The sequence below is a fragment of the Pseudophryne corroboree genome, chromosome 1 (assembly GCF_028390025.1).
Source record: "Pseudophryne corroboree isolate aPseCor3 chromosome 1, aPseCor3.hap2, whole genome shotgun sequence".
Classification (NCBI taxonomy): Eukaryota; Metazoa; Chordata; class Amphibia; order Anura; family Myobatrachidae; genus Pseudophryne; species Pseudophryne corroboree.
The window spans coordinates 794547197-794835554 of NC_086444.1; the positions used below are offsets into that span (position 1 = coordinate 794547197).

Here is a 288358-nt window from a genome sequence, read left to right on the forward strand (position 1 = left end):
TGCAAGGATCTTTCAGTGGGATCTGTTGGACAAGTGGTCCGGATCGCATCTTCAGATGCATCGGCTGATAACCCTGTCTCCAAGGACCAGGGTGTCTCTGCTGTGGTGGCTGCAGAGTGCTCATCTTCTAGAGGGCCGCAGATTTGGCATACAGGACTGGGTCCTGGTGACCACGGATGCCAGCCTTCGAGGCTGGGGGGCAGTCACACAGGGAAGAAACTTCCAAGGACTATGGTCAAGCCAGGAGACTTCCCTACACATAAATATTCTGGAACTAAGGGCCATTTACAATGCCCTAAGTCAGGCAAGACCCCTGCTTCAACACCAGCCGGTGCTGATCCAGTCAGACAACATCACGGCGGTAGCCCATGTAAACCGACAGGGCGGCAAAAGAAGCAGGTTGGCGATGGCAGAAGCCACAAGGATTCTCCGATGGGCGGAAAATCACGTGATGGCACTGTCAGCAGTGTTCATTCCGGGAGTGGACAACTGGGAAGCAGACTTCCTCAGCAGACACGACCTCCACCCGGGAGAGTGGGGACTTCATCCAGAAGTTTTCAAAATGATTGTAAACCGTTGGGAAAGGCCACAGGTGGACATGATGGCGTCCCGCCTCAACAAAAAACTAAAAAGATATTGCGCCAGGTCAAGGGACCCTCAGGATATAGCTGTGGACGCTCTAGTGACACCGTGGGTGTACCAGTCCGTTTATGTGTTCCCTCCTCTGCCTCTCATACCCAAGGTACTGAGAATAATAAGAAGGAGAGCAGTAAGAACTATACTCGTGGTTCCGGATTGGCCAAGAAGAGCTTGGTACCCAGAACTTCAAGAAATTATCTCAGAGGACCCATGGCCTCTGCCGCTCAGACAGGACCTGCTGCAGCAGGGGCCCTGTCTGTTCCAAGACTTACCGCGGCTGCGTTTGACGGCATGGCGGTTGAACACCGGATCCTAAAAGAAAAGGGCATTCCGGAGGAAGTTATTCCTACACTGATTAAAGCTAGGAAAGATGTGACCGCAAAACATTATCACCGCATAACAGTCAGGGGTGACTATGGGCCTAAAATTGGGTTCCATTAAGGTCCAGATTTCGGCTCTGTCGATTTTCTTCCAAAAAGAACTGGCTTCACTGCCTGAAGTTCAGACTTTTGTAAAGGGAGTGCTGCATATTCAGCCCCCTTTTGTGCCCCCAGTGGCACCTTGGGATCTCAACGTGGTGTTGGATTTCCTAAAGTCGCATTGGTTTGAGCCACTTAAAACCGTGGAGATAAAGTACCTCACGTGGAAGGTGGTCATGCAGAAAAACTGACTCGCTATTTATCGTGTATGCACCCAACAAGCTGGGTTCTCCTGCTTCAAAGCAGACTATTGCTCGCTGGATCTGTAGCACGATTCAACTTGCACATTCGGCGGCTGGACTGCCGCATCCTAAATCTGTAAAAGCCCATTCCACGAGGAAGGTGGGCTCTTCTTGGGCGGCTGCCCGAGGGGTCTTGGCATTACAGCATTCTTCCCCTTAACATGTGTACTCTCGTGTCAGGGACAGATGAGTCATCAGTGATATGCAAATCATCTTTTATTCCAATAATCATATATTGAATATCTTTTAGCCCTCTTGGCTGTAACTTTGCATTATCATAGTCGACAGTGGAGTTAAACTCTGTGTCGATACCAGTGTTTGTTATTTTGGATAGTGAGCATAGAGAGACTCTGAAGGTCTCTGTGACATAGGGACAGACCAGGGTAGATTTCCTTTCTGTTCCCTAACCTTTTGTGCGATAATTTTACCTCAGCACTTACACATATCCAAACAGGTGTCGGCGCTGTCGACGGAGACACCCTCCCACACACACATCCGCTCTATCACCTCCTTAGAGGAGCCTTTTACCTCAGACATGTCGACACACGCGTACCGACACACCACACACACAGGGGATGCTCTATTTGAAGACAGTTCCCCCACCAGGCCCTTTGGAGAGACAGAGAGAGAGTATGCCAGCACACACCCCAGCGCTATATAACCCAGGGATTACACTACAACTCAGTGTTTACCCAGTAGCTGCTGTATATACAAATTTTGCGCCTAAATTTATGTGCCCCCCCCCCCCTCTCTTTTCACCCTTTGTGTACCAGGATACTGCAGGGGAGAGCCTGGGGAGCTTCCTTCCAGCTGAGCTGTGAAGAGAAAATGGCGCCGGTGTGCGGAGGAAGAAGGCCCGGCCTCCTCAGCGGCGGGCTTCTGTCCTTTTATGTACTTTAATGGCGGGGGTTTTTACACATATACAGTACTAGACTGTATTATGTGTGTTTTTATTGCCAAAAGGTAATCTAATTGCAGCCCAGGGCGCCCCCCCCCCCCCCAGCGCCCTGCACCCACCAGTGACCGGAGCGTGTTGTGTGCTGTGGGAGCAATGGCGCACAGCTGCAGTGCGGGAATCTCCAGACAAGAGACGGCAGCTTCCCACAAGAGAGTTCTCAGGCTGTATCCTTTCCCCACTAGGGCCAGGATGTGTTGAGAATCTTCCCCTTGGGTGTCCTATTTGCACTAGCTATTCTCAGGGATCCTGCAGATAGTGTGCACATTCTAGTATACTACCCAGACCGGCGATTGTGTCGGCATGGGTTTATAGCGCTGTGGCAGCGTGGACAGGTACCTTATCAGCAGAGATTGAGACCCTAGTATGCATATAAATATATTAAGATGCTGTCTTAAGTGATGGATATATAATTATAAAGCATGCCCAAAGGGACATGAGTATACTGGTTCCTAGAGTCAAAGCTATGTCGATTTCTGCTTGACGTGTCCTGTAGAATATACATTGGACAGATGATGCCGACTTAAGAGGCATATGGAAGGCTGAGGATTGTGTGGAGAAAGGTTCTCGGGCCTGGTCTCCACAGCTATAGTTGGTAATTCTGCTAGTTGCCCTATATTCCTGCACAGCCTAGGAAAGCACGACATTATTAAATGCAGCTTTTCGAATAAAGAAACAAGAAAGTCTGAGGTGCGTCCTTTCTTGTCAGAGCCGGGGGCAGAGGAAAGAAGCTGTACAACAGCTAGTCCCCAGGAACAGAAGTCCTCCCCGGCCTCTACAAAAATCCACCGCATGTCGCTGGGGCTCCACAGGCGGAGCTAGGCCCGGTGGGGACACGCCTTCGTAAGTTCAGCCACAAGTGGGTTCACTCCCTGTTAGATCCCTGGGCAATAGAAATTGTGTCGCAAGGGATACAGGCTGGACTGTGAGAAGATGCCACCTCACCGATGACCCGGCGGGCTTCCCCCCAAGAGAGGGAGCCAGTGTTAACTGCAATTCGCAAATTGTATCTTCAACAGGTGGTGGTCAAGGGTCCCCTCCTTCAACAAGAGGGTGTTATTATTCGATCATGTTGTAATCCCGAAACCAGACGGTTCGGTTAGACCCATATTGAATTAAAATCCCTGAACATATACCTGAAAAGGTTCAAGTTCAAGCTGGAATCGCTAAGAGCGGTCATTGCAAGCCTGAAAAGGGGGAGACTTTATCGTGAATCGGGACATAAGGGATGCATACCTTCAGGTCCCCATTTATCCACCTCATCAGGCGTACCTCAGAATTGGGGTACGTGATTGTCATTACCAAGTTCACCAAGGTAATGGCGGATATGATGGTGCTCCTGCGGAAGCAAGGTGTCACTATTATCACATACTTGGATAATCTCCTCATAAAAGCGAGATCAAGAGAGCAGTTGCTGGACAGCGTATCACTTTCTCTGGAAGTGAAACGGCAACACGACTGGATTCTATATATTCCGAAGTCGCAGTTGGTTCCTACAGCTCATCTGCCTCGCCTAGGCATGATCCTAGACACAGACCAGAAAAGGGTTTATCTCCCAATAGAGAGAGCTCAGGAGCTCATGACACTGGTCAGGAATCTATTGAAAAACAAAACAGGTGTCAGTGCATCACTGCACTCGAGTCCTGGGAAGGATGGTGGCATCATACGAGGCCATCCCCTTCGGCTGGTTCCATGCAAGGACAATGGAACTTACTGGACAAGTGGTCCGGATCACATCTTCAGATGCATCGGTTAATCACCCTATCCCCCAGGGCCAGGATGTCTCTCCTGTGGTGGCTGCGGAGTGCTCACCTTCTCGAGGGCCGCAGATTCGGCATTCAGGACTGGGTCCTGGTTACCACGGATGCAAGCCTCCGAGGGTGGGGGGCAGTTACACAGGGAAGAAAATTCCAAGGTTTGTGGTCAAGCCAACAGACTTGCCTTCACATCAATATCCTGGAACTAAGGGCCATATACAACGCCCTAAGTCAAGCAGAGTTCCTGCTTCGCGACCAACCGGTTCTGATCCAGTCAGACCGCAGGGGCTCATGTAAACCGCCAAGGCGGCACAAGGAGCAGGGTGGCGAGGGTAGAAGCCACCAGAATTCTTCGCTGGGTGGAGAATCAAATAAGCGCACTGTCAGCAGTGTTCATTCCGGGAGTGGACAACTGGGAAGCAGACTTCCTCAGCAGGCACGACCTCCACCCGGGAAAGTGGTGACTTCATCAGGAAGTCTTCACGCAGTTTTGCAAATTGATGGGAACTGCCTCAGGTGGACTAGATGGCGTCCCACCTCAATAAAAAGATAAAAAAGGTTTTACGCTGGGTCAAGGGACTCTCAGGCGATAGCTGTGGTCGCACTAGTAACACCGTGGGTGTTCCAGTCGGTCTATGTATTCCCTCCTCTTCCTCTCAGACCCAAGGGCTGAGAATTGTAATAAAAGGAGGAGTGTGAACAATATTCTTTGCTCCGGATTGGCAAAGAAGGACTCGGTACCCGGAACTGCAAGAAATGCTCTCAGAGGACCCATGGCCTCTGCCTCTCAGACAGGACATGTTGCAACAGGGGCCCTGTCTGTTCCAAGACTTACCGCGGCTGCGTTTGACCGCATGGCGGTTGAACGCCGGATCCTAGCGGAAAAGGGCATTCCGGATGCAGTTATTCCTACGCTGATAAAGGCTAGGAAAGACGTGACAGCAAGACTTTTTCACTGTATATGGCGAAAATAGGTTGCTTGGTGTGTGGCCGGGAAGGCCCTACAGAGGACTTCCAGCGGGGTCGATTCCTGCACTTCCTACAGTCAGGAGTGACTATGGGCCTAAAATTAGGATCCATAAGGGTCAAGATTTCGGCCCTATCCCTTTTTCTCTCAAAAAGAACTGGCTTCACTGCCTGAAGTTCAGACGTTGTTACAGGGGTGCTGCATATTCAGCCTCCTTTTGTGCCACCAGTGGCACCTTGGGATCTTAACGTTGTGTTGGATTCCTAAAATCCCACTGGTTTGAGCCACTTAAGACCGTGGAGCTAAAATATCTCACGTGGAAAGTGGTCATGCTTTTGGCCTTAGCTTGGACTAGGCGTGTGTCAGAATTGGCGGCTTTGTCATGTAAGAGCCCATATCTGATCTTCCATATGGAATGGGCAGAATTGAGGACTCGTCCCCAATTTCTCCCTAAGGTGGTATCATCGTTTCATTTGAACCAACCTATGGTGGTGCCTGCGGCTACTAGGGACTTGGAGGACTCCAAGTTGCTGGACGTGGTCCGGGCCCTGAAAATTTATGTTTCCAGGACGGCTAGAGTCAGAAAAACTGACTCGCTATTTATCCTGCATGCTCCCAACAAGCTGGGTGCTCCTGCTTAAAAGCAGACTATTGCTCGCTGGATCTGTAGCACGATTCAGCTGGCACATTCTGCGGCTGGACTGCCGCATCCTAAATCAGTAAAAACCCATTCCACAAGGAAGGTGGGCTCTTTCTTGGGCGGCTGCCCGAGGGGTCTTGGCATTACAGCTTTGCCGAGCTGCTACTTGGTCGGGTTCAAACACATTTGCAAAATTCTACAAGTTTGATACCCTGGCTGAGGAGGACCTTGAGTTTGCTCATTCGGTGCTGCAGAGTCATCCGCACTCTCCCGCCCGTTTGGGAGCTTTGGTATAATCCCCATGGTCCTTACGGAGTTCCCAGCATCCACTAGGACGTCAGAGAAAATAAGAATTTACTCACCGGTAATTCTATTTCTCGTAGTCCGTAGTGGATGCTGGGCGCCCGTCCCAAGTGCGGACTCTCTGCAATACATGTATATAGTTATTGCTTAACTTAAGGGTTATTGTTATGAGCCATCTTTTAAATGAGGCTCAGTTTTTTGTTCATACTGTTAACTGGGTATAGTTATCACGAGTTGTACGGTGTGATTGGTGTGGCTGGTATGAGTCTTACCCTGGATTCCAAATCCTTTCCTTGTAATGTCAGCTCTTCCGGGCACAGTTTCCCTAACTGAGGCCTGGAGGAGGGGCATAGAGGGAGGAGCCAGTGCACACCAGATAGTACCTAATCTTTCTTTTAGTGTGCCCAGTCTCCTGCGGAGCCCGTCTATTCCCCATGGTCCTTACGGAGTTCCCAGCATCCACTACGGACTACGAGAAATAGAATTACCGGTGAGTAAATTCTTATTATTACAGCAGACAGCGTCCCGTTTTTACACATTACGGCAGACAGTCCCCCTTTTTATACATTACGGCAGACAGCGTCCCCTTTTTACACATTCTGGCAGACAGCATCCCCTTTTTTACACATTACGGCAGACAGTGTCCGCTTTTTTACACATTACGGCAGAGTCCTCTTTTTTTTACACATTACGGCAGCCAGTCCCCCTTTTTACACATTAAGGCAGACAGACTAGATAGATAGATAGATAGATACAGTAGATAGACAGAAAGAACAGATGATACTGTCTCCGCTGGCTCAGGCTCCTCGGTGCAGCTTCTGGGAGATCCCGAAAAGGGGGGAAGGAGGAGGAGGGAGTGGGACTCGGGAGCCGCAGTAGCGCAGTGTAATTGGTGGAGGCGCTGCTGCAGCAGTCCCTCTCCTTCCACATTGGCTGGCCGCCGCTGCTGTGATGAGGGAAGCGCTTCGCTGCTGCAGCTCCCGAGTCCCACTCCCTCCTCCTCCTTCCCCCCCATGGCTGCGTCCCTGCTGCTCCTCTCCTCTGGCCCGCAGCACACAGCAGCAGGTGGCATGTAATGAGTCTGTTTGCCGCTGGCTATGGGCTCTTGACAGAGGCGGGCTCCAGTTCAAGGCACCGCTTGCACTGGTGGTAGTTCCGCCACTGCCGTGAACCACTGTTTGCATATCCGTGCAGTGTGGCAGGGAGATAAATCCTGCTGGGGAAAAAAATGGGGCATTATCTGGAAAAAGATCCCTGATAGAAGGTAGAAGTTTTCGTTGTAGGATGGTGTCAATGTACTTTCTGCTGTTCAGTGTGCCATCTATGACAGGCGGCCTACAGCATCTGCTGTCATACATGCCCAGATCATAACACTTGTATGATTCTTTGTTGTCACTTGAATGCAATCTGGATGCATCTCTTCCCCAATGCGACGTCTCACATATTTTCTCCCATCACTACCAAATATCGATATCTTAGTTTCGTCACTCCATATCACTTGTTTCCATTGACCTTCTGTCCATGCAATGTGTTCTTTTGCCCACTGTATTCATTTCTGCCGCTGCTTTTTATTCAGGAATGGCTTTTTTTCGGGGAATCCTACCTTTTAAGCCAACCTCCATTAGTCTTCTCCGTACCGTTCTTGCGCTGACAAAAACACCAGTTGCACTCAGTTCACTGCTAATGGCCGCAGATGACATCCATCTGTCCCTGATGCAAATGTATTTTATTCTCCTATCATCAACAGCCGTTGTGCACTTTTTCCGGCCTTTTCCTTCTTTGTTTTGTATAGATTGTGTTTCCTGATAGCATAAACAAAACTTTTGTACTCCTGATGTTGTCACATTCCCACCAACTTCTCTCGCAATTGCTGCATACGAAAAACCATTTTCATGTAACACCACAATCTGGATCTGTTCCTGGGTGACCAGTCACCATTTTGCCTGGACGACATTGTTGTATTTATCTTTTACACCGTCAATGGTTATGGCACTAAACAATACACACACAAAATTCCAACTGTAATTGCACTTCAGTAACCAACTTTATTCTGCAAAATGTACCAGCCAAACTGACCTTTCCCACCTTTGAACATGACCTTGCACCTGCTCATAAACGACAGCTGATTGGTCCTCAGAACGACAATTCCGATTGGCTGGCAGTAGCTGTTATTACAATCCGCTTCTTGAATCTCATGCACATGTGCTTCTTTGTCTGACTGAAAGTAGCATAACTTCCCTTGAAATGCAAATATTTGACCTCTGTTTATTGCGTTGAATTCAGCATTAAATTTACTTTCATTTGATATGAGTCATTGCACTGCGTGAAGTGAAACAGTTTTTATAAGCATTCAAAGTTGAACAACATTCAAATTTCAAAAAGTGTCCGCACTTTGGCCACAACTGTAAGTGTGTGTGTGTGTATATATATATATATATATATATATATATGAACGTTATGGTAAGAACTTACCGTTGATAACGTGATTTCTCTTATGTCCACAGGTATCCACAGGATAACATTGGGATATTGTCGAGCGACAGCGAAAATGGCACCAACACGGTCACGAGCTTTCTGGCCTCCCAGGATGCATTGGGGCCTCCACTATATAGTCCCGCCCTCTGACTCAGTCAAATCAGTTCTTTCCACAGCGACTTTAGGCAGGAACATTAGGTAGAGACCTGTACAGGCGATAAGAACACACATGCACACCCTTCCATACAAGAAGGAAGAGGTTTTTAGTGTTTGTCTAGATCAGGGGTGGCCAACCAGTCAGTGACAAAGAGCCAAAAAAACCTTGTTAGGTACGTCAAAGAGCCGACATTGAGCGGACGGCGTGCATGCAAAAATGGAATGTGGTCTTCTCCTTGCTAGATCACGCCCCTGGTATAAAATACATTGAAAAAGCCAGAACGACATAAAATAAATTTTTTTAAAGCCATATCCATTAAAAAAAAAAAGCCACTTTCACATAAAAATTGAAAAAGCCAGATTCACATAATAAACTTCAGCTCCCCCATGTGTCACTCCAGTCAACACCCTGCTGTCACTCCAGCCAGCTCTCCCATGTTTCACTCCTGCCACCACCCTCCCGCGTCACTCCTGCCACCATCATTCCGCGTCACTCCTGCCAGGACCCTCCTGTGTCTCTCCAGTCAGCCCTGCCATGTGTCACTCCAGCCCACCCTCATGTATCACTACAGCCCCACCACCAACTCGTGCCATTGCAGCCAGTGCCGTAACTAGACATTTTAGCGCTGTGTGCAAGAAACCGTATCGGCGCCCCCCCCCCCCCCCCGCGTGTCATGTTTTTAAATTACCTTTTAATACCTCTCCGCCCCCCGCCCCCCCCCCCCCCTCATCAAGCACATACTGCTAGTTACAGCACTGCTTTAATGAATCAGCAGCATCAGAGGTCATAGGAATTTGTCAGTCACATAGCTGAATGGTGACTGACATTACCTCCCAACAGACCACAGATGTATAGTGTATGTAATGAAATAATAGCTTCAGCAATGTAACTAGGGATAAAAAAACAAACCAGGCACTGTGTCCCCTCCCCAGATCTTTCCAAATGCATCCAAAAATGAAAACTTACAATTAAAAAGAAAAAAATTATAATAAAAAAAAGATCAGTAATAACTACAAGAACTTGTTGTACTTTTTATGCTGTGTTGGTGCATATAGGTGATGAAAGACCCCATACTCAGGGTTATATCACACCACCGTGTTACAGGATCTATATAGCCTTAGTAACACGATGCGTGTGTGAGCATCTATCTATCTGACATGGCATTTCTCCCCGATACAGTAAATACCATTTGTGATATCTAACCAGCTGTTCTGCTTCTACCTTTGTTTTTACCTGTGCCAGTCAGGCAGCACCTATTGCATCCAGCCTCTGCTCCCCCTCTCTCCTTTGCTCCGCGTGGCACTGAGACAGTCACACTCACTGTCACTCTTTGGAGCTGCTGGGAGGAGATAAGTGCTGCAGCAGTTTCCCTGTAAACTCGTCCATCTCTATGGCACTGTAGTGAATGATCGCGCTGCCCCACGAGAATGTGTAAAAGCACTCCGTCTCCCCAAAATAAAATTGCCGCGGCTTCCTTCCCAAGGGCCTTTTAAAATGTAAAAAAAGATTGGCACAACGGAACAAGGACGGCGTTTCTCCAACCCAGCGCCGTCCTGTCATGCATACCATCACTGAACGCTTCATGCCGGCTCTGCATTCACCGCTCCCAGCCCCATCAATACTCACCCACCACTGCCCGCTGCCTATTCTTCCAGTGTTCTGGCTCCCGCCAGATGGCCGCCTGACTCCACAGCGCAGCGGGGTCCTTTACATCACCAGTGCCGGTCGTCGTCCAGCGAGAAGGTGCCTCTTCTCTCTCTGCTGCCGCCACCCCTCACGCCCCGAATACACCAATGAGCACAGCGGTGAATAATTAACTCTTCACCGCTGCCTACAGCAGACAGGGCGGCCATTCGGGGTCACAGCGCACATTGCGCTCTCACCTAAAGTGCGCTGTGTGCCGCCCACTTCGCACACAGGTAGTTACGGCCCTGATTGCAGCAGCCCCTAATGTGTCCTGTTTTTGCTGGTGGGAGTCTCACCTCTAGTATCTGACTCCTTCAGTTTCCAGTCCCTGTAGTGCTGCTGCGTGTCTGGCTGGAGTGCAGCGGTTTCTGTATCTGTTGTGGTCACATGATTTAGAGTGTTGGGAGCCACATTTGAATAAAGAAAGAGCCACATGCGGCTCAAGAGCCACTGGTTGGCCACCTCTGGTCTAGATCCTCAAATCAGATGCGTCCGGGTGGGATCCCTGTGGATACCTGTGGACATAAGAGAAATCACGTTATCAACGGTAAGTTCTTACCATAACGTTCATTTCTCTGGCTGGGTCCACAGGATTATCCACAGGATAACATTGGGATTCCCAAAGCCATTTTAGTGGTGGGGACGCTCCTGATTGCACAGGAGGACCTTTCGCCCGAAGTCTGCGTCATGAGAGGCAAAAGTATCCAAGGCATAATGTCTGATGAATTTATTTATGGAAGACCATGTGGCTGCCCTACATATCTGTTCTGCTGATGCACCCTGTTGTGCTGCCCAAGAAGGACCTACCTTACGTGTAGAGTGTGCAGAGACATTAGCCGGAATAGGGAGATCTGCATGAGAATAAGCTTCAGATATTACCATTCGGAGCCATCTCGCCAGCGCCGGTTTACTAGCAGGCCATCCTCTTCTATGGAATCCGTAGAGGATGAAGAGGGAATCTGTTTTCCTGATGGCACTAGTACGATCTATGTAGATTTTTAAAGCCCGGACCACGTCCAGCGACGCTTCTCCCGCAGATAGTCCCGATACCTGAAAGGCTGGGACTACAATCTCTTCATTCAGGTGAAACTTTGATACCACCTTTGGAAGATAACTAGATCTCGTTCTGAGAACTGCTCTGTCTGGAAAAAAAACTTAGGAAAGGAGACTTACATGATAAAGCTCCTAAATCTGACACTCTTCTGGCTGACGCCATTGCCAGTAAAAAAAGAACTTTAACCGTTAACCACTTAAGATCTGCTCTCTCAAGTGGTTCAAACAAAGAACCCTGGAGAAATTTAAGAACTAAATTCAAATCCCAGGGAGCTGCAGGAGGAACAAATGGAGGTTGAATATGTACTACTCCTTGGAAAAATGTACGTACATCCTGTAGGTCAGCAATCTTCTGCTGAAACCATACAGTCAACGCTGAGACTTGCACCCTCAAGGAAGCAACCTTCAACCCTTTATCCAATCCTGCCTGCAGGAAATCCAAAATTCTAGCTACTTTAAAAGATCTCGGATTGTAATTTTTTCCAGAACACCAATGAATATAGGCTTGCCATATTCTATGATATACACGGGCCGAAGAAGGCTTTCTTGCTCTAAGCATGGTTTGGATTACCTGCTTTGAAAATCCTTTAGCCTCTAAGATAGAGGTTTCAACAGCCACGCCGTCAAAGACAGGCGATCCAGATGACTGTGACAACAAGGACCCTGCATTAACAGATCTGGACGTTGAGGGAGCAGTATCGGTGCTTCCACGGACATTCTCAGCAGATCTGTGTACCAATGCCTTCTTGGCCAAGCTGGAGCTATTAGAATGATTGCTCCTTTTGCCTGTTTTATCTTTCTCACTACTCTGGGTAACAGAGATATTGGAGGGAACAGATATGCCAGCTGAAACCTCCATTCCACTGACAGTGCGTCTACCATGATCGCTCCTGGGTCCCTTGTTCTTGATCCGTACCTCGGAACCTTGTTGTTTAGACGAGACGCCATAAGGTCTATCTCCGGTAGACCCCATCTGTTCACCAGTGTCTGAAACGCTTCTAGGTGTAGTGCCCATTCGGTTTCCTGAATGGTGTGCCGACTGAGAAAATCCGCTTCCCAATTTAGTACACCCGGGACAAATACTGCTGACAATGCCGGGAGATGGAGTTACGCCTATTTTAGAATGGGAGTTACTTCCTCCATCAGACTCTTGCTGTGAGTTCCTCCTTGATGATTGAGGTATGCCACTGCCGTCGCATTGTCTGAGCGGATCTGGACTGGTCTTCCTTGTAGATTGTCCTTTGCCTGAACTAGGGCCAAGTAAATGGCTCTTATTTCTAACAGATTTATCGGCAGGCGACTTTCCCTTGCGGTCCATTTTCCCTGGAACCATAGGCTTCCGAGTACCGCCCCCCAACCTTGCAGGCTGGCGTCTGTCATCAGGACTTGCCACTCTTTTATCCAAAAGGGTCTCCCCTTGTTTAAATGGTCTGTCTGTAGCCACCATGCTAGAGACCTTTTTACATTTACTGGAATCTTTATCATCTGCTTCTTTATTGTTTGATGATTTCCGTTCCATTTGGTCAAAATGAGATGCTGCAACGGTCTGGAGTGGAATTGCGCATATTCCACCATGTCGAACGTTGATACCATCAGACCCAACAGTCGCATTGCTGCATGGACTGACATTGTCTGGGCCTGCAACGCTTTCTGAGCCATGACCTGCACCTTGACTATTTTCTTCTCTGGTAAGAGAACTCTCTGTAGGTCTGAATCCAATATGGCTCCCAAATGAACCATCCGCTGTGACGGATTCAGGGACGACTTCTCCCAATTTATGAGCCACCCGTGTCTCTGTAAACAAACTATCGTCTGTTGGAGATGGCTCAACAGTAAATCTTGCGACTGTGCTAAGATTAATAGGTCGTCTAGGTATGGGAATATTCTTATCCCTTGTTTGCGCAGACAAGCTGCCATAACCACCATGATCTTGGTAAACACCCTGGGTGCTGTAGCTAGCCCGAAGGGCAGAGCTTGGAACTGGAAGTGTTCCTTGAGGATGGCAAACCTGAGGTAACACTGATGTGATAGTGCTATAGGCACATGTAGGTAAGCATCCCGTACATCCAGAGATACCATATAGTCTCCCGGTTTCATAGCCAACATTATGGAGCGTAACGTCTCCATGTGGAACTTCGGGATCCATATGTAATTGTTCAACATCTTCAGATTGAGAATTGGTCGATATGAAACAGATTGGAGTAATACCCCTGTCCCTTTTGTGATGGAGGTACTGGGTCAATCACATCTGACTGCAGCAATTTTTGGACTGCTTCTTGCAGGGCATTGGCCTTCGACTCTATACGAGACGGGCTGGTGCAAAAAAATCTTTGAGGAGGCTGCCTCCTGAATGGGAACCCATACCCCTGAGATACTACCTTCTGCACCCAGGCATCTGTTGTTGACTGTTGCCATGTGTGTGCAAATTGCAGGAGTCGGCCCCCAACCCTGGAATCCTCCAGGCGGAAGCCCGTCTCTTCAGGCTGAGGGTTTCTGTTCAGGTTTGGAAGCTGGCTTTTTGCTAGCCCACTGCTTCCTACCCCTGGATTTAAACTGGGGTTGTTTAGGCTCCTCTTTACCTTTCGCTTTGCTTTGCCAGCGAAATGAGCGAAATTTTATACCCTTGGACTTAGGGTTATAGGTAGCCGGAAATCTGACCTTCTTCGATTCAGCCTCTGACTCTAGGATATCCGATAAAGGTTTTCCAAATAATATATTACCCACGAAAGGCAAGGCTTCCAATTCCTTCTTGGACTCCGCATCTGCCTTCCAGGTCCGTAGCCAGACTGCTCTGCGAGCGACTACTGCCAGGGCTGAAGCTTTAGAAGCAACAGTGCCTACATCAATGGCTGCTTCTTCTAAATACTGGGCAGATTGTCTTAAACGGCAAAGACGATCCTCTTGCTCCCTAGTAGGAGAGGGGATGTCATTCTCTAGTTCCTCTATTCATTCGCCCATTGCCTTTGCTACCCAGGCCGAAGCCATAGCAGGTCTTACCACTGCACCCACAAGAGAAAAAATATTTTTCAATAGGCTCTCTACCCTCCTGTCTGGGACATCATTCAAAGAGGTAGATGACAGTGGCAAAGCAGATTTATGCACGAGTCGCAGAACATGTGCATCTACTTTTGGAGGAACTTCTCTCTTCGAACAATCTCCAGCAGGAAATGGATAATAAGAATCCCATCTTCTAGGAATCTTATACTTTTTACCGGGCGCTGCCCAAGACTCATCCATCATTTCCGTCAACTCCTCTGACGCTGGAAATTCAGCTTTCACTGACTTTGTTCGTTTGAATACAGGTGCTTTTGCTTTTAACGCTGTCTTGGCTGGTTCTTCCAGAGAAAGCACAGCCTTTACTGCATTAATGAGTTCAGCTACATCATCTGAACTAAAGCTCTGCGACTGATCATCATACGGAGTTGAATCTATTGTTTCCGCATCATCATCCGATGTATCCTCTTGTGTAGTCTGCCATACAGACGTATCTGTCTTAGTCTTACCGGCCCCTTGGTTGCTTGTAGAGGCTACTGAAACCAAACCATAGGAAGGGAGCTGCATGTATGGGTTCATAGTGTAACCTAACCCTTGAGGTGGTGCTACTGGAGCTAACCTGTCCGCTATTGAAGACAGAGTCTTTGCGAACATATTCCATGGTGGCTCTACTGGAGGTTGAACTAACTCCTGTTTTTTACTTTGCTGAAAAGCGAAACAGTTTGCACACAAACCCTCATAAGTGACCAATTGATTCATATCAATTACCCCTGACTTACAAGATAAGCATGTTAGGGCTATGGGAGTGCTTGACAAATTCTCCTCATCACTTTTGCCGCTCACAGACATTTTTTCTGATATTGACTACACAATTTTGTGACTGAAAAACACCCTATAATCAGTATATAGAGGTGAAATCAATCTGACCACAGTGCACCTGATTTGAGGGTCAGAACAGGACTGACATTACACAGAAAAGTCAGCACGCATACTAGCAGTCAGTCACATGTTAAAGCATTAGACATTGTCATATGAGAATACAACCTCCATAATAACTTATACATAAGTAGGAAATTTGTACTTCTGTTTAACTGGTTCTTTTTCAACATAACATGCAGAAAACACAGTAATATACAGGTCTCATATGCAATAGGTACTAAAAATTAACAATGCACACTAAGAAGTAGAAGGAATTTTTAGTACTGTATACCCTGCCTCCAGAGAGCGGGATACAGGGAGACTCACCACACCTCCATATCCAAGCAAAGACGCTCGTAAGACGCTGAGTGGATTCAGACGCTACTGGTGTACACTGCCGCTTTTGGTAACTGATAACGGACACGGACGCTCACCAACGGACGCTGAGCGACTCCACGTGCATGCAGACGCTAAAGGCATGCGACTCGGTCTGGGCGGGTTTATATCCAGTGTACACAACCGCAGCGTCTAAGCTGCGACCGAGTACCCTCGTGGTAGCGTCTGAGCCGGAAGTGAAGTCATTCAGTTCATGAAACGAGAGACACGCGGGAACTGGCCATGAACTCGGAGGAGGGACGGCCAGGAGAGCGTCTGAAACCCCCTGTTGACTTAAACTCCCAGGATCGCGGCCTCACCTAGTCCTGGCGCTTATGATCCCCAGAGCGTAGCGCTGTCACACTCGAGATGTTCGGCGCATCAACACACTGTTTGCAGTCTCCACCAAATCAGTGTAGCTGTGTTCTGACCCCTCTAGTAAGAGGAAGTCCATAGACTCACCGTCTCCCCATGCTCCGGCCACAGCCTGGTAACGTCTGCTGGACCTGCTAGAACATCCGACACAGACGCCCGTCGAGACAGCACTGTACCGCGAAGGTAAGCGTTGTTGCGACCCGGTGGGGAGTTGTTGGAGCGACTGTCTAATATGCGTTTAAGACGCTGTTAAGAGAAGTCGCTCAAACCAAAACAGTAAGTCTATAAAAATAAAATAATGAAAACTTGAGGCTGCTTTCTCAGCAGCCCTGTGACCATGCGGCTTCCTGCCGCACCAAGCAAAAAACTGATCTGACTGAGTCAGTGGGCGGGACTATATAGTGGAGGCCCCAATGCATCCTGGGAGGCCAGAAAGCTCGTGACCGTGTTGGTGCCATTTTCGCTGTCGCTCGACAATATCCCAATGTTATCCTGTGGATAATCCTGTGGACCCAGCCAGAGAAATATATATATATAATACGGGAGCATGCATAGTATCTCTAATTTGGAGCTGGGGGGGAGGAGGAAAGCATTTTGTTGCACCTGGGCCCACCGCTCGCTAGTTCCGCCACTGGGTTAAGTGGTGGTTTTCCCTACCCCTCTGACATTTACCTAATCCTGGCAGGCAGCCTTATGCTGTAAGCAGGAAATTGGCAATAAACGTTTGCAGCATCGCAGCCTGTCCGCCATGGTAGGGTATTGGATAATACCATATCTAGATGGCATTACATAGTGTCCAAAATCGTTGCTTTCTGTGTGTGTGGATTTTTGTTTTTGGGTTCTTTTTTCCCAGATTAATTTTTTTTTTTTAATTATGCAAATTTTCTCTTACGTCCTAGAGGATGCTGGGGACTCCAAAAGGACCATGGGGTATAGACGGGATCCGCAGGAGACATGGGCACACTAAGACTTTGAATGGGTGTGAACTGGCTCCTCCCTCTATGCCCCTCCTCCAGACCTCAGTTAGATTCTGTGCCCAGAGAGACTGGACACACACTAGGGGAGCTCTCCTGTGTTTCTCTGAAAAGACTTTGTTAGTTTTTTTTATTTTCAGGGAGACCTGCTGGCTACAGGCTCCCTGCTTCGTGGGAGTGAGGGGAGAGAAGTCAGACCTACTTCTTCTGAGTTAAAGGCTCTGCTTCTTAGGCTACTGGACACCATTAGCTCAAGAGGGGGTTCGATCACTTGGTGCGCCTAGCTGCTTATTCCCGGAGCCGCGCCGTCATCTCTCACAGAAGCCAGAAGAAAGAAGCCGGGTGAGTATATTGAAGAATGAAGACTTCAGTGACGGCAGAAGACTTCAGTAATGGAGGTACAGCGCAGCGCCCCATGCTCCCACACATACTACCAACGGCACTCACAGGGTGCAGGGCACAGGAGGGGCGCCCTGGGCAGCAGGTTACTGAGGCTCTGACACTGGCAGAAAGGCATATTATAAGTGCCTAGGCACTAAATATAAGCCCCCCGCCAGTATAAATATTTGAATTTGAGCGGGACTACAGCACGCCGGGAGGGGGCGTGGCTTAGCCCTCACAGCTTACAGCCATTTTCTCTCTTCACAGACATTGCAGAGACGCTGGCCCGGACTTCCACTCTCCTTATCAAGTACAGGGAGCAAAACGGGGGGGCGCACACAGTTATTTGGTGCTAGTTAAACAGCGCAGACGTCATATATTATTTTTCAGGAGTATATTGGCACTGGGGTGTGAGCTGGTATACTCCCTCTGTGTTTTCTTTAACAGGCTTCCCTGTGGGTCTGTCCCCTATTGTCAGTGTGAGTGTGTGTGTCGGTACGGTGTGTCGACATGTCTGAGGCTGAGTGCTCCTCCCTGGAGGTAGTTACTGGGGGCGTAGAGAAGGATTTGGGAGTTACTCTGTCGGCACCGCCGACTGCTGATTGGGTGAATATGTTGAGTACATTGAATGCAAATGTGGCGTTATTGTCCAAGAGGCTGGATAAATCTGATTCTCAGACTCAAACGTGGAGAAAATCCATGGAGGACGCCTTATCACAGGTACAGGCCCCATCAGGGTCACAAAAGCGTTCATTTACCCAAATAGCTGATACGGATACAGACACGGATTCTGACTCCAGTGTCGACTATAGTGAGGCCAGTTTACATCCAAAATTGGTTAAGAGTATTCAGTACATGATTGTGGCTATTAAATATGTTTTACATATTTCTGAAGTACCGGCTGTTCCTGATACAAGGGTTTGTTTGTATAAGGGAAAGAAACCTGAGGTGACGTTTCCCCCCTCTCATGAACTGATTGCTCTTTGTGAAAAGGCTTGGGAATCGCCTGATAAAAGGTGGCAGGTTCCCAGGAGAATTTTTATGGCATATGCTTTCCCCTCTGACGACAGGGAAAAATGGGAGTCATCTCCCAATGTGGACAAGGCTCTGTCCCGGCTGTCCAAGAAGGTGGCGCTTCCGTCTCCCGACACTGCTGCCCTTAAGGATCCTGCGGATCGTAAGCAGGAAACGACATTAAAGGCCATTTATGTCACTACGGGTGCACTTCTCAGACCGGCCGTGGCGTCGGCTTGGGTGAGTAGTGCTATTGCTAAGTGGGCTGATAATTTGGCATCTGACATGGATACCCTGGATAGGGATAACATTCTTTTGACTCTTGGTTATATCAGGGATGCTGCATCTTACCTAAAGGATGCGGCGAGAGATATTGGCCTCTTGGGATCAATTGCCAATGCCATGGCAGTCTCGGCCAGGAGAGCGCTGTCGATTCATCAATGGAATGCTGATGCCGACTCCAAGAAAGCTATGGAAGCTCTCCCTTATAAGTGTCTTGTTTGGCGACTGCCTCGCTGACCTGGTTTCTACCGCTACAGCGGGTAAGTCATCTTTTCTTCCTTATGTTCCGGCACAACAGAAAAAGGCACCCAATTATCAGATGCAGTCCTTTCGGCCTAATAAATACAAAAAAGGAAGAGGCTCGTCCTTCCTTGCTTCAAAAGGTAGAGGAAGAGGAAAAAGGTCGCCTGCTGTCTCAGGCTCCCAGGACCAAAAGTCCTCCCCGGCCTCTGCCAAGTCCACCGGGTGGGGGTGCATCTCCGACTCTTCAGTCAGGTCTGGTTTCACTCGGGCCTAGAGCCTTGGGTGTTAGACATAGTGTCCCAAGGGTACAAACTGGAGTTTCAAGAGGTGCCCCCCACCGATTTTTCAAATCAGCCTTGCCAGTTTCTATCCCAGAAAGGGAAGTAGTGAGTGCTGCGATACAACAGCTGTGTCTCCAGAGTGTCATTGTCCCGGTACCCCCGTCCCAATGGGGAGAAGGGTTTTATTTTAGCCTCATTGTCGTGCCGAAGCCGAACAGCTCGGTCAGACCGATCCTGAATCCCTCAATCTGTATTTAAAAACTTTCAAGTTCAAGATGGAATCTCTTCGAGCAGTGATCTCCAGTCTAGAAGGGGGGGATTTTATGGCGTCATTCGACATAAAAGATGCCTACTTACACGTCCCGATATATCCTCCACATCAGGCTTTCCTGAGATTTGCGGTGCAGGATTATCATTACCAATTTCAGACGTTGCCGTTTGTGCTTTCCACGGCCCCGAGGGTCTTCACCAAAGTGATGGCAGAAATGATGGTACTCCTACGCAAGCAGGGTGTCACAATTATCCTGTACTTGGACGATCTCCCGATAAAGGCGAGATCTAGGGAACAGTTGCTAAGAAATGTGGAACTCTCCCTGACGGTTCTGCAACATCATGGTTGGATTCTAAATTTGCCAAAGTCTCAGTTGATTCCGACAACTCGGCTGCCTTTCTTGGGCATGATCCTGCACACGGAACTGCAGAGAGTGTATCTTCCGGTGGAAAAAGCTCTGGAAATCCAATGCATGGTCAAGGAGATTCTGAAACCGGCAAGAGTGTCGATTCATCAATGCACTCGAGTTCTAGGGAAGATGGTTGCGGCTTACGAAGCCATTCCGTTTGGTAGGTTTCATGCCCGGGTGTTTCAGTGGGACCTGCTGGACAAATGGTCCGGGTCTCACCTGCACATGCACCGGAAAATAAGTCTATCTTCCAGGACCAGAATGTCTCTCCTGTGGTGGCTGCAAAGTTCTCACCTTCTAGAGCAGTGATTTTCAACCTTTTTCAATTCGCGGCACACCAAACAAGATCTGAAAATTGCCAAGGCACACCATCCGTACCCCACGGAAAAACAACACACACAAGGGGAAATAAAACAAACATATATTGGTCCCCAAGGGGAAAAACACACATCCATTGTCCCCAACAGTAATTAAAACACACTGCCCCCCTGTAGTAATGCCACCACACACTGTCCCCCTGCAGTAATGCCACCACACACTGCCCCCCTGCAGTAATGCCAGCACACACTGCCCCCCTGCAGTAATGCCACCACACACTGCCCCCCTGCAGTAATGCCAGCACACACTGCCCCCCTGCAGTAATGCCAGCACACACTGCCCCCCTGCAGTAATGCTACCACACACTGCCCCCCTGCAGTAATGCCCCCACACACTGCCCCCCTGCAGCAATGCCAGCACACACTGCCTCCCTGCAGTAATGCCACCACACACTGCCCCCCTGCAGTAATGCCAGCACACACACACTCACTGTCTGCCATATTGAAAAAGCACTGGCTAATAAAAAAAAAAAACACTGGTCCAAACCTTTTAATGTTCTTATTCCTCCTCAGCGGTGGGAGCAGCAGGGAGGAGGGGATTCAGCGGAGCAGCACGGGCGGGATGCCGGCATGGTGTATGTGACCTATGAGTCACACCACGTCGTAGGGGTCACTGGCAAGGCCACAGAAGAGCTGCCTGCGATGCCTGATAGTGATACTGTAAGTGTATAGTATCACTATTGGGCACCTCAGGCAGCTCTTCAGCAGGGACGTCACATTGTTTATAGTGCAGACAGCAGCTTCCGGGTGCGGGCAGAAGGCTTTCTTGGCGGCGGCGGCACATCTCACAACCGCTGGCGGCACACCAGTGTGCCGCGGCACAGCGGTTGAAAAACGCTGTTCTAGAGGGACGCAGGTTCGGGATCCAGGATTGGGTCCTGCTGACCACGGATGCAAGTCTCCGAGGCTGAGGAGCAGTCACACGAGGAAGAAGTTTCCAGGGAATATGGTCAAGCCAGGAAACTTGTCTCCACATAAACGTTTTGGAGTTAAGAGCCATTTACAACGGTCTTCTGCAAGCGGAACACCTCCTTCGAGGTCTACCTGTCCTGATTCAGTCGGACAACGTAACAGTGGTGGCGTACGTAAACCTCCAGGGCGGAACAAAGAGCAGAGCGGCGATGGCGGAGGCCACAAGAGTTCTCCGCTGGGCGGAAAAACACGTGAGCACTCTGTCAGCAGTCTTCCTTCCGGGCGTGGACAACTGGGAAGCAGACTTCCTCAGCAGACACGATCTCCATCCAGGAGAGTGGACCCTCATCAAGAGGTATTTGCAGAAGTGACAAGGCGTTGGGGAATTCCTCAAATAGACATGATGGCGTCTCGCCTCAACAAGAAGCTTCCAAGGTATTGTTCCCGGTCAAGGGACCCCCAAGCCAGTGCAGTGGACGCCCTGGTAACTCCGTGGGTGTTTCAGTCGGTATATGTGTTCCCTCCACTTCCTCTCATTCCAAAAGTGTTGAGGATCGTAAGACGAACAAGGGTTCAGGCAGTACTCGTCGTTCCAGATTGGCCACGGAGGGCCTGGTATCCGGATTTTCAGGAGTTGCTCATAGAAGATCCTTGGCTGCTTCCTCTCAGAGAGGACCTGTTACTGCAGGGGCCATGCGTTTTTCAAGATTTACCGCGGCTGCGTTTGATGGCGTGGAGGTTGAACGCCAAATCCTAGCTCGAAAGGGTATTCCTGGGGAAGTCATCCCCGCTCTCCTTAAGGCTAGAAAGGAGGTCACGGCGAAGCATTATCACCGTATTTGGAGAAAATATGTGTCGTGGTGTGAAGCCAAGAAAGCTCCTACGGAGGAGTTTCAGCTGGGTCGTTTTCTCCATTTTTTCCAGGCAGGCGTGGATGCAGGCCTGAAATTGGGTTCCATCAAAGTGCAGATTTCGGCTTTATCTATTTTCTTTCAAAAAGAATTGGCCGCCCTTCCTGAAGTTCAGACTTTCGTGAAGGGAGTGCTGCATATCCATCCTCCGTTTGTGCCACCCGTGGCACCGTGGGATCTTGACGTGGTGTTACAATTTCTTATGTCTCACTGGTTTGAACCTTTGCGAAAGGTTGAGTTGAAATTTCTTACTTGGAAAGTGGTCATGCTTTTGGCCTTGGCGTCCACCAGCCAGGTGTCGGAATTGGTGGCTTTGTCTCACAAGAGCCCATATTTGGTTTTCCATGTGGATAGAGCGGAATTGAGGACTCGTCAACAATTTCTGCCGAAGGTGGTTTCTTCGTTTCACATAAATCAACCTATTGTGGTCCCTGTGGCTACGGATGTCGTGACGGTGCCAAAATCTCTCGATGTCGTAAGAGCTTTGAAAATTTATGTCGCCAGAACGGCTCGTTAGGAAAACGGAGGCTCTGTTTGTCCTGTACGCTTCCAACAAGACTGGAAATTCTGCTTCCAAGCACACTATTGCACGCTGGATTTGTAATACGATTCAGCACGCTCATTCTACGGCTGGATTGCCGTTGCCAAAGTCAGTGAAGGCCCATTCTACCAGGAAGGTGGGCTCATCTTGGGCAGCTGCCCGAGGGGTCTTGGCTCTTCAACTTTGCCGAGCAACTACGTGGTCGGGTTCAAACACTTTTGCTAAGTTCTATAAGTTTAAAACCCTGGCTTATGAGGACCTCATGTTTGCTCAATCGGTGCTGCAGAGTCGTCCGCACTCTCCCGCCCGGTCTGGAGCTTTGGTATAGACCCCTTGGTCCTTTTGGAGTCCCCAGCATCCTCTAGGACGTAAGAGAAAATAGGATTTTAATACCTACCGGTAAATCCTTTTCTCCTAGTCCATAGAGGATGCTGGGCGCCCATCCCAGTGCCGACTGTTACTTGCAGTTGTATTGTTAGTTGTTGTTTTCGGTTACACAAAGGTTGTGTATCGGTTATGTTCAGCTTGTTGCTGTTTTTCGTTCATACTGTTATCTGGTATTCCTGCTAATCCAGTTGTACGGTGTGTTTGTGATGTGAGCTGGTATGTATCTCACCCTTAGTGTAACAAAAATCCTTTTCCTCGAAATGTCCGTCTCCTTGGGCACAGTTCCTATAACTGAGGTCTGGAGGAGGGGCATAGAGGGAGGAGCCAGTTCACACCCATTCAAAGTCTTATAGTGTGCCCATGTCTCCTGCGGATCCCATCTATACCCCATGGTCCTTTTGGAGTCCCCAGCATCCCATACCCTCCAACATTTTACACATAAAAATCGGTACAATTGAGAAAAGGGGATGTGGCCACATGTAAAGGGGGCATGGCCACGCCCCTTTTCCTATACTTTCAATGGAAGTTTGGAGAGACAAAAATCGGTACAGACCATGAAAAAAAGGTACAGTTGGAGGGTATGGCATCCTCTACGGACTAGGAGAAAAGGATTTACCGGTAGGTATTAAAATCCTATTTTAAACAAGAATGGCTTTACTGTATTATTTATTAGATATTTATATCATCACGGGGTATACGCCATGCTAATTACATGCATAATGCTGCTATTTCGTTTCCCATCGCTTTGCCCTTAAAAATCATGGCCGCCTAGTGTTAGGAAGCGTCAGACAGCGCAGGGTCTTGTGATCGCTGTGTTTCTTGTCAGCTGATTGCAACAGTGAAGCTGACAGACTGTACTGTACGGAGCGGGCCCTGTGATGTGTATGGTGCAGACACAGCTGCTGCTCTCCTAGACATAAGCTTTCGGCGTCAGGGAACCTACAGGTAAGTGTGTGTGTATGTTGGCGGCCCTGCTGCTTCTCCTCCTCTCGGCATGCCCGGTACTGGGCCCTGCTTCATTAGGGAGGGAGTGTGTGCGTAAGACGGAGACGCTTACCGTTGTATTTATCAACATTATAGAGAGTATTTCATTTACATTTTCTGCAAGATCACAGAGCAGCAGGCGGCGTCCGCAGTCGCACGGTCTTCCCGGCATCCGCAGCTGCGGCACAAAGCTCTGAGCAGATACTTCCCCTTCTGTCTGTTCTGTGTAGCAGTGAGCACAGCCGCCTGTTCATGCCGTAGTCTGAGTGAGGCCTGGGATGCATGCTCTCTTGTGCTTACTGCATGATAAACATTACCTGCCAGCTGAAGTGTAATAATGATGGTCATTTATAACTATTGGTTGTCCCAGTGATCACAATGTTCTGGTTTTCCTGATGTATGCAGCTGCCTGTTATTCTTCTGATAAACCCCTTTCAGACTAAAATCCCGGGTCCAGCCTGTGTTGGTTTAAGCCTTGTCACAGTTGCTTGAACCCATGGGGCAGATTTATTAACCTGGAGAAGGCATAAAGAAGTGATAAACCAGTGATATGTGCAAGGTGATAAACGCACCAGCCAATCAGATTCTGTTAATTTACATATTGGAATTGATTGGCTGGTGTGTTTATCACCTTGCACATATCACTGGTGTATCACTTCCTTATGCCGTCTCCAGGTTAATACATCTGCCCCCATGTTCACAGTGATCCCTTTGCCGGCGCTTGAAGATGACATAATTAGCTATTTTTCTCTATCGTCCTAGTGGATGCTGGGGTTCCTGAAAGGACCATGGGGAATAGCGGCTCCGCAGGAGACAGGGCACAAAAAGTAAAGCTTTAGGATCAGGTGGTGTGCACTGGCTCCTCCCCCTATGACCCTCCTCCAAGCCTCTGTTAGATTTTTGTGCCCGGCCGAGAAGGGTGCAATCTAGGTGGCTCTCCTAAAGAGCTGCTTAGAAAAGTTTAGCTTAGGTTTTTTATTTTACAGTGAGTCCTGCTGGCAACAGGATCACTGCAACGAGGGATTTAGGGGAGAAGAAGTGAACTCACCTGCGTGCAGGATGGATTGGCTTCTTGGCTACTGGACATTAGCTCCAGAGGGACGATCACAGGTACAGCCTGGATGGTCACCGGAGCCTCGCCGCCGGCCCCCTTGCAGATGCTGAAACGAGAAGAGGTCCAGAATCGGCGGCAGAAGACTCCTCAGTCTTCTTAAGGTAGCGCACAGCACTGCAGCTGTGCGCCATTTTCCTCTCAGCACACTTCACACGGCAGTCACTGAGGGTGCAGGGCGCTGGGAGGGGGGCGCCCTGGGAGGCAAATGAAAACCTTTTTTGGCTAAAAATACCTCACATATAGCCTCCGGGGGCTATATGGAGATATTTAACCCCTGCCAGAATCCGTTAAGAGCGGGAGACGAGGCCGCCGAAAAAGGGGCGGGGCCTATCTCCTCAGCACACAGCGCCATTTTCCCTCACAGAAAGGCTGGAGGGAAGACTCCCAGGCTCTCCCCTGCACTGCACTACAGAAACAGGGTTAAAACAGAGAGGGGGGGCACTAATTTGGCGTTAGAAATATATAAAAAAGATGCTATAAGGGAAAACACTTATATAAGGTTGTCCCTATATAATTATAGCGTTTTTGGTGTGTGCTGGCAAACTCTCCCTCTGTCTCTCCAAAGGGCTAGTAGGTCCTGTCCTCTATCAGAGCATTCCCTGTGTGTGTGCTGTGTGTCGGTACGTGTGTATCGACATGTATGAGGACGATGTTGGTGAGGAGGCGGAGCAATTGCCTGTAATGGTGATGTCACTCTCTAGGGAGTCGACACCGGAATGGATGGCTTATTTAGGGAATTACGTGATAATGTCAACACGCGCCAAGGTCGGTTGACGACATGAGACGGCCGACAAACAATTAGTACCGGTCCAGACGTCTCAAAAACACCGTCAGGGGTTTTAAAACGCCCGTTTACTTTAGTCGGTCGACACAGACACAGACAGGGACACTGAATCCAGTGTCGACGGTGAATAAACAAACGTATTCCTTATTAGGGCCACACGTTAAGGGCAATGAAGGAGGTGTTACATATTTCTGATACTACAAGTACCACAAAAGAGGGTATTATGTGGGATGTGAAAAAACTACCGTAGTTTTTCCTGAATCAGATAAATTAAATGAAGTGTGTGATGATGCGTGGGTTCCCCCCGATAGAAAATATGGGCGGTATACCCTTTCCCGCCAGAAGTTAGGGCGCGTTGGGAAACACCCCTTAGGGTGGATAAGGCGCTCACACGCTTATCAGAACAAGTGGCGGTACCGTCTATAGATAGGGCCGTCCTCAAGGAGCCAGCTGACAGGAGGCTGGAAAAATATCATAAAAAGTATATACACACATACTGGTGTTATACTGCGACCAGCGATCGCCTCAGCCTGGATGTGCAGAGCTGGGGTGGCTTGGTCGGATTCCCTGACTAAAAATATTGATACCCTTGACAGGGACAGTATTTTATTGACTATAGAGCATTTAAAGGATGTATTTCTATATATGCGAGATGCACAGAGGGATATTTGCACTCTGGCATCAAGAGTAAGTGCGATGTCCATATCTGCCAGAAGATGTTTATGGACACGACAGTGGTCAGGTGATGCAGATTCCAAACGGCACAAAGGTGTATTGCCGTATAAAGGAAGAGGAGTTATTTGGGGTCGGTCCATCGGACCTGGTGGCCACGACAACTGCTGGAAAATCCACCGTTTTTACCCTAAGTCACATCTCTGCAGAAAAAGACACCGTCTTTTCAGCTTCAGTCCTTTCGTCCCTATAAGAGTCATATCTGCCCAGGGATAGAGGAAAGGGAAGAAGACTGCAGCAGGCAGCCCATTCCCAGGAACAGAAGCGTTCCACCGCTTCTGACAAGCTCTCAGCATGACGCTGAGACCGTACAGGACCCCTGGATCCTACAAGTAGTATCCCAGGGGTACAGTTTGGAATGTCGAGACGTTTCCCCTGCGCAGGCTCCTGAAGTCTGCTTTACCAAGGTCTCCCTCCGACAAGGAGGCAGTATGGGAAAAAATTCACGAGCTGTATTCCCAGCAGGTGATAATTAAATTACCCCTCCTACAACAAGAAAAGAGGGTATTATTCCACACTATATTGTGGTACTGAAGCCAGAAGGCTAGGTGAGACCTATTCTAAATCTAAAAAAATTTGAACACTTACAAAGGTTCAAATCAAGATGGAGTCACTCAGAGCAGTGATAACGAACCGGGAAGAAGGGGACTATCTGGTGTCCCGAGACATCAGGGATGCTTACCTCCATGTCCCAAATTTGCCCTTATCACTAAGGGTACCTCAGGTTCGTGGTACAGAACTGTCACTATCAGTTTCAGACGCTGCCGTTTGGATTGTCTACGGCACCCCGGGTCTTTACCAAGGTAATGGCCGAAATGATGGTTCTTCTTCGAAGAAAAGGCGTCTTAATTATCCCTTACTTGGACAATCTCCTGATAAGGGCAAAGTCCAGGGAACAGTTGGAGGTCGGAGTAGCACTATCTCGGATACTGTTACAACAGCAGGGGTGGATTCTAAATATTCCAAAATCGCAGCTGATCCCGACAACAAGTCTCCTGTGCTTAGGGATGATTCTGGACACAGTCCAGAAAAAGGTGTTTCTCCCGGAAGAGAAAGCCAGGGAGTTATCCGAGCTAGTCAGGAACCTCCTAAAATCAGTGCATCATTGCACAAGGGCCATGGTAAAAAAAATGGTGACTTCCTTCGAAGCAATTCCAGTCGGCAGATTTCATGCAAGAACTTTTCAGTGGGATCTGCTGGACAAATGGTCCGGATCGCATCTTCAGATGCATCAGCGGATAACCCTATATCCAAGGACAAGGGTGTCTCTCCTGTGGTGGTTACAGAGTGCTCATCTTCTAGAGGGCCGCAGATTCGGCATTCAGTTTTGGATGTTGGTGACCACGGAGGCCAGCCCGAGAGGCTGGGGAGCAGTCACACAAGGAAAAAATTTCCAGGGAGTGTGATCAAGTCTGGAGATTTTTCTCCACATAAATATAGCTAAGGGTAAATTTATAATGCTCTAAGCTTAGCAAGACCTCTGCTTCAAGGTCAGCCGGTATTGATCCAGTGGGATAAAACATCACGGCAGTCGCCCACGTAAATAGACAGGGCGGCACAAGAAGCAGGAGGGCAGTGGCAAAAACTGCAAGGACTTTTCGCTGGGCGGAAAATCATGTGATAGCACTGTCAGCAGTGTTTCATTCCGGGAATGGAAACTGGGAAGCAGACTTCCTCAGTAGGCACGACCTCCACCCGGCAGAGTGGGAACTTCATGGGGAAGTTTTCCACATAATTGTAAACCGTTGGGAATTACCAAAGGTGGACATGATGGCGTCCCGTCTGAACAAAAAACGGGACAGGTATTGCGCCAGGTTAAGAGACCCTCAGGCAATAGCTGTGGACGTTCTGGTAACACCGTGGGTGTACCAGTCGGTGTATGTGTTCCATCCTCTGCTTTTCATACCTAAGGTACTGAGAATTATAAGACGTAGAGGAGTAAGAACTATACTCATGGCTCCGGATTGGCCAAGAAGGACTTGGTACCCGGAACTTCAAGAGATGCTCACAGAGGACTTACGGCCTCTGCCGCTAAGAAGGGACTTGTTTCAGCAAGTACCATGTCTGTTCCAAGACTTACCGCAGCTGCGTTTGACGGCATGGCGGTGGAACGCCGGATCCTAAGGGAAAAGGCATTCAGGAAGAGGTCATTCCTACCCTGGTCAAAGCCAGAAAGGAGGTGACCGCACAACATTATCACCACATGTGGCGAAAATATGTTGCGTGGTGTGAGGCCAGGAAGGCCCCACGAAGAAATTTCAACTCGGTCGATTCCTGCATTTCTTGCAAACAGGAGTGTCTATGGGCCTCAAATTGGGGTCCATTAAGGTTCAAATTTCGGCCCTGTCGATTTTTCTTCCAGAAAGAATTGGCTTCAGTTCCTGAAGTCCAGAAGTTTGTCAAGTGAGTATTGCATATACAACCCCCTTTTGTGCCTCCAGTGGCACTGTGGGATCTCAACGTAGTTCTGGGATTCCTCAAAACACATTGGTTTAAAACCAGTCAAATCTGTGGATTTGAAGCATCTCACATGAAAAGTGAACATGCTCTTGGACCTGGCCTGGACCAGGCGAGTGTCAAATTGGTGGTTTTTTTCTCAAAAAAGCCCATATCTGTTTGTCCATTCGGACAGGGCAGAGCTGCGGACTCGTCCCCAGTTCTCTCCCTAAGGTGGTGTCAGTGTTTCACCTGAACCAGCTTATTGTGGTGTCTTGCGCCTACTAGGGACTTGGAGGACTCCAAGTTGCTAGATGTGGTCAGGGCCCTGAAAATATAGGTTCCAGGACGGCTGGAGTCAGGAAAACTGACTTGCTGTTATCCTGTATGCACCCAACAAACTGGGTGCTCTTGCTTTTAAGCAGACTTTTGCTAGTTGGATGTGTAATACAATTCAGCTTGCACATTCTGTGGCAGGCCTGCCACAGCCAAAATATGTAAATGCCCATTCCACAAGGAAGGTGGGCTCATCTTGGGCGGCTGCCCGAGGGGTCTCGGCTTTACAACTTTGCCGAGCGGCTATTTAGTCAGGGGCAAACACGTTTGTAAAATCCTACAAATTTGATACCCTGGCTAAGGAGGACCTGGAGTTCTCTCATTCGGTGCTGCAGAGTCATCCGCACTCTCCCGCCCGTTTGGGAGCTTTGGTATAATCCCCATGGTCCTTTCAGGAACCCCAGCATCCACTAGGACGATAGAGAAAATAAGAATTTACTTACCGATAATTCTATTTCTCGGAGTCCGTAGTGGATGCTGGGCGCCCATCCCAAGTGCGGATTATCTGCATTACTTGTACATAGTTACAAAAATCGGGTTATTATTGTTGTGAGCCATCTTTTCAGAGGCTCCGCTGTTATCATACTGTTAACTGGGTTCAGATCACAGGTTGTACAGTGTGATTGGTGTGGCTGGTATGAGTCTTACCCGGGATTCATAAATCCTTCCTTATTGTGTACGCTCGTCCGGGCACAGTACCTAACTGAGGCTTGGAGGAGGGTCATAGGGGGAGGAGCCAGTGCACACCACCTGATCCTAAAGCTTTACTTTTTGTGCCCTGTCTCCTGCGGAGCCGCTATTCCCCATGGTCCTTTCAGGAACCCCAGCATCCACTACGGACTCCGAGAAATAGAATTATCGGTAAGTAAATTCTTATTTTAGCGTGACCTGGGTCAGGTTTTCACACTGCATACTATACGGCTTGGTCCTGGGTTTGACCCTGGACGAGGACCGGTTAGCGGACCCAGGACACACAACACTGTTAAGCCCTTTCACAACAAGCCAGGACCCAGGTTGCTTCGGCAATATCCCAGGTGAGGCTCGGTGTGAAAGATTTATTAAGGAGTCAAATTATTTATGGTCAGTGTAATTGGAAGCCACAAGCACTGGTTTTTCCTATCATAAACTATGTGCACAAACAGAAGCAAATCTTGTCCCTAACTACAGTATTAAACATAAGGAAGACCTATAAACACAATTTACATAATGTACAATTTTTTCTGAATTTTGCAGTAATCGCACATTCAAACAGAAAATAGCACCCAGGAATTTGCCAGGTCAACCCGGATCCTTTCTCTGTGTCAAAGGATCCAGGGTTGAAGCCCGGACAATTTTGACTGAGGTGGACCCTTTCACACAGAGAAAAGACCCGGGTTATGCTGGCTTGCCCCAGTAAATTCCCAGTCCAAATGGTTGCCCCAGAATTTCCATCTCTTGCTTGAAATGGGGTACTGAGCTTGGACTTGGTTCCAACCTGTGTTCCAAAAGCCAGGAAAACCCAGGATCCAAGTCCCGACTTCTGTCTGAAAGGGATAAAAGAAACTTTTGGCTTAGAGGTGCTGTGAAAGAAAATTCTGATACTCTAGGGCAGGCTTTTTCAACCAGTGTGCCGTGACCAGCTACAAGGTGTGCCGCGGAGCCAGAGCAGCTTCCAGCACCTTCAGAGTTAACTGTTGGCCCGGGCTCTTCTTAGAGGATCATTCATGCTCCGGCTGTGACCTGTACCTTGATGACGCAGCGGTGTGATATCATAGGTCATTGCCACCGCATCTCACCACCCAGCCAGCCCACCCGCCTGCATACACATCTTCCAGTTCCCGCCTGCATCCACAGCTTTTCTTGCCCACCCACATCCACACCTGCCCGACCGCCCGCTGCTCAGTATTCGTAGCACTCCACTATGCACAACCCCCGCCACTGAGGGACAGGGAGGAGGACAGCTGACCGGTAGGGGCTAATATTTGTTATTTTATTTCTCCTGTGGGGAGCAATAGGATTTATGGGGGGAACAAAGTGAATAATTCATGTGGGAGCAATGTGATTAATTTATGTGGGCAGCATGGTTTATGTGGGGAGCAATGTGATTGTTTTTTTTTCTGTGTAGGCCGATGTATGTGTGGATTTTTTATTACTGTGAGGGCCAATGTGTGTTTTTTAGGTTTTTTTTTCTGTGGGGAACGGATGGTGTGCCATGGCAATTTTAAAATGTTGTTCGGTGTGCCACGAGTGAAAAAAGGTTAAAAATCACTGCTCTAGGGTGCCGTGATTCATAAAAGTTTGTGAACCACTGGTCTAAGGGCAAACACGTTATCAGAATTTTCCACATACAGTGTACACTGGCATAGGGATAGTGCTCTATGAATAATCGATCCTGAGTCCTGTATGCCTTTGTTGTTCGAGTGGCAGCACCAAACTTGGCTATAGTGTACACATGCTGCGCAGAAGGTCAGGGTTTCGGAAGGATGGACTGGCTGTGCCATGCATAATTGTTACAATAGTCTGGGAGACTGACCTTATGTGTGACCAATTATCTACTAGTTCTCTTCACAGTATTTCATTATCTCTAACGCCTTCTTGCAATATAACACTACATCATTTATGGTAATGTGCTGATACAGACATCTTTAGGCCACATGCAAGGTCATTTAATAAAGATATATATGAAAAAACAAAAAAAACAAAAACGGTCCCAGTACTGGTGTCTATGGCACCCTATTAGCAAACATGATCACATCTAAGTGTGTTGATTTATAACAGCCCTGAGATATATATTCAGCAATCTTCACATGTATTAGTGACCCAGTACAATCAGTTTGTTACACAATGATATTTTTTTATCAAAGTAAACTTTGCATTTTTCTTTTTTTGAATCATCTGTTTTTGTTATCTTTCCTAACCTAATTGTATCGAACATTTTATTTTTAAAGCTCTATTAGCGTTCCCTGAAATGCATGTTACAAAAAAAAATAATATTTTGTTGTTTACCCCTTATCCCCCAGGTCACTGTAGAAGAGAAAATATGGCTGAAGTAAGTAAACCGTAGGTACAGTGTTGTTCCTAGTTTCAGTGGTGTGTTCTAAGGCATCGTAAATTACAAAAAATAAAAAAAAGTAGCTTTTCCTGTCCATATGACCCAAAGGTTAATGTGCTTTCTGACACCTACACCTATGGTTTTTAAGCTGGTTCTGTGGGGTAACCCGTAATGTACACATTTATACTGAATTTGGTTTATGATATCAATATGATCAAGGCATATATCCAGTTGAGTTTGTTTCTCAGAACACCGTGTACCCTGTAGCCTTAGAGCTGATCTACACATGCGATTTCCATCTCTTATCAGAAAGGTCACATTGCCTGTAAGCCATGAATCCCAGTGGCACCAGCTAAGCAGTCAATGGTCTGTCGGACTGCCAGGCAGTTTTGCTGTGCCACACCAGTTACTTGCAATTAATTGCCTCCATACACATTAGTGTGAGTTGTAAGCTACATTGAAAATTATTCCAGTTGGATACAATGAGAGTCCGTGGAACAAAAGCTGAACAGAAGAAATAAAAGACCACAGGAAACCGTCTCATGTAGCTACAGTACAATACAGAAATCGCTAGGTAGCCTTATCTGAGATGATATATTTATTTTGATATAATTCTGTTCCTCGTGGAACACCTGGGTTTAAGCAGTAATCATGTCTTATCGGCTTTTGCCTTGGATTCTACAGTATGTAATAATGTTGTCTTCTCTTTGAATTAGGATTTGAGGCGCTTCTTGTATAAAAAGCTTCCAAGGTAAGCTATTTCTCCTTGTACATTTCATAGGGGATTGCTATGTTATGGTTGTCTTCTGAACATATTTGTGTATACCCAATTTGGCTAGTGGGCCTACAGTATCTCTTGGCAAAGTTAAATAATGGGATTGGCCAGTCCTAAAACCTGACATACAGTTATTCCTATATGACAGATCAGAAAATATCAACTTGAAATTGTATTCTTGCAATGTTGAAACTGAACAGTACTATGTATCTATAAGCATAAAACATCAGTGAATATGGTTTATTTATGGTGTTTCTTACAATTACACTGGCTAAATGTGCAAATCAGGCTAGACGCTTAGAGTGTATGTGGGATAATAGCATGAACAGCCAAGTAATCATTCAAACGGGACAAAGGATAGACAAAATACGATATACAGATGTAGCCACCTTTATCTTGAGTGGCCGCGGCGGTTGGCCCGTTCGACCATACGCAGCGTACTGTGGCGTAGCGAGGCGCGCCTAGCCACAGAGAGGCTATCTAATCGCACGGAGACAGACATTTGACGTTTGGCGTTACCTTTACGTGTAATACCTGCGATCAGCCACCAGATGTCGCTTTTTACAATCACCACTGCGCATGCGTGTGGTCTCCCGTAAAATACAATACTGACATACATAATAAGGACTACTTTACTAAGGCGTCTCATTACGCTGCATACAGCAAATACTGTACTCATTACGCTGCATTATTTAATACAGTACTGTACAGTATATACAGTACGACACCGACGCAAATACAGTAGTACAGCATACAGTATATGATCATCTACAATACTTTATGAATACTGTATGTGAGCGTCCGAGTCCCGCAGACAAAACACTACTGTAAAACCAGTAGTGTACACTGTCGCAAATGGATGTGTGTTACAAGTTCACTATTGCCTCTCAAGATTAGGAATTTTCTACAGTATGTTATCGTCTTAATCCCGTAGCCATTACAGCATAATCAAAACCAACGGATTTATACATTTGTCTGCGGCGAAGTGGTGAAGTGTTTCGCTTCCTATACTCAGAGTCCAGGGTTCGATTCCTTAAGTACTAATGCATGTTACTGTAGTTTTTTTCAGACACTTTATTATTTTTTTTATTCACCCCCACCTCGTGGCAGGCAGCAGTTGGGTATGGAATGAGAAATGGCATAAGCTGTGCAGGCTACGGGGCGATGCTGAAGGAGCGTCACAATCCCCTAGCCAAAATACACAGAGATACTGTAAGCGTATACTGTAAGATACTGTAAGCGTGAGATACTGTATTGAGCTAGGGGATTGTGACGCTCCTTCAGCATTGCCCCCTGAACTGTGAAATGTACAGTATGCCATATTGTATCTCACTCCATATCCGAGCGCTGCCACGTGCTGGGAGTTCACGGTCGGCGGCCATGTTGTCAGGTTGCTAAGCGATCCAGCTCGGTATACCGTAATGTGCATAGACCTCGCTTATCCCAATGTAATTGAGCTAGGGGATTGTGACGCTCCTTCAGCATCGCCCCGTAGCCTGCACAGCTTATGCCATTTCTCATTCCATACCCAACTGCTGCCTGCCACGAGGTGGGGGTTCAGGAGGTGGGGGTTCATGGGTAGTGGTCGTTTTGACAGTGTGCTATGCGATTGAGTCCGGTGTACCGTAATACTGTATGCAATCCTACAGTAGCTTATCCCTCCCCTGTGTATTTTGGCTAGGGGATTGTGACGCTCCTTCAGCATTGCCCCCTGAACTGTGAAATGTATGCCATATTGTATCTCACTACATATCCGAGCGCTGCCACGTGCTGGGAGTTCACGGTCGGCGGCCATTTTGTCAGGTTGCTAAGCGATCCAGCTCGGTATACCGTAATGTGCATAGACCTCGCTTATCCCAATGTAATTGAGCTAGGGGATTGTGACGCTCCTTCAGCATTGCCCCCTGAACTGTGAAATGTATGCCATACTGTATCTCACTACATATCCGAGCGCTGCCACGTGCTGGGGGTTCACGGTCGGTGGCCATTTTTAGTGTGCATAGAACTCGCTTATCCACATAGGCCCCTGTGTTTTTAACTACTATATTGAGATGCACATTTCTAGGCCTACAGTATTTAATATACAGTAAGCAGCATTGTTGTTAGGCAATAATTGAAGAATTTACATACAGTACTGACATGCCGTAGTGTACTCGGACGCTCATGTAATTGCATTTCAAAGGCACAGTATTTTCCATCTTCTCCCCCCTACCCCCATCGCCCTTCCCCCCTGGGGGCCTGCACAGGGAGGAAATTCAGGTCCTGTGCAATACACAAACGCTGAAGATCTACAGTACTGTTTTGCTCAGTTGGTAGCGTCAGAATACACTCATTTCATTCCCGCTGTTTAGGTGCATTTAGCGTAAAGAATCGCTCCTGCAGATGTACTTTGATTTACAGTATGTGAAACCTGTGTGCATCCTTCCATTGAATGTACTGTATTGGAGAGAATTTTTTTTTTTTTAAAGTGAATGTCACGGGAACACATTAAAAATAAGGTTGGCACTTCCTTCCCATTGGTGTTGGTTTACAGTATGCCGTAGTGTACTCGGACGCTCATGTAATTGCATTTCAAAGGCACAGTATTTTCCATCGTCTCCCCCCTACCCCCATCGCCCTTCCCCCCTGGGGGCCTGCACAGGGAGGAAATTCAGGTCCTGTGCAATACACAAACGCTGAAGATCTACAGTACTGTTTTGCTCAGTTGGTAGCGTCAGAATACACTCATTTCATTCCCGCTGTTTAGGTGCATTTAGCGTAAAGAATCGCTCCTGCAGATGTACTTTGATTTACAGTATGTGAAACCTGTGTGCATCCTTCCATTGGATGTACTGTATTGGAGAGAATTTTTTTTTTTTTAAAGTGAATGTCACGGGAACACATTAAAAATAAGGTTGGCACTTCCTTCCCATTGGTGTTGGTTTACAGTATGCCGTAGTGTACTCGGACGCTCATGTAATTGCATTTCAAAGGCACAGTATTTTCCATCGTCTCCCCCCTACCCCCATCGCCCTTCCCCCCTGGGGGCCTGCACAGGGAGGAAATTCAGGTCCTGTGCAATACACAAACGCTGAAGATCTACAGTACTGTTTTGCTCAGTTGGTAGCGTCAGAATACACTCATTTCATTCCCGCTGTTTAGGTGCATTTAGCGTAAAGAATCGCTCCTGCAGATGTACTTTGATTTACAGTATGTGAAACCTGTGTGCATCCTTCCATTGGATGTACTGTATTGGAGAGAATTTTTTTTTTTTTTAAAGTGAATGTCACGGGAACACATTAAAAATAAGGTTGGCACTTCCTTCCCATTGGTGTTGGTTTACAGTATGCCGTAGTGTACTCGGACGCTCATGTAATTGCATTTCAAAGGCACAGTATTTTCCATCGTCTCCCCCCTACCCCCATCGCCCTTCCCCCCTGGGGGCCTGCACAGGGAGGAAATTCAGGTCCTGTGCAATACACAAACGCTGAAGATCTACAGTACTGTTTTGCTCAGTTGGTAGCGTCAGAATACACTCATTTCATTCCCGCTGTTTAGGTGCATTTAGCGTAAAGAATCGCTCCTGCAGATGTACTTTGATTTATGTGAAACCTGTGTGCATCCTTCCATTGACTGTCTTACAATGTAAATAAAATAATACAGTGCATTATTACAGAAAAAAAAAAAAAAAAAGAAAGAAAGCACATCAGGTCTCGAACCCTGGACTCCCAGCGAGGGAGGTGGGAGCCTTCACCCCTAGCCCACGACGCCTCATGAGAGATTTCCAATTTCATGTGTGAAAGTACTGCAAACAGCGCCCGGCCCCCGCCCCATTGCTGTTGGTTTATGCCTTAGAGGACTCGGACGCTCGCATTTGTAAAGCACGGTGTTTTCCTCCGCCTCCTGCTAGCCTGTTGCCCTTCCCCCATGGGAGCCTGCACAGATCATGCAGTAGACAGGGAGGGAATGCAGGTCATGTGCAATACACAAACGCCCACTGTAGTACTATTTTGCTCACTTACAGTACCGTACTGTAGGTTGCATTTAGCGTAAAGAATCGCTCCTGCAGATGTACTTTGATTTACAGTATGTGAAACCTGTGTGCATCCTTCCATTGGATGTACTGTATTGGAGAGAATTTTTTTTTTTTTAAAGTGAATGTCACGGGAACACATTAAAAATAAGGTTGGCACTTCCTTCCCATTGGTGTTGGTTTACAGTATGCCGTAGTGTACTCGGACGCTCATGTAATTGCATTTCAAAGGCACAGTATTTTCCATCGTCTCCCCCCTACCCCCTTCGCCCTTCCCCCCTGGGGGCCTGCACAGGGAGGAAATTCAGGTCCTGTGCAATACACAAACGCTGAAGATCTACAGTACTGTTTTGCTCAGTTGGTAGCGTCAGAATACACTCATTTCATTCCCGCTGTTTAGGTGCATTTAGCGTAAAGAATCGCTCCTGCAGATGTACTTTGATTTATGTGAAACCTGTGTGCATCCTTCCATTGACTGTCTTACAATGTAAATAAAATAATACAGTGCATTATTACAGAAAAAAAAAAAAAAAAGAAAGAAAGCACATCAGGTCTCGAACCCTGGACTCCCAGCGAGGGAGGTGGGAGCCTTCACCCCTAGCCCACGACGCCTCATGAGAGATTTCCAATTTCATGTGTGAAAGTACTGCAAACAGCGCCCGGCCCCCGCCCCATTGCTGTTGGTTTATGCCTTAGAGGACTCGGACGCTCGCATTTGTAAAGCACGGTGTTTTCCTCCGCCTCCTGCTAGCCTGTTGCCCTTCCCCCATGGGAGCCTGCACAGATCATGCAGTAGACAGGGAGGGAATGCAGGTCATGTGCAATACACAAACGCCCACTGTAGTACTATTTTGCTCACTTACAGTACCGTACTGTAGGTTGCATTTAGCGTAAAGAATCGCTCCTGCAGATGTACTTTGATTTACAGTATGTGAAACCTGTGTGCATCCTTCCATTGGATGTACTGTATTGGAGAGAATTTTTTTTTTTTTAAAGTGAATGTCACGGGAACACATTAAAAATAAGGTTGGCACTTCCTTCCCATTGGTGTTGGTTTACAGTATGCCGTAGTGTACTCGGACGCTCATGTAATTGCATTTCAAAGGCACAGTATTTTCCATCGTCTCCCCCCTACCCCCATCGCCCTTCCCCCCTGGGGGCCTGCACAGGGAGGAAATTCAGGTCCTGTGCAATACACAAACGCTGAAGATCTACAGTACTGTTTTGCTCAGTTGGTAGCGTCAGAATACACTCATTTCATTCCCGCTGTTTAGGTGCATTTAGCGTAAAGAATCGCTCCTGCAGATGTACTTTGATTTATGTGAAACCTGTGTGCATCCTTCCATTGACTGTCTTACAATGTAAATAAAATAATACAGTGCATTATTACAGAAAAAAAGAAAAAAAAGAAAGAAAGCACATCAGGTCTCGAACCCTGGACTCCCAGCGAGGGAGGTGGGAGCCTTCACCCCTAGCCCACGACGCCACATGAGAGATTTCCAATTTCATGTGTGAAAGTACTGCAAACAGCGCCCGGCCCCCGCCCCATTGCTGTTGGTTTATGCCTTAGAGGACTCGGACGCTCGCATTTGCTAGTCCTCCATTCCCATTATGCATTAGCGAACTCAGACGCTCATATATTTTAAAAGCACGGTGTTTATACATTGTACTGTACATTCTTCCTTTTACACAATTACTGTAGTTGCGTCTCCATACACATACTGTACAGTACTCCATACTTTTTCCACCGCCTCCCGTTACGCCTACAGTATTGCCAGAGCTGTAGATCAATCCGCCGCTATACTGTACGATCGAAAGTACTGGATTAGTGGAGCATTAGCGACACAGTGGTGGAGATGTGTAATGCATGATGAGTATCTAGATCGTCTCAACGCGCCTGCCTGTGATGAAACTCAGCTATCGCCTTAGCGTGGCTAAACGCCCGTCTCGGCGGAGAAACAGTCAAGGTAAAGGTGGCTACATCTGTACAGCCCAGTCAAATTTGACATTACATTTGTGTGGTCCGCATACACACTGCCCAATATGCACTGGTGTGAGTGATATGTCTGTCCAGTCCGCTGGATTGGACGACACGATCGCTCAATGTGTACCCAGGTTTAGTCTTGCTGATCTAGCTTACTGCCATGTATATTCTCTGTACAAATCCAGGTGTGTCGCCTGTATCTGCATACAAAATGCTACGTTAGGAAAACATTGTAACATAGAGCATAGTGGTGTGAATAAGTCGCATTTTCGTCAAAAAGAAGCCTGACTCTGGCGGAGTTGCACCGTAGTGGCATATTGATGCAAGATGTATGAGGACACATCTGTAACACTGTAATGTAGCATTTCGTATGCAGATACAGCCATGGTCACGCACAGAATATAGGCATGCTGCATGTCAAGTTAATCAGCGAAAGCTACTTGTGCGTCCTGTTCACATCATTTTGCGAATAAAACTCATTTTAATGGAAAAAGATGCACGAGAAGACACTTGGCGCTACCGAATCATGCCACAGCATGGCGTGACAAGAAGGGCAGTTTAACGTGCAGGGAAGCTAGATGTTAGTGGACACGTAGATCTGTTGTACATGTACGTAAATATGTTATGTACATGATATGTCACCCTCTAAATCTTTCTTGACTATGACGCCAATTTTATCCTTTTGGTTTCTGCTGATGTTACAAACAGGGAGCATTAATTAATGCACAGTGAGGAAAGTAGTCATCGTTCAGCTTATAAATGTCATCTTGTTCTGCATACTAAAACACAAACTTAACCTTGCCCTAAAAGTATATATTGTTTAGTTAAATATTTATTATTATTTATTACCAGTTATTTATATAGCGCACACATATTCCGCAGCGCTTGACAGAGAATATTTGGCCATTCATATCAGTCCCTGCCCCAGTGGAGCTTACAGTCTATATTCCTTATCACATGTACGCGCACACAGATTTATGTAGGGTTAATTTTGTTGGGAGCCAATTAACCTGCCAGTATATTTTTGGATTGTGGGAGGAAACCGGAGTACCCGGAAGTAAACCCACGCAAGTACAGGGAGAATATACAAACTCCACACAGGACCATGGTGGGAATTGAACCCATGACCTCAGTGATGTGAGGCAGTAATGCTAACCATTACACCATCTGTACTGCCGTACTGTAATGTAATACTCCCTTTTCTCTAACGTCCTAAGTGGATGCTGGGGACTCCGTAAGGACCATGGGGAATAGCGGCTCCGCAGGAGACTGGGCACATCTAAAGAAAGCTTTAGGACTATCTGGTGTGCACTGGCTCCTCCCCCAATGACCCTCCTCCAAGCCTCAGTTAGATCTCTGTGCCCGAACGAGAAGGGTGCACACTAGGGGCTCTCCTGAGCTTCTTAGTGAAAGTTTTAGATTAGGTTTTTTATTTTCAGTGAGACCTGCTGGCAACAGGCTCACTGCATCGAGGGACTAAGGGGAGAAGAAGCGAACTCACCTGCGTGCAGAGTGGATTGGGCTTCTTAGGCTACTGGACATTAGCTCCAGAGGGACTATCACAGGCCCAGCTTGGATGGGTCCCAGAGCCGCGCCGCCGGCCCCCTTACAGAGCCAGAAGCAAGAACAGGTCCGGAAAATCGGCGGCAGAAGACATCCTGTCTTCAACAAGGTAGCGCACAGCACTGCAGCTGTGCGCCATTGCTCTCAGCACACTTCACACTTCGGTCACTGAGGGTGCAGGGCGCTGGGGGGGGGGGGCGCCCTGAGACGCAATAAAAACACCTTGGATGGCAAAAAAAATGCATCACATATAGCTCCTGGGCTATATGGATGCATTTAACCCCTGCCAGAATCCATAAAAAAGCAGGAGAAAAGTCAGCAAAAAAGGGGCGGAGCCTATCTCCTCAGCACACTGGCGCCATTTTCCCTCACAGCTCCGTTGGAGGGAAGCTCCCGGTCTCTCCCCTGCAGTCACTACACTACAGAAAGGGTTAAAAAAAGAGAGGGGGGCACTAATTAGGCGCAGTATTAACTATACAGCAGCTATAAGGGGAAAAACACTTATATAAGGTTATCCCTGTATATATATATAGCGCTCTGGTGTGTGCTGGCAAACTCTCCCTCTGTCTCCCCAAAGGGCTAGTGGGGTCCTGTCCTCTATCAGAGCATTCCCTGTGTGTGTGCTGTATGTCGGTACTTTTGTGTCGACATGTATGAGGAGAAAAATGATGTGGAGACGGAGCAGATTGCCTGTAATAGTGATGTCACCCCCTAGGGGGTCGACACCTGAGTGGATGAACTGTTGGAAGGAATTACGTGACAGTGTCAGCTCTGTATAAAAGACAGTGGTTGACATGAGACAGCCGGCTACTCAGCTTGTGCCTGTCCAGACGTCTCATAGACCGTCAGGGGCTCTAAAGCGCCCGTTACCTCAGATGGCACATATAGACACCGACACGGATACTGACTCCAGTGTCGACGGTGAAGAGACGAATGTGACTTCCAGTAGGGCCACACGTTACATGATTGAGGCAATGAAAAATGTTTTACACATTTCTGATAATACGAGTACCACCAAAAAAGGGGTATTATGTTCGGTGAGGAAAAACTACCTGTAGTTTTCCTGAATCTGAGAAATTAAATGAGGTGTGTGATGATGCGTGGGTTTCCCCCGATAACAACGGATAATTTCTAAAATGTTATTGGCATTATATCCTTTCCCGCCAGAGGTTAGGGTGCGTTGGGAAACACCCCCTAGGGGGGATAAAGCGCTCACACGCTTGTAAGGGCTCTACCTTCGCCTGAGATGGCCGCCCTTAAGGATCCTGCTGATAGAAAGCAGGAGGGTATCCTAAAAGGTATTTACACACATACTGGTGTTATACTGCGACCAGCAATCGCCTCAGCCTGGATGTGCAGTGCTGGGTTGGCGTGGTCGGATTCCCTGACTGAAAATATTGATACCCTAGATAGGGACAGTATATTTTTGCCTATAGAGCATTTAAAAGATGCATTTTTATATATGCGTGATGCACAGCCGAATATTTGCCGACTGGCATCAAGTCTAAGCGCGTTGTCCATTTCTACCAGTAGAGGGTTATGGACACGTCAGTGGTCAGGTGATGCGTATTCCAAACGGCATTTGGAAGTATTGCTTTATTAAGGGAGGAATTATTTGGGGTCGGTCTTTCAGACCTCGTGGCCACGGCAACAGCTGGGAATTCCACGTTTGTACCCCAGGTCGCCTCTCAACATGAGAAGACGCCGTATTATCAGGCGCAGTCTTTTCGTGGACAAGCGGGCAAAAGGTTCCTCATTTCTGCCCCGTGACAGAGGGAGAGGAAAAAGGCTGCAGAAATCAGCCAGTTCCCAGGAACAGAAACCCTCTCCCGCCTCTGCCAAGCCCTCAGTATACGCTGGGGCTTTACAAGCAGAATCAGGCACGGTGGGGGGCGCATCTCAATGAATTTCAGCGCGCAGTGGGCTCACTCGCAAGTAGACCCCTGGATCCTTCAGGTGATATCTCAGGGGTACAAATTAGAATTCGAGACGTCTCCCCCTAGCCGTTTCCTAAAGTCGGCTTTACCGATGTCTCCTTCTGACAGGGAGACAGTTTTGGAAGCCATTCACAAGCTGTATTCCCAGCAGGTGATAATCAAGATACCCCTCCTGCAACAGGGAACGGGGTATTATTCCACACTGTTGTGGTACCGAAGCCGGACGGCTCGGTGAGACCGATTCTAAATCTAAAATCTTTGAACACTTACGTACAGAGGTTCAAATTCAAGATTGAGTCACTCAGAGCAGTGAGTGCGAACCTGGAAGAAGGGGACTACATGATGTCTCGGGACATCAAGGATGCTTACCTTCATGTCAAAATTTACCCTTCTCACCAAGGGTACCTCAGGTTTATGGTACAGAACTGTCACTATCAGTTCAGACGCTGCCGTATGGATGGTACACGGCACCCCGGGTCTTTACCAAGGTAATGGCCGAAATGATGATATTCCTTCGAAGGAAGTGAATTTTAGTTATCCCTTCCTTGGACAATTCCCTGATAAGGGTAAGATCCAGGGAACAGTTGGAGGTCGGTGTAGCACTATCTCAGGTAGTGTTGCGGCAGCACGATTGGATTCTCAATATTCCAAAATCGCACCTGGTTCCGACGACGTGTCTTCTGTTCCTAGGGATGATCCTGGACACAGTTCAGAAAAAGGTGTTTCTCCCGGAGGAGAAAGCCAGGGAGTTATCCGAGCTAGTCAGGAACCTCCTAAAACCGAGCCAAGTCTCAGTGCATCAATGCACAAGGGTTCTGGGTATAATGGTGGCTTCCTACGAAGCAATCCCATTCGGCAGATTCCACGCAAGAACTTTCCAGTGGGACCTGCTGGACAAATGGTCCGGATCGCATCTTCAGATGCATCAGCGGATAACCCTGTCACCAAGGACAAGGGTGTCCCTCCTGTGGTGGTTGCAGAGTGCTCATCTTCTAGAGGGCCGCAGATTAGGCATTCAGGACTGGGTCCTGGTGACCACTGATGCCAGCCTGCGAGGCTGGGGAGCAGTCACACAGGGAAGGAATATCCAGGGCTTATGGTCAAGCCTGGAGACATCACTTCACATAAATATCCTGAAGCTAAGGGACATTTACAATGCTCTAAGCTTAGCAAGACCTCTGCTTCAAGGTCAGCCGGTGTTGATCCAGTCGGACAACATCACGGCAGTCACCCACGTAAACAGACAGGGTGGCACAAGAAGCAGGAGGGCAATGGCAGAAGCTGCAAGGATTCTTCGCTGGGCGGAAAATCATGTGATAGCACTGTCAGCAGTATTCATTCCGGGAGTGGACAACTGGGAAGCAGACTTCCTCAGCACGACCTCCACCCGGGAGAGTGGGGACTTCACCCAGAAGTCTTCCACATGATTAAAAACTCGACAGGTATTGCGCCAGGTCCAGGGACCCTCAGGCAATAAGCTGTAGACGCTCTGGTAACACCGTGGGTGTACCAGTCAGGGTATGTGTTCCCTCCTCTGCCTCTCATACCCAAGGTACTGAGATTGATAAGATGGAGAGGAGTAAGCACTATATTCGTGGTTCCGGATTGGCCAAGAAGGACTTGGTAACCGGAACTTCAAGAGATGCTCACGGAGGATCCGTGGCCTCTACCTCTAAGAAGGGACCTGCTCCAGCAAGGACCCTGTCTGTTCCAAGACTTACCGCGGCTGCGTTTGACGGCATGGCGGTTGAACGCCGGATCCTGAAGGAAAAAAGGCATTCCGGATGAAGTCATCCCTATCCTGATCAAAGCCAGGAAGGATGTAACCGCAAAAACATTATCACCGCAATTGGCGAAAATATGTTGCGTGGTGCGAGGCCAGTAAGGCCCGACGGAGGAAATTCAACTGGGTCGATTCCTACATTTCCTGCAAACAGGAGTGTCTATGGGCCTGAAATTGGGGTCCATTAAGGTTCAAATTTCGGCCCTGTCAATTTTCTTCCAAAAAGAACTAGCTTCAGTCCCTGAAGTTCAGTCGTTTGTAAAAGGGGTACTGCATATACAGCCTCCTTTTGTGCCTCCAGTGGCACTTTGGGATCTCAATGTAGTTTTGGGTTCCAAAAGTCACATTGGTTTGAACCACTTAAATCTGTGGAGTTAAAATATCTCACTTGGAAAGTGGTCATGCTGTTGGCCCTGGCCTGGGCCAGGCGCGTGTCAGAATTGGCGGCTTTATCCTGAAAAAGCCCTTATCTGATTTTCCATTCGGACAGGGCGGAATTGAGGACTCGTCCTCAGTTTCTCCCCAAGGTGGTTTCAGCGTCTCACCTGAACCAACCTATTGGTGGTGCCTGCGGCTACTAGGGACTTGGAGGCCTCCAAGTTGCTAGACGTTGTCAGTGCCCTGAAAATATGTTTCCAGGACGGCTGGAGTCAGGAAATCTGACTCGCTGTTTATCCTGTGTGCACCCAACAAGCTGGGTGCTCCTGCTTCTAAGCAGACTATTGCTCGTTGGATTTGTAGTACAATTCAGCTTGCACATTCTGTGGCAGGCCTGCCACAGCCAAAAATCTGTAAATGCCCACTCCACAAGGAAGGTGGGCTCATCTTGGGCGGCTGCCCGAGGGGTCTCGGCTTTACAACTTTGCCGAGCAGCTACTTGGTCAGGAGCAAATACGTTTGTAAAATTCTACAAAATTGATATCCTGGCTGAGGAGGACCTGGAGTTCTCTCATTTGGTGCTGCAGAGTCATCCGCACTCTCCCGCCCGTTTGGGAGCTTTGGTATAATCCCCATGGTCCTTACGGAGTCCCCAGCATCCACTTAGGACGTTAGAGAAAATAAGAATTTACTTACCGATAATTCTATTTCTCATAGTCCGTAGTGGATGCTGGGCGCCCATCCCAAGTGCGGATTGTCTGCAATACTTGTACATAGTTATTGTTACAAAAATCGGGTTATTATTGTTGTGAGCCATCTTTCAGAGGCTCCTCTGTTATCATGCTGTTAACTGGGTTCAGATCACAGGTTATACGGTGTGATTGGTGTGGCTGGTATGAGTCTTACCCGGGATTCAAAATCCTTCCTTATTGTGTACGCTCGTCCGGGCACAGTATCCTAACTGAGGCTTGGAGGAGGGTCATAGGGGGAGGAGCCAGTGCACACCAGATAGTCCTAAAGCTTTCTTTAGATGTGCCCAGTCTCCTGCGGAGCCGCTATTCCCCATGGTCCTTACGGAGTCCCCAGCATCCACTACGGACTATGAGAAATAGAATTATCGGTAAGTAAATTCTTATTTATTTTTTTATAGTGTTGAAGGACTTCACGCCATTATAGTGTCAGACAGGGATGGTGTGCCGGTTATTAAAGGTAAGAAACTGACCATAACCTAGAAATGTTAATGATCGCAGTCCAATAAAAGTAATTAATAATGTAAACTTCTGCATTATCGACACTGGGGGAAAAGTCTAAACTTTTTCCTAACATATTGCACAATTTTATGCACACACTTGGATACTTGATATAGTTTGTATTAATATTTGCCCATTAATTGGTGACATTATATATGTGTATATTTCCAAATATTTTCACTGTGAGCACCAACACTTTACCCTACACTGTGGGGTTTTAAACCTTTGAATAATTTCTTTCTACCAAATTTTTAGATAAACTCATTAAAAGTTATAGTTTAACTAATAGGCAGAGTCTTTCCTTCCTTTCTCTATTTACTCCAATTGTCCTTATAGTCTCAGGGTGCTTCATAAACCGATACCTTCTAAGGTATTGTCAATTGTTTTGGAAAGTGGATTAGCCTATTTTGCTGGTTTATATACCTCCTATAAATCCTTGTGCTCTTGGACCGTTTTTCCCAACACCCCCTTGCCCTGACTTTATATAATCTGATTATACCTCACAGTACTTGGAAATGCTGAAACACAGGTAATGTTTCTAATCGCTGCTTTCTGCTTACTTCTAATCAGTTGCCAATGAGAATGCCCCGGAACATGCCTTGCGGCCAAGTTTCTTATCCACATTTGCGCTAGCCACTGATCAGGGGAGTAAGCTGGGACTCTCCAAAAACAAAAGCATCATATGCTATTACAACACATATCAGGTATGTCATTGTGTAGTCATAGGAGGGACAATTAACTAACCTTATATGTAGGTGTGAGTGGCTGTTTATCTGTCTGTTCTGTCTCCTTGGTAATTATACTTACATTGCATGTGGATACTATATGCTGTTTCTTTGTAAGATACCTGACAAACAAAGCAAGCTATTGGATGTTGGCATAGCTCAGTCTGGCTAGAAGCGGATAACTGTTTGCTATGAGTTATATCACATAATTGCTATTTGCATTGTTGTATAATAAGCAAAATGGGAATGTAATGTTAATTACCATCACATCAGTCGTGTACTTTAATGCTTTTTTTATTTCTGTTTTATAGGTTGTCCAGTTCAACAGGCTGCCTCTGGTCGTAAGCTTCATAGCCAGCAGCAATGCCAACACAGGTATGCATTATATACACTCCTGTCCTTTCTTACATTCTTATGGTGTATTGATTTCTGATACACCACCTTGGATGGAGTGCAGCATTTGTCATCCAGCACATTCCTAAACACTGAAGCAGGCTGAGCAACAGCTAACTTGCGGTTTACTGTCTTGATCTGAAAATGGAAGCCATAGTCAAAGTGGAGGCCGGCAGCGACGGGATCCAGGACGGACATGGAGTTCAGCACATGTCTACACAGCCTCATTGCACCGCCCTGGCAAGTAATTTCCAGTGTGAGGCTGGAGGCATGACCGAAACATCTGAGGACCCCCGGGGAACTATAACTGGCAATGGGAGGCTGAGCTTTGTTGGGTGTCGGGACTGCTGGAGGGTGTGTATGTGCTGGGTTCCTGTGGCCCCTGGTGTGGTGCGGCAGGTACTCTTCTCTAGATGCAGGGGAATGGCGGGCCCTAGAGGCAGTCCAGGCCCGATAGCAGCCACATCCCCTGTAACCACGGTAGTTTAGCAACTGTATTGACCATTATTATAAGGCCATATATCATGTTGTACTATTATTTGAATTGAGATATTTTGGACTGATCCCTGTTGGTGTCTTATAATTTGCTGTCAGATGCTTTAATTATCCCATGTGAAATATTGAGCTTAATTTTGCAAGCAAACGTTTTAAACTTTATGGGGTATATTCAATTAAAGTCGGATCCATTTCGAAATGCATTTGTCGGAATGGATCCGACAACCCCTATTCAATCCCATCTAAAATTCGACTTTTTCAAGTCGAATTTTTAGATGGGACCCCGGAGGAGGCGAGGGAAGGGGTGAGACGCAGGGGGACAGCCGGCTGTAAGTTGCCGTGAGTGACATCCAGCTGCAGCGCTGATCGTAGCGCTGATCTCCTGTATGCCCGCCCGCTGTCTCCCTGCGGTCCCCCCCCCCCCCCCCCCCCCCCTCCCCCTCCCTCCCCTCGCCTCCTCCGGGTCCATCTCATTCCGACATCATTTTGATGTCGGATTGAGATAGTCGAAAAAGGGGGCCAAAACCTGTCGGATTTGGCCCCCGTTTTCGACATCAACACGTGGATCGGCAGCTATTCCACCGATCCACGTGCTTTTCGACAAGTCGAATGCCTCGACTTGTCGAAAAGCTCTGAATGGGTCAAATCAGGATTCGACCTTAAAAAGTTGAAAACTGCCGTCTTTTCGACAGACGGCAGTTTTCGACTGCAACTGAATATACCCCTATGCCTTTTTTAAGCCGCCTCATAATAGAATTGGTATGTTTTCAAGTTTAACATAGCTAAATAGCAGTTACTGGTTAAAAATGACTGGTTAGCTGTAAAAATAGGTAATTACACAGACCAGTGTTTCTTTGGGTTTGGATTTGGAACAGTTTCACTTATGTGGTGCTATAAATAATATGGATTATACAATGGGTTTGGATTCAGCTGCCCTTCAGAATATATGCATACATTAAACCAGTTCTCAGCGTCTCGAGCAGCCTAGACTGCAAACAAACACCATTGGCTCTGGATCAGATCACACAGATAGATTGAGGACATGTTTTGGTCTTTAGAAATGAGTCATTGAATGTATGGATAACTATATTTTGTGCTTCTAGGTCTGATCCTTAGTTTAGAGAAGGAGCTCGGTCCCTTGTTTGAAGAGCTGCGGCAAGTTGTGGAGAACTCTTGAGCTGAATCATCCTGTAGATGAATTATAACTTGAACATTTGGCATGATGAAGAGTTGTTCTTCCTAAAGCAAACCTATATAGAACACCCCAGAGGTGCTGTAGTTTCTATACTGCACGGAATGGAGATTACATTGTGCTGTGGATATGGAGCACTCTATGCCTCTATACTTGTCATTAGGGTACTGTATGTCTCCCTTGTCAGCTGTGGGCCTTCACCTGGGAAGGTGCTTCCAACAGTCAAGAAACAGTACGTCATTGTGGGCACATTCACTGTTTAACAGTTTTTTATTCTTTTCAGTGAAAGAACCTGTCAAATAAATTCTTTATTTACACAAGAAGTTCTATTTAGAGTTTAAAATCATTTATTCTTGTTTTGCGTATGTGTATATGGTTTGTCAAATTGTTTTTAGAAGATCTGCTTACTATTTACATTTATTTGTGTCTATATTTCTATTTGAAATGGCATTACCATTATTATCACACATATGAAGATGGTTGACCTGTTGGAGTGCCGGTCTAACAAGTAAAATCTGTACTTATTGAGGCTGACCTTTTTAGAGCGTGACTGAGATAGTGACACCGTTGCTTTCTGTTGGTTCAGTGTACACAAACATTGCTTAATCACTTTACTGACGATTTCCCCCCCAAAAAAACACTCAAATTGCCGGGTTTTTCTTATGAGTGAATTAGGTGAAAAACATGAATTTAACACTTAGCAAAATGATTTTAGAAAAAAACCAAAACAAACAACAACTTTTTTTTAAAAATAAGAATTTACTCATCGGTAATTCTATTTCTCGTTGTCCGTAGTGGATGCTGGGACTCCGTAAGGACCATGGGGAATAGCGGCTCCGCAGGAGACTGGGCACAACTATAAAGAAAGCTTTAGGTCTAACTGGTGTGCACTGGCTCCTCCCACTATGACCCTCCTCCAGACCTCAGTTAGGATACTGTGCCCGGAAGAGCTGACACAATAAGGAAGGATTTTGAATCCCGGGTAAGACTCATACCAGCCACACCAATCACACCGTATAACTCGTGATATAATACCCAGTTAACAGTATGATAACAACTGAGCCTCTCAACAGATGGCTCAACAATAACCCTTTAGTTAAGCAATAACTATATACAAGTATTGCAGACAATCCGCACTTGGGATGGGCGCCCAGCATCCACTACGGACTACGAGAAATAGAATTACCGGTGAGTAAATTCTTATTTTCAGGGCCCTGACTACGTCCAACAACTTGGAAGCCTCCAAGTCTTTTGTAGCCGCAGGCACCACGATAGGTTGGTTCAGATGAAAAGCTGATACCATTTTAGGGAGAAACTGGGGACGAGTCCTCAATTCCGCCCTATCCATATGGAAAATCAGATAAGGGCTTTTACATGACAAAGCCGCCAATTCTGATACACGCCTGGCCGAAGCCAAGGCCAACAACATGACCACTTTCCACGTGAGATATTTCAAATCCACAGTTTTCAGTGGCTCAAACCAATGTGACTTTAGGAAATCCAACACCACGTTGAGATCCCAAGGTGCCACTGGAGGCACAAAAGGGGGCTGAATATGCAGCACTCCCTTAACAAAAGTCTGAACTTCAGGTAGTGAAGCCAGTTCTCTCTGGAAGAAAATCGATAGAGCCGAAATCTGGACCTTAATGGAACCCAATTTAAGGCCCATAGTCACCCCTGACTGTAGGAAGTGCAGGAAACGGGCCCAGCTGAAATTCCTCCGTTGGGGCCTTCCTGGCCTCACACCACGCAACATATTTTCGCCAAATGCGGTGATAATAGTTTGCGGTTACTTCTTCGATAGCTTTAATCAGCGTAGGAATGACTTCCTCCGGAATGCCCTTCTCCTTCAGGATCCGGTGTTCAACCACCATGCCGTCAAACGCAGCCGCGGTAAGTCTTGGAACAGACAGGGCCCCTGCTGCAGCAGGTCTTGTCTGAGCGGTAGAGGCCATGGGTCCTCTGAGATAATTTCTTGAAGTTCCGGGTACCAAGCTCTTCTTGGCCAATCCGGAACAATGAGTATAGTTCTTACTCCTCTTCTCCGTATTATCCTCAGTACCTTTGGTATGAGAGGAAGAGGAGGGAACACATAAACCGACCGGTACACCCACGGTGTCACTAGAGCGTCCACAGCTATCGCCTGCGGGTCTCTTGACCTGGCGCAATACTTTTCTAGCTTTTTGTTTAGGCGGGACGCCATCATGTCCTGTGGCCTTTCCCAACGGTTTACAATCATTTGAAAGACTTCTGGATGAAGTCCCCACTCTCCCGGGTGGAGGTCGTGCCTGCTGAGGAAGTCTGCTTCCCAGTTGTCCACTCCCGGAATGAACACTGCTGACAGTGCTAACACGTGATTTTCCGCCCATCGGAGAATCCTTGTGGCTTCTGCCATCGCCGTCCTGCTTCTCGTGCCGCCCTGTCGGTTTACATGGGCGACCGCCGTGATGTTGTCTGACTGCATCAGTACCGGCTGGTTTTGAAGCAGGGGTTTTGCCTGACTTAGGGCATTGTAAATGGCCCTTAGTTCCAGAATATTTATGTGCAGGGAAGTCTCCTGACTTGACCATAGTCCTTGGAAGTTTCTTCCCTGTGTGACTGCCCCCCAGCCTCGAAGGCTGGCATCCGTGGTCACCAGGACCCAGTCCTGTATGCCGAATCTGCGGCCCTCTTAAAGATGAGCACTCTGCAGCCACCACAGCAGAGACACCCTTGTCCTTGGAGACAGGGTTATCAGCCGATGCATCTGAAGATGCGATCCGGACCACTTGTCCAACAGGTCCCACTGAAAGGTTCTTGCATGAAACCTGCCGAATGGAATCGCTTCGTAGGAAGCTACCATCTTTCCCAGGATCCGCGTGCAGTGATGCACCGACACCTGTTTTGGTTTTAGGAGGCCTCTGACTAGAGATGACAGCTCCTTGGCCTTCTCCTCCGGGAGAAACACTTTTTTCTGTTCTGTGTCCAGAACCATCCCCAGGAACAGTAGACGTGTCGTAGGAACCAGCTGCGACTTTGGAATGTTTAGAATCCAGCCGTGCTGTTGTAGCACCTCCCGAGATAGTGCTACCCCAACCAACAACTGCTCTCTGGACCTCGCCTTTATCAGGAGATCGTCCAAGTACGGGATAATTAAAACTCCCTTCTTTCGAAGGAGTATCATCATTTCGGCCATTACCTTGGTAAAGACCCTCGGAGCCGTGGATAGACCAAACGGCAACGTCTGGAATTGGTAATGACAATCCTGTACCACAAATCTGAGGTACTCCTGGTGAGGATGGTAAATGGGGACATTCAGGTAAGCATCCTTGATGTCCAGTGATACCATGTAATCCCCCTCGTCCAGGCTTGCAATAACCGCCCTGAGCGATTCCATCTTGAACTTGAATTAGTTTATATATGTGTTCAAGGATTTCAAATTTCTCTATCGTCCTAAGTGGATGCTGGGGTTCCTGAAAGGACCATGGGGAATAGCGGCTCCGCAGGAGACAGGGCACAAAAAAGTAAAGCTTTTACCAGATCAGGTGGTGTGCACTGGCTCCTCCCCCTATGACCCTCCTCCAGACTCCAGTTAGATTTTGTGCCCGAACGAGAAGGGTGCAATCTAGGTGGCTCTCCTAAAGAGCTGCTTAGAGAAAGTTTAGCTTAGGTTTTTTACTTTACAGTGAGTCCTGCTGGCAACAGGATCACTGCAACGAGGGACTTAGGGGAGAAGTAGTGAACTCACCTGCGTGCAGAGTGGATTTGCTGCTTGGCTACTGGACACTAGCTCCAGAGGGACGATCACAGGTACAGCCTGGATGGTCACCGGAGCCGCGCCGCCGGCCCCCTTGCAGACGCTGAAGAGAGAAGAGGTCCAAAATCGGCGGCTGAAGACTCCTGAGTCTTCATAAAGGTAGCGCACAGCACTGCAGCTGTGCGCCATTTTCCTCTCAGCACACTTCACACAACAGTCACTGAGGGTGCAGAGCGCTGGGGGGGGCGCTCTGAGAGGCAAATAAAAACCTTATTAGAGGCAAAAAATACCTCACATATAGCCCACAGAGGCTATATGGAGATATTTAACCCCTGCCTAACTTCAAAAATAGCGGGAGACGAGCCCGCCGAAAAAGGGGCGGGGCCTATCTCCTCAGCACACAGCGCCATTTTCTCTCACAGAAAAGCTGGAGAGAAGGCTCCCAGGCTCTCCCCTGCACTGCACTACAGAAACAGGGTTAAAACAGAGAGGGGGGGCACTGATTTTGGCGATATTGTATATATATATAAAAGATGCTATAAGGGAGAAACACTTATATAAGGTTGTCCCTATATAATTATAGCGTTTTTGGTGTGTGCTGGCAGACTCTCCCTCTGTCTCCCCAAAGGGCTAGTGGGTCCTGTCCTCTGTCAGAGCATTCCCGGTGTGTGTGCTGTGTGTCGGTACGTGTGTGTCGACATGTATGAGGACGATGTTGGTGAGGAGGCGGAGAAATTGCCTGTAATGGTGATGTCACTCTCTAGGGAGTCGACACCGGAATGGATGGCTTATTTAGAGAATTACGTGAGAATGTCAACACGCTGCAAGGTCGGTTGACGACATGAGACGGCCGACAATCTATTAGGACCGGTCCAGGCGTCTCAGAAACACCGTCAGGGGTTTTTAAAAAACGCCCATTTACCTCAGTCGGTCGACACAGACACAGACACGGACACTGAATACAGTGTCGACGGTGAATAAACAAACGTATTTCTCATTAGGGCCACACGTTAAGGGCAATGAAGGAGGTGTTACGTGTTTCTGATACTACAAGTACCACAAGAAAGGGTATTATGTGGGAGTGAAAAAACTACCTGTAGTTTTTCCTGAATCAGATAAAATAAAATGAAGTGTGTGATGATGCGTAGGGTTACCCCGATAGCAAATATTGGCGTTATACCCTTTCCCGCCAGAAATTAGGGTACGTTGGGAAACACCCCTTAGGGTGATAAGGCGCTCACACGCTTATCAAGTGGCGTTACCGTCTCCAGATACGGCCGCCCTCAAGGAGCCAGCTGATAGGAAGCTGGAAAAATATCCTAAAAAGTATATACACACATACGGTGGTTATACTGCGACCAGCGATCGCCATCAGCCTGGAGATGCAGTGCTGGGTTGGCTTGGTCGGATTCCCTGACTGAAAATATTTTATTCATGTACAGCATTTAATAGGATGCATTCTATATATATGTATGTGAGATGCACAGAGGGATATTTGCTCTCTGGCATCAAGATAAGTGCGTTGTCCATATCTCCCAGAAGATGTCAGGGACACGACAGTGGTCAGGTGATACAGATCCCATACGGCAGATGGAAGTATTGCTGTATAAAGGGAAGGAGTTATTTGGGGGTCGGTCCATCGGACCTGGGGACCACAGCAACAGCTGGGAAATCCAACCTTTTTTACCCCAAGTTACATCTCAGCTAAAAAAGACACCGTCTTTTCAGCCTCAATCTTTCCTTTCCCATGAGGGCATGCAGGCAAAAGGCCAGTCATATCTGCCCAGACATAGAGGTAAGGGAAGTAGACTGCAGCAGGCAGCCCTTTCCCAGGAAAAGAATCCCTCCACCGCGTCTGCCAAGTCCTCAGCATGACGCTGGGGCCGTGCAAGCGGACTCAAGGTGGGGGGGTAGTCTCAAGAGTCTCAGGGCGCAGTGGGATCACTCGCAAGTTGACCCCTAGATCGTACGAGTATTATCCCAGGGGTAAAGATTGGAGAGTCGAGACATCTTCTCCTCGCAGGTTCCTGAAGTCTGCTTTACCAACGGCTCCCTCCGACAGGGAGGCAGCATTGGAAACAATTCACAAGCTGTATATCCAGCAGGTGATAATCAAAGTACCCCTCCTACGACAAGGAAAAGGGTATTATTTTTCCACACTATATTGTGGTACTGAAGCCAGACGGCTTGGTGACACATAGTCTAAATCTAAAATGTTTTGAACACTTACATAAAAGGTTCAAATCGAGATAAAGTCACTCAGAGCAGTGATAGCGAACCGGAAAAAAGGGGACTATATGGTGTCCCTGGACATCAAGGATTACCTCCATGTCCAAATTTTGTCCTTCTCATCAAGGGTACCTCTGGTTCGTGGTACAGAACTGTCAATATCAGTTTCAGACGATGCCGTTTGAATTATCCACGGCACCCCGGGCCTTTTTACCAAGGTAATGGCCGAAAAGATGTTTCTTCAAAGAAAAAAGGCATCTAAATTATCCCTTACTTGCACGACCTAAAAAGGGCAAGTTCCAGAGAACAGTTGGAGGTCGGAAGAGCACTATCTAAAGTAGTTCTTCGACGGCACGACTGGATTCTAAATATTCCAAGAATCGCAGCTGTTTTCCGACGATACGTCTGCTGTTCCTAGGGATGATTCTGGACACGGTTCAGAAAAAGGTTTTTCTTCCCGAGGAAAAAGCCAAGGAGTTATCCGACCTGTCAGGAACCTCCTAAAACCAGGAAAGGTGTCTGTACATCAATGCACAAGAGTCCTGGGAAAAATGGTGGCTTTTTACGAAGCAATTCCATTCGGCAGATTCCATGCAAGAATTTTCCAAAGGGATCTGTTGGACAAATGGTCAGGGTCGCATCCTCAGATGCACCTGCGAATAACCCTGTCGCCAAGGACAAGGGTATATCTTCTGTGGTGGTTGCAAAAGGCTCATCTATTGGAGGGCCGCAGATTCGGCATACAGGATTTGATCCTGGTGACCACGGACGCCAGCCTGAGAGGTTGGGGAGCAGTCACACAAGGAAGAAACTTCCAGGGGGTATGGACGAACCTGGAAAAGTCTCTTCACATAAACATTCTGGTACTAAGAGCAATCTAAAATGCTCTAAGCCAGGCGGAACCACTCCTGCAAGGAAAACCGGTGTTGATTCAGTCGGACAACATCACGGCGGTCGCCCATGTAAACAGACAGGGCGGCACAAGAAGCAGGAGTGCAATGGCAGAAGCTACCAAGATTCTTCGCTGGGCGGAGAATCACGTAATAGCACTGTCAGCAGTGTTCTTCCCGGGCGTGGACAACTGGGAAGCAGACTTCCTCAGCAGACACGATATTCACCCGGGAGAGGGGGGTCTTCATCCAGAAGTCTTCCACATGCTAGTAAACTGTTGGGAAAGACCAATGGTAGACATGATGGCGTCTCGCCTCAACAAGAAACTGGACAAGTATTGCGCCAGGTCAAGAGATCCACAGGCAATAGCTGTGGACGCACTGGTAACACCTTGGGTGTACAAATCAGTATATGTGTTTCCTCCTCTGCCTCTCATACCAAAGGTATTGAAGATTATACGGTGAGGAGGAGTAAGAACAATACTAGTGGCTCCGGATTGGCCAAGAAGGACTTGGTACCCGGAACTTCAAGAGTTGGTCACGGACGACCCGTGCCCTCTAATTCTGAGAAGGGACCTGCTACAACAGGGTCCCTGTCTCTTTCAAGACTTACCGCGGCTGCGTTTGACGGCATGGCGGTTGAACGCCAGATCCTAAAAGGGAAAGGCATTCCAGAAGAAGTCATTCCTACCTTGATTAAGGCAAGGAAGGAAGTCACCGCGAAACATTATCACCGCATTTGGCGAAAATATGTCGCGTGGTGCGAGGATCGGAGTGTTCCGACGGAGGAATTTCAACTGGGTCGTTTCCTACATTTCCTACAATCAGGATTGTCTATGGGTCTCAAATTGAGATCTATTAAGGTTCAAATTTCGGCCCTGTCAATATTCTTCCAAAAAGAATTGGCCTCAGTTCCTGAGGTACAGACTTTTGTTAAAGGAGTACTGCATATACAGCCTCCTGTGGTGCCTCCGGTGGCACCGTGGGATCTAAATGTAGTTTTAGATTTCCTCAAATCCCATTGGTTTGAACCATTGAAAAAGGTGGATTTTAAATATCTCACATGGAAAGTGACTATGTTACTGGCCCTGGCTTCCGCCAGGAGAGTATCTGAATTGGCGGCTTTATCTTATAAAAGCCCTTATCTAATCTTCCATTCGGATAGGGCAGAACTGAGGACTCGTCCGCATTTTCTCCCTAAGGTGGTATCGGCGTTTCACCTGAACCAACCTATTGTGGTGCCTGCGGCCACTGGCGACTTGGAGGACTCCAAGTTGTTGGACGTTGTCAGAGCCTTAAAAATATACATTTCAAGGACGGCTGAAGTCAGAAAATCTGACTCGCTGTTGATACTATATGCACCCAACAAGTTGGGTGCCCCTGCTTCTAAGCAGACGATTGCTCGTTGGATTTGTAACACAATTCAACTTGCTCATTCTGTGGCAGGCCTGCCACAGCCTAAATCTGTTAAGGCCCATTCCACAAGGAAGGTGGGCTCATCTTGGGCGGCTGCCCGAGGGGTCTCGGCATTACAATTCTGCCGTGCAGCTACGTGGTCGGGGGAAAACACGTTTGTAAAATTCTACAAATTTGATACCCTGGCAAAAGAGGACTTGGAATTCTCTCATTCGGTGCTGCAGAGTCATCCGCACTCTCCCGCCCGTTTGGGAGCTTTGGTATAATCCCCATGGTCCTTTCAGGAACCCCAGCATCCACTTAGGACGATAGAGAAAATAAGAATTTACTTACCGATAATTCTATTTCTCGGAGTCCGTAGTGGATGCTGGGCGCCCATCCCAAGTGCGGATTATCTGCAATACTGTACATAGTTATTGTTAACAAATTCGGGTTATATTGTTAAGGAGCCATCTTTAAGAGGCTCTTTCTGTTATCATACTGTTAACTGGGTTTAGATCACAAGTTGTACGGTGTGATTGGTGTGGCTGGTATGAGTCTTACCCGGGATTCAAATTGCCTCCCTTATTGTGTACGCTCGTCCGGGCACAGTACCTAACTGGAGTCTGGAGGAGGGTCATAGGGGGAGGAGCCAGTGCACACCACCTGATCTGGTAAAAGCTTTACTTTTTTGTGCCCTGTCTCCTGCGGAGCCGCTATTCCCCATGGTCCTTTCAGGAACCCCAGCATCCACTACGGACTCCGAGAAATAGAATTATCGGTAAGTAAATTCTTATTTTAAAATGGGTCTCACCGAACCGTCCGGTTTCGGTACCACAAACATTGTGGAATAGTAACCCCGTCCTTGTTGAAGTAGGGGTACCTTTACTATCACCTGTTGTGAATACAGCTTGTGAATTGCCTGTAACACTGCCTCCCTGCCTGAGGGAGTGGTTGGCAAGGCAGATTTGAGGAAACGGCGGGGGGGAGACGTCTCGAATTCCAGCTTGTACCCCTGAGATACTATCTGAAAAATCCAGGGATTCACCCGTGAGCGAGCCCACTGATTGCTGAAATATTTGAGACGGGCCCCCACCGTACCTGGCTCCGCCTGTGGAGCCCCAGCGTCATGCTGTGGACTTAGAGGAAGCGGGGGAGGACTTTTGCTCCTGGGAACTGGCTGTATGCTGCAGCTTTTTTCCCCTACCTCTGCCTCTGGGCAGAAAGGACGCGCCTTTAACCCGCTTGCCCCTATTGGGCCGAAAGGACTGTACCTGATAATATGGTGCTTTCTTTGGCTGTGAGGGAACATGGGGTAAAAATGTAGACTTCCCAGCTGTTGCTGTGGAAACGAGGTCCGAGAGACCATCCCCGAACAACTCCTCACCCTTATAAGGCAGAACTTCCATGTGTCTTTTGGAATCTGCATCTCCTGTCCACTGCCGAATCCATAACCCTCTCCTGGCAGAAATGGACATTGCACTAATTTTGGATGCCAGCCAGCAAATATCCCTCTGTGCATCCCTCATGTATAAAAGTGCGTCTTTTATATGCTCTACGGTTAGCAATATAGTGTCCCTGTCTAGGGTATCTATATTTTCTGACAGGGAATCTGACCATGCAGCTGCAGCACTGCACATCCATGCTGAAGCAATAGCTGGTCTCAGTATAACACCTGTGTGTGTGTGTGTGTGTGTGTGTGTGTGTGTGTGTGTGTGTGTGTGTGTGTGTGTGTGTGTGTATATAGATTGCAGGATAGCCTCCTGCTTTCTATCAGCAGATTCCTTCAGGGCGGCCGTATCCGGAGACGGTAGTGCCACCTTCTTTGACAAGCGTGTGAGCGCTTTATCCACTCTAGGTGATGTTTCCCAACGTGACCTATCCTCTGGCGGGAAAGGGTACGCCATTAGTAACCTCTTAGAAATTACCCTTCTTATCAGGGGAAGCCCACGCTTCTTCACACACTTCATTTAACTCCTCAGATGGAGGAAAAGCTACTGCTAGTTTTTTCTCTCCAAACATAATACCCTTTTTTGTGGTACCAGGGGTAACCTCAGAAATGTGCAACACATTTTTCATTGCCTCAATCATGTAACGTGTGGCCCTACTGGAAGTTACATTAGTCTCATCGTCGTCGACACTGGAGTCAGTATCAGTGTCGACATCTGTATCTGCCATCTGAGGTAGCGGGCGTTTTAGAGCCCCTGATGGCTTTTGAGACGCCTGGGCAGGCACAGGCTGAGAAGCCGGCTGTCCCACATTAGGTATGTCGTCAAACCTTTTATGCAAGGAGTCGACACTGTCGCGTAATTCCTTCCACAGCACCATCCACTCAGGTGTCGACCCCGCAGGGGGTGACATCACATTTACAGGCATCTGCTCCGCCTCCACATAAGCCTCCTCATCGAACATGTCGGCACAGCCATACCGACACACCGCAAACACACAGGGAATGCTCTGACAGAGGACAAAAAACCTAAATATACTTTCTTTCTAGGAGCTCAGGAGAGCCCCTAGTGTGCATCCAGCTCAGCCGGGCACAAGATTCTAACTGAAGTCTGGAGGAGGGTCATAGTGGGAGGAGCCAGTGCACACCAGTTAGACCTAAAGCTTTCTTTATAGTTGTGCCCAGTCTCCTGCGGAGCCGCTATTCCCCATGGTCCTTACAGAGTCCCAGCATCCACTTAGGACGTCAGAGAAATAGTGTTTCAAACATCGACACATCGGTCGGGAACATCGGGAACATTGCGATTTTACCTTTTAGAGCCTGGACAGCCGCCAGGAACATAAAGGGCGGGCAGGGGGTGGCTTGGGGGGCTTGTTTTACACTTCCCCAGCAGCTGCTATTGTCTGCAGCTGCTGGGGGGAGGATCCTGCCGTGCTGACCAATCAGCAACACTGTGGGGAGGGTGCAAGTTTCCCTGCCACTGCTAGCACTGTCTATCTGACTAGTCGCATCCTGTGCGACCAGGTCAGATAAAACACTGCCTGGTGTGGTTGCATCTGATGCGGCCATGCCATGGAAGTGGTTAATACACAAAATTGTGAAAATATTGTATAAAATTGTCTTCACTATGTGTAGAAGTTGTATATGAAACATAAATACGTTTTGTGTTTAGGCTTTTCGCCCCATTTCTAAAATATCTGATTATGGCATGAAAATATTCCAAAATACGGAAAAGTACGATATACAAATACTTCTGGTCCCAAGCATTTTGGATATGGGAATCTCCACATGTAAAACATGGTGTTACAACCAGTCAGAACTTCTGGTCCCAAGCATTTTGGATATGGGAATCTCCACATGTATATGGTTTGTTTGGTAGGGCAGAACCCATACTATTTTACATTTGGGCCTTTTTTCCAGTCAAACTGCAAGGATTACGCCTCCCATCTAACTTCCTCATAACTAGCTACACTGATAATACACACAGGGACATGACCTGTTGAGCTTGACTTGCAGTCCGGGAGGCAGCCTTACACACCCCATGTATTTGCAGGCACCATTGAGCACAGATCACACTGCACTAACTAACACACAGACTGCACGAATGGCAAATTATTACTGTTATGGTTGGGTCTATTATGTAAAATAAATTCCATATGATATATTTAGAATATGGCAAGTTTTTAATTAAATTCATAATATATGTAGAGCTAAGCAATAGCCATACAGGACAGTAACGTGCAAACAGGGTAGGCAGGGACATCAGAACCTCACCTGTCATACGCCGGTATACTCCAGACTTTGACTATAAAAATGATTAGAATAATACAAAGAAGATATTTAAAACAAATAAATATAATCTTTGCATTATTCATATTACCTCACTGTAACAGGAATAATTTTTTTTATTGTTCTAATCATTTTTATAGTAAATACTCAACACCAAATCATATATGTGTGTGCAAATCTGGCTCAGATACTAGTCAATGACTCCCCACCCGTTGACCTCACCGCACCTCACTGTAACAGGAAAATAATCCAGGTTCTCTTATTCCATTGGTTCCTCAAGGCACCCCAAAAGTCCATGTTTTAGGGATATCCCTGCTTGTGCACAGGTGGAATAATCAAACTGACTGAGGTACTACCTGTACCTTAGCATGGCTATCCTTAAAACCTGGATTGTTGTGGTCTTTGGGAACCACTGGCTTATTGCAATGGTTAATATTTTGTGCAAAGAAAAACATGGTGTTACAACCAGTCAGAACATAACAATTGTTTTATCTATTGCATATATAATAATTGCTATAGGAAAGATCATCATTTTACGTTGTATTTAATGTCTCCCTTTGTAATTGTTCTCAGTTGAAGTCATTAGGGCTTTACTACTAACATTGTATTAAAGTCCTAAAATTGCACAGAACCACACCAATGTATCAGCAATTACCTTTTCTCTCTCATGTAACGGATTTCACAAATGAGTTTCCATCTGGCCTGTCAGCAGCTCTAGTGTCTTCATCTAAGTCATGGCCACCATGGCAGAGCTTTTGAATCCTAGGGGCTTAGAATTGTCCTCTATCTTGACAGTATCCTGGTGAATATTTAATCCAGGCAGCTGATGGTCCAAGATCTTGAACTGTGCTTCCAGGCTCTGGAAAGCCAAGGTTGGATTATAAATAGGACCAACTGCTGAACAATGAACCTGCTAGTATTTTTCTGCATTAGTTCCAAGGAACACGGGGCGTGATTCAGAGGTGGATGCAAAGCCAATGTATTTTCTACTGCACATACTTCAGAGTCACACTGCACATACTTCAGAGTCACACTGCACATGTGCCACGATGGTCTTGCTCATACTTTGGATTAGGACACAGAAGCATTGACAGATGGTAACCATTTAGGGAGAGGCAAATAAAATGCAGATGCGGCATGCTGCAGCCAGCAACTGCGTCTTCAGACTCTGCTTCACTGGAACCAACAGTTTAGTTGTGAAGGACATTCTGAGCATTCATAGGGGTATATGCAATTCACGGCGAATCGCGGCAATTTTTCGCCGTTTTTTAATTCGACTAAATTCGCCAGGTGAATTCCGGCAGGTGGCTGCCGGAATTCACCATATTCAATGAAAAACGGATTCGCCAGAATCGCGGGCGAAAATCGGCCGATTTGGCGGATTTTGCCGCGATTTTAAAAAACGGGAAAAACCCGGAAAAAAAAATGGCGTGGGGTCCCCCCTCCAAAGCATAACCAGCCTCGGGCTCTTCGAGCTGGTCCTGGTTCTAAAAATGCAGGGGAAAAATTGGGCAGGGATCCCCCGTATTTTTAAAACCAGCACCGGGCTCTGCGCCTGGTGCTGGTGCCAAAAATACGGGGGACAAAAAGAGTAGGGGTCCCCCGTATTTTTAACACCAGCATCGGGCTCCACTAGCTGGACAGATAATGCCACAGCCGGGGGTCACTTTTATGCCGTGCCCTGCAGCCGTGGCATTAACTACCCAACTAGTCACCCCTGGCCGGGGTACCCTGGGGGAGTGGGGACCCCTTCAATCAAGGGGTCCCCCCCCCCCCCAGCCACCCAAGGGCCAGGGGTGAAGCCCGAGGCTGTCCCCCCCCATCCAATGGGCTGCGGATGGGGGGGCTGATAGCCTTTTGTGATAATAAAAAGATATTGTTTTTTCCAGTAGTACTACAAGTCCCAGCAAGCCTCCCCCGCAAGCTGGTACTCCCGCATGCTGGTACTTGTGGTTCTCCAAGTACCAGCTTGCGGGGGAGGCTTGCTGGGACTTGTAGTACTGCTGGAAAAAACAATATTCTTTTCATGATCACAAAAGGCTATCAGCCCCCCCATCCGCAGCCCATTGGATGGGGGGGGACAGCCTCGGGCTTCACCCCTGGCCCTTGGGTGGCTGGGGGGGGGGACCCCTTGATTGAAGGGGTCCCCACTCCCCCAGGGTACCCCGGCCAGGGGTGACTAGATGGATATTTAATGCCACGGCCGCAGGGCACGGCATAAAAGTGACCCCCGGCTGTGGCATTATCTGTCCAGCTAGTGGAGCCCGATGCTGGTGTTAAAAATACGGGGGACCTCTACGCTTTTTGTCCCCCGTATTTTTGGCACCAGCACCAGGCGCAGAGCCCGGTGCTGGTTTTAAAAATACGGGGGATCCCCTGTCAATTTTTTCCCCGCATTTTTAGAACCAGGACCAGCTCGAAGAGCCCGAGGCTGGTTATGCTTTGGAGGGGGGACCCCACGCCATTTTTTTTTAGGATTTTACCGTTCCAGCAATAAAAAAAAAATTAAAAAAAATATTTTAAAAAATATATAAATAATATTTGTGCCTCCAAAAAAAAAAAAAAAAGTACCTAATCCCTTCTAATATAAATAGATCTGCTATTCCCAAAAAAAAAACACAAAAAAAAACATGTTTAAATTTTTTTTTTTTTTTTTCACCCTCCAAAGTGTGGCGGATTGAAAATGACGAATTTGCTGTCTAAAAGCACTGCTGTCGAATTTCCAAACTTGAATTGAATATGCTTTGGTCGAATTGCAGCACTTATATCATTGCAGAAAAGTCGAATTTGCAAAAATTCGAATTTCTAAAAGTCGAATTTTGAAAGTCCGTTTTTTGGTCGGAAAGCACTGAATTGCATAGGCGAATTTTTTTTTTTGGTCGAAAATGACCCGAAATTCGACAATTTCGGGAATTCGACCGCAATTGCATATACCCCATAGGGTTGCACCAAGGTCTGATGATGCAATGATGTTTGTCCAATACTGCATCTTTGTACGCAAGTGGTCAGGTTTGAGAACCCGGCGGTAGCAGTCTGTATACAAAAGACAGCGGATGCGACATTTGAATATCTTCTTATCTCCATTGTGCACAAAGACACGATTGGCGTCCACCTCTGAATCGGGCCCATTGTCTTCTGAATCCTACATATACAGATGTGTCATCATACATCTTGGCGCTCCAGGAGACTCTGCTGATTAATATGATGTATGTCTGTGTATGATTGAGTCTCTGAATCTGTATACAAAGTGTTACAATGTAGCAGCAGCAGCTTTTTCCCAGTACAAGTTCTGTTCTGCTCCGTATACAGACTCAGTCACACACAATATACAGATGTGTTCTATTGCATCCTGGCAGGAAGCTCATCCTAGCGCTGCCTACTCTGGTGGCCATCTTGCCCATTGTTTTCTATGGGCAGCAGGCGAATACTATCGCCGTTGACTGCAACACAGAAAGTTATGGATAGCAGGAGTATAGCTTGAAGAGCTTCCCGCTACTCATGCTAATTACCTCTGCTGGCCCCTCCCTGTATAAGTACGGGTAGCGGGAGCATAGCTCCCCGCTACCTGTGCCCACTCTCTCCGCTGTCCTGTACAGGTAGCGGGAACATGCATATGCACGCTTCCAACTACCATATGCTGTGCTGTGACTTGTAGCCTGTGATTGCCAAGTCATAAGAGGACACATCTGTACAATTATATCAAAATAATCAGCACAGTCTCCTGGTGTGTCCTTGTTACAATGCATTGCGACAAAGACATATTTTCGGTTAAAAAGACACCTAACATTAGCAGATTTGCTCACTCACTCCAGGCATCTCGTGATGCATAGGGTATTGAGGCTAGCTGTATGAGAACACATCTGTACTGCATCTAGCTCGGAGTACCTGGATGGTGCTTCTCAAGTGTCATGTGACTAGAGTGCAGACTGTTTCAGTTTGAATTTTGTGATGGTTGTGAATGTGCTATTTACTTTGGTGGTCTACAATCCCAGAAGCAGGCTGCAAGTAAGTGGTGTTTAAGTCGCCAGCTACTAGACTCAGGTAATCTCTTCATATAGAGTTCTCAGCCAAATTTGGGGTTCACCAGTGAGGCATCTGCTGGTGTAGCAGTTCAATAACACCTATTGCATAATGTATAGACAAGCTAGTGCCCTCTGTGGCCACTTTAGTTTGCCTACACATTTTGGAAAGTTCAGACTGAAGGGCTTTTAAGATTGGTTCTCTCCTCAGACTGACCTAGAAGTTCCTTGTTCAGAAAACGGGTTGATCACTCTTTCAGACAGACCTTTTCCTCTAAACATAAAAGGTGCTAGCTTAACTTTGTGCATCTTGAAGCCATAATTCTCTGTGATTTACACCAACCTTCCCTGTCTACTACAGAGATTGGAACAATTATAGTATTCTGTGAAGAACACTGGGACAGATGTATTAAGCCTGGAGAAGTGATAGAGCAGTGATCAGTGCAAGGTGATAATGCACCAGCCAATCATTACGGGTTTGAAAATTGACAGGAGCTGATTGGCTGGTGCAAGATCACTTCCACTTATCACTTCTCCAGGCTTCATACATCTGCCCTACTGTTTCCTGTGGCAGGTATTTTAGCTTTATAATTTGCTTCTATTCCTACAGGAGAGAAGGAGTCTGTTATTTGTCAGTGCAGAGGTGGGGGCCGCTCTACTGTAAAAACTGTTTCCTTTGAATTTGCTGCCTTTCAGAAAGAGAGGATTCCAGATAATTCTGTTACTATGGGGTAAATGTATTACTGCGATATGGGGGAGAGCGCACATTATGTACACTATACCGCTTCTCCCCCATGTATGATCGCTGCAGTCGGCGCTGCTATCTAAAAGATAGCAGGCTGATATGCGCAGGCAATACATGAACGATCAGCATCACTGAACGTTCTGACAGCTGCAGGTGGCGATGCCCATAGATCACAGCAGGGACAGAGCTGTCCCTGGCTGTGGTAGGTGCCGGCTCCAGAGTGTGCAAGGAATCTCGCATGAGTACCGAGATCCCACACATGCGCAGCGGAGCTGGCCAAGAAAGAGAGACAGCGCTGCAGCTCTGAGCTGAAGCGTTGTGTGCTCGGGGGACATCATTGGAAGATGTTAATACATCTTATCGATGTCCCTTCCTGCTTTGCCTCGGTAATGAGGTGAAGCAGGAAGTGTTATAGCAGCACAATGCGTACCACTGTAATACATTTACCTATATATATGATGCAGAGTTTTGTCTTTGGCAAAGGTTTTACTGGATATATAAAATTAAGGGTTAATGGACTAGTCCATTCATTACCTTGTTGGTAATATTCAGTTCCTGGTCATCTTTTGGTTAGATATAACCCACTGGCTTCAAGTTCAGAACATGGGACACCCTGGGTTAGCATAACTAAAACTTATTCAGAACATCATTACACTTGCTTGCCACGCTTTGGGCAAGGTTACTATTCCCAATAGATGTCCACATGGATAGTAGTTTTAGTAGCCACCCAGGGGATCCCATGTTCTGAACTTGAGCCAACCCACTGTCTCGGTCCCCATCCTGCACAGGAGATAGTATTTTTTTTTATTTGCAAGTAATGTTTATTGATGTTTAGATATACATACAAACAAAACACCACGCTGTTATCACAGGTTTTCATAACAGTTGACAACGACACAATATAGCCATGCATATATGACAAAAAAAAAAAAAAAGTCCAAAACAGCAAAGGCAGTAGACATAAAAAGAAACTAAGAAAAATATCAAGATGGGTACACACTGACAGATATATTGGCTAATCAATTGATCAGCCAATATATGTTTTGCTGATCTGCAGGTGTATGCAATCAATATATCTGTGAACTATGTTTTTCAAAGAGATATAGCATCAGCTATACAGCACAGCAAATGACCAATATGTCTGCAGATCTTTCTCTATGTATGAACAACTACCATCTGCATACAGTATATAGCTGCAGATCGATTGAACCGGGACACTCATGGATTATGCAGGTTCTGTGGCTGATTAAAACCACATGGCTTGATGTCGGCCAGCCACAGAACCTGTGTAATTTATGAGTGCTCGGTTTAAAGGGACAGTATGGTAAGCCTGACTAAAAGGGCCTACACACTTGGCGATATGTCAAAAGATATGAACGATATCGTTCATAAATGAAGGATAAATCGTTCATATCTTTCAATGTGGATGTATCAACAATGAGTGATGCACAGGGCCCACATTCGTTCATCGTTCATACATGCCAGTCAATTTGGATGATACAGATGTATGTACTCTCATATCGTCCACATTGACCATAGATATTATCGTTGCCCAGTGTGTAGGCCTCTTTAGTATATGTGCTGTGTGTTTCTTTTGCCGTTGGAAATAATAAGTAGTCTGAAGATATGAGATGTTGTGCAGCCCCTCACAAGAGACCTCCCTACTTTAGCTAAATATAATGAGAGCAATCACATCTCTAAATCAGATCTCTGCTTGGCTGTAGAACTAAGTGCAATATGTTGTGTCCCAAAGTGGAAAATATTTTTAGTTATGTATAAAGTAGAAATTAGTTTTATTTTCATTCCATACTTTTATTCTTTCTTTTTCTCATACATATTAACATGTAAACAATGCAATGAAAACATTTATTTATTCTTAAAATACATTTTCACTGTTGTGTCTCAGTAAAATATTTCAACAGACTAATGGAATGTAACAGTTAAGGGAAATATCAGAGTGCATCAAACAAGGGTCCATTACTTCATGTGTTGCCAGTGTCCAAATAAGTCTGATTATGGAAGTATAAGAAGTTGGATAGCTAGTGAAGTGGATTCATGCAAGTCTACTTAAAAAGCAAACATATATTGGGGGGGAATTCAAATGTTTGAAAAGTCAGTTGGGTGTCCTGTCTATTAGATAGGAAAAAACAGACACCAAACTGACTTTTCAAACAATTGAATATCCCCCAATGAGTCTGAAATATTAATTGGGGAATTTAATGTTTTTCAGGCGCCCGATGGGAGCTATTAAATTGTTTGCTATTGGGCGTGAGTGCCGCGGGCAGGGGTGTATCTTCCTATTGGCCAAGATGGCACTTGCCAGGGGCGCCGGCCAAGGGAGGGGGGGGGCGCCACCCGCGCCAGGGGGTAAAATGACATGGTGGTTCTCACTGAGTACATCCCTTAGCAGTGCTCATCCACTGCCGGACTCTCAGAAGCATATTGCACTCTGACACTCTGTGACAGTCACAATGATGGTGAATATAGCCGGGGAGTGGGGCACTTCCAGGTATGGGGAGGGGCGAGGCACTTCCTCTTCCGCTCCCCTTCTCATTGGTCCCACGTAGTCTGTCACCAAACACCAGCCCCTACAATCAGCACCAGTCAGCAGTGCAGCCTGAGCATACCTGTACATTTTCTGCGGTACCGTAGCTGCACTGCATGGTCTATCTTGGCAGTCTGGATCACAGCTTACAAAGAGCTCTGTATGGAGAGGTATCTAGACCAGTGACTGCCTGTCCAGCTGTGTTGAGACTACAACTCCCAGCACACCTTGTCAGCTGGATTTGCTGGGACATGTAGTGCCATCACACCTAGAGAGTGGTTTTTAACTGTATGTGTGCATATATCCCCTCGGTGTCCCTGCCTGCACCCTCCTTGTAATTCCCCCTCAGTGTCCCTGCCCGCACCATCCCTGTAACTGCCCCCTCAGTGACCCTGCCCATATACTCCTGCAATTCCCTCTCAGTATCCCTGCCCGCACCCTTCCCATAATTCTCCTTCAGTATCCCTGCCCGCACCCTCCCCGTAATTCCCTCTCAGTGTCCCCACCCGCACCCTAACTGTAATTCCCCCTCAGTGTCCCTGCCTGTACAGTCCTCGTAATTCCATCTCATAACCCTTTTTCACTACCTCAAAAAACACGGTTAAATGCACGGGGGCGCGCATTTACCCGTGTTTTTTGCTAGTGGAAAAGGGTCAACCCGGATCAAGTGATCCGAGAATGCTACCCGGGTAGCTTACCGGCTTGAACACGAGTTCAACCTGGTAAGCTGTGCAGTGTAAACGGAAGCCGTGTTGATGCGACACGGCTCCCATTCACAGTCTATGGAAGGGTGTCGCTGGGAGATCATGTGATCTCCCAGCTCCGCCGCTGCCGCGTCGCTAGCAGCGTCACCAACCCAGTAATATGCCATGTTGGTGAGCGCAGTGGAAAAGGGGCTGAGCACGGGCTGCAGCTGGGTAGCACCCTTGTCAGGCCCCGGCTGTGACCCGTGCTTTAGAGGTGGAAAAGGGGTATCGGTGTCCCTGCCAGCACCTTCCTCGTAATTCCTCCGCAGTGTCCCCGCCTGCACCCTCCCTGTAAATCTCCCTCATTGTTTCTGACCTCAGCCTCCCTGTGACTCCCCCCTCTGTGTCCCTGCCCGCACACTCCTGTAATTGCCCCTCAGGGTCCTTGACCTCAGCGTCACTGTAGCCCCTCCCTCTCATTTTCCCTACCCAAACCCTCCCTGTAATTCCCCCTTAGTGTCCCTGACCTCACCCTCACTGTGACTCCCCCCTCAGTGTCCCTGCCCACACCCTCCTGTAATTCCACCTCAGTGTCCCTGCCCCTACCCTCCCCGTAATTCCCCCTCGTGTCCCTGCTTGCACACTCCTGTAATTCCACCTCAGTGTCCCTGCCCCTACCCTCCCCGTAATTCCCCCTCAGTGTCCCTGCTTGCACACTCCTGTAATTCCACCTCAGTGTCCCTGCCCCTACCCTCCCCGTAATTCCCCCTCAGTGTCCCTGCTTGCACACTCCTGTAATTCCACCTCAGTGTCCCTGCCCCTACCCTCCCCGTAATTCCCCCTCAGTGTCCCTGCTTGCACACTCCTGTAATTCCACCTCAGTGTCCCTGCCCCTACCCTCCCCGTAATTCCCCCTCAGTGTCCCTACCCGTACCCTCCTGTAATTCCACCTCAGTGTCCCTGCCTGTACCCTCGCCGTAATTCCTCAGACCCCTAGATACACCCCTGGCCGCGGGCGTCCGTTATTTCTGGAGGTGGTCAGGAGAAATCCACGAAAAGTTGGGCTTTTGTGTGCCCAAACTTACGTCAGCGCACCCAATACTTTGCATGGGTTTAGCCACTCTACGCATCTAAACCTGGTGCTGTTGGATGTGACAAGTGTGATAAGTAATGGGCGCCTGCGGGACTCTCACAACAAGTGAATATTGCCAGTCGGGTATCCATTACTTAGACGTGCCCAAAAACGATTGAAATCCCCATTAATGTGGAAAAGGTTTTTGGGCAACTTGCTTAAAAAAACAATTGTCAGTTAGAAATATTGTCACTTTCAAGACCTATTTTTCACATTGTATGAAATAATGAACACACAGATTCTTATTTTCTATGGGCGAGACAAGATACACCATAGATGTAGCATGATTCTTCCAGTTATGACTGAGGCCTCCTTCATTTCAAAGTTGTCCGTCTTCTTATTTGAGACTAAGAAAAAAATATAAGCCATATTAAAAATGATCAGGCCTCAAGGAGACATATGCCCCTGTTTCTGTACGTACATCTCATCTGTCCCACCAAGTAATGCTAGTGGCATACAGCATAAAGCAGTATAAGTGACTCATTCCTGTCCTCCAATATGTTCTATGAATGCTGCAGCCGGAATCAGGAACTCCGCTCTTATGCTGCAGGTAAATACAGGTATTATAAGGATTGAATAACTGGCTAAATTCCCACCATGGTAGAAATAGAACATTTAAAGCTATGGGACTGTACATTCATTATGTGTCTCCTCAGCATCCATGTGCTGGTAAAGAAAATTACGTATAAATAACACTAATATTTGTCATGCCTACTGAAAATCAGGTGGCGCTCCCGACACCCCCGAGCCAGCCTCACCCAGACTCCATCGCCTTCCGCCCCCCTCAGCTGTCCTTGAAAGTGGGCTGTCTGGGAAGGCCAATAATGAAATTTGCGTGTCATTGTAGCCCAGTCCCTCGCTATACAATGCCAATAATATGGGCACTGAATAGCGGGGCCACAATGACATTTCCCTGCACTGCCCACCCATGATGAAGCTACACCCCCTGTTGTACTGACCTGGCTGACCCCTCCCATACATGAGAAACTGAAAATTCAGTACAAAATAATATGTCTGATCTTCCAACCACACTTGCATGTTAAAGGTGAGGCACTCACATCAATGGCCCTTTTTGTTGTACAAAAATCAGGACTGTTTAACAAAAATAGAAATGTTGAGGATATATTCTAAACAAACTGCAGGTGGACAAACAAAGCAGGACAAGCAGAAGAGTGATGCAAGCCTGTGGCAATCACTGTTAGGCTGGTGCTGCTCATACGTTGCATTCGGAAGCAAGAAGCCAGAAGTAATCTCTCCTTAGTAAGAAGTTTAACTTTATGTTCCATAGAAAATAAAAAGAAAGTAGCACTTTAACTGCAGTTTAGAACCGAATGTGATAAACTTGAAATAAACATGGGAAGTATGGAATGTATGTACTTCCGTTAGAAGGAGAGTTCACCTCTTCTACCTACCACCACATTTCCGTGCACTAACAAGTAATGTATGCATGGAGTTACTAACTGTGATGAGCACTGCCTGCATTATTCATAGAGCTGATCAGACCACATGTGACAGTTCACTGTGTTTTTAACATTTCCAGCTATGTGACTACAAATAAGGTTTAGCTATGGTTGCCTGGGCAAAGCCATTCAATAGATTCACCTTTATTATTATAGGTTTAAGTGTTCATCTAGGCTAGAATAAACAAACCGTAGGACTGGATGTGAATTTTTCAAAAGTTCCAGGGAGTGTAAAATACTAATAATCCTAATAATGCAATACTAACAATCTGTCACTAGATGGCAACATTTGAATAAAGGTCTTGTCAGGTTTGAGTCTTTTAATGACCGATGTCCTATGCAAAATTGCTGAGTGCTTAAGAAGCACTGGCAGGAAACTGGAGACTCAATTGGTACACATGAGAATCAGCCTCCTCTGTCAGGTTTAACTCATACTTGCCTACCTGACCCTCTCCATGAGGGAGAAAATGCTCTGTTCCTGGACTTTCCTGGTAATGTATGATTGCCATCACCTGTGGTGAAACACCTTTCTTATCAATTAACTTAGCTCACCACAGGTGATGGCAATCAGGGCCGTAACTACGTGTGTGCCAAGTGGGCTTGGCACACAGCGCAGTTGCCCTGAGGGCGCACGGCCAGCGGCATGTAATGAGTCAAATTGACTCATTACATGCCGCCTCTGAAGTCTGCGCCGTGCGCCGCCGCCGCACTGAGGAGTAGAGCAGCGCTGGGCAGCGGAGAAGGAGGAAGAGAAACCGGGACAGGAGCCGCAGCAGCGCTATTTCATTGGTAGTAAGCGCCGCTGCAGCATCCCCCTCTCCTTCCGTATTGGCTGCCCGGCGCTGCTGTGGATGCTGGGATGCGGTTCCTCCATCCCAGCATCCACAGCAGCGCCGGGCAGCCAATACGGAAGAAGAGGGGGATGCTGCAGCGGCGCTTACTACCAATGAAATAGCGCTGCTGCAGCTCCAGTCCCCCTCCCTCCTCCTCCTTCTCACCTGCCTTGCCTGCACCGAGGGAGCTGCACGAGGAGCCTGTCAGCGGGGAGATGGTAAGTATGTATCTCTCTCTCTCTCTCTCTCTCAGGGGGACACCGTCTGCCATAATGTGTAAAAAGGGGGCCTGGCTGCCGCAATATGTAAAAAGGGGGCCTGGCTGCCGCAATGTGTAAAAAGGGGGACTGCCTGCCGCAATGTGTAAAAAGGGGGCCTGGCTGCCGCAATGTGTAAAATGGGGGCCTGCCTGCCGCAATGTGTAAAAAGGGGGCCTGCCTGCCGCAATGTGTAAAAAGGGGGACTGGCTGCCGCAATGTGTAAAAAGGGGGACTGGCTGCCGCAATGTGTAAAAATGGGGACTGGCTGCCGTAATGTGTAAAAATGGGGACTGGCTGCCGCAATGTGTAAAAAGGGGGACTGGCTGCCGCAATGTGTAAAAAGGGGGACTGGCTGCCGCAATGTGTAAAAATGGGGACTGGCTGCCGCAATGTGTAAAAAGGGGGACTGGCTGCCGTAATGTGTAAAAAGGGGGACTGGCTGCCGCAATGTGTATAAAGGGGGACACCGTCTGCCGTAATGTGTAAAAACGGGGACGCTGTCTGCTGTAATGTGTAAAAAGGGGACGCTGTCTGCTGTAATGTGTAAAAAAGGGGACGCTGTCTGCCGCAATGTGTAAAAAGGGGGACTGGCTGCTGCAATGTGTTAAAAGGGAGACTGTCTGCTGTAATGTGTAAAAAGGGGGATGCTGTCTGCTGTAATGTATAAAATGGGCTCTACCTGGTGTAGTGGCGCTACTGTGCAGCGTAATTTGAATAATGTAGACTACTGTGCACCGTAGTATGAATTGCTATTATTTTGTGGCCACGCCCCTTCCCCATGAAGCCACGCCCATATATATTTTTCACGCGCCTACGGCGCGCACTGCCCCTATCTTACATGGGAGGGGGGGCGCCAATGTCGTTTCTTGCACACAGCGCTAAAATGCCTAGTTACGGCACTGATGGCAATCATACATTACCAGGAAAGTCCAGGAACAGAGCATTTTCTCCCTCATGGAGAGGGTCAGGTAGGCAAGTATGGTTTAACTCACAGGTTCTCAAACTCGGTCCTCAGGACCCCACACAGGGCATGTTTTGCAGGTCTCCTCACAGAATCACAAGTGAAATAATTGGCTTCACCTGTGGACCTTTTAAAATGTGTCAGTGAGTAATTAATACACCTGTGCACTTGCTGGGTTACCTGCAAATCATGAACTGTGTGGGGTCCTGAGGACCGAGTTTGAGAACCACTGGTTTAACTAATAGATTCAGGTGCACTGGATCATCAAATAGCAGCTGCGGTTTATAACAAATTTACTAGCGCTTACACTAGAGTAGCCTAATGTTATTGTACCTCTGTAATAATTATTATCATGGTTAACGTCATGGATCTATCCTTACAACCTGGCATGTCCGCATTATCCATTCGGTGATACAGCAACTCAGTGCCAGAGTAACAACGTTACTCTGCGTGGGGACACTGCGGGGGGGGCACTGAGACCTGGGGGCACTAGAGCATGTTTAACACATTTATGATGTTGGGAGTATTCTACTTATAATGACATTGCTAGTCTATCATATGAACAATTTTATTGGTAGTGTCAGGGGTGTAATTAGGCAGTTTTGGGCCCTATGGCAACATATGTAGAGGCCCCATGGACAGCCCAAAGACAAAAAACTGACATACTGTAGATACATGAGGCAGACAAGACAGGCACCCCCCTCCCCTCTCAGCCGTGGGCCCATAGCAGCTTCATCCATTACACCTATGTTAGTTACGATTTAGAGTAGGGCCCCCCACAATCTATAATCCCGCACTGCTGCAATTTCTGGTAATAGATTCCCTATACTTCGCTCATGCCAAAATCCTATAATTGCTTTTACTATCTCAGGCTGGCATTAACATGCTTCAACATTTTATTGCAAAAATAAAGATAGATACATGATAAATATCTATCATTTCTATTTTTTACTAGTCTTTAAATTTATTTTCTTATTCACTTATTATCTATTAAAGCAGAACTGGAAGGCCAAGTCCATTGTTTTAGAGCGCAGGAAAACCCAAGACTGGTGAATGAGTAAAGGGCCCTACAGACCGGGCGACCTGCCGCTGAGCTGCCCGACCACCGATACAGCAGACGGGTGACCCAGCGGTGGAGGGAAGGTTACGGGGGGGTGAATTTTATTCACTCCCCCGTCAGCCGGCTCCATAGCAGTGCATGCTAATATGGACAATCTCGTCCATATTGGCCTGCATGCATAAGCGACGGGGCACCAATGATGAACGAGCGTGGGGCCGTGCATCGTTCATCGTTGGTGCCTACACACTAAACGATATGAACGAGTTCTCATTCATTAATGAACAAGAACGTTCATATTATTATTCAGTATTATCTGCCAGTGTGTAGGGCCCTTAAGAACCAATATCCAATATCACCAGGGAGCTGAGCATTAGATTAGTATGCTAATGTTGTTAGTTACATAAATGTGAGGAGCACACGTTAGAGAATGGCTCATATATACTCATATAGACAGGAACTTTGGTGACAATCAATAACATTTAAAGGTGTTACATGTATTGCAATAGCAGCCACATGTACACTGCAATAGATATACCAATAAAGCCAAGTTAAGCTAGGTACACACTATACAATTTGGGGATGACCTGACAGATTTTGGGTCATTGGCCCGATAATTGTTTAGTGTGTACACAGGGCCAGACAGTCAGTACAAAAGCCGTAGGATCGGCTCCCAATATACAGTAGCACACTCTACGTTGTTCACATCATTTTGGGATCGGTCAGAAAATGCAGTGTGTGCGGTCCTCTGCCCGGTGTATAGTGTATGGAGACACTATAGGTGAGATGATCTGGAGTCAAAAGATTGTTTAGAACTAAACGATTATTTGGTAGTGTGTACGTTGTATATCGGCAGTTTTCAGGGTCTGAATTGCTCTATGCTGGGGTAAATCTCATAGTGTACCTAGCTTTACACATTCTTCCCCATCTTACCATTTTCCATCTTAAAATCTTAATCCATTCATCTGCTTCTGCTCCTGTTTTTGCACAGAGGTAATATGTTCTCAGTGGGAATACTAAACTGTAAAGAAACAATGTGAATTAAATCAGCATAAAGTTTACCATAGGATATACAATACAATTTGTATTTAAATATCTGATTATTTAGGCTGTAATCTCTTTGTTGCAGTGTTTCCTTTCCTGGCCCCTGTTGTCCCCACAGTTGTGTCAGAGCTCGTGTTGCCTTCATTCATGAAAATGGGGACACAGACACAAGTAATAGATGAAGGCAGAACTACAGCAGCCTGTTTATGTTAGATCTGTAGTGGTCTAGTCATGAAGCAGTGAAAATAGTGGAGAAAAGGGTCAGTGGAGAAGTTGCCCATAGCAACCAATCAGCTTTCAAGGAAGCCATTATCAAGCACATTCTATAAGATGTAAGGGAGTTGCTGATTGGTTGCCATGGGCAATTTCTCCACTGGTCTGTTTCTCCACTGTTTCCACTGCTTCATGAATAGACCCCTTAGTTATAAACCTATTTTAGCTCAGACTTCTGCTGTGTTTCTACTTGTAAGTTTGAGGTGAAATCACAGTCCAGGGTTATGATACTTCCAAATAATAATGTGGGGAGATTGTGGTATCATATCTGTATATTAAATGATTTTCATGTATGCTTCCTTATTTTCTCCAACTATAGTAAAGTACACTGTGTGATACAATATAAGTGCACTAATATAAATACATACAGTATGCACACAACTTAGCAAATTACAGGCTTGATTCAGGTCCCGATGCAGCGGCCTTTGCGCATACGCCGAACCTATACTGTACATATGCAGTACGGGTCCTGCATTGCCGGGCACAGTATGGCTGCAGAAGGCCACCATTTCACAAAACCATGGCGTGTCACCTCAGTTCTGTGGGAGGCCTCAGGAGCGGAGCTGAGGTGGCCGGTCTGCGTGACCTGAGGGATCACTCAGCTGGCCGATGGTGTAGCAGTTGATCCGATGCTGCATCCACAGATGCAACACTGGATCACACATGCATGCTTATACCAGACACTTCCTGCTGCATTATATCTGAGCTTCACTGCAGCGGTCAGGATACAGACGCCGGAATAACAACCACTGACAATGCCGACAGCAGGAATCCCGGATAACGGGCTATTCCCACTCGTGGGTGTCCCCGACACCCATAAAGTGGGAATAGAACCTGTGGCGATCCTGGTGGCCGGGATCCCAGCGTCGGTATGCTGACCACCGGGATCTCAGCCGCCAGCATACCATAACCAACGCTTTCAAGTGCCCCCATCATGTGACTATAAATGTATAACTATGAATATTATAGTGTTCAAGATAGAAATACTAAATTTAATTTGTTTAGTATACACGCTATTACTTATTAAACGGTAATTTCCGTATAACAGGCTAATACTATAACAGGCTATTAATGTGCCTGAGGCCTTAGATTATCCTTTACATGGACTTGTTTGGTCTATAGGTACAGAAACACTCAGTTATATATTTCCAAGATCGCTTACCAGAAACAGTTGACTTTCTCCTGTGAATAATCAAATTGTACAGCACTGCACTCTGTAAGATCTAATGTCTTTATTGGCTCCTGGGCCTGCGGAAAGAATTATTGAATCACATTATTCAGTTTGTATTACAGGTTGAGTATCCCATATCCAAATATTCCGAAATACGGAATATTCCGAAATACGGACTTTTTTGAGTGAGACTGAGATAGTGAAACCTTTGTTTTCTGATGACTCAGTGTACACAAACTTTGTTTAATACACAAAGTTATTAAAAATATTGTATTAAATGACCTTCAGGCTGTGTGTATAAGGTGTATGTGAAACATAAATGAATTGTGTGAATGTACACACACTTTGTTTAATGCACAAAGTTATAAAAAATATTGGCTAAAATGACCTTCAGGCTGTATGTATAAGGTGTATATGTAACATAAATGCATTCTGTGCTTACACTTGGGTCCCATCGCCATGATATCTCATTATGGTATGCAATTATTCCAAAATACGGAAAAATCCGATATCCAAAATACCTCTGGTCCCAAGCATTTTGGATAAGGGATACTCAACCTGTATCATTATGTTTATTGTATATGTCAGGCAGATATACTCCACCACGGGTCTTCAACCTGCGGCCCTCCAGCTGCTGTGGAACTACACATCCTAGCATGCCTTGCCACAGTTTTGCTATTAAGGCATGATAAAACTGAGGCAGGGCATGATGGGATGTCTATGACCCCGGTCATAGACAATGAAACCACATTATATTAGTATTAGGGAGAGTTAATATTATAATCATCTTCCACTGTGTCATCATAATGTTATCTCTATGTATTTGCTTAGATTGAAAATGTACAACGCTTTTCTATATTTTAGGAGACTATGTTGTGATATATTGCTATATGTGATCTGCAAAAATGTTGTCTCCTATTGTCAGAATTTTGTTATACAACTTGTTTGTCTATTGTCGCAATAAAAAAACAGTTAACATAAAAAAAATATTATAATCATAATCATACAGTACTTTGGCCTCCAAGCGATGCCCTTATATATATATATGCTAATACTGACTTATGGTGGTAATGTCTGTAGTGTACATTGGAATGCTTGATTATTTTTGTGACATACAAGACCAAGATGCACTATATCTGGGATAAATTATAAACTTTTATACCCATTCAAAGAAATCACCAAAGCACCCAACAGTGATAACATCACTTTTCCAGTGGAACAGAAGTGAATATGGAGTAGTTAATGTTTTAAAAATGAAGACAGACAATTTAAGCAAGTAGGTATTTATAATGTTAAATGTTTTTCAAGACAATTCTTTGTTCATAAAGTTTAAAAAAAAGTGTGAATGGAAAAGCCTGAAATGTCTTTGAACATGTTTGGTGTTGTACCTCCAGGAGCCTTTGGGGTAAATTTACTAAGGTGGGAGTTCTATTTAAGATGGGATGTTGCCCATAGCAACCAATCAGATTTTACTTCTCATTTATCTAGCACCTTCTAGAAGATAATACCTGGAATCTGATTGGTTGTTATGGGCAACATCTCATCTTAAATAGAACTCCCATCTTAGTAAATGTACCCCTTACAGTCTGAAAACACCTGAGCACTGCCCTGTAGCAGAACTTACCAACCGGTCCTTATAATATTTCAGCTCATTTCGTGTCAGTATAAACCACCTGGTTTTCCAGCTCTGTAAGACACAGGATGACAATTATAATACTGAATGTGAGCTATGTCCCAGGGTCTAGTGGTATCACTGAGAAAAGAGTGTTCCTGCAGAAGGAATACAATACTCACAGCGGCTGCTGAACTTGTGCAAAAATATCACAGTGTGAAAGATTAGATTTCAGCCTGTTATACTAATGCTGCTGGCAAACAGTGTTACTCATTCATCACCACTATTACACTGCCACATGTTAGCACAGAAACACATCTAAGATGGATATTTAAGAGCACGGGTCTATAGGAGAATATCAGTTACCACTTTAAATAAGACAAAGATCACCCTGGTTGCAGGAAAATTCTCCATAAGCACTATTTCTGGATGCAGGCACTGATCTCCCTGTGCAGGTGTAGGGAGCTCACTCATAGCCGTGTCTGACAAGTACATGGCATGTGTACCATTACATTTTACTAACTGAAACTATGCTAAACATGAAAATATGTGTTGGTATTTAGTATGGTGGATTGTGCTTCTTTCTGTGGTTTTGTGTTTTACTTCCCTTTTTATCACATGTAGAAATGTCTCCTATGTGACATCCGTATGAATCTTCTTTATGTATTGGGCAAATGAACTGTACTTTATCTCACAGCATTTACAGCCAGTGCAGTACAGGGCATGTATGTTACCAAGCAGCGCTCGTTACCTTCACACGTCCTCCTTGTTTTGTAAGATAACCCTCTTTCGTGCCCAGCTAGAAACAAAAAAAGAAGAATACAATTATATGTAATGTCATTTCCAAAGAGTAATTGCAGGCTTATGTGAGTGTGCTTTGTTCAGTTCACCTTGTGCATTATTAGCACAAAGTAACAGGGAAGATGTTATTACCATTAATTAGTGGATGGAGCCCATCGCCATCATGTACTATGGCGCTAGAGAGTAAACAGGGCAACATCAGCAATCACAGAAAGCCTGGACCACAATTCCACAGGCAGAATGCCATGGAGACTTTACATTCCTTAAATTCCAATATTTCTGCTTTTTCAGTTCTAGTACTGGATCCCTTGGACTGGGGAGTCATTTGGTATGCCGGCTGTCGGGATTCCGGCACTCAGCATACTGGCGCTAGGATTCCGACAGCCGGCATACCGACAGCCGGCATACCGATAACTATTCTCCCTCTTGGGGGGTCCACGACACCCCTGGAGGGAGAATAAATAGAGCGCGCTACACCGTGCCTGCACTGTGGCGAGCGCAGCGAGCCCGCAAGGGGCTCTTTTGCTCTCACCCCGCTGCCAGCGGTCAGGATTCCGGCACTGGTATGCTGGGCACCGGGATCCCGACAGCTGGCATAACTTAGCAGACCTCTAGGACTGATGGCCATTTAGAGAGTCAACTCCACATCAACCAGACTTATTTCACCCAAGATATTTGTCTGCTCCTAACAAGCACGTATTTTCTGATTTCAATAATTATTTGATTTAAAACTAGCATTTACATTAACTAAACTATTCCAGATTGATTCAAGCAGAAAGTCAGTGCAAATATCTCCAAGGTGAAATGGGTCAGACTGACCTTTCAGCACGTGTTAGAAAACTGGTGTTTAACTTGGAATCCAGAGTGGCACTTTCTATCATGGCACTGGTCCTGTGTAATGTGTATAATAATGAAGTTATGTTGTGTGGCTATACAAAATACTGTCTCATCTGACATAGGTGGAAAATGTGCTAGGCTTGAGGTTGTCCTATTCCAATAAAGTCACTTTACCATTACCCACTAGGCCAATTTTTCTCTGCGTAGAGCATTTTATTGAGCTTCTCTGGACTGGATGACTTTGCTGTCTAGTGTGAGAGTTGAAAAGGGATTTTGGGCTAAATGTTATAGGGTGCGAGAAGCCGGGGTGCAGGAGTTTGTGCAAGAATGTCCGTATTTTTTATTTGCCAGTCATTTACAAGGTAAAACCAACCTGGTTTAGCCTTGTAAATGTTTGCCACTTTAAACATTCGGGCCGCTGAGCCATTTCCACTGTGTTCTAACAGCACTGCGGATGCCGGCGCGGGACTTCCGAGGGGTGAGTATTTTAAAAATGGGTGCAGTGTGCGCGGTGGGGACCCCTTCTGGACTCAGGGGCCGCACACACTGCACCCATTATAGAAACGCCAGTGCACTTCCCCCAAAAACAAGCATGCTCCCCCTGACTCCCAAAGAACACAACTCTTACTCTGAAAAGCCTTTGGAGTAGCACCTTTACCATTGCAACAGAGTCTAGTAAAATACAAGTTTACGTTTTTTGGCTAATTCTGGAAACTGTAACAATAGTGACTGTTTCAATGATCAATTTAATCTATTGTGACTAATGTCTGAATATGTGTTTATATAATTTTTTTCTATTTTAATAATACTTTTTAATTAAATCACCCATTTTAAGTCAAACCACTGGCATACTCATATTTTTATTTATACTGTTGTTTCACATGTGCAACCTTCTTTTGTGTTTTATTTGTCTATTAATCTGGAACCTGTGCAGGCAGGTTCTTTAGGAACGCAGCAGTGAAGCTGTTGTAGATACAGCGGACAAAGGGGCTAATTCAGGTTGGATCGCAAATCTAGTTGCAACCGGAATTTTTACGCTCGCCACATGGGCGCAGGTGCAGCGCCCATCCTGCGCATGTGCCTGCGCTGTCCACGGGGGGCTGCAGAAAGTGTGATTGCCTCTGCCTGTCAATCAGGCATAGGCGGTCCCGGGGTGGGGGGGGATGGGGGGTGGGGCGGGAAACGGTCCGTTTCCGGGGAGGAGACAGAGTCAGCCGAACGGAGGGAGGCAGAGTCGGCCGAACGGAGGCATGTCGTGGGCGTGATCACGGTGGCTGTATGACGTCACTCGCAGCCACTGTGGTCAGGGAGCAGGTGGTGGGTCTCCTGCGGGCGCAGCTAATCTGCACCGGCAGGAGGCATCCAGTATTTCTGCTAACAAGCAGAAATTGCGATCACTCGCAATATCTGCTTGTTGAAGGGGTTGGGGAGGCAGCGATCAGCATGCTGGGTGGCCTTGCTCAGAGATGGGCGGCCCCCCACATGCTAGGAAAAGGATAGAAAATTCTGCTGATTAGCACAATTTGCTATCCTTACTGAATTAGCCCCAAAATTCATTTTTGACTTGATAAAGAGGTTACTAGCGCCGCCAGGGAGTTTTCTTATTTCTCTTTGGGTATTTGAATTTGCCTGCCCAATTGAAATGTCAGTCACCGATGGTCCTTGCAGCAATTGTACGAGCGGTCAGCAGGTCGCCCGTACACACAGCCAGATGCACCGATAAATCTGCAGCTATACTGTACTGGGCATTGGCTGTGCTGCAGGAAGAATTCAGTTGTTGAATTTACTTACCGAGGGGGCCATAGGTACAAGGTCAGTTCCAGATCGACCAGTCTGCATGGCAGTATGAACTCTGACAGATTCATATATCGATGGCTCTTCAACCTCCCGAGGGTAAGGATGTTTCAATAAGATTAAAGTACCTATAATGAAAATAGAAGAATCTGTGGCTTTATACTCTACACCAGTGTTTTTCAATCACTAGTGTGCCCTGAGCAGTCTCCAGGTGTGCCGCCATAGAAGCACAGCCAGGCCCGTCAGTGTTTTGCCGCTACTGAGGCCCTGGAAGGATCAATACTGGTGGGTTTAGTGGTTGCAGAGCCAGTTCTAATTTTGGGCCCGGGCAGTGTTGGGCTCTTCTGGCCTTCTCAGATGTGGCTCAGGCATTACCTATGGAGAAGCTGCAACATGACATCCTAGGACACACAACTGCACCATGCATCACCATTGTATTTGTGTGTGCCTTGGCAATATTTAAATCTTGCTCAGCGTGCCGTGAGTTGTAAAAGGTGGAAATTCTCTGCTTTACACCATGGGTCTTCAACCTGAGGCCATCCAGCTGAAGACCCATGCTGTACGCCATTCCTCAGGACCTTCAGAGTTTGATCTTTGAACAGTTTCACCATTATGTACAGGCCGCTCACACTATGCTGGTACAGAGACACAATTCCATAGACGACAGCATGCGGTGTTACACATTTTGCAGTTGAAAATAAAACAATAATATTCAAATGCAAAATGGTGACTTTTAAGAAAGTGACATAATTATCTATTATTTAATCAATTTACGTAAAACCTTATAATATACAAGATTCAATTTTAAACAGGTTGTTTATATGAAGGAATTGTTACATCAAGACTGTATTATACCTTCATTCACAGACATACAATCCAAGTAGCATCTGGTGGTTGTGGAATTCAGGAGGCCACTTAGAGAGCCAAATGCAGCTTGTACGGGCAGGGGCACAGGGCACAGGGCAGGAGCCTCTGATGGGCTATTGTATCTCATGATAGGCTACTATTTTAACATGTCGCACAATTGATTTTCAGCTAAATAAAATCACAGCTAAAACGAACAGCCACGCCAATATCACACTGTATTTAATTTACAGACAAATCATATATTCTCATGCATTTTCCATAATACACTTTAAATAAAGAATTGCTTATATGTATCCCGTTTCCTAATTACATGTGCATAGGGTCTGAGAGGGAGAGTTGGAGAAAACAGACACATAAGAAATATTGATGTCACTTGAGATGTTCAGTACCAACAAAGAGGGTTTATACTGCTCTCTCTACTTTGCATGTTACAGATGGGGACCACTGACTAACTTACACTGCACATACTGTATAAAAGCTACTTGCTGATTGTTTTTTATTGTTCAGTGCAATTTTGCACCTAGATTTAATGTTAGCATATGAACCTTATGGTTCAGGACCACATTAACGTGCAGTTCTTGATATTAGTCATAGTTGCCTACCCTGGCTCCCGCATCCTGCGGGAGAGTCCCGGTTCACTGTGGAGACCCCCGCTGCCCCGGAAAATTAAATAATCCTCCCAGATTCCCAATTTCCCGGTCTGGAATTCAGACTGCACATGCGTGACGCAAGTCCTGATACTTTCCGGCCACTGCGAAGTTGTGGGATGCGACACTGCTGTTGCAGGGGAGTAAGCGACCAACACAAAGGACGGACTGCCTGCCTTCCCAGCCGCACGCCCAGTCCCCTTTCCGCCCCCCCCTGCCGTGTAATGTAGGTGTGATGTCGGTGTGTAGCCCTGCCGTGTAATGTAGGTGTGATGTCGGTGTGTACCATGTACTGTGCTTTGTATTTTACTTTTCACCTGCCACTGCAGGACACACCCCTGAGTGACAGTATATACGCCCAAAGGTGGAGATAGACACGCCCCTTGGGTGGAATGTGACACGTCCCCTCAATGGTGCGCTGCGGGCATTAGAGTTCAAGCTATAATCTCCCTGAAACTACTTTTCAAAAGTAGGCAAGTATGGTCCAGGTCTCTTCTGTGGGGCCAATTGGAACTGTTCATTCAGTGTCCACTGTGTTATTCATAGCAGGTGACACAGCATACAGGAGTGATTTACTGCACCCAGAATCATTTATAAATAACGTGAGAAATGTTGCCCATAGCAACCACTTCGTAACTGTCATGTATAGACTGTGCTAAACAAATGATAGCTAGAAGCTGATTGGTTGATAAGAGCAACGTCTCTACTACATCTCTTTTTTTTAAGACAAATAGTGATAACTGTTATGGAGTACTCTTGTTTGTCAGCAGTTTAGTATTGCCAGGCATTCCTAAAATGACATCATAGAGTCAACTGTGCTGGCTAAAGGGTATGCGGTCACAAGGTCGACAGTAACCATGTCGATATTCATAATGTCGACACCACAATGTCAACATCAGAATGTCAACATAGTTCAAGCTATCAACAGGCAGAATGTCAACATCCTTAATCTATCGACAGGTTTACAATGTCAGCATCTGAAATATCGATATCCTGAGGATACTGATGTTATACTGATACTGGGACGTGATACTGGGTTAGGCTGTGTGGGAGGAGGGATTAGGATTAGGCACTAAGGGAAGGGTTAGAGCTAGGGATTAAAGCAAACCTGGCAAACCTGTTCCTTTCCAGCTGTTGTGAAACTACAAGTACCAGCATGCATTGCCACAGTTTTGCTGTTAGGGAATGCTAAAACTATGAGAGGGCATGCTGGGATGTGTAGTTTCACAACTGCTGGAGAGCCACAGGTTGGCCAGACCTGGATTAGGGTTATGAATAGGGGAAAATTATTTACCGGAACACTACTTCTCAAATGCCTGCTCCGGAACTGGTGCTCACTGACCACTGGGGCCCAGAAGAAGATGCTGGAGCCGCTGGGACAAGGTAAGACATCGCTAGACCACCAGGGAATGTTTGTTGATGGATTAAGGGGCAGACTAGGTGGGCCAAGTGGTTCTTATCTGACACCAAATTCTATCATTCTAAATTTTACTATGTTGACATTTCATACATGTAGACATGATGAATGTAGACATGGTTGCATGCCAACATGATAATACCACCTACATACTAAATGGGGTAAAACGAGGGGATTCTGTACTGGAAAAAGACTTAGGGGTTCACATAGATAACAAACTAAGCAGCAGTACCCAAAGTAGGATTGCAGCAAAGAAGGCAAACAAGGTATTAGCATGCATAAAGTGGGGAATTGATGCAAGGATGAGTGTGTTATACTCCCAGTGGCGGAGCTGTGGGAGGCAGTGGAGTCGGCTGCTGCCGGGATCCTGACCTCAAGGGGGCACATCTCCTCCACTGTCTCCCGCTGCCTGACGATCGCTCGCTGCTACTTTTTTTTTTTAAATCATTCTTGCAGACGGAGGAGCTGTGTTCTACACGGAAGCTGCCTCCTGTATATACAGACAGCTGGCAATGGCTACAGCTAGGGGGAGCTCCAGAGCGCAGTTCCTCCCAGGCCCTTCCAGTTAAGCAAGCCAGCCGAATGAAGCTCTCTGCTCTTCCATTAGGCTGATGATAGCCAAAGGTAGGCACTGGCAGCACTTGCCTCAAGCTGCACTGTGGGGGGGGGGGGGGGAGGTGTAGTTGGGGGTGCTGGGGGGGCTTTAATAAATATTAGAAGCACTGTGTTTTGTGTGTGCATGTTATTAATTGAGGTGTGTGTGTGTGTTTTTAAGGAAAGTTGTGTGTTCAAGTAAAAGAGGCATGTGTGTGAGAGGCATGTGTGTGTGTAAGTGAGAGGCATGTGTGAGAGTGTGTGTGTGTGTGTGTGTAAGTGAGAGGCGTGTGTGTGTGTGTGTGTGTGTGTGTGTGTGTGTGTGTGTGTGTGTGTAAGTGAGAGGCATGTGTGTTAGAGGCAAGGATTAAAGGAGGCATCTGAACATTTCTACAGGACTATGTACAGAGCACACACCTGGTCTGGGTACACGCTACCTTACAAATATATTGAGGGGGGTCCGTTTCTGAATGTGTTTGTGTGTAAGTGAGAGGCGTGTGTGTGTGTTTGAAAGTGAGAGGCGTGTGTGTGTGTGTAAGTGAGAGTCATGTGTGTGTGTGTAAGTGAGAGTCATGTGTGTGTGTTTTTAAGTGAAGGAGGCATGTGTGTGTGTGTAAGTGAAAGAGTCATGTGTAAGTGAGAGGCATGTGTTTGTTAAAGTGAAAGCGGCGTGTGTGTGTTTAAGTGAAAGCGGTGTGTGTGTGTATGTTTAAGTGAAAGAGGCGTGTGTGTGTTTTTAAGTGAATGAGGTGTTTGTGTGTTTTTTATATATATCGGCACACCGCTGCGCCAAAGCATCTCCATCGAAACCCGCTGGTGGGTGAGGGAGCACTGTAGGTGTACTATAAAGGTATGCTGGTGTCTGTTTTATTGTAATGACTGACAATATATCACTATTGGGAAAGGTACCTGAGCACGCTACTACTGTGCACCCTGAGTGCCGGAAAGTTACATATGGTATGTGTGTGTATATGTAGGGGGGCACCAACATTCATCATGCCTCCGGGCGACTGGGACGAACTTACGCCACTGTATACTCCCATTATATAAATCACTTGTGAGGTTACATCTCAAATACTGCACAAAATTTTGGGAACCATACTACAAAAAGGATATCCTGGAACTAGAAAAGGTTCAGAGACGGGCGACCAAATTGATTAAGGGGATGGAGACGCTAGAATAAGAGGAAAGGCTTGATAGGCTAGGCATATTTACACTGGAAAAGAGGAGATTAAGAGGGGACATGATTAACATTTACAAATATATAAGGGGACAATACACAGAGCTTGCAAGGAATTTGTTTTGGTAATATCAACACAGAGGACACGTGGACATCCGCTTAGGTTAGCGGAGAGGAGATTTCACACACAGAGACGAAAAAGTTTCTTCACAGTAAGGACAATGGGGGTGATTCCGAGTTGTTCGCTCGCTAGCTGCTTTTAGCAGCATTGCACATGCTAAGCCGCCGCCTACTGGGAGTGTATCTTAGCATAGCAGAATTGCGAACGACGCTTCGCTAATTTTCTCGTAACGATTACCCCGCAGTTTCTGAGTAGCTCCAGACTTACTCAGCCATTGCGACCAGCTCAGTCCTTTTCATTCCTGGTTTGACGTCACAAACACACCCAGCGGTCGCCCAGCCACTCCCCCCGTTTATCCAGCCACTCCCGCATTTTGGAACTCGAACGCCTGCGTTTTTCCGCACACTCCCATAAAACGTCCAGTTTCCGCCCAGAAACACCCACTTCCTGTCAATCACACTACGATCACCACAGCGATGAAAAAGCTTTGTAATGCCGTGAGTAAAATACCTAACTTTTGTGTAAAATAACTAAGCGCATGCGCAGTTAGCGGATAATCGCAGTATAGCGAAAATCGGCAACGAGCGAACAACTCGGAATCACCCCCAGTATGTATTAGGAATTCCCTACCTGAAAGAGTAGTAATGGCGGACCCGGTCATTACTTTTAAGAATGGGCTAGATAAATTCCTAATGGATAAGGATATACAGGGTTATGGTGGGTAGATCACACACTATAGTAAAAAAAAAAAAAGAGGAATAAACATAACAGCCAACATTCACAACATATAAAATTAATCCTAAAAATAATACAGTGTAGGAGACCTCTAATAGGTTGAGCTCGATGGACAAATTGTGTTTTTCAACATCAGAAACTATGTTACTATAACTGTCGACCATTCCTACCCAACCCAGCTTAAGCCAGGTAGATGTGCAGCAGAGAGACAGACAGAAGTGAATGATGCAGCAAACTGTATGCTTCATTCTGGTAAAGTTATTTTTGCTTTACTATTCAGCACTGTCTTGTCCATCATGATGTGCAAAATATAAATGCTAGCCAGAACACTGATTTTGGATATAGTTATATAACGTGGTACAGGAGTTTCATTCACTGGCAAGGGTTAAAATGCAGACACCTCTCACCTCTGAGAATTAACTTCACGTTTGACCCTCCTTAAGTACAGCATAAAATTAGTAGCGGCTGACAGCTGTTTTGTGACCTGCGTGCAATGAGTTTGTGGTAGCAGTCCAGTTCCCAACACTGACAGGTGTCCAGATCCCACAACAACACTCTATCTGCTGGGAGCTCCAAACACACATTGACTCACTAGTGCTTGAAAGTTAAACCACTGACTCTCTGCTGGTGTTGATCCTCTTTGAAACTGTGTTTTAGCAGACAAGCACGTTATACTAAAGCTGACAGAAGGCAGATAAATCCTCAGGGCTACAATGTTATCCTCTACAGGCAACACACTGAACTAAAAATATTCAAATACTACTGATGGTGTAAACAATTGGTTTAACCCATACCTTCCTACTTAGTGGAGTAAGGGGCAAGTGCATGGAGCAAGCCAATGTCATCAGGGCCTGCTGTGCAAGTCATCATCATTATTTGCAATAGCCCTATACTTGGTGCAGGAGATCTGACTGTCATTGGACGGATATCTGCATACACTCACCTCTGAAAAGCCTACAACTCAACAATTGCTGGGATTCTACTTGTACATGTGAGCGCCCCATTGCTGTAACAACCATTCATCTGTAAATTATAAAATACTGATAAATGCTCTATGGCAGTGATTCTCATACTCCGTTCTCAGCACCCCAAAAAGCTCACATTTTCAAGGAGACCTGGGAAACATGCATTGTTTGGAGACTTAAGGACCGAGATTGAGAACCTATGTTTTATGGAATTGCAGAATTACAGAATTCTTTACAGCTCTGAAATCAGGCTCTTACTATTTACCGGGGCTGTAACTAGGTGTGCGGAGGGGGCACCGCACATAGCGCTGCAGGGTAGGGGGCGCAGTTGACAGCACTTGTCAATTATCCTTTTTAATAACTTTCAGTTGCAGCTTTCCCTCTTTTTGAAGCCCAGCATCTCCTGACCGCCCCTGTCTCCTACCCTGACCTAATACCTATACAACATTCATGAACTCAACTACAGATTTCTTTGTTATTCAGTTACACTGTCCTTTATTACATTTCAAGATGCTGGCATACCCAAGATTCAAACCCATTGCCTGTGGCATTGCTGTCAGACAGTCTATTTATTGAGCTGGGATCAGTACGAAATCCCGCCGGACGGGATCCCGGCGGTCGGAATCCCTACCGGCACAATCCCGACAGGGGGCGAGCGCAAGAGGATTTGTGTCCAAATCCATTTACTTACAGTGGTCTATAAATGTGTGTGCAATATACTGTATATATATATATATATATATATATATATACTGTATATATATATATATATATATACATACATACATACAAACAAACTGGCGGCAGGTACTGCGCTCCTGCTGACTCACACAATACAGCATAGGTGGCAGGTTGTGGGCACCCACACTAGGTACTGAGTGATGTATAGTAGTAGGAGAGTCAGACTTATCCTGCCGTATATATATATATATATATATATATATATATATAAACATAAGAATAAAAAGTTACTCCTCCTCTGCACTAATATAGATTTCAATGTAATATGTAATATTTGGGCTGCCTCTCTCACTGGGGGGCTGATTTATTAAGCTCGGTGAAGTGATAAAGAGGAAGGTGATAAAGCACCAGCCAATCATATCCTAACTGCCATGTCACAGGCTGGGTTTGAAAAATGGCAGTTAGGAGCTGACTGGCTGGTCCTTTATCACCTTCCACTTTATCACTCCACCAGGCTTAATAACTCTGTCCCTGGGTTCCCTGTTGGCAAGAACCAAAATTACACACCTTACACCAACAGTGAGTTGGCGCTCCTCAAGTTCAGTGAAATTACCGTAAACCACTATAATATTGGTTAATTGTGGCTCACTTATAACAAATCTGTAAAAAAAAGGGTTATTGCTATTACTGTGATCTCCGATCTTCGAGTAAAAGAAGGAGGAGAAAAGGAATTTTGTATACAATGGACACTGTTTTGCTTTTAAACATGCAAATGTTTTAAATAAATGTACATGTATTGGAAAGGTGTTTTTTTTTTTAAAGATTTGTTATACATGAGCCACAATTAACCAACATTATAGTGGTTTTAATTCACTGAACTTCAGGGGTGTCAACTCACTGTTGGTGTAAGATATATATATATATATATATATATATATATATATATATATATATATATATATATACGTATATAAAAGGCATATAAGGAGACTGACTCACTGATTGGCTCATCACAAAATCTCTTAAACCACAAGGCCTACAATCTTGAAATTTGACAGGTAGCTTCTCTTTAGATCCCAGGTGCTTGCTAAGAACTGGTTTTACAAATGTCACTGCCCATCCACGTAAGTCGCCAAAAATGGAGATGTGTATGTATGTATGTATGTATGTATGTATGTATGTATGTATGTATGTATGTATGTATGTATGTGTATATGTATGTTCCAGCATAACTGGAGTGCCTGCAGCAATTTACACCAAACTTGGTAGACATATGACTTACAATCTGAGAACAAATACTGTGGTGTAAGACACCCCTAGCACCGCTAGGGGTGTGGCAGCAGCACAGATTATTTCAGGAGACAGCATAACTCCGGAATGCCTGTACCAATTTACACCAAACTTGGTACACATATGACTTACAATCTGGGAATAAACACTGTGGGGATAAGATACCCCTAGCACCCCTAGGGGTTGGATGGCAGCACAGAGTATTTCAGGAGACAGCATAACTCCGGAAAGCCTGGGGGTCATTCCATATCAAATCAACTAAAAAAAACCATAACATTTTTACTGACCCTCCCCGATTTTTATGAAATTTGGTGTACCAGTAGGATGGGCGGGGGGGGGGGGGGGGGGACTAATCTACACCACATTTCAACATCATAGGTTGGATATTTTTGGAGGTGGAGCCATTTAAAAATGACCAAAATATGCAAATTTACTGCCGTCTTTTCGTTTGCCTGTAACTTGAGTTCTAATTAAGACAGAGAGAAGAAATTAGTGTCATTTTGAAGCTTATGACTAGATCTTTTCACTTGAATTTAAATTTAGTAAGGTAGTACTAAAAAAAGTGTAATAACCTTTGACCATGACCTTTGACCTCAATTTTTTAAAATAGGGATATTTATTTTTATATATATATTTTTTTTTTATGAGTTCTCCCATATTTCATTTAAACATGTACCAAATTTCACTTTGGGACTCCCATGGGATAATGCGATAACAATAATTTACTGACAAGCAGGCAGCTAAATTATACAAAATTCTCACTTGCAGACAGTGTATTACAGGTTGAGTATCCTTTATCCAAAATCCCACATTTTTGGTTCCCCTACTGAGATAATGACACATATATGTATATTATATTATATTATATTATCTATATAATATATCTATAAATACACATAATATATAATATATATGTCATTTTCCCAGTAGGGGACCCAAAAATGTGGGATTTTGAATTTTGGATAAGGGATACTCAACCTGTATAAAGTTTTGAAAAACCACAATATAGCCTTAATATATATAACAGACCAGGTTTTGTTCATGCTTTCCATGAGTTTAGTTTTGAAGTTGCAGACAGAGTTTCTCTCTCTTGCACAGGGCACCAAAAAGTCTGGTTACGGCTCTGCTATTTACACTTCAAAAAGTAGGATTTATGGTCTTACCTTCTTAAATCTTCTCCTTCAACTCCATAAGGGGCACAGGGAAGACTATGGGTATAGCCTGGAAAGAAGAGTCTTGGCACCAAGCTGTTAATTTTACCCAGCAATCGGGGCTCCCTATACACAGCCCTAAGCCAGCCAGTTAAGTTAGCAAGCCCATGGCAAGGAGCGAGGAAAGACCTGAATACACAGTGGCAAGGTGCATATAGAACTGGTATCAAAGAAACTAACTGGTATCACAGCCCACCCCCACAGAGTGGGCGCCCTGTGCCCCCTATGGAATCGAGGCTAGAACAAGGTAAAACCATTAATCCTACTTTTTTCTTCCTCCACTAGGGGAGGATGGGACATCCTAAAGCTGTCCCAATATGGGAGGGGACGCTCCTGTGCTTTTCTAAAGGCCGCATCGGTGGAGGCGAAGGTATCAAAGACATAGAGACAGATGAAAATATGGGCAGGGGACCACATGGCAGCTTACCAAAGCTGCACCACAGAAGCACCATGTTGAGCTGCCCACAAGGCTCCCACTGACTGGGTGAAATGAGCAGTCACCATGGCAGAAGTGTCAAGCAGAGGCCACTGGCCAAAGTCTGTATATAAGTCGCACAGCCCCGCTTGTGACAATCATACAGGACAAACAGAGAATCAGATCTGTGGAAATCTTTGGTCCTGTCCACATAAATCTGAAGAGTCCTTGCTTAATACAGAGAGGCTTTATCCAATGAAGAGTCTGGAACACTGAAAGACCGTACAACAATCTCCTGATTGATGTGGACCGACACATAACCATGGGTAGGTAACTTAAGTGAGGCCACAGAATGGCCTAACCCAAATGTGTGATCAGAAAGCGGGAACGCAAGACAAGGCACTCAAGTCAGACAACGGCTAGGCTGATGTTATAGCAAATAGGAAGACAGTCTTCCACTTAAGCCAATAAAATTCCACCAGATACAAAGGCTCCACAAGAGCAGACAAGGAGCCCGAAGAACCAAAGATAGGTTTCAGGGAACCACTGGAGGAACTTGCACTTGGAGGACACACATCGTGTAAGAGTGAAATCTGCCTCTGGAAGAGAACAGACAGGGCTGAAACCTGTTCTTTCAAGGAAGAGAGCCGGAGGCCTAAATCCAGACCTGAAGAATGGAAAGATCTCATGAGAGCCGGAATGACTTGGGGTAGAAGAGTCAAGCTAAACCCTTCTCAAGTACGTCCACTAAACGCTGTGATAATTCTAGCCAAAGAAAGTTTCCAGACATTAAGTGTTGTATGAATGACCCGTCTGATGACGACTGCTGATAGAGCCAGCACTCTGCCCAGTAGAGAATGCAGCTGACCTCTTGCATGTTGCCTCGACTGCGAGTGCCATCCTGGTCGATTATATTGGCACTGTCCGACTGCACCTTGACCAAACGACCCTGGAGGAAAGGCTGAAGCACGCTGTACACCGCTCTAAGCTCCAGGACATTGATGAATAGTCGGCTCTCCTGAGCTGTCCACTGGCCCTGTAACAAGTGATGACAAGACACCGCCCCAACCCACAAAGATTTGCATTAATGTTGAGTCAGACCCAGTCCTGGATCAAAAAGTGTGCCCCCTGTCCCATGCTCCAGTTGGACAAATGTAGCCACCACCAGAGGGAGTGACCAAATGCTCAAGATAGAATAATTGTCCAGGCCCTGAGCTAAAGATGGGACTCGTTCCACCTGGCTAGAATCTCCAGCTGAATGGGAGTGAAACTGGGCGTACTCCACCATGTCGCAGGTGGAGACCAGAGAACCCTGGATCTACCTGCAGGAGTGGACCGACACACAATGGTGACCCAAGAATGTGCGGATCCTGGAGTGTAGAGTCTGAATCTTGTCTGCAGGAAAGAAGACCCGTCAAACCCTGGAGACCAGATAAAAGAAAAAACTTAAATGAGGCACCATTAAAAAGCAGCCCCTCCAATATGGTGCCCTTCCTTGCTGGCACCAAACTGAAAACTGGCTGGCTTGGGGGACGGGGTATAGGGGACTGGGAGCTCTGGGTTGCTGGGTAATTAAAATTAGCTGTTTGGTACAGTACTTAGACTCTCCTCTTCGGGCTATACCTATTGTCCTCTTTGTGCCCCGTAGTGGAGGAAGAAGAAAGATTTATATTAAGCCTGCACCAATTAATTACAGAGCGTATTAAGTATTCTATATTCACACTTTAGGTTATTATACTGTATGTACACTATTACACACTACTGGGTCTCTTACGTCACACCTTAAAGGCACTCATGACATGTTACGGTGTCCATAAATAACATAACAGAGTTTAGAGCATGGGCCAATATCCTATATTCTATGATGCATTTCAGTGAAACAGGCGTGTAGGAGAGAGAGTGCCTGTGCATAAGAGTCCCTTACAGAATTGAAAAGAAATAATGACATTAACAATGGATGCAAAAATAATTGGACATAGAGAAGAAGAAACTTGATATACTGTACAGTACTTGAATCTAAGTCTTTATGATGTAACCAAGAATATGCAGTGGACTAATTAGCACAATGTTTTAACTCCTGATTTGCAAGTCAGTATTAAGCAGATTACTTATGTCTGTAAAAACAGGTTACGTGTTACATGAGTAGGTGATAGAGGAGGTTTCAGGGAATTGTTATACTGTGGGTGTGTGTTCTTTTACTTTTTCATCCCGTTTAAAGCAAATTGTGCTTATATAATTAGATCTGTAATAGAAGGCTTATAAATCTGCAAGTAAGTCATGACAAACATGTCTCTGTTTAGAGGCACAGGTCAAGTTTTCTTTTTTGTTTTGACTTGTTAAAGAATGTACTGAGATAATGCCTCTAAGATCCCTTGCTGTACATACTGTAAATGCACATGCTCAAGCTCTTGAAGGTAATTTAAATATCTACACTAGACTACACTAGACACTAGCCGATCCCCGCCAACGCCGACATTGGCGGTGGCAGGGACCCGGTGGGGGGCGACATCGGCAAGTGACGGCGGGGGGAGGGGGGAAGGGGGAGGGGGGGGTGACATGGGGACGACAGCAAGCTGCATCTGCAGCATGGCTGTCGTTAACGCGGGACTCCATCGTCTGTACATGTTCAGACGAGGGAGGGGGTCGTTAACGATGCGTGGGAGCACACATCGTTAACGACATTGAGTGTACACACTGGATGAGATTGTGAAAGAACTCGCTCAGATCGGCCATTCTGAGCAAGATCTTTCAAAATCTTGTCTAGTGTGTATGGGGCTTTATTCTGCGCCTAGAGCAAAAGAGCAAGTGCAAAATGCACATGAAAACAAATGCATTTTGCATCCAGTTCTGCAAGGGTAACATATGTGGTGGATGATGACATGTCCACCGACAGCTCTGCCATGCACTGGTACTGTGATGGGCGTGGCCTACTTCAGGAGGTATAGCCAGGCCCCCTTCATACAAAAAGTGGAACCACACCACAAAAAACAGAGTTCCAGCATAGCAGGCTGGAAGGCCTGAAAGAAATCTGTAGCTCACTATTCTTAACTTCCCAAAGGGGACCTGACAGGCCATGCTGCTGCCAAATTTGATCTACTAACTAGGAAATAAATTACTAAAGTACAGGGCTGCTCCAGCCCTAATGAAAACAGACCAGCTTCCATGGGCACTTGAAAAATACTGAAGATCATGGGCTGCAGAAGGGAGGTGCTCTGATGGGAGGAGCTACTCTCTTAAAGTTATACTAGTCTAATTAAGTGCCAGCTTCTACGGTCAGCTTACAATCACATGGTACGGTGTCCCCCAGATTGGATGAAAGAAAAAATAAGATTTTACTTACCGGTAAATCTATTTCTCGTAGTCCGTAGTGGATGCTGGGGACTCCATAAGGACCATGGGGAATAGACAGGCTCCGCAGGAGACATGGGCACTTTAAGATTCTGGTGTGCTCTGGCTCCTCCCTCTATGTCCCTCCTCCAGACCTCAGTTAGAGAAACTGTGCCCGGAAGAGCTGACAGTACAAGGAAAGGATTTTGGAATCCAGGGTAAGACTCATACCAGCCACACCAATCACACCGTACAACTTGTGATAACTTTACCCAGTTAACAGTATGAACAAACAGAGCATCAACCAATGGATGCCAACATAACATAACCCTTTATTAAGCAATAACTATATACACGTATTGCAGAAAGTCCGCACTTGGGACGGGCGCCCAGCATCCACTACGGACTACGAGAAATAGATTTACCGGTGAGTAAAATCTAATTTTCTCTAACGTCCTAGTGGATGCTGGGGACTCCGTAAGGACCATGGGGATTATACCAAAGCTCCCAAACGGGCGGGAGAGTGCGGATGACTCTGCAGCACCGAATGAGCAAACACAAGGTCCTCCTCAGCCAGGGTATCAAACTTGTAGAACTTTGCAAAGGTGTTTGAACCTGACCAAGTAGCTGCTCGGCAAAGCTGTAATGCCGAGACCCCTCGGGCAGCCGCCCAAGAAGAGCCCACCTTCCTTGTGGAATGGGCCTTAACTGATTTAGGCAGCGGCAACCCAGCCGCAGAATGAGCCTGCTGAATCGTATTACAGATCCAGTGAGCAATAGTTTGCTTTGAAGCAGGAGCCCCAAGCTTGTTGGAAGTATACAGGATAAACAAAGATTCTGTTTTCCTGACCTTAGCCGTTCTGGCTACATAAACCTTCAAAGCCCCGACTACATCCAGTGACTCGGAATCCTCCAAGTCAGTAGTAGCCACAGGCACCACAATAGGTTGGTTTATATGAAAGGAGCACAAAGGATAATAATATATTATCAGAGAGCGCTTGTAATCAAATATATCTAATTTATTACATATATACCACAATAAAATATAAAATAAACACATGTACACATAAAGTATATAATTAAAAAATTCCTCCCTGCTGCAGCGGATTAAATTTAACCGGTTATTTAAATTATGTCCAGGTTAAAGTGCTTATTGTAATCTTATTCCTAGTAAAGAGTCCCGAACAATATACAGTCCTTTTTTGAGAACAATTGTGGATGCTTGCTGTTTAAATCCAGCTGTAAGCGTTTTTCACATACTCATAGAGATCTCCATATATCAGATAGAAGCCGGCTTTCTACTCCCGTTAATTAATGCCGGTGAGCGGCCAGGTGCGTTGGATACTTATACTTTAGTATCTATTTTAACGGACTTTTTTCGTCCTACTCTCACTGCGCTAGATAGGGCCACATTTGCAAGATTGTCCACTTTAGGACTGGGGCTTATTCTATACTGAGGTCCTTCCTACTACCAGCGGATTCCGGCTGAACAATATCCTTTGGTGCTACTATCCATGTATGGATGCTAACCGTCGCTAGAGATTCTCCAGGTATCCCGTAACCAAGGAAGGTGCCTCTCTCGACTGTAGCTGTGTCTGACAACGGGGGCCGTCCACGGATGTCCAACGGATCCACTCCTGGCTGTGAGTAAAGTGGACAATCTTGCAAATGTGGCCCTATCTAGCGCAGTGAGAGTAGGACGAAAAAAGTCCGTTAAAATAGATACTAAAGTATAAGTATCCAACGCACCTGGCCGCTCAGCGGCATTAATTAACGGGAGTAGAAAGCCGGCTTCTATCTGATATATGGAGATCTCTATGAGTATGTGAAAAACGCTTACAGCTGGATTTAAACAGCAAGCATCCACAATTGTTCTCAAAAAAGGACTGTATATTTTATGTGACAAAGCCGCCAATTCTGACACACGCCTAGCCGAAGCCAAGGCTAACAGCATGACCACCTTCCACGTGGGATATTTTACTTCCACCGTTTTGAGTGGTTCAAACCAGTGTGATTTCAGGAAACTCAACACCACGTTAAGATCCCAAGGTGCCACTGGAGGCACAAAAGGGGGCTGAATATGCAGCACTCCCTTTACAAACGTCTGAACTTCAGGCAGAGAAGCCAGTTCTTTTTGAAAGAAAATGGATAAGGCCGAAATCTGAACCTTAATGGAACCCAATTTAAGACCCAAAGTCACTCCCGACTGTAGGAAGTGAAGGAAAAGGCCCAGCTGGAATTCCTCCGTAGGGGCATTCCTGGCCTCACACCAAGCCACATATTTTCGCCATATACGGTGATAATGTTGAGCCGTCACATCCTTCCCAGCCTCTATCAGCGTAGGAATGACCTCATCCGGAATGCCTTTTCTGCTAGGATCCGGCGTTCAACCGCTTTGCCGTCAAACGCAGCCGCGGTAAGTCTTGGAACAGACAGGGCCCCTGTTGCACAAGTCCTGTCCTAGAGGCAGAGGCCACGGGTCCTCTGTGAGTATTTCTTGCAGATCTGGATACCAAGTCCTTCTTGGCCAATCCGGAACAATGAGTATTGTTCTCACTCCTCTTTTCCTTATGATTCTCAGCACCTTGGGTATGAGAGGAAGAGGAGGAAATACATAGACCGACGGGAACACGCACGGTGTCACCAGTGCGTCCACAGCTATCGCCTGAGGGTCTCTTGACCTGGCGCAATATCTCTGCAGCTTTTTGTTGAGGCGGGATGCCATCATGTCCACCTGTGGCAGTTCCCACCGACTTGCAATCTGCGTGAAGACTTCTTGATGAAGTCCCCACTCTCCCGGGTGGAGGTCGTGCCTGCTGAGGAAGTCTGCTTCCCAGTTGTCCACTCCCGGAATGAACACTGCTGACAGTGCGCTTACGTGATTCTCCGCCCAGCGAAGAATTCTGGTGGCTTCTACCATTGCCACCCTGCTCCTTGTGCCGCCTTGGCGGTTTTCATGAGCCACTGCGGTGATGTTGTCTGACTGAATCAGAACCGGTTGGTCGCGAAGCAGGGACTCCGCTTGACGTAGGGCATTGTATATGGCCCTTAGTTCCAGGATGTTGATGTGAAGGCAAGTCTCCTAACTTGACCACAGCCCTTGGAAAATTTTCCCCTGTGTGACTGCCCCCCACCCTCGGAGGCTTGCATCCGTGGTCACCAGGACCCAGTCCTGAATGCCGAATCTGCGACCTTCGAGAAGGTGAGCACTCTGCCGCAACCACAGGAGAGACACCCTGGCCCTGGGGGATAGGGTGATTAACCGATGCATCTGAAGATGTGATCCGGACCACCTGTCCAGTAAGTCCCATTGGAAGGTCCTCGCATGGAACCTGCCGAAGGGAATGGCCTCGTATGATGCCACCATCCTTCCCAGGACTCGAGTGCAGTGATGCACTGACACCTGTTTTGGTTTTAATAGATTCCTGACCAGTGTCACGAGCTCCTGAGCTCTCTCTATCGGGAGATAAACCCTTTTCTGGTCTGTGTCTAGGATCATGCCTAGGAGAGGCAGATGAGTTGTAGGAACCAACTGCGACTTTGGAATATATAGAATCCAGCCGTGTTGCCATTACACTTCCAGAGAAAGTGATACGCTGTTCAGCAACTGCTTTCTTGATCTCGCTTTTATGAGGAGATCGTCCAAGTACGTGATAATAGTGACACCTTGCTTCCGCAGGAGCACCATCATTTCCGCCATTACCTTGGTGAATATTCTCGGGGCCGTGGAGAGACCAAACGGCAACGTCTGAAATTGGTAATGACAATCCCGTACCACAATTCTGAGGTACGCCTGATGAGGTGGATAAATGGGGACATGAAGGTATGCATCCTTTATGTCCAGAGTCACCATAAAATCTCCCCCTTTCAGGCTTGCAATGACCGCTCTTAGCGATTCCATCTTGAACTTGAACCTTTTCAGGTATATGTTCAGGGATTTTAAATTCAATATGGGTCTGACCGAACCGTCTGGTTTCGGGACTACAACATGGTCGAATAATAACCCCCTCCTTGTTGAAGGAGGGGAACCTTGACCACCACCTGTTGAAGATACAATTTGTGAATTGCAGTTAACACTGTTTCCCTCTCGTGGGGGGAAGCCGGCAGGGCCGTCGGTGAGGGGGCATCTCCTCAAAGTCCAGCTTGTATCCCTGAGACACAATATCTATTGCCCAGGGATCTAACAGGGAGTGAACCCACTTGTGGCTGAACTTACGAAGGCGTGCCCCCACCGGGCCTAGCTCCGCCTGTGGAGCCCCAGCGACATGCGGTGGATTTTGTAGAGGCCGGGGAGGACTTCTGTTCCTGGGAACTAGCTGTGTTGTGCAGCTTCTTTTCTCTGTCCCCGCCTCTGGCAAGAAAGGACGCACCTCGGACTTTCTTGTTTCTTTGTTCGAAAGGCTGCATTTGATAATGTCGTGCTTTCCTAGGCTGTGCAGGAATATAAGGCAAAATATCAGAATTACCAGCTATAGGTGTGGAGACCAGGTCCGAGAACCCTTCTCCACACAATCCTCAGCCTTCCATATGCCTCTTAAGTCGGCATCATCTGTCCATTGCATATTCTACAGGACACGTCAAGCAGAAATCGACATAGCTTTGACTCTAGGACCCAGTAGACTCATGTCTCTTTGGGCATGTTTTATATATATATATATATCTCTTAAGACAGCATCTTTACTATCTCTATATATATACATATATATATATATATATATATATACATACTAGGGTCTCAATCTCTGCTGATAATTACCTGTCCACGCTGCCACAGCGCTATAAACCCATGCCGACACAATCGCCGGTCTGAGTAGTGTACCAGAATGTGCACGCTATCTGCAGGATCCCTAAGAATAGCTGTTACGTCAGGGCTACCTTTTGGGCAAACGTGACACCCTAGGGGAAGATTCCCATCGTATCCTGGCCCTAGTGGGGAAAGGATACTCCCTGAGAATTCTTTGTGGGAAACTGCAGTCTCTTGTCTGGAGATTCCTGCTATTTTTCATCATGAGAGGAGGGAAATTTACCTCAGCTTTCTTCCCCTTAAACATGTGTACCCTTGTATCAGGGACAGATGAGTCATCAGTGATATGCAAATCATCTTTTATTACAATAATCATATATTGAATACTTTTCTGCCATTTTGGCTGTAACTTTGCATTATCGTAGTCGACACTGGAGTCAGACTCCGTGTCGATATCAGTGTCTATTATTTTGGATAGTGATCATTGAGAGACTCTGAAGGTCTCTGCGACATAGGGACAGACACGGGTAGATTCCCTGTCTGTTCTCTAATCTTTTGTGCAATAAATTCACCTTAGCACTTAATTACACATATCCAAACAGGTGTCGGCGTTGTCGACGGAGACACCCTCTCACACACATATTTGCTCCATCTCCTCCTTAGGGGAGCCTTTTACCTCAGACATGTCGACACACACGTACCGACACACCACACACACAGGGAATGCTCATCTGAAGACAATTCCCCCACTTAAGGCCCTTTGGAGAGACAGAGAGAGAGTATGCCAGCACACACCCCAGCGCTATTAACCCAGGAATAACACAGTAACTTAATGTTAACCCAGTAGCTGCTGTTTATATTGATTTTTGCGCCTAATTATGTGCCCCCCCTCTCTTTTTACCCTCTTCTACCGTGTATCTGCAGGGGAGAGGCTGGGGAGCTTCCTCTCAGCGGAACTGTGGAGAAAAAACATGGCGCTGGTGAGTGCTGAGGAAGAAGCCCCGCCCCCTCGACGGCGGGCTTCTGTCCCGCTTTCATGTACAATTTTTGGCGGGGGCTCATACATATATACAGTGCCCAACTGTATATATGCAAACTTTTGCCAAAGAGGTCTCTAATTGCTGCCCAGGGTGCCCCCCCTGCGCCCTGCACCCTTACAGTGACCGGAGTATGTGGGTGTAGTGTGGGAGCAATGGTGCACAGCTGCAGTGCTGTGCGCTACCTCAGAGAAGACTGGAGTCTTCTGCCGCCGATTTCGAAGTCTTCTTGCTTTTTTCACCCGGCTTCTGTCTTCCGGCTCTGCGAGGGGGACGGCGGCGCGGCTCCGGGATCGGACGACAAAGGGTGAGATCCTGTGTACGATCCCTCTGGAGCTAATGGTGTCCAGTAGCCTAAGAAGCAGGACCTATCTGCAGAGAGTAGGGCTGCTTCTCTCCCCTCAGTCCCACGATGCAGGGAGTCTGTTGCCAGCAGAGCTCCCTGAAAATAAAAAAACGAACAAAATACTTTCTTATAGCAAGCTCAGGAGAGCTCACTAAACAACACCCAGCTCATCCGGGCACAGATTCAAACTGAGGTCTGGAGGAGGGACATAGAGGGAGGAGCCAGAGCACACCAGAATCTAAATTCTTTCTTAAAGTGCCCATGTCTCCTGCGAAGCCCGTGTATTCCCCATGGTCCTTACGGAGTTCCCAGTATCCACTAGGACGTTAGAGAAATAAAATATAATATAATAGTATGAGCGAAAGGGGAAAACAGAGGAGAGTGTATGAGGGAGTCAGAGAAAACTTGTACTTAATTTCAGTTTATACTTGTACTTAAATTTGGTTTCAAGGAAATTCAGATCCATACAGATGAGTTACAGTGCCAACATGTTCTGCCTCCCTGGCATCCAGATAGTGACCGGAAGTGTAACCCCAACCTGGCACCTCTGTGCCCCATTATCCCGTTAGCTAGTCTATATCTCTCAGTCTAGACAGGCCAGATTACTAGTATTGGTGGCACTGGGTATGATCTTTTATGTAGGTATACATTTAATATGTCACAAATAAAACCCCTTTTAGACCGCCAGCTTTTAAAACGGGATATTGCACATAAGCGCACATAACCCATATTACTGTGCGGTCTGAAAGGGCCCAGTTGGAATAACACTTGCAACCTGTTTCCCGATCACCCTGTGTGGACGGGCAGCACTTGGAGATCATGTGATCTCTAAGCGCCGCCCCCCGCCGTGTCTCCGGTGATGTCACCAATCCGGCAATATTCCAGGTTGGGGGACATCAGCGGCGAGGGGCCTGAAGCGGGTCGCACGTGGGAAGCACCGGGTCAGGCTCCCGCGTGCAACCACCTCAAGCAGTGTGAAAGGGGTATTAGTGTGAGTGAGGGGGAACACTTTGCCCATTTCTCCTTTTAGACCACAGAGTAAATACCCTTCCTGGGACATTAAACAGAGTTGCTCTGTTGATACAACTACGTCAAATAGCAGAACAAATAAGCAACACTGAATAGGAGATTTAATTAACTATAAGTTGCCTTGCACACATGTATTACCACAGCTAAAGTGTCTACTACAAATCAGTTAGATAGTCACCTTAGGTAATGTTTAACATAGCTGCATTATTACATGCATGGCGCTCATCACTTGACCATTAATTAAATTGGTGTTGGCACTTTAGCAACGAGGCAATCTCCCCCAAAGACTGTAGTAAAACCAGAGAAGTAAGCAAACACAAATAAAGCAATGTATAAAGTAAGAGCTGCAGGTGTCCTACGAAGGTGGAAATCTTCATACATCATATAAGATAAAGTGAAATTAGTCAGAACAAGAGAAGTTATAATGTGTGTGTTGTTATTATTATTATTATTATTACATTTTATTTATAAGGCGCCACGCGTGTTTCGCAGCGCCGTACAAAGGACAGTACAGGGAGACAAACTTAGCATTACAGTAAATAAATAACAAAAATAGAGTACAGGTAACAAGGAGCACCACACATTCTCAAGACATAATACAGCTAAGATGTAAGTAGTGAGGGAGTGATCATCATACTACTAGGGGCTGGTGGCCATAGATGGAGATGAGCCTTTACCAGCAGGAGAAAAAGCGGTAAAGATGGTCGCTGAGTAGGGGAGAGCTGCGAGTGAAATGTGTCGAGAAGATGGCTTAGATGACAAGAGGAAAGAGGGCCCTGCTCTGAAGAGCTAACAATCTAGTGGGAAGGGTCGACAGACAGAGGACATGAGGTGCAAGCAAGCGGGAGGTAGCCTGATGGCAGTATGCAAGCAAAGCTGAGATGTTCAAGGCATGAGGCAGGGGGATGGAGGCGCGGCCTCAGGACTAGGTTATGCATCGGGAGGGTATGCTTTGATGAATAGGTGGGTTTTTAGTGCCCGTTTGAAGCTTTGCAAGGTCGGGGGAGTGCGTTCCACTGAAGGGGTGCAGCACGGGCATAGTCTTGAACTCGAGCATGGGAAGTAGTGACCAGGTCGGTGGAGAGGCGGCGGTCATTGGTCGAGCGTAGGGGGCAGGAGGGAGTATGAAGGGAGAGGAGATTTTAGATGTAGGGAGCAGTGGAATTAGAGATGGCCTTGTATGTGAGGGTGAGGAGTTTGAAGAGGATTCTGTAGGGGAATGGGAGCCAGTGTAGATTTTGTCGAAGGGGAGTGGCAGATGTGGAGCGGCGGGAGAGGAAGATAAGCCTAGCTGCAGAGTTCAGGACAGATTGGAGGGGAGCAAGCAAGGCCAGTGAGGAGAACATTGCAGTAGTTGAGTCGTGAGATAACCAGTGAGTGGATGATAAGTTTAGTTGCACTCTGGGAAAAAAATGGCCTGATGCGAGCAATGTTGCGTAGCTGGAACCAACAGGATTGTGCCAGAGCTTGGATGTGGGGTGCAAAGGAGATGGAGGAGTCAAGAGTGACGCCCAAGCAGCGGAGTTGGGGAACGGGGGAGATGTGGTGTTGTCAACAATGATAGAGATATTGGTCGGGGGTGTTACTCTGGATTGGGGAAAGATGATGAGTTCAATTTTGTCCATGTTGAGCTTCAGAGAACGCTCAGACATCCAGGAGGAGATTGCGGAGAGGCAGGTGGAAACCAGAGAGAGGACAGAGGGGGACAGATCAGGAGAGGAGAGGTAGAGTTCTGTGTCATCAGCGTAGAGGTGGTATTGAAAGCCAAAGGAGTTAATGAGCGCACCCAGGGAAGAGGTGTACAGGGAGAACAGAAGGGGGCCAAGGACAGAACCCTGAGGGATACCAACAGGAAGGATGGAAGGATGTGAGGTGGTGCCGGAGGCAGACACAGAGAAGGAGTGGTTAGTAAGGTAAGAAGAAAACCAGTCAAGGACAGTGCTAGAGAGGCCAGCATTTTGGAGTGTGCGGAGGAGGAGAGGATGATCCACGGTGTCAAAGGCAGCAGAGAGGTCCAGAAGGATAAGCAGAGAGTAGTGGCCCCTGGATTTGGCCGAAAGCAGGTTATTGGTGACTTTCACCAGGGCAGTCTCAGTGGAGTGGAGTGGGCGAAAGCTAGATTGTTGTGGATCGAATATGGAGTTGTCAGAGAGGTAGCTTGTGAGGCGGCTGTAGACCAGTCGTTCAAGTAATTTGGAGGCGAACGGGAGAAGAGAGATGGGGTGGTAGTTAGTAGGTGATGAAGGGTCGAGGTTTGGTTTTTTGAGGATAGGTGAGACCAGAGCATGTTTGAATGGTGAGGGGAAGATGCCGGCAGAGAGCGATAGGTTAAAGAGGTGAGAAAGGTGGGAGCAGGTAGTGGGGGAAAGGGAGCCGAGAAGACAAGAGGGAAGGGGTTCCAGGGGGCAGGTGTAGGGGGGAGGATAAGATGAGGGAGTGGACTTCCTTGTCAGAAGTGGGACAGAAGGAGGACAGGGTGGGATAGATGGAGGGGAGGGATGATGGGGGGCAGGGGGATAGCAGAGGGGTGACGGCGGGAGATGTCGTGTCGGATGTTCTCAATTTTGGAGATGAAGAAGGAGGCAAACTCAGTGGCAGTGAGGGAGGATGGGAGTGGAGGAGGAGGGGGGCAAAGGAGAGTGTTGAAAGTTTCAAAGAAACAGCGCGGACAGGAGGACTGAGAAGACATGAGTACTTGGAAAAAGGATAGCTTGGTGAGGGAAAGAGCAGAGCTGTAGGAGGAGAGAATAAACTTGAAATGGAGGAAGTCTGGCAGAGAGTGAGATTTCCTCCAGGAGCGTTCAGCGGAGCGTGAGCATTTTTGTAAGAAACGTCTTAGTGTGGTGTGCCAGGGTTGGGGTTTGGAGCGTCGGAGGGGGACAGAGGAGAGGGGGGCCACAGAGTCAAGAGCAGCGGTTAGGGAATAGTTATAGAAGGAGGCTGCCTGGTTGGGACAGGTCATAGTGGAAAGAGGAGAGAGGAAAGTCTCGAGGGAGGACATGAAAGTGGGGTCGAGAGACCCGAGATAGCGTCTGGTGGTGGTGGGTCTGGGCGTGGAGAGGAGGAAGGAGGATGAGAGGGTGAAAGAAAGCAGGTGGTGGTCAGAGAGAGGAAAGGAAGAGTTTGAGTGTGTGTGTGTGGGGGGGGGGGGGGGGGGAGGGGCGGAGTGTAGGTGGCAATAATAAGAATCCCGGGAGCAAACATTATATATCAGTATCTATTGCATAAAATTAGGGGCAGTTGGCATGCATTATAGCACAGAACGCCTACAACTGAGTATAAGAAAATAAGTAGATTACCTGATTCACTTCCAATCAAAGGCTGGTTAGCAAAATGTTGAGTAAACTCTTCTACATTTGAGAATTCATTGAATCCGAACTTTAATGAAGTTCCATTTTGATGGACATGAAAGTGTTTAACAGAGTCCTTGGCCCTAAATGAAAGATACATGCATAATGCAACTGTATTATTCTGTAGATAGCATTGTTTTTTACAGTAACTATAGCATATCTTTAATATACTGTATGTAAATTGTAAATACAGGTTAGCACTATAACAATACCATAGTATTATGGGTAAGTTATTCTGTTGTGGTGAGGCAAGTTATACTTTCACTTCTATTATAACCCTGCAAGACAAACATAACACTTGTGTCAACAGTGACCTTAAAGTCTCTTAACCCAGCAAGAAGTTTAGTAGAAATGGTCTGCAAGTCTGCTGACTGTTACCATACACTAGCAATCTACAGCCCCAATTGACCTGTGAAATCCAACATGTTGGACAACCTGATTTAACAATCCCAATCAATTTCTGTTCTAAATCCACGAACTGTGAACCCCATACATTGCAGATTTAGTTATACAATCATCTGCAAATTGGCAAATTGCCCCAATCGATTGCTGATGCATGGAGGCCTTAATCCATGAGTATCCCGGTATATATTCCAATGGCAGCACTACTCCCAAGTGCAAATCATGGCTCTCCAGTATAATGTGAAAGTTCTATATTCAATACGCACAAAACACTGTTCCTGTCTCAATGTTTCTAGGCTGGGCTGTGCAGAGTCCTTCTTCAGGAGTTATATGTTTGTTCATATCTCCTGAAGACAGGGTTCTGCACAGCCTAGAAACGTTGATACAGAGACAATGGTTTATGCATATTATACAATATATACATTTTCACATGATACTTTCACATGAAATTGTAAACTTTTTTTTTCTTATAATGTAGCTGAAAGTCCAACTCTGCTCCACTTTGCATGTGAGAGCTGTCTGTATTGCTCACCTAGGCACATATCTACAGAGACTGACCAGGCGAAGTGTTGTTGACGCTTTCCATTTTGGTACAAGGGCCCTCATTCCGAGTTGTTCGCTTGCTAGCTGCTTTTAGCAGCATTGCACACGCTAAGCCGCCGCCTACTGGGAGTGAATCTTAGCTTAGCAGAATTGCGAACGACAGATTCGCTCAATTGCGAATAGAAATTTCTTTGCAGTTTCTGAGTAGCTCGAGACTTACTCTGCCACTGTGATCAGTTCAGTCAGTTTCGTTCCTGGTTTGACGTCACAAACACACCCAGCGTTCGCCCAGACACTCCCCCGTTTCGCAAGCCACTCCCGCGTTTTTCCCAGAAACGGCAGCGTTTTTTCGCACACACCCATAAAACGGCCAGTTTCCGCCCAGAAACACCCACTTCCTGTCAATCACACTCCGATCACCAGAACGAAGAAATTTCTTCGTTAAGCCGTGAGTAAAATACCAAACTTATTAGCAAATTTACTTGGCGCAGAAGCACTGCGAACATTACGCATGCGCATTAGCGACTAATCGCTCCGTTGCGGAAAAAAAAATAACGAGCGAACAACTCGGAATGAGGGCCAATGTTGCCAGGGCAGCTTAATTTTCTTTTTAGTTTTCAGCAATTCAAGATTTTTCATCACCACGATAAGCGGTAATAGAGAAAAAACGAATGGCTGGGGACTATTTTTTAAATAAAATGCAATGCATTCCATCTGCTAACGCTTGTAACATCATGTGAGAGATGAAAAAAACTTGATAGTGGGCCTAATTCAGGTTGGATCGCTTATGCGATCGGCGAGATGTAATGATGCCCAATTTTTCTGGAGGTGCGGGATGCCGGCTGGATGGTTTTTTAAAGCGCCAGTCATTTACAAGGCAAAACCATGCCTGGTAAATGACTGTCGCTTAAAAAAAAACTTTGAGTTCGGCCGGCATCCCGCTCTTCTGGCAAACTCGGATGCCATTACATTCCACCAAATAATTTTAAATATTTGTAAATATATATTTTAGGTATATTATCATTTTTATTTTATTTATTAACAGTTTCTTATATAGCACAGCAAATTCTGTTGAGCTTTACAATTGGACACAATGATAAAACAAAACTGCGTGATAACAAACAGTCATAGAGGTAGTAAGGCTCTGCTCGCAAGCTTACAATCTATAGGGAAATAGGCATGGATAGGGAAAGGCACTATCTATTGCATATTTGTCCACTGGATTGCAAAGGTTCTAGGTGGGTTGCATGATATCACATCACAGCAATGATGAACCATGGTCAGGAGGAAGGGAAAGTGAAGAAAGAGAAAATATATGGAGGATATGTGTGGACTGTACAGTGGGGATATAATTGGAAAGGAAAGCTTATTCCAACAATGAAGGAAGTTACTGTTAAATCCCACAGATCCCTACCCTGATAAATTCAGTAGAGTGTAGCCCATAGGCTGGCTTCTGTGGCCAGTCTCCAGAATGCTTTGCATTCCAGGGCCTGGAAATCTGCAACAGCCACCAAAGAAAACTTTGAGTGCTGCTTCTTCTGTTGGAAATGGAGGGACATGAGGTGGGTTCGGTATGATATACGGATAGACGGGATGCCAGCGATCAGAATACCGACATCCCCCAGAAAGTACCCCAACCCTTCCCTGCCCCCTACCCTAACCCTCCCTTGTGGTTGCCTAACCCTAACCCTCCCTTCCCTGCTGCCTAAACCTAACCCTCCTCGCTTAGTTCCTAACCCTAATCTCCCCTTGTAAGTGCCTAACCCCCCCACCCCAGTACCTAACCATCCCTGCACCCTAACCCCCTTCTAATGCCTAAACCTAACCACCCACCCCCTGCGGCAGGACGCAAGCTCGTCCCGCTAAAGAACGTTTTGGGATTCCAGGCATTGGTATTTTGACGCCGAGATCCCGATCTCCATTTAGATTTTGATGCCGCCATTATGCTGTCGGACAGGATTCTGGCATCGGTATTTAGACCACCGGGATCGCGTCCGGCGGCATTGTAACTACATCCTGGGACTGATTCAGATGTGGCTTGAGTTGCTATCGCTGCTGCTTACACAGAAGCAGCAGCGATAGCACAAATATAATAATGCAGCAGGAGGCGTCATGCCTACTGCTGCATTACTGATCGGAACTGCATCCAAGGACGGAGTATTAGATCTTCCCCGGCACCATCGGCCAGCTATGTGACCCATGAGGTTGCACAAGCCAGCTGCCGATAGTCCTACACAGAGGCTAGGAAATCTCCATCCTCTGACGGAGATCCTGGCCTCTTTTCTCTCCTGCAACGGTAGCGACACGCCTCCATATGGAATTGAAGTCATCGCCACCCCCTCCCTGCCCCCAAATGGCATCAGACTGTCAGTCACTGACAGTCTGATGTTGTTCCTGTGTTTGTCGTTGCAGGACCCATTTGCGCACGTGCAGGTGGGGTCCTGCCAGTGCGCAAAGTACCAATAATCAGTACTTTATTAATCACGGAACACCTCTAACCACATCTAAACCTGCTCTATGGTATATTCCGGGGAATCCTACATATATCATTTGATAAATAGGCTCTTTAGCGTGCACTGTAGGAAAAAGATGTGCAAGTAAGTTTCTAACATTCAAGTTAGGGTAACATCAATGGTAATTGTCTGTTAAAGGTGAATTACTATGAAGAATTGAAATGCATTTACATTTAAGCGGCTATGTGCATTTTTAGTATAATACATTAAAAAGTGGACCGAAAGTTAGTTACTAAATCCGGGACATTTTTCTTCTTTTCTAACCTGCCCTTTTGAATAATACAGATCTGTGTTTTTTTTAATTCTTTTGAATTATGAGAATTAGTAACATTTTATTTGGTGACAGCTGAATGATCTCGGATTGGTGGTATGGTAATTTCAGCCTGTTCAGTTACCCGACACCTTTCTGCCTAGCATGGTTTAGCTAATGGATCTGTGCTTGATTAGTCAAGCTCAACAAGAACATTCCCACTTCAGTTTTGATACTGAGACTACAGCTGGTTTCAGTGACAAAACAAGGTACTGTTTTTACAATGGTTCACACTAAGGGGGTCATTCCGAGTTGTTCGATCGTTGCCGATTTTCGCAATGGAGCGATTAAGGCAAAAATGCGCATGCGCATGGTACGCAGTGCGCATGCACTAAGTATTTTAGCACAAAACTTAGTAGATTTACTCACGTCCGAACAAATAATTTTCATCGTTGAAGTGATCGGAGTGTGATTGTCAGGAAGTGGGTGTTTCTGGGCGGAAACTGACCGTTTTCTGGGAGTGTGCGGAAAAACGCAGGCGTGCCAGGATAAAATGTGGGAGTGTCTGGAGAAACGGGGGCGTGGCTGACCGAACGCATGGCGTGTTTGTGACGTCAAACCAGGAACGAAACGGGCTGAGATGATCGCAATGTAGGAGTAAGTCTCGAGCTACTCAGAAACTACTAAGAATTTTCTATTCGCAATTCTGCTAATCTTTCGTTCGCAATTCTGCTAAGCTAAGATACACTCCCAGAGGGCGGCGGCCTAGCGTGTGCAATGCTGCTAAAAGCAGCTAACGAGCGAACAACTCGGAATAACCCCCTAAGGGCGGAATGCATCAAACGGCATTTTGCGCTCAAACCTCCAAAAATGCTGTTTTCAGAGGTTTGTCCGCTTTCTACTTATGCACCAAGCTCTGGAATGCAATATATTCCAGAGTTGAATCCAGTGGGTAATGCAATCTTTAGATGGAGTTATTCAATTGAAGCCTATGGGGTTCATTCCGAGTTGTTCGCTCTGTAAATTTCTTCGCATCGCAGCGATTTTCCGCTTATTGCGCATGCGCAATGTTCGCACTGCGACTGCGCCAAGTAAATTTGCTATGCAGTTAGGAAATTTACTCACGGCTTTACGAGGTTTTTTCTTCGTTCTGGTGATCGTAATGTGATTGACAGGAAGTGGGTGTTTCTGGGCGGAAACTGGCCGTTTTATGAGAGTGTGTGAAAAAACGCTACAGTTTCTGGGAAAAACGCGGGAGTGGCTGGAGAAACGGAGGAGTGTCTGGGCGAACGCTGGGTGTGTTTGTGACGTCAAACCAGGAACGACAAGCACTGAACTGATCGCACTGGCAGAGTAAGTCTCGAGCTACTCAGAAACTGCACAGAGAAGTCTTTTCGCAATATTGCGAATCTTTCGTTTGCAATTTTGATAAGCTAAGATTCACTCCCAGTAGGCGGTGGCTTAGCGTGTGCAAAGCTGCTAAAAGCAGCTTGCGAGCGAACAACTCGGAATGACCCCCTATGGGCTTCTCTTAAGGTGAGGAGACTGTATTGAGTATGAGGGACTGTGGTTGCTAATCTTCTAATAGGGGTTAAAGGGGTCTAGGTACTGGGTGATACTTTTTGAATGTACCTGTATAATGACTGTACCACTGTAATATGCATGTGATGATAACATATATATAAGGTTCTGTAGTAATCATTTAATTAGAGTTTTCATTGGGTAAACTTTTTTCTTATAAGGTATAATGCTTAGGCCGTGTACATACTTGCATATCTGCACAATTTGTCATTTCCAGCCAAATCGGAGCAATAAATCATGCATATTGGGGGTCATTCCGAGATGATTGTAGCTGTGCTCAATTTAGCACAGCTACGATCATTCACAATGACATGCGGGGGGGCGCCCAGTACAGGGTTATCCTGCCCCGCATGTCAGTGCCGCCCCCCCCCCCCCCTCCCAAGGGGTGCAAATGTATCGCACAGCGGTGATGCCTTTGCACTTCAAGAGTAGTTCCCGACCAGCGCAGCTTTAGCGTGCTGGCCGGGAGCTACTCATCGCTCCCCGGCCCGCCGCCGTTCCACCCCCCCACCCAGCGACCGCCTCTGCCTGTCAACCAGGCAGAGGCGATCGTAGTGGCCCAACGGCATTCTGGTATGCGCCGGCGCACTGCGGCACCAGCGCATGCGCAGTTCTGACCCGATCACACCGCTGCGATAAACTGCAGCATGCGACTGGGTCAGAATGACCCCCATTGTGCAGTGTGTATGCCTGATTGTGCGCTCCCGCAGATCGCACATGACGTGCTGCACAACTAATCAGAAGATACCGCGTGTGAGGTGCTGCAGTTAAATGAAAGATGAAATGAGAAATCACTCCGTCGTCCATTAAATCGCATAGTGTGTGAGGGCAATCTCAGATGGTCCAGGACGAAGGGAATTCGTCCCGACCATCAGCAAGATTGCCCATCATTTAAATGTGTACCCAGAATTACCCTATTGTAAATTGTTGCAGATATTAGTTACTTGTTAATAATTAATACTACTTTTGGCTGTAGAAAAGCATTTGTCTTACAGCCGTGATCTTTTATATGATCTCAGAACTCAATTTGTAATAAATTTATATTTCCACTAGGGATTGCATAATCCCTTATGCTGGGGTTCAAAATCTTTACACTATACTAACTTTTCAAGGATGATAAGAGATGGTGGATTGCCATCAGTTCTGCCAGGCCCCAGAGCTGTGAGGGCACATGTCCAACTCGGTGGATGTGCGGCCAGGTACCCTTCATACAAAAATGTATGGTTAGCCAGTGACGGATTAGGGGAAGGTAGGGGGGACTGAGAGGGGCCTGAGGACACAAGGAGAGAGAGGATTAACTGGCCTCTGCAGCAGCCTCTCTCCCCTGCCCAGTACACAGCAGCATGTTTCATCTCTCTCCCTATCTGAAGTGCCGACACCACTGCCTGTTACGGGAGGAGGAGAGAAGGGCCCCTACAACACGCCTAAGTATCCCCCCCCCCCTTGGCGCCACTAATTGCCGTCAGTGGCAGTTGTGTGTACTTCGTTAAAGTCTGCATGAATAGAAATAAAAACAATGTGGAAATTATTTTATCAGTTTGAGAATCTGGATGTTACTGTTAAGGGGGGTACTCACAGAGCGATAATCTAAGCAATTTGACTAGATTGCATAGATTTTAAGCATGATCGCTCCGTGTGTACCCCCCACAGCGATAGCGATGCGCAGCCCCGCGCATCGCTATCGCTGGTGCTAGATTGGCCAGTCCAATCTAGCAGGTCGCTCATATCACCCGCTGGGTGAAATGAGCGCCCCCCCCCCCCAGAAGTACAGAATTACAGATACAGAAGTATCAGACAGTGACTCATCTGTTATATCACAGAGATTCTGTACAAAAATATAACAACTAATGCTCTAACTAACCAAAAAATCTTATTAGCTCTAAAGTGACAAAACTCTGTATTGACTGTTTGCATAATTTCCGTCACTGTCTGAGTGATGTTGAGTAACTAAGTCCATTCCCGTCACAGGAAATTCCCATTGTTGCCAGATTCACACTCTCACCATTTATTGTGGGTAATCTGCACAGCACTGTGACTCCTGTCTTTCAGTGTCTGATACACCTTTGACACCAAATTTATAACCTGGGTTATTGTCCAAGCAACCCGGGTCCAGGCTTGATGTGAAGGGGTCTACGTAGGAATCCGACCCTAATAGCTATCCGGATCGAACAAGGTATTGACCCGGGTAGCCTGCAGAGATAATGTCATCTTCAAGTGTTGGCAAATGGAAAGACTGCAATAACCCAGGTCCAGAAAAATGACCGGAGCTGGTTGGTTGGTACTTTATCTCTCTCTCTGCTCTATCACTCTCCAAGGCTTAGTACATCTGCCACCTAGTGTTCACATCATGAAGCTGTGTCGTAGAGAACTGCATTGGACCAAACATACTTGCCTACTCTAGAAGTTTCCTCTCCGGTGATGAGAGTGGGGCCATATTAATCTCTTCATCAGACCCCACTCCATCGAGACAAAAAGGCTGTGAAACGGACATATATGAATAAGGGACAGGGTCAACATGACGCGATTACCATAGAATCGCGTCACTCTGCCCCCTCCTCATGGACCACGGGTTGCTTGTATTAATATTCCTAGTCTGCAAACTTCATTGGGTAGTTGGCAGGATGCGGGAGTGGTGCTCATTCTTCCAGGGGTCTGAAATACGGGAGTCTCCCACAGGTACCGATAGAGTAGGCAAGTATGATTGGTGGAAAAATATTGGTCTATTACTACATACAGATCATTGATGGGACTCTGGAACTAAAAGGAGGCAATACATTTAGCCAGGGCAGCCATCAGGGGGGGACTGTGGGGACTGGTGTCCTGGGCCCTTACAGAGAGGGGGCCCAACCCTGGCTTCTACTGCCAATACCAGGAGTGCTGCACCAGGCTGTGAAACTGAGACTGATGCGCAGGGAGAACTTCTTAAAACAAGCCTTCAATGCATATCAGCTCTCTGTGACCGGTTCCTATAGGTCCGCAATGCTCCACCTATATGTAATGTTACAATCTATATTTTTTTTGGGGGGTGGGGCCCTATTTATTTTGTCAGTACCGGGCCCCACAAGTTGTAATGGCAGCCCTGCATTTTTAGCTGCGATGGCTGTGATGTACTGTTTCAGCATACACAGAGGTGCACAGGAAAACTTTCAATTTTGCAGATACAGTATATGGAGGATATGTGTGCAAACATAATTGCGGTGATGCTTGTTGGCACTTCCCGCCATGTTGAACTGCCCACTAAGTGTCAACAATGTTCTAGGGTCCCAGCTGCACCGTTGTTCTGTGACCACAAATGTCAATGAACTATTGTTTTTGGATTTCGAGTGCCAGTGTGCCATTGCTCCAGTACCCAAGAGGAGGTGGTTTTAATAAAATGTATTGCAAATCTCACAAGCCCCACATCTATAGTGTAGGAATTAGTTTTCTGTAATTAATTATCTTTGTGCAAACTGTCCACAATTGCTGGTTACAGGCTTATGTTGTACAGCTAGTTGTAATACTGTACCAGTAGAATGACACTGTTGCTAATACTACACATGCATTAACAAAAACGTAAATTTAAAACCAACCTTCTGATATAACATTTATTCCATTAAGTACAACATGTTATTATCCAATTTACTATTACAGATATTTGTGCTGAATTCATGAATTAATTGATGTTTAAATAAAAGCATCTCCATTAATATCACATAATTCATTTACAGACATATCTGCAATAATACATAATACGAGAAGTTTAAGAGCAGAGCTTTTTGTGGTAAAAGGGGACTTGTTACGTTTATACATTTATTGAGCTTCCCTTGATTAATTCTACCCAACTACAGTAGTCACAAAACAGACAAATGTTACAACACAATAAATCCACCACATGTTCCATATCTTGAAATACTTGTACATAGTACTTAAAAGCTTCAGCTGAATTCAAAGCAGCATTACCTACCTGACTGACAATGAGTATACATTGGCGGTGGAGTCACTATTTCTCAGGAGATAACTTCCGTCCTGTCCATTTGTAAGCAGAAGAGCTTCTGCTGCATGCCGGGAGAGATTCTCATGGAACCACCTGATGAGGAAAATAAGATTTAATGAATATACACAAAACCACAGATTTGCAACATAAAATCTGTTAGATTCTATACCTCCATTACGTATTGTGAAGGCACAGCTGACAGGATCAAGTCTCCTAATAATCCCGCAACACTCTCTGTACAGTATATAAGAGGAAATAGCTGTGTTGCACACTCGGAAGCTATGGTGGCACATTGCAAAATAGTCTAATGCAATATCAGCAATCATATTTTTCTATGGCTAATAAAATGTAATGCATTTTCCAGTTCAATTTATTGCATCTGATCCGCCATAATAAATCAACCCTACTGCAGAGGTGTAGCTAGGTGCCATTGTTCACAGAACAAGGGTATTTTTCGGCGCCCCCTCCCCTGTACGGAATTGGGTGCATGTTACATTTGAAATGAAAAAATATTGAAAAATCCTAAATTGGTTAAGGGGCTAGTTCTAGACCTTGTGGAGGTGAGGGCGAAAATGTCCTTTTGGCGCACCCCATGTTTAAAATAGGGACAGTGTGCACCGGAGGCATGCACATAAAATATAGGGACGTGGCTTCATGGGGAAGGGGTGTGGCCACAGAATAGTACTAATTCAGATTACACCGCACAGTATTGTCCGTTATTCACATTACACCGCATAGTATTGTCCGTTATTCACATTACACCGCACAGTAGTACTCCTTGTACACTTTACGCCACACAGTAGAGATCCTAATATACCTTACAGAACACAGTAGAGCCACTTATACATGTTATGCCACAGTAGAGATACTTATACAAGTTACACCACAGTAGAGTCGCCTATACATGTTACACCGCAGTAGAGTCGCTTATACAGGTTACGCTACAGTAGAGGCGCTTATATATGTTACACCACAGTAGAGCCGCTTATACATGTTACCCCACAGTAGAGTCACTTCTATACGTGACACCACACTAGAGCCACTTAAAAAGGTTATGCCGCAGTAGAGCCGCTTATACATGTTACCCTGTAACTTATAATGCAGAGAGAGGTGCTGCTGCAGCAGCAGCTGGGGCAGAAAAAGGTGCTGCAGCATCAAAGTAGAGAGAAGTGCTGCAGCAGCCGGGGCAGAGAGTGGTGCTGCAACCATAGGTGTGCGCAGGGGGGGTGCCTGGTGCGCACAGGCACCCCCTAATGTCCAGCACCCCGATCTCACATGCCTGATGCAGCGATCGCCGAGCAGGCTGATTACTGTCCCCTCTGTGTTGCACCCTGTCAGGACTGCATTACTGACCGGATGCCTGGGTTAATCAAGGGTGCCACTGCCACCGGCTTTCAAACTCCCGGCTCCACCTCCATGTACAAAAACAGCGTGATGTGACGTGATGACATCATGCTGCTCGCACGCCCACCCGCCACACCCACCACATGCCCACCTCTCTCCTTCTATTCTATGGCAACGCCAGCCACTGATGAGGAGCAGCATGCAGCCAGCGTTCAATACTGGCAGGCGGTCAGCAGCAGCATTGACACGTCACTTGTTTTTCCAGCAGCAGCAGTACTAGTCTGCGACTGTCAGTGTCAGTGAGTTACTGCAGCTTGCAGAGGAAAGAGAGGGGCAGCCAGACCAGGCTGAGGAGGAGCAGTGTAATTGCACTGAGTGCCATCAGGGGTGTTTGTTTGGTGCACACCACAACATCTGACAATGCATCTGCATTATTAGGATTGGTACAAGGGTGGATATTTTATATTGCATTGGCCGTCAATAGATGGTGCTAGACACGCCCAAAAGGTGGTATTAGACACACCCCTCCAACAGTGCACCCCCTAATAAAATGTGCTGCGCACACCTATGGCTGCAACAGCCAGGAAAGAGAGAGGAGCTGCAGTAGCCGAGGCAGAAAAAGGTGCTGCAGCAGCTGGGGCAGAAAGAGTTGCTGCAGCAGCTGGGATAGAGAGAGGTGCTACAGCAGCCGGTGGAAGAAAGAGGTGCAGCAGTGCCTGGGGCAGAGAGTGGTGCTGCTGGACTGTAGTAACCCTGCTCCACAGCTACAAGCAGACAGTGAGACATATAAAGATGATGGCAGAATTCCAGCATGTGCCGGCTGTCAGTGTATCCTGCTGTTGCCTCTGGCATTCCTTGATCCCAACCTAGTCTCTAAGTCAGTGTGTGCCCCTCTGCTTCTCCTCCTCCTTCTCTGCCTAAACAGCGGCCTGCGGTATAGCGGGTGGAGGAAAGGGGTACAGTCAGCGGTGAGCCCTCTAACTTTTCAGGAGCCCGGAGTTTGCGTTCCCCCATAGCTACCCTGCTACACCCCTTCCCTACTGTATATATACAGAAAAGCAGAGTAGGGCCTTTTTGGTGCATTACTTTTTCTGAGCATGGCATGCACATGTAATGCTATAACCAGTGGCCCCAAATCACTGATTGCAGCTATACGGTACATACATTGGTTGGGGTTATGCAAATGAAAGTTTATATTAAAAATATAAATATTCCTGCTATCCTGAATGTAGTGTACTGGTAAGGATCAATTCCATCATATAATGTATTGCATTTAAATGGTTTACAAAAATGTGTGTGTTTTTTTTTTAAATAAATAAGTTATATAAATACATGTCTGTGATCTATTACTAGAAGGTGTACCGTAAGTCTATGATGTGCTAAGGTTCTCTTCTCCATAAATAGCTTTTATTACTATTTCACCATGAAACTAAAGTAACAGGGTTTTCAGATGATTTGTTCTTAAAAGTAAATATGAAACTACAATTAGTTTTTGGTATATGGAGTACACTACTGAACTATCTCCATGATGCTCCACTATTGAAGCATCTGTCCTTTATCAAAATGGCCACCAATAGGTATTCTGCACCGGCCAGGCGCCATCTTGCCACTGTGTTTTTTAACACTACAGTACTACACACATGTGTAGTATACTTACCTACTTTCAATGGGCCTAATTCAGACCTAATCGCTGCTGTGCGTTTTCGCACAGCGGACCATTAGGTCTGAACTGCGCATGCGCCGGCGCATGCCAGAGATGCGATCGGCATCTCTGCCCAACGATCGCCTCTGCCTGGTTGACATGCAGAGGCATTCACTGGGTGGGCTGGTGGCGTTGGGCCGCCGTTTTGGGGGCACGGTCCAGGCAACGCAGATGTGCCCGGACCATGCATGGGGCAGGCCGCGGTGGCTGCGTGACATCACACACAGCCGCTGCGACTCAGAGAGCGACGGGTAGCTCTCTGCCAGCGTGCAGGAGCTGCGCTGATCGAGAGCTACTCTTCAGGTACAAAAGCATTGCCACCGTGCGATGCAGTGGCGGAACTACTGCCAGTGCAAGCTGTGCCTTGCACTGGGACCCGCCACTGTCAAGGGGCTCAAAGCCAGCGTGGCATGTAATGAGTCAAACTGACTCATTACATGCCGCTGTGTGCTGCGGGCCACCGCCGCCTGCCGAGGAGAGGAGCACAGCGGCCATGGGGGATGGGGGTTGGGGAAGGAGGGAGGTGGAGGAGGGAGCCGCAGCAGCGCTATGTAATTGGTGTAGGCACCGCTGCTGCTGTCCATCTCCTTCACCATAGGCTGTCCTCCGCCGCTGTGAATGCTGGGATGTGCTTCCCTCATCACAGCGGTGGAGTACAGCCTATGTGGAAGGAGAGGGACAGCAGCAGCGATGCCTACACCAATTACACTGCGCTGCTGCGGCTCCCTCTTCCACCTCCCTCCTCCTTCTTCTCCCCTGCCCGGGATCATCATCTGCCAGAAGCTGCATTAGGTGCCTGACTGCCAGCGGAGACAGTAAGTATAATCTATTCTTTATCTATCTATCGATCCCCTTGAAGAAGTCCACACCTTGACGGACGAAACGCATTGGGACTGTTTGCTGCTGAACTCCCCTTGATGGACAGATAAGCCTTTGAACCTTTTTTATCCTGTACGCATAATCTTTGGCTATCTTGTGTCCTGGGGATAGTTTGTTGCTGACCTCCCTATTCCTATGATGGACAGATAAGCTTTTATAATTTTAAATCTTGTACGTGTGTTGTCTAGCCGTTTTTATGTTATTGTTCATTAAATCTGTATTTTATGTTGTGAAGTCTGAGCTACAGATTACATTTTATTGGGAATAAGCAAGTTCCCTAATTTCTTGCCCTATATTGCAAATGACATAATTTTAATCCATGAACGATACACACTATGTTTGCTGTTCTTTTCTTTTTACATGTTAATCTTAAATGATGAACATCGGCTGGAAGTTCTCACTTACCAGATAAGTGTCCAAGGCCATAACTCCACCCACCTGAGTATTTCCGTTATAATTGTTATTACACTCATTAGCTCTTATTTTCTCCACTACCTATTTTTATTTATGTGTACACCATACACTAATCTTGTATTATGAGCTGCTACTCTTAAAAGGGTTAAAGAGTGTTCTTTATAACTTCCACTGCACATCTGTACTACAGCGCCTAGGTTTCTGCTTTTTTATCTATCTGTCTGTCTGTCTGTCTGTCTGTCTGTCTATCTATTCTGTCTGTCTGCCTTAATGTGTAAAAAAGGGGACACTGTCTGCCATTATGTGTAAAAAGAGGACGCTGTCTGCCGTAATGTGTAAAAAAGGGGACGCTGTCTGACGTAATGTGTAAAAAAGGGGACGCTGTCTGCCGTAATGTGTAAGGGACGCTGTCTGCCGTAATGTGTAAGGGACGCTGTCTGCCGTAATGTGTAAAAAAGGGGACGCTGTCTGCCGTAATGTGTAAAAAAGGGGACGCTGTCTGCCGTAGTGTGTAAAAGGTGAACACTGTCTGCCGTAATGTGTAAATAGGGGAATCTGTCCACCGTAAGGTGTAAAAGGGGCTCTACCTGGTGTAGTGGCGCTACTATGCGGCGTAATCTGAATAATGGAGGCTACTGTGCACTGTTATATGAATTGGTATTCTTTTGCGGCCACACCCCGTCCCACAAAGCCACTCCCATATATTTTTTGCACGCTCCTACGCCGCGCACTGCCCCTGTTTTACATAGAGGGGGGGCTCTGATGCCATTTCTTGCACACAGCGCTAAAATGTCTAGTTACGGCACTGTTGCTAGGTATCCATTTCCCTGGCCTTGAGCAGGTCCCTCTCACCAGATCCTCTCCAGGGGTGAGGGGGTGGACTTGGATGGGATGAGGGGAGGCCCAAAGCATTTTGTGGCACCTGGGCCCACGGCTCGCTAGTTCCACCACTGGTGCGATGCTTTTGTACCTGTGCGGTGGGGGGAGGGCCAGACATGCAGGGCAGACTAGCCCTATGCTGGGTGTCCCCCCGCATGTCAGGGTGGCTGATCGTAGCCATGTAAAATTTAGCATGGCTACGATCAGGTCTGAATTAGGCCCATTGTCTCCTCTCCAGGAGAAGCCTCCACTTCAGGAGGCGGGTCCTAGCTGTCCCATCATTAGACCCCACCATGTAAAAATTTACACAAAGAGGAGGAGGGGCACAATGACACAATATTTCGCCATACAGCCCCAACACTTCCAAACAAAGACGTAAATCACAGGTATGATCTCCTTATCCTGACCACTTCAATAGGAAGTGTGTGTGTGGGGTGAGGGCGGGGCTAGATCCTGAACCTTTACCGGGGTGCAGGGGACTACCCGAAAAATTGTCAGTCTTCCTCAACTTCCGGGAGAGTAGGCAAATATGATGTGTAGTACTTAGCTCTGTGTGACCCTGCAATATCCTGCATTACTGCCGCGCTGTATGCTCCACACCATATTCTCTACCTGTCTGTATAACTGCGAGTGCAGACGTACATAACCTGTGCACTGCAATAAACCCAAACTCCTGGTTAAGTCTATCTTGCTTGTATGTCTACAACACTTCGGGGTAAATTTACTTAAGCTTAAAAAACACAGAATTGGTGATGTTGCCCATAGCAACCAATCAAATGCTTTCTATCATTTTCTAAAAGGCAATAGAGAAATGATAGACAGAATCTGATTGGTTGCTATGGGCAACATCACCAATTCTCTGTTTTACAAGCTTTAGTAAATTTACCCCTACTTTTCCGCTGGTGTCTATTATTTATCACCTGTGTATATCACACGATAGTACACATATCAACATTAGTAAAATATGTAAACATACAATACTACAGTAATAAATCCAACAAATACAGAATATCAAGTCTACTGTAAATTTGCTAATAAAAAAGATTGCTATCTGTTTAATGTTCATATCTACTTAAAATGTATTGCCTATTTACTAAGATTACCACAGTGTTGCATTTAATATCATTAGAGAGGTATCAGCTGAAAAAATGAGTGTTGCACTGCGGTACAGTAATGGAACAAAACAAAACATGCTTTTTAAGTTAACTTTTGTTCATACAAAAAAATGCTAAGAAACCATATATCAGCAAGTTTCTCTTCCCCTTTTCTTGATTTTAGAGTTTGCTTTAACCCTTTGAGATTCACTACAATGTCATCTATTCAACTAATCAAATAGAATGGCAACTCAGCCAAGTGACAAAATAAAACTTCCAGAGGCGCAGATCTGTAGGGGCGGGGTGGAGGTCGGAATATAATTTTCTTCTGACTAATTTGGTTGCAATTAAAGGCTCGGGAATGATCAATTTCCTTCTTGGCCCAGGCACTAACGTTTTTAGTTTTTGGCATTGTGTTACTTACTGTATGTATAAACCTCACCTTTTATTTGACGCATTGCTTCCAACTGAATCTCACGGAAACCCTGCTTGACTCAAAGGGAAATAACTGTATTTACTTACTGACACACACATACATATGTACTAATGATATAAAACCCAAATATGACAAACAAGAACCTATATAGTGACAGGCACTAGCGGATCTTGCTACAGGCACACAGGATTTTTGCCCAGGGAGCCGCCGCCATCCAGAGGGCGCCGCCGCCGTAGCAAGATCCGCAACGGGTGGTGCCCGGCGATGCTGTGCTGTCACTGCTGTGCGGTGCATGATGACCTCTAGTGTCTATGCTGTGCTATGGGAGAGACGTTATGACGTCCCTCCCATAGATCAGAGGAGTGGCGCCGGTGGCCAGAGACAGAGGTCAGCAGCAGTCGGGATTCAGGAGCGGGGATGGTGAGTATTAATTAATAAATTTTTTTTTTTTTGTAAGTGGCACAAACGGGGGCACAACTCTACAGGGGGCACAAACGGAGACACAACTCTATAAGGGACACACACGGTGGCACAACTCTAAAGGGGGCACAAACGGGGCACAACTCTACAGGGTGCATACATGACCATGCCCCTTTATGAAGCCACGCCCCTATTTCCACCCGGATCACCACAAGGGCTAGAACCTGTTTTGTTCATACGTTTGTAAATCCAGTCAGTGCTCTTGATGCATAGATTACTGGTTGCCATGTATCCTCATGCTCTTGTAACAGCACTGAGCCTAGGCCAAATTGTGAAGCATCTGCTGAAATTCTTATTTTCGCAGGATCAAAGAATTTTAGCACTGGTTGCTCTGTAATGATCTGTTTCAAGTTTTGCCAACTTTCTTCTTGTTCATGTGACCACATCCACTCGTTATCTTTGTCCAACAACCATCTAAGAGAGGCTGTTCGTTCAGAGAGTTGAGAAATAAACTTTCCTAAGTAAGTAATCATTCCTAGGAATCTTCTGACGTCGTCTTTGTTGTTAGGACGTTCCATGTTCACTATGGCTGATATTTTCCTTGGGTCTGGTTTTACACCTTGATCCGAGACCACGTCGCCCATAAAGGTAAGTGTATTCACGCCAAATTCACATTTGTCCTTGTTTAGCTTTAGATTCACTTTCTTGACAAGTTCCATTACTTGTCTCAATCTAGAATCATGTTCTTCCTTTGTAGATCCCAAGACAATAATGTCATCCATCATTGTTTCAACACCTGGAATATGTTCAAAAATCATGTGTATCTTTTTGTGATATACTTCTGGAGCAGGCAATATTCCATATGGTAGTCGAAGAAATCTGTATCGACCTTCTGGTGTATTAAATGTACAAAGCTTTGAGCTGGCCTCATCTAGCTTCATTTGCCAGAATCCTGAAGATGCGTCCAATTTACTGAACCATTTTGCTCCCACAAATTGCGACATGATTTCATCTCTGGTTGGTAGTTTGAAATGTTCTCGTTTAATAGCTTTGTTTAAATTTCTGGGGTCTAGACATATTCGGAGTTGTCCATTTTTCTTTTCAACAATTACTAAGGAGCTTACCCATTCAGTAGGCTCATCAACTTTCTGTATCACACCCAAGGCTTCCATGCGATTTAATTCTTGTTTCAGTTTTTCTCTCAGCGCAAACGGCACTTTTCTACAGGGGTGTATCACTGAAGAAACTTGCGTGTCTATATTTATTTTATGCTCTCCAGGCAAACAACCTAGACCTTCAAACAAGTCTCTGTATTCTGTAAACATCGATTTGCAGTCATCTTCTACTTGTGATGTCACCATAAAAACTTTCTTTAGCAAGCTTAGTTTCTCACAGGAACTTAATCCTAGAATCGGTTGCACATTTTTATCCACAATCAGTAGAGATGTTTTAAACTGTTGTCCCTTATTTTTCAGTGTCACTAAGCATGTACCTTTCACAGGAATTTCCTCCCCAGTGTGCCCTGTAACTTTCACTTTGGCTTGGTGAATTTTAGGTTTTACTCTAAAAGTCTTATAGTCTTGAAATGATATTAAATTCACCTGCGCACCAGTATCAAGCTTAAAGGGAATGACAATCTCGTTCACAGTTAAAGGGACAATCCATTCTTTCTTATCTGCACTGCAAAGTTCAATGCAATCCACAAAGAATTCCTCTGTTTGTTTAACAGCATGCACTTTGGTTGTTTGACTTTTAATTTTACAGCATTTGGCAAAGTGATTAAGTCTACCACATTTCATGCAGGTTTTACCATAAGCAGGGCACATTTTAGGATTGTGAGCATTTCCACATCTACTACACATTTCCTTATTAGACTGTGGCTTAGGCTGCTTCATTCTTGAGAATGGAGGTTTGCATGGCTCTGTTTTCTGCACTACATGCACATCAGCTTCCTTGTGTAACTTTTTGCCTTGAAATCTAGTTATTTCTGCAGATCTACACATAGTCACTGCCTTGTCTAGTGTTAGGTCTTGCTCTCTCAACAATCTCTCTCTGAGTCCATTATCAGGTATTCCACAGACAATACGATCTCTAATCAGTGAATCCTTTAAATCACCAAACTCACAGGTTTTACTGAGTGATTGCAGCTCTGTAACATACTGATCAAATCCATCTACAGACTTCTGATCACATGTGAAAAACTTATATCTTTCATATGTCACATTTTTCCTTGGCACAAAGTAATCTTCAAATTTTTGCATAATAGAAGATAGCACCATATTCTGCCCCTCATCAAACTGAAAACTATTATAAATGTCCTGCACATCCTCTCCTATCACATGGAGGAAAATGGATGCCTTCGTTTTGTCAGCCTCTGAATCAGCTCCACATGCAGCAAGATATATATTAAACCTTTGCTTAAATCTTTTCCAGTTTTCAGACAAGTTACCAGCATGCCGGTTGGAGGAGCTAGTTTATCCATGGTTACTCACTGTTTGAAGAGAGGAGCACACGGTAGGCTTTGCAGACACAGAGTATCACAGCCACAGACTTCTGAAAGATTCTTTCACACTCTGAGAGCACTAGCAGTCCACGTTAAACTTCTTCTGACACCATGTTTTGTTCATACGTTTGTAAATCCAGTCATCAGGACACAGAGACATGTGAGTTCACTGCTGTGCTGTTTATTCCATCCAACTCCAGGCACACTGCACACTGGACCACCCACTTCCCAGCATTCCCCTGGTCCCAGGGACCATCACTAAAGATTCAGGCTTACACCTATTAGTAAGGGAGTGTCTACAAATATTAATACACTAACATCACAGAACCAGCCCTGGTGACAAGGCTATTGGTGCATTTATAAGTAGGCATAAAAACCGTAAGGCCAGAAAATCAATATACAGTATAATGTTTTGAATGCAAAATATTGATCACTGAATGGTTGAAGGTGATCTAGAGTTGGCAAAATATAACTAGGGGCCTATTTGTCAAGACACCTCTAAAACAAGGAATACTTTTGCAGTTCATCTCTGAATAATCTTCTCTTGTATTAATTAACATAAATATGTCACCGGCACCTTGGGTTTCCAATGGGTTGTTAAAAAAATATATAAAATAAAGTTGGTTAAGAAAAGGTTGAAAAAAAAAAAAATATATATATATATATAGAGAGAGAGAGAGAGAGAGAGAGAGTAGGGCGTGAGGCAGCACTCAGGAGACGTCCAAATCAGGTTGAAAAAACATTTATTGGCGTTATATCCAACACCAATAAAGCTCTTTTCAACCTGATTTAGACGTCTCCTGAATGCTGCCTTACACCCTATACTACATATGGCACCAACATACCTAGTAGGGCACCGGAGCAAGTAATTACAGGCTGTCTATACGGGAGGAGTGTCGGGTACTGTTACTGTATGTATATATATATTTATATATATATATATATATATATATATATATAGCGAATTGGTAACCGGCACTCTCACTTCATCATCATCTCGCCGCGGTGCACATTAGTGAAATCCATACATTCCTCCAAGATACGGCACTCAGCGGACTCATTCAGTGAAAAAACTTCAACAAGTGGTTGTAGCAACGTTTCGGCTTTAATTAGCCGTCTTCAAGCAACATCATAAACCAAATACAGTGCAAACAGTGTATAAATACCCTTACCTTCCTATCTCGTGTCCACAGCTCCCTCCCGCGATCCGCGCTTGTCACTTCCGGCTTCCGGGTGCAGCATAGTTTTTCTTCCGCACAGTAATCACTGTATGTCGTCATGGCAACCCGCCGCTACCCACAGCGGCTACGGCCGCTAGACTCACATAACAGTGCTGGCAAGTGAGATTTTCTCATGCTTCACTGGAGCTGGTGTCTGAGACATTTTGCTGATCATACGGTCGGGGTAACTGCAACACAATACATGAAAAAAACACCATGTAAACATATACATAATATATATAAAAACAATGACCATTTTTGAATTAAAAACAAAAGATTCCTCAGTCTCCAATGTTCAAAAGGTTATACTAGATACTACTTCATTTATCTTAAGGGTGATCTGAAGAGATGTTAACATGTATACGAGCCACCCATAGGTTATAGAAATACGCTTAAATTTAATTGTTCATTTAACCCTTTTGGTTTTACCGTTTCTAAAAGAGGAAACCACCTCGCCTCACATTATAAAAGCTTTTTATTGCGATCCCCCAATCTGCCATCATCAGGAATATGATCAATGATCATATGCCGTAAATTAGCCATATTGTGTCTGGCTTCTTTAAAATGTCTGGCAATAGGTTGTTCAGACCCTTTGCCAGCCAATGCGGCTCTGATAGCGGATCTCTGCAGGGCCATTCGTTCACGGCAGGTTCGAATGGTTTTCCCTACATAGCAGAGCCCGCATGGACATTTGATCATGTAAACAATATAAGAACTAGTGCATGTTACCGGATGTCTGATTTCATATCTGCGCCCCGTGTGTGGATGGCAAAAATATTTACCAACCATCATGTGGCTACAGGTCGTGCAGCCTGTGCATTTATAACAACCATTGCTGCGTCTGGTTGTACCATCCCTATGTTGTAATTGTTTAGTGATATCCGTGTGTACCGTCCAATCTCTAATATTTTTACCCCTTTGGTAACAGTGCCTGATTCTGGTGTATTTCAAACTTTTGATATCATTTTGTATCATGGGCCATAAATTCATACTGCTATCTCTAATTTTATTGTGTGCTGTAGTGTATTTATGAACCCAATTAAGGGTGTTCGCTGTTTCATCCTTCTTGTTTTTCAAGAGGATGTTGTGTCTGGATGCCAAAGACACTTTATTTCTAGCAGCTTTTAATATGTCATCTCTATAGCCTCGCTCTCTGAATTTATTGGTCATGGTATCCAAATTATTATCCAGCAGTCTTGTGTCACTAGTGATCCTCTTTACTCTCAAAAATTGAGAATATGGAAGGCTATTGATGGTAGACTGTGGGTGAAAACTGTCCGCCCTTAATAGGGTATTCCTATCTGTATTTTTTTAATATATGTCCGTATGGATTTTATTATCTCCATCCAATTGGATTCTTACATCCAAATACGTGATTTCTTCACGACTGATAGTATAGGTAAATTTAATTGGACAATCTAGCCTATTAATTTGCTCAATCAGGCAGACTAAATCCCTGTATGTCCCATTCCAAAACAAAATGACGTCATCTATGTAGCGCTTAAAAAACACTACATGATCACGTGTCTCTCTGTTGAAAAAAAGTTGTTTTTCCAAAATGGCCATATAAGTATTAGCATATACAGGTGCCACTGGAGACCCCATGGCACAACCAGAGCATTGTTTATAATATTTCCCATTGAAGTAAAAATAATTACGTTTCAAAACCAATTCAAGCAATGTCATGAAGAATTTTAGATTGGGGCCATTGTATAAAGGATTATCTTTCAACGTTGTCAAAACTGCCTCAAGACCCTCATCGTGAGAAATGTTGGTATACAAACTACCTATATCCAAAGTACACATCCAAGTGTTTGGGGGTAATTCTCCTAAAGCTTCCAGTTTCAAAAGCAAATCAGTGGTATCCTTTAAGTATGTGTTCCCCGCCTGGACGCATGGTTGTAAATAGTGGGGGTAATTCCAAGTTGATCGCAGCTGGAAATTTTTTAGCAATTGGGCAAAACCATGTGCAGTGCAGGGGGGGCAGATATAACATTTGCAGAGAGAGTTATATTTGGGTGGGTTATTTTGTTTCTCTGCAGGGTAAATACTGTCTGCTTTATTTTTACACTGCAATTTAGATTGCAGATTTAACTCACCACACCCAAATCTAACTCTTTCTGCACATGTTATATCTGTTCCCCTGCAGTGCACATGGTTTTGCCCAACTGCTAAAAAATTTCCTGCTGCGATCAACTTGGAATTACCCCCAGTGATCCAAAAACTGAGAAATATTATTGTACAGCGAATCCCTGGCTGAAACAATCGGCCGACCAGGCGGGTTACACATACTTTTGTGGATCTTGGGAAGGGTGTATAGTACAGGCACCCTTGGTGCATCAACTTTCAAGAAATTACATACATCATTGTTAATAACGCCCTCTTCTTTGGCTCTATCCAAAATCAGATCTATCTCAGCTTTAAATAAGGTAGTAGGATTAGTGGACAAAAGCTCATAAACATTATTATCAGCTAATTGTCTATAGATCTCAGTACAATACATATCAACGTCCATCACCACTACCCCTCCCCCCTTATCCGCCGATCTAATTATGATGTCATTATTTTTACTCAGGTCCTTTAAGGCTGCCCATTCATCTTGAGTCAAGTTGTTCTTGAAGGGTGCGGGGGGTTTTTGATCCTGTATAACCTGAGCGTCCAAAGCTTTCATAAATCCTTGTAAGGAGATATTATTAGATATAGGGTCAAACTGAGATTTTCTCTTAAAAGTAGCGGTTGTATCCAAGGGTTTCTTGTCCTCTGTCTCGCCAAAAAACTCTCTCAGTCTCAATTGTCTACCCAATCGAAACTGTTCAATTTTCCATTCAAATGAGTCGAACGGGGTAGTGGGTACAAAACCCAGTCCCTTACTAAGGACAGATTTTTCAGCTTCTGATAAGATATGGCTGGAGAGATTAAATACAACTTCTACTTCTTTGACTTGTTGTTTCTCCTTCCTCTTCCTTTTACACTGGCCGCCCCGTCTCGTGTATTGCCTCTTCCTCCGTATCCAGCACGGGTTTTTACCCCTAAAGGGGGCTTTCCAGAAGAGGTGGACGGGCCGTCCAAATCCGTGGAATCATCACCTGAAGATGAGGGTACATCGCTATGAAAATTATGATTCTAAAAATCTCGTGCTCTTCTATTCATTTGCCATCTCCGTCCCATCTGATTACCCTCCTGATTTCCTGATAGCCAACGGTATACATTCATCTCTTCATAATCTAGATTAACCTTCTCAAATTTGCGCTTCTTAAACGCTATTAATTCTTTCTTATAATTCAAAACTTGTGAGCTGAGTTTCTCCATCCAATTGCAAGTGTTATCCTGTATTAGCTGATCTTTAAATTCCTTTTCTGTTGATTCAATTTTATTCCTGATTAGCTGTAATTCCCTTGCGGACTCTTCCACCACCAATGTCATTAAGTCCAGCGAGCATTTATTCAACACTGCTATCCAGCGGCGCACAAACTCCTTGTTGTACCGTCCAATAGTTGGGGTATTCCGTACCCTGAAGCCGCGGGGAATTTTCTTCTCCCGAATATACTCAGACAGAGTGATCCCATGAAATAGGAAGTCAATTTCCTTCTTTTTCTGTCTCAGCAATAAATTAAAGACGTCATCATTAGGGGTAATTCCCTCTGTGTCTGCGAATCTTTCTTTAAACAGTGCTGCCTCTGTCTCACTCTCTGAAAGTGATAAGACTTCCCCTATGGGGACATCTGTCCATGTGAAACCACTGGCTTGATCCATCGTTGTGGTATAAAGATAAACTGCAACAGGATATACCAATTTCCAATTGGTAGGATAATCAAAATCCAGATGTTGGTGTGATATTCTTCCACATAGCGATGTGAGAAGAACCAGGTCCTTAAGATGTGGGTGCTGCAGGTTTTCTGGGTTATCTATCAGATATCTGAACAAACCCTGTATAGCGAACTGGTAACCGGCACTCTCACTTCATCATCATCTCGCCGCGGTGCACATTAGTGAAATCCATACATTCCTCCAAGATACGGCACTCAGCGGACTCATTCAGTGAAAAAACTTCAACAAGTGGTTGTAGCAACGTTTCGGCTTTAATTAGCCGTCTTCAAGCAACATCATAAACCAAATACAGTGCAAACAGTGTATAAATACCCTTACCTTCCCATCTCGTGTCCACAGCTCCCTCCCGCGATCCGCGCTTGTCACTTCCGGCTTCCGGGTGCAGCATAGTTTTTCTTCCGCACAGTAATCACTGTATGTCGTCATGGCAACCCGCCGCTACCCACAGCGGCTACGGCCGCTAGACTCACATAACAGTGCTGGCAAGTGAGATTTTCTCATGCTTCACTGGAGCTGGTGTCTGAGACATTTTGCTGATCATACGGTCGGGGTAACTGCAACACAATACATGAAAAAAACACCATGTAAACATATACATAATATATATAAAAACAATGGATTTCACTAATGTGCACCGCGGCGAGATGATGATGAAGTGAGAGTGCCGGTTACCAGTTCGCTATACAGGGTTTGTTCAGATATCTGATAGATAACCCAGAAAACCTGCAGCACCCACATCTTAAGGACCTGGTTCTTCTCACATCGCTATGTGGAAGAATATCACACCAACATCTGGATTTTGATTATCCTACCAATTGGAAATTGGTATATCCTGTTGCAGTTTATCTTTATACCACAACGATGGATCAAGCCAGTGGTTTCACATGGACAGATGTCCCCATAGGGGAAGTCTTATCACTTTCAGAGAGTGAGACAGAGGCAGCACTGTTTAAAGAAAGATTCGCAGACACAGAGGGAATTACCCCTAATGATGACGTCTTTAATTTATTGCTGAGACAGAAAAAGAAGGAAATTGACTTCCTATTTCATGGGATCACTCTGTCTGAGTATATTCGGGAGAAGAAAATTCCCCGCGGCTTCAGGGCACGGAATACCCCAACTATTGGACGGTACAACAAGGAGTTTGTGCGCCGCTGGATAGCAGTGTTGAATAAATGCTCGCTGGACTTAATGACATTGGTGGTGGAAGGGTCCGCAAGGGAATTACAGCTAATCAGGAATAAAATTGAATCAACAGAAAAGGAATTTAAAGATCAGCTAATACAGGATAACACTTGCAATTGGATGGAGAAACTCAGCTCACAAGTTTTGAATTATAAGAAAGAATTAATAGCGTTTAAGCAGCGCAAATTTGAGAGGGTTAATCTAGATTATGAGGAGATGAATGTATACCGTTGGCTAACAGGAAATCAGGAGGGTAATCAGATGGGACGGAGATGGCAAATGAATAGAAGAGCACGAGATTTTAAGAATCATAATTTTCATAGCGATGTACCCTCATCTTCAGGTGATGATTCCACGGATTTGGACGGCCCGTCCACCTCTTCTGGAAAGCCCCCTTTAGGGGTAAAAACCCGTGCTGGACACGGAGGAAGAGGCAATACACGAGACGGGGCGGCCAGTGTAAAAGGAAGAGGAAGGAGAAACAACAAGTCAAAGAAGTAGAAGTTGTATTTAATCTCTCCAGCCATATCTTATCAGAAGCTGAAAAATCTGTCCTTAGTAAGGGACTGGGTTTTGTACCCACTACCCCGTTCGACTCATTTGAATGGAAAATTGAACAGTTTCGATTGGGTAGACAACTGAGACTGAGAGAGTTTTTTGGCGAGACAGAGGACAAGAAACCCTTGGATACAACCGCTGCTTTTAAGAGAAAATCTCAGTTTGACCCTATATCTAATAATATCTCCTTACAAGGATTTATGAAAGCTTTGGACACTCAGGTTATACAGGATCAAAAACCCCCCCGCACCCTTCAAGAACAACTTGACTCAAGATGAATGGGCAGCCTTAAAGGACCTGAGTAAAAATAATGACATCATAATTAGGTCGGCGGATAAGGGGGGAGGGGTAGTGGTGATGGACGTTGATATGTATTGTACTGAGATCTATAGACAATTAGCTGATAATAATGTTTATGAGCTTTTGTCCACTAATCCTACTACCTTATTTAAAGCTGAGATAGATCTGATTTTGGATAGAGCCAAAGAAGAGGGCGTTATTAACAATGATGTATGTAATTTCTTGAAAGTTGATGCACCAAGGGTGCCTGTACTATACACCCTTCCCAAGATCCACAAAAGTATGTGTAACCCGCCTGGTCGGCCGATTGTTTCAGCCAGGGATTCGCTGTACAATAATATTTCTCAGTTTTTGGATCACTATTTACAACCATGCGTCCAGGCGGGGAACACATACTTAAAGGATACCACTGATTTGCTTTTGAAACTGGAAGCTTTAGGAGAATTACCCCCAAACACTTGGATGTGTACTTTGGATATAGGTAGTTTGTATACCAACATTCCTCACGATGAGGGTCTTGAGGCAGTTTTGACAACGTTGAAAGATAATCCTTTATACAATGGCCCCAATCTAAAATTCTTCATGACATTGCTTGAATTGGTATTGAAACGTAATTATTTTTACTTTAATGGGAAATATTATAAACAATTCTCTGGTTGTGCCATGGGGTCTCCAGTGGCACCTGTATATGCTAATACTTATATGGCCATTTTGGAAAAACAACTTTTTTTCAACAGAGAGACACGTGATCATGTAGTGTTTTTTAAGCGCTACATAGATGACGTCATTTTGTTTTGGAATGGGACATACGGGGATTAAGTCTGCCTGATTGAGCAAATTAATAGGCTAGATTGTCCAATTAAATTTACCTATACTATCAGTCGTGAAGAAATCACGTATTTGGATGTAAGAATCCAATTGGATGGAGATAATAAAATCCATACGGACATATATTCAAAAAATACAGATAAGAATACCCTATTAAGGGCGGACAGTTTTCACCCACAGTCTACCATCAATAGCCTTCCATATTCTCAATTTTTGAGAGTAAAGAGGATCACTAGTGACACAAGACTGCTGGATAATAATTTGGATACCATGACCAATAAATTCAGAGAGCGAGGCTATAGAGATGACATATTAAAAGCTGCTAGAAATAAAGTGTCTTTGGCATCCAGACACAACATCCTCTTGAAAAACAAGAAGGATGAAACAGCGAACACCCTTAATTGGGTTCATAAATACACTACAGCACACAATAAAATTAGAGATAGCAGTATGAATTTATGGCCCATGATACAAAATGATATCAAAAGTTTGAAATACACCAGAATCAGGCACTGTTACCAAAGGGGTAAAAATATTAGAGATTGGACGGTACACACGGATATCACTAAACAATTACAACATAGGGATGGTACAACCAGACGCAGCAATGGTTGTTATAAATGCACAGGCTGCACGACCTGTAGCCACATGATGGTTGGTAAATATTTTTGCCATCCACACACGGGGCGCAGATATGAAATCAGACATCCGGTAACATGCACTAGTTCTTATATTGTTTACATGATCAAATGTCCATGCGGGCTCTGCTATGTAGGGAAAACCATTCGAACCTGCCGTGAACGAATGGCCCTGCAGAGATCCGCTATCAGAGCCGCATTGGCTGGCAAAGGGTCTGAACAACCTATTGCCAGACATTTTAAAGAAGCCAGACACAATATGGCTAATTTACGGCATATGATCATTGATCATATTCCTGATGATGGCAGATTGGGGGATCGCAATAAAAAGCTTTTATAATGTGAGGCGAGGTGGTTTCCTCTTTTAGAAACGGTAAAACCAAAAGGGTTAAATGAACAATTAAATTTAAGCGTATTTCTATAACCTATGGGTGGCTCGTATACATGTTAACATCTCTTCAGATCACCCTTAAGATAAATGAAGTAGTATCTAGTATAACCTTTTGAACATTGGAGACTGAGGAATCTTTTGTTTTTAATTAAAAAATGGTCATTGTTTTTATATATATTATGTATATGTTTACATGGTGTTTTTTTCATGTATTGTGTTGCAGTTACCCCGACCGTATGATCAGCAAAATGTCTCAGACACCAGCTCCAGTGAAGCATGAGAAAATCTCACTTGCCAGCACTGTTATGTGAGTCTAGCGGCCGTAGCCACTGTGGGTAGCGGCGGGTTGCCATGACGACATACAGTGATTACTGTGCGGAAGAAAAACTATGCTGCACCCGGAAGCCGGAAGTGACAAGCGCGGATCGCGGGAGGGAGCTGTGGACACGAGATGGGAAGGTAAGGGTATTTATACACTGTTTGCACTGTATTTGGTTTATGATGTTGCTTGAAGACGGCTAATTAAAGCCGAAACGTTGCTACAACCACTTGTTGAAGTTTTTTCACTGAATGAGTCCGCTGAGTGCCGTATCTTGGAGGAATATATATATATATATATATATATATAAAACAAAATGGATAAGGCGGCACTCCTCAAATTGATAAGACAAGCGTGAAAAGGATTTTAATCAGGTGCCCTCTGCATACCACAAGCAGCTTCCAGTATACATACACACTTCTCCGGCGGCACTCAAATGAAAATAGTAGTCGGCTGAATGTGACCAACGTTTCAATGCTTTATCTTAAGCATTTTCGTCAGGATGCAGAACAAGTGAGTAACAAACAAAGTACCTACATATACAAATTGTATATATCCATTTTTATATATCCAGGTTTTGTAAAAATATGTATGTTATAATTTTACTTAGGCTATCTGATCCACTTTTTAACCTATTTTCTATGACCTCACTATTTTCTTGTTATAAACTTCACACAACCAGATGCTGCTACCTCTATTCACCTCAGGCTCGGCGCTAACCGCTCAGCAAAGGGATGCAGTGCAGGGAGGCACCAGGAAGGAGAGGTGCTCTCCCTGCTCTACATCCCTGTGCTGAGCTGATGTCCCTGCTGCGCTGCCCTGTTCCCCCTGCTTCTGCTGGCTGCTGCGCCTGTCACACTCCATGAGAGGCAGCGGCGTTGGCAGCTACAACCCTCCTCTCCCCTCCCCTCCCCTGTCACAGACTCACAGTGCAGTGTGCAGATCTAAAAGGGGGCGGGGATACACAGTAATAAGGGGCAGAGCTACACGGGACCAGGCTGCAGATTGCAACAAAGGGGATAAGCTGCCAGACGTCCTTATGTAAGTGGCTGGAAAACAAGTGAGTGAGTGAAAGTGTGTGTGTGTGTGTGTGTGTGTGTGTGTGTGTGTGTGTGTACAGTATCTGTATATACAGTATTTACATGTGTGTATACAGTATCTGTGTATATGTATGTATGTGTGTCTGTATGTGTGTAATGTATGTACAGTGTGTGTGTGTGTGTGACTGTGCGGTATAATGTGTGTAAGCATCACTGGTACAGGGGCGTTACGTATGTAAGCATCACTGGTACAGGAGGCGTTACATGTGTAAAAGTCACTGGTACAGGGTCCGTTACTTGTGCAAGTGTCACTACTACAGGGGGTGTTACATGTGCAAGTGTCACTGCTACAGGGTGCGTTACGTGTGCAAGCGCCACTGCTACAGGGTGCGTTACTCGTGCAAGCATCACTGGTACAGGGGGCATTACTTGTGCAAGTGTCACTACTACAGGGGGTGTTACATGTGCAAGTGTCACTGGTACAAAGTGCGTAACATTTGCAAGCGTCACTGCTACAGGGTGCGTTACGTGTGCAAGTGTCACTGCTACAGGGGGCGTTACGTGTGTAAGTGTCACTGATGCAGGGTGCGTTATGTGTGCAAGCGCCACTGCTACAGGGTGTGTTACTCTTGCAAGCGTCACTGGTACAGGGTGCGTTACTTGTGCAAGTGTCACTACTACAGGGGGTGTTACATGTGCAAGCGTCACTGGTACAAGGTGCGTAACGTGTGCAAGTGTCACTGCTACAGGGTGCGTTACGGTGCAGGTGTCACTGATACAGGGGGCGTTACGTGTGCAAGAGTCACTGATACAGGGGGCATTACGCGTGTAAGCGTCAGTGGTACAGGGGGCGTTACGTGTGTAAGCATCACTTGTACAGGGTTTATTGTGTGTATAAGCGGCACTGCTACAGGGAGCATTCTGTGTATAAGCATCACTGGTACAGGGGGTGTTATGTGTGTAAGCGTCACTGGAAAAGGAGGCGTTACGTGTGTAGGCGTCACTGGTACAATGGGCGTCTTGTATAAGCATCACTGCTACAAGGGGTGTTACGTTTGTAAGCGTCACTGCTACAGGGTGCGTTACGTGTGTAAGCATCACTGCGTCTTGTCTAAGCGCCACTGGTGCAGGGGGTGTTACGTGTGTAGCGCCACTACCACAGGGGGCGTTTTGTATAAGCGGCACTACTACAGGGAGCATTATGTGTATAAGTGTCACTACTACAGGGAGCATTATGTGTATAAGTGTCACTGCTACAGGGGGCATTATTTGCGCTGTCCCTTTGTAAAGTATGGAAGGGCGCAAATTTATAGTTTGCAGGTGAGCACCAACCACCCTAGCACCGGCCCTGATTCACTTGTTTTTATATATATATATATATATATATATATATGAATGAAGTGGCAATCACCAGCTTTAAATGCACAAAGTGTTCGATTCATACTTGGTATATCACAGCGTCATCTGTCTCAAAAGTTTTTGATCTTACGATCTTCTTCAGGGGTCACATCTACAGAACAGCATGAAGGTGCAGTGCATCTGTCACCAAACAAATGGTCACAGATCAAGTCATGCCTGCCTGGCCCATATTTATACCCAAATAACTACAAATTGATGGCGACAAACACTGGGATAAGCCCCGCTTATTTTATTTTTTTCAAACTGCACTGCGGGCCAAATTAGCAGCCAGGCTATTATTTTTGTAGTGGCAGATTCCCTGGATATTAGGGTGACAGTTCAGTCCACCAAGAAGAAAATTCACACATGAGGGTGTACAGAGAGAGGTGCCCTGTTGGAAAGGATGTGCCGCACATTAAGGTTGCTGCATAAGGTTGGAACAAGGGGGTATATTTACTAACATTTCATGTTTCTCCGATTTGTGTGTTTTTTTCTAAGTCCCAACACGGGAATTTACCAAGCACAAATCTAGGCAGTGTTTGGGCTATTCGTAATGGTTTTCAAGGCTAAGTTCAGAAATACGAATGAATAGACCATCGGTCAAACACGGCTGTTTGTTCATACAACACGGGAATTTACTATTAATTCGTATTTGGGTGTTAGTCTCTGAGTGCTCAAGTGCGGGTCTATTTTTTTGCGATTCCTTTAAAAAAGCAGCAAAAAAATAGACCTGCTTTTTCCAGCGAGTTTGGATAATCATGCACGGATCAGTGAGATATGTGCATGGTTATCTATGGGAAAGGGTCTGTTTAGTGTAAAAACTGGAAAACAAATTGCGTGGGGTCCCCCCCCCTCCTAAGCATAACCAGCCTTGGGCTCGTTGAGCCGGTCCTGGTTGTAAAAATACAGGGGAAAAAATTGACAGGGGATCCCCCATATTTTAACAACCAGCACCAGGCTCTGCGCCTGGTGTAAAAAATACGGGGGACAAAAGACGTAGGGGTCCCCCGTATTTTTCACACCAGCACCGGGCTCCACTAGTCAGAGAGATAATGCCACAGCCGGGGGCCCGTTCCCCCCCTGCATGCTGGTACTTGTGGTTCTCCATGTACTAGCTTGTGGGGGAGCCTTGCTGGGACTTGTCGTTTTGCTACAAAAAACAATATTCTTTTTTTTACACTATGGCTATCAGCCCCCCACCCGCCGCCCTTGGATGGGGTGAAAGCCTCAGGCTTCACCCCTGGCCCTTGAGTGGCTGGAGGGGGGGACCCCTTGATTTAAGGGGTCCCCACTCCTCCAGGATACCCCGGCCAGGGGTGACTAGTTGGTGATTTAATGCCAGGGCCGCGGGGACTAATATAAAAGTGTCCCCCGGCTGTGGCATTATCTCTCTGACTAGTGGAGCCCGGTGCTGGTGTGAAAAATATGAGGGACCCCTACGTCTTTTTTCCCCTGTATTTTTACAACCAGGACCGGCTCAAAAAGTCCGAGGCTGGTTATGCTTAGGAAGGGGAACCCCACGCAATTTTTTTTTCAGTCTTTAACCCATTCTGCACTGCTCACAATGCACACAATTAAGCCCTGCACTGATCTCACAGATCCGGCTGGGATTCATTGTGTTTTGTCAGGCAGTGTTTTACTAATCACTCCCGTAAAACACTGCCTGACATTACGAATCACATCGACATCGGAAAATACGAATGTGGAAAGCTCGGCAGCTTAGTAAATGACCGTATCAGGATTCAAAAAGTTGCAGTAAAATTCACCCGATACCATTCGAGATCAAACACCCTTAAAAACGGCAAAAACACGAATATTAGTAAATATACACCAAGGTGTGAGAGACTTCTGATCTGGAGTCAGAATATACAGTGTGGTGGTCATTCCGAGTTGATCGCTAGCTGCCATTTTTCGCAGCGCAGCGATCAGGCTAAAAACCGGCATTTCTGCGCATGCGTATGGGCCGCAGTGCGCACGCGCAATGTACTTTCACGAAAAACGATGTAGTTTCACACAAGGTCGAGCGACAGTTTTCAGTCGCACTGCTGACCGCTGAGTGATTGACAGGAAAGGGGAGTTTCTGGGAGGTAACTGGCCGTTTTCAGGGAGTGTGCTGAAAAACGCAGGCGTGTCAGATACAAACGCAAGCGTGCCTGAGGAAACGGGGGAGTGGCTGGCCGAACGCAGGGTGTGTTTGTGACGTCAAAACAGGAACTAAATAGTCTGAAGTGATCGCAAGCTAGGAGTAGGTCTGGAGCTGCTCAGAAACTGCACAATCTTTTTTTTGTAGCCACGCTGTGATCCTTTTGTTCGCACTTCTGCTAAGCTAAGATACACTCCCAGAGGGCGGCAGCTTAGCGTTTGCACTGCTGCTGAAAGCAGCTAGCGAGTGATCAACTCGGAATGAGGGCCTATGTGTTTGAATGGACAATTATACTGTAGAACCACTGCACCCAGCACCACCAGGTATGTGATGCATTTTTAATGCTGTGACATTGTGCTAGAGGAATTGGTATAAATATTTGAAATTATGTCTATTGTAATTTGTAACCAGCAAGAATTTCATGCTGGTGCAGTAAGAAGTAAGTAATTAAATGCATATAACATCTGTTGAAAGTACTGTGCAGGAGGAAATTGGCAAAGTAATGGTTGAAATGGTGATAACTATTGTGCTGGAGGAAGAAGTGTAAATAACTTTTATTCCTGTTCTCATCTTGAATGCTGGCCTAGCACCCAGCATTCCATGACTTTGCACTGTGGGGGTCATTCCGAGTTGATCGCACGTAGCAACTTTTTGCTGTCCATGCGATCAACTAGACGCCATCTATGCGGGGAGGTTTTTTTTGCATAGCAAGGCGGCGAACGCTTGTGCAGCCCTGCTATGCAAAAAAGTTTTGTGTAGAACTAGACCAGGGTAAGAGTTACTTACCCTGTGAGATCAATCCAGCGTTGCAGATTCCGGAATTGACGTCAGTTGACGCCCCGGAACGCCTTCCTCCTGTCAATCTTCTTGCGATCGCTTTCTTCGGTCTTCTTGTCTTTGCATGCGCAGAACTGACCCGTTCACACCACTGCAAAAAACAGCAGCGTGCGAACGGGTCGGAATGACCCCCTTTACCTGTTGTCCATATCTGTCACCTTCACCAGGAGCGATCTACTAAGCATCTGAGTATTCGTGGACCAGTCTGGCTGTGGATGCCATAACCAGCTATAGCTGGAGCAAAGATGAGTTACAGTGAGTGAGTGCACCACACAACATCTGGTACCCCAAGTAAGTACATCACAGTCAAAATAACTATACTAATAACCTACCTGTGGTCTTGAGGGTGGTACTGCGCTGCTGCGCTGCCCAGCTGAGCCGCACCGTGAGGGTAGGGAATAAAATAATAAAATACTAGGCTTGCGCATGCACACAAGCAGCAGTCAGTGAAGTGTAGCGGAAGAGAAATAAACAGAAACTCTCACACAAGCCCCTGGCATCAGCTGAAGACCCTAGAAGCACATTATGGCTAGTAGTGGAACTTCCGCATGTGTGCGCCCCCACCCCTCCTTCTCCCCTGCGGTTTCTAGGGATTGCAACAGCTGAAGACCCTAGAAGCACATTATGGCTAGCAGTGGAACTTCTGCATGTGCGCGCCCCCCACCCCTCCTTCTCCCCTGCGGTTTCTGGGGATTGCATCAGCTGAAGACCCTAGAAGCACATTATGGCTAGTAGTGGAACTTCCGCATGTGTGTGCCCCCACCCCTCCTTCTCCCCTGCGGTTTCTAAGGATTGCATCAGCTGAAGACCCTAGAAGCACATTATGGCTAGTAGTGGAACTTCCGCATGTGCGCGCCCCCCACCCCTCCTTCTCCCCTGCGGTTTCTGGGGATTGGATCAACTGAAGACCCTAGAAGCACATTATGGCTAGTAGTGGAACTTCCGCATGTGTGCGCCCCCACCCCTCCTTCTCCCCTGCAGTTTCTAGGGATTGCATCAGCTGAAGACCCTAGAAGCACATTATGGCTAGTAGTGGAACTTCCGCATGTGTGCGCCCCCACCCCTCCTTCTCCCCTGCAGTTTCTAGGGATTGCATCAGCTGAAGACCCTAGAAGCACATTATGGCTAGTAGTGGAACTTCCGCATGTGCGCGCCCCCCACCCCTCCTTCTCCCCTGCGGTTTCTGGGGATTGCATCAGCTGAAGACCCTAGAAGCACATTATGGCTAGTAGTGGAAATTCCGCATGTGTGCGCCCCCACCCCTCCTTCTCCCCTGCGGTTTCTGGGGATTGCATCAGCTGAAGACCCTAGAAGCACATTATGGCTAGCAGTGGAACTTCCGCATGTGTGCGCCCCCACCCCTCCTTCTCCCCTGCGGTTTCTAGGGATTGCATCAGCTGAAGACCCTAGAAGCACATTATGGCTAGTAGTGGAACTTCCGCATGTGCGCCCCCCCCACCCCTCCTTCTCCCCTGCGGTTTCTGGGGATTGCATCAGCTGAAGACCCTAGAAGCACATTATGGCTAGTAGTGGAACTTCCGCATGTGTGCGCCCCCACCCATCCTTCTTCCCTGCGGTTTCTGGGGATTGCATCAGCTGAAGACCCTTAAAGCACATTAGAGTTGGTAGAAAGGCAGAGGAGTAGCTTCCCATTGGAAGCACTATATACTGATTACGTTCCAGATTGCCTGGCCAGTATGCGATTAGCAGATATTACTTCTGGGATTGGTTGACATATATTAGGTCAACAGTCATTAGGTCGACCCCATGTGGTCGACAGACACAATGTTGACATGGACAAAAGGTCGACACTGGAAAAGGTTGACAGGTTTAATAGGTCGACAAGTACATGTGTTCAACATTACAATTGCCTACACACATATGGTTGACATATGAAAGTGAAGAGCATATGCTGAGGTTTGACTTAGTAGTTATTGGTACGGAATCCGGTCATGTGACCGGCACTCGAGATCCCGGCTTCACCATGCTGACACCAGGATCCCGCCCGCTTACCAGCCCGACAGTCAGCATGCTGACTGACAGGGACTATTCCCAGTCGTGGTTGTCCACGACACCCATATAGTGGGAATAGAACACAACTTCTGACTGCAGTGGTTAGGTGGAATAAATCTTCTGCCATCTGGTGTGTATGTAATAATAATCCACAATAAACCACATCAAGATTTTGCACATGCCCTGAGAATACCCTTATTGCTGACATCTGACAACCAGCATCATTATCAGAAGGCTTTTTCAAAATAAAAAAAGGTGAAAGCAGTTCCACATATGGTTGCCCATGTTGTGCTAATCAGGTTGTGTACTAAGGGCCTAATTCAGAGCTGATCACAGCAGCAAATTTGTTAGCTAATGGGCAAAACCATGGGAGTCATTCCGACCCGATAGCTCGCTGCAGTTTGTCGCAGCGCAGCGTTCGGGTCGGAACTGCGCATGCGCCGGCGCATGGCAGCTTTTGTTGCCTAGCGATCGCCTCTGAGACGTTAAGCCGCCATTTAGGGGGAGCGGTCCAGTCAACCAAGGCTGTGCTAAATTTAGCACAGCTTCAATCAACTCGGAATGACCCCCCCATGTGCACTGCTGGGGGGGGTGCAGATATAACATGTGCAGAGAGAGTTAGATTTGGGTGGGAATTATTGTTTCTGTGCAGGGTAAATACTGGCTGCTTTATTTATACACTGCAATTTAGATTTCAGTTTGAACACACCCCACCCAAATCTAATGGGCCCTACACATTCGGCGATCCGCTGCCGAGCTGCCCGACTGCGGATACGGTCGATGGACAACCCGGCGGCGGGGGTAGGTGACGGGGGGAATGAAGTTTCTTCACTCCCCCCGTCACCCGGCTCCATAGCAGTGCATGCTAATATGGACGAGATTGTCCATATTGGCCTGCATGCATAAGCGACGTCGCACCAATGATTAACGAGCGCAGGGCCGCGTATCGTTAATCGTTGGTGCCTACACATTGCACGATATGAACAAGTCCTCGTTCATTAATGAACGATAACGTTCATATCGTGCATTGTTATCTGCAAGTGTGTAGGGCAAGTTACTTTCTCTGCACATGTTATATCTGCTCCCCCTGCAGTGCACATGGGCCCTCATTCCGAGTTGTTCGCTTGCTAGCTGCTTTTAGCAGCTTTGCACACGCTAAGCCGCCGCCCTCTGGGAGTGTATCTTAGCTAAGCAGAATTGCGAACGAAAGATTAGCAGAATTGCGAATAGAAATTTCTTAGCAGTTTCTGAGTAGCTCGACACTTACTCTGCCACTGCGATCAGTTCAGTCAGTTTCGTTCCTGGTTTGACGTCACAAACACACCCAGCGTTCGCCCAGGCACTCCCCCGTTTCTCCAGCCACTCCCTCGTTTTTCCCAGAAACGGCAGCGTTTTTTCACACACACCCATAAAACGGGCAGTTTCCGCCCAGAAACACCCACTTCCTGTCAATCACACTCCGATCACCAGAACGAAGAAAAATCCTCGTAATGCCGTGAGTAGAATACCTAACTTTTGAGTAAAATAACTAAGCGCATGCGCTCTGCGAACCTTGCGCATGCGCAGTAAGCGACTAATCGCAATATAGAGAAAATCGGCAACGAGCGAACAACTCGGAATGAGGGCCATGGTTTTGCTCATTAGCTAACAAATTTGCTGCTGCTATCAGGTCTGAATTAGGCCCTGTGTAACTAAAAAGGTGACAGATCTGTAAAATTCATGATTCACTACTTTGTGTGTGTTCTTAAGGGGTACTTTATCATATGGGAATGACCTCTAAGAAGACAACACAAATGATGGACACACTGAAAGTCTTCTAGTAACATGGCTTTCACAGCTGTGAGCAACTTAATTTGGATCCTACTTATTTGTACCTCGTGCAGAAGACTGTAAAGGTGCATACACACGGAGCGATATAACTGAGCGATTTTGACTATATAGTCAAAATCGCTCAGAAAGTTAGTGCAGATCGCTCCGTGTGTACACAGGCAGCGATAGCGATGCGCGTCCCCGCCAGGTCGCTATCGCTGGGAAAAATAGTCAGTGCAGGCAAGTCAATTTTGGCTATGTCGCTGGTAAAGTTAGTTAAAATCGCTAGAGGCCAGCGATTTTTCCCAGCGATAGCGATGTTGCGGGCGGCGGCGGGTGGTGGCGGCAGTGCGGGCGGCGGCGGGTTGCGGTGGCGGTGTGGGCGGCGGCGGGTTGTGGCGGCGGTGCGGGCGGCGGCGGGTTGCGGTGGCGGTGTGGGCTGCGGCGGGTTGAGGCGGTGGTGCGGGCGGCGGAAATTTACCTTTATCTTGCAGAGTTTGGCAGCAGAGCGGTACCAGTTTCAAAAATGGCGCCTCAGCGTCATTTTTGAAATTAAAGATGGCCGCCGCGAGCCAATCACGGCTCGCCGCGTCATCGCCCCGCCCCCTCCCGCTGACTTATATAAGTCAGCGCGAGGCAGCGGCTTTCAGTCCGACGGCGGAGGAGGAGCGGAGAAGAGCTCCTGAAGACTGAAGACGCCGTGGAAGTCCTGGATGGGCGGCGGCTATGCAAAAGAGCTTAGCAGCCGCCGCCCACCAGGTGAAGATGCTGGAAGTCCTGGGAAGGCGGCGGCCATGCAAAAGAGCTTAAAGGCCGCCGCCTCCCAGGTGAAGACGTCGTGGAAGTCCTGGATGGGCGGCGGCTATGCGAAAGAGCTTAGCAGCCGCCGCCCACCAGGTGAAGACGCCGGAGCAAGACCCCAGAAGCCCTGGGGAGGTGGCGCCCCCCCAGGTGAAGACGCCGGAAGCCCTGGGAAGGCGGTGGCCATGCAAAAGAGCTTAAAGGCCGCCGCCTCCCAGGTGAAGACCCAGTTTAATAAAGGATTTTTTAAAGAACGTGTCGTGGTTTTTTTCCAATATTTTCTTTACAGGTGGAGTACAGGTGCCAGTGGGCCCTTTATGTCCGGGCATGCTGGAACTTGTGGTTCTCCAAGTGCCAGCATGCTGGGGCAGGCTTGCTGGGACCTGTAGGCCACCTGTAAAGAACAATATTACTATTGAAAGGCTATCAGCCTCCCATCCACCGCCCACGGATGGGGGGGACAGCCTCGGGCTTCACCCCTGGCCCTTGGGTGGCTGGAGGGGGGGACCCCTTGATTTAAGGGGTCCTCACTCCTCCAGTGTACCCCGGCCAGGGGTGACTAGTTGGGGGGGGTAATGGCACGGCCGCAGGGACCAATATAAAAGTGTCCTCCGGCTGTGGCATTATCTCCCTGGCTAGTGGAGCCCGGTGCTGGTTTTAAAAATACGGGGGACCCCTATGTCTTTTGTCCCCCGTATTTTTTAAACCAGGACCGGACGCAGAGCCCGGTGCTGGTTGTCTAAATATGGGGGAACCCTACTCATTTTTTCCTCTGTATTTTAACAACCAGGACTGGCTCAAAGAGCCCGAGGCTGGTTTTACATAGGAGGGGGGACCCCACGCAAATTATTTTTTTAACTTTTAGCTATTTAAATACCAGCCACCCTGTAAAATCGTCCTATATATGACACTCATCCCCTTATTTAAATGAGATAGTCAAAATCTCCCATAGCCAAAATCTCTTGCATAGTTAGACAAAATCTCTGGTAAAGTTAGTCAAAATCTCCTACTGCCAGTTCAAGGGAAAAGTTAGTCAAAATCTCTCATAGTCAAAATCTCTCCGTGTGTATGCACCTTTAGCAATATACAGCTCACTTTGTACTGGCTCTAGGACATGACTTATCCTGTATTGACAGATGTAAACTGCAGGCATACAAGACATGGCAAGTTAGGTTGTTTTACACACAGATATACACTACTCCTCTCTCTGCTATATTTGATTGTATAATGCCTTAATCAATAAGCTAGATTGTTATCTAGTTGCCATATTATTAATAGCATTAACAATACAAACACAGAATTTTTCATAGGTTACAAATAGGTATTATTATTATCATCATTTATTTATATGGCGCTACAAGGGGTCTGCAGCGCCCTATTACACAGTACATAAACAAACAAAACAAGATAACAGTGATTACAGTTCAAGACAATAAAGGACAAATACAGGGTATATAAACATAGCTGCTGCATCAGCAGACAACACTGAAATAAGTATCAGGATGGCAACAGAGGGGTTTGGTGCCGTCGAAGGGAGTATCATACCTCTCAATTATAGAAATTTGGGGGAGGGACACAGACGTGCAGCAGAAATAAGAGGGAGCATGGCCTCGTGGATAGAGGGCGTGGCCTCGTGGAAGGTTGCGTGGTTGTGGGCCACACCCCATGTGGGGGCATGTCCAGCGCTCTGTGAGCAGCTAGCATGTCTACTGTTCCTCTCACCCAGTGAACAGACACAGAGCAGCACGTGAGAGAGAATCTCCAAACTGCTCCCCCTCATGGGACAATGCGACCCGCAGGTGGGACAGCGGGACAGTCCCAGAAAAATTGGACTGTTGTCCAGCCAAAATCGGGAATGTTGGGAGGTTTTTTAAGCAACAGAAGGAAAAGCACATGAGGGAAGAGGACCCTGGTTGTGAGAGCTTACAAAGGGGAGGGACAGACAGACAGACAGACAGACAGTAGTGACACAGGGGTCAATTTATGAAGGAGTGAAAAGAATGGAGAAATTAGACAGTGGAGAAGTTGCCCATGGCAACCAATCAATGTTAAGGTAACATTTATAAAGTGCATTCTATAAAATTATACGTAGCAGCTGATTGGTTGCCATGGGCAACTTCTCCACTGACTCACCTCTCCACACTTTTCACTGCTTCATGAAAAGACCCCACAGATGGGGTAGACAGTGAGCGTGGAACAGAGGGTTACGGGGGTTACTGTCTGAGGCTGAAGTCGGAGGCGATTTCCTTTGAACTCTAAGGAGCTTTCCGGGACTGGTTCCATATGATTCCATACGATTTGGTACATTTTGCATGCAATATATCTTATGCAATCCCAGCCATGCCTGCGGGAACCAACATATCACGAGTGCAGCACTAATGATCTAGGGGAGCCGATCCGACCCTCACGGGAACGCGCATCGGATCGGAAACACCTCCAAAATGCCCGATTTCACCCGATATATCGTCCCGAATGCCCAAAATTGGATGAAATCGGACATTATCGTTCTAGTGTATAGGGCCCTTTAGGCTGAGAGTTGTCTGGTTTTGGTGAAGAAGTGGGTCTTGAGAGCCCGTTTGAAGTTTTGTAGAGAGGTGGAGAGTTTGAGGGGGAGAGGTAGAGAATTCCAGAGAAAGGGAGCAGCACGTGAAAAATATTGCAGGTAGGAGTGGGAGGAAGTATTCAGTAGGCAGGAGAGATGGCGTGCATTAGCAAAGTGAAGAGGTCGGGTGGGAGTGTAAAGGGAGATAAGGTCAGAGATGAAAATGGGAAAGGTGTGGGTGAGGGCTTTGTAAGTGAGTGTGAGAAGCTTGAATTGGATTCTGAAAGGGAAGGGTAGCCAGTTAAAGGGCTTTTGAGAGAAAGGACCTATTCGTAAGGAAACAGTTCAGAAGCATTTTTTAAACTTCTATACATCTTTTGTTTTACCGTCCTTTATATCATTGTATTTCATTGTGTGCACTAATTATATGGGGATGGTATCAGGATCCCAGCGCTTGGGATGCCGGCAGTCATAATACTGACAGCTGCATCCTGATACTCAGGATCCCGTTACGTAGTAGGTAAGTAATCTATCCCTAATCTCCAAAACTCCTAACCCTCCTTACCTGCAGCCTGATCCTAACCCCCCCCCCCCCCCCCGCAGTGTAATCCAAAATTCCCCTACCTGCTGCCTAAACCTACCCACCCACCCCCCGCAGCCTAACCCACCCCCCGCAGTCTAAACCTAACCTCCCCCCTTCCTGCGTCTTACCTCTCCGCAGCCATGGCATACCCGCACTGGGATTGTGATCCATGTCGGGATACCAACGCCCAGATTCCGAGCAGCGTTGGGATTCCAGTGTGATATTTTGACTGCCAGGAACCTGACTGGATTCCATTATATGAACTTGTGTCTGCTCTTTCAGCGATGAAGTAAACAGTCAGCAAACAAAGGTACATTTATGTTTCAATAATCTACCATTATAAGGGTGGGATTTACTATAGGCAATTGCCGCCTCTCGCCGCCTACCGCAGCGATACTAATCGCATATGTACTAACATATGCGATTAGTATCGCAATGCGGTATAGGAGGCCCCCCGCGATGATGTCTGCCGGGGTCTGCGGGGGTCAGCGGGGGTCTCCGTCACCTCCCAGACTCGGGAGGTGACGTGGGCAGGGAGTACCCGGACTCCTCCTCCTCCCCCCTGCAGCCGGAAGGAGACAAGGCTGTGATGCGGGGGAGAAGGAGGAGGGGGGCCGCACCAGCAGGCAGCAGCAGCTCAGGTATGCCGGGGGGGGAGGGGGGGGAGGGGGCGGCGGCGGGAAGCGGCGTGGGGCGGCGGCAGCGGTAAGAATCCCATAGGCTTCTATAGGGTATCGCCATAAAAAGATGGCGATACCCTATGAGGCGAAAACGCGGCGGTCGGGAGTTAGTACATATGAAAATGCGGTAAAACGGGGGTTTTACCGCATTTTCCCTTTAGTAAATCCGGCCCTAACACTGATTATTTAAGATGTAAATTATATAGCTACTAGCTAGGGACAAATAATTGTCATCTGTATTTTACGTTTGTAGGTTTTGCGTAGCTACCTGCAGGTCCGTCAGTATACTTACTGATAGGAAGATTAGTGAAATGGAAAATAATGCTACCTGCAGGTCAATTCTAAACAGACAAATGAAATAATAATAAGAAAAACGTTCTTTATATAGCACTATTCTCCCAATAGGACTCAAAGTGCTTAGCAAAGATTCCTCAAAAGCTGTTTGCGGTATTGCTCAACTACAATTACACCCTTAACATCTGTCACTAATTGCAAGGATTAAGAAGAAAATAAGAATTTACTTACCGATAATTCTATTTCTCGGAGTCCGTAGTGGATGCTGGGGTTCCTGAAAGGACCATGGGGAATAGCGGCTCCGCAGGAGACAGGGCACAAAAAAGTAAAGCTTTACTAGGTCAGGTGGTGTGCACTGGCTCCTCCCCCTATGACCCTCCTCCAGACTCCAGTTAGGTACTGTGCCCGGACGAGCATACACAATAAGGGAGGCATTTTGAATCCCGGGTAAGACTCATACCAGCCACACCAATCACACCGTACAACTTGTGATCTAAACCCAGTTAACAGTATGACAACAGAAAGGGCCTCTTAAAGATGGCTCCTTAACAATAACCCGAATTAGTTAACAATAACTATGTACAAGTATTGCAGATAATCCGCACTTGGGATGGGCGCCCAGCATCCACTACGGACTCCGAGAAATAGAATTATCGGTAAGTAAATTCTTATTTTCTCTATCGTCCTAAGTGGATGCTGGGGTTCCTGAAAGGACCATGGGGATTATACCAAAGCTCCCAAACGGGCGGGAGAGTGCGGATGACTCTGCAGCACCGAATGAGAGAACTCCAGGTCCTCCTTTGCCAGGGTATCAAATTTGTAAAATTTTACAAACGTGTTCTCCCCCGACCACGTAGCTGCTCGGCAGAGTTGTAATGCCGAGACCCCTCGGGCAGCCGCCCAAGATGAGCCCACCTTCCTTGTGGAGTGGGCTTTTACAGTTTTAGGCTGTGGCAGGCCTGCCACAGAATGTGCAAGTTGAATTGTGTTACAAATCCAACGAGCAATCGACTGCTTAGAAGCAGGTGCGCCCAACTTGTTGGGTGCATACAATATAAACAGCGAGTCAGATTTTCTGACCCCAGCCGTCCTTGCAATGTATATTTTTAAGGCTCTGACAACGTCCAACAACTTGGAGTCCTCCAAGTCGCTAGTGGCCGCAGGCACCACAATAGGTTGGTTCAGATGAAATGCTGATACCACTTTAGGGAGAAAATGCGGACGAGTCCGCAGTTCTGCCCTATCCGAATGGAAGATTAGATAAGGACTTTTATAAGATAAAGCCGCCAATTCAGATACTCTCCTGGCAGAGGCCAGGGCTAGTAACATAGTCACTTTCAATGTGAGATATTTCAAATCCACCTTTTTCAATGGTTCAAACCAATGGGATTTGAGGAAATCTAAAACTACATTTAGATCCCACGGTGCCACCGGAGTCACCACAGGAGGCTGTATATGCAGTACTCCCTTGACAAAAGTCTGGACCTCAGGGACAGAGGCCAATTCTTTTTGGAAGAATATTGACAGGGCCGAAATTTGAACCTTAATGGATCCCAATTTGAGACCCATAGATAATCCTGATTGCAGGAAATGTAGGAAACGACCCAGTTGGAATTCCTCCGTCGGAACCCTCCGATCCTCGCACCACGCTACATATTTTCGCCAAATGCGGTGATAATGTTTCACGGTGACTTCCTTCCGTGCCTTAATCAAGGTAGGAATGACTTCTTCTGGAATGCCTTTCCCTTTTAGGATCTGGCGTTCAACCGCCATGCCGTCAAACGCAGCCGCGGTAAGTCTTGAAAAAGACAGGGACCCTGCTGTAGCAGGTCCCTTCTCAGAGGTAGAGGCCACGGTTCGTCCGTGAGCATCTCTTGAAGTTCCGGATACCAAGTCCTTCTCGGCCAATCCGGAACCACTAGTATTGTTCTTACTCTTCTTTGCCGTATGATCTTCAATACCTTTGGTATGAGCGGCAGAGGAGGAAACACATACACTGACTGGTACACCCAAGGAGTTACCAGTGCGTCCACAGCTATTGCCTGTGGATCTCTTGACCTGGCGCAATATTTGTCCAGTTTTTTGTTGAGGCGAGACGCCATCATGTCTACAATTGGTCTTTCCCAACGGTCTATTAACATGTTGAAGACTTCTGGATGTAGACCCCACTCTCCCGGATGAAGATCGTGTCTGCTGAGGAAGTCTGCTTCCCAGTTGTCCACGCCCGGGATGAACACTGCTGACAGTGCTATCACGTGATTCTCCGCCCAGCGAAGAATCTTGGCAGCTTCTGCCATTGCACTCCTGCTTCTTGTGCCGCCCTGCCTGTTTACATGGGCGACCGCCGTGATGTTGTCCGACTGAATCAACACCGGCTTTCCTTGCAGGAGAAGTTCCGCCTGGCTTAGAGCATTGTAGATTGCTCTTAGTTCCAGAATGTTTATGTGAAGAGACTTTTCCAGACTCGTCCATACTCCCTGGAAGTTTCTTCCTTGTGTGACTGCACCCCAGCCTCTCAGGCTGGCGTCCGTGGTCACCAGGATCCAATCCTGAATGCCGAATCTGCGGCCTTCTAATAGGTGAGCCTTCTGCAACCACCACAGAAGTGACACCCTTGTCTTTGGTGACAGGGTTATTCGCAGGTGCATCTGCAGATGCGACCCTGACCATTTGTCCAACAGATCCCTTTGGAATATTCTTGCATGGAATCTGCCGAATGGAATTGCTTCGTAAGAAGCCACCATTTTTCCCAGGACTCTTGTGCATTGATGTACTGACACTTTTCCTGGTTTTAGGAGGTTCCTGTGGAATATTCAGAATCCACCCGTGTTGTCTTAGCACCTCTTGAGATAGTGCTAAAGCTGTCTCCAGCTGTTCTCTGGACCTTGCCCTTATTAGGAGATCGTCCAAGTATGGGATAACTAATACGCCTTTTCTTCGAAGAAGAATCATCATCTCGGCCATTACCTTGGTAAAGACCCGAGGCGCCGTGGACAATCCGAACGGCAGCGTCTGAAACTGATAGTGACAGTTTTGAACAATGAACCTGAGGTACCCCTGGTGTGCGGGGTAAATCGGAACGTGTAGATACGCATCCTTGATGTCCAAGGATACCATAAAGTCCCCTTCTTCCAGGTTCGCTATCACTGCTCTGAGTGACTCCATCTTGAACTTGAACTTTTTTATGTAGAGGTTCAAGGACTTCAGATTTAGAATAGGCCTTACCGAGCCATCCGGCTTCGGTACCACAAATAGAGTGGAATAATACCCCTTTCCTTGTTGTAATAGGGGTACTTTGACTATCACCTGCTGAGCGTACAGCTTGTGAATGGCTTCCAACACCCTCTCCCTTTCGGAAGAGACGGTTGGTAAGGCAGACTTCAGGAAACGATGAGGAGGATCCGTCTCTAATTCCAACCTGTACCCCTGAGATATTATCTGCAGGATCCAGGGGTCTACCTGCGAGTGAGCCCACTGCGCGCTGTAATTTTTGAGACGGCCCCCCACTGTCCCCGAGTCCGCTTGAGAGGCCCCAGCGTCATGCTGAGGTTTTTGCAGGAGCCGGGGAGGGCTTCTGTTCCTGGGAAGGAGCTGCCTGTTGGTGTCTCTTCCCTCTTCCTCTGCCTCGTGGCAGGTACGACAAGCCCTTTGCTCTCTTATTTTTGTAGGAGCGAAAAGGCTGCGGTTGAAAGGTCGGTGCCTTTCTCTGTTGGGGAGTGACTTGAGGTAAAAAAGTGGATTTCCCGGCAGTAGCCGTGGCCACCAAGTCTGATAGACCAACTCCAAATAACTCCTCCCCTTTATACGGCAAAACCTCCATGTGACGTTTTGAATCCGCATCGCCTGTCCACTGTCGTGTCCATAAGGCTCTTCTGGCTGAAATGGACATAGCACTCACCCGAGATGCCAGTGTGCAAATATCCCTCTGTGCATCACGCATATAGATAAATGCATCCTTTATTTGTTCTAACGACAGTAAAACATTGTCCCTATCTAGGGTATCAATATTTTCAATCAGGGATTCTGACCAAACTACTCCAGCACTGCACATCCAGGCAGTTGCTATAGCTGGTCGTAGTATAACACCTGCATGTGTGTATATATTCTTTTGAATAACTTCCATCTTTCTATCTGATGGATCCTTAAGTGCGGCCGTCTCAGGAGAGGGTAACGCCACTTGTTTGGATAAGCGTGTGAGCGCCTTGTCCACCTTAGGGGGTGTTTCCCAGCGCGCCCTAACCTCTGGCGGGAAAGGGTATAATGCCAATAACTTTTTTGAAATTATCAACTTTTTATCAGGAGCAACCCACGCTTCATCACACACGTCATTTAATTCTTCTGATTCAGGAAAAACTGTTTGTAGTTTTTTCACACCATACATAATACCCTGTTTTACGGTATCTGTAGTATCAGCTAAATGTAACGTCTCCTTCATTGCCAAAATCATATAACGTGTGGCCCTACTGGAAAATACGTTTGAATTTCTACCGTCGTCACTGGAATCAGTGCCCGTGTCTGGGTCTGTGTCGACCGACTGAGGCAAAGGGCGTTTTACAGCCCCTGACGGTGTTTGAGGCGCCTGGACAGGCATTAATTGATTGTCCGGCCGCCTCATGTCCTCAACTGACTGTTTAAGGGAAGATAAACCATCACGTAATTCCACAAATAAAGGCATCCATTCTGGTGTCGACCCCCTGGGGGGTGACATCTGCATATTTGGCAATTGCTCCGCCTCCACACCAATATCGTCCTCATACATGTCGACACCACGTACCGACACACACCGCAAACTCACAGGGAATGCTCTAATGAAGACAGGACCCACTAGCCCTTTTGGGGAGACAGAGGGAGAGTCTGCCAGCACACACCACAAAGCGCTATATATACAAGGGATATCCTTATATTAAGTGCTCCCTTATAGCTGCTTTAATATATATATATATAGCCATTAATGTGCCCCCCCTCTCTGTTTTACCCTGTTTCTGTAGTGCAGTGCAGGGGAGAGACCTGGGAGCCGTTCTGACCAGCGGAGCTGTGACAGAAAATGGCGCCGTGTGCTGAGGAGATAGGCCCCGCCCCTTTTTCGGCGGGTTCTTCTCCCGCTATTTTTCCAGTCAGGCAGGGGTTAAATATCTCCATATAGCCCCTATGGGCTATATGTGAGGTATTTTTAGCCTTGTATAAGGTTTATATTTGCCTCTCAGAGCGCCCCCCCCCAGCGCTCTGCACCCTCAGTGACTGCCCAGTGAAGTGTGCTGAGAGGAAAATGGCGCACAGCTGCAGTGCTGTGCGCTACCTTATGAAGACTGAGGAGTCTTCAGCCGCCGGTTTCCGGACCTCTTCACGCTTCAGCATCTGCAAGGGGGTCGGCGGCGCGGCTCCGGGACCGGACTCCACGGCTGGGCCTGTGTTCGATCCCTCTGGAGCTAATGGTGTCCAGTAGCCAAGCAGCAAATCCACTCTGCATGCAGGTGAGTTTACTACTTTCCCCCTAAGTCCCACGTTGCAGTGATCCTGTTGCCAGCAGGACTCACTGTAAAGAAAAAAACCTAAACTAAACTTTCTCTAAGCAGCTCTTTAGGAGAGCCACCTAGATTGCACCCTTCTCGTTCGGGCACAAAATCTAACTGGAGTCTGGAGGAGGGTCATAGGGGGAGGAGCCAGTGCACACCACCTGACCTAGTAAAGCTTTACTTTTTTGTGCCCTGTCTCCTGCGGAGCCGCTATTCCCCATGGTCCTTTCAGGAACCCCAGCATCCACTTAGGACGATAGAGAAACTGTGTATAAGAGAACATTTTTGCTAGAGATGATGTAAGTATCTGGAAGGAGTGATTATGAAATATTCAGTTATACACAAAATCATGCAAATGAGATTTAGCTTTCCAATTATAATATTAACACTTTAGGCCATGCCATGGTCAGCTCATATTACACCCTGTTTACTGTGGCAGGCCTAGAACTTGCCAGTTCCGGGCAGGAAAAGGATGAAATGCAGCTTTGTGACAATGACCATGTCTAGCGTAGTGGACAAGTCACATACAGTAGAATCATAAGGGGCAGCTGACTCAGGAAAGAGTGTTGGATACAGATATATTAGGTTAGGAGGTGAGGAAAGGCAGGCTAAAGTCAAGAGATAGGGGGATAAGCCAAGAGATATGATGGAGGAAGGAAGCAGGCGGGATAAAATCAGACAATAAAGATAGGTGTATAAAGCCAGGAGAATGGGCCAAAGACCAGACCATATCCCAGATATCAACAGGGTCAGATAAAATCGGTCTGACCGTGTATGCCCGGCATTAGTGACATTATTTGTAGTTATGCCCTTGCCTGACCCACCCAACCAATCATGCCTACAATTGTGTGCAACTCCACCCACGTATCTGTAGGCTTATTCAAGGTACAGCAGAAGAGAAATTATACTGGGCAGTTGGTCCTGTTCCTGGAAATTAGGGACAGCTGACAACTGCTAATATCCTTGGAAATGATGGACAGTTGGCAACTATGCAGTACACAAAGGTTCTTACAGGCCTCATTACTTAGGAACGTAATATAAGTCAAATGGGATTGTCTAACTAATGTTACAGTGATTTTCAGTTTCAAACACCTAGGAGAACATCCACAATTAAACTTAAAACATAATACTTGTTTAAATGTCAAAGATCCACTGTTAAAACATCTGCTGGCGAAAACGGTGTTTCTAAGAGCCAGGTTAATTAACAGTTAAAGGTCACATATCCATATCAAAGCAGAGGGTTTACTAGTTCCAGTGCAGGTTCTGGGTAGAGACTAAAAATAAACAACATCCTACCGGGGATCAGAGGATTAGCAAGAGCCATGTAGGATTGTGAGACAGCCATCCTGAACTCTGCTGCTAATACATGTTACTCTTTCTCTCCCTGTGAGGCCTCTGATAGTGCTAAAAGTGATTGATATACAGCAACACTTCCTACTGATACTCACTGCAGAGCTATGGGGTCAATTTATTATCTTCACGCTTTTTTACATCAAGCAGAGTTAAGCCCCGTACACACTGGGCGACTACACAGGACAATATGAACGATAACAATCTTTTTTGCAAGATCTATCGCTCATATCGTCCAGTGTGTGTATGGATGAACGATACGCACACCCGCTGGTCGTTCTTGTTCATCCATGATCTACCGAACATGCAGCTCAATGTTAACTATATCACTGAGCTGCATGTTCGTTCATCGATATCGTTTATACCCCTTTTACACCACCTGAAATATCCCGGGATTTTGCACGGGAGCGCGCAAAATCCCGGGACTGCAGGTGGTGTAAAAGGGTCACCCCGGGTCCACTTTCCCGGGAATTCAACCCCGCACATATGCAGGGATGGACACAGGTAAGACCAGGGAAGGAGGCGGTGTAAATGGGTAAGCCGGGTCAAGCGACCCGGCACCCATTTACAGCATGGCGAACCTCCCGTACCGCAGTGTCTGGCGGGCGGGCGGGAGGCTGGGGGTCACGGCTCACGCTGTCTATGCAGACAGCGTGCGCCGTGCTGGTTGCCATGCTGCGGCTGGAGACATGGCACATGCTGTCTATGCAGACAGCAGCGCCATGTCTGGTGCCTGGAAGCGCCGGAGGCTGGGGGAAGCACAGCAGCTTCCAGATTGCTGTGCTTGCCCCCGGCGAGACGCTCCGGAGTCCCGATCTGCAGTGTGGGCCGGCGCTTGGAGATGACATCATCTCTAAGCGCTGGCCCACAAGACACTGCACCCGGGTGCGGTGTAAACGGTGCCAATCCGGGAATATCCCGGATCGGCACTGCAGTGAAATGGGGGGAGTCCCGGGTCTGACCCGGCTTGGAACCATGTTCCAAATCCTGGGTCAGACAAGGGATTTTGGTGTAAAAGGGGTTTTAGTGTATATGCACTGGCGATCTCCCCTAATTAGCAATCAGCAATATAGCGTTGATTGTTAAATAGGGGAGGTCGCCCAGTGTGTACCCTTGTACAAGCATGGAGAAGGCTATATAATAAGGTTTGCGGCAGCACTATAAGTTTGCTGAGGCTAATAGAAATTACATTTAAACTAAATACTTCATTCTATTCAGTGCCATCCATAGCTCAATGTAACACCAGTGTATAATCATATTTGGTAGGAAGACTAATTATGCAAGAATCCATGGAGAGATTTTTTTTAGTGCAATATGTGAAAACAGCGGGAAAATGGACAGATGAATGAATAAAACTGTAATGTACGATTTACCTTTATTGTGCTCCACTAATGATAAGATAAAAAAAGTAATCATTCTTTACACTCTAGTCTTGTCATTCATTTGTCTGTTCATTTACATGCTGTTTTCTCATTGTACAGCCCTAGTTAGATCGAGCCCTACATGTGTGTGTGTGTGTGTGTGTGTGTGTGTGTGTGTGTGTGTGTATATATATTTATCTATATATATGTATGTATGTATGTATGTGCGTGTGTGTGTGTGTGTATAATATATATTGGAGCATTTTTCCGTTGAAAGGAATCCTACTGGCAGTGTGAGATGTGTGTAGTCCTACATTTGTGCAGTTCAAAAATAGGTAGACATTAATTTCTGATTTGCAAAACGACTGTAACAGCCCCAGACACTTCAGTGTTTCTAGCGTCAAATGCACCCATATTTGCTAAAGTACAATTTGACATAAGCGATAGCAATATAAATTGTGGAAAAAGCTTATGTTCCCAAAATACTAATTTAAAAAAGTGTGTTTTATTAGCAGAGAGTACAATTTTGTTTACTGCACATCAACAAATATTAGATAAATGAATTGTACGGTCTAGTTACTTGTACCAATATTAATGCCAAAGCGTAGGAGGAGGTTGACTCATCACATTCTATTATAGTTGTCATAAATGTTATAAATAGAATGACCCAAATCAACCCCTAATAAATCTTTTTGTTGCGACTACTTATATTAATCCAGCATGATATTTTAAAGAGAAAAAAAAATCGTTGTAAAGCACATAAACACAATAAAAAACAATATACCTTTAATAATAGTTAACTTATGGCCCATTTATCAATGAGTTTTTGCTATTTAAAACAAATTGCTTATGATATACAGTGCTCTAGCCAATCAGCTCCTAAATGTGTTACAGTTGGGAGCTGATTGGCTGGAGCACCATTTATCATTCACTAAAACTCGTTGATAAATGGGACCCCTTGTATCACTGCAAGTTTTCAAGAGAAAAGTAAAACTAGAGAGTTTCAGATAAGATGTTACTTGTTATTTATATGTAGCAGCGGCGGCTCCTACCTAATTGTAGTAGGGGGGCTGCCGCTACCTCCATGCCCAGAGAGGAGACAGTCAGCCTGGGGTCCTGGCACCTGCCGATGGATCTGACAGGTGCTGGGACCGGCACATGCCCAGATGCCATGTTGCGATTGGGCATTCACAAACACCAGGCTTCTATGGTCACCATCGGCTGCAACCCATAGAAGCCGGATTGGGCTGCACGAAAGACCGGAAGCCAACTCTCTGCTTATCACAGCCTGGTCTGGCAGTCCCAGAGAGAGGAAACACCTCCCAATGGGCTTGTGTGTCGTTACTGACAGGTATGACTTCCAATAGGATGTCGCTGCCAGTCACAGTGAAGCCAGTGCAGTCACGGACTGCATCTGGCTTCACTGACACTGATCGGTGTGGCGGATTTTACCTGGGGGGCTGCCGGATTGGGCTGCACGAAAGACCGGAAGCCAACTCTCTGCTTATCACAGCCTGGTCTGGCAGTCCCAGAGAGAGGAAACACCTCCCAATGGGCTCGTGTGTCGTGACTGACAGGTATGACTGCCAATAGGATGTCGCTGCCAGTCACAGTGAAGCAAGTACAGTCACGGACTGCATCTGGCTTCACTGACACTGATCGGTGTGGCGGATTTTACCTGGGGGGCTGCCGTCTATAAGTAAAACCCACCACTGTATGGATGTTACCACTAGCAACACTGTGACATTGTTTCAACATACCGTTGACTGGCTCAGGTCATTGTACAAATTATCAGGGCAGCCATACAGAACCACTATACTTTCCATGATGTATCACATAAGTTTTCAAAACTCGTGATTTTAAACTGCTTCCTAAATCTCAAATTTGCAAAATCAACCAAAAATCAGTGGAAAACACAAAATCAGTCATATAGTAAATATACCCCTCTGTCTATAGCTTCTTGAACAGACTCAGCAGATGAAATTGCAGGTTGTATGTAACTGTTTTGGATATGCACAGCCTGTCCTGAATGCAGGTGACCTAAATGATGTGCGGACATGTCATGGCTCACCTTGATCCTCACCTGGATTGTGTCAAAGCATTACGTATGTTGTGGTGTACCTTTGACTGAGATAGGTATCACAGTTCATGTCCTAGAGAAGAGACACTAACGAGGAGAGGGAAGTCCATTCTTTGGGGCATTTCTGAAATTGAGGAGCGGCAAGAGCACATTCAGGCCATTCCTTCAACACTTTTCAAGTAGGTCTTGGTAGAGAGAACTATTCTTTCAGCATTGCCATTGGACTGGGGGTACCTAGGATGACTTATTTTCTTGTGGTGAATGTCCCACTGTGATGTGAAGGCCTTGAATTCACTGCTCATAGACTGTTTATTGTTGTCAGTGAGTAGTTGCTGGGGAATGCCAAGGACTGGCGAGTGTCTTCATTTTGCTGATTACATACTGTAATGGTTCATGATGCTGGGCAGGTAATCCACCTGAAACCTCCCTGAGGAAGAGTAGACCAGAACTAGGAGTTCCTTTCCACCGACAACTGAAGATGTCAGCCGCCAGACCTGGGAAGATCAGGCAGGGATCCTTGGCGTGAAGAGCATAACATGACGAGCAGGATGCCACAACATAGTCAATATCAGCCAATATTGAAGGCCAAACAAGCACTTCCTTAGCCCTTTCCTTGGTAGCCATACAACTAAGGTGACCCTGATGAACCTGAGCAGTATAGAATCCCTGTAATGCACAATGAATGACATACTGCTGATCAAGATGCCATCCAACAGAGTGAGCGTATCATATATGGTTAAGAAAGGACGCAGACGGTCCTGGGACAACACACGAGAGGGGGCTGGCCAGCCATCCAGAAGTACCTGATAAGTATGCAACAAAGTTTGTCTTTGAAAGTAACATCACAGATTTACTCAATGCACCTGGAAGACAACACATCAATCGCCATGATGATGAAAGCATCATCACCAACAGGAGCAGTAGCAGTAGAATTAGGAAGGAAGACACAGGGAAAGACAAGGACCACATGGTGCTCACAACTCCTTCTAAATGACATCTAGATGATCACGCTGCAAACTAAACATCAGGTGCTTGATGCTGGCAGAGAAGGTGTGGAGAGGCTTGCAGAGGATTGTTGGTATTGTTGCGGAGGATGAGGGATTGGCAGTAAGTCTCCACCACAGCAGTGGATCAGAAACAAATTGTTATACCTGCGCTACCACAATACCGCAGCCCTTTACACTCAGGAAGCACCCTAATCAGCTTCCTAGACTAGAACGAAGACGAAGAGGCTCCACCTTGAAACGCATTACAGTTGCTGCCGCACGGACAACAGGAGGAGAAGGAGCTTATACCATCCGGGGTTTGCCGTTTCCCCAGAAGTCCGTGTCTGCAGCCGAACCTCCTATAATGCACCTCACTGCTCCTGAGTACTGTTCCTCTGTGTTTTCCGAGACCCTGTGAATAATTTTTAATTATTAAAAACTTTTATGTGGATTACCTAGTCTGATGTGGAAAGACGATCTGTTAAAAAAAACTGCTATATGAACGCGGGATCGAAAGCTCATGTAAGTGCTTTTTCTCAAGTGTATCTGCCATCGTCTATGTGTCTATGCTGGGTGTAGTACGGTATGCCGGCGGTCGGGCTTCCGGCGACCAGCATACCAGCGCCGGAAGCCCGACCGCCGGCTTACCGACAGTGTGTCGAGCGCAAATGAGCCCCTTGCGGGCTCGCTGCGCTCGCCGCCACGCTATTTTATTCTCCCTCCAGGGGGGTCGTGGACCCCCACGAGGGAGAATAAGTGTCGGTATGCCGGCTGTCGGGATTCCGGCGCCGGTATACTGTGCGGCGGGATCCCGACAGCCGGCATACTGAAGACCACCCGTCTATGCTGCCCAGTGTTTGGGTCCAGCCCTAAAGATTCCTTTCAGAGTCTGCGGGTGAGAAGCCGAATGTAAGTTCGTTTCCATTGGTTACGGTGTGTTAGAAGACGACTACTTTTGCCAGAGAAAGTTTTTTCCTAAAGAAAGACTGTTTAATTCAGCATACAGCGCCATGCACACTCCACCATAGCAGGTTGGCCAAAGATGATCTGTGAAAATTCTGGCAAGCAAACAGCACTGCTAACAGTTTAATTTCAGAGTCATCTCTAAGCGCCAGCTGAGGGAAGACCCGCCACTAACCTGTGTTCAGCCTGTGGTGTGAAAGGATATATATACAAAAATCGCAGCGCTAATTAATGAATGTTCGTATACACAATCTTAATAATTAGATAATATCAGGTTTAATTAGGTATAAATTAATTTATATAAAATCTCACAAAACATATAAAACCTCACATATAGGATGTTTAATACAGCACAAATGTAAATCCTCCATTCCTGATTTAATACCGCCTTGTCCGTTTTGGTAAACAGTCCCAGTTTGTTATATGTGTCCGGGGATGTAAGTACCTAAGTCACTGGAGGGTTCTTTGCACTGGGTTGATTTTAGTCCCGAGTCCTCACCAGAGCTGTGACAAAAATTGATACAGTCCACGGAACCGGTATTTGTACTCCAAAGAATAAACGTCCAATTGCAGGAGGTTGGTCCGGAGAGTGCTGAATATAGTCCCCAATGAGGTAAGTGACACCTTACGCGTTTCACTGCTCCAGGCAGCTTTTTCAAAGGTGACTAGATGGTAACTTTTCTGTCCTTATATACCTCTTAGCCCAATATGGCCGCTAATAACCAGGTGACATTCATCAACACCAAATACATATAATTCATAATATAATACAGGTTGAGTATCCCATATCCAAATATTCCAAAATACGGAATATTCCGAAATACGGACTTTTTTGAGTGAGAGTGAGATGGTGAAACCTTTGTTTTTTGATGGCTCAATGTACACAAACTTTGTTTAATACACAAAGTTATTAAAATATTGTATTAAATGACCTTCAGTTTGTGTGTATAAGGTGTATATGAAACATAAATGAATTGTGTGAATGTAGACACACTTTGTTTAATACACAAAGTTATAAAAAATATTGGCTAAAATGACCTTCAGGCTGTGTGTATAAGGTGTATATGTAACATAAATGCATTCTGTGCTTAGAGTTAGGTCCCATCACTATGATATCTCATTATGGTATGCAATTATTCCAAAATACGGAATAATCCGATATCCAAAATACCTCTGGTCCCAAGCATTTTGGATAAGGGATACTCAACCTGTATACAAAATGGTTTATAGGAGGCAGACCCATTAGTACTATAGCATTAAAAAACTAAATTTTGATCATTTTCTAAAAGAATTTATTTATTTTCGGCAGATTTAGTTTAAAATTAGCAACTTCCTCCTCCAATCATATGACGTATTTCGGCCAATAGAAATACAAAGGAAGGCCCTTTGCTTAGCAACAAAATAATAATACACACATCTACTATTCATGACTTTTCATAACTTTGCATTCTTAATTTATAAAACGAGTTTTATGGTAAGAACTTACCTTTGGTAAAACTCTTTCTGCGAGGTACACTGGGCTCCACAAGGAATGGACAATGGGGTGTAGAATAGGATCATGATCCGAGGCACCAACAGGCTCAAAGCTTTGACTGTTCCCAGAATGAAAAGCGCCGCCTCCTATATCACCCCGCCTCCCAGCACAGGAGCTCAGTTTTTAGTTAACCAGCCCAATGCAGTAGCAGGAAAAGAGACGACAACGGTTAGTAGCCACAACACCGCATTCTCACGTCAGGAGACGTGTCAGCGGCTAATGCTATACCAACCCAAAGAAGCTAAGTGCGTCAGCGTGGGCGCCTTGTGGAGCCCAGCGTACCTCGCAGAAAGAGTTTTAACAAAGGTAAGTTCTTTCCATAAAACTCGTTTTCTGCTGCGGGGTACACTGGGCTCCACAAGGAATGGACAATGGGGATGTCCTAAAGCAGTTCCTTATGGGAGGGGACGCACTGTAGCGGGCACAAGAACCCGGCGTCCAAATGAAGCATCCTGGGAAGCGGCAGTATCGAAGGCATAGAACCTTATGAACGTGTTCCCTGAGACCGCGTAGCCGCCTTGCACAATTGGTCAAGGGTTGCACCACGTTGGGACGCCCAAGAAGGTCCAACAGACCGAGTAGAATGGTCCGTAATGTGAGCAGGAGCTGACAGACCAGCCCTCACATAAGCATGTGCAATCACCATTCTAATCCATCTGGCCAGAGTTTGCTTATGAGCAGGCCAGCCACGTTTGTGAAATCCAAACAAAACAAAGAGTGAATCAGATTTTCGAATAGAAGCAGTTCTCTTCACATAGATACGGAGAGCCCGTACCACATCCAAAGACCATTCTTTGGGAGACAAATCAGGAGAGACAAAGGCCGGAACCACAATCTCCTGATTAAGGTGGAACGAAGAAACCACCTTAGGTAAATATCCGGGACGAGTCCTAACAACCGCCCGGTCACGGTGAAAAATCAGATATGGGGAAATACAAGACAAGGCACCAAGATCGACACTCTTCTAGCAGAGGCAATAGCCAGAAAGAACACCACCTTAAGGGAAAGCCACTTAAGGTCAGCTGAACCAAGAGGTTCAAATGGAGGCTCCTGCAACGCCTCCAAAACCACCGACAAGTCCCAAGGAGCCACAGGCGGGACATAGTGAGGTTGGATACGCAACACACCCTGAGTGAAAGTATGAACATCAGGTAAAGTCGCAATTTTTCTCTGAAACCACACCGACAAGGCAGAAATATGAACCTTAAGGGAGGCCAGACGCAGGCCTAAGTCTAGGCCTTGCTGCAGAAAAGCCAAAAGTTTGGCTGTACTAAACTTGGAAGCGTCATAATTGTTAGATGCGCACCAGCGAAAGTAGGAATGCCAGACCCTATGAAAAATCCGAGCAGAAGCCGGTTTCCGGGCCCGCAACATAGTTTTAATGACCCCTTCAGAAAACCCCTTAGCCCTCAAGACGGAAGCTTCAAGAGCCACGCCGTCAAAGATAGCCAGGCTAGGTTCTGGTAGACACAAAGGCCCTGAACGAGGAGGTCTGGGAGTTGTGGAAGTAGAATTGGACGCTCTGACGATAGGCCCTGCAGGTCTGAGAACCAGTGCCGTCTGGGCCACGCTGGAGCTATGAGAAGCAGATTTCCTTTTTCTTGCTTGAAGTTCCGAATTACCCTGGGCAGGAGTGACACCGGAGGGAACACATAAGGCAGCCGAAACCTCCACGGCACCGCCAGCGCATCCACGAATGCTGCTTGAGGATCCCTTGTCCTTGCTACGAAGACCGGAACCTTGTGATTGTGTCGAGACGCCATCAGATCCACTTCTGGAAAGCCCCACTTTTCCACGAGGAGTTGAAACACTTCTGGATGGAGGCCCCACTCGCCGGCATGCACGTCCTGACGACTGAGAAAGTCCGCTTCCCAATTCAGGACTCCCGGAATAAATATTGCCGATATGGCCGGTAGATGGCGTTACGCCCAACGTAGAATCCGTGAGACTTCCTTCATTGCCAAACGGCTTCGATTGCCGCCTTGATGATTTATGTAAGCCACTGTGGTGGCGTTGTCTGACTGTACTTGAACAGGACGGTTCTGAATTAAATGCTGGGCCAGGTTCAACGCATTGAAGACCGCCCGCAATTCCAGAATGTTGATCGAGAGGAGAGATTCCTCCTTGGTTCACCGACCCTGAAGGGAGTATTGCTCCAGCACCACGCCCCAACCTCTTAGACTGGCATCTGTCGTCAACAGGACCCAGTTGGATATCCAGAAGGGATGACCCCTGCACAATTGTTGGTCCCGGAGCCACCAGTGTAGCGACAGACGGACCTCCGGAGTCAATGAGATCATGCGAGACCTGTTCCGGTGAGGCAGGCCGTCCCACTTGGCTAGAATCAGCCTCTGGAGGGGGCGTGAATGGAATTGAGCATACTCCACCATGTCGAATGCTGATACCATGAGGCCCAGCACCTGCATTGCCGAATGTATCGACACTTGCGAACGAGAAAGGAAGCAACGAATCCTGTCCTGAATCTTCAGGACTTTCTCCTGAGACAAGAACAACCTCTGGTTGTGAGTGTCCAACCACGCTCCCAGGTGCACCATGCTCTGAGCAGGGACCAGGGATGATTTCTTCCAGTTGATGAGCCACCCGTGGGCTTGAAGAAAACGGACCGTCATATCCAGATGACGCAGGAGAAGATCTGGGGAATTTGCCAGGATTAACAAGTCGTCCAGATACGGCAGTATCCTGACCCTTTGACGGCGGAGTACCACCGTCATCACCGCCATAACTTTGGTGAAGACTCGCGGAGCTGTTGTTAAACCAAAGGGTAACGCCCGAAACTGGTAATGTAGGTTGCCAATAGCGAACCTCAGGTATTGTTGATGTGACACTGCTATAGGAATATGCAGGTAAGCATCCTGTATGTCCAGGGAGACCATGTAGTCCCCAGGTTCCAAGGCCAGAACTATAGAGCGAAGGGTTTCCATACGGAACTTGGAGACCTTCACAAACCTGTTCAATGCCTTGAGGTTGAGAATGGGCCGGGAGGACCCATTCGGTTTCGGGACTAGAAACAGCGTAGAATAGTACCCCCGGCCTCTCTGAGCAAGAGGCACCTCTACTACGACTCATGTATCCAGGAGGGTCTGTACCACCGAGTGTAGAGTTTTTGCCTTTGTCTGGTCCAAAGGGACGTCTGTCTGGCAAAATCGATGAGGGGGTCGGTATTTGAAGGCTATGGTGTAACCTCGAGTGACGACTTCCCGTACTCAGGCATCTGAAGTGGTCTTCAACCATTCCTGGGTATACCCTAGAAGCCGGCCCCCCACCCTGGGATCCCCGTCATGCAGCAGGCTTATCGTTCTTGGCAGCTGGCTGACGGGCAGCCCAGGCTCTTTTGGGCTTCGGCTTACCAGGTTTGGAAGTGCGGGCCTGCTTATGGTACGCCTGACCTTTTGCTTTACCTGAAGGACGAAAGGGGCGAAAGGACGTACCTTTAACCTTCGACACAGAAGGAGCGGTATTAGGCAGACAGGCAGTTTTGGCAGTAGCCAAGTCAGCCACAGTCTTATTTAAGTCCTCCCCAAACAGAATATCTCCCTTGAAAGGGAGTACCTCCGGGGTTTTTCTAGAGTCCAGATCCACAGACCAGGATCTCAGCCACAATATCCGGCGAGCCAGGACTGACGTAGTAGAGGCCTTGGCTGCTAGGATACCAGCATCAGAAGCCGCCTCTTTAATATATCGAGAAGCTGTGACAATATATGACAAGCATTGTCTAGCATGGTCAAAAGAGATTTCAGCTTCTAACTCCAAGGCCCATGCTTCAATAGCCTCTGCAGCCCATGTAGCTGCAATAGTGGGCCTTTGTGCAGCACTTGTGAGGGTGTAAATCGCTTTCAGACAACCCTCCATACGTTTATCCGTAGGCTCTTTTAGAGACATGACGGTAGTGACAGGTAGAGCTGAGGAAACCACCATCCTAGCCACATGTAAGTCTACTGGAGGAGGCGTTTCCCAATTTTTAGACAGCTCTGGCGCGAGGGGATAGCGAGCCAACATCTTCTTTTGAGGCACAAACTTCGTACCCGGGCTTTCCATGACGTATATCCACTAGGTGGTCAGAGTGAGGTAAAACTTGCTTAACCATCTTCTGACGCTTGAACCTATCTGGTTTCTTAGGAGGGACGGATGGCTCGGTATCATCCGTAATCTGCAGAATTAATTTAATAGCCTCCAAAAGATCAGGAACATCCACATGTGAACTACCCTCCCCATCAGCCATATCTGAGTCAGAACCTGAGGGGTCAATAAACGTGCCGTCTTCATCAGACGAGGTGTCAGTGACAGCAGTGGATTATGAGGAGATAAGCGCTCGCTTAGAGGACCTCTTGGACTTAGGCGAGCGTAGGTCAGACATTTTAGTAGCCAAAGACTGGTTCAACTTCTTTAATTGAGCAGATAAATCATCCGCCCGCGGCGGGTTTGCTGCAGGGACCACTTACGGTTGTACCGGCATTGGGGGTCCCATAGGAGGAGTTAGCTTATGAACTAGCATATGCAGAAGCGTGGAAAAAGCGGCCCACGGTGGGTCAGTATGTGCCTCCATTGCCACAGTCCCACTGGGGGGCAAGGAGCCCCCAGAACCAGAGCCCACAGCTGCTATATTCTCCTCATATGGCCCCATGGCGTCAGCAACACCGGCAGTGTGTTCAGCCCCAGAACCGTTACCCTCAGAAGCAGACATGATAGAACTTGCAGTATGAGGTTATCACAGTACAATTATCAGAAGCACTATATCTCTGAACCCAAACCCCTGCACAGTGTATTCAGCACTAGCAGAGATAAAGGAGAGATATGGTGACTAAATCACAGAGAAAAATACGTAATACAGTATATCTTTGTGAAAATCCTATATTAGATAACACCTGACGCACTAAGCCACCTCAGGTTATGGAATATAGGGATAGCAGGTTGAGTGAAAGACACGAAATGGACACCACTCAGCTATCAAATGCACACACAGAAGGTCACAGTTTGTACAATGCAGAGGTTATTACTGACAATAATACTGCACTGGACTAGCTTACACAGCTATATAACAATAGATATAACAGTACTCAGTAAGAACTGGATGTATATCACAGGGTAATTGTAATAGGAAACCCTGACTAAGTGCTCTCTTTCTTACTAACACTGACTAAAAAGGCAGGTAGAATACTTAAGTGTCATATAAAGGCACAGCGCTGACAACCAGTCGGCTTTACATAGGAGGATTTGCCCAAGCAGTCCCAGGAGCAGTGAGCTGATGGATAATGGCGCCGCAGACACTGACAGGGAGTGAGGAAAAGACAGATATGCAGCTCCAGGGCGGGAACACTTGCTAGAAATGGCGCCCTGGGGATGGGGGAGGGGCTTCAGGTCTAAGCCTTATCCCCTCTGCTGGTAAAACCACCGGGTACTGTGGGCGATATAAGAATTGGTTTAGAGAGAAAACCTGACCTGCGCCCATGCCCTGGTGATCTAGTGGGATCGCCTGTATCCACAGTGTCCACCGCCAGCGCGTGCGGCCCGCCTCCCACTGACCGCGCTGGATCGCGATAAAGACCGGGTCACGCAAGCGGGACCACTTACCACCTGCCGAAGCGCGGCCACGCGATCCTGGAGAGCCCCAGCCGTGTGTGTCTAACGTGAAGAAAACCGGAGCCTCCACTGTAGGTACTCGGCAACCAGGGCTCGGGAGTGTACAGCGCCGCTGGGGAGAGCTGGAGCTGCAGCAGTGAATGTCACAAGACATTTACCACTGCTGCTGCCCTTGAAGTCTTCACTTTTTACCTTATAAAAAGCTTTTCTTAGGGCTGCCTGGAGCAGCCCCTCTGTTCAGTGCCTGCTTACTGCAGCACCAACTTACAAAACTGAGCTCCTGTGCTGGGAGGCGGGGTGATATAGGAGGCGGCGCTGTGCGTTCTGGGAACAGTTAAAGCTTTGAGCCTGTTGGTGCCTCGGATCAAGATCCTATTCTACACCCCATTGTCCATTCCTTGTGGAACCCAGTGTACCCCGCAGCAGAAATGGGGTTTATAATCAACCTAGTACATATTTAATAAGCGAACCCCTTATCACACAGTGATTCATTATATACAGATGAAAAACATTGGTTTATAAGATACAAGCTTTTCTATTACGGACACGTGATCGACCACATGACCACCCATCATCATACTCAGCGACGGCCTTCCCGGAGTGTTCTGATCATGTAATCAGTCACCTGACCATCAGTTGCCAGGCTGCATGACAACAGTTGCCGGAAACACTCCGGTCACGTGCTATAGTCACCTGACCACTGGTTACACCAATAGCCAAAGATGTTCTGATCATATATTATGGTTTCCTGACAACTAGTTGCCAGGCAACATGATGCCAACTGTCCACAATGTTCCAATCACGTATTCGAATCACCTGGCAGCTAGTTACTAGGACATGTAATGCCAATTGCCGCAGGGCATATATCTCTAAACACAGATATCCGATATACGTCACTTATACTATCACATACCTGGCCATTAGTACTTATAATTACATATATTACATGATCTGACCGGAGATCTTCAACTAATATTAGTATATGTTTTTAATTAATATTTCAATTTTTTCATTATCTAATTAAACCCCAAACTCATAAACATTTACTTAAAACGTGTCACTGGTTGGTAAATATACACAATACAAAAAAGGAAAAGATGGTGACGAATAGAAATACTAAATGGTATATAATAATTAGTGATGTGCACCGGACATTTTTCGGGTTTTGTGTTTTGGTTTTGGATTCGGTTCCGCGGCCGTGTTTTGGATTCGGACGCGTTTTGGCAAAACCTCACCGAAAATTTTTTGTCGGATTCGGGTGTGTTTTGGATTTGGGTGTTTTTTTCAAAAAACCCTAAAAGACAGCTTAAATCATAGAATTTGGGGGTCATTTTGATCCCATAGTATTATTAACCTCAATTACCATAATTTCCACTCATTTCCAGTCTATTCTGAACACCTCACAACTCACAATATTATTTTTAGTCCTACAATTTGCACCGAGGTCGCTGGATGGCTAAGCTAAGCGACACAAGTGGCCGACACAAACACCTGGCCCATCTAGGAGTGGCACTGCAGTGTCAGGCAGGATGGCACTTCAAAAAAATTGTCCCCAAACAGCACATGATGCAAAGAAAAAAAGAGGCGCACCAAGGTCGCTGTGTGACTAAGCTAAGCGACACAAGTGGCCGACACAAACACCTGGCCCATCTAGGAGTGGCACTGCAGTGTCAAGACAGGATGGCACTTCAAAAAAATTGTCCCCAAACAGCACATGATGCAAAGAAAAAAAGAGGCGCACCAAGGTTGCTGTGTGACTAAGCTAAGCGACACAAGTGGCCGACACAAACACCTGGCCCATCTAGGAGTGGCACTGCAGTGTCAAGACAGTATGGCACTTCAAAAAAATTGTCCCCAAACAGCACATGATGCAAAGAAAAAAAGAGGCGCACCAAGGTCGCTGTGTGACTAAGCTAAGCGACACAAGTGGCCGACACAAACACCTGGCCCATCTAGGAGTGGCACTGCAGTGTCAAGACAGGATGGCACTTCAAAAAAATTGTCCCCAAACAGCACATGATGCGAAGAAAAAAAGAGGCGCACCACAGGTATAGAATGTAGATGGATGGTATACTTAATGACGACACAGAGGTAGGCACAGCAGTGGCCTTCCGTATCCTACTGCTATATATAGTATACTGGTGGTCACTGTGTCAGCAAACTGCAAAACTAAAATGCACCACAGGTATAGAATGTAGATGGATAGTATACTTAATGAATGACGACACAGAGGTAGGTACAGCAGTGGCCTACCGTACTGCTATATATAGTATACTGGTGGTCACTGTGTAAGCAAACTGCAAAACTAAAATGCACCACAGGTATAGAATGTAGATGGATAGTATACTTAATGAATGACGACACAGAGGTAGGTACAGCAGTGGCCTTCCGTACTGCTATATATAGTATACTGGTGGTCACTGTGTCAGCAAACTGCAAAACTAAAATGCACCACAGGTATAGAATGTAGATGGATAGTATACTTAATGAATGACGACACAGAGGTAGGTACAGCAGTGGCCTTCCGTACTGCTATATATAGTATACTGGTGGTCACTGTGTCAGCAAACTGCAAAACTAAAATGCACCACAGGTATAGAATGTAGATGGATAGTATACTTAATGAATGACGACACAGAGGTAGGTACAGCAGTGGCCTTCCGTACCGTACTGCTATATATAGTATACTGGTGGTCACTGTGTCAGCAAACTGCAAAACTAAAATGCACCACAGGTATAGAATGTAGATGGATAGTATACTTAATGAATGACGACACAGAGGTAGGTACAGCAGTGGCCTTCCGTACTGCTATATATAGTATACTGGTGGTCACTGTGTCAGCAAACTGCAAAACTAAAATGCACCACAGGTATAGAATGTAGATGGATAGTATACTTAATGAATGACGACACAGAGGTAGGTACAGCAGTGGCACACGCGCACGCAGGGGGGATTTCCGAGTACCTAGAAACCCCCCCTGGCCGCCGCTCTATCGGTGCTAGTGGACGATGTTTTTTTTTTTTTTTTTCCTGAGAAAGTTAAGCTTACGTTCCTGCAGCTCCCTCCTCGGGTTCACTGTCAGTGTCCGAGTGACAGTGAGAAGCTGGCTGCCTGTAGGGGGAGCTGCAGCGAAGCGTGCAGCTCCTCTCAGGCAGTAAAAGCCAACGGACTTTGAATCAGAGACGGGTCAAGCAGCGTCTGCTGTGTTCATCACACACACACTGAATCTGCAGCAGCCAGGTGCATCTACCACCAACTGTATGTCAGGGGTTGAAGGAGGGGGCACTCTGAAAATAAATTGCTGCAACATGTACCTCCCCCAGCCAGCACTGTTTGTGCAAGTTTGTGCAAGTAGCATGTCATGTGTATAGGTGCTGGGTGCTGTGCTTCCTGTTAAAGAGTGTGTGTGTATATGTACTGTGTGTATGTACTGTATATTGTGTGTGTGTGTGTGTGTGTGTGTATGTGTGCATGTACTGTATATTGTGTGTGTGTGTATGTATGTATGTATATATGTGTGCATGTATACTATGTGTTTATGTATGTATGCATGTAAGCTGTGTTTATGTATGTGTGCATGTATGCTGTGTGTCTATGCATGTATGTATACTGTGTGTGCATGCATGTATACTGTGTGCGCATGAATATTGTGTGTCTATGCATGTATGTCTGCATGTATACTGTGTGTCTCTGCATGTATGTATGCTGTTTGCATGTATGTATGCATACCTCCCAACATGACCCGTATGTATGCTGCGATTGTAAGTATGCTACTGTACAGTACGTGTGTGTATGTATGTCTATGTACACAGATGTACTGTATGTGTGTACATATATATATATATATATAGTCGGAAACCCCCCCATGAAAATCCTGCGTTTGCCACTGAGTGGCCATCCGTACTGCTATATTTAGTATACTGGTGGTCACTGTGTCAGCAAACTGCAAAACTAAAATGCACCACAGGTATAGAATGTAGATGGATAGTATACTTAATGAATGACGACACAGAGGTAGGTACAGCAGTGGCCTTCCGTACCGTACTGCTATATATAGTACACTGGTGGTCACTGTGTCAGCAAACTGCAAAACTAAAATGCACCACAGGTATAGAATGTAGATGGATAGTATACTTAATGAATGACGACACAGAGGTAGGTACAGCAGTGGCCTACCGTACTGTTATATATAGTATACTGGTGGTCACTGTGTCAGCAAACTGCAAAACTAAAATGCACCACAGGTATAGAATGTAGATGGATAGTATACTTAATGAATGACAACACAGAGGTAGGTACAGCAGTGGCCTACCGTACTGCTATATATAGTATACTGGTGGTCACTGTGTCAGCAAACTGCAAAACTAAAATGCACCACAGGTATAGAATGTAGATGGATAGTATACTTAATGACGACACAGAGGTAGGCACAGCAGTGGCCTTCCGTATCGTACTGCTATATATAGTATACTGGTGGTCACTGGTCAGCAAAACTCTGCACTGTACTCCTCCTATATAATATTAATTATACTGGTGGTCCCCAGTCCCCACAATAAAGCAGCACACTGAGCACAGATATGGAGTGTTTTTCAGGCAGACAACGTATACTGGTGGTCACTGTCAGCAAAACTCTGCACTGTACTCCTGCTATATAATACAGCTGCTCCCCAGTCCCCACAATTAAGCAGTGTGAGCACAGATATATTATGCAGCACACTGAGCACAGATATGGTATGGAGCGTTTTTTTTCAGGCAGAGAACGGATAAAACTGGTGGTCACTTATCAGCAAAACTCTGCACTGTACTCCTCCTAACAGCTGCTCCCCAGTCCTCCCCACAATTAAGCAATAAAGCAATCAAGTTCAACAATAAACGGAGAGGACGCCAGCCTCTCCCTATCATCTCCAATGCACGAGTGAAAATGGCGGCGACGCGCGGCTGCTTATATAGAATCCGAATCTCGCGAGAATCCGACAGCGGGATGATGACGTTCGGGCGCGCTCGGGTTAGCCGAGCAAGGCGGGAAGGTTCGAACCTGCCTCGGACCCGTGTAAAATTGGTGAAGTTCGGGGGGGTTCGGTTTCCGAGAAACCGAACCCGCTCATCACTAATAATAATAGCTGCACAGTGTATCCCTCAATCTGATACACAAAGGTGGTCATTCCGAGTTGATCGCTAGCTGCATTCGTTCGCTGTGCAGCGATGAGGCAAAAAAAGGCACTTCTGCACATGCGTATGCGGCGCAATGCGCACGCGTGTCGTACTATTACAACGAACAATGTCGTTTCACACAAGGTCTAGCGAAGCTTTTCAGTCGCACTGCTGGCCGCAGAGTGATTGACATGAAGTGGGCGTTTCTGGGTGTCAACTGACCGTTTTTAGGGAGTGTTCGAAAAAATGCAGGCGTGGCTGGGCGAATGCAGGGCGTGTTTGTGACGTCAAAACAGGAACTGAACAGTCTGAAGTCATCGCAAGTGCTGAGTAGGTTTTGAGCTACTCTAAAACTGCACAAAAAAACTTTGCCACCGCTCTGCGATCCTTTCGTTCGCACTTCTGCTAAGCTAAAATACACTCCCAGTGGGAGGTGCCATAGCGTTTGCACGGCTGCTAAAAACTGCTATGACCACCAATAAGCGAATTAATAATAATTTGAATATTATTAACGATAGAAAAATATACCATATATTGGGGTCAATTCAATTCCGCAACAGTTGAATAGCGCCGGGAATTAGCTCCAGACGCTATTCAATTCAGCTCCAGTTAAGTCGGCGATGGCCCGTTCTCGCCGACTTAACAGGTAGTTTTGTCAGGAGAACGGGCATTCTCCGACTTAACTACCCGCGGCGATGCTGATTCCCGACAGAATCAGCCTCGCACCGGCCGCGCAGCAGCACTTTTGTCGGGTTTCTTCTCTCATCCCCCGTGGATGAGAGAAGAATTCCCGACAATTGAGGGTCAGTCATCGCTGTATTGAATAGCGCCGGGAGCTAACGCCCGGCGCTATTCAACTGTTGAAAATTGATTCGACCCCATTGTTTGTCACACCGCATTAGGTTGAGATGATCCTAATCCATATTTTAAAACTACTCAGGTTCAATTAATCCAATTCATATGTCAGGCAATATATAATTGGTGTGAAAGGGTTTTGAAACCACTGTGACACGGCTTGAAACCATGTTATGCTGCTGATTCCTCTCCCAATGCAGCCAAGCATCTGATTAGCCTTCCTCATTGCTTTGTTACATTGCTTACCTGCCTTTAAGTCACCTGAAATAGTGACTCCGAGATCCCTTTCCTCCTCAGTGGTTTCCAGTATAGTGCCATTAATACTATATTTAGCCTTTGGATTTTGAGACCCAAGTGCATGATTTTACATTTCTTGGCATTACACTAATTGCCACACTCGTGACCTTTCCTCTAGTCTACCTAGATCCTCAATCATTTGCTGGTATGCACTATAGTAATTGAAAGTCCTATGTGGAATCGGGTTCACTACGATCTGCCGGCGGCCGGCCTCCTGGCGACCAGCATACCGGCGCCGGGAGGCCGGCCGCCGGCTTACCGACAGTGTGGCGAGCGCAAATGAGCCCCTTGCGGGCTCGCTGCGCTCGTCACGCTACGGGCACGGTGGCGCGCTACGCGCGCCACACTATTTTATTCTCCCTCCAGGGGGGTCGTGGATCCCCACGAGGGAGAATACGTGTCGGTATGCCAGCTGTCGGGCTCCCGGCGCTGGTATGCTGGTCGCCGGGAGCCCGACCGCCGGCATACTGAAGACCACCCGTGGAATCAACCTTGTCTCTATCTAAATGTGTCACACTACTTACATACAGAATTTGAGCGTATATATTGAGTTTAGTGCATGTTATACCTGTGTCTCCTTGCAGTAGGAGAGATGGTGTTGGGGAGTTCATGTATAACTGCAATACAGTAAAGGCATAGAGTCACAAGAAACCCCACCCCCTAACCCTCCCTTTCCGCAGAATAACCCTAACGTCCCCTCTTAGTGCCTATCCCTAACTTCCCCCTTTAGTGCCTAATCCTAACCCCCCTGCAGAGGTTCCTTATCCAAACCTCTGTCCCAGCTGCCTAAACCTAACCCTCCCTCCCCCGCAGCCTAACCCTAACTCCCCTACCTGACACCTTAAACTAATACCCCCCTTACCCCCCGCCCTAGACCTAAGATTGCGGATATACTTACGGTTGTGATGTTGGCTGTCGTGATTCCATCGTCAGGGTCCTAACCCATTCGGAGTTCCAACGTCAGGATTCTGAAGGGAGTCGGTATTTCGGCTGCTGGGAACCCGACAGCAGGCATCTTGACCGCATCCAAGACAGAGGTATAAAAGGATGGATGCATTTTTCAAATATCACAAATACACATTTGACTTAAATCAAGCCAAATGTAGCAATATATCAAAAGGGACTAGTGTGTGACTGTGGTAGTAGAACCTTGGGACTCTCGGAACCTGCACATTCTTGCTTTTGTTGGCTGAAAATAGCAGCTAGGGGGAAATAATCTACTAGACTAGAGTTATTTTTACATTTCTTAATTTAGCCTGTCCTGTACACTACAAAGTTAGCCCTTTATCTCATCCTGAGTTTCCAACATGAGACCCTCCGTCGGTAATATTAATCATTGGGTTACACATGGGGATCCGAAGCTATCATATACTCTTTACAGCTATTGAATTTCCAAAATTATTCTAGAAAACTACTGGTAATATTCTCAAGTAATGGCTCTTCTTCCTATGTTCTAAGGTACTGATGTCATCAGTGTGTATGCAAGTAACAGAGAGAAACCATTGTTAATTCTGTATATCAGGCACAAGCAAGGATTGACAAGGCTTACCCAAGCTAACATACAGTACTGTGAATTGAAGGTAATCATTTAAAACAAGCAGGTCGGCTACAGAGAGGGGGAGAAGTAATTTTGTGTAGCCTGTCAATTACTAGGAAGCAGTGCTTCATGAATGTCAGTTATGCATCATAAATATTGGTCATGAATTGCCTTGGTGAAGTATCTGGTTCCTAATGACAAGATAATAATCGTCATAATTATGGGCTCAGAACACAAAATGACACCATACAACTATATTACACCCTGCTCACAAGAAGACATAGTCATTTATGAATGGATGCAACTATTACACAGCAAATTGTCTCTGGAAATTATGTTTAATTATTGTTGGAGGCTAACTAGGCAATATATGAATATTAGCCAGAAATAAATATGTAATATTTAAATTTTATATATATATATATATATATATATACACACTTCCAAATATAATAAATTAATAGTTTAACACTATAAAATATGAAAGATGTGATGGGCACAGATTACATGCACAGTATACTTCAAATATTAAGTAATCAAAGTGGGAAAATAATTAAAACTGACACTATAAAATGTTACACTGGGGAAATGTAATTACAGCTGAGTGTAATGCAAATGACAATCATTTAAGTGTTATTTTACCTAGGCTTACTCAGCAAGCAGCTGTTGCTTCTCTGTAAATAGATGTAGAGGATGGGAGCCTTTGTATTCATGTAGGAGCTGAACGTCTAGTCCTAGAAACTAGAACAGTTGTTTGGCAGAATGGGTGGTGATCGGACTGTTTGGCTTGGATGGCATGTGGTCATAGGGGCTGATTCCGTGGGTGCTTCCGGGCCTGAGCACCCACGGAAAATGATGAGCACCCACGAGAATCCTGGCCGCTGCCCCAGTAAAGTTTACTGAGTGTCCTGCGAAATTCGGGACAAGTGGGAGGTATGCTAGTGTATGGCCAGCTTAAGGTAGATGACAACAGTGTTGATGTCATTGTCTATAGGTTGTAAGTTGCTTGTCAAGCTGTGTACATAGATACATGTGGAGATGTAATGAGGTACAGACACCAAATTAATGCTATTAATAATGGGCACTGGGTTGGCTGACAAGGCTGCCACATGCCACAGACAAGATGTGAATCATAAATGCAGGTTGAATGATTGCACAGATATTGGTAAGTGTTTAGGATATCAGGCACCTTCATGATGATGGTGGACTTTGAGTGGATGCAATGGGTCTTCTGTATCCATGATAGTGGGAGTAAGTCTCTGTGGCCCTCATTCCGACCCAATTGCACGCTGCACTTCTTCGCAGCGGTGCGATCGGGTCTGGAATGTGCATGCATGGCGTGCGCATTGCCGGGCAACGACACTGACAGCGAAGAAAGCGGTCGCAGCGGCGACCGCATGAAGATTTACAGCAGGAAGGCATTAACGGGGCATCAACTGACCGTTTGAAGCCGTTTTCGGCAAAAGTGGTAAGAAAAACACAGGAATGTCCAGGCGAACGGAGGGCGGATGTCTGACATCAAAGCCGTGACCATCATCGCTGTATCCGTCGCACAGGGTAAGTATGCCCAGGGCTGGTCTTGTTTTGTGTGAAACTTTTTTAGCATAGCAGGGCTGCACAAGCGATCGCAGCCCTGCTATGTTAAAATACACTCCCCTATAGGCAGAGATTAGATGATCGCACCAGCAGCAAAAAGTTGCTTGGTGCGATCAACTCAGAATGAGGGCCTATATGTATAGACTAGAGCGGTGCGCCAGACCATTTTTGCTTGTTTTGGTTTTATAATTCGTCGTCCGGTTTTGGATTTTCCATGTGACTGGTTTTGGTTTGGGATTTTTTCCAAAAATGTACAAAAAAGCTAAAATCACATATGGCCTAATCAGACCTGGTCGCTGCAACGGCAACGATCGCAGTCTGAAGCCCTATGTCTTGTGTGTACGATTCGAAAGCATCTCACTAGTGCGATCGCCTCTGTCTGATTGACAGACAGAGGCAGTCGCAGGTCGGGAGGGGGCATGCCGGCAGTGTTGGGACGGTGTTGGGGGGGGGGGCGCGGCCCAGACAACACAGGAACATCCGGACTGGACCAGCCGCTGCGACCAAAAACATGGTCACAGCTATGCTGCTTAGGCAGGGAGCTACTGGCCAGGTGGGAAGGCATCGCCGCTGTGCTATGCTTTCGCACTTTTGCGGGGAAGGGGGGGGTAGAGCCTGGCATGCGGGTCGGACTTGTCCTGTGTTGGGCGTCCACCCCGCATGTCAGAGATTTTGATCACAGAGGTGAGGTTTTTTGCATATATACGGTCAGCTCTGAATTAGGCCTTTAATTTGGGCCTTTATTTACTCTAGGTTATTTTTTTACCTCAATATGATTCATGTCCACTCATTTACACTCAATTTTGACAACCTCACAGCTCACAATATTGTTTTTATCCGTTTTAAGCCAAAGGCTGCAGCAAGCTGGCTGGTTACTAAGGGGTATATGCAATTGCAGTCGAATTCCGGCTGGAATTCGACTGTTTTTTAATTAGACACAATTCGACAGTCACAAACCCTCCCGCCGGAACCCAAATTCGACATATTTAATAAATAACGGATTCTACAGTCCCGCTGTCGAAAAACGGACCACTTGACGAATAGTGGGCGGCCTGGATTCGACTTCATGGACGGCACAAAAGTGTTAAAAAAACTGTGAAAAAAATTGCGTGGGGTCCCCCCTCCTAAGCATAACAAGCCTCGGGCTCTTTCAGCCGGTCCTGGTTGTAAAAATACGGGGGAGGGGGGGGGGGGGGGAATGACAGGGGTTCCCCCGTATTTTAACAACCAGCACCGGGCTCTGTGTCCAGTCCTGGTACAAAAAATACGGGGGACAAAAGACGTAGGGGTCCCCCGTATTTTTCACACCAGCACCGGGCTCCACTAGCCAGAGAGATAATGCCACAGCCGAGGGACACTTTTATATTGGTCCCTGCGGCCGTGGCATTAAATCCCCAACTAGTCACCCTTGGCCATGTGTCAAAAAAAAGAATAATGTTTTTTTGTAGCAGAACTACAAGTCCCAGCAAGCCTCCCCCGCAAGCTGGTACTTGGAGAACCACAAGTACCAGCATGCAGGGGAAAAACGTCCCGCTAGTACCTGTAGTTCTACAACAACAAAAATACCCAAATTAAAACAGTACACACACACCGTGAGAGTATAACTTTATTACATACATGCACACCAACATACATAGATACTTACCTATGTTGACACGAAGAGTCGGTCCTCTTCTCCACGTACAATCCACGGGGTACCTGTAAATAAAATTATACTCACAACAATCCAGTGTAGATCGGTCCTCTTCTTGTTTGTAATCCACGTACTTGGCAAAATAAAAAGACGGAAAACATGGACCACGCACATGGGACCCCTTTCCCCGACTGGCGGGAACCTCCGTGACTGCTGTCAAAGAGGGTCCCTTCAGCCAATCAGGGAGCGCCACGTCATGGCACTTACCTGATTGGCTGTGCGCGCCTGAGCTGTCAATCAGGCGGCGCACTTGAGATACACTGTAGCGCATAGGCGCTCCATTGTATCCAATGGTGGGAACTTTGCGGTCAGCGGTAGACCGCGAGGTTATGTGGTGCCACTCTTGTGGTCTACTGCTGACCGCATGTACCGCATGTATGTCGGTGTGCATGTATGTAATAAAGTTATACTATCACTGTGTGTGTGTTTTGTTTTTATTTGGGTATTTTTTTGTAGTAGAACTACAGGTACCAACGGGCCCGTTTTCCCCCCTGCATGCTGGTACTTGTGGTTCTCCAAGTACCAGCTTGCGGGGGAGGCTTGCTGGGACTTGTAGTTCTGCTACAAAAAACAATATTCCTTTTTTTGACAGATAGCTATCAGCCCCCCATCCACCGCCCTTGGATGGAGGGACAGCCTCGGGCTTCACCCCTGGCCCTTGGGTGGCTGGAGGGGGGGACCCCTTGATTTAAGGGATCCCACTCCTCCAGGGTACCCCGGCCAGGGGTGACTAGTTGGGGATTTAATGCCACGGCCGCAGGGACCAATATAAAAGTGTCCCCCGGCTGTGGCATTATCTCTCTGGCTAGTGGAGCCCGGTGCTGGTGTGAAAAAGTCTTTTGTCCCCGGTATTTTTTGCACCAGGACCGGACGCAGAGCCCGGTGCTGGTTGTTAAAATATGGGGGAACCCCTGTCATTTCCCCCCCCCCCCCCGTATTTTTACAACCAGGACCGGCTCAAAGAGCCCGAGGCTGGTTATGCTTAGGAGGGGGGACCCCACGCAATTTTTTTCAGGAATTTTAACACTTTCACACCCCTCCAACCTAAAAACATGCACTGATCTCTCCATATTATTGTAGTTAGTAAAAAAAAAAAATACATTCTTTTAAAAAATCGATTAAATAATACTTGTGGCTCCTAAGGACAAACCAAGTAGATAATCCCTTCTAATATAAATAGATATGATATTAGCAATAAAAAAAAAGCACAAAAAAAATCATGCTTTTCAAAATTTTTATTAGATCACGACAGGAAAATGAGGCGGAATTATTGACGAAATGACTGTCGAAAAGCACTGCTGTCGAATCGACATTCTTCAATTGAATATACTTTTGTCGAAAAGCCGCATTTTAACATTGCAGACATGAAAGGAAGGGGAGGAATGTATCTGCACACTATACAGTCAATTCAATTGTATTGACTAGATAAGCCCCATTGGAGTATCTCACTCTAATAATAGAGATAATAATATGGGGGTGCAGCCCATATGCAACTCAATTTATTGCAAACAAAAAAAGGAAACCAACAGTAGTTGCTTGGTTGGGCGCACAAGTGAAATTTATATTGATTTTAATTCCTTTAAAACTTAGCTTTTATTGCTTCACCTTCTAAAATGCCCCCTTTATATGGGGATTACACAGCAAAACATAGAGGTTAAAATTATTACATACAAACATAAACGTGAAAAGAGAAAATATAGATGTGAGAAGATTTAAAAAGGCGGTACTTACCTTCCACTGTTACTCTGGCAAGGTGTATAGATAGGATTACTTATGTAGCACCTGAGTGTCTAGAGTATATTGAATAACAAAGTCCCCTGATATAGTAGGACTTTGATGATAAAAAGAGCAAATGGTAGCAATTCAAGGAATAGTTCTCTGTATTGCATGTGATAATATTACAAGTTTGAAATAAACGTTGTATTTGTGGACGCCATATGTTGGCAGGTTCAAATGTGGAGACTCTTCTATCACAATAAATTGATGCTCTAAGTATGATGTGTGTTTGTTGGTGTGTTCACATGTGTAATCAATCTTTAATATTCATTGCTTTAGTAAATTGCACACATTCAACTTATGTTCTGTATCACCAATGTTTAGTGAATTGCACACATTCAACTTATGTTCTGTATCACCAATGTTTAGTAAGATGGACAGGGATAGATATCGTTATGATGAAAGTCCTTTTATTCAGGAGAAGTTCACATAATCATCATACTACCCTGAATAGATATGAATAATAGACTAATCAGTCTCACGGTTACCAGTGTCTCTAAATACACTAATGCTCTCACTGAGATGCTGTGGCAGCCTATATTTCCTGTACTATGCAGCAGGAAAATATTGTTACATTAATTTCTATCTCAGACTCCACCTGTGTGTAGATATATTGTATCAGAGTGTGAGAGCCAGTTCCCTTACTTTGCATATCTCTAACTTGTAACATTAAAGTACTGTAGCAACCTGTGTTTACTGTCTTGTGACACAGGATATGTATTCGCTACTATAGTAGCCTTTCTTAAGGTTACAACTATGCTTAAATGCAATGTATAAGGGTATGTTAGTCAGTTCCCTTCCTTTACGTGTCACTGATTTATACACAAGGGCTGGCAAATCTAACCCAGTCACTTGTACCAGACCAGAACATTCACATATATATACTATTGATCGACTAAACAGAGCGATGTTGCTAAAATATTAGTGTTGTATTGACAACTTGCGTGCTGAGTCTAACACATTAGCTGGAAACCTGCTGGCGACCACACAGTACTGTTGCTAACGGCAACGGCACATGTTAGTCAATTAGACACAATGCTACCTAGATGGATTATGTACACTCTATGTGCTTCCTAATGACCAACACTGACACTTAAATTTCATTCTATTAATCTCATTATACGAGGGTGCCAGTGGAGGTCTATTCTAAATATCTTACTAATTAGATCTACACCATTGCTAAATTGCGAGTGTGGGAGGCCGCCGAAATGCCAACGTGCACGTTTTGCTGTATAGCTTTAACGAGGCTGACCCGATTGTCCTCCGTGACACTTATTTCTACGGTTAGCATTACCCAATCGCATGCTGTGTGAGGGTCACGTGTGCCCATCCGCCAATGGCAACACGTCCTCCGCCTGATGTAATATTAGTCATCTGACTTCTGACGTCGGCCCACTCCGATCACGTGGTACCCGACGTGCGTCTGTCAGACCGATGTAAACAAAGAGTCCGGTCATGTGACCGGAGTTCTCTGCAGTGTCTTTATACATTCATCTGTTACCTAATGAACACCCCGATGTAAAGGGAAAAGTCTGGGCAGGTTATTATAAGCTTAAATCAGTAAAAAAATCTACATTTCATGTTGAACCGTATGGTTGAAAATATGGTTAAAAATATCGTTGAGCCTTCCATATAGTGCATATTCATACTAAATTTGATGCACCGCATGGATTGGAAATATATCATATCGTGGTTAATACCCTAGTCAGCCATTGTCTCATATTGCGGCTGCACCATACATCACAGACATATATGAGGGACGCATTCTTCAATTAAACGTTATATGCAATAACCGGATTCATATAATGGAGAGGTACTGTACATTCCGATGTCACTGCTATTATCATCTGAGGGGGGCCCACTGTAGACCAATAAATTAGACTTCTAATGGGTACCTCCATTATAAGATGATGGCCAATTTCTGATAAAACCTGTAAAGACAGGTAAATCGAGCGTCACGGTAAACCCACCTGTGTGTCCTTGTTTAAACCAGATGTTTTATACGTTCCTTACATGTGTCCTCCTGCCCCGTGTGTATGGCATTCAAATTGTAGGACATTAAAAAATTATATGAGATGGATACTATTACCCAGTTTATAACGGGATCAACCCTGAGCTATATAATGTGGAGATCTTTGTATGGCCCCTTAGATGGCTTCCACAAACAGGTAAGTAAACTATTATGGCATGACACTGTGCCACTTGTCATGGCAGTGTGTGGGCAAAAAAAACGGCCGCTCGGTGTCTAATTTATACATGACCTATGGTCCACCATACAGGTAAGTATATTTTAGAGTCCCTGATCTGGTCTCAGAAAGAGAATTGAGATTCAGTTAAATTGAGGTTCAGTTAAATATACATTCTGCTTCCTAAATTCCATCCAAGCGTGAATTATTGGTGATAATAATGGGTGATGTGTAGTAAATGAGATGAAACCAAAGAGGAGAAGGGGAGAGAAAAGAAAAGTGAAAAAGAAGAGAAAAAAGGAAAAATTGTGTGTGTATATATATATATATATATATATATATATATATGAAAGGAATTTGTTGTGTAGAAGAATTGCAATAATTAATTAAAATAAACCAGAAAATGGGAAGTGAGTTGTTCAAAACAAATAACGTGAGTAAATAATGTATGACTCCCACAGTTAAATAGGAGGGAGATAAGAAATAATAAGTGCTCGTGAAAATAAAAAACTACTAGTTGTCAAGTTCTAGTGCTGCTGGAGTGTTACCCAGTGATGTTTACTTGGAATAAAAGGGTGAGTGTTGCCTGTGATGCTCAAAAAATATATAATATCCAGATAAATAAACCATATAATGAGATTATCTCTTTTGTATCCAATCTTAATTAGATTCTGTCCTTTAAATTAAAAGGGAAGTGGGGGAAGGAAATTGGGGGAAGAGAGGAAAAGAGGGAAGAGAGAAAGAGAATGAAATTCCATTTAATTTCCCTTGAAAATCGCCATTTTGTACCTAGGGGACTTAAATTACAAGGTACTACCTGACTGGTGAGACTAATTAGGAGTATCGGTATGCCCTCATAAAAATGCTAATAGAATGAATATCCACATTGTTGGAAACTGTGTAAATATACAGGAGAGGCTCATAAGTATGAACTATAGCTAATGGCTTCATTCAACCCTGCCGGGTGTAAACTATTCAACATGAAAATCATTTTGGTTTCATATGAATTTCATTCTCTTTCTCTCTTCCTGATGTAATATTAGTCATCTGAGGGGCCATACAAAGATCTCCACATTATATAGCTCAGGGTCGATCCCGTTATAAACTGGGTAATAGTATCCATCTCATATAATTTTTTAATGTCCTACAATTTGAATGCCATACACACAGGGCAGGAGGACACATGTAAGGAACGTATAAAACATCTGGTTTAAACAAGGACACACAGGTGGGTTTACCGTGACGCTCGATTTACCTGTCTTTACAGGTTTTATCAGAAATTGGCCATCATCTTATAATGGAGGTACCCATTAGAAGTCTAATTTATTGGTCTACAGTGGGCCCCCCTCAGATGATAATAGCAGTGACACCGGAATGTACAGTACCTCTCCATTATATGAATCCGGTTATTGCATATAACGTTTAATTGAAGAATGCGTCCCTCATATATGTCTGTGATGTATGGTGCAGCCGCAATATGAGACAATGGCTGACTAGGGTATTAACCACGATATGATATATTTCCAATCCATGCGGTGCATCAAATTTAGTATGAATATGCACTATATGGAAGGCTCAACGATATTTTTAACCATATTTTCAACCATACGGTTCAACATGAAATGTAGATTTTTTTACTGATTTAAGCTTATAATAACCTGCCCAGACTTTTCCCTTTACATCGGGGTGTTCATTAGGTAACAGATGAATGTATAAAGACACTGCAGAGAACTCCGGTCACATGACCGGACTCTTTGTTTACATCGGTCTGACAGACGCACGTCGGGTACCACGTGATCGGAGTGGGCCGACGTCAGAAGTCAGATGACTAATATTACATCAGGCGGAGGACGTGTTGCCATTGGCGGATGGGCACACGTGACCCTCACACAGCATGCGATTGGGTAATGCTAACCCTAGAAATAAGTGTCACGGAGGACAATCGGGTCAGCCTCGTTAAAGCTATACAGCAAAACGTGCACGTTGGCATTTCGGCGGCCTCCCACACTCGCAATTTAGCAATGGTGTAGATCTAATTAGTAAGATATTTAGAATAGACCTCCACTGGCACCCTCGTATAATGAGATTAATAGAATGAAATTTAAGTGTCAGTGTTGGTCATTAGGAAGCACATAGAGTGTACATAATCCATCTAGGTAGCATTGTGTCTAATTGACTAACATGTGCCGTTGCCGTTAGCAACAGTACTGTGTGGTCGCCAGCAGGTTTCCAGCTAATGTGTTAGACTCAGCACGCAAGTTGTCAATACAACACTAATATTTTAGCAACATCGCTCTGTTTAGTCGATCAATAGTATATATATGTGAATGTTCTGGTCTGGTACAAGTGACTGGGTTAGATTTGCCAGCCCTTGTGTATAAATCAGTGACACGTAAAGGAAGGGAACTGACTAACATACCCTTATACATTGCATTTAAGCATAGTTGTAACCTTAAGAAAGGCTACTATAGTAGCGAATACATATCCTGTGTCACAAGACAGTAAACACAGGTTGCTACAGTACTCTAATGTTACAAGTTAGAGATATGCAAAGTAAGGGAACTGGCTCTCACACTCTGATACAATATATCTAAACACAGGTGGAGTCTGAGATAGAAATTAATGTAACAATATTTTCCTGCTGCATAGTACAGGAAATATAGGCTGCCACAGCATCTCAGTGAGAGCATTAGTGTATTTAGAGACACTGGTAACCGTGAGACTGATTAGTCTATTATTCATATCTATTCAGGGTAGTATGATGATTATGTGAACTTCTCCTGAATAAAAGGACTTTCATCATAACGATATCTATCCCTGTCCATCTTACTAAACATTGGTGATACAGAACATAAGTTGAATGTGTGCAATTCACTAAACATTGGTGATACAGAACATAAGTTGAATGTGTGCAATTTACTAAAGCAATGAATATTAAAGATTGATTACACATGTGAACACACCAACAAACACACATCATACTTGGAGCATCAATTTATTGTGATAGAAGAGTCTCCACATTTGAACCTGTCAACATATGGCGTCCACAAATACAACGTTTATTTCAAACTTGTAATATTATCACATGCAATACAGAGAACTATTCCTTGAATTGCTACCATTTGCTCTTTTTATCATCAAAGTCCTACTATATCAGGGGACTTTGTTATTCAATATACTCTAGACACTCAGGTGCTACATAAGTAATCCTATCTATACACCTTGCCAGAGTAACAGTGGAAGGTAAGTACCGCCTTTTTAAATCTTCTCACATCTATATTTTCTCTTTTCACGTTTATGTTTGTATGTAATAATTTTAACCTCTATGTTTTGCTGTGTAATCCCCATATAAAGGGGGCATTTTAGAAGGTGAAGCAATAAAAGCTAAGTTTTAAAGGAATTAAAATCAATATGAATTTCACTTGTGCGCCCAACCAAGCAACTACTGTTGGTTTCCTTTTTTTGCTAGCATTGCAGACATGTCGAATTGAAAAAAAGTCGATTTGCCTAAAGACGAAAATGAAACGGCAGGTTTTTTGTCGAAAAGTACTGTATTGCATTGTCGAATCAAATTCGACAGGTTTTTTGTGTCGAAAATGACCCGTTTTTCGACATTTTTGGCAATTCGACTGCAATTGCATATACCCCTAAGCGACTTAGCAGCGGCACAAACAACAGCAGTTTATAGCACATCTAAAAAACACTGCCACACAGCAGTGGCAGAAATTAAAAGTAGTGCCTGACAAGTGTCAGGAGATACAGCACTAGTATTTGGTTGCTCTTCTCTAAACTGATTGTTATCCACTTTTCAATTCGCCGATCACTGCGTGGAGTCACAGGGCTTTTAGATGCATGTGACAAAGTGCACTAGGGTAAAGCGCACCAAACAGTACAAAGATATATATATATATATATATATATATATATATATATATATATATATTTTTTTTTTTTTCCTTTTTAACTTGCAACTCAGTTCAAACTGCATGGAGTCTGAGGGCTTATATAGGCATGTGAACAAAGCGCACTAGGGTAAAATGCACCAAACAGTATACTATCTAACAGTCAGTCACATAATACAGAATGTAGTGCTGCTTGTGAACAGCCACTTTAAATGGACACAACCAATTTACAGCAGAGTACAGCGCAGCATACAGCAGCGTGCCCCTTATACACTGACTAAATACAGAGCCAACCACTTGTAAGTCTGGAGACTGAAACATCACACTCAATACAGCAGAGTACAGCACAGCATACAGCATAGTGCCCCTTATACACTGACTATATACATAGCACAGCCACTTGTAAGTCTGGAGCCTGGACAGTAAACACAGCACTGCCAATACAGCAGACTACAGCACAGCATACAGCAGAGTGCCTGAGAGTGAAATGGCACGCCACTTATAGAATCCAAAACCTGCAAGAATCCAATGCCGGGAGGATGACGTTTTGCCTCGAAGTGGAATACAAGTCTGGAGGGAACATCAGAACAACGGCTTGAGAAGACTCGGATCCCAGAAGTTCAGAGCGGCTCGGACTCTAAGGAATCCAAACCGCTAGTTTGTTGTATAGACATACGCAAGCTTGCCATCAGAACTTGTGGAGCACAGGACTGACAAAAATAAGCAGGGCCCCTCTTCTGTGGTGGATCTGTGGATAATGTGGGTGAAGCTACAGTTTGGGTGAGGCATGAATCGGTGTGTAAACCAGTTTTCATTTTATTGTTTAGGCTGTGGTGGTGGATATTATTATGACATGTCAATCTATCATATAAATTATACTGTACCCTAGCCCTGCCTCAGCCACCTCAATAAGGGTGGGATGTACTAAGCATTGGCGCATCCATGATGCAAAACATCCCCCCACTTACCACATCTATACTAATCGCACACTGTATGCACTTACATATGCAAGTAGTATTGCAAAGAACAGATCTACCAATAAAAGCTGTCATTTGCGATGTCGGGACTTCCGGGTTTCGGATACAGGAGTCCCCCTGTGCATGCTCAGAGTGACACAGTGGCAGCGGGGGGTGCTGGGAGGGATCTGATTGGATCCCTCACAGGGAAAATTGATGAGAGAAGCCGGTTAGCATCTATAGACTAACGCCAGCAAAAAGCTGTCGTTGCCCAATGCATCAAAGCTTAGTACATATGGTAAATGTGTCCGAAAATGGCAGTTTTCAGGATTTTGGCCACATTTTCCCTTTTGTAGACCTCACCCTAAGATACATAAATACCCTCATGGCAGCTCCATCTCACTCACACACATATACCCCAACCACCTTGTCATGCCTTCCAGCATAGTTTGTTTAAACCCATTTTGTTTCTGTGTCACAGTAACCTGTATAATCAACGGGTGTGGTATGGAAGGTAGATAGTAGCTAGGTCAACAGTGTCTAGGTCAACCACTATTGGTCAACAGTAACTAGGACGACAGGGTCTTTAGGTCGACATGGTCTAGGTCGACAGGTCAAAAGGTCGACATGAGTTTTTAATGTTTTTTAATGTCATTTTCTTCGTAGAGTGACCAGGAACCCCAATTAGTGCACCATGTCCCCTCGCATGGCTCGCTTCGCTCGTCATGCTTCGGGCAAGGTGCCTAGTTTCGCTCGGCACAGATTACCGTTCCAATCATAGTCCACCTGGATCGTTAAGTATGAAAAGGTTAAAAAAAACTGAAGAACTCATGTCGACCTAGAACATGTCGACATAGAGACCCTGTCGACCAAGTTACTGTTGACCAATAGTGCTCGACCTATATAGTGTCTACCTTGTTACTGTCGACCTAGAGACTGGATCCCATGGATCCCAGTGGTCAGCACAGAAATATCTCAAAGTTTGTCTATTCTTTTTTGTCCCTCCTAACTAGTTGTAGTTAGCTAGCTATGCATGCTTGGTTCATAAGACTAATGTGCATTATTCAGATTATTCCCATAGGTTTACCAGCTCTGTTCGCCAAGAGACCAGAGATAAAGATTATGCCAAGCAGTGTCCTCTGCATCACAAACCGCATCCTCTCCTGAAATGCAGAGCCTTCAGAGAGAAGTCCCTAGAGAACCACAAGGCCTTCTTAAGAAAAAATGGTATCTGCTACAAGTGCTGCTTTTCCACATCTCACTTCGCCAATGACTGTAAGATTACGGCACAGAATGTCACAGCACAGATCACAGCACAGCTCTACACCCTGGGCCTCCCCCATAAACTTTACAACACAGTTATAGTGACACCGAGCATGGCGGGGAGCACAATGCAGAACAAAAAGACACTACTGTAGCCACACCAGAGATAACTTCACAATGTACCGAAGTTTGCAAAAATGCTATTAGCAACAGATCTTGCTCCAAAAGCTGTTTGGTCAGGGTCTACCCAAAAGGCCAGCCAGATAAAGTTGTTAAACTTTATGCAATCCTAGATGATCAAAGTAACAGGTCCCTAGCCTTGCTCCTTAAGGACCTGTGGAGGGAGTTTCGAGACATCAGGAAGGAGAGCCATGGGTTATCAAGCCAAGTCTATAGATTGAAAGACATGCCTTTCCTTACCACCCATCATTGAGTGCGATGGGAACCCAGATAATAGGTCTGAAATTCCTACACCAGACGCAGGTATTCACCATGTACATTTGAAACATAGCACATCTGATACCAGAACTGGACACACAAGCCCAAATAACTCTACTCATCGGAAGAGATATCCTATGGGTCCACAAAGCCAGAAGTCAGATAAATAGTCGAAACAATGCACCTTATGCTCAGCGACTACCTAGGATGGGTCATAACAGGAGAAGTATGTCTTGGAAATGTGCGCAAACCAGCTTCTGTCAACAGCATGCTTACTTGTACTTTAGAAAACAGACGCCCTTCTCTTTTTCAGCCATGTCGCAACCACTTCCTCATAAAAGAATTACTATATTGTACTACCATAGATTCTCCTAGTGACAACCACATCTGTGACAACTATCAAGATCATCTGGGGTGCACAGTCTTCCAACGAACAAGAAAGGATAACCAGGTGGCAATGTCCATAGAGGACAAACTATTCTTGGAAATAATGGAGGAAGGACTAGCCAAAGATGGTGTCAACAGCTGGGTTGCACCTCTACCCTTTAGAACACCCAGGCAATGCCTACCTAACAACAGAGAACAAGTACTTAAACATTTTTATTCACTTAAATGCAACTTTCACAGGAAACCAGAGATGAGAGATCATTTCTTTGCCTTCATGGCCAAATATTTGAGAACGGCCACGTTGAGATAGCTCCCATTCTTAAAGACACAGATGAATGCTGGTACTTGCCAATGTTTGGAGTATACCACCCAAAGAAACCAGGTTAGATCAGAGTTGTGTTTGATTCCAGTACCAAGTTTGAAGGAATCTCCTTAAATGATGTGCTTCTGACACGACCAGACCTTAACAACAAACTCCTTGGAGTACTCATACGTTTCCAAAGGGACTCTATTGCCTTCACAGCTGACATTCAACAAATGTTTCACTGTTTCCTTGCGAGAGAAAGACAGGAATTTCCTAAGATTTCTTTAGTTCAAAGATAATGACTCCTCTAAAAATATTGTAGAGTACCGCATGAGATTACACATCTTTGGCAACAGCCCTTCACCAGCAGTTGCCATCTACGGACTCAGACGTTCAGCTCAGGAGGGTGAGCTAGAGTATGGTTCTGATGTTAGACAACTTGACTGTTTAAAATATATGCCTGTTTAAAATCTAGCATTTCCTGAGCTCTCTTGAGGAGACTGATTGCTGTCTCATCAACAGATAAGACAGCAATCAGTCTCCTCAAGTGAACTCAAGAAATGGTCACATGTTCTAATCTCAGGCTTCACAAAATAGCCTCCAACAGCAAAGGAGTGCTGGAAGGATTCCCTTCCCAAGATCATACCACTGACTTAAGGGACTTGGATTTGGGAACCGATTTTCCACCAGCCCAACGTAGCCTTGGACTTCTATGGGACATGAAATCTGACTCCTTCACCTTCCAATTAAACAACAAAGAAAGGCCCTTCACTCGCAGAGGTGTCTTGTTTGCTATAAACAGCTTGTATGACCCTTTAGGATTTGCAGCTCCTGTTACTATCCAAGGTAAAGCCCTACTCAGAGACCTAACCTTTGAATCATCCGACTGGGACACTCCACTGCCTCCACAGAAAAGGGAATTGTGGGAAGAGTGGAAAAGTTCTCTGTCCGCTTTAACCAACTTTTATATTGAACGTCCATATGCTCCAGTGCCTTTCACAGAAGTACGAAACCAGAGACTGTGTGTATTCTCTGATGCTTCAGTCTAAGCAATCACTACCGTTGCATATCTTTAAACCATAGACAACAAAGGTGAATGTCACATTGGATTTGTCATGGGCCAAGCGAAGCTAGCACCACTTCCAGAGCACACAGTGTCCAGACTAGAACTTTGTGCTGCAGTACTAGCCGTAGAACTAGCCAAACTCATTTCATCCAAGTTGCCCACTGAACTCTCAGAAACAGAATTCTACACATACAGTAAAGTAGTGTTAGGCTACATCTGCAATGAGACTAGGCGATTCCATGTTTATGTCAGCAATCATGTGCTAAGGATCCACCAATCCAAAACACTGTCACTATGTATCCACTGCTCATAATCCTGCAGATCACGCTACAAGAACCATCGCAGCCAGTCTCCACAAAGACACCACATGGTTCAGAGGACCTGAATTCCTGTACAAGACAGATCACAACAATACTGAAAGTAACACATTTGAGTTAGTAGATGCAGACTCAGATGTTGAAATACATCCGCAAGTAACTACAATCCATACCACAATTTCAGATTGTCAACTTGAGCCTCACAGATTCCAAAGATTCTCAATTAGGAAGTCACTTGTTAGAGCTATTGCCTGCCTAACCCACATAGCTTGTTCTTTTAAACGCACTGCAGCTGCAAATGTGAACAAATGGAAATGACAGCATCACTGTCAAAATACTTACACCCTAGAGGAAATACAACAATCTAAGAATCTCATTATCCATGCTGTTCAGCACCAAACCTATGCTAGAGAAATTCACAACATCACCACTGGGAATCCTATTCCTAGAGGCAGCACCTTGAAAAAGCTAGACCCATTTCTCGATGAGAATGATTTATTGAGAGTAGGAGGTTGCCTTTTTAGAAGTGAACTTAGGATCAAATTAGAAAAATACTTTAATCATTCCCGGAAGTCACCACATTGCTTCTTTAATTGTGCAACACTATCACAATGAAATCAAACACCAGGGATGACTGTTCACCAAGGGAGCTCTACGTTCAGCTGGGTTCTGGATTATTGGAGCGAAAAGGTGTGTAAGCAACATAATCTTCAAATGTATTACTTGTTGAAGACTTCGTGGCACTTCTCAAACTCAGAAGATGGCTAATTTTCCAGCAGACAGGCTTAGTACAGACCCTCCCTTTTCTAACATTGGTCTCAACGTATTTGGTCCCTGGACTGTTATCACCCGACACAAGAGAGGAGTGAATGCAAACAGCAAGCGTTGGGCAGTTGTATTCACCTGTATGAGCATCAGAGCAGTTCACATTGAGGTTATAGAATCAATGGGCACTTCAAACTTCATCAGTGCCCTTAGACGCTTCATTGTCATCCGCTGCCCTGTTAAACACATCCGCTCTGACAGGGGAACCAACTTCGTCGGAGCAGTTAAGGAATTACAAATTCACTCAAACATTGACACCAAAGGTGTGGAGAAATACCTTAGTGAACAAGGTTGTACATGGACTTTCAACCCTCCTCATTCTTCTCATATGGGAGGAGCCTAGGAAAGGATGATTGGCATAATATGCAGAATCCTTGATTCCATTATTTCTGCAAGTAGGAACTGCAAGACTTACTCACAAGAATTGAAGTACCTTTATGGCTGAAGTCTCAGCTATTGTCAATGCCAGACCCTTAACTTCAGTTTCTAATGACCCAGAAGATCCATTTCTGCTTACCCCTGCCACTCTTCTTACTCTAAAGATTGGGACTATCTATGCTCCTTCAGGAGAATTCACCACCAAAGACTTGTTCAAACGTCAATGGAGACAAGTTCAGAGCCTTGAAAACACCCTTTGGGATAGGTGGAAAAGACAATATATCTCTACCTTGCAGCCAAGAAGCAAGTGGCAAGTTGCCAAAGCCAACCTAAAACCAGGTGACATTGTGCTCATTAGAGATTGTCAGTCACAACGCAATGAGTGGCCTTTAAGTCTTGTCACCAAGACATTCCAAGGATGGGAAAGCCCGTAAGGTTGAAGTCAAGATGTGTAAGAAAGGAGAGACTAAGTTGTTCCTCAGACCAGTATCTGAACTGTTCTTATGGTGCCCATACACTTGTGCGATGCCCCGCGACGCGACCTCGCTGGGCATCGCACCTGAACTGCCAAAAAGATTACCATGCGATCATGCAATAGATCGCATGGTAATCACGTGATGGGCACGTCACCGCCGAGTGGGAGCTGCCTCTGGCCGCTCCCGGTGGGTGCCCATCGCACATTGCAGTGCGATATATAGCATGTGTTTCTAGAAACACATGCAATCGCACTGCGATTCGATAAATATTATGTGCAGCACATAATATCTTGAGACGCGATATTCGACCGGCATGCCCGTGCATCGCGTCGAATGGTACTAAAATGTGCATGCAATCCTTTGATTTCTCTCACAGATGTGGTCGAAATCGAAGGCTAGTACTGATAATCTCATAAGTGTATGGGCACCATTACTGTTACCATGTTAGGATTTGAAATGTGGTATCAGTGATACCAGACGGGGAGTGTCATGCCTTCCAGCATAGTTTGTTTAAACCCATTTTGTTTCTGTGTAACAGTAACCTGTATAATCAACTCCCTTCAGTGGTCAGCACAGAAATATCTCAAAGTTGTTTATTCTTTTTTGTCCCTGGGTCAAGAGAGCTGTGAGTAGCCATTTTCTATTCACACATGGACATAGACAGACTGGTTATACCCATTGTCTAGCATGCAATCGTACTAGATGGTGAGTTAATGACTTTTATTGTGTCAACATAGGCTTGTTTAGTCAGCCAGACATGCTAGCTATATTGGTAGCACTGCAATTTATGTTTGTACAGGGTTGCATACAAATCTGATTATTATTTTTTTAAACTAAAAAAAAAAATCGGATTTATTTCATTTAAATCAGTTTTTATTGATTTAAATCAGATTTTTGGGATTTAAATAGGATTTTTTTATAAACTTTTTTTTAAAGTAAACTGTTTCATTTTAGATGTTTACACCTTGTTTTAGTAATACATGAACAATTTTTGGAGTGAGGACACTAACAAAATGAACACAGTAATAGAATACACACTAAACAGTTGCATCAAGAAGTACAAATAGGTTCGGAATTTCATTCAATCAGTTGTTTGAGTCTGAGTCAAACATTTACATGTCTTTGTCCACGTCCTCACGTTTGTCCTCAACAGAAAAGGCTCTGTAGAATGCAACCAATTTAGCTGCTTTTTCATTTCCCAATCTGTTGTGTGTTTTGGATTGTACAAAACCGTACGTTGAAAAAATCCTTTCAATTCCTGCACTTGATGAAACTGCGGTGAACATCTGCTTCAGAAGATTTACTACAGAAGTGTCTAACTGAAGTTGAGCTACGTAGGACATCCACCAGGCTAGAGGAGATACTTGGCGTAAAGTGTCCACTTCAAACATGTATGGTGCAAATGGTTTCATGGATGCACGAAAGTTGATGATGACCGGCATAATTTGATGATTATTGACATGAGCAAACTCTGTAGTAGTCTCAATTTCAGTAGGATTAAGCTTTTTTCCCCTGTACCTAGGATCAAGTAGATTAGCCAGCAAGCGGGCATCTGTGAGCATAGGCGTGCGCACGGGGGGTGCCTGGTGCGCACAGGCACCCACTAATGTCCGGCACCCCCCCCCCCCCGCCCGTCACACTTGCAATCCGATCATCGCTGTCTGTGTGCTGCTGTTGTAGCAGTGCTTCTACAGCAGCACACTGATAGCGATGATTGGATAACCTACTGCATCGCTGCCCGGGCTTACAGTCACCCTCTCCCCTTGCTCCGGTGGTCAGACTTACAGCTGAACTGTCAGCTTTGTTGTGGGTGAGTAGGCTGGCCACCCAGCCCATCCGCCGTCATGGTCCAACTGCCTCACGGTGTGACGTCAGCACGTCACACCACGTGCCCTCTCTCCCTTCCTGCCCGCCCGCCCTGCGCTGTCATCCCAGCTCCCGCCCGTGCTCAGTTTCTAGTGGCAGTGGCAGTCACTCGTGTGTGCCCTGCCCTGCCATTTTCAACAGCACACACCACGCCAGGACTGTCTGGAGCCCCTAGGACCGCTGGAGGAGGACAGTGGTGGTCTCTCTGGAAATCCTGCCTGAGCCTTCAGAATGTGAGTCAAGACTTGAATGAGTCACTCACATGCTCACTGTGTGCACCAGGGGAAAGAGAGGGGTTCAGGCCAGGCAGGGGGTGGAGGGATAAAATTTTGTATAAAAAATAATAGATTTATTTATTTATTTTTTTGGCTGAGCCAAGCACTATAGGTGCACTCAGTGAACTACTGATTGCTTGGCTCAGCTAATATATATGCCCTTCCTTGCACCACAACAGATTGCTGAATTTTTTTCTTAATGTAAGAGGCATTTTAATGAAACTAATTTTGCAGAACACCTACAAAATATCCATCTCCCAGAGCAGAGATTTTTAAATAGACTACCAACACAAACCTTCCCAGCTCATTTAAATAATTTACAATGCAGGCAACACAATATATCTGCTGTAATATAGGGGGCAACGAACAGATGTCAGCGAGGTCCCAGGCTTGCAGCTTGTTAGGTATAATAAACATCTGGCAGCCCTCACTGTACACTCTATTTAATAACATTCCCTATATTATATAGTTTGCATTGACTGCTAATATATGGTGCTAGGCATGCCCAGTAGGCGGTGCTAGGCCTGTAGGCGGTGCTGGGCACGCCCCATAGGCGATGCTAGGCACGCCACTCCAGTCGTGCACCCCCTAATAAAATGTGCTGCGCACGCCTACAGTATGTCTGTGAGTGCAATTTTAGCTCTTGCCTTTGCCATCTTTACTACATTGCTGTGGTGTCCAATCCCTTCAAGATCATCTAACAGCTTCTTCCACACTTGTACGACCTCAATGATTGTGCAGTTGCGTCTTTGTGCATGATTCAGGGCTACAGATACAGGTTTCAATTGAGACAAATAATCTTCAGCACTTCGTTTATTAATAATGTCTTGTAGGATATCATCTTCGTTTTCATCACATACTATAACAAGAATGGGCCAGTTTTTCAGAAAGGACTCCGAACAGTCTGCCATAGTATTCCAGTGTACGTCACTTGGTAGTATATACTTGGTAGGATCTCCTATACACCATCCATTATTCTCCCCAACTGAGCTATATAAAGAAAAGGACTGCCCCCACCTACACATCTATCTCTTTCTAAGCAAAAGTTGTAGTTTTTTAACTACATCATGATTTCATAATTTGATTTCAATTGTTGATTTAATCATTTGATTTATATCGTTTGATTTAAATCGTGCAACCCTGTGTTTGTACATGTAATACCAGTTGTTTGTATACTCATGTCACATGTACTGTATATGCTTGTCTGCTCTTTTCACATGCATATTGTAATTGCATGTTATTGTTTTATTTACAGTTTTACCACTTTCATCACAATTGTATTATCTCATCGTTTATTACATACATTTATGATTCCTTTTACTAAATAATAAACACCATTCTTCAGACATCGCTTCTGCAAGGATTATTGAAAAGTCAAAGGCGGTTATAGTCTAGGCTTCGAATTCGCTTCAAGTAGCTTTGTGAGATGCTGAACACACCTACCTCCCACACACATATACCAAGCCCTGCCCCAGCCACATCCCTCTCACACATATACCTCAGAGACCTACCTCTCGCACATATATGTCCCAGTCCCAGACATTTCCCTCTCAAATATACAGTAGATACTGTAGCCCTTCCTCACTGCTGTCAACCAAAGTTTCCCAGTCAGTGTGATGCTTGGTCTGCCATGATCCTGCATGCATAATGTTGTATTCTTTCTGACTTATATTAAATGTTCCTATGTATTTATTTGTCCATACTGTCATTCTTATTGTCTCCTCCATGGTAGCAGCCATTTGTGTTAAGGACATTTCTATATACAGCTTCTCATTCACTGCTGCATAGCCGAGCCCCCTTTCTGTTCAGGACAGAAACTGCAAGGTGGGGCAGATGTAACATGTGCAGAGAGATTTAGATTTGGATGGGATGAGTTCAAACTGAAATCTTAGGGTGTGTACACACGGTGAGATATTTTCTTTCGATTTTGACTATATAGTCAAAATTGCAAGAAAAGTTAGTGCAAATCGCAAGGTGTTATGCCACTTGCGATCCGGATTTGATCCCGATATGCGGTCCCGCCAGGTTGGCATCGCAAGAAAAGATAGACTGTGCAGGCAAGTCAATCCTTTCTAGATCGGTGTACTATCTAGTTCATCTCACATGTCAATGACATCTCACATAAGCCAAAATCTCACATAAGCCAAAATCGTAAGCACACATAGTCCATATCTCAAGAAAAGTTAGTCAGAATCGGTGGTGCTGGGCTCCGGGGAGTTCAGGGGAAATCGCAAGTGAAAATCGGGCATAGCAAGGATCTCACCGTGTGTACACACCCTAAATTGCAGTATACAAATAAAGCTGTCCACTACATGCAAAAACAGCAGGCATTTACCCTGCACATAAAAAAATATAACCCACCCAAATCTAAATCTTTCCACACGTTACACTGGCCCTCCTGTAGTGCAACATGGATTTGCCAAGTTGCTTGCTTTTATCTATACTTACAGAAATGAATCAGGGCATTTGTGCTGTGATTATTGTTTCAACTAACACTGCCACACCAGGTTCAAAACTAAAGTTTAATACAGAGATAGGTGTTATGGAGGTATGTACCTACATCGTCCAATATGCATAGGCTTAACATGCAATCACTTTAAACCGGGACACTCATGAATTACACAGGTTATGTGGCTGGCTGACTGCAATTCAGCTGTATTTAATCAGCTAGAGAACCTGTGTAATTCATGAATGTACGAGTTTAAAGGGATGGTATGGTAAGCCTAAATATGCAGCATGGGCCTGCATATTTATACATGGGTAATACTGTTTAACCACTACATCCATTTTAACCATATTTTCCTTTTGTCAAACTACCACTAGGGCCTAATTAGATGTAAGGAAATATTGACCCAACAACACCCATTAGTACCAATTCTATTCACAACCCCCAAAATCCATAAAGATAGTAAGAACCCACCGGGGAGAACGATCATCTCCGCGAGGGACTCCCTCTACCAGCCAATTTCGCAGTTCCTGCATTGTGTGCTACAGCCACTGGTTACACGACAACCCACCTTTATTAAGGACACCACCGATTTTTTGTTAAGGCTAAAGGGAGTGGGCCAGGTACCACCTAAAACACTGATGTGTGTAATAGACGTATGTAGCCTGTACACCAGTATCCCCCATAGGGAGGGGTTACAGACTATGAGAGAATCCTGGAGGATGAAAGAATGACGGGAGTCGACCAGGACTTGTTCATGCACTTACTATATCTTACGCTACACAGGAACTATTTCCTGTTTGACGGGAAGTATTATCTCCAGCAAAATAGGTGTGCGATGGGGAGTAGCGTAGTGCCGGCGTACGCTAACGTCTTCATGTTCAAGGAGGAGAAAAGACTGTTCTTTGAGAATAGACAAATAGTTTCACACATACTGTTATATTGCCGATTTATCGACGATGTGTTTATGCTGTGGACGGGGGGGATAGAGTAATTTAAGGCATCAATGGACAGCATAAACTCGGAAGCGTCATGCATCAAATTCACATATCAGTGTGATACGACGAACATGAATTATCTCGATGTGTCCATCAATATCACAAATAGGATGATGACCACAACTCTTAACACCAAACCCCCTGACAAGAACACTCTGTTAAGGGCGGATAGCCACCATCCGAAACCCTTAATCAGTGGACTACCAAGGTCCCAGCTGATGCGAACAGCAAGGATACACAGCGACAGAAACACATTAGAAAAGGAATAGGATAAAGTGGTTGAAAGATTTGAGAAGCGGGGATATGAATGAGGGAAACTCCAGGAACAGAAATGTGAAGTGTTAGCTTTAGAAAGAGATAGTCTGCTAACCCAAACAAAAAGAAACACTAAAGATGTTATCCCGTGGACCAGCAAATTCTCCACATCGAGCCCGGTGGTCCAAGGGCCACTAAAGCTCTGTGGCCCATAGTGGCAAGTGATGAGAAGTTGCAGTGCTTTAAATCTAGTAGACCGATGTGTTGTTTCACTAGGGGGAGAAACATCAAGGACATCTTAGTACAGTCGGATATCACTGGATTCGGGAAAATCTCCCCTTCAGATAATTTTTTGACCAAACCACCCGGGTGCTACAAATGCCTGGGCTGCACCACCTGCAAATATATGACAGTAGGATCGACATTCAAACACCCCATAAAAGAACAGATCTTCAGTATCCGATATGTGCTAACATGCACTACAACCCACATAGTGTATCTGATTACATGCCCGTGTGGGCTTGGATATGTGGGTAAAACCATCAGGGACATGAGACAGAGAATGGCATTACATAGATCAGCCATCTCAGCAGCCATCAAGTCCGGTACATCAGATCAGCCAGTAGCACAACATTTTGCAGCTAAAGGGCACCCGTTGAGTGCATTGAAACATATGATTATCGACCATGTACCCACAGAGCCGGCCCTAGGTATAGGCAAACTAGGCAATTGCCTAGGGCATCTGGTATGCCCAGGGGCACAGGCAGCTTCTGCTGATTAAAATTATATGCGGCATGCCTATATTCTGTGTGTAGCATTTTGTATGCAGATACAGCCACAGTCGCACACAGTATATAGGCATGCAGCATATCATTTTAATCAGCAGAAGCTGCTTGTTCATCCTAGCCACTTAGCAGTGCAAATAAGATGCATTTTCATAAATAATAGGCACCCGGCATTAGCAGAGCTGCCAGTTAACTCACGCCAGGAACTATATGTGTCATTATGTGTATAAGGTCATTAATAATGTGTAACATATGTGTAAGGGGCACTATGTGTGTCATTGTGTGTATAAGGGCACTAATAATGTGCGGCATATGTGTAAGGGACATTAAGTGTGTTATTATGTGTATAAGGGCATTAACAATGTGAATAAAGAGCAATATGGTGTGGTGTAATGTGAATAAGGAGCAATATGGTATGGTGTAATGAGAATAAAGAGCAATATGGTGTGGTGTAATGTGAATAAGGAGCAATTCAGTATGATGTTATGTGAATGAGGGGCACTACTGTGAGGAGTAACGTATATAAGGTAAAGTGGTACTACTGTGTGATGTAATGTGAATAAGGGACACTATCGCATGATAAATTGTGAATAAAGTTGCACTACTGTGAAGCATAATTTGAATTGGGGGTACTATTGTTTGGTCATGCCCCTTGCCAGCAAAAACACATACCTTTTTGGGCTGTATGCCGAATGTGCACACTGTTCTTATTTAATTTGCAGGGGGTAGGGAAAAAAAATGACTGCTATGGGTGGGGGGTGATGGTGCTGGGAAAGGGGTGCAGGGTCAGAGGTGGAACTAGCGGCGGTGCTAGGGGGCACCAGCCAAAATCTTGCCTAGGGCATCATATTGGTTAGGGCCGGCTCTGTGTACCCAGCAGCCAGAGAGGGGGAGACAGGAATGGAAAATTGCTCAAGACGGAAGCAAGATGGATCTTCAAATTAGAAACTGCACAACCGAAGGGCCTCAACGATCAGATCCTGTGGAATGTGATTAATAAATGTTGAAATTCAGGGGTTAATCACTGAGATTGAATTAGGTGCTTATACCTTTATGGTGGTGGGGTAGTTCTTGTTCTATTGCACAGAGGGATATTGCCCCCCTATATGATTTAAATTAGGGGAATGGTGTATATACAATACCTTATTTAAGTAAATAGTGCAATATGATACAATAGAGCTGAACCCGGAGTAGATCCAATAGATTAATGTTGTTTCCCCTGTATATATATATACCAGTTAACCAGGTGGATTCCTAATGTGTTTAATGTATTTACGGTATGTAGTAAGAATGCACTAAGGTTTAAACAGTTCTTCACTGTTTTATCTATTGCAGACCCTGCGCTGACACGCCGCGGCGAGTGGCTTTGGTTGCCATGGTGACCAGGCCGTGGACCCGACGTGCTGCCTAGCAACGAGATGCCAGGGAGGGTGAGGCGGCGCGGATGACGTAAATCCCGCGAGACGCAGGAGGCCCCGGCGCCCGGAGCGGCAGGAAGCACGGGAGAAGCTTGTTCTCACGGGTGTTAGACACTGGCTTTATAAGGTAAGAGAGGGTTATTACACAATATATCACGCCTTGACAAAGGGGCTACGGGCCCCGAAATGTTGGATTTCTATGTGATGTTTCTATTTTTCAATACACTTTAACTGCTTATACAAGACCTGGAGTGGCGCCGTTTTTCTGCATCTATATATATATATATATATATATATATATATATATATTTCTCTAACGTCCTAGTGGATGCTGGGGACTCCGAAAGGACCATGGGGAATAGCGGCTCCGCAGGAGACTGGGCACAAAGTAAAAGCTTTAGGACTAGCTGGTGTGCACTGGCTCCTCCCCCTATGACCCTCCTCCAAGCCTCAGTTAAGATTTTGTGCCCGAACGAGAAGGGTGCAATCTAGGTGGCTCTCCTGAGCTGCTTAGAGTAAAAGTTTAAATAGGTTTTTTATTTTCAGTGAGACCTGCTGGCAACAGGCTCACTGCATCGAGGGACTAAGGGGAGAAGGAGCGAACTCACCTGCGTGCAGAGTGGATTGGGCTTCTTAGGCTACTGGACATTAGCTCCAGAGGGACGATCACAGGCCCAGCCATGGATGGGTCCCGGAGCCGCGCCGCCGGCCCCCTTACAGATGCTGAAGCAAGAAGAGGCAGAAGACTTTCCTGTCTTCATAAGGTAGCGCACAGCACTGCAGCTGTGCGCCATTGCTCTCAGCACACTTCACACTTCGGTCACTGAGGGTGCAGGGCGCTGGGGGGGGGCGCCCTGGGAAGCAATGAATTTACCTTATTTGGCAAAAAATGCATCACATATAGCTCCTGGGCTATATGGATGTATTTAACCCCTGCCAGTTTTCCAGAAAAAAGCGGGAGAAGAGCCCGCCGTGAAGGGGGCGGGGCCTATCTCCTCAGCACACAGCGCCATTTTTCCCACACAGCTCCGCTGGTAGGAAGGCTCCCAGAATCTCCCCTGCATCCTGCAACTACAGAAACAGGGTAAAAAAGAGAGGGGGGCACTTATTTGGCAAAATAACAGATATAAGCAGCTATAAGGGATAGACACTTATTGTAAGGTTGTCCCTATACATATATAGCGCTCTGGTGTGTGCTGGCAAACTCTCCCTCTGTCTCCCCAAGGGGCTAAGTGGGTCCTGTCCTCTATCAGAGCATTCCCTGTGTGTGTGCTGGGTGTCGGTACGTGTGTGTCGACATGTATGAGGAGGAAAATGATGTGGAGGCGGAGCAATTGCCTATAATGGTGATGTCACCCCCTAGGGAGTCGACACCTGAATGGATGGCCGTAATTAAGGAATTACGTGACAGTGTCGGCACGTTACAGAAAACTGTTGACGACATGAGACAGCCGGCAGCTCAGTTAGTGCCTGTCCAGGCGTCTCAAACACCGTCAGGGGCTATTAAACGCCCGTTACCTCAGTGGGTCGACACGGACCCAGACACAGACACTGACTCCAGTGTCGACGGTGAAGAAACAAACGTATTTTCCAGTAGGGCCACACGTTACATGATCACGGCAATGAAGGAGGTTTTGCACATCTCTGATACTGCAAGTACCACAAAAAGGGGTATTATGTGGGGTGTGAAAAAACTACCCGTAGTTTTTCCTGAATCAGATGAATTGAATGAAGTGTGTGATGAAGCGTGGGTTACCCCCGACAAAAAACTGCTAATTTCTAAAAAATTATTGGCACTATATCCCTTCCCACCAGAGGTTAGGGCTCGTTGGGAAACACCCCCTAGGGTGGATAAGGCGCTCACACGCTTATCAAAACAAGTGGCGTTACCGTCTCCAGAAACGGCCGCCATTAAGGAGCCAGCAGATAGGAGGCTGGAAAATATCCTTAAAAGTATATACACACATACTGGTGTTATACTGCGACCAGCAATCGCCTCAGCCTGGATGTGCAGTGCTGGGGTGGCTTGGTCGGATTCCCTGACTGAAAATATTGATACCCTGGACAGGGACAATATATTATTGACTATAGAGCATTTAAAGGATGCATTCCTATATATGCGAGATGCACAGAGAGACATTTGCACTCTGGCATCAAGAGTAAGTGCGATGTCCATTTCTGCCAGAAGAGGATTATGGACGCGACAGTGGTCAGGGGATGCGGATTCCAAACGGCATATGGAAGTATTGCCGTATAAAGGGGAGGAGTTATTTGGGGGAGGTCTATCGGACCTGGTGGCCACGGCAACGGCTGGGAAATCCACCTTTTTACCCCAAGTCACCTCGCAGCAGAAAAAGATACCGTCTTTTCAGGCTCAGTCCTTTCGTCCCCATAAGGGCAAGCGGGCAAAAGGCCATTCATATCTGCCCCGGGGCAGAGGAAGGGGAAAAAGACTGCAACAGACAGCTTCTTCCCACGAACAGAAGCCTTCCCCCGCTTCTGCCAAGTCCTCAGCATGACGCTGGGGCCTTACAAGCGGACTCAGGCACGGTGGGGGCCCGTCTCAAGAATTTCAGCGCGCAGTGGGCTCACTCGCAAGTGGACCCCTGGATCCTGCAGGTAGTATCTCAGGGGTACAAATTGGAATTTGAGACGTCTCCCCCTCGCCGGTTCCTGAAGTCTGCTTTACCAACGTCTACCCCCGACAGGGAGGCGGTATTGGAAGCCATTCACAAGCTGTATTCCCAGCAAGTGATAATCAAGGTACCCCTCCTACAACAGGGAAAGGGGTATTACTCCACGCTGTTTGTGGTACCGAAGCCGGACGGCTCGGTGAGACCCATTTTAAATCTGAAAGCCTTGAACACTTACATAAAAAGGTTCAAGTTCAAGATGGAGTCACTCAGAGCAGTGATAGCGAACCTGGAAGAAGGGGACTACATGGTGTCTCTGGACATCAAGGATGCTTACCTCCATGTCCCAATTTGCCCTTCTCACCAAGGGTACCTCAGGTTTGTGGTACAGAACTGTCACTATCAGTTTCAGACGCTGCCGCTTGGATTGTCCACGGCACCCCGGGTCTTTACCAAGGTAATGGCCGAAATGATGATTCTTCTTCGAAGAAAAGGCGTCTTAATTATCCCTTACTTGGACGATCTCCTGATAAGGGCACGGTCCAGAGAACAGTTAGAGGTCGGAGTAGCACTATCTCAAATAGTACTACGACAGCACGGATGGATTCTAAATATTCCAAAATCGCAGCTGATTCCGACGACACGTCTGCTGTTCCTAGGGATGATTCTGGACACAGTACAGAAAAAGGTGTTTCTCCCGGAAGAGAAAGCCAGGGAGTTATCCGACCTAGTCAGGAAACTCCTAAGACCAGGCCAGGTGTCAGTGCATCAGTGCACAAGGGTCCTGGGAAAGATGGTGGCTTCTTACGAAGCGATTCCATTCGGCAGATTCCACGCAAGAACTTTTCAGTTGGATCTGCTAGACAAATGGTCCGGATCGCATCTTCAAATGCATCAGCGGATAACCCTGTCTCCAAGGACAAGGGTGTCTCTCCTGTGGTGGTTACAGAGTGCTCATCTCCTAGAGGGCCGCAGATTCGGCATTCAGGATTGGGTCCTGGTGACCACGGATGCCAGCCTGAGAGGCTGGGGAGCAGTCACACAGGGAAAAAATTTCCAGGGCTTGTGGTCAAGCATGGAAACGTCACTTCACATAAATATCCTGGAACTAAGGGCCATTTACAATGCCCTAAGTCAGGCAAGGCCTCTGCTTCAGGGTCAGCCTGTATTGATCCAGTCGGACAACATCACGGCAGTCGCCCACGTAAACAGACAGGGCGGCACAAGAAGCAGGAGGGCAATGACGGAAGTGGCAAGGATTCTTCGCTGGGCGGAAAATCATGTGATAGCACTGTCAGCAGTGTTCATTCCGGGAGTGGACAACTGGGAAGCAGACTTCCTCAGCAGACACGATCTTCACCCGGGGGAGTGGGGACTTCACCCAGAAGTCTTCCACATGATTGTAAACCGTTGGGAAAAACCAAAGGTGGACATGATGGCGTCTCGCCTCAACAAAAAACTGGACAGATATTGCTCAGGTCAAGGGACCCTCAGGCAATAGCTGTGGACGCTCTGGTAACACCGTGGGTGTACCGGTCAGTGTATGTGTTCCCTCCTCTTCCTCTCATACCAAAAGTACTGAGAATCATAAGAAGGAGAGGAGTAAAGACTATACTCGTGGCTCCGGATTGGCCAAGAAGGACTTGGTACCCGGAAATTCAAGAGATGCTCACGGAAGACCCGTGGCCTCTACCTCTAAGACAGGACCTGCTCCAGCAGGGACCATGTCTGTTCCAAGACTTACAGCGGCTGCGTTTGATGGCATGGCGGTTGAACGCCGGATCCTGAAGCAAAAAGGCATTCCGGATGAAGTCATCCCTACCCTGATCAAAGCCAGGAAGGATGTAACCGTACAACATTATCACCGTATTTGGCGTAAATATGTTGCGTGGTGCGAGGCCAGGAAGGCCCCTACGGAGGAATTTCAACGATTCCTGCATTTCCTGCAAACAGGACTGTCTATGGGCCTCAAATTAGGGTCCATTAAGGTTCAAATTTCGGCCCTGTCGATATTCTTCCAAAAAGAACTAGCTTCTGTTCCTGAAGTTCAGACGTTTGTCAAGGGAGTACTGCATATACAGCCTCCTTTTGTGCCTCCAGTGGCACCTTGGGATCTCAATGTAGTGTTGGGATTCCTAAAATCACATTGGTTTGAACCACTCACCACTGTGGACTTGAAATATCTCACATGGAAAGTGGTAATGCTGTTAGCCCTGGCTTCAGCCAGGCGTGTATCAGAATTGGCGGCTTTATCCTATAAAAGCCCTTACCTAATTTTTCATACGGACAGGGCAGAATTGAGGACTCGTCCTCAATTTCTCCCTAAGGTGGTTTCAGCATTTCACTTAAACCAACCTATTGTGGTGCCTGCGGCTACTAGGGACTTGGAGGATTCCAAGTTGCTGGACGTAGTCAGGGCCCTGAAAATATATGTTTCCAGGACGGCTGGAGTCAGAAAATCTGACTCGCTGTTTATCCTGTATGCACCCAACAAGCTGGGTGCTCCTGCTTCTAAGCAGACGATTGCTCGTTGGATTTGTAGTACAATTCAGCTTGCACATTCTGTGGCAGGCCTGCCACAGCCAAAATCTGTAAAAGCCCATTCCACACGGAAAGTGGGCTCATCTTGGGCGGCTGCCCGAGGGGTCTCGGCTTTACAACTTTGCCGAGCAGCTACTTGGTCAGGGGCAAACACGTTTGCTAAATTCTACAAATTTGATACCCTGGCTGAGGAGGACCTGGAGTTCTCTCATTCGGTGCTGCAGAGTCATCCGCACTCTCCCGCCCGTTTGGGAGCTTTGGTATAATCCCCATGGTCCTTTCGGAGTCCCCAGCATCCACTAGGACGTTAGAGAAAATAAGAAATTACTTACCGATAATTCTATTTCTCATAGTCCGTAGTGGATGCTGGGCGCCCATCCCAAGTGCGGATTGTCTGCATTACTTGTACATAGTTATTGTTACAAAAATCGGGTTATTGTTGTTGTGAGCCATCTTTTCAGAGGCTCCTTCTGTTATCATGCTGTTAACTGGGTTCAGATCACAAGTTGTACGGTGTGATTGGTGTGGCTGGTATGAGTCTTACCCGGGATTCAAAATCCTTCCTTATTGTGTACGCTCGTCCGGGCACAGTATCCTAACTGAGGCTTGGAGGAGGGTCATAGGGGGAGGAGCCAGTGCACACCAGCTAGTCCTAAAGCTTTTACTTTGTGCCCAGTCTCCTGCGGAGCCGCTATTCCCCATGGTCCTTTCGGAGTCCCCAGCATCCACTACGGACTATGAGAAATAGAATTATCGGTAAGTAAATTCTTATTATATATATATATATATATATATATATAGAACAGAAGGTGACCACATCGGGTTCAGTGGCCCTGATCTGGTTCAGATGCAGTCCAGATCAAGCCCAGTTGTCTGCAGGGTTTTCTATTTTTTTCCATTATTGTCCTGAATTTGCTACTCTTTGCACTAGTGAAGAGAGACACTTGGACCCGTCTAGACCTTTGATCCCTAACTCAAGTGCCCACCAGCTCTCCAGAACTGATCAGTACCCATGATAAGTGTACAGTTATAAATAATGCACCACACGACACATGGAGCTGACCACCAATACGGGGACACATCTGAGGTCTGGCTGGCATTTGTCAGAATTCAGATTACTTTTAGTGTATTTATTTAATCTGGATTTTTGCTGATCGTAGCAGATGTGTAGAGTCAAACAAGCTCACAGTTTTTATCAGTGATATCTGCAAGGGAATTTGGGCTATGCTGCTGAAAGGATCACAGGTCGCAGCCTTCTGCCCACATACTCAATGTGCCAGTGACAGGTACAAAGGATAGTTTGACAAGATGGGTCTGATACATAAGCAGACTACGGCTAAACCAAATGGTTTGCCAGGAAGGAATATCAAGACAAGCAGAGTCAGAACTAAATATAACAGGATCATAGTCAAATCAGCAGTCAAGTGGAACATTAGGAAGCAACTGTGTCAAATAAACTGGAGACAAGCAGGATATAGGATTCAGATTAACAGGTTATGAGACTAATACTCTGCAGCAGCTATCTGCTTAGATCTGCTTTGTAAAGACTCACCAAATTTGAATTTGGGGGCCTAGATGATGTCAGCGGTCAGGTGGCCTCACCTTTAAATCACTGATCGAGTTAAACACCCATTCCTGATGTATATGTCATGCAGGCAGAAGAATTAGCCTGTCTACAGAACTAGAGAAAGAAATGGTAACAGGCCAACAGAAGCTTGGTCTGGTGGAGTCTGACTACCTTGAACACTGCCTGAACTACTTCTTCCCTCATCTACAAAAATTTGTGCCCAGTATTATTGCGAAGACTACTCCCTTCAGGTTCTTCTGCATATTAAGAGGCCCATTTATCAAAAAATATCTGAAGCCCACTCCGAAACCCTCCCTGGAAATGGCTGCTATGCATGTGTGGTCAGTGAGGCCACGCATGTGCAGTAGTCCCGTATCAACGCTGAGCACATTGCGGGGACGAGCTCATTTCGGAGCCCCTGTCCCTGCAGGCACTCCATCATACATCTATCCCACGTATGCGTATTGGGCAATGCGATCTTTGGTGATAACATTGTGCAAAGATCTTATTGAAAAAGTAGTCACTGATAAATGGCCCCTTAAGAGTTATAAACACTGAGTAGTCTTCACATCCCCTTCTTTAAGAGAGACACGTTATATTCATTACATTTATTATAGGGGGCATATTTTTTTTAAATTTAGTAATTCAATGCGATTTGTAGGGGATTATACTGCACCAATGCAAATCACATTGCCAGATACAAACATTAGGCCAGAATGTATTAAGGAAGGAATGCTAGGATAGCAGCTGTGGAGAAGAGCTGTCCTGGCAAATACTTATCCTTTGCTGGAAAAAAGTTGCCCGCTGTCTTCTGTGTCAGTCTTTCACACATCTAAAAGAATGCCCATCCCTGCATTTACAATGAATATCGGGCATGCGGTGCCCCTATGACTACTGCAATGCAGGAATGAAGGGGATTGACCTGGTTAAAGGTTCGTCACCTGGTCTCTGAATTTCATCCAATCAAGGTAAGTATATTGCTATAAAGGGAGGAGCAGCCAAGAAAGAGGGGAGGAATGTGCATAGAAACCGAACTCTCTCTGTCTGCATATTCGTAAGAAACACTGTTAACACCATCTGAAGATGGCATTAGCTATGTTGGGCTTCTTCTGGATATGTTGATTTTTGCATGTTATTAGTAAACAATGTTTAATAAATATACTTCCAGTGTAATAAATTGAAGTTGTCGTACAGTTGCATAAGTACTAAACAGCATTACATGACTTTGGCCGATATACTATTTACCGCGTCTATTATCGCAGATGGGGCTATCTTATTAGTCCCAAGGCTAGTGCTTATCGTGGCTTTTGTTTTGCCTGCCTCAGGCATGTGAAACCAAATCCCCAATAGGTGACCATTTTTTACATGGCTTTTCGCGGATCCTATGTATTTTCATACGATATAGGGTAATTTGAAACACAAAACAAATGAGCTATAATTGGATAGCAAGAATTGACCATCAGGCTTTTATTGCGATAAAAGCCCATCTTTTTCATTTGCAAATTACTGCAGGTTATAGGATACCCCCTTTGTGTTTCTAGGTTTACTGTCTCTATTCCTGCTATTAGCCCATACCTCCCAACTTTAAACTTTAGGGAAGTGGGATTCCTGCATGGTGAAGCCGCACGCGCTCCCGGGAAAGGGGAATGACCTTGAAAAAGAGGCCTTGTCCTTCCCTCTGTCACACATGAATAGACGCTGTGCGCATGCGTACAGCATCTATTCACCACAGAGCAGCGATTGACAGGAGGCTCTCAACTGACCCCCACCACCACCACCACCACCATGGGACACTGCAACCTGCAGGTGGGACAGTCCCAAAAAATGGGACCGTCCCACAAAAATCGGGACAGTTGGGAGGTATGGCTGTTAGTCTGTTTAGTGTGTCTATCTGTAGTTTTAAATATTGGCCGCACAAGGCCCACCCTCAGCTTTGAGTCTTAAGTTCATAAAAGTATGTTGTTAATACTTCAGGGATGCTAATTACAACGGTAACATACAGGCTGAATGCTTGTTACAATTGTTATTAACAACTGATGTATTTACTGGAACTGCTGATGTTGATACTTGCCTGTGACTTTAATAAATACCATGCCAATGTGTTAATACTAATCTCCTGCTTGAACTTTGTAATGTTGTACTTTGCATGTAACTTTTATTTCACGGTCAGAGCCACTAAATCTAGTTTTTGGCATGTCAACAATCACAATATCGACAAGATATGGGGACATCAGAACGCAGACACTGTGATGTCGGCAAGATACTAATAGCATTTTACACCTGCTGACAGCACAACTGTCAACTTAATGAATTAATTACTGTCAAGTCGCAAGTTGGACTTCTATCGCATGTTAAATGCTTTAAGTAGCTTGCCGATATCACGGTGCCTGCACTCCAAAATCCTATAATGCTAGTATTTTCTCCAGGTACACAGGGGTATGACGCCACACTGTATACTGCTACACCTGCTGCATCTACGTCACTGTTACTAAAGCCCCATACACACTAGGCGATATTGTGAACAATATCGCTCAGAACGGGCTTACTGAGCGATACTGTTCACAATATCGCCTAGTGTATACACTCATTATCGTTAACGATGCGCGCTCCCGCATGTCGGTAACGACCCCCTCCTTCATCTGAACATGTACAGACGAGGGAGGTCCTCTTTAACGACAGCCATGCTGAAGATGCAGCGCATGGCTGTCGTTCCCCCCCGCTGTCGCTCCCTTCCCCGCCGGCAGCGGCAAGTGTGTATGCACTTGCCGATGCTGGCACCCCACCGGGTCCCCGCCGCCGCCAATATCAACATCGGCGGGGATCGCCTAGTGTGTACTAGGCTTAAATCTACATGTGCTGGGAAACCTGTGTGCAAACATTTGACCCACAGGAGTCTGAGGCGGCAAGAGAGACTGAGATACAGATGTCGTTGATCCAATAGTTCTGCTGTGATACTCTTGGCTCTGACAGAAGCCAATGAATTTTGCAATATAGGAGGATGTCCCTAGGTGGAACCTAAACAAAGAGAAGCCAGCAGCAAAATGGTGATTGACTTGTCTGGGGATGTGCAATTGAGACCATGAGACACCATGGAGCTCAGTGCAGAATGCAGGGAAGTGCTGCAAGTCTGCTGTAAAAGACAAGAGACTGGGCAAGTGTTATAGCTAAGCTGGAGTAGCTGACAGATACCACCGAGTACCCGCTGATGGTGCAGAGTGGCTGGAGCAGAAACGCCGACTGAGAGCTGGAGACAGTGTACTGACAGGGGGAGAGAGAGAAAGCTCTTGTGTGGGCGCACTCTTATGAAAAGAAGAAAGATTCTTCAATTAGAAGATAAAGAAAATTAAAACATATATTTATTGATCCAAATTAAAAACAATTACCCATCTACGATCCAAAAGAGTGTGAGATAAAAAGAGAGAGTGTGAAAAAATATTGGAATGTTCTTGTCTGTTAATCACAAGAGAAAAGTTAGAAAGGCTGCAGACACTTAATAGTCTGGCACCCGTTTCTCCTGACCAGTACAGAAGTTCTGTATTAATGGGACCTGAAAAAGGGGAGGTCAGTATTGTGTCTTAGAAAGACCACTTAAATTAGGTCAATGCTGTACACTTTGCTAGTCACCCGTTAAACCATATGGCACACGTTAGAAATGTATATCTTGATATCCTGACGCTAGGGGAAATATAAGGAAAGGGATATGAGAAGGAAAAAGCAATTAGTGGTGATACTGCTGTTGGTGTCCACCCTTCAGAAGAAGGGGAATAGTTCCTACCCTACAACACCGGGTATTCCCAGGGAGTCTCCTCTCAAGGTACTAACCCAGCCCAACGCTGTTTAGCTTCCAAGATCGGACGAGATCGGGCATTAGCAGCGTGGTATGATAGCAGAGAGGCTATCTACCAATGAGAGTGCACCTATATACGAATGGAAGATTCGAGAAAGATAAGGCCATATAGTGTGTGGATCTGCTTTCCACGTTAGGCAAGGTAAAACAAATGTCACTCAGTGGCGCTGTATACCCTGAAAAATAGTAAGCAGAGAAAAGTATAAAGTATGCAGATTAGAGCATATGGGGTTGGGGGTTAGTATCCAGGGAAAGATAACAAATCAAGGTATGAAGCGTCAGGTGAGTTCGTGAACAAAGAATAAATTAAATATACATTCTTGTTGTGCATAGACATCTATGAGTACTATAGCAGAAAATCATTACTTGGGCAAAACAAACAAATCAAACATACATAGAGTGTGATATACTGCATAAAGCAGTTATAGTCAGGCTGTGTGCCAGGAGAAAAATTAAACTGGAATCACTAGGATTTGTGAGCTATAATATGCACAGAAAATTCTGACTACCTGGTCTGACAAGTTATTTAACATGCCAAGTAAAGATAAGCGCATGTGGAAATCAGTAGCAGTAATGATTCAAACTTCTGTTGAAAATAAGGAAAAATATACTCATAGGGTCAAATTCAGAAGGCAGGTGGTGACAAATAAAACCTCCATGGGAAGGTCCCGCTGTAGAATCCGTGGAAAACGCGTTTCGCCCGTGGGCTTGTTCCCTTCCGGGATCTCGCAGCTGGTAATACATGAGGGGTTTAAAAACCCTGCAAGCGCGGGTAGCAGCCAATAGGCTGTGGTAGTCCAATTAGGCATAGGGACGGGAGTCTGGAAACTCCCATCCTGGCGCTGGAGGCCAATAGGGACGTGTATGCGGCGCGTCCCAGCCAATCAGAGCATGGGTGCGCCTACTGACAGAGGCAGGTGGGCGGAGTAAGATCAGTGGGCGTGCGGATGCTCACTGACGTGTGTGTGAGTGATACACACATAGCCAATCAAAACGGGGAACGGAGGGTCACGGGGATGAATATGATAGAGCCATGTTGAAAGAGGGGATGCCAGGAGTGGGATAAGGATACAATACGGCAATTTTATAGAAAAAGGGGGCATACTGGAGTTAGATAAATTGGCTATGAGCCTGAATGTAGCTAGTATTTATAAGGGTTGCTGTAATGCCGAACCGGCTGGTATTAGCCAGCTCAGCAAAGGGTCGAGAGATTAGACAATCCCCCTATTGGCGTAGGAAGCCAATGGGGACATGTGTATAATGCGTCCCGGCCAATCGAGGCGTGGGTATGCCTGGGCCATTTGCGGAAGGGCGGACTCAGGAGAGTGGGAGTAGAAAAGCTCTTGCTTGTATATCTGAGTAATATGCAGAGAAAAAACGAGTCACGTGGGGGAATGCCATGGCGCCATGTTGAAAAACGGGGAACGGAGGGTCACGGGGATGAATATGATAGTGCCATGTTGAAAGAGGGGATGCCAGGAGTGGGATAAGGATACAATACGGCAATTTTATAGAAAAAGGGGGCATACTGGAGTTAGATAAATTGGCTATGAGCCTGAATGTAGCTAGTATTTATAAGGGTTGATGTAATGCCGAACTGGCTGGTATTAGCCAGCTCAGCAAAGGGGCGAGAGATTAGACAATCCCCCTATTGGCGTAGGAAGCCAATGGGGACATGTGTATAATGCGTCGCGGCCAATCGAGGCGCGGGTACGCCTGGGCCATTTGCGGAAGGGCGGACTCAGGAGAGTGGGAGTAGAAAAGCTCTTGCTTGTATATCTGAGTAATATGCAGAGAAAAAACGAGTCACGTGGGGGAATGCCATGGCGCCATGTTGAAAATGGGAATGGCATGCCAGGGGTTGCATGGAGCAGAAATTAAAACAATTAAATCAAGTTAAAATAAAAAAATAATTAATAAATAATTCGATAAAGCGGGTACACCTAGGCGTGTTGGGGATATAAGGACTGAATTGGGGAAGAAAAGGGAAAGGTGAAATCACATGTGATACAAGAAAGTGTAACGCACCTCAGGGTGTGAGAAACAGAGATGACACCCATAGATAGCTATGGGCAGGTGGGGAAATTAGTTCTACTGCATATCTCATATAGGGAATATGCAGATGAGAAATTGGGAAATAAAGGGGGGGTGTAAACACTAGGGGAAAGAAGGGAATCTGTTGCCAGTGGATAATAACAATGAATATAAAACAATACATTTACGGCAGTTGGTTGGTTGTTATGATACTTTGTAGCACTCAACAGAGCAACAGAGGGAGTAATAAATCGACACATATCAAATTGGTTAGAGTTATTATAAAGGCCATGAAAACACAGGCTGAAAAAAGAAAAGGGAAACCTAGTCCTTATCGGCCACTAGGTATGTGATAACCACTAGGGAAATAGGGAAGGTAAATAAAATGGATGTAGGGAAAAAACGATATGGAGGATAAATTGCTAAAAATTGGAAAGTGAGGGTGTGAGGTTATGAAAAAGTGGGAGATATTAATGCGGCCCAGTGAGGGAGCAAGTGCCACAAATTACAGTGAAGTCTCAGGTAAGAGGTGGAATGCTGGTTGGGGTGGGAAGGAAGACCTTGGTGCATGATGAGGAATGAACGTATAAAATTGATACATGCATGGGTAAATGCATGTGGGAGGTGACTGATTATGGACAAGGGATATCGCAGTGAGAAAGTGGTCCAAAAGGGGGGTGATGAAAGGTTTGAGTGAAACCCAGGCGGTACATTGAAGGTTATGAGGACAGGACAATCAGGGGGGCACGGGAAGGGAGAAAGGGGTAGGGGTGGTAGGGACCTGATGGGATATGGAAAGGGTGTGTAAAAGTAATGGTCAAAAATAGGTGAGCTAGGGTAAAAATGATGGAAAAAAAGGGGGGGAGTGACTGGCTGAAAGTTAGATAGTGAAAACATGCCGGCATGATCCGGGGAAAGAAAGACATAGGGAAGGAAAAAAGGGTAATCAATTTAAAAAGTGTTACGGAGGAATTGGAGGTGTCCTGTATTATAGAAAAGCGCCATAATTTATGTTTTCATTCAGTCCGAGGGGTCGGAGACTCCCGAGCCGAAATATCCATTTGCTCTCTTTTTTGTACAGTTCTTTAGTCATGTCCCCTCCTCGTATGCCCAGGTGAATGCGGTCTAAGCCGAAGGCTTTGAATTCCTTAGTGGATCCTTTGTGCTGAAAATGAAAATGTTTGGCGACTGTAGTAAGTTGTTTCATCCGTGTAAGATCTTTGGATGCATTCCGAATATTTCCCAGATGCTCCAGGATCCTTTTTTTCAGTTTGCGTGTAGTCATGCCGACATATTTTATGTTACAGCTGCAGGTAATGCAGTAAATTACTGCTTGAGTATTGCAGTTGAAGAAATGCCGTATCTTGGTTAATTGACCATACTTGTCTATAACCGTGTTGGTTTGCAGTATGTGTGTACATGACTTACATTGGCCGCACGGGAAGGAGCCCATTATGGCTTGTTTCTTGCGTGTTGTAGTCAGCAGATGGCTCCGAACTAATTGATCCTTGATGTTTCTGGATCTACGCCAGCTCATCTGTACCTTGGGGCCAACAACAGGAGATAGGTCTGGATCCATCCGAAGTATAGGAAGATGTTTAGTGATAGCATCTTTTAGCATTTTCCACTCGGGACAAAAAGTTCCTATAAATCTGATGGTATCATCTTTTTCTGGGACTTCCTTGTCCGTCCCAAAGATTAGATGTTCCCTCTTAACCGATGTGGTGGCTTGATAGGCTCGTTTGAGTGACCGTTTGCTATATTCCCTGGCAAGGAGGCGATTGGTGAGTTCCCAGCTCTTGGTTTTGAAAATATGATCCTCAGAGCAGTTGCGCCTTAGCCTGAGATATTCTCCTTTGGGTATATTCTCGATGGTCGGTGGGAAATGCGAACTGGTTTGGAAAAGGAGACTGTTGGTTGCAGTCTCCTTCTGATATAGTTCTGTTTCCAAGTAGCCCATGTGAGATCTGTAGATGTTCAGGTCAAGAAACGGAACCCTCTCTGTACTGACTGTATGGGTCAGCTTGATGTTCAAATCGTTGGTGTTAAGTAATCCAATAAATTCCATTAGAAGGTCCCTTTCTCCGTTCCAGATAATGAATACATCGTTGATATATCTCAACCATAATTCCACATGGGTGGTATATCTCTCATTCATAGGGCTGAAAACATAGAAATGTTCCCACCATCCCAAAAACAAATTGGCATAGGTGGGGGTGCAAGCCGCGCCCATTGCTGTTCCCCTTATTTGTAAAAAGAATTGGTCCTGAAAAATGAAATAGTTCTTGGACAAAACGAAGTGAAGTAGCATCAAAAGAAAATCCGAGAAGGCACTCAACCCTCCTTGATCCAGATAGTATTTAACAGCTAAGATTCCGTGGTGGTGATTAATACTCGTGTAGAGTGCTTCTACATCTAGAGTTACCAGTAAGAAATTATCTTCGCAATGTATATTGTGAATCTTGCGTAGTAGATCTGACGTATCCTGCAAGTAGGAGGGTAACGAGATGAAGGTCCAGGAACTGACTTGGTTGTTCCAATAACCCACCGTTACCGGTAATAATTGGTCTTCCAGGCGGTACGGAGGCATTCTTGTGTACCTTGGGAAGTAAGTAAAAAGTAGGTGTTTTTGGATTCTGAGCTGTCAGGTATTTTAGCTCTGGTTTGGTAATAATGCCCTGTGTTGCTGCATGCTGTGTTAGAGAATTGTAGGCATTCAAAAATCTAGTGGTTGGATTATTGAGGAGTTTCTTATAGCAGGAAGTGTTATTGAGTTGTCGTTGCGCCTCAGTAATATACATTTCCCGTGGCCAAAGTACGATATTGCCGCCTTTGTCAGATGGTTTGAAAATGACATCATGCCAGGTTTCCAGTTCTTGTAGAGCTTTGCGCTCTTTAAATTTGAGATTCTTGGGAAAGCGATGAAGGCCCTGTCTGGTTTGGGCATAGATGTCATCAAATTCTTTGGAAACTCTATTCAAAAAAACCTTTATCTCCGGGTTGTTGATATCAGGGGGAAAGAAAGAGGATTTGGGTCTACACTGGGGTCTATGTGTGACAAGTGCATCCATACTTGATTCTGCCTGTAGTTCTTCCAACTCTTGGATAGCATTGAGATCATCGGTGGTAAGTTCGGGATCACCACCAACAGGGACTATAATTGAAAGGTCTTATTTTCCTTTCCAACAATTGTAACTGTCCAATTTTGGTTTTCTACTATCTGTTATAACTTATCATATACCAGTGCCCAGTCGCTCTTCCTTTTTGAGCTGGAGACAGTGTCTCAGCACTGGGAGCTGCTAAGATCCGTGGAGACGGTGAGTAAAAGAGCTGTAAAAGGTAGACATCCCTGAAGCACTACTGAGAATTGTTTAGAAGCTACTGATAACTGTTAAAACTCTATTGTGAGTATATGACAGATACTGAGAATTACTGAGAGATACTGAGATCTGCTATATTTCCAGTACTGTGTAATCCTGACTTATGCAAGAGACTGAGTTTTTGCAAACAGCATGATATTCATCTTCTATTCATCTTGTTTGAGCTACTACTAGTGCAATAGTGCCTGATTTTAGCAGTGGAAAGAGTGGCCGCCATTTTATGTAACTACTACGTTGAGGGAAAGCGCTTCATAATGGAGTTATTGATACTGTGAAGTGCAGAAGATAATGTGTTATATTGCAATTGGAACTGTGTTTATTGTTTATAATTCGAAATCCAAAAGCTATTGTTCCCTAGAATCAGTAAAGAATAGCATTAGATGCTAAGCTTATTGCTAATACCTATTGTGTATTACAAATACATGCATGTTATATTATTATTAATCAAATTTTCTATTACTTTATATCTGTGCTTTGGGTCAGTCCATAATAAATGGTCTAGAATTAAATTAATTGGTTGCTTGCCCATTTTTTTTTTGTGTGTGAGATGACTCCTGTAAGTTATTAGTAAGAAACCACCATTACTTTATTTTTATTTACCTTCATATGAAGATGGTGGCCATTTTTGTATCATGGCATATGACATTTTTCACTGTTTCGGACGTTTGGGGTAAATGCAATATCTCCGCTCAGAAAAATCATAGAAAGCTGGGATAAAAAACATTATTTTTAGCACATTTCAAGCTACATTTTTGTCATATAACGTTTTACCTACCTCACTTCCTTATGACTGAAATTTAAGGCCAAAATAAATTGTCAGATTTTAAAAGGTCAGTGTAAGTGAAAAACAGAAATCAAGCAATTTCAAAGGGCTCTAATAAAAAAAGTAAATGCGAAAGATAACTCAAAAAAAATTTGGCAAATGTTTGCGTATATAACTATTACAGCTCTGAAAATGTATTCCTTCCCAATGAAATACAATCCAAAAAAAAAAGACTTTTTAAAAAACCTGACAATTAACTTTGGCCTTAAATTTCAGTCATAAGGAAGTAGGGTAGGGAAATAGTTATATGACAAAAAAATTCCCCTAGTTCTAGCCAAAGAGGTGCTTCAATAGCCTAGATAAAGAATCTGTTTACCTATTAGCTCTGGCAAACCAATTAGTGCTAGAGAAAATGAATATTCTGACAGTATTAGGCGCTGATAACCAGCTAAATGCTTAGATGTCTGGGAACAGTGTCGTCTTAAGGAAGTATTTCTATATTATAATTCTTAATAATATCACCAGTACATCATTTTGACAATTTTATTGGTAGGGGTCTCAAAAATGTAGTTGCCCTGGGGCTCCCACAAAACTTAATCTGTCCCTTTCTGGAAACCTGGTCTTTTTCTATCCCTTTTAAAAGTGAAATGAGTGAACATCCAAAAATAATAAAACATATATTCACAAGAGTGACAATCCCAGAGGACTACAGAAGAGCAAGTGTAGTCATGTCACACAAAAGTGAAAGTAGACAAGAGGCTGGTAATTACAGACCAGTGAGCCTGACATTAGTCATTGGATAATATTTGAAATGCTGCTAAAATATAGAATTGTACATTATCTCAAATCTAGCAATTTATAAGATTTCAGACAGTATGGATTTACTTTTGGAGCCATGACAACAAATCTAATTAATAATGTTATTGACTAGGTTTAGAAGGTAATAAGTGAAGGTGAATCCATAGATGCAGCTTATCTACATTTTAGCATTATTCCCCATCTCAGACAATATAAAATACATTGCAATTATTGGGTTGATTTCATAGATGGTTAAGTGGCACTGAGATACTAATAAAGGATAGACACCAGAGACTTGTAGTGAATGGAGTAACCCATGTACTGTATATGTGCTTGGTCCATTCCTCTTTAATATCTTTATCATGGTTAATAGCATCTTTTTTTGCACTTTATATGCACTGGATAGGGTGGTCCAAAACAATGTACTACAGCTGAGCCTTTAAAAATCCACAGGATGAATACACTGTTTACAGTAGTTGCCACATTTTTGCCATTAAGTAAACTGACTTAGGTAGGCAGACACAAATCACAGGATGTGTATAGCTCTGGAAGTTCAGCATAATCAAGTGTTTTTTCACAAGATAGAAACAGTTGTGTCCAGCGAGGTGCACGGTCTCTCTGCACCCTAGGCAAAGCTTCAGCCTAGCGCCCCTTAATCTGCAAAGCCCCCACCACCTCCTGGTGGGGCGATGCAGATGGCCACTAGGTAGGCTGGGGTGAATTGCATCATTATACATATACAGTACAGTATAGAGAAAAGGGACAACACTCAAGGATTTTTAAAGTAATAAAGGATATTGCAAACACGTCACAAAATGTTGTGACTTTGTCCACAATATACTACTATTAATTATAAACTGTACAATATTGTATATGGGGTCTGCTGGAGATGTTTGATTGGGGTTGGGTACAGAATGCCGCCAGTCAGAATGCAGATAGCGGCATCTAGACCACCACAATACTGACATTTTGAATTAAATAAATTAAACTTACCTCTTACTCTAACTCTCCCTCCCCGCAGCCTGACCCTAACCCTCCCCGGCATACTAACATTCAGGATGCCAGCTGTCAGGATTCCGCCACCATATTCTGAACACCAACATCTCGTCCGCTGGAATGCCAACTACATCCCTTTAATTGTATGTGAATACATACATATATATCCACAGACATACATATATTTGTATGCGCCTTATTGTGTTCCATTCCCCCATCTGTAAGTTCATTACTAACCCACATACAGAGACATCCTTCAGTTTTTTACTAGATGAATTCGGTGGTGCCCTCCAGTGGCCGGCACCCCTAGGCAGCCGCCTAAAGCTGTCTAATGGTAGAGCCGGCCCTGGTTGTGTCTGGCTTACACCTGGAGGTGTGGCTTGACAGTGTTAGTAGTAGATGTTAAAGTTACAATACCTAATCTGTACACAATAGAGTACTGTAATGTAGTGTCAACTGTAATAAAGTGTCATATGCATAGGACAAACTCTCTGTGTCTGGACAGTGCTATTAATAAGAATAAAGTTGATTTAACCTTGTAAAACATAGTTATACAGACTCACATACAAAATAAGGGGCACAATATGATATCCCGGCTGTCGGCATCCCGGCGGTCAGAAGACCGACACCAAGATCCCAACAGCCGGGATACCAGCTGCGAGCGCGGAGTGTACCCTTGCGGGCTCACCGATTCGGGCCACAGGGTTATATTCTCTCTCGGGTGGTGGTGTGAACAGCCACCCAAGTGGGGATTCCAGCCGGCGGCCGGGTTCCTGACAGCCGGTAAATTGACTGCCTCCCAAAATAAGTACTAATTGAGTTCAGTTAAATATAAATATATTTTCCCTTTAAAAAAATCACATGGTAATCTGCTTTCATGCAGTCGACCAATTGAAAATATCCACTAAATAATGCAAATAGATTGCAGCAGACACACATGAATAATAATAATAATAATAATAATAATGTAAGTGGGAGGGATCAAGACACACTTAGCTGCTAATCGTAATCATATTTTGCACTATGGATCTGGCACCCGTGAATTATATGCCACCTGACAGCCATACATGCGTCTTTCTTGTGGCTAAATCACATTTATGTGAACACTCCTTTACCATACTCACCCTATTCTTGTACGCTCCCTCCCGTCCCCATTCCACCTCTCTAAGCATAAGGAGTTATCCGCAAAATCCATACTTGTGAAAGTGTCATCATTAATACTTTTACTATGAAAATTAGTATTTTATGTAAAAAACATCAGCCCTATTGTGTTCAGTTCTGGAGGATATAAATAAATCAGAAATTGTACAAATAGATGCTACTGTACTAGTGTTCATGCTAGGCTGTTTAGTCTGTGCCCGTCCCCGTTTTTTAAAAGCCAAAATGCACCCTGCCTGCCCCTTTAGTGGCACCATGCTAAAACAACCTGCCCACTGCCACCACGTGAATAGATGCCTATGCGCATGTACACAGCATCTATTCACATTAAAGGGAAAGCTTGAGGGAAGCCCAGCACGCATGCCTCCATCAGTGACGCAGGCAGTTGGGGGTCACCCCCATTAGTGCCGTCGAGGAGGACAGGGCAGCTGCGTTAGTGCTGCCAGCAGGGCCGTGCCCTCTACCCGGCTGGCTGTGCCCCCTTTTCAGCGTGCGATCACTGCCCCGAAACCCCTGTACCCTGCACTGCCTACATTTTAGGGGGGACACAACGCTACTAAAACGGTGCATGGTCCACCCTTGAAAGATTAAGGGGGGGTGGCATTTATCAATTATTGCATTTCCAATGTGTTCTGGGCCCAATGTTAGGATGCGATTTTACCAACGCTATGTATGATTGTCAGTGTGCTGCGGGGTTACTGCACATGTGCGGTGCCGCTATCCAGGGGAACATCAGAGATAAAAACAGGGTTCTGAATGGGTAAGAAATAGGCCACCTGAAGAGCTGATAGAGAGGTTAATACTGTATGGTAGGTTCATTTAGGAATTGTTGGGACAGATATTTTGATAACCAATGGGCCAAATATAATAGGTCACAATTTATCAACAGTGGTGATTTGTCAGCTATTGTGATGCTGCATTTAAAGCAGTGAAAGGCAAAACCAATCTCTAAATAGTACATGTGTACTGTAGGTGTGTGTGTGTGGTGGTGGTGGGGGGGGGGAGGGGGGGCTGTTATGTTTAAATCCAGGAGGTGGAAACACTGTCACAATGCTTTCTGGTTAATTTCCCCCGCAGCGAATACATATGCATGGAAGATTTTTATAGAGTAGCCAATAGGCTACAATAGGCTAATGCCATCTGGAGATGGTGTTATCTATCAGGGCCAAGCTTCTTATTCCGGAGCCATAGAAATATATGGGGACTTCATTTGTCGTCAGAAATGGAGGGACCTTGACAGATATCTAAGATATCTGCTGTGATCCCTCTATGGTACATCTGGAGGATCCATAATATTGCAGGTACAGCCATTTTTGGTGAATAGCTCGCATATATTGAATGATAAATAGGCCCCTTAGTAATAAATTACTCCATAACCCCCTCCTTTACAGTGGGTTAACTCCTGTAATTAGTTTTTACTGGCAGATTAGACAGATTTATACACTGACAGTATTTTGTTTACTGTCACCTTAGTTAAATAAAACACCTCAAAAACATTCCCACCCAGGGAAATGGTGCTTCAGCACTGTAGGCAAATGGCTCAGAAATAGGAGTTTTCTGATAATAAAGCAAAGGGTTACATACGATATCCTGGCGGTCGGGATGCCCACAGTCAACATATCGACTGCTGCATCCCGGTGCTAGGAATCCCGACACCTGCAAAGTAAGGGAGCTAACCCTAATCCCTACCCCCCTAACCCCCACTTCCTGCACTCTAACCCTAACCCTCCCTCCCCTGCAGCCTAACCCTAACCCTCCCCAGGGGGTGGCTAACCCTAACCCCCCTCCCCGCAGCCTAACCCTAACCCCCAGACCCCTGCAGCCTAATACTTTAGACTAGATGTGGCAGCAGTCACGCAGGCACCATGGGCCTAATTCAGTGTTGATCGCAGCAGCAAATTTGTCAGCAGTTGGTGCAAAACCATGTGCACTGCAGGGGGGGGGGGGGGGGGGGGCAGATATAACATGTGCAAAGAGAGTTAGATTTGGGTGGGGTGTGTTCAAACTGAAATCTAGATTGCAGTGTAAAAATAAAGCAGCCAGTATTTACCCTGCACAGAAACAAAATAACCCACCCAAATCTAACTCTTTCTGCACATGTTATATCTGCCTCCCCTGCAGTGCACATGGTTTTGCCCAACTGCTCAAAAAATTCCTGCTGCGATCAACTTGGAATTAGCCCCATGGTTTTATCCAACTGCTAACGAGTTTGCTGCTACGATCAACTCTGAATTACCCCCTATGTTTTTGGACATACATGTCCTGTAAACAGTCATGACACACCTGCGTTTTACGACCACTCCCCGCTAACACCATGTTACCACCCCCAAACAATTACTTCCCATCATACACTTTGCGACTGAATCCTCATTGCGAATGCAGTCTCAAAGATACCTTTGCGCATGCACAATGCGAATTAAGTGCGGGGGCAGTCTGACGATAATTGTTCAAATAAAATATCAGCATAGCATACAACTCTGAATTAGGCCCAATAACAGTATCCTCAATAACAGGGGTTTCGCTAGGACCTCACATGGTGTCCTCACCCACAGACATCTAGGCTTAGGAATAATTTTTTTATGGCAGCATGGTGATTAAAGAATAAAAATCATATTTTTCCCGCTCTCTACAACAAAAAGTGTAGTATTTATACATATTAGATTTAGTTTGTGTAATAGCTGGAAAGGGTGATGTTTCCGTTGCTAACTCAAGCAGTATGTTAGATCGGCACTCCCTTTTGCAAACCTACAGTATACAGTATTAAAATAATTGGTTACATGTCTGTTTTGGTAGAGCCAGAAAATGATATCCTTTTACGTTTCCACTAGTACCCGTTTTCCACTAGCTCTTAGAAACACGGGTAAATGCGTGGGGGCGCGCATTTACCCGTGTTTTTCCCTAGTGGAAAAGGGTCCCCCGGCAAATTCCAGGATCAAGTGATCCGGGAATCCTACCCTGGTAGCTAGCCGGGTTGAACACGTGTTCCCGTTCACAGTGTATGGGAGGGCGGCGCTGGGAGATCATGTGATCTCCCAGCGCCGCCCCTGCCGCGTCACTAGCCGCGTCACCAACCCGGCAATTGCCGAGTTAGTGAGCGCTGTCTTTAGGGGGCTGTAGCACGGGTCGCCGCCGTGTCAGGCGACATGGCTGCGACCCGTGCTACAGTAGTGGAAAAGGGGTATTAATCTTCTTACTGACAGAAAATGTATTGAGACATTTTTACAGTGAGCATACAGTATTAAGTGAGTGATGGAACTAGCAAAATATTTCTAACCCTTATTACACCAGGTGTTATGATGAATTATAGACCTCAGGTCATGTTTTAAGGATTTCTTTAATCATGCACAGGTGAGTTAATCTATGTTGCTGAGTTAGTAATTATCCTTCCTCAAAACATGACCTGTCAGGGGTAATTGAGGATAGTGGCTGAGAACTCCTGCATTACACAAATAAGCTTCATGTTAAATTGTATGACGAGCAGAACAATGCATTGCCCAGCTCCTAAGTAAAATTTTGGAAGGGACCCGGCAATGCTACTTTCTCGTTTCATGATTCTTTTGAGAGTAGAGAAGGGACATCTTTCAAGCATGTACAGGCGGAGACCCTGCACCACTGGACACCCCTGCTCTTCCTTTAGGTCTGCCATTGAATTGTATCATACCTCCCAACTGTCCCGATTTTGGCGGGACAGTCCCGTTTTTCACGGTCTGTCCCGCTGTCCCACCTGCGGGTCGCAGTGTCCCGCGGGTGGGGGGGGCAGTTGGGAGATCCCCCCCCTGTCACTCATGAAGGGGGATGCCCCCATAATGATGACAACGGGGGCGTGACTTACGATCGCGGCATTTGCCACGAGGTCACTCCCCTTTCTGTTAGGCCACGCCTCCTAAATCCCTCCCCAGCTGAACTAAAAGTTGGGAGGTATGTTGTATGTATAAACCAGTCAAAAAATAAATGACTTACAGTAGTACATTAATAATTTAGTGTGTGTTGCAATAGGAGACATGATTCTTTAAACACAAGTCCTTATTTTGAATACATAGCCCTAGCTCATTTTGCCTTCTTCTCTGGATCATTTTTAATCCCCTTACTGTCAAATAATAATTTTGTTTCTTAAATACTTACACTAGGGGCCATTTGGAATATGCACTGTTTGTGATAACCAGAACTTGCAATGTTGTGCTGCTGTTTTCAGAACTGCATGTAAAACCTACCCTGCAAAACCTGCATGTAAAGCTGTATCCTGCCTGAGGTGGAAATAAAGTGTGTTGGATTATACTCCGTCTAGGTGATTCCTGTCACATTGTATATGGTTTAGAATACTTTGTAAAAGATCTGGTTTGCAATCTGGTTTGCAACAATGATGTTCTGTGGGATGCCATAGCTATAAAACTTGGGGAAATGAAAATGTTCTGCAGCCAGCCTGTGAATGGGGCAGGGTTTATCTGCAGCTGAATCAGCCGAACATTCACAGCACGTAAGTAACTCTTATGATAAATAGGCATGACTACTCTACTTGTCAGGTACAAGCATATTACACAATTCTGGTGGCATTTATGAAAACTGTCAGTACTTTTTTATAGCAGTTTTGTGAGAACACACTGTATAAATGTCACCCAATTTCTATATACTAAAGAATAATCTCATAGGTCCATTCTCATTGTACACATCTATTACTAAGCCACGTCCTGCTGCTCTGTTTGCTAACTGACTATATGTAAAGTGACTCTTTTACAAACCAAAGACCAGATGTTATGGGTCAATGCAGTTTCACTGATCTAATAGGCTACATCCTCTCACAGGGAAGCAATCATGAGACCACCTGATCCCGGCGGTCACAGTGCCGCAATCCCGACAGGCAATGAAATGCTGCCTCCGGAATACCGACGCCACAGGCTTTTCTCCCCCTGTGGGTGTCCACAACCTGAGAGCAGTAAGTCACCGTGCCCGCAGCATAGTGAGCGCAGTGAGCCTGCAAGGGGCTTTCTAGTGCTCGCCCCGCTGCCGGCATACTGGCGGCCAGGCTGCCGATGACTGTATTTTTTTTACAGCCGGTATCCTGGCCGCCAGTAAATAGTATGTATTCCCTCTCACACATACTGCATAGTTCACTAGTATTGTAATATATGCACTAGTATTGTGATATTTGCACTATTATTGTGAATTGTGACATCAAATTCTAAATAGGGTAAAATCTCAGGTTCCATAAATATATAAACTATATTTACACTTATTGAATTTTATATAGAACATGTTTACATCACTTATTTAGATCTGTGTTACATACAGTATTATAAATTGTGTGAAAGCTTGTTAGACATATCTACTGTAGCTGTCTATATGCTGTCATATACACATTATACACAACACTTATCTCCTACAATATACTTGCTGAACTTTACCCCAAGGATTGCAGGTCATTCCTTTCAGTCTGGTCCTCTTTCCCATCCTCTTGCATCTCAACACAGTCCCCATCCTTCCAGCTCGTTCTGTGTGCCCGATAGGTCATGCTTTGATTTCTTCCATCAGACCCCTGCCATATATATCCAGTCGATCATACACTGAGAGCTCAGTTAGCAATAGTTGTTATTGACTGACGACTTGCGAGTCACTCAAGCAGTGTCAGACATGTAACCCAAACCAGGAAGTGCCCTAGCCCATCCCATAAAGTCACTGAAAACACAGCATGGAGAGGAATTGTCAGCTTACAACAATGTATGTACTTAGGGGAGGTGTATAAAATGGTGAAACGGAAATAAGGATTAGAATTCATTTAGATATTTCATTTGTTGGGATCCATATTGTACGGATTTGTTTGGTCCCCTATGAAACTACATTTCATTTTGTCAGATTGGGGTGTTGTTTCCTGCTTTTGGAACAGTATTAAAGATTTGAACCTGTAGTGGATGAAGAATGTTGGTGCATTTTCATAATGTGGCAATAAAGTTAAATTGCCACTCATATCTTTACTTAGATTGCAGTTTATTTTTTAATAATCGTAGACTTTGGAAGATTTCATGGAAGACACAGTTCTCTGCTATGTGTTGCCGCATATGGTGAATCCAAAACGTTAATTTCCTGGTGCACAAGAGAAAATTGTTTGTTATTATCCACAAGTGTTCTAGCCACGCTTTTGGACATAGCTTAGGATTTATTTCCCTCCCGCTGTCGCATGCAGGAATAAGTTAATTCACCTGAGCTCTTGGGGTCAATTTATTTAAGGTTCTAACAATGAAAAGTGGTGATGTTGCCCATAGCAACCAATCAGATTCTGTCTATCATTTCTCTATTGCGTCCTAGAAAATGGTAGACCGAATCTGTGTACATCTCCCTTACTAAGCAGTGATAAGAGTGGAGAAGTGAGCCAGTGGAGAAGTTGCCCACGGCAACCAGTCAGCATTGACGTAACATTTATAATTTGCATACTATAAAAGAACACAGAGCATCTGATTGGTTGCTGTGGGAAACTCCTCTACTGGATCACTTCTCCACTCTTATCATCTTCCCCGGAGAAACCATTCAAACTGCAGCCCTGCATCTATATTAACTCTGTTCTTCTATATGGATAAGTGCTTTGGCGTTTCTGTAAAGAATAAATTACCAAGGTAATTTGTCCGGCGCTGTTAAGAAGATATGCTAATCCTTTCAGCTGCTGTTTAAAGGGATAGTTAGTCCCTGAATGAGTGATAAATTAGAGATATACACAGCGCTAACAAAAAACTGGATATGGAAAATTAATAATCACAATTTATTATAAAACATTGTTGCAACAACTAAATTCATGTATAAAAAGACATTTCTTTGTCAATAAAAAAGTCAAAAAATAGGGCAGGCACAGCAATTTTGTTTGGTAAATTACCACATGAGGAAGCCGAGTAGGTACACTGGTACGAGTCCTTGGAATGGTAGCCACAGTCCTAGGGTGCAGTTTTCAGTGCTAGCAGGTAGGGTCCAAATGCAAAGGCAGATCTTTGTAGTGTTTGATCCGGACTGGAATGAGTCCTGTTTGAAAGCTGGATCTTATTATGCCTTATGGACTTCTGCTATTTTGACTTTTTTATTGACAAAGAAATGTCTTTTTATACATGAATTTAGTTGTTGCAACAATGTTTTATAATAAATTGTGATTATTAATTTTCCATATCCAGTTTTTTGTTAGCGCTGTGTATATCTCTAACTTTGGCGTTTCTGTAATGGGTGCAATGTGTGCGGTGCACATGGGCCCCTGGGTCCAGGGGGAGCCCACACTGTACACATTGCACCCAGCTGCGGAAAAAATTGCAGGAAAAATGGCCGCTGTGCATGCGTAGTAGTGATTTTGGTCTCCGGAACATGGCAGGCACCATGTTTGCAGAGACCTGCGCATGAGCAGTAGACTTCGGCACGGTGCCAGAAACTACTGCTCCGTACACAGGAGGGGCCCCACCCAGAGTCTGCACATGGGCCCCATCCTCTGTTAAAAAGCCCCTGGATAAGTGTGTATTTTACATTGTGCTTCTAACTGCTAGAAGAGCTAAGCAGATTATTGCATTCATTGATGGGACAAGGGCATGTACTCGTTCTTCTACCGTGTGTAAAATGAATTTGTGTTATGTGCACACTTTGGGGGTAATTCTGAGTTGATCGCAGCAGCAAATATGTTAGCAAATGGGCAAAACCATGGCCCTCATTCCGAGTTGTTCGCTCGCATGGCGATTTTAGCAGAGTTGCTCACGCTAAGCCGCCGCCTACTGGGAGTGAATCTTAGCATCTTAAAATTGCGAACGATGTATTCGCAATATTGCGATTACACACCTCGTAGCAGTTTCTGAGTAGCTTTAGACTTACTCGGCATCTGCGATCAGTTCAGTGCTTGTCGTCCCTGGTTTGACGTCACAAACACACCCAGCGTTCGCCCAGACACTCCTCCGTTTCTCCGGCCACTCCTGCGTTTTTTCCGGAAACGGTAGCGTTTTTTCTAGAGATGAGCGGGTTCGGTTTCTTTGAATCCGAACCCGCACGAACTTCACTTTTTTTTTCACGGGTCCGAGCGACTCGGATCTTCCCGCCTTGCTCGGTTAACCCGAGCGCGCCCGAACGTCATCATGACGCTGTCGGATTCTCGCGAGACTCGGATTCTATATAAGGAGCCGCGCGTCGCCGCCATTTTCACACGTGCATTGAGATTGATAGGGAGAGGACGTGGCTGGCGTCCTCTCCATTTAGATTAGATTTAGAAGAGAGAGAGAGAGAGAGAGATTGCTGTGATACTGTAGATTAGAAGAGAGTGCAGAGTGCAGACAGAGTTTAGTGACTGACGACCACAGTGACCAGTGACCACCAGAGACAGTGCAGTTGTTTGTTTTATTTAATATATCCGTTCTCTGCCTGAAAAAAACTATACACAGTCACACAGTGACTCAGTCTGTGTGCACTGCTCAGCCCAGTGTGCTGCACATCAATGTATTGTATATAAAGCTTATAATTGTGGGGGAGACTGGGGAGCACTGCAGGTTGTTATAGCAGGAGCCAGGAGTACATGATAAATAATATTATATTAAAATTAAACAGTGCACACTTTTGCTGCAGGAGTGCCACTGCCAGTGTGACTAGTGGTGACCAGTGCCTGACCACCAGTATATTAGTAGTATTGTATACTATCTCTTTATCAACCAGTCTATATTAGCAGCAGACACAGTACAGTGCGGTAGTTCACGGCTGTGGCTACCTCTGTGTCGGCACTCGGCAGGCAGTCCGTCCATCCATAATTGTATTATATACCACCTAACCGTGGTTTTTTTTTTCTTTCTTTATACCGTCGTCATAGTCATACTAGTTGTTACGAGTATACTACTATCTCTTTATCAACCAGTGTACAGTGCGGTAGTTCATGGCTGTGGCTACCTCTGTGTCGGAACTCGGCAGGCAGTCCGTCCATCCATAATTGTATTATAATATATACCACCTAACCGTGTTTTTTTTTTCGTTCTTTATACCGTCGTCATACTAGTTGTTACGAGTATACCACTATCTCTTTATCAACCAGTGTACAGTGCGGTAGTTCACGGCTGTGGCTACCTCTGTGTCGGCACTCGGCAGGCAGTCCGTCCAACCATAATTGTATTATATACCACCTAACCGTGGTTTTTTTTTCATTCTTTATACCGTTGTCATACTAGTTGTTACGAGTATACTACTATCTCTTTATCAACCAGTGTACAGTGCGGTAGTTCACGGCTGTGGCTACCTCTGTGTCGGCACTCGGCAGCCCGTCCATAATTGTATATACCAGTGACCTAACCGTGGTTTTTTTTTCTTTCTTTATACATACATACTAGTTACGAGTATACTATCTCTTTATCAACCAGTCTATATATTAGCAGCAGACACAGTACAGTGCGGTAGTTCACGGCTGTGGCTACCTCTGTGTCGGCACTCGGCAGCCCGTCCATAATTGTATACTAGTATCCAATCCATCCATCTGCATTGTTTACCTGAGGTGCCTTTTAGTTGTGCCTATTAAAATATGGAGAACAAAAATGTTGAGGTTCCAAAATTAGGGAAAGATCAAGATCCACTTCCACCTCGTGCTGAAGCTGCTGCCACTAGTCATGGCCGAGACGATGAAATGCCAGCAACGTCGTCTGCCAAGGCCGATGCCCAATGGCATAGTACAGAGCATGTCAAAACCAAAACACCAAATATCAGTAAAAAAAGGACTCCAAAACCTAAAATAAAATTGTCGGAGGAGAAGCGTAAACTTGCCAATATGCCATTTACCACACGGAGTGGCAAGGAACGGCTGAGGCCCTGGCCTATGTTCATGGCTAGTGGTTCAGCTTCACATGAGGATGGAAGCACTCAGCCTCTCGCTAGAAAACTGAAAAGACTCAAGCTGGCAAAAGCACCGCAAAGAACTGTGCGTTCTTTGAAATCCCAAATCCACAAGGAGAGTCCAATTGTGTCGGTTGCGATGCCTGACCTTCCCAACACTGGACGTGAAGAGCATGCGCCTTCCACCATTTGCACGCCCCCTGCAAGTGCTGGAAGGAGCACCCGCAGTCCAGTTCCTGATAGTCAGATTGAAGATGTCAGTGTTGAAGTACACCAGGATGAGGAGGATATGGGTGTTGCTGGCGCTGGGGAGGAAATTGACCAGGAGGATTCTGATGGTGAGGTGGTTTGTTTAAGTCAGGCACCCGGGGAGACACCTGTTGTCCGTGGGAGGAATATGGCCGTTGACATGCCAGGTGAAAATACCAAAAAAATCAGCTCTTCGGTGTGGAGGTATTTCACCAGAAATGCGGACAACAGGTGTCAAGCCGTGTGTTCCCTTTGTCAAGCTGTAATAAGTAGGGGTAAGGACGTTAACCACCTCGGAACATCCTCCCTTATACGTCACCTGCAGCGCATTCATAATAAGTCAGTGACAAGTTCAAAAACTTTGGGTGACAGCGGAAGCAGTCCACTGACCAGTAAATCCCTTCCTCTTGTAACCAAGCTCACGCAAACCACCCCACCAACTCCCTCAGTGTCAATTTCCTCCTTCCCCAGGAATGCCAATAGTCCTGCAGGCCATGTCACTGGCAAGTCTGACGAGTCCTCTCCTGCCTGGGATTCCTCCGATGCATCCTTGCGTGTAACGCCTACTGCTGCTGGCGCTGCTGTTGTTGCCGCTGGGAGTCGATGGTCATCCCAGAGGGGAAGTCGTAAGCCCACTTGTACTACTTCCAGTAAGCAATTGACTGTTCAACAGTCCTTTGCGAGGAAGATGAAATATCACAGCAGTCATCCTACTGCAAAGCGGATAACTGAGTCCTTGACAACTATGTTGGTGTTAGACGTGCGTCCGGTATCCGCCGTTAGTTCACAGGGAACTAGACAATTTATTGAGGCAGTGTGCCCCCGTTACCAAATACCATCTAGGTTCCACTTCTCTAGGCAGGCGATACCGAGAATGTACACGGACGTCAGAAAAAGACTCACCAGTCTCCTAAAAAATGCAGTTGTACCCAATGTCCACTTAACCACGGACATGTGGACAAGTGGAGCAGGGCAGGGTCAGGACTATATGACTGTGACAGCCCACTGGGTAGATGTATGGACTCCCGCCGCAAGAACAGCAGCGGCGGCACCAGTAGCAGCATCTCGCAAACGCCAACTCTTTCCTAGGCAGGCTACGCTTTGTATCACCGCTTTCCAGAATACGCACACAGCTGAAAACCTCTTACGGCAACTGAGGAAGATCATCGCGGAATGGCTTACCCCAATTGGACTCTCCTGTGGATTTGTGGCATCGGACAACGCCAGCAATATTGTGTGTGCATTAAATATGGGCAAATTCCAGCACGTCCCATGTTTTGCACATACCTTGAATTTGGTGGTGCAGAATTTTTTAAAAAACGACAGGGGCGTGCAAGAGATGCTGTCGGTGGCCAGAAAAATTGCGGGACACTTTCGGCGTACAGGCACCACGTACAGAAGACTGGAGCACCACCAAAAACTACTGAACCTGCCCTGCCATCATCTGAAGCAAGAAGTGGTAACGAGGTGGAATTCAACCCTCTATATGCTTCAGAGGTTGGAGGAGCAGCAAAAGGCCATTCAAGCCTATACAATTGAGCACGATATAGGAGATGGAATGCACCTGTCTCAAGTGCAGTGGAGAATGATTTCAACGTTGTGCAAGGTTCTGATGCCCTTTGAACTTGCCACACGTGAAGTCAGTTCAGACACTGCCAGCCTGAGTCAGGTCATTCCCCTCATCAGGCTTTTGCAGAAGAAGCTGGAGGCATTGAAGAAGGAGCTAAAAGGGAGCGATTCCGCTAGGCATGTGGGACTTGTGGATGCAGCCCTTAATTCGCTTAACAAGGATTCACGGGTGGTCAATCTGTTGAAATCAGAGCACTACATTTTGGCCACCGTGCTCGATCCTAGATTTAAAGCCTACCTTGGATCTCTCTTTCCGGCAGACACAGGTCTGCTGGGGTTGAAAGACCTGCTGGTGACAAAATTGTCAAGTCAAGCGGAACGCGACCTGTCAACATCTCCTCCTTCACATTCTCCCGCAACTGGGGGTGCGAGGAAAAGGCTCAGAATTCCGAGCCCACCCGCTGGCGGTGATGCAGGGCAGTCTGGAGCGACTGCTGATGCTGACATCTGGTCCGGACTGAAGGACCTGACAACGATTACGGACATGTCGTCTACTGTCACTGCATATGATTCTCTCAACATTGATAGAATGGTGGAGGATTATATGAGTGACCGCATCCAAGTAGGCACGTCACACAGTCCGTACTTATACTGGCAGGAAAAAGAGGCAATTTGGAGGCCCTTGCACAAACTGGCTTTATTCTACCTAAGTTGCCCTCCCACAAGTGTGTACTCCGAAAGAGTGTTTAGTGCCGCCGCTCACCTTGTCAGCAATCGGCGTACGAGGTTACATCCAGAAAATGTGGAGAAGATGATGTTCATTAAAATGAATTATAATCAATTCCTCCGCGGAGACATTGACCAGCAGCAATTGCCTCCACAAAGTACACAGGGAGCTGAGATGGTGGATTCCAGTGGGGACGAATTGATAATCTGTGAGGAGGGGGATGTACACGGTGATATATCGGAGGGTGAAGATGAGGTGGACATCTTGCCTCTGTAGAGCCAGTTTGTGCAAGGAGAGATTAATTGCTTCTTTTTTGGGGGGGGTCCAAACCAACCCGTCATATCAGTCACAGTCGTGTGGCAGACCCTGTCACTGAAATGATGGGTTGGTTAAAGTGTGCATGTCCTGTTTTGTTTATACAACATAAGGGTGGGTGGGAGGGCCCAAGGATAATTCCATCTTGCACCTCTTTTTTCTTTTCTTTTTCTTTGCATCATGTGCTGATTGGGGAGGGTTTTTTGGAAGGGACATCCTGCGTGACACTGCAGTGCCACTCCTAAATGGGCCCGGTGTTTGTGTCGGCCACTAGGGTCGCTAATCTTACTCACACAGTCAGCTACCTCATTGCGCCTCTTTTTTTCTTTGCGTCATGTGCTGTTTGGGGAGGGTTTTTTGGAAGGGACATCCTGCGTGACACTGCAGTGCCACTCCTAGATGGGCCCGGTGTTTGTGTCGGCCACTAGGGTCGCTAATCTTACTCACACAGCTACCTCATTGCGCCTCTTTTTTTCTTTGCGTCATGTGCTGTTTGGGGAGGGTTTTTTGGAAGGGACATCCTGCGTGACACTGCAGTGCCACTCCTAGATGGGCCCGGTGTTTGTGTCGGCCACTAGGGTCGCTAATCTTACTCACACAGTCAGCTACCTCATTGCGCCTCTTTTTTTCTTTGCGTCATGTGCTGTTTGGGGAGGGTTTTTTGGAAGGGCCATCCTGCGTGACACTGCAGTGCCACTCCTAGATGGGCCCGGTGTTTGTGTCGGCCACTAGGGTCGCTAATCTTACTCACACAGCTACCTCATTGCGCCTCTTTTTTTCTTTGCGTCATGTGCTGTTTGGGGAGGGTTTTTTGGAAGGGACATCCTGCGTGACACTGCAGTGCCACTCCTAGATGGGCCCGGTGTTTGTGTCGGCCACTAGGGTCGCTTATCTTACTCACACAGCGACCTCGGTGCAAATTTTAGGACTAAAAATAATATTGTGAGGTGTGAGGTATTCAGAATAGACTGAAAATGAGTGTAAATTATGGTTTTTGAGGTTAATAATACTTTGGGATCAAAATGACCCCCAAATTCTATGATTTAAGCTGTTTTTTAGTGTTTTTGGAAAAAAACACCCGAATCCAAAACACACCCGAATCCGACAAAAATAATTCGGTGAGGTTTTGCCAAAACGCGTTCGAACCCAAAACACGGCCGCGGAACCGAACCCAAAACCAAAACACAAAACCCGAAAAATTTCAGGCGCTCATCTCTAGTTTTTTCCCACACGCCCATAAAACGGCCTGTTTCCGCCCAGTAACACCCATTTCCTGTCAATCACATTACGATCGCCAGGCCGATGAAAATGCCGTGAGTAAAATTACTAAGTGCATAGCAAATTTACTTGGCGCAGTCGCAGTGCGGACATTGCGCATGCGCATTAAGCGGAAAATCACTGCGATGCGAAGATTTTTACCGAGCGAACAACTCGGAATGAGGGCCCATGTTCACTGCAGGGGGGGGCCGATATAACATGTGCAGAGAGAGAGTTAGATTTGGGTGGGGCGTGTTCAAACTGAAATCTAACTTGCAGTGTAAAAATAAAGCAGCCAGTATTTACCCTGCACAGAAACAATATAACCAACCCAGATCTAACTCTCTCTGCACATGTTATATCTGCCTCCCCTGCAGTGCACATGGTTTTGCCCAATTGCTAACAAACTTGCTGCTGCGATCAACTTGGAATTACCTCCTTTGGTGTTGTTTCTGCTTTTGTGGTTTGTTGCAGAACATCTTTCCCCCTGATTTTTACACGTGCTTGATGTTGGCAGTGTTAAGACAGTACTTTCAGTAAAAATCATTTCACACAAAACAGATATGCTTTTTATGAAAAGTACAATTGTGACTTTCCCGTTGCCGGAATACATATGTTTTACCGGCGGACGGGATCCCGGCTGTCATGATCCCGACAGCGGGATCCCGGCCACCAGTATGCCGACAGCAGGGCGAACGCTAGAAACATACCTCCCAACTTTGGCCGCCTTGAAAGAGGGACAAGGGGGCGTGGCTTCGCGGGAAGACCCGCGATCGCGAGCCACGCCCCCGGTTTCGTCACTGAGGGGGCATGCCCAGCGCTCCGTGAGCCGCTGGCATGCCCCCTCTCCCTCTGTCTACAATGAATAGACGCTGTGCGCATGCGCACAGCGTCTATTCACCGCTGCTCTGCGAAGCAGGGCAGCGAGAGACTGAGCCTCCCAACTGCCCCCCCTACCGCGGGACACTACGGCCCGCGGGTGGGACAGCGGGACAGACCCCAAAAAACGGGACTGTCCCGCGAAAATCGGGACAGTTGGGAGGTATGCTAGAAAGCCCCTTGCTGGGTCGCTGCCCACACCACGCTGCGGGCACGGTGGCTCGCTGTGCTCGCCACAGGTCATATTCTTGCTCTATGGGTGTCGTGGACACCCATAGAAGAAGAAAAACCTGTGGCACCGGTATTCGGCGGTGGCATTTCACTGCCTGTCGGGACTCCACCGTCGGCACTGTGACTGCAGGGATCCCGACAGGTGGTCTCGTGATTGTCTCCCCCGTTGTCCCCTGGGGCCTGATTCAGATGTGGTTGGAGTTGCTACAGCTGCTGTTGATATGGATGGAAGCAGCAGCGATAGCACTAATATCGTAATGCAGCAGGAGGTGTCACGCTCTACGTTCTAGGACTCAGTATCAGATATTCTGCAACACCATCGAAAAGCTACATGATTCATGGGGTCAGTCAAGCCGGCCGCCACAGCAACAATAAAGAGGCCAAGAAATCTCCATCCTTGGACGGAGAGTCTGACCTCGTCCTTCCTCCGCAAGTGCAGCGACACGCTCCATTTTGAAAAATCATTCCCTCCCCAAATGGCATCAGACTGTCATGCCATCCTGCGTCAGACATCCTATATTGCGTCATGCACTGCTTTTACAACAGGACCTAAATCAGGCCCCCTTGTTTGCATAATTTTTAAAGATAATATATACAGCAGTGGATGCTAAAATACCTGAGCAATTACTTCTGGGCAGTGGCAGCTCTACCCTGCCCGTTCTGACCAGTGCCCATATGAAATATCAGATTAGTTGGGTTGGATGGATCTGAACAGTTCCCTCTTTCGCAGCTTGGACTTCCTTCCAGTAGGACAGAGCCCCAGTAACTGTCGTAATTTGAAGATGGAGTCAGCTCCTACAGTCAAGTTCTAAAAATCCTCTATTTTCAGAGCTTGATGAATTTAGACCCCGGGTTCTTTTGTGCCACATCGAGACTAAAAGGTAAGCATTAAATACCTGTAATATTTCCCACATCACCTTTATAATAAATGTCTCTATTTTCAACAAAAGTAGGTACAAATGTTAATATGTTAATGAGATGTTAATGTTAAGATGTTAATGCATAAGAGCTCCAACATACAATATTTCATGATAAAAAAACAAACATTTCTAACACTTGTAAAAGTAATAGCAGAGTGACATTTTACTTCTGCAGATGTGTGCATTTCCTTCTGGGTTCTCAGTTTTTTAAGCTCTTTAGCAAACCAAGGGGGCAGTTCCCAAAGCAATTGATTATTATGCACTTAGCAGTAAAATTAAGTAGATCTATTTATGGACAAGGTAAAAAAGCTGACCCCATTCCCCCACTGTCTATTATCCTGCAAATTTCTTTTTCTGCTGCGGGGTACACTGGGCTCCACAAGGATTGGACAATGGGGTGTAGAGTATGATCTTGATCCGAGGCACCAACAGGCTCAAAGCTTTGACTGTTCCCAGAATGCACAGCGCCGCCTCCTATATCATCCCGCCTCCCAGCACAGGAGCTCAGTTTTGTAACATTCACTGCTGCAGCTCCAGCTCTCCCCAGTGGCGCTGTACACTCCCGAGCCCTGGTTGCCGGGTACCTACAGCGGAGGCTCCGGTTTTCTTCACGTTAGACACACACGGCTGGGGCTCTCTAGGATCGCGTGGCCCTGCTTCGGGAGGTGGTAAGTGGGTCCCGCTTGCGGGACCCGGTCTTTATCGTGATCCGGCGCGGTCAGTGGGAGGCGGGCCGTGCGCGCTGGTGGTGGACACTGTGGCAGTACAGGCGATCCCACTAGATCACCAGGGCATGGGCGCAGGTCAGGTTTTTTCTCTAAACCAATTCTTATATCGCCCACAGTACCCGGTGGTTTTGCCAGCAGAGGGGATAAGGCTTAGACCTGAAGCTCCTCCCCCAGCTCCAGGTCGCCATTTCTAGCAAGTGTTCCCGCCCTGGATCTGCATATCTGTCTTTTCCTCACTCCCTGTCAGTGTCTGCGGAGGCTCCTTATGCTCATACTCACTATGAACACATTATCGAGAGACACATCATAGATAGGACAGAGCACGCAGCCTCTGATTTGATCCACGAATCCACCGGGATTCAATTCCTTCTCGCATTAGACATCACCCGTACTGCCAGAGGAATTATAAATTATAGGTATATCCATGCGCTAGCGAACTTGATAGATAATATCACTGAGATGTATGACGACACCTTCAGGTATACAGGAAGGGAGTTACAAGCTTACAAGAAGGAACTGATTCAGCACAGGATGGTCCTAAATTATATCACAGCCGTGACAGGTGGGTACTGTGTTACTCTGGCAACTCAATATGGGGTGAAGTGCTGTACGTATATTACGAACAGTACTCATGACCCAACGGAGATTATCGATCAAAAGATGGACGATATCTTGCAGTTGAAGTGGGAGTTCAGGAGGAAACACAACCTTACCTTGGCGACTGTGAGTAATGAACTGACCGGCTGGGTCTCATGGTTGAACCCACGAAACTGGTTCTCAGGTTTAGGAGAGTGGGCTTAAAATGCTATTATGAGTGTAGGGAAGTTTCTCCTTTGTATCCTGGGAGTCATCATAATTATTGGTTTGATATTTAGGTGTGTTCGAATTCTGACGCGGCGCAAGCACGGCACAAAGTTGATGAGTCTAAGGAGCGAGGGCGCTGTTAAAGCAGCAGACTTAATTTATGACCCATCCATAGAGACAGCGTTATGATAAGGATTGCAAATGAATTTCATGGCCTGTTTCTTTCACCCGTTTTTCTTTTGTTTCCCCCTCTGCCCAGATACATCCATCCGGAAAAGGCATCTGCCCTACCCAAAATGTTTATGTGAATGTATTTTAGATATGTGTCATCTTCATCTCTGCAACCTCCAGTTAATAGCACACATAGTCGACAGGTGATATCCACATATACTAGCACTCACTTATGTTTCCCCCTCCATGTATCATCAACTAAATGTGCACCCCATTTGTTTTAACAAGAAGCCAAAAAAAGAGCTCGGTAGTGTTTGTTGGCCCATTTACAGACCCTTAATACGGGATGAGAAGGATTTAATGTATACTTCGCAATACCTCGAAGCTTATTTAGAACATATACGGCACGATGATACATGCCCCTCAGACATGGATTCATACATACATGCTTTTTACTATCCCACTAGGTCATACATTTCCTACCTACCACTCTCCCCCGACCATCCAAAACTTCTGTAGATATTGTGTAGATATTTTTCTGTTTAGTGATTAGATAGTGGCAGTTATTGGTGACTGCCAAAGGGTGGACTGTCAAAGTCGAAAAATATTGCAGTACAAACTACACACAGATGGCCTCCGCGCGTGTACTTGTTCTGCTGTGCGTGCACATATTCGCAATTTGCGTATGGTCGCTCCCGCGGTCGTGCGCATCAGCGCGTGGTATGGGTATTTACGGTAGAGTTTGTGGACGCATGGAGAGCTATCAAAACACATTACATATTTAATCCAAATAGTGCACAATGTACACATAGTCCCGCTGCACCACATCAGGAAGTAACAGCAGTTTAAAGGGTTTCAGAACAAAGGGATCCACCTTTTCAGAATAGGAGGGGACAGAACAAGGTTATAAGGTGGTGTTTGGTATCCAGCTGAAGGGTATTTTAAGGGTAACATTCCGGTGTTGGTTTGAGGAAGATCGCATGTTCCTGCGGATAGTTATGTGCAGGAGCAGAATATAGATATAAACTGTATTTACTGTACATTATGTATGCGGCGGGAATCCAGAGGAGACTACCCATATGAGCAGTTGGATCAGACATCGCCCACCTATTCAAACCGACCTATGACCTCTCCTGTACTGTAAATGTGCATCCCTGTGTCCAATAGACAAAGGGATTACAGTATCTATTGTATTGTTTTTTGGAAGAAGTGTATAAAGAGAGCCTGCTGCAGGCCTGGTCAGACACAAGACTCACAACGTTATCTATCAGATAACGGAGGACCGGACCGGGAAGCGCAAGCGAATTCACTCACGTATGTACCATTGAATGTAGCCATTTACTCTGCTATATTTGTATTGTATTATTTGTATTTTAACCCCCTTTCAGCAATAATACGCTGTGGTTTCGGAACCCAGCGGTTTAATTACAATCTGGTGTCGTGTCTTCATTGCCCTGCTAAGGTTTAAAGTGTATTATCATTGCATTGCATTTGCTGTATAAGGTTTAAAGTGTATCACTGGGTGTGTACGCGCTGTGACTACTTTGTACCGTCAGCGCGGCGTTTGTACGCAAAGTCCGTACACAGTACGAGACTTTGTACGCTATTAGCGGACAAAGTACGTAGAGTGTCTATTAAGTATAGCGGCCGCAGTGGCTCCATGGTAAAGTGTATTTAAGGTGTGTTTAAGGTATAGCTTTCATTCCTAAGGATAAATCAGTATTATCACTCTATATTCCATAACCTGAGTGGGCTTGGTGCGTTAGGTGTTATCTAATGTAGGATTTTCACAAAGATATACTGTATTACGTATTTTTCTCTGTGATTTAGTCAACATATCTCTCCTTTATCTCTGCTAGTGCTGACTACACTGCGCAGGGGTTTGGGTTTAGAGGTATAGTGCTGCTGATAATTGTACTCTGTTACCCTCATCCTGCAAGTTATATCATGTCTGCTTCTGAGGGTAACGGTTCTGACGCCGCGGGGCCAGAAGAGGAGAATATAGCAGCTGTGGGCTCTGGTTCTGGGGGCTCGTTGCCCTCCAGTGGGACTGTGGCAACGGAGGCACATACTGACCCACCGTGGGCCGCTTTTTTCACGCTTCTGCATACGCTAGTTCATAAACTAACTCCCCCTATGGGACCCTCAATGCCGGTACAACCGTATGTGGTCCCTGCAGCTAACCCGCCGTGGGCGGACGATTTATCTGCTCAATTAAAGAAGTTGAACCAGTCTTTCACTACTAAAAAGTCTGACCAAGGCTCGCCTAAGTCCAAGAGGTCCTCTAAGCGAGCGCTTATCTCCTCACAATCCACTGCTGTCACTGACACATATACTGACCCCTCAGGTTCTGACTCAGATACGGCTGATGGGGAGGGTAGTTCACATGTGGATGTTCCTGATCTTTTAGAGGCTATTAAGTTAATTCTGCAGATTACGGATGATCCCGAGCCATCCGTCCCTCCTAAGAAACCAGATAGGTTCAAGCGTCAAAAGGTGGTTAAGCAAGTTTTACCTCACTCTGACCACCTAGTGGATATACGTCAGGAACCCTGGAAAACCCGGGTACAAAGTTTGTGCCTCAAAAGAAGATGCTGGCTTGCTATCCCCTCGCACCAGAGCTGTCTAAAAATTGGGAAACGCCTCCTCCAGTGGACTCACATGTGGCTAGGATGGTGGTTTCCTCAGCTCTACCTGTCACTACCGTCACGTCTCTAAAAGAGCCTACGGATAAATGTGTGGAGGGTTGTCTGAAAGCGATTTACACCCTCACGGGTGCTGCACAAAGGCCCACTATTGCAGCTACATGGGCTGCAGAGGCTATTGAAGCATGGGCCTTGGAGTTAGAAGCTGAAATCTCCTCTGACCATGCTAGACAATGCTTGTTATATATTGCCACAGCTTCTCGATATATTAAAAAGTCGGCTTCTGATGCCGGTATCCTAGCAGCCAAGGCCTCTACTACGTCAGTCCTGGCTCGCCGGATATTGTGGCTGAGATCCTGGTCTGTGGATCTGAACTCTAGAAAAACCCTGGAGGTACTCCCTTTTTAAGGGAGATATTCTGTTTGGGGAGGACTTAAATAAGATAGTGGCTGACTTGGCTACTGCCAAAACTGCCTGTCTGCCTAATACTGCTCCTTCTGTGTCGAAGGCTAAAGGTACGTCCTTTCGCCCCTTTCGTCCTCCAGTTAAAGCAAAAGGTCAGGTGTACCATAAGCAGGCCCGCACTTCCAAACCTGGTAAGCCGAAGCCCAAAAGAGCCTGGGCTGCCCATCAGCCAGCTGCCAAGACCGATAAGCCTGCCGCATGACGGGGCGGGCCACCCCCTGGGGGATCCCAGGGTGGAGGGCTGGCTTCTAGGGTATACCCAGGAATGGTTGAAGACCACTTCAGATGCCTGGGTACAGGAAGTCGTCACTCGAGGTTACGCCATAGCCTTCACAAACCGACCCCCTCATCGATTTTGCCAGACAGACGTCCCTTTGGACCAGACAAAGGCAAAAACTCTACACTCGGTGGTACAGACCCTCCTGGATACAGGAGTCGTAGTACAGGTACCCCTTGCTCAGAGGGGCCAGGGGTACTATTCTCCGCTGTTTCTGGTCCCGAAACTGAATGGGTCCTCCCGGCCCATTCTCAACCTCAAGGCATTGAACAGGTTTGTGAAGATTTCCAAGTTCCGTATGGAAACCCTTCGCTCTATAGTTCTGGCCTTGGAACCTGGGGACTACATGGTCTCCCTGGACATACAGGATGCTTACCTGCATATTCCTATAGCAGTGTCACATCAACAATACCTGAGGTTCGCTATTGGCAACCTCCATTACCAGTTTCACGCGTTACCTTTTGGTTTAACAACGGCTCCGCGAGTCTTCACCAAAGTCTTGGCGGTTATGACGGTGGTACTCCGCCGTCAAGGGGTCAGGATACTGCCGTATCTGGACGATTTGTTAATCCTGGCAAATTCCCCAGATTTTCTCCTACTTCATCTGGATATGACGGTCCGGTTTCTACAAGCCCACTGGTGGCTCATCAATTGGAAGAAATCCTCCCTGGTCCTTGCTCAGAGCATGGTGCACCTGGGAGCGCTGTTGGACACTCACAACCAGAGGTTGTCTTGTCTCAGGAGAAAGTCCTGAAGCTTCAGGACAGGATTCGTTGCTTCCTTTCGCGTCCGCAAGTGTCGATACATTCGGCAATGCAGGTGCTGGGCCTCATGGTATCAGCATTCGACATGGTGGAGTATGCTCAATTCCATTCTCGCCCCCTCCAGAGGCTAATTCTAGCCAAGTGGGACGGCCTGCCTCACCGGATCAGGTCTCACATGATCTCATTGATTCCGGAGGTTCGTCTGTCGTTGCTCTGTTGGCTCCAGGACCAACAATTGTGCAGAGGCCGTCCCTTCTAGATATCCAACTGGGTCCTGTTGACGACAGATGCCAGTCTAAGAGGTTGGGGAGCGGTGCTGGAGCAACACTCCCTTCAGGGGCGGTGGACCAAGGAAGAATCTCTCCTCTCGATCAACATTCTGGAATTGCGGGCGGTCTTCAATGCGTTGAACCTGGCCCAGCATTTAATTCAGAACCGTCCTGTTCAAGTACAGTCGGACAACGCCACCACAGTGGCTTACATAAATCATCAAGGCGGCAATCGAAGCCGTTTGGCAATGAAGAAAGTCTCACGGATTCTACGTTGGGCGGAACGCCATCTACCGGCAGTATCGGCAATATTCATTCCGGGAGTCCTGAATTGGGAAGCGGACTTTCTCAGTCGTCAGGACGTGCATGCCGGCGAGTGGGGCCTCCATCCAGAAGTGTTTCAACTCCTCGTGGAAAAGTGGGGTCTTCCAGATGTGGATCTGATGGCGTCTCGACACAATCACAAGGTTCCGGTCTTCGGAGCAAGGACAAGGGATCCTCAAGCAGCATTCGTGGATGCGCTAGCGGTGCCGTGGAGGTTTTGGCTGCCGTACGTGTTCCCTCCGGTGTCCCTTCTGCCCAGGGTAATTCGGAAGTTCAAGCAAGAAAAAGGAAATCTGCTTCTCATAGCTCCGGCGTGGCCCAGACGGCACTGGTTCTCAGACCTGCAGGGCCTGTCGTCAGAGCGTCCAATTCTACTTCCACAATGCCCAGACCTCCTCGTTCAGGGCCCCTGTGTCTACCAGGACCTAGCCCGGCTGTCTTTGACGGCGTGGCTCTTAAAGCTTCCGTCTTGAGGGCTAAGGGTTTTTCTGAAGAGGTCATTAAAACTATGTTGCGGGCCCGGAAACTGGCTTCTGCTCGGATTTACCATAGGGTCTGGCATTCCTACTTTGTTTGGTGCGCATCTCACAATTATGACGCTTCCAAGTTTAGTACAGCCAAGCTTTTGGCTTTTCTGCAGCAAGGCTTAGAGTTAGGCCTGCGTCTGGCCTCCCTCAAGGTACATATTTCTGCCTTGTCGGTGTGGTTTCAGAGAAAAATTGCGACTTTCACTCAGAGTGTGTTGCGTATCCAACCTCCCTATGTCCCGCCTGTGGCTCCTTGAGACTTGTCGGTGGTTTTGGAGGCGTTGCAGGAACCTCCATTTGAACCCCTTGGTTCAGCTGACCTTAAGTGGCTTTCCTTTAAGGTGGTGTTCTTGCTGGCTATTGCCTCTGCTAGAAGAGTGTCGGATCTGGGTGCCTTGTCTTGTAGTTCCCCATATCTGATTTTTCACCGTGACCGGGTGGTTCTTAGGACTCGTCCCGTATATTTACCTAAGGTGGTTTCTTCGTTCCACCTTAATCAGGAGATTCTGGTTCCGGCCTTTGTCTCTCCTGATTTGTCCCCCAAAGAGCGGTCTTTGGTACAAGCTCTCCGTATCTATGTGAAGAGAACTGCTTCTATTCGAAAATCTGATTCTCTATTTGTTTTGTTTGGATTTCACAAACGTGGCTGGCCTGCTCACAAGCAGACCCTGGCCAGATGGATTAGAATGGTGATTGCACATGCTTATGTGAGGGCTGGTCTGTCAGCTCCTGATCACATTAATGACCATTCTACTCGGTCTGTTGGACCTTCTTGGGCGGCCCAACGTGGTGAGACCCTTGATCAATTGTGCAAGGCGGCTACATGGTCCTCCGGGAGCACGTTCATAAGGTTCTATGCCTTTGATGCTGCCGTTTCCCAGGATGCTTCCTTTGGACGCCGGGTTCTTGTGCCCGCTACAGTGCGTCCCCTCCCATAAGGAACTGCTTTAGGACATCACCATTGTCCAATCCTTGTGAAGCCCAGTGTACCCTGCAGCAGAAAACGAGTTTTATGGTAAGAACTTACCTTTGTTAAAACTCTTTCTGCGAGGTACACTGGGCTCCACAAGGCGCCCACCCTGACGCACTTAGCTTCTTTGGGTTGGCATGGCATTAGCCGCTGACACTTCTCTTGTTGTGAGAGTGTGGTGTATGTGGCTACTAACTGTTGTCGTCTCTTTTCCTGCTACTGCATTGGGCTGGTTAACTAAAAACTGAGCTCCTGTGCTGGGAGGCGGGGTGATATAGGAGGCGGCGCTGTGCATTCTGGGAACAGTCAAAGCTTTGAGCCTGTTGGTGCGTTGGATCAAGATCCTACTCTACACCCAATTGTCCAATCCTTGTGGAGCCCAGTGTACCTCGCAGAAAGAGTTTTAACAAAGGTAAGTTCTTACCATAAAACTAATTATTGCTCCCAGTAGGCCACCAGTTCTCAAACTCAGTCCTCAGGACCCCACAGTTCATGTTTTCCAGGTCACCTGTGGATCTTTACAATGTGACAGTTGGTAGCAAACCGGCTGTGCAGCTGCTGCGTGAACTGGAAAACGTGACCCATCTGGGGTCCTGTGGACTGAGTTTGAGAACCAATGTCACCAATGCCCATAGACCAGTGGTTCCCATACTTTTTTTAATCACGGCACCCTAGAGTATCAGAGTTTTTTTCACGACACCCCTAGGCCAAAAGTTTCTTATTGAGAAATACTAAATAAATAAGTAAAATGTGCTTATGTGTTATCCTTAGGTTGAGTTATGTGGTGAGGGACAGGATTCACTTCTGGTTGTCCACATAATTTATGACTGGAAGACATCAGCACTGGTTTTGCCTATTACATTGACCATAAATATTTGAATTAGTTCTTGACACCAATCCAAGGCACCCCTGCAAGTGTCCCTATGCACCGCAGGGTGCCTAGGCACACAGTTTGGAAACTACTGCCATAGACCATCACTACCGTGACAGTTTGGGCATTAGGCCCTGTACCATAAGAGTCCAGATACTTGTACTCCCCCCAGGGTGCCACCACCACTATTTTCCCGGTGCTCCAAGCACTAAGGGCCTGATTCAGTGCCACACGCAATGCTGCTGTTCAATAGTTTTTTGCAATTGTGCATGGGTGAAATGTTTTGGAAACTGCTGGGTGTTCCTGGGCGGTGAGTAAACAGACAAACAGTGAGGGTCCATCTTTTGGGCATGTTATGGGAGTGACGCTGAAGTGTTTGCATACGCAGAAGCTAAATTGTTCCCTTTGGAAGACATACTGAGAAAACAGGTGGTATTACAGCGTCTACAGTTGCTCAAAGTGGGCATCTCAGTCCTTGCACATTCATACGCACCATTTCACCAGGGATGGACGGGCAACTGCCACAAAATGCAGCCGTGGCAGTCCCCTCTAAATCAGAGCTAAAGTCTGATGTGAAGCATCAGGACATTAAGTGGTTAGTATATAAAGAGAACACTTATTGCCCACACTGCCCCTGTGCCACTAGACACCAGGAAAGTGGGCGCTGGCATTTATAGGCCCCACTATTTAGGACATGCCCTGAGCCTGCATACCCTCCAACATTTTACACTCGAAAACCGGTACAAATTAGGAAAAGGGGCGTGGTAATGGGTAAAGGAGGCGTGACCATATCCCCTTTCCTATACTTTCAGTGGAGATTTAGTTAGTAAAAAATCGGTACAAAGCCCTTTTTGTCCGGTACAGACAAAAAAAAAAAAACGGTACTGTACCAGCCAAAAAGGTACAGCCTGTAATGTAAAAATGTATGCTTCAATTTAACCCTGACTCTCCAAAGCAGCTGTACATTATAAATGTAAAGTATAGTGGAGGATTTCCATTCTTCCTTACCAGAAACAGCTAAAGCCATGTCCCATAAGAGCATAATAAATCACTTAGGGCCTGATGCAGAGGTGAATGCTATTTGCATCGTTGCCGCATCTCTGGACAGAGTGGTGACGTAAAAATATGTTAATGCCTTAGGAGCAGCTGAAGAAAGAAAAAAAACCTCCTGTCGGCATCGCAGATCCAAGTGCTGCATTCAAAGACACATTATTGGACAGGGGCGGATTGGGATGGAAAACCAGCCTGGGAAATTTATGGAAGCAGCCTAATGAGGGTGTGGTCTGATGAGTGGGTGGGGTCTATTGAGGGGGGTGGGATCAACCTATATAGGGCCTGATTGCGGCCTTCCTTGCGTCTTTTGCTGCAGTTGTGTCTGAGACCAGGGGCGGATTGAGACCTAAAAGTGGCCCTGTAAAATTTTGTAGAAGTGGGTAGCACAAGAGGTACAACATACCATGTAGCCATGGCAACATCACTGGATGGCAGAGTTTCTGTACTGCAGAGATGGAATAACAGAATGAATGGGGACAATGCAGTGTACTGAGTGCGGTGGGCTGCCTGTTATGTGGGCTGGGGCCACATGACAACAAACAAATCAGACGCCACAGACACGTCGGCCTACCAGGAATCTTCCTGGTGAGCCCTATGGCAAATTCACTCCTGGCATTGGATCACCACTTAGACCATCGGCCATCTGAGTAGGCTTAAGCTTACTGACAAAATGATTGCCAGAACTCCTCTGCCGAGACCAGGAAACCTGTATCAGAGACGCAGTCCGTGTCGCCGTCCACTTCCCGCCCTCAAACAGCTGCAACCTGTCACTTAATCTGCAGTTTAGGGGGCAATACGTGCAACAATGTAGGACCTGTTTTGCACATGCACAGACCATCCACCATCAGGTTTGCGTGCACTCTCTAAACCAGGCCCTTAAGCTTTCATGTCCTGATTGACAGGTAGACGCTATTAGCATTGCTGCTACGTGTTTGGGCGCAGCAGCAATGTGCAAATATGTTACTGCTGCAAAAGGTGTCTGAAGACAAAAGACGCCTTCTGCTGGCATCACAGATCCAAGTGCTGAGTCTGAGGACACAGCATCAGATCACCAGTGTGACCATCGGAGCTGTGTGTAAACCAGCAGGTTTACTTTCAAATCAGGCCCTCAGTACATAAGCTTTCAAGTATTTGGACATGGCCTGTCACAGCCCAACTTCCCACTGAATATGTCCTTGCATGTAATGCTTTCTGTTGGTTGGTGTTCTTGGGTGTGAATGTTCTGTTGCATTATCGTATCAAACTCTGCCTTATTTACTGTGATTCTTGCAGCCTGACCAATTGCCCGATTACGTTGTACCTGATTGATAACTTAAAGATGACTTGCTGTGCTTATTTATGTTCCATCACCTATATTTATTTCTGTTGATCATTACCCATCTGTAACTAATAGGTAGTATGTGTGATCACATGTTTAAAGAAATTGTCCAAATGACTTATATTAGCTGGTCCTTGATGTAAGAAACATTTTCAAAAAAATCACTGTTGTAACACAGAGCCTTCTCTAGCATCCAGAAGCAATTCTGTCACCCCGAAGATACAAGATAGGGGGTATCCAGATGACAGATCTACAATATTTAGTTAGATATTCATTAGGTCGACACAATATGGTCGACAGGTACAAAATGTTGACAGATGAATGGTTGACAGTGCTTAGGGTAATGCCTCACGCTGATATGATCCAGCTGAGCTAATGAATGAACCCAGCACTTTTGGAGAGTTGGCTTGATTTCGGCCTTTGTGAAGTGAGTTGGGGGCAGGGACTAAGCTCCAAGATTAAGGCTGTCCCAGGGGTGTGGTATAGAAGATCTACAGTAATTAGATAGACAATCATTTGGTCAACCCTATATGACAGGGATGAAAAGTCAACATGGAAATAGTAGACAGTAGAAAAGTCGACAGGTGCAAAAGGTCAACAGTGTCAAAAAGTCAACATGGAAATACTGTAGTTGCCCCAAAAAAGGTTGACACAATTTTTTTATTTTTTTGGGTGTCATTTTTTATGTTTCATCATATGTGACCACAATTATTGCACACACATGCCCTGGCAGGCTCACTTTGCTCACCATTCTTAGGGCAAGGTGCCTTGTTCCTCTAACGCTGCGCTCGGCACAGGTTACTATTCACAGTCGTAGCTCACGTGGATAGTAAATCAAGAAAAGTTGAAAAATATGTGATAAACCCCCAAAACTTGTGTAGACCACTTACATGTTTACCTTTGAACCTGCTGACTTTTTGTACCTATCAACCTAAGCACCGTCTACCTTTTACCTGTTGACCTTATAACCCGGTCAACCTTTTGACAACGTCGACCACATGGTGTCGACCTGTTGACTATCTAACTAGACACTATCTATACATTGGAATCCATCCCAGAAAGAGGCAGTATTCCAAAATAATTAAAAAGTCTGCACTAAAACTGGAAACTCCTGTATTAGGAAGTATTCCCTCATGTTTGAGCCTGCTGCTCCAGTCCCTTGAAGCACCATCACAAATGAGAAATGAAAGGCAAATAATTAACTAGGGAACTACTAGTGCCGGTTCTAAACCTTGTGGTGCGTTTCCTTTGCCCCCCCCCCCCCTTCCAAACAGGTTTAGTGTGCGCTGCAAAAAAATAGGGGTGTGGCTTCATGGGGAAGAGGCGTGGCGAGAGAATAGTACCAATTCACATTACACCGCACAGTAGTCTCCGTCAGTCACATTACACCATACTGTAGTACCCCGAATACACATTACGCCAGGTAGAGCCCCTTATACAACATAAGCAAAACAAAAACACTTGAATTAAAAAAAAAATATTCATGCATTTTACATTATTTGTCATTTTTCCTCCTTATAGTAATGCCCCATACACATTATGTCACACACTATAATGCCCATTACACATTATTCCCCTCACCCTAATGCTCATTACGCATTATGCCACACATTATAATGCCCATTCCACATAATGCCACACACCGTAACGCCTATTAAACATTATGCCACACACTGTAATGCCAATTACAACTTATGCCACACACCTGAATGCTCATTATACGTTATGCCACACACCGTAATGCCCATTTCATATTATGCCACACACCATAATGCCCATTACGCCACACATTATGCCATACACTGTAATGCCCATTACATATTATACCACATACAGTTAAGCCCCTGACATAATTTTATGCCTCACACACAATAATGTCCCTTACAAATTATACCCCACAGTAAGACTTCTAATTACTTTTAAATTACCTGCTCATTGCCATGGGTTTCATGCTCGTTGCCAAGGGTTTCCTGCTCTGGGTTCCATGCTCATTGCCAGGGGTCTCATGCTCATTGCCAGGAGTCTCATGTTCGTTGCCAAGGGTTACATGCTCGTTGTCAGGGGTTTCATGCTCTGGATTCTATGCTCGATGCCAGGGGTTTACTGCTCGGTGCCAGGGATCCTGCCTGGGAGTGGCAGCGGGGAACCAGGCTGCAGCTCACCCGCTCGGTGCTCAAACATGTCCCCAGGCTTCACATGGCCAGCAGCAGGTCATGGACGTCCTGCCCCAGCACACTTTGTGCATATTGTAATGAGCGGTGTGACATGATGCACCGTCGCTCATTACATACAATATGCACACCCCACTAACACAGGGAGGATCCGCATCTGCAGCACTGCAGGGTGCAGGCAGCACTGACCAGTAGGTATTGTGTAAAAGTCAGCAGGCAGTGATACAGGCTACCGGCTGTATCGTGGCCATAGCGCCCTCTGTGCGCAGCACCTTACTCAGCTGCGTAGTTTGCGTAATTATAGGGCCGGCCCTGTTAAGTAGGGCACTACTGCGGGGTATAACATTAGCTAGGGCACTACTGCGGGGTATAACATTAGCTAGGGCACTACTGCGGGGTATAACATTAGCTAGGGCACTACTGCGGGGTATAACATTAGCTAGGGCACTACTGTGGGGTATAACATTAGCTAGGGCACTACTGTGGGGGATTACATATATTTACCAGCAAACGTGATATCCGCTGTCAATATCCTGGCAGCGGCATCCCGTCCACCAGAATGCCGGCAGTGAGGCGAGTGGTAAGAGTCCCCTTGCAGGCTTGCTGCGCTCATCACAGGATCTATTCCCACTCTATAGGTGTCGTGGACACCCACGAGTGGGAATTGCCCTGGTGCACCGGGATTGCAGCTGTCGGCATTGTCAGATGTCAGGATTTCGGCGTCGGTATCCTAAACGCCAGAATCCCGACAGACTGCATTTTAACTGCAACCCACTGTGGGGCATAACATTAACTAGTGCATTACTATAGGTCAAAAAATTAACAGGGACACTACTGTGGGGCATAACATTAACTAGGACACTATTGTAGGTTATAACGTTGGCTAAGGCACTACTGTGGCATATAACATTAATTAGTTCATTATTATGGGGCAAAAACTTAAATAGGACACTACTGTGTGGCATAAGAATAACTAGGGCACTACTATGGAGCTTAACTGTAACTAGGGCACTATTGTGGGGCATAACAAAACTAAAGCACTACTGCTGGGTCGGGGGGCTAAGGGGTCACGTGCCCCAGGCACTGGATTTGTGGGATCACAAAATGCTCTGCCCGGCTCCCTCAGCCAGCTGCTCCTCCTACAATCTCTGCAGTACTAGGGCACTACTGAGGCCATTACGATTAGGCAGGACGTGTTGTCAAATGTGCACAACTGACAGCTATCAGCTGATAGTATTTGTAGGTGACAGTAGGGTGTTTAAGGCACTTGCAGCAGATATGATGATTATACAATCTGGAACCATATTAGACGTTCCTTTTCTTGCTGTCGATGTCTTGTTATTGTCTGGTCTAAACATCTTTCTCCTTCCAGAGTCCTCCGACATGCATTCAAGGACAAGCAGCAAGTCATCTAGTGACCTGAAGGTGAGAATAAGTGCAGTACGGTAGTGCATGACTACACAACCCCACATCCTCTACTCTTCTCACATTAGTGGCGTGATAGAGCAAATATGGTGATACCCCACATACAGCGACTGCTTTAATATTAATATAAGTATGTACTGTACATGCACTGTTGCTCTCCCATGGTACCAGCATTTGTTTTGCATAGTTTGTGGAATGCCCACAAAGCCGCTCTGATTGCTGTTGCCGAGCCTCTCGAAGAATCCTCAGGACTCTCCAGGCTCTCAGCTCCTCCCTGGTTCTGACGGCCTCATCCCATCATCGTGCCATCATGAGGTCACACTTTTTGGGGGTGAGGTTGGCACAGGATTCTATGGTCTTGCTCTGTGCCATTGTTAATCCAGTGTTGGGAGTGTGCTGGATAATTGCTTCAGCTGGGTCAGATTTTGAGTCAGCCGCAAAGCAAAAAGAGCAAGCACTGTAGAGAAGAGATCATTAACCTTGCACCTTGGCAATTCCATGTTGCACTGCAGGAGGGGCAGTTTTCAAATGTGAGCTTTAGATCTGGGATGGGCGTGTCCAATCTCAACTCTAAATTGCAGTGTAAAAATAAAGCTGCCAAGAATTTGTGGGCTCCATGTTAAAGCAGCCAGTATTAACCCTGCACGCAAAAATAAGACTGGGGAATACAACTTTTGGTGACAGAGATGTTAGACGCTTTTTGGGGTATTTTGGAGTTGTAGTGTCTGAAAATGACATTTGTTTTTGTCCATCAGCTCTGCTTATCAAGATATGACATATAGCTCCATACAAATTTAATGTAATAAATGCCAATCAAATGTAAGTACGAAGTTCAATCCCAAGAAGCCTAGAACACAAACAACAAAATGGAAGTTTCTTCCTTGTGACATATCGCTGAAACTGCGATTCTGTGATTTCCTGCGATGAGATGTTCCTGTACATTCGCGTTGGATGCTCCAACAGTAGTTCCGCCATTATATGCGTAGCCCATCATCCTTGGTACTGTTCTTCCATGGTCCTTATTTCTTGGTGAAATTGCTCACCCTGTTCGTCGCTTAATTGATCCAAATGACTGTGGAGGTAATGCATTTTGATACTCGTGTTACAACCAAGTGTGCGGAAAGAAGTGAGTATATTCTCCATGAGTTCAGTGTAGTTAGCGGCCGTATACTGTAGGTCCCAAGAAAAGTCTGAAGATGTAAAGTACACACGCAAATATCAACAGAAAAAATCCTAAGTAAATATAAAATAATCATAAGAACAATAAGTAATGATATCAGCAATATCTCAAAAACTAAAGCTCATAGAACAAAATGGATGGTATTTTTGGAATCCGCATCACACAAATACCTAGAATCAGCCAGGTGAAATTTCAGGCACCACATAAATATATTGTTTTGGTTTCCCAGTGTAATATATGCATTTGCACTAGTGATGAGCAGTTCGGTTTCCAGAAGAATGAACCCACCTGAACTTACCAACTGAAAGTGAATCCAAGTCCCTGTGTGCTGCGGCGGCACTGAGAGGCACTAAAGAGCCTTGTGTTTAAGTTAAAAAAGCACAGTTGCCATGTAAAAATAAAATGCCATAGGAGCACTGTGTGGCAGTTTGTTGTGTGTTCAGACACAGTTGAAAAATTGTAAAAAAAAAAAGTTGTCTGTTACAAAATATGTAATTAAGGTGCCAACCAGCTTACACTAGGGGCACTGTGTGGAAGTTTGCTCTGGGCACTGTTAAAAATTGTAAATTCAAATTTGTGTTTTAAAAAATATAACATCATTAGGGTTCCAATTAGAGATGAGCGGGTTCGGTTTCTCTGAATCCGAACCCGCACGAACTTCATGTTTTTTTTCACGGGTCCGAGCGACTCGGATCTTCCCGCCTTGCTCGGTTAACCCGAGCGCGCCCGAACGTCATCATGACGCTGTCGGATTCTCGCGAGACTCGGATTCTATATAAGGAGCCGCGCGTCGCCGCCATTTTCACACGTGCATTGAGATTGATAGGGAGAGGACGTGGCTGGTGTCCTCTCCATTTAGATTAGGAGAGAGAGAGAGAGATTGACCTGAGGCTGATACTGTAGAAGAGAGTGCAGAGTTTAGTGACTGACCACAGTGACCACCAGCAGTGCAGTTGTTTTATTTAATATATCCGTTCTCTGCCTGAAAAAAACGGTACACACAGTGACTCAGTCACATACCATATCTGTGTGCACTGCTCAGCCCAGTGTGCTGCATGCCTGCATCATCTATGTATATATTATATATCTGACTGTGCTCAGCTCACACAGCTTATAATTGTGGGGGAGACTGGGGAGCACTGCAGTGCCAGTTATAGGTTATAGCAGGAGCCAGGAGTACAAGACAGTCACATACCATATCTGTGTGCACTGCTCAGCCCAGTGTGCTGCATCATCTATGTATATATTATATATCTGACTGTGCTCAGCTCACACAGCTTATAATTGTGGGGGAGACTGGGGAGCACTGCAGTGCCAGTTATAGGTTATAGCAGGAGCCAGGAGTATATATTATATTAAAATTAAACAGTGCACACTTTTGCTGCAGGAGTGCCACTGCCAGTGTGACTGACCAGTGACCTGACCACACTGACCACCAGTATAGTTAGTAGTATACTATATTGTGATTGCCTGAAAAAGTTAAACACTCGTCGTGTGACTTCACTTGTGTGGTGTTTTTTTTTTTATTCTATAAAAAACTCATTCTGCTGACAGACAGTGTCCAGCAGGTCCGTCATTATATAATATATATACCTGTCCGGCTGCAGTAGTGATATATATATATTTTTTATATCATTATTTATCATCCAGTCGCAGCAGACACAGTACGGTAGTTCACGGCTGTAGCTACCTCTGTGTCGGCACTCGGCAGTCCATCCATAATTGTATACCACCTACCCGTGGTTTTTTTTTCTTTCTTCTTTATACATACATACTACTACATCTCTTTATCAACCAGTCTATATTAGCAGCAGACACAGTACAGTACGGTAGTTCACGGCTGTGGCTACCTCTGTGTCGGCACTCGGCAGTCCGTCCATAATTGTATACCACCTAACCGTGGTTTTTTTTCTTTCTTCTTTATACATACATACTACTACATCTCTTTATCAACCAGTCTATATTAGCAGCAGACACAGTACAGTACGGTAGTTCACGGCTGTGGCTACCTCTGTGTCGGCACTCGGCAGTCCGTCCATAAATGTATACCACCTAACCGTGGTTTTTTTTTCTTTCTTCTTCATACATACATACTACGACATCTCTTTATCAACCAGTCTATATTAGCAGCAGACACAGTACAGTACGGTAGTTCACGGCTGTGGCTACCTCTGTGTCGGCACTCGGCAGTCCGTCCATAATTGTATACCACCTAACCGTGGTTTTTTTTTCTTTCTTCTTTATACATACATACTACGACATCTCTTTATCAACCAGTCTATATTAGCAGCAGACACAGTACAGTACGGTAGTTCACGGCTGTGGCTACCTCTGTGTCGGCACTCGGCAGTCCGTCCATAATTGTACACCACCTAACCGTGTTTTTTTTTCTTTCTTCTTCATACATACATACTACGACATCTCTTTATCAACCAGTCTATATTAGCAGCAGACACAGTACAGTACGGTAGTTCACGGCTGTGGCTACCTCTGTGTCGGCACTCGGCAGTCCGTCCATAATTGTATACCACCTACCCGTGGTTTTTTTTTCTTTCTTCTTTATACATACATACTACTACATCTCTTTATCAACCAGTCTATATTAGCAGCAGACACAGTACAGTACGGTAGTTCACGGCTGTGGCTACCTCTGTGTCGGCACTCGGCAGTCCGTCCATAATTGTATACCACCTACCCGTGGTTTTTTTTTCTTTCTTCTTCATACATACATACTACGACATCTCTTTATCAACCAGTCTATATTAGCAGCAGACACAGTACAGTACGGTAGTTCACGGCTGTGGCTACCTCTGTGTCGGCACTCGGCAGTCCGTCCATAATTGTATACCACCTAACCGTGTTTTTTTTTTCTTTCTTCTTCATACATACATACTACGACATCTCTTTATCAACCAGTCTATATTAGCAGCAGACACAGTACGGTAGTTCACGGCTGTAGCTACCTCTGTGTCGGCACTCGGCAGTCCGTCCATAATTGTATACTAGTATCCATCCATCTCCATTGTTTACCTGAGGTGCCTTTTAGTTGTGCCTATTAAAATATGGAGAACAAAAATGTTGAGGTTCCAAAATTAGGGAAAGATCAAGATCCACTTCCACCTCGTGCTGAAGCTGCTGCCACTAGTCATGGCCGAGACGATGAAATGCCAGCAACGTCGTCTGCCAAGGCCGATGCCCAATGTCATAGTACAGAGCATGTCAAATCCAAAACACCAAATATCAGTAAAAAAAGGACTCCAAAACATAAAATAAAATTGTCGGAGGAGAAGCGTAAACTTGCCAATATGCCATTTACCACACGGAGTGGCAAGGAACGGCTGAGGCCCTGGCCTATGTTCATGGCTAGTGGTTCAGCTTCACATGAGGATGGAGGCACTCAGCCTCTCGCTAGAAAAATGAAAAGACTCAAGCTGGCAAAAGCAGTAGCACCGCAAAGAACTGTGCGTTCTTCGAAATCCCAAATCCACAAGGAGAGTCCAATTGTGTCGGTTGCGATGCCTGACCTTCCCAACACTGGACGTGAAGAGCATGCGCCTTCCACCATTTGCACGCCCCCTGCAAGTGCTGGAAGGAGCACCCGCAGTCCAGTTCCTGATAGTCAGATTGAAGATGTCTGTGTTGAAGTACACCAGGATGAGGAGGATATGGGTGTTGCTGGCGCTGGGGAGGAAATTGACCAGGAGGATTCTGATGGTGAGGTGGTTTGTTTAAGTCAGGCACCCGGGGAGACACCTGTTGTCCGTGGGAGGAATATGGCCGTTGACATGCCTGGTGAAAATACCAAAAAAATCAGCTCTTCGGTGTGGAACTATTTCAACAGAAATGCGGACAACAGGTGTCAAGCCGTGTGTTCCCTTTGTCAAGCTGTAATAAGTAGGGGTAAGGACGTTAACCACCTCGGAACATCCTCCCTTATACGTCACCTGCAGCGCATTCATAATAAGTCAGTGACAAGTTCAAAAACTTTGGGTGACAGCGGAAGCAGTCCACTGACCAGTAAATCCCTTCCTCTTGTAACCAAGCTCACGCAAACCACCCCACCAACTCCCTCAGTGTCAATTTCCTCCTTCCCCAGGAATGCCAATAGTCCTGCAGGCAATGTCACTGGCAATTCTGACGAGTCCTCTCCTGCCTGGGATTCCTCCGATGCATCCTTGCGTGTAACGCCTACTGCTGCTGGCGCTGCTGTTGTTGCTGCTGGGAGTCGATGGTCATCCCAGAGGGGAAGTCGTAAACCCACTTGTACTACTTCCAGTAAGCAATTGACTGTTCAACAGTCCTTTGCGAGGAAGATGAAATATCACAGCAGTCATCCTGCTGCAAAGCGGATAACTGAGGCCTTGACAACTATGTTGGTGTTAGACGTGCGTCCGGTATCCGCCGTTAGTTCACAGGGAACTAGACAATTTATTGAGGCAGTGTGCCCCCGTTACCAAATACCATCTAGGTTCCACTTCTCTAGGCAGGCGATACCGAGAATGTACACGGACGTCAGAAAAAGGCTCACCAGTGTCCTAAAAAATGCAGTTGTACCCAATGTCCACTTAACCACGGACATGTGGACAAGTGGAGCAGGGCAGGGTCAGGACTATATGACTGTGACAGCCCACTGGGTAGATGTATGGACTCCCGCCGCAAGAACAGCAGCGGCGGCACCAGTAGCAGCATCTCGCAAACGCCAACTCTTTCCTAGGCAGGCTACGCTTTGTATCACCGGTTTCCAGAATACGCACACAGCTGAAAACCTCTTACGGCAACTGAGGAAGATCATCGCGGAATGGCTTACCCCAATTGGACTCTCCTGTGGATTTGTGGCATCGGACAACGCCAGCAATATTGTGTGTGCATTAAATATGGGCAAATTCCAGCACGTCCCATGTTTTGCACATACCTTGAATTTGGTGGTGCAGAATTATTTAAAAAACGACAGGGGCGTGCAAGAGATGCTGTCGGTGGCCAGAAAAATTGCGGGACACTTTCGGCGTACAGGCACCACGTACAGAAGACTGGAGCACCACCAAAAACTACTGAACCTGCCCTGCCATCATCTGAAGCAAGAAGTGGTAACGAGGTGGAATTCAACCCTCTATATGCTTCAGAGGTTGGAGGAGCAGCAAAAGGCCATTCAAGCCTATACAATTGAGCACGATATAGGAGGTGGAATGCACCTGTCTCAAGCGCAGTGGAGAATGATTTCAACGTTGTGCAAGGTTCTGATGCCCTTTGAACTTGCCACACGTGAAGTCAGTTCAGACACTGCCAGCCTGAGTCAGGTCATTCCCCTCATCAGGCTTTTGCAGAAGAAGCTGGAGACATTGAAGGAGGAGCTAACACGGAGCGATTCCGCTAGGCATGTGGGACTTGTGGATGGAGCCCTTAATTCGCTTAACAAGGATTCACGGGTGGTCAATCTGTTGAAATCAGAGCACTACATTTTGGCCACCGTGCTCGATCCTAGATTTAAAGCCTACCTTGGATCTCTCTTTCCGGCAGACACAAGTCTGCTGGGGTTGAAAGACCTGCTGGTGAGAAAATTGTCAAGTCAAGCGGAACGCGACCTGTCAACATCTCCTCCTTCACATTCTCCCGCAACTGGGGGTGCGAGGAAAAGGCTCAGAATTCCGAGCCCACCCGCTGGCGGTGATGCAGGGCAGTCTGGAGCGACTGCTGATGCTGACATCTGGTCCGGACTTAAGGACCTGACAACGATTACGGACATGTCGTCTACTGTCACTGCATATGATTCTCTCACCATTGAAAGAATGGTGGAGGATTATATGAGTGACCGCATCCAAGTAGGCACGTCACACAGTCCATACTTATACTGGCAGGAAAAAGAGGCAATTTGGAGGCCATTGCACAAACTGGCTTTATTCTACCTAAGTTGCCCTCCCACAAGTGTGTACTCCGAAAGAGTGTTTAGTGCCGCCGCTCACCTTGTCAGCAATCGGCGTACGAGGTTACATCCAGAAAATGTGGAGAAGATGATGTTCATTAAAATGAATTATAATCAATTCCTCCGCGGAGACATTGACCAGCAGCAATTGCCTCCACAAAGTACACAGGGAGCTGAGATGGTGGATTCCAGTGGGGACGAATTGATAATCTGTGAGGAGGGGGATGTACACGGTGATATATCGGAGGGTGATGATGAGGTGGACATCTTGCCTCTGTAGAGCCAGTTTGTGCAAGGAGAGATTAATTGCTTCTTTTTTGGGGGGGGTCCAAACCAACCCGTCATATCAGTCACAGTCGTGTGGCAGACCCTGTCACTGAAATGATGGGTTGGTTAAAGTGTGCATGCCCTGTTTTGTTTATACAACATAAGGGTGGGTGGGAGGGCCCAAGGACAATTCCATCTTGCACCTCTTTTTTCTTTTCTTTTTCTTTGCGTCATGTGCTGTTTGGGGAGGGTTTTTTGGAAGGGACATCCTGCGTGACACTGCAGTGCCACTCCTAAATGGGCCCGGTGTTTGTGTCGGCCACTAGGGTCGCTAATCTTACTCACACAGTCAGCTACCTCATTGCGCCTCTTTTTTTCTTTGCGTCATGTGCTGATTGGGGAGGGTTTTTTGGAAGGGACATCCTGCGTGACACTGCAGTGCCACTCCTAAATGGGCCCGGTGTTTGTGTCGGCCACTAGGGTCGCTAATCTTACTCACACAGTCAGCTACCTCATTGCGCCTCTTTTTTTCTTTGCGTCATGTGCTGATTGGGGAGGGTTTTTTGGAAGGGACATCCTGCGTGACACTGCAGTGCCACTCCTAAATGGGCCCGGTGTTTGTGTCGGCCACTAGGGTCGCTAATCTTACTCACACAGTCAGCTACCTCATTGCGCCTCTTTTTTTCTTTGCGTCATGTGCTGATTGGGGAGGGTTTTTTGGAAGGGACATCCTGCGTGACACTGCAGTGCCACTCCTAAATGGGCCCGGTGTTTGTGTCGGCCACTAGGGTCGCTAATCTTACTCACACAGTCAGCTACCTCATTGCGCCTCTTTTTTTCTTTGCGTCATGTGCTGATTGGGGAGGGTTTTTTGGAAGGGACATCCTGCGTGACACTGCAGTGCCACTCCTAAATGGGCCCGGTGTTTGTGTCGGCCACTAGGGTCGCTAATCTTACTCACACAGTCAGCTACCTCATTGCGCCTCTTTTTTTCTTTGCGTCATGTGCTGATTGGGGAGGGTTTTTTGGAAGGGACATCCTGCGTGACACTGCAGTGCCTCTCCTAAATGGGCCCGGTGTTTGTGTCGGCCACTAGGGTCGCTTATCTTACTCACACAGTCAGCTACCTCATTGCGCCTCTTTTTTTCTTTGCGTCATGTGCTGATTGGGGAGGGTTTTTGGAAGGGACATCCTGCGTGACACTGCAGTGCCACTCCTAGATGGGCCAGGTGTTTGTGTCGGCCACTAGTGTCGCTTAGCTTAGTCATCCAGCGACCTTGGTGCAAATTTTAGGACTAAAAATAATATTGTGAGGTGTGAGGTATTCAGAATAGACTGAAAATGAGTGGAAATTATGGTTTTTGAGGTTAATAATAATATGGGATCAAAATGACCCCCAAATTCTATGATTTAAGCTGTTTTTTAGTGTTTTTTAAAAAAAACACCCGAATCCAAAACACACCCGAATCCGACAAAAAAAATTCGGTGAGGTTTTGCCAAAACGCGGTCGAACCCAAAACACGGCCGCAGAACCGAACCCAAAACCAAAACACAAAACCCGAAAAATTTCAGGCGCTCATCTCTAGTTCCAATCAGCTTATACTAGGGGCGCTGTGAGACAGTTTGTTGTGTGTTCAGGCACAGCTAAAAAATTGTAAAATAAAAGTTGTGAGTTAAAAAAAATAACATCATCAGAGTGCCATCTCGCTAATACTAAGGGTGCTGTGAGGAAGTTTGTTGTGTGTTCAGGGCTAGGCATTGGCAGAGTGTTAGATAATAATGCTCAATAGTTGCCATGCCACTGCTTTAATAATATAAGCGATCTGAGTCAATATGGATCACTATCAGTCGAGAGAAGAGCAGGAGCAGCAACCAAATTCTAGTGTGTGGCTTCGCCAGACAAGATGATACTAGTACTTCAACATTTAAGGCACCTGAAATAAAAACAATATTCCACATTGTTAAAGAAAAAAGAACCTCTAATACTGGGAAAGTTTACTGTAAAAAAAAAACATAAAGTTACCAACACGCCACACACAGTGGCAAGGAAATACCTTGGCAAGTGGTGGTACTAGAACTACTCACTGGCGTTTCTATAATTGGTGCAGTGTGTGCGGTGCACACGGGCCCCTGAGTCCAGACGGGGGCCCCACCGCACACGCTGCACCCATTTTGTGAATACTCACCCCTTCGGAGTCCCGCGGCGACGTCCACGACGGTGTTCAAACTCAGTGAAAATGGCCCAGTGGCCATTTTCATGAAGTTCTGCGCATGCGCAGTAGAGAAATCTCAGGGAAAATGGCTGGTGCGCCATTTTCCCGGAGATCTGCGCATACGCGGTAGAGTCTGAGTGCTCTAGTGCTCAGATTCTCCCCGCTGCCGGCAGAGAGGAGGGGGCCCGAACGGAGGAGGCTGCACCCGGGCTTCCTCCTCTCTTAAAACGCCGCTGGAACTGCTGTCAGTTAGGCATCGTTTACTGTAACCTCACATGATGATGCAACACTTAGTCTAGAAGAGTTGTTAAATGTAAAACAGGCAAATCAGTGCAGAAACCCCCCACATTAATGCTGAAGAAAAAATTGTGATTTCAGAAATGTCACAAATCTTTGAGGAAAGTCTAAGGTCGTCCACATTAGCTATGTGTGAGTCTGACATTTCTGATACTGTACTTGTAGAGAAGCCTCCTTCCACCATTTCTGCAAATGTGCGGATGAGCTGCACAGGTATAGAAATTGAGGATGCTACTGTGGAAGTTAAACAGGATGAGAGGATATTTGTGTAGCTGACGCCATTTATGAGGATGTTGATGATGAGGATGTTGTTTGTGTAAGTCAGGTACCAATAACAACAGTTCTTGCCCGTGATAAGAACATGGTCATTGTCATGCCTGGGAATAAGGCCAAAAAATCCTTGTCAAGCCATCTTTGTAAATCCAAAGTAAGTAGAGTAGAGGTAGGGATGCTAACCATCTAAAAACTTCCTCCCTGTTACATCATTTGCAGTGAGTTCATGTTAAATTGCTAATCTGCTAAAATAATACTAAGCAGTCCAGCATCAGCTAGCTCCCATCTCTCAGCTAGATCCTGGCACAAGAAATCTCTACTGCCAAAACCTTTATTATCTATCTCCTCATTAATGATCAGAGGTAGTCCTCTTGCATTCAATTTGCTATGGCTAACTGATTCTTCCCCTATCCAGGATTCCTCAAAAGAATCCTTGAATGCTAGGTCTGCTGCTGCTGCTGGGGATAAATCTTCATCCCAGAAGAGGAACAAGAACACTACTAGTAGTTTCAAACAACAATTGGCTGTGAAACAATTCTTTGCAAGAGGAAGCAAGTATTAAAGCTTTCATCCAGTTGCACATTGGATCACTGTAGCCATAACGACTATACTGCATTAGTGTTAGATCTGCGTCCACTATCCAACATTAATGCATCTGGTTTTAGACAGTTAATTGAGGTTCTATATTCCCGCTACCAAATTCCATCTCTGTTCCATTTTACCAGAAAACCAATTCCTCGTCTGTACTAGGACGTTAAAAAAACAACCAAATTCTTGGCCTACAAAATGCCATTGTACTCACTATCCACTTAACCACAGATATATGGACAAGCAGTACTGGTCACACTAAAGATTACATAACTGTGACAGCCCACTGGGTGGGTGAATCGCCTTCAGCAGCACCAGCAGTATGTAACACAAAATGCCAGCTGATTCACAGGCAGACTACTCTCTGTATCACCAGCTTCACTAAGAGGCATACCAGTGTCAACCTGTTAGAAAAGCTAAGGGATGTCATAGCAAAATGGTTTACCACGGTAAGACTCGCCTCAGGATTTGTAATTACTGATACTTAAACAAATATTGGGGCATATGCATGGTTTGCCTTGTAAATGATTGTCGTTTCAAAAAAATGTCAGAGATTGTCTGGCATCCCGCACCTCCGTAGACTTGGACCTTATTACATATGCTGCATTATGAGAGCATTACAACTGGGTGAATTTGAACACGTCCCATGTTTTGCGCACACAATCAACTTGGTGGTACATAATATTTTTAAATGACAAGTGTGTGCAGGAGATGCTGTCTATGGTCCAAAAAAATGCTGGATATTTTTGCCATTCAGCAACAGCATGTAGAAGAAGATTGCAATGGCTGCAAGAACAGTTCAATTTGGCCACCAACTGAAGCAAGAGGTAGTATCAAGGTTGAATCCCTCCCTTTACATGCTTCTGCCAATGAAGCAGCAGCAACCAGTCATCTACACCTACACTACACAACAAACCATGACATTGGAGAGTAGTGGGTATGTATCTTAGTCCACCACAGTGGAGAATATTTTCCATTTTATGTAAGGTAACCATTTGAAGACGTATCGTATGACGTGAATACAGACACTGCCAGTTTGAGTCAGGTGATTTTGTTGATTAGACTAATGGAAAAGCAGCTCGAGAAGCTTATGGAGAAGATGAAACAAAGCAATTCCGTTAAGTATGTTGGACTTGTAGATGAAGGGGTCTATGTACTAAGCCATGGAGAGAGATAACGTGGAAAGAGCTAAAGTACCAACCAACCAGCTTCTTCTTTTTTTTTTTCAAACATAGCCTGTAACATGGCAGTAAGAGCTGATTGGCTGGTACTTTATCTTCATCCTCTTTTTCTCTCTCCAAGGCTTAGTACATAGACTCTCAAGTTCTTTATTTGCTTCATCAGGACCAAAGGCCTGTCAACATCTTGAAAATGGATCACTACATTTTGGTGGCCATACTTGATTCTGTGTTTACGTTTTAGATAATGTCTTTCCAACTGACACAGATCTTAAGAGATGCAAAAAGCTCCTTGTGAGCAAGTTGGCAGCTCAAGTGGCACAAGACACAACAACATCTCCTTCAGTTTCTCCTGGAACTGCCACTGCCAGGAAAAAAAACTACGTTTTTCCAAGTGATGGGTATGAGTTAACTCAGCACACCGGAGTGATATAACATTTTGACATCTGGTCAGTTCTAAAAGAAATGTCCAAAATTAGCGACACCTCTACCGTGGATTAATCTGATACGGTTACTATCTATAGAATGGTGGAGGATATTCTAATTATAGTTTACAAATGAACGTGTCAGACAGTCCCTTTGACTACTGGGAGGGAAAAAAGGCAATTTGGAGCCCCTTGAAAAAACTTGCTATGCTTTACTTTAGCTGCCCACCCTTTAGTATGTATTCAGAAAGAGTTTTCAGCCTGGCAGGAACCTTGTCAGCAATCAGAGTAGGAGGCTACTTCCTCAAAATGTGTAAATGATTAAAAATTCCATGTGGAAGACCTTTCTTGACAATTATATTAAAGAACAGATACTTCTGTATTGGTGGATTCCAGCGGGAATGAGTTAATATTGTATGATGATGATGTTAACACTTATGAGGGGGAGGCTAAGGATGATAATGATGTCAACCTCCCACAAAACAACACTGTTATCTGCTTTAAACCCATTGTTAGCTTGTTTTGTGTGGGGCCAAACAAAGCAAGCACTTCAGCCACAAAAGTGGCAGTAACTATAGGTGAAGTGCTTGGTTTGTTAAACTGTACATGTCCTTGTTAATATAAACAACATAAGGGTGGGTGTGAGGGCCCAAGGCCAATTCCAACTTGCACTGCTTTTCTTTTCTGACACTGTTATAAACTGTCATGGGTTTGTGCCGCTGCTCTGTCACTTAGTAACCAGCCAGTTCACTGCAGCCTTTGGACTAATATAATAATATCATAATATTGTGAACTGTGAGGTGGTAAAAAATGACTGGAAATGAATGTTATTGAGGTTACTAATACGGTAGTAACAAAAACAGTCCCAAATTACATGATTTGTGCTTTTTTTAGCATTTAAAAAAAAAATACAGATACAAAACAGGTGAGTGTGGTTTTGCAAAACCAAAACACGAAAATGAATCCAGATAAAAAAAACTAAAAAACTGGTGTCAATGCACATCTCTAATTTGCACTTATTGCATTGCAACATCTTATTTTTTGCCTTGCTCCCAACTCAGGATCAGCCCCATGATGAATCAAATGGTGTTGTCAGACCTGATGGGTTGGTGGATTAAATCCAGCCATGCAGTCATACTCTCATACTGAGTCTAGATTGCTGTGCATGCGTACCACTGAAACTCTTGACAGGATATACGGGAAGGAAAAATAGCTCGTAATAGTTGGCATTGCTAAAGACAGGTAAGACAGGTTTTAAATGCAATAATTAAAACATTCCCTTCTGTGTTGTACAATAAACATAGGTATATCAGTATGATTTTATGCACCTAGTCAGGGCCGGTGCAAAGTTTCTGAGTGCCCTAGGCAACATTTCACCCACTGCCTCTGCTCCCCCTAATTCATAATATGATACACATTTTTTTTGTGCCCCCAATACATAATATGCCAAACAGTTGTGCCCCAAATTTATTGTACGCTTGTATGCCACATAGTATGAATTATGCCATACAATGTCCCCAATACATACTTATGCTACACAAACCCCAATATTGTGCCCCAATAAATGTTAGTACCCATTAGGACACACACTAACCCTGACAGAACTCATTAACACACACATTGCCAGCACTCATTAACCCACATCCACAAACCATACCAGCACTCATTAAATCCACACCGCCCACACACACTCACCCTATTGGCACACATTAACCACACCCCTTCCACACACACACACACACACACACACACACACACACACACACACACACACACACACACACACACACACCCTGTCAGCACTCAAAAAATCCACCCCCACACACACTCACTCTGCCAGCACTCATTAGCCCCTCCACACACACACTCACCCCCCCCCCCCCACACACACACACACACACACACACACACACACTCACCCATCGATTCTAGATCGATGTTAAAGCAATTTTAATTGATGTTGGGCTTCCAGGGTTAAAACACACATTTACTAACATTTAAAAATGAATATAAAAATATCATCTGCTAATAAATGTGTGTTTTTAACCCTGGAAGCCCAACATCGATTAAAATCGATTTAGCATCGATCTAAAATCAAACAAAAACATACAAAATCGACCATTAGTAAATATACCCCCAGGAAGTGATAAATTAATCTCATATAAATAAATCTCATATAAATGCCCAGCCCCTGCTCCAGTCTTCTCGCATGACTGTAGAGTCCTGCATGAATTGTGGCTGTGGAAAGATAGAAGTGATTGTAGCTTTACAGCGATGCAGGAAATGGTACAACTGTGATAAAAAGTTCTAAATGTTGTAATATCTGTGCCAGCTAGTGTAATCAAACACAGTAAAAACACCTGAAGCCACGTTTCAGTTGTGGGAAACTTTATTATCCATCCTGCTCCACCCTGGCATAGTACTGGAATTTTAACCATTGGCAATATTTATTTTAACGATGAACAACAAATGCTTTTGTATCTGACTTCTGAGGAAGAAACTAATTTAGCTGATATGCGCCAACTTTTCTCATTAGGACATGCAAAACTGTGTCTGAGGGCTACTGAGTTTTTCCTCTACAAGTGAAGCAGGCATGTCATCATTGGAAAGGAATTTTGGGCTATTTAGTTATGTTTTGACCACCACTTGGTCACGCTACCATCTGAGGAAGCCAATCGTTATGCTGAGCAATACCACAAAAGTTGTCAAAGAATAATAATTGGATACCAATAATGAGTGCTGAGATGTAGATACAAGTGTTCCTCTCCCTACTGCTGTTGCAAGGCTTGGCACAAAAAACCCTGTTGGAGTGGTACCAGACCAAGAAGTATTCCCTGCCAATACCATGTTTTCAGTGCCAGATTAAGGTCCACATGGGCCTGAAGCTAAAATTTACAAAGGGCATATTATATGCGGCCGCCGAGGGTGTGACTAGTGCTGTGAGGAGGGAGGGCATGACCAGTGGCATCCATTACTACACTCACACAGCATCATCCATTACTACACTCACATGCCGCACCTGTTACTACACTCACACCACAGAACCCATTACTACACTCAAACAGACTGACGCCGCAGAATACATTACTACACTCACACAGCAGAACCCATTATTACACGCACATGCAGCCCCCTTAATACACACACACAACAGCACCCCTTACTACACACACACACACAGCAGCACCCGTTGCTACTCTCACACAGCGGCCCCCGTTACTACACTTACACAGCAGCACCCGTTACTACACTCACACAGCAGCACCCGTTACTACACTCAGTCAGTGGCCCCCGTTACTACACTCACACAGCAGCACCCATTACTACACACACACAGCAGTACCCGTTGCTACTCTCACACAGTGGCCCCCGTTACTACACTCACACAGCAGCACCTGTTACTACACTCATACAGCAGCACCCGTTACTACACTCACACAGCAACACCCAATACTACACTTACACAGCAGCACCCCGTACTACACACACACAGCAGCACCCATTACTACACTCACACAGCAGCACCCATTACTACACACACACAGCAGCACCTGATACTACACTTACACAACAGCACCCAATACTACACTTACATAGCATCACCCCGTACTACACTCACACAGCAGCACCCATTACTACACACACACAGCAGCACCCATTACTACACACACAAACACGCAGCAGCACCCATTACTACACTCACACTGCAGCACCCATTACTACACTCACACAGCGGCACCCAACTCTACACTTACACAGCAGCACCCAATGCTACACTTACACAGCAGCACTGCATACTACACAATCACAGCAGCACCCATTACTACACTCACACAGCAGAACCCATTACTACACTCACACAGCAGCACCCAATACACTTACACAGCAGCACCCCGTACTACACACACAGCAGCACCCATTACTACACACACACACAGCACCTGATACTACACTCACACAGCAGCACCCATTACTACACCCACACAGCAGCACCCATTACTACACACACACAGCAGCACCCAATATTACACTCACACAGCACTCTATACTACACTCACACAGCAACACCCAATACTACACTCACACAGCAGCACCCTTTATTACACACACACCGCAGTACTCGATAATACACTCACACAGCAGCACCCCTTACTACACTCACACAGCAGCACCCATTACCACACTCACAGCTTCACCTCTTACTGCACACACATAGCAGCACCCGATACTATACTCACACAGGAGCACCCGATGCTACACTCACACAGCAGCGCCCCTTACTACACACACACACAGCAGCAACCGATACTACACTCATACAGCAGCACTCATTAAATACCCCCACCTAGCACTCATTAGCCATTCATTGAACAATTTCAACATCCCAGTGCCCACTAACACATTCACCTCCCCACACCATCACATATACACACACAAATACGGTACACACTACACACACATAAAGTACACCACCACCACATATACACATACAGTACACACTACACACACATAAAGTACACAAACACCCCCACCATCACATATACACACACAGTACACACGAAACACACACAGAGTACACACACACACCCACCACCACATTTACGTAGACTCTACACACACAAAGTACACACATACACCCCCACCACCATATATACACAACACACACGCAAAGTACACACACACACCCCTATCACCACATATACACACAGTACACACACATAAAGTACACACACACCCACCATCACATATGCACACACAGAGTAAACACTACACACAAAGTACACACACAGTACACACTATACACACACAAAATATACACAATCAGTCCCACCACCACATATACACACACAGTAGACACTACACACACATAGTACACACTACACACACATACAGTACCAGTACACACACCACACAAACAGTATACACACACTAATCAAGAAGTCATTATCAAGAAGCCATTAAACTTGCCAGGCTTCATACAGCAGCAGCTCCCGTGTAGTCTGGTCATGCACTGTGAGTGACAGCAGGAACCTAAGTGAAGGAGAAACTGGAGGAGAAGGGATGGGGAGGCCTGCACACTGCCTGCATGGCTCCATGACCTCTCAGGTGAGAGTGCTGGAGATGAAGGAGGCAGGGCATGGGAAAGAGAACAGCCGTTGGCAGTCTGTGACTGTCAGTTTGCTGTGGGCCTACTTTCAATGGGGGTCCCGGAACTACAGCTCCACCCGCCCCATTTTAATCCGGATCTTCAGGTTTTGGGTCTGTGATGTCATACAGATGCTATTTTTTTCCTAAAGAGATATTTATAATTTGGCAGTAATGTGTCAGAAGAAGATGCTCATCCTAATCCTACTATCCCCATAAATTTGGCACATTTATAAACCTTTTGCCAATACTCTAACCCTAGAACGAGATGTCTGTATTGACAAAAATATGCTACTATACAAAGGCAGACTGCGATGGAAACAGTATATACTCTACAAAATATCTAGGTGTGTACACACGGTGAGATAAATCTGTAAGATTTTGACCATATAGTCAAAATCTTATGAAAAGATAGTGCATAGCTCAAGGTGTTAAGGTATGTACACATGGTGAGATATATCCTTTCAATTTTTACTATATAGTCAAAATCTTAAGGAAAGTTAGTGTAAATTGCAAGGTGTTTGGCAGCTTGCGATTCCGATTCGATCCCGATGCACGGTCCCGCAGGGTCGGTATCGCAAGTATAGATAGACTGTGCAGGCAAGTCAGTCTTGACTATCTAGTGTACTATCTAGTACAAAGTATAGTCAAAACTGGCACTTAGTCAAAATCGTACATCAACAAAATCAAAAGCACAGATAGTCAAAATCTGTACTATCTGTGCTATCTGGGCTCTGGGGGAGTTCAAGGGAAATCGCATAGTCAAAATCGGACATAGCAAGGATCTCACCATGTGTACACTCCTTTAGTTTCAATTCAAAGTATATATCTCAAGTGTAAAGCACCATGGAATATGCTTGCATTAAAACATTTTTTTAAATGGTAGGCTGTATAAATCACAATAGGGCTCTAAATGGTGCAGTATTATCTATACTGGCAAGGGGTCTGTACTGTTCCTAAAATAAAAAAAAAACATTTACATTGTCTGTGCAAATTACCATGATACTGATGAAGCCCTTACTCAATAAGGGATATAGGGGGAGATGTAGCAAAACTTTTAAAGATTGGAGATTATTATGACTACTAGTTATTTATATAGCGCACACATATTCCGAAGAGTTTTACAAAGAATATCTGGTCATTCACATCAGTCCCTGCCCTATGGTAGATTACAATCTATATTCCCTACCACATGTACACACACACATTCACGCTAGAGTTAATGCATCTCACCCATTGTCTCACAACCAGCTGTATTACAGTGGTCCGGAGTGCCCTTTGTCATGTCACGCAGAGGGTGCAGGGCCTGACGGCGCCGGTAAGTGCAGCACTGCCAAGAGCATCCTAAGGGTACCTGCCTAAGAACGCTTCGATACTGACTGCAGGGTGCCGTTCCAAGCGCCCTGCTAGCCACAAGCAAGGGTCGTGGGACAGCAATAGTGCCACCAGTGCTTAAAGTGGTCCTAGAGAGGTGGTGAAACTCACCCCCCTCCCCACGGCGCCCATCGTAAAAAGGTATTGCGCATGCCATAGGCGCATGCCGCAAAAAAAGTCGTGGTCTCAAAAAGAAAGGGGCGTGGTCACACAATAGTAATAATGCCAACAGTAGTAGCCCCCCATAATTAGAGATGTGCGGCTGGCACCTTTCGTGTTTTGGTTTTGGTTCTAATTCTACTTTTGTGTTTTGGTTTTGGCTTGGTTTTGCCAAAACCACCCTTTCGTGTTTTGGTTTTGGTTTTGGATCTGGATGATTTAAAAAAAAAAACACATAAAAACAGCTAAAATCACAGAATTTGGGGCTAATTTTGCTCCTACGGTATTATTAACCTCAATAACATTCATTTCCACTCATTTCCAGTCTATTCTGCACACCTCACAATATTGTTTTTAGGCCTAAAAGTTGTACCGAGGTGGCTGTATGACTAAGCTAAGCGACACAAGTGTGCGGCACAAACACCTGGCCCATCTAGGAGTGGCATTGCAGTTGCAGACAAGATGGCACTATTCAAAAACTAGTCCCCAAACAGCACATGATGCAAAGAAGAAAAAGAGGTGCAATTAGGTAGCTGGATGGCCAAGCTAAGCAACACAAGTGTGCGGCACAAACACCTGGCCCACCTAGGAGTGGCACTGCAGTTACAGACAGGATGGCAGATTTAAAAAATAGACCCTAAACAGCACATGATGCAAAGAAGAAATAGAGGTGCAATGAGGTAGCTGGATGGCCAAGTTAAGCGACACAAGTGTGCGGCACAAACACCTGGCCCATATAGGAGTGGCACTGCAGTTACAGACAGGTTGGCACTTAAAAAAAATAGTCCCCAAACAGCACATGATGCAAAGAAGAAAAAGAGGTGCAAGATGGAATTGTCCTTGGGCTCTCCCATGCACCCTTATGTTGTATAAACAGGACATGCACACTTTAACTAACCCATCATTTCAGCGACAGGGTCTGCCACATGACTGTGGCTGAAATGACTGGTTAGTTTGGACCCCCACCAAAAAAGAAGCAATCAATCTCTCCTTGCACAAACTGGCTCTACAGAGGTAAGATGTCGACCCTTTCACTGTGTATATCCTCCTCCTCACAGAGTATTAATTTGTCCCCACTGGAATCCACCATCACAGGTTCCTGTGTACTTTCTGGTGGCAATTGCTGGTAAAGGTCTTCCCAGAGGAATTTATAATTCATTTTGATGAACATCATCTTCTCCACATTTAGTGGAAGTAACCTCCTACGCCGAACGCTGACAAGGTTACTGGCTGCACTAAACACTCTTTTGGAGTACACACTGGAGGGGGGGCAACTTAGGTAAAATAAAGCCAGTTTGTGCAAGGGCCTCCAAATTGCCTCAGTTTCCTGCCAGTATACATACGGACTGTCTGACATGCCTACTTGGATGCTGTCACTCATATAATCTTCCACCATTCTTTCAATGGTGACAGAATCATATGCAGTGACAGTAGACATCTTAGTAATCGTTGGCAGGTCTCCTTCAGTCCGGACCAGATGTCAGCTTTCGCTCCTGACTGCCCTGCATCACCGCCAGTGGGTGGGCTAGGAAATCTTATCCTTTTCCTTGCAGCCCCAGTGGTGGGAGAAATTGAAGGACAAGCTCTTGACGGGTCACGTTCCGCTTGAGTTGACAATTTACTAACCTGCAGGTCTTTGCACCGCTGCACACTTGTGTCTGCTGGAAAGAGAGGTACAACGTAGGCGTTAAACCTAGGATCGAGCACGGTGGCCAAAATGTAGTGCTCTGATTTCAACAGATTGACCACCCGTGAATCCTGGCAAAGTGAATGAAGGGCTCCATCCACAAGTCCCACATACTTTGCGGAATCCCTCCGTCTTAGCTCCTCCTTCAATTTCTCCAGCTGCTTCTGCAAAAGCCTGATGAGGGGAATGACCTGACTCAAGCTGGCAGTGTCTGAACTGACTTCACGTGTGGCAAGTTCGAAGGGTTGGAGAACCTTGCACAAGACGGAAATCATTCTCCACTGCGCTTGAGTCAAGTGCATTACCCCTCCTTTGCCTATATCGTAGGTGGATGTATAGGCTTGAATGGCCTTTTGTTGCTCCTCCATCCCCTGAAGCATATAGAGTGTTGAATTCCACCTCGTTACCACCTCTTGTTTCAGTTGATGGCGGGGCAGGTTCAGGAGTGTTTGCTGGCGCTCCAGTCTTCGGCACGCAGTGGCAGAATGCTGAAAGTGGCCCGCAATTTTTCGGGCCACCGACAGCATCTCCTGCACACCCGTCATTTTTAAAAAAAAATCTGCACCACCAAATGAATTGTATGTGCAAAACATGGGACATGGTGGAATTTGCCCAGATGTAATGCACGCACAATATTGGTGGCATTGTCCGATATCACAAATCCCCAAGAGAGTCCAATTGGGGTAAGCCATTCTGCGATGATGTTCCTCAGTTTCCGTAACAAGTTGTCAGCTGTGTGCCTCTTAAGGAAAGTGGTGATACATAGCGTAGCCTGCCTAAGAACGAGTTGGCGTTTGCGAGATGCTGCTACTGGTGCCGCTGCTGTTGTTGCTGCGGGAGGCCATACATCTACCCAGTGGGCTGTTACAGTCATATAGTCCTTAGTCTGCCCTGTTCCACTTGTCCACATGTCCATGGTTAAGTGGACACTGGATACAACCTCATTTTGTAGGACACTGGTGACTCTTTTTCTGACGTCTGTGTACATTCTTGGTATCGCCTGCCTAGAGAAGTGGAACCTAGATGGGATTTGATTCCAGGGACAAAGTACCTCAAACAATTCTCTAAGTCCCACTGAACTAATGGCAGATACCGGACGCACGTCTAACAACAACATAGCTGTCAAGGCCTCAGTTATCCGCTTTGCAAAAGGATGATATTTCATCTTCCTCACAAAGGACTGTTGGACAGTCAATTGCTTACTGGAAGTAGTACAAGTGGTCTTCTGACTTCCCCTCTGGGATGACGATCCACTCCAAGCAGCAACAACAGCAGCGGCAGCAACAGCATGCGTACCACTCAAGGATCCTACGGAGGAATCCCGGTTAGGAGAGGACTCCTCAGTCTTGACAGTGACATGGTCTGTAGAACTACTGATGTTCCTGACTGAGGAGGAAGTTGACGAGGGAGTTGGTGGTGTGGCTTGCAGGAGCTTGGGTACAGGAGGAAGAAGGGATAAAGTTGTTATTGGACTGCTTACGCTCTTACCCAAAGTTTCACAACTTGACACTGACTTCTGATGAATGTGCAGCAGGTGACGTATAAGGGAGGATGTTCCTAGGTGGTTAACATTCTGTCAAAGTCGAAAAATATTGCAGTACACACATCACGTACAACACACAGTTACCACCCTGTAGGAATGTAAAATATGTGTTAGTTTGTATTGACGTATTTTCAAATTGGGTAGAAGCGTTCCCTGCTGCCACAAATACCGCTACGTTCACTGCAAAGAAAATTGTGCAGGAATTTGTGTGTAGATATGGTATCCCTAGAATAATTGAAAGTGATAGAGGTACCCATTTTACAGGTGAAGTCTTTCAGGTCATGTGCAAACTGATGGGAATTAATAGCAAGCTGCATACTCCGTACCGTCCACAGGCGAGTGCAAAGGTGGAGAGAGTGAATAGCACTATTAAGAACAAGCTGAGCAAATTAATGGTTGAAACTGGATTGCCGTGGCCAGAAGCTTTGCCACTAGTGTTGTACAGCATCAGAACCACTCCCAGGTCTCCCCTTAACCTATCACCCTTTGAAATCCTTTTTGGTCGACAACCTCATGTAATGATAGACCCCCAGGATGATTTGAAATGTAATAATGAAGTGACTGTGAAATATTTGGTTGGGATGAGCCAGCAGCTGAGAAATCAACAAAGAAATTTAAAGCTGGTGATTCCTGACCGGCCGAACAGTAATTGTCATGACATTGAACCTGGGGATTATGTGATGATTCGAAATTTCTTACGCTCAGGTTGCCTCGTAGACAGGTGGGAAGGACCATATCAAGTCTTGTTAACCAGTACAACAGCATTGAAAGTCGCCGAAAGAGAGACGTGGATCCACTCGTCCCACTGCAAGAAGGTCGCTGACCCGGAGAGAACTCGTGACAAAGAGCAGAGTGTAGAGAATCTCGTATCACTGGAGTGTCAGTTCCGGGAAAGTTGAGAGGCAGGACTGTTGAAAGGCACCTGAGCACAGAGAGTAACAAGAGCTAGAACGGTTGTCGTACCACTTTCTTTTTTCACCTCCCCCTACATTTTTCCTTTCTTTTCTCCTTCTTATTTTCCTCCTTTCCCCTAACGAAATGGATCGATCACAAGAGACTGCGTTTCGGGTTCTGTTAGTAATTCTGGTTTTGATAAGGACAGTTTGTTTTGGTGAGGGTCCCAGAGAGGTCGAGCAGGGATCTGGAATGGGTTCTGATGGCAAGTACGAATTTGTAGGATCTCAGGATCAGCACATCATTTTGGTAAAGGCTGGCATCAGTAAGCGCTCTGGTAGTCAAGGAGCTCGGAGGCACTATGAGGGGTTATTTTCTGATGAATATTGTATTTGTAGGAATTGTGAGAATATAGTTGAGGATGGGTGCATCCAGAGATGTCAGTCCAACCTTAATATCGACATGGACCGGCATCCGTTGAGTGATTACCACTCACTAGTGGGTAAGTGTTAGGTTCCTGGTGCTCAGAACAAGGGAGATGTTGCGTAGTGAGTCCAGAGCACCAGAACGTGACGCTGAAATAAGGTGTGGTGTTGAAATAGCCCCTAGCACCCTACCTCCATTGTTTCACCCGTGTGGTCAGTTCACGCCTGAGTGACTATGGTTTCTTGGGCCCACGTCAGCCGCGTTTGAAGGGCGGATTAGGTCTGCCCAACTCCGATGCCCCCAGGTCTTAGAGTGAGACAAGGCGTGAACCGAGACAGGATAATAAAAAGGGACCTCTAACTAAAGCAAACAGAAGGCTAGGGGCTACTAACAACCCTAAAACTAAATATATGTGCGGCACGCCGCCAAAGGAAAAGAACAAAGGAAATGCTGTCCACTCGCCGACATAATACTGTTGTGTACCGGCGGTGACAGCATAAGCAGAACCCTCTGCAAAACACCAGTAACAAAATATAACCAAAAAATACTGCGGCCTAGGCCGACGGACGCAGCAAAGCCGCTACTCACGGAACCGGTACCAATACTGGCAAATGGACAGGAACCCCCAATGTAGCCGACACAGACTCTCAGAACCGGAGGACAGGCAGAATCCCAAACGACAGACCGGTGGACACCAAGAAGCCAGATACTCGACCAGGCACAGACAAAGCCACAGGACTTCTGGACAGGAACGCTTCACGGCAGGACACGGGATCAGACACTGGAACCGACACTGGAACCGACACAGGAACCGACACAGGAACCGACACAGGAACCGACACTCGAAGCAGCTAGACAGACACTGCTAGACAGGAGCTCAGGAACTGGCAGGGACTAGCTCAGAACTCAAGAACTCTGGAAATATCACCAGCGTCTGTGAATTGCACTGAGCCAGAATATAACAGAGAGTCTTAATTAATTATGTCGTGCAGCTGCCCTGCTGCACAACTGAGAGGTGCAATCAACAGACAGGTGAGGCTGAACACATGGGAACAAGCTGCAATCACACAGACTCACCACCGGCAGCAAACAAGAGTCTTCTCAAACCAGAGTAACGGGAAATCCTGGCCTGCAAGACAACTATAAACATAGAATAGGAATGAACCACTACCTGTGGTTCATAACAGTAAGGTCTTAAACCAGACAGAATGCTGTGTGTGCTCACAGGTACCTCAAGGTCAGAGCAAGTCAGGATTAGTACCATACCCTTTAGCAATAGATGAGGTACTCGAATTACGGGGTGGGAGAACGGTGGACAAGAAATTCAATATTTCTAGGCCCCCTAGTTTGAAGCTCCACCAGTATCATGTAGATAGATCCTTATTATGTTTTAATATTTCCAATTACCGAAAACCGGGAAATTGGGAAGTGACGTGGAATAACCAGACAATGACCTTTTCACACAGAGCTGATAGGATACCCAAAGACTCTGAACTTGTATGCCAAATAGCCAACAGTGGGAGGTTTTGTCGGTATAGGTATACTCGTGGAAGCAAGACCATGTGGGTTGGAAAAGTATCGCCAGGGTATTGTGCTCATATCATCCAGCCCGATACTTGTACTGAGCAGATGGGAGAACTAGGGATGGGTTTCTTTACTTGGAAAGTTTGTAATATGGTGATGTTATATTTTGTCCCCTATGTTCTCCCAGATGATGCCTATTTCATATGTGGGAGGAAGGCGTACAAGTGGCTTGCCCCGAGCTCAGAGGGATTGTGTTATATTGGGATAGTACTGCCAGAGGTCATGACCATAACCCATGACCATAACCCATGATAAAATGAAAGACGTTCACCGCAGTGCTCAGGCTCCTTATACTCATACTCACTATGAACACATCGTCAAGAGACACCTCATAGATAGGACAAGAGCACGCAGCCTCTGATTTGATCCACGAATCCACCGGGATTCAATTCCTTCTCGCATTAGACATCACCCGTACTGCCAGAGGAATTATAAATTATAGGTATATCCATGCGCTAGCGAACTTGATAGATAATATCACTGAGAAGTATGATGACACATTCAGGTATACGGGAAGGGAGTTACAAGCTTACAAGAAGGAACTGATTCAGCACAGGATGGTCCTAAATTATATCACAGCCGTGACAGGTGGGTACTGTGTTACTCTAGCAACTCAATATGGGGTGAAGTGCTGTACGTATATTACAAACAGCACTGATGACCCAACGGAGATTATCGATCAAAAGATGGACAATATCTTACAGTTGAAGTGGGAGTTCAGGAGGAAACACAACCTTACCTTGGCGACTGTGAGTAATGAACTGACCGGCTGGGTCTCATGGTTGAACCCACGAAACTGGTTCTCAGGTTTAGGTGAGTGGGCTCAAAATGTTATTATGAGTGTAGGGAAGTTTCTCCTTTGTATCCTGGGAGTCGTCATAATTATTTGTTTGATATTTAGGTGTGTTCGAATTCTGACGCGGTGCAAGCACGGCACAAAATTGATGAGTCTAAGGAGCAAGGGCGCTGTTATAGCAGCAGATTTAATTTATGACCCATCCATAGAGACAGTGTTATGATAAGGATTGTAAATGAATTTCATGGCCTGTTTCTTTCACCCGTTTCTCTTGTGTTTCCCCCTCTGCCCAGATACATCCATCCGGAAAAGACATCTGCCCTACCCAAAATGCTTATGTGAATGTATTTTAGATATGTGTCTTATCTTCATCTCTGCAACCTCCAGTTAATAGCACACATAGTCGACAGGTGATATCCACATATACTAGCACTCACATATGTCTCCCCTCCGTGTATCATCACCTAAATGTGCACCCCATTTGTTGGAACAATCCGACAAGACCTTGGTAGTGTTTGTTGGCCCATTTACAGACCCTTAGTACGGGATGAGAAGGATTTAATGTATACTTCGCAATACCTCAAAGCTTATTTAGAACATATACGGCACGATGATACATGCCCCTCAGACACGGATTCATACATACATGCTTTTTACTATCCCACTAGGTCATACATTTTTTACCTACCCCTCTCTCCCGACTATCCAAACTTCTGTAGATATTGTGTAGATATTTGTCTATTTAGTGATTAGATAGTGGCAGTTATTGGTGACTGCCAAAGTCGAAAAATATTGCAGTACACACATCACGTACAAACTACACACAGATGGCCTCTGCGCGTGTACTTGTTCTGCCGTGCGTGCACATATCCGCAATTTGCGTATGGTCGCTCCCGCGGTCCTGCGCATCAGCGCGTGGTATGGGTATTTACGGTAGAGTTTGTGAACGCATGGAGAGCTATCAAAACACATTACATATTTAATCCAAATAGTGCACAATACACATAGTTCCCCTGCACCACATATGAAATAAACAACAGTTTAAATGGTTTCAGAACAAAGGGATTCGCCTTTACAGAATAGGAGGGGACAGATCAAGGTCATAAGGTGGTGTTTGGTGTCCAGCTGTAGGGTATTTTAAGGGTAACATTCCGGTGTTGGTTTGAGGAAGATCGCATATTCCTGCGGATAGTTATGTGCAGAAGCAGAATATAGATATAAACTGTATTTACTGTACATTATGTATGCGGCGGGAATCCAGAGGAGACCACCCACAAGAGCAGTTGGGAAAGACATCGCCTACCTATTCAAACCGACCTATGACCTCTCCTGTACTGTAAAAGTGCATTCCTGTGTCCAATGGACAAAGGGATTACAGTATCTATTGTATTGCTTTGGGAAGAAGTGTATAAAGAGAGCCTGCTTCTGGCCTGGTACATCACAAGACTCAGAAAGTTATCTATTTGATGACCGAGGACCGGGCCGGGAAGCGCAAGCGAATCTACTCAAGTATGTATCATTGAATGTAGCCAATTACTCTGTTATATTGTATTGTATTATTTATATTGTAACCCCCTTTTAGCAATAATCCACTGTGGTGTCGGAACCCAGCGGTTAAATCACAATTGGTGTCGTGTCTTCATTGCCCTGCTAAGGTTTAAAGTGTTTTATCATTGCATTGCATTACTGTGAAGGTTTAAAGTGTATCTCTGGGTGTGTGCGCGCTGTGTGTACTTTGTACCCCCAGCGCGGCGTTTGTACGCTAAGTCCGTACAGTGATACGGGACTCCGTACGCAAACAGTGTATAAAGTACGTAGCATGTGTACTAAGTTTAGCGGCCGCAGCGGCTCCATGGTAAAGTGTATTCTAAATGTGTATAATGTATAGCTTTCTTTCCTGTAAGATAATCGACATTATCAATCCTTACCCCTACTTATAACAGATTGACAGAGGCAACAGATGGCTTGACAGGATTTGTGGAGAAATAATTCCACACCGAAGAGGTGGCTTTTTTGGTAGTTTACCCAGGCATCACAATGGGCTTCTTCGTCCCAAGGACATCAAGTGTCTCCCACGGTGCCTGACTTAAACAAACCACATCACCGTCAGAATCCTCATCGTCAACATCCTTCTCAGTGCCAGCAACACCCATATCCTCATCCTAGTGTACTTCAACAGTGACATCCTCAATATGAATATGAGGAACTGGACTGTGGGTGCTCCTTCCAGCACTTGCAGGGGGTGTGCAAATGGTGGAAGGAGCCACCTCTTCCCATCCAGTGTTGGGAAGGTCAGGCATTGCAACCGCCGACACACTTGGACTCTCCTTGGGGATTTGTGATACCATCTCAGAACGCACAGTTCTTTTCTGTGCTCTTTCCAGCTTAACTCTTTTAATTTTTCTAGCTGGAGGATGAGCATTTCCATCGTCATGTGTAGTTGAACCACAAGCCATGAACATAGGCCAGGGCCTCAGCCATTCCTTGCCTCTCTTTGTTGTAAATGGCATATTGGCAAGTTTACGTTTCTCCTCAGCCGATTTAAATTTCTTTTTTTGTTTTTTTTACTGAACTTTGGCTTTTTGAATTTTACATGCCCTGTACTATCACATTGGGCATCGGCCTTGGCAGACGACGTTGATGGCATTTCATTGTTTATGTCATGGCTAGTGGCAGCAGCTTCAGCACTAGGAGGAAGTGGTTCTTCTTGATCTTTCCCTATTTTATCCTCAAAATTTTTGTTCTCCATTATTTTTGGTAGTTATATAAGACAATATGTGGCACAAGAATGACTGGAATGACGGATGGACAGGACACTACCACTGGTCTGATGCAGCACAACACAACAACACTGTAAGGGACTTGTGGTTGTTGTTGTTATTATTATTATTATATGGTGAAAGGATATCAGCCTCTTCTTGTACCCCTCGATTTGATGGCCACTGACGTCAGTGAGAGCAATCCTTAAAATTACAGATTATACACGACACCATGTAATTAAGAATCACTCTCTGTTTATTGTTCATAACAATGGTATATAAGGCATCATTGTCTAGGGAGGGATTGGAATGTCCAGGGAGGGGTAGGCAAAAGTAAATACTTTATTGGTTTAACTTTACTGCATAGGAGGGATAAAACAGGCTACATGGGGGGAAGTAGGATACAGCCTAGTACTTCATCTAGGGGTGGTGATTTCACACAGTTCCCAACAAACTATGGGTGGAGCTATATTCATTTTATGCAATGCAAGCTAAATCCAAGGCAAAAGAAAAAGAAACAATATTTACACAATGCACAATGACAGAGGAGATTTAACCCTTCAATCCCCTCTTAGAATCATGATTGTTATACGACATGATTCTTCTGTAGAGCCCCCTTTTTGTTTCTCCAATTTTTTAGATATTGAACATAATCATCGGGGCCTTTGCTATCAGAGGAGGTGATGGGGCTAGTGGTAACATCATAATACATCAAGACTGTGTCAATACCTTTAGATGTGAGTTTCTTTCCACAGGGAATCACACAATAAACTATGAGACCTATAAAGATTAAAGTTATTATTATGAATATACTTATTTGCACAAGAGCCTGTTTCCAATTTTCAATCCACCCAAAATATTGGCTCCATGGGTTATCAACACCTGAATTTTTCTTAAGTTCTATGGATAAGGTTTCTAATTTGTTTATGGCTAAAGTAACCTTACCATTGGGACCAGTGTTGTCAGGAATATATGTACAACAGCCTTCCACCTTACTAATGTAAACACATGTACCGCCTTTTTCTGCTAGAATCATGTCAAGAGCCATTCTATTTTGGAAGGTCATTTGGGAAGTGGCTTCTAGCTGTTCAGCTATACCTTTAAGAGCATCTTTGGTATCATTAACAAATCTTTGTTGGTTATAATATATATAATTAATCCAGGCTACGTTTTTATTTACAGTTACTATAGGGAACAATGATTCAAAACCCGCAGCCACCTCATCTCTAGCTTTGAACTCATTTGGAACACCTCTTGGGACCCCTATAGCATCAATGTATACGTGGGGGTCAAAGCTACCTCCTGGGAGTGCTCTTTTCTTTCGATTAGCAGGAGTATTAGAGGGAGGAGTGGGGTCATCGGTGATCATTAGGAGTGGCATTATGACTTTGGCCAGGGCACACTCACCATACCATGGTGTGTCTAATTTAGTTCTAAGCTTCATATCCCCACATATATAATAAATGTCACCTAATGATCTAGTTTGGTTGACTAAAACAGTTGTTCTTTTATTTGCACAATACCCTGGTGGGAAGGTTTTTAAATTTCTCCCTGTGGTGGTGTTAGATGTATAACAGGTATAGTTTCCAGGATATATGGTTATGGTGCTTCCTGGGTTGGGATTTTTTGACAATATGGGATATTCCCTTTTCCACATTTCGCACTGACTGTCATTTGTTTTGGTGTCATTAAAAAGGCTGAAAAAACAATTTTCCTGTTCTAGGGGTATATTAAGGGGCACTGTACCTAGGTGGGGCCTAGATTTGCCACAGACATAACAGTTACTTTTATTATGTTTGCTAGCACTATACTTCATCCATTCTAACCAGAAATTGATGTCAGAGAAACCAGTTTCAATAGCTAGGGTGTCTTTAAAGGTGGGATTGTTAACGGCCATCATATCCTTGAAGGTGGTTATATGAGGTTTCAAGAGGTTGGGGCGTGGTTTAGGGGGCTTGAGCTGGGCATACTTTTCATTGTTAAACATATCCTGTAACAAGAATGGTGTAAGGGATGGGTTTAAAAAAAAGGATTCACCTAGGACATAGGTGCCTGCATCAGTAGACTGGGGATGTTTTATGCTTAATATGAATTTACTATCACATCTGTTTTGTCTATGAAGGGTAAGACGGGTAAGCAGGGACTCACCATATTTGTCTTTTCTTGAGAGAGCCTCTTTGGGCTGGTATCCATAACTATGGCCAGAATTCCATCCCACTGATCCCCAATACGCACATTTATTTCCCCAATATTTACTAGTAACACAAATATAGGCTTCAGTGGGGGTATTACGTGTACCATACTGATCACACTGCCAGGCATAATGTTTGTTAAGACAGGGAGCAATGGTACAGAAATCTATTTTATAGGCGGCAACCTCAGTATTGGAGGAGTTATACCAAAATGTGTAGGTGCCGGATTTTTGTGTAATGTCTACTTCAGCTGTAGCTTGGCAAGTGAGGACCATTAGGATTATCAACATAGTCCCCAGGATAGAGGTAGGGGACAGGTTCCTCATCCTCCTCTGTTCTTCTGTCTTCGCTAGGTGGGAGGTCAGGGCTGTCTGCCCCCGTTTGTACCTCGCTGGAATCACTTGCTTCCCTCTCTAGGTCTGGTCTAGGAATCTTTTTCACTCGGGATGCATGGATCCAGGTGGGGCTTTCCTCTGTCAGGACTGCTGTTCTGGTTACTGCTACGACCTCTGTCTCTGGACCGTAGGTAAAGTCTCCTGGGCTCTTGTTCCTGGGGAGCACCTTCACCACGACTCTGTCTCCGACTTTAAAGGGGTGTGTAGGTTCCTGTGGATTCAAAGGGTTTTTACAAACAACCTCATGTTCAATTTCATTCAGTTTTATTATCAGGGACCTGACATACTCTTCTCTGATAAGTTCTAGATCTCCCTCCTGTATTACTAATGGTTTCTTAGCCCAAGGTGTAGGGAAGGGCCTACCCATTAATATTTCAAAGGGGGAGTAACCCAAAGTCTTTTGTGGTGTCATTCTAATTTCTGCCAAGATAATGGGAAGGACTTGCTTCCATTTGTGGAAGGTGCCTCCTGTGGCCTTCCTAAGCTTGTCTTTGAGGGTCCTATTCATGCGTTCTACGACCCCTGAACTCTGCGGGTGATACGGGATGTGGAACTTCCATTCCACCTGCAGGGCCTTTACCAAGGCCTGTGTAATTTTTGCTGTAAAGGCGGAGCCTTTATCACTATTGATTTGCAATGGGCACCCCCATCTGGGGATGATTTCCTGAGTTAGGATCCTAGCAACTGTCTTTGCATCCTCAGATTTAGTGGGGAATACCTCTGGCCATCGAGAGAACATGTCTACAATGACCAGGGCATACTCCTGTTTACCAGTACCTGGGATATGGGTGAAGTCAATTTGCAGGTGTGTAAAGGGTGTGGTGGGATATTCAAGATGCTGATGTTTTGCCTTGTCAGGGTTGTTGGGGTTGTTTCGCAGGCAAGTGATGCATCTACTGACATACTGATCTACTAATGACTTGGCATCCGTGACATAGAAATCATTACGTAAGAGTAAGGTAGTTGTTGCCTTACTGTGGTGTCCTATGCCATGGTAGTGGGCAATAAACAAGGGTGCACTGGACTGGGGTATACAAGGTTTCCCCTCTTTGCAGATTAATCCTGTTTTAGGATTCTTCTGCAAAACTGGGTAAGTCCAGTCAGCTAGGTCGGCAGTGGAGGCTGAGGCCTGTAACTGGGTGATCAGGTAATGGTTGTCGAGAGCTGGGGGGGTCATGATGGTCATGTGGGCCTGAGTGATGGGCTGTGAGGCTGCATGTTTGGCAGCAGAGTCAGCAAGGGCATTTCCAAGGGAGACTGCATCCTTCCCCCCGGTGTGTGCCCTGCAATGGAGGATTGCAATGTCAGAGGGTAAGGTTATGGCATGCAGAAGGTCAGAGATGAGTTGGGCATGTGATATGCCTTTTCCATCAGCTCCAAGGAAACCACGGCGTTGCCAAATGACCCCATGGTCATGCACGACGCCGTACCCGTATTTGGAGTCAGTGTAGATGGTGACTGGTTTATTCCGGTAAAGGTGACAAGCCCTTGTGAGAGCAATGAGCTCTGCAGCCTGTGCTGACTGGTAAGGAATGGGCTGTGCTTCCAGAATAATGTCAGGGAGAGTGACAATAGCATAACCCGCTTGGTACGTGGTGTCATTGGGTCTGCTACAGGAACCATCTACAAAAATGACATCCGCGTCGGGGACAGGGACAGGGGACATGTCCAGTCTGGGGGATGTTTCTGACTCAATGGAAGCTGAGCAGTCATGGGGTTCAGGAGGGTGGTCTTCAGGACCTTTGAGCCCCAGGAGAGCGTTGAGAATGGGTGCAGGACCTGAAGAGTTGGTGGCATACTTAATGGTGAGGGAGGGGTTGTTCAAAAGGAGAACCTCATATCCACTGAGGCGCTGAGCTGACATGTGTTGTGTGTGTAACCCTTTTAAAATGGTTAGAACATCATGAGTGGTGTGAAGTATTGTTGTGTGGCCTAGGGTGAGTGTGGTGGCCATTTCAGTTACCATTGCACAGGCTGCAAGTGCCCTGAGGCAAGCAGGCATACCTTGCACAGTGACAGGCATTACTTTGGAAAAAAATGCCACTGGGCGCAACTTTCCTCCATGAAACTGTGTGAGCACCCCCGCCATGGTTTTACAATTGTCCCTTGCAAACAAATGAAAAGGTAGTACATAGTTGGGGAGGCCAAGTGCCGGACTTTTCATTAACATACACTTTAAGCTTTCATATGCAGTTAACATTTCTTGTGACCATTGTACAATATTAGGTTTGTCTTTCAGTGTGGCTTGTCTCAAAATGTTATCATAATAGGAACAATCAGATATCCACTGTCTGCAGTAATTTACCATACCCAGAAAAGACAGCAGTTCTCTCTGGGTAGTTGGGGTGACCAGGCCCAATACAGACTGAATGCGCTGTGGACTGACTTTCCTTTCCCCCTGAGTGAGCACAAAACCTAAGTAATCCACATGCTTCTTACACCATTGCATTTTTGTTTTGGACACCTTGTGTCCACATTCACAGAGCCAGTTTAACAGTGATATACCATCCTCCCGGCAGGCCTCCTCAGTTTGACTACAGAGCAGCAGATCATCTGCATACTGTAGCAGGACTGAACCATGGTGAGGTTGCCAGGGCCCCAATGTGGCCTGGAGTACAATGCTATAGACAACGGGTGCGTCAATATAGCCCTGGGGTAAACGACACCAGGTGAGTTGCTTGCCCTCAAAAGAAAATGCAAAAAGTAACTGTGTCTGTGCATCCACTGGAATGCTAAAAAATGCATTTTTTAAATCAATCACAGAAAAAATTGCAGCATCTGCAGGGATAGCTGAAATGAGTGAGTTAATGTCAGGTACAATGGGTGCTATGGGCACAATGAGTTGGTTAATTGCCCTGAGGTCTTGTACAAACCTTACACTACCATCTGACTTAGCAACAGGGTTGACTGGTGTGCAGTAAGGTGAGATTATGTGTCTGAGAATGCCTTGTTGGAGAAACTGTTGTATCATTGGTCTAAGACCTTCAACCTTCTCTTGTGACAAGGGGTATTGCTTTTGATAGACAGGTTGTGTGTCAGGTTTCAGGGTTGCTCTATATGGTGTGCAAGGAATGAGGCCAGTGTCATAGGGACCCTCCGACCATAGAGCAGGGTTCACTTTGTCAAAATCAGGTGTAATGTCTGTTGCCTCCCACACCGGTAGGTGTGGGGACTCGACCTCCAGGCCACTGCTAGTGGGTGAAGGGAGAATGGAGATTTCGAGTTTGCTAAGAAGATCCCTTCCCAGAAGATTAATTGGACATTCAGGTATTACAGTGAAATTGTGTTTACCCATATACGTGCCTCCCGTGGTTCTGACACTAAGGGCATCTGTCAGGTAAGCATCTGTGGGTATCCCATTGATTCCCATTGAAGGAGCAGTCTTTTCCAAATGACCATCGTACAGGTCGACACACAAAACACTAGTAGTTGCCCCGCTATCTACCAGGAAAGGGATTGCTCTCTTTCCTATAATCAAGGTTAGTAGCGGTGGGTCCTTCCAGTGTCTGGTGAGTTGGGCAAAGGCTGGGATACCCTCCTCCGGGCCCCGTCAGTGGGAGGGATCCTGCCAGTCAACTCGGAATCGGACATGATCCTGAAAGGGGTTGTTGTGTGACTGTCGGGGATGATCCCGGGAGGGAGCCGGAGCTTGGGGCTGTCGGTGGTTTTGTGAGGGACAAGGGCAATCCCTTGCCCAGTGATCGTCCCTTCCACAGTTGAAGCAGGAGGTTTGTTTCCTGCTGGCAGAGTCAGGGGGGTGGGGTGGCCTGGCTTGTGGGTTTTGATATCGGGCTGGATTGCGGGGTGGGCCAGTAAAGTGCTGCTGGCGTCTATCTCCCCGGTTTCTGTGATTTTGGTAATTATGAGTTGGGGCATTCTGCAAGGGTTTTTTTAACATCAAAGCATCCTGCAGCTTCCTTTTCATATAAGTGCTTTTCAAATTCCTTAATATTATCAGAGGTCCAGGAAGAAACACCTTGCTTAACAGGGACCATAACAGATGGCAACAAGTTATTTACAAAGGTAGAAATTAGTAAATGGTCTGTATCTACAAGAGTAAGACCTGCATCTTCAGACCAACACTTTTTAAACCTCTTCCAAAACTCAGTGACAGTTTCAGTGGGCTTTTGTTTACATGCTACGGCAATAGGAAGAGAAGCTCGGGTTTTAAAAATCTCTTTCATATGGGTCTCAATTTCCTTCCACATCTCCGTTACACCGTCCCCAGTATTGAGAGGGTAGCGAACGGCATCGTTAAAGGTGGTAGGAGTGTTTATGGTGGGAATCTTTTTCCAATCCCACCCGTTGTAATGGTCTATAACCCCATCTATGATCAGCTTCATATCTTCTTGAGTATAGCTGCGTCCTGTGCAAGCCTTTTTCAAGTAAGCTATGCAGCCGTCAGGTGCAACAGTGGGTTTGGGACAGTTCTTAACAATTCTGTCTAAATCCTCTATTTCAATGGGTTTCTTTAACAACTGATCCCCTACTGTCATAAAGGGCAGGTGCTGGGTGGCGACACTGCTGGCATCAGCACTGTTTTCAAGGAAACCAGTGCCGGATCGCGTTATGGAGGGGGTAAGAGGGTGGTGAATGATAACAGTTGAGTCAGCGTTACGGCGGGAGGTGATTTGTTTAGGAGTAGGGGCACTAGGGGCGGGGGTGGTTACGTCTATGTGGAGGGTACTGTCAGGGGGGGCTATTCCTCCTGAGCCTCCTTCTCCTTCCCCTTCCCCTCCTCCCCCTCCCCTTTGCATCGGCATTCGTGACAAAGCAACTGAGCCTCCTTCTCCTTCCCCTTCCCCTCCTCCCCCTCCCCTTTGCATCGGAATTCGTGACAAAGCAACTGCAGCTAACAGATCTGTGTCTTTTAAGGAGGGGTATAGGGGACTGTAGGGCGGAGGAGAAGAGTTTTTTAGAAACTTGTTGCTTCTAAATTCCTCAGCTTTGTGTAGTCGGGAAGTTACAGATTTTATTCTACGCTGTTTCTGCTTGATATTTTTGTCATACCAATGAGGTGCTATCGTGAGCCATTGCTCTCCTCCAGCGCGCATATATGTCATGTCCCATTGTGGGTCATGATCATACCACGGCCAGGCTTCCTTATCTTCCAGACAAAGACCTTTGACCATGTCCATATAAAAGGGATAATTAATACCGTCACGGGGGAATGGACTGGGGCTGCCAACTTTCTCTGTCCACCCCGCTAAGTTATCTACCCAAGGGTTAACTAAATAATAATCTGTGGTGGAGTTACGGGCAACATATTCCTTACATGTTTCTCCTGGTAAAGGTGGAGGATAAATGACTGTCTTACTCTGACCCCCTCCCATAGTAAAGAATACAATCTACACCAGCTTTCTA

General features: G+C 45.8%; 2 protein-coding genes and 1 pseudogene across 2 annotated transcripts; 1 reads left to right on the plus strand and 2 right to left on the minus strand.

The window, feature by feature from the left end:
• The first annotated feature begins 30309 nt into the window (after positions 1–30309).
• LAMTOR3 (late endosomal/lysosomal adaptor, MAPK and MTOR activator 3) lies at positions 30310–49225 on the plus strand. The gene is made up of 7 exons (XM_063918582.1): positions 30310–30418; positions 32384–32412; positions 33132–33166; positions 45998–46056; positions 46668–46801; positions 47134–47197; positions 48814–49225. Exons 2-7 carry the CDS (start codon positions 32404–32406, stop codon positions 48885–48887), a joined length of 375 nt encoding a protein of 124 aa, XP_063774652.1. The 5' UTR covers positions 30310–30418; positions 32384–32403; the 3' UTR covers positions 48888–49225.
• A 20298-nt stretch (positions 49226–69523) lies between these two features.
• Positions 69524–226610, minus strand: DAPP1 (dual adaptor of phosphotyrosine and 3-phosphoinositides 1). Its single transcript, XM_063918594.1, has 9 exons — positions 226363–226610; positions 115307–115429; positions 106024–106157; positions 82116–82246; positions 79438–79485; positions 78699–78761; positions 77066–77151; positions 75520–75607; positions 69524–70362 (listed from the first exon to the last, which is right to left on the minus strand). The coding sequence occupies exons 1-9, from the start codon at positions 226467–226469 to the stop codon at positions 70330–70332; spliced, it is 813 nt and encodes a 270-aa protein (XP_063774664.1). The 5' UTR covers positions 226470–226610; the 3' UTR covers positions 69524–70329.
• On the minus strand, positions 211761–211879 carry LOC134933311 (5S ribosomal RNA; annotated as a pseudogene).
• Positions 226611–288358: the final 61748 nt, after the last annotated feature.

Bases quoted from the DNA above. Each gene is read 5' to 3' on its own strand.
- LAMTOR3 (XM_063918582.1), top strand. The intron at 46,057-46,667 runs GTAAGAAACTGA...ACTTCTAATCAG, and splicing joins TGGTGTGCCGGTTATTAAAG to TTGCCAATGAGAATGCCCCG. The intron at 46,802-47,133 runs GTATGTCATTGT...TCTGTTTTATAG, and splicing joins GCTATTACAACACATATCAG to GTTGTCCAGTTCAACAGGCT.
- DAPP1 (XM_063918594.1), bottom strand. From the start codon at position 226,469: ATGACCTATCGGGCACACAGAACGAGCTGGAAGGATGGGGACTGTGTT. The intron at 115,430-226,362 runs GTAAAGTTCAGC...TTTCCTCATCAG, and splicing joins AATGACCTGCAATCCTTGGG to GTGGTTCCATGAGAATCTCT. The intron at 75,608-77,065 runs GTAAGCGATCTT...GTTTCTTTACAG, and splicing joins GAGAAAGTCAACTGTTTCTG to TTTAGTATTCCCACTGAGAA.